The sequence below is a fragment of the Lampris incognitus genome, chromosome 16 (genome assembly GCF_029633865.1).
Source record: "Lampris incognitus isolate fLamInc1 chromosome 16, fLamInc1.hap2, whole genome shotgun sequence".
In the NCBI taxonomy this organism is placed as follows: domain Eukaryota; kingdom Metazoa; phylum Chordata; class Actinopteri; order Lampriformes; family Lampridae; genus Lampris; species Lampris incognitus.
The window spans coordinates 22,513,439-22,749,158 of record NC_079226.1 but is presented as its reverse complement, the minus strand read 5'-3'; the positions used below and the strand labels follow the sequence as shown (position 1 = coordinate 22,749,158).

The 235,720-nt window shown below is 43.7% G+C and overlaps 8 protein-coding genes and 1 non-coding gene across 12 annotated transcripts in view; 5 read left to right on the top strand and 4 right to left on the bottom strand.

Annotated features, from left to right (window-relative positions):
- The first annotated feature begins 19,239 nt into the window (after positions 1 to 19,239).
- On the top strand, positions 19,240 to 99,546 carry asap2a (ArfGAP with SH3 domain, ankyrin repeat and PH domain 2a). Its single transcript, XM_056295337.1, has 28 exons — positions 19,240 to 19,640; positions 41,827 to 41,899; positions 58,736 to 58,881; positions 64,058 to 64,132; positions 71,973 to 72,022; positions 74,482 to 74,611; positions 75,219 to 75,304; positions 75,884 to 75,959; positions 76,411 to 76,497; positions 78,476 to 78,579; positions 79,408 to 79,477; positions 80,167 to 80,254; positions 80,903 to 80,951; positions 81,404 to 81,570; positions 83,037 to 83,170; positions 85,332 to 85,426; positions 85,973 to 86,162; positions 86,599 to 86,684; positions 88,063 to 88,178; positions 88,773 to 88,840; positions 89,473 to 89,580; positions 89,812 to 90,040; positions 91,398 to 91,550; positions 92,276 to 92,393; positions 93,024 to 93,082; positions 93,281 to 93,360; positions 94,551 to 94,670; positions 97,054 to 99,546. The coding sequence occupies exons 1-28, from the start codon at positions 19,515 to 19,517 to the stop codon at positions 97,126 to 97,128; spliced, it is 2,958 nt and encodes a 985-aa protein (XP_056151312.1). The 5' UTR covers positions 19,240 to 19,514; the 3' UTR covers positions 97,129 to 99,546.
- On the top strand, positions 53,235 to 53,316 carry trnas-gcu (transfer RNA serine (anticodon GCU)). Its single transcript has one exon. It is a non-coding gene; the product is annotated as a tRNA-Ser (tRNA).
- A 3,727-nt stretch (positions 99,547 to 103,273) lies between the features above and the next one.
- On the bottom strand, positions 103,274 to 106,993 carry itgb1bp1 (integrin beta 1 binding protein 1). Its single transcript, XM_056296273.1, has 7 exons — positions 106,894 to 106,993; positions 105,743 to 105,853; positions 105,496 to 105,574; positions 105,276 to 105,406; positions 104,967 to 105,059; positions 103,644 to 103,793; positions 103,274 to 103,491 (listed from the first exon to the last, which is right to left on the bottom strand). Exons 2-7 carry the CDS (start codon positions 105,812 to 105,814, stop codon positions 103,420 to 103,422), a joined length of 597 nt encoding a protein of 198 aa, XP_056152248.1. The 5' UTR covers positions 105,815 to 105,853; positions 106,894 to 106,993; the 3' UTR covers positions 103,274 to 103,419.
- Positions 106,994 to 107,386: 393 nt separating this feature from the next.
- Positions 107,387 to 114,596, top strand: LOC130126260 (cleavage and polyadenylation specificity factor subunit 3). The gene is made up of 18 exons (XM_056295695.1): positions 107,387 to 107,524; positions 107,680 to 107,743; positions 108,288 to 108,385; positions 108,870 to 108,998; positions 109,225 to 109,402; positions 109,628 to 109,717; positions 109,823 to 109,973; positions 110,234 to 110,409; positions 110,523 to 110,681; positions 110,916 to 111,062; positions 111,377 to 111,529; positions 111,713 to 111,821; positions 112,083 to 112,181; positions 112,388 to 112,482; positions 112,878 to 112,965; positions 113,278 to 113,344; positions 113,960 to 114,056; positions 114,199 to 114,596. The coding sequence occupies exons 1-18, from the start codon at positions 107,454 to 107,456 to the stop codon at positions 114,298 to 114,300; spliced, it is 2,073 nt and encodes a 690-aa protein (XP_056151670.1). The 5' UTR covers positions 107,387 to 107,453; the 3' UTR covers positions 114,301 to 114,596.
- A 1,735-nt stretch (positions 114,597 to 116,331) lies between these two features.
- LOC130126259 (uncharacterized) lies at positions 116,332 to 118,440 on the bottom strand. The gene has a single exon (XM_056295694.1). It carries the CDS (start codon positions 118,423 to 118,425, stop codon positions 117,340 to 117,342), a length of 1,086 nt encoding a protein of 361 aa, XP_056151669.1. The 5' UTR covers positions 118,426 to 118,440; the 3' UTR covers positions 116,332 to 117,339.
- Positions 118,441 to 119,422: 982 nt separating this feature from the next.
- On the top strand, positions 119,423 to 129,753 carry iah1 (isoamyl acetate hydrolyzing esterase 1 (putative)). The gene is made up of 6 exons (XM_056295795.1): positions 119,423 to 119,557; positions 119,792 to 119,844; positions 119,966 to 120,117; positions 124,349 to 124,510; positions 125,575 to 125,696; positions 129,329 to 129,753. The coding sequence occupies exons 1-6, from the start codon at positions 119,495 to 119,497 to the stop codon at positions 129,494 to 129,496; spliced, it is 720 nt and encodes a 239-aa protein (XP_056151770.1). The 5' UTR covers positions 119,423 to 119,494; the 3' UTR covers positions 129,497 to 129,753.
- On the bottom strand, positions 129,753 to 169,885 carry adam17a (ADAM metallopeptidase domain 17a). Of its 3 annotated transcripts, none has more exons than XM_056295792.1 (20): positions 169,697 to 169,885; positions 169,021 to 169,153; positions 162,736 to 162,869; positions 162,545 to 162,633; positions 159,213 to 159,393; positions 142,500 to 142,630; positions 141,032 to 141,118; positions 139,929 to 140,054; positions 139,271 to 139,415; positions 138,663 to 138,754; positions 137,689 to 137,841; positions 136,698 to 136,897; positions 136,315 to 136,418; positions 135,870 to 136,004; positions 134,761 to 134,891; positions 134,031 to 134,109; positions 133,625 to 133,713; positions 133,414 to 133,473; positions 131,457 to 131,885; positions 129,753 to 131,327 (listed from the first exon to the last, which is right to left on the bottom strand). In XM_056295792.1, the coding sequence occupies exons 1-19, from the start codon at positions 169,791 to 169,793 to the stop codon at positions 131,463 to 131,465; spliced, it is 2,589 nt and encodes an 862-aa protein (XP_056151767.1). In that variant the 5' UTR covers positions 169,794 to 169,885; the 3' UTR covers positions 129,753 to 131,327; positions 131,457 to 131,462. The 3 variants fall into 3 exon arrangements, with proteins under 3 accessions (XP_056151767.1, XP_056151766.1, XP_056151768.1); XM_056295791.1 differs by having other exon boundaries at positions 129,753 to 130,410; XM_056295793.1 differs by having other exon boundaries at positions 129,753 to 130,410; positions 131,462 to 131,885.
- Positions 169,886 to 170,383: 498 nt separating this feature from the next.
- LOC130125960 (14-3-3 protein beta/alpha-like) lies at positions 170,384 to 180,018 on the bottom strand. 2 transcript variants are annotated; one of them, XM_056295332.1, is made up of 6 exons: positions 179,925 to 180,018; positions 178,878 to 179,318; positions 173,808 to 173,931; positions 172,034 to 172,197; positions 171,652 to 171,747; positions 170,384 to 171,406 (listed from the first exon to the last, which is right to left on the bottom strand). In XM_056295332.1, exons 2-6 carry the CDS (start codon positions 179,169 to 179,171, stop codon positions 171,332 to 171,334), a joined length of 753 nt encoding a protein of 250 aa, XP_056151307.1. In that variant the 5' UTR covers positions 179,172 to 179,318; positions 179,925 to 180,018; the 3' UTR covers positions 170,384 to 171,331. The 2 variants fall into 2 exon arrangements, with proteins under 2 accessions (XP_056151307.1, XP_056151308.1); XM_056295333.1 differs by having other exon boundaries at positions 179,916 to 180,005.
- Positions 180,019 to 210,204: 30,186 nt separating this feature from the next.
- grhl1 (grainyhead-like transcription factor 1) overlaps positions 210,205 to 235,720 on the top strand; it is a 26,628-nt gene continuing 1,112 nt past the window's right edge. Inside the window, exons 1-16 of the mRNA XM_056295899.1 lie at positions 210,205 to 210,224; positions 213,672 to 213,861; positions 214,144 to 214,217; positions 215,053 to 215,204; positions 216,114 to 216,346; positions 217,197 to 217,279; positions 217,655 to 217,811; positions 218,025 to 218,136; positions 219,685 to 219,779; positions 222,238 to 222,448; positions 223,352 to 223,479; positions 225,560 to 225,588; positions 225,945 to 226,030; positions 233,769 to 233,854; positions 234,716 to 234,780; positions 234,920 to 235,720. The exon at positions 234,920 to 235,720 is cut by the window's right edge and continues 1,112 nt beyond it. Coding sequence (XP_056151874.1) covers positions 210,205 to 210,224; positions 213,672 to 213,861; positions 214,144 to 214,217; positions 215,053 to 215,204; positions 216,114 to 216,346; positions 217,197 to 217,279; positions 217,655 to 217,811; positions 218,025 to 218,136; positions 219,685 to 219,779; positions 222,238 to 222,448; positions 223,352 to 223,479; positions 225,560 to 225,588; positions 225,945 to 226,030; positions 233,769 to 233,854; positions 234,716 to 234,780; positions 234,920 to 235,034 — 1,836 coding nt within the window. The 3' untranslated portion in view covers positions 235,035 to 235,720. The remainder of the gene's footprint in view (positions 210,225 to 213,671; positions 213,862 to 214,143; positions 214,218 to 215,052; positions 215,205 to 216,113; positions 216,347 to 217,196; positions 217,280 to 217,654; positions 217,812 to 218,024; positions 218,137 to 219,684; positions 219,780 to 222,237; positions 222,449 to 223,351; positions 223,480 to 225,559; positions 225,589 to 225,944; positions 226,031 to 233,768; positions 233,855 to 234,715; positions 234,781 to 234,919) is intronic.

The following is a 235,720-nucleotide window of genomic DNA, read 5'->3' as shown; positions in this document are numbered from 1 at the left end:
AAAGATCAGTGGGGATACCGAGTCTTATTTTACGTCCATACAGAGGGAGACAAGTGGATTGGATGAAATCTCCTGCAGCCCGCTGGTTGTGACTACTTTCTTTTGACCCACAAAGTCAACTTGGAGTCTGTGGCAGACATAGAAAACAAAACTAAACAAAACAAAAAATACGACTGGCTATTGAAATGTTATACGCAATTTGGTTTTGTTTTTGTTTTTTAAACACGAGTGTAATTTAGTTATTTGCCTCAGTATTGGTAAAATTATATCCATTCCACGGCCAGCATGCTTACGTTCAGTAATGCTGAACAAACCAAGGCAGCATGCAAAGTGAACACACAATAGAGGCTGTGGGGGGTGGGGGTAAATGTGGGTGGGAGCGTAGTAGAATTTAAGGAGGCTCCTCAACTTTCACACGTTTGTTAACTGTCCTGAAATCATGGAGTTTACCCTCACACCACATTCAGATTGATAGCTGTCAGATATACACGTGTTTGTAGTCATCAAACATTTTCAATATCCAGACATCTCGGACAATTACATGTGGACTTTTTCTTCCATAGAACTCATCTAAAATCCAAGTTCATCATTTGACTTAGAAAATAGCATATTGTATACTGTTGAGGTATGTAGTATAGTGTAATATAGTGTGGTTACAGTGTAATACAGTGTGGTTACAGAATAATATAGTGTAAAATCGTGTGGTTACAGTGTAATATAGTGTAATATCATGTGGTTACAGTGTAATATAGTGTGGTTACAGAGTAATATAGTGTAATATAGTGTGGTTACAGTGTAATATAGTGTGGTTACAGAGTAATATAGTGTAATATAGCGTGGTTACAGTGTAATATAGTTTTCATTGGGAGTGACGAAGAAGGACAGGATTGGGAACGATTATATTAGAGGGACCGCTCAAGTTGGAAGGTTTGGAGAAAAGGCAAGAGAGGCAAGACTGAGACGGCTTGGACATGTGTGGAGGAGAGACGCTGGGTACATTGGGAGAAGGATGCTGAATATGGAGCTGCCAGGGAAGAGGAAAAGAGGAAGACCAAAGAGGAGGTTTATGGATGTGATGAGGGAAGACATGCAGGTGGCTGGTGTGACAGAGGAAGATGCAAGAAATGGAAATGGATGATCCTCTGTGGTGACCCCTAACGGGAGCAGCCGAAAGTAGTAGTAGTAGTAGTACAGTGTAATATAGTGTGAGTATATAGCATTGTATAAGGGTATGACGGGCTGTGGAGTTGTGGTATGATATATGGTATAGTGGGCGGCACGGTGGCCCAGTGGTTAGTGCTGTTGCCTCACAGCAAGAAGGTCCTGGGTTCGAACCTCAGGTTGCCCAGGTCCTTTCTGTGTGGAGTTTGCATGTTCTCCCCGTGTTTGCGTGGGTTTCCTCTGGGTGCTCCGGTTTCCTCCCACCATCAAAAAGACATGCATATTAGGTTTAATACTCCTGTCTGTGACCCTGAGCAAGGCAATGGAAAGAAGAACTGGAGTTGGATGGGCGCTGCAGCTGCCCACTTCTCCTATATGGGTTAAATGCAGAGAACAAATTTCATTGTAAGAATACAATTACAAAATAAAGTAGCTTTCTTCTTTCTAGTGTATGGGCAATATAAGCAATATGGTATAATATATGGGCATAGGTTGTTTATTACTCAACCATAACAAAACTCTGTATACTAGTGACATACCTGTTGTGCATACGTGCATGCCTCCAAAGTCCTCATGTGCCATTTATTTCTTGTTTTGTTTTGTTTTTTTCTTTTTGTTTTGTTCTCGTGTGTGTGTTTGTGTGTGTGTGTATGGGTGTGTGTGTCTGATGTCTGCAGGTTCTAGAAGCGGCTGTGTACGGAGTCAAATTTCTTGTGTGCATAGACACACTGGCACTTGCACAGCAGTAATGCACAGCGCCGTGTATAGAGTCTGGCCAACTGGCTACACGGGCGCCATATTGCCTACCAACTGGCAGGCAGCCCCATGTGCGCGCTATTCAAAATCGCGCTCCCGTCATGATCTCTCAAGCTGCATTTTCAAAGAAATAAAGGAAAACAGAGATGGGGTACCTGGTTCACCAATCAGTTATTTGGAACCGGGACACTGGGTACACCCCACACGAAAGGAGTAGCGGCATCATCAGTCTCTGCAAGAAATACAGAATTTCAACAGTTACCAAAACCCGTAAAAGCAAAACAGAACAGTGTCCCTGCCTTGTCAGACTTGAGGTTCTCACATGGCCTGGAGGTAGAGGACACATACAGAGATGGACAGTCCACAGTGTTGTACCTCTCACGTCTATAACAACTTTGTTAAATTCTTTTGCCCTGTGATGGCCTGGCAGCCTGCCTGTCCAGGGTGTCTCCCTGCCTGCTGCCCAATGACTGCGGGGTGGGCTCCAGTATCCCCGCGACCCTGAGAGCAGGATAAGCGGTTTGGATAATGGATGGATGAATGAATGGATGGAGATGGGGTGTCGGGTGAGGTTCTCAGGCATGGTGGGCGTGGCTATGGTGCGGTAGGCGTGACAAACGCAGCGGATGATGGAAAGGGCGCGTCAAGTGGGTACATTTCGGGTGTTATGATTGAAGCTGAAGTCAGCGTGAGTGAACTGGAGGGTACTGGTGATATACTGGATACACCTATAACATGCGCAGATCCAGGGGGCCCACCCGGGCCGTGAATGTTTTTCCCCCAAACAACGTAACAATGGAGAATACATTGGCCTTGAGGCTTCTGATTGGTTCTGACCAGGACGTTGGTCAGTATACGTCATCAGCAGGAGAGCAACGATAAAACAAAAAACCGTTACATTCGCCCACGTGTATTTTTTTACGCTTTGCTTTCGCCCGACTACAGTTGATACTGTTTCGAGATCGATACCCCGAAAGCTTGGGTTTGGGCTTGTTATGCTTAGAATACCAGAAATTATGTATATTCAGATTCAGATTCAGACAAATTTATTTATCCCAGAAGGGCACTTCAGTTCCCTCAGACCACCCAGACATACACGAACTCACAGACAAGCGGCAATCATCACCATGTCAGAGACAACAGACAGATCAGCACATGGTCAAGAGATGCACACTGCCACCCTCATGTGGCCCTGCATGCAGACTCACATGAGGACCAGGCGAAGGGCAAAAATCCATATAAGTCAAAAGAATAGAACAATAAATAAACAAATGAAGCATTCCATGATGCCCTGCACGCCACATTCCCCCACTACAGTCAGTGAACGTACAGGCCCACAAGTCATGCGAAAAACAGACAAAGTATAAACCAACTATCAATCAATCAAGTTGCATTTTATATAGCGCTTTTCTAGCTGCAACAGCCACTCAAAGCTCTTTACAATTAATAAATTCACACACACACACACAAATCCTCTCATATCTTATCAATACCACAATGGGAAAGATCTTTTGATTTTACTATGGCAAATAGATGAATAGCAGCAAGTAAAATAGAATAGCATAACATAGAATAGAATAGCAGCATTAAAGTCAACACTTGCAACTATTGTGGTTTAAAACAATATAAAGCATTTATTTAAAATGACTACGCTCAACATTTAACAGCCTGATAGCAGAAGGAATGAAGGACTGAGAATAGCGGTTCGTTTTCCTAGGGGGCGCTTTATAGCGCCGGCCTCAGGGCATTACAGTGAATTCACTGGACAGGACGTGGTCAGACTGGCTTACAGTTCCTCTTGCTTTCTGGGCCACACGTTTCTCCCAGAGGGAGCTCAAGTCTCTCTGCTGGACTCCCATTATTTCGGAGCAGACCTCAACCATACTGTTTAGGCTATTTCTGTCCTTCACAGTCAACCCATTAAACCAACAAATAGAGGAAAAAGTTAAAAGACTTTCAATAAATGACTGGTAAAAAAATACATAAATGGGGTTACAGACATTAGAGGCGTTAAGTTTCCGCATTAAATGAATTCTTTGTTGTCCACGCTTGACAATTAAATCTGTGTTCACATTGAACTTGAGTTGGGAGTCAAACACGGTTCCCAAGTACTTATAAGTGTCAACAATTAGAACTTTATATATTGTATATTGTATCATTAAGTACCAAAGAGTATCATTAATTTTGAATTTTCCAACATTCAGTCGAGTATTCAGAGTATCAAAAATTATGTATTTTGCATCACTCATTATCAGTAGTCAGAGTACCAGAAATAATGTATTTTGCATCATTCAATACCAGTACGCAGCAGAAATTACAGTGCCTCTCAAAAGCATTTATGCAGTGGTATGCAAGTCTTAAAAATGCTAATTACAGCCTCAGAAAAGCTCAAATCCTTCCTAGATAGTGTCAAAAGGTTGTCTAAATTATTTAACATAATAAATTCATGTTCCTGTAAGTCGGGGGTCACAGATCAAGTGCAGTAATAGAAATCAGGAGGACGATTGAAGCACTCCATATAATAGGGTAAGCTATGAGCCTTGTTATGTCATGTGACCAGCTTAATGAGATAACTGACCGAAAGTCGCCTCACTTTTGACTGCTGTTAAATAAGAATTCAACACGGCTATTGTGTCTGTCACCTTATTAACTGGTCACATGGCAAAACGAGGCTCACAGCTTACCCTGTTTTGTGGGTGTAATGTACCATGAATGGATCACTCTGTTAATTTTTTTTCTTTTTTTTCTTTTTTTTTACTTTACTTATAGGTTTTATATTTTTCCCAAAAATACACACACAAAAATCTAAAGACACAACCCCCCCTCCCCTGGACAAAAAAAGAAAAGAAAAACAAACAAACAAAATCATCAACTAAACATGTATGAAAACAAAGGGGCTTTGTTTGTTACAACTGGAACCACTCAATAGTCGAGATACCTAGTGCTAAGTACTTATATGCACACATATACAGACACAGCGATATATATAGTATATGCACTTACTTATACATAAATAAAGAGATATACATTCCCACACATCTCATTACACATAGTATTTAAGTATAGGCGGGCAGGCTCATCGACAATAACACATGGATAAGGCACTTATTCCAGCTAAATTATCCCTAATTATTAAAACATCACCCATTCTTAGTCCTAATACTTAAAATAAAAGGGTAGTTGCTGCAATTGGGAGAAAGAGATCTATTCTGGTATTTCTAAAAAAGACAGAGCAAGAGTGAATTCTATAAAGGGAGACCAGACATCTATAAATTTCTGACGGGATTTACATCTGTTGTATCTGAATTTTTCTAATGGAAGTAAAGATAGCACTTCTTTGACTCAATTTGTGAATGATGGGGGCTTATCAGACTTCCAGTTGCGAAGAATTAGTCTCCAGGCTTGAAGTGAGCCAAATGCTATTGAGTTAGCTTGGGGTGTAGTGAGGTCTACGCCCTCACTGGGAACTCCAAAAATGGCCGTGATTGGGCTGGGTTCAATTGTTTTACAACAAACAAATGAAAAACTTCGAAGATACGACCCCAAAATGTAGTCAAAGATGGGCATTCCCAAAACATGTGCCCAACTGTGGCTGGGTTCAAGTGGCACCTAATACAAGTAGGATCGATATTGGGATAGAATTTTGACAGTTTCTCTCTCATGTAATGTAAACGATGTTAACACTTTGAATTGAATAAGGCGATGCCTCAGGTAGAGAGAGGTGGTGTGAATGCACTGTAAGGAATGTTTCCAGATCTCTTCAGTGAGCTCGATGTTTAAATCCTGTTCCCAGGCTGATTTCGTTTTGTCCAAGGAAGGTGAGGCAATATCTTGGATAATCTTATATATTCTAGAATTTCCCTTGGTATCCGGGTCCCAGTCTAATATGATGTCTAATATGCTCTTTTCCTGCAGGACAGGAAACGAGTAGTGTTCTTTGGCAAAGCTGCAGGCCTGGAGGTATCTAAAAAAGTGTGTCTTCGGTATATTATGGTCCTTTGGGAGAATTTCAAATTAAGCAAAAATGCCATCTACAAATAGGTTGCTAAAAAAGATCAAACCGTTGTTATGCCACATTTGAAATGCTACATCAGTCTGGGAAGGAGTAAAAAGATGCTTATGTGTCAAGGGCATATGGCTGCATGTGCTATTGAAGTTAAAGTGTTTTCTGAATTGACGCCAAATTCTAAGAGCGCTTTTTATCACAGGATTATTGACATGTTTAATAGTTCCCCCAGGTAGTAGAGAACTCAGAATGGATATTGGAGAGACTTTGGGATTAGAATGGGTCCCCATAAGAGCCCAATTGGGACAACTTTTATTTTCAAACACCGCAATCCAGTATGTTAACTTAACTATTTTGGCTGACCAGTAATAAAACATAAAATTAGGCAGTCCCAGACCTCCCATTTACCTAGGCATCTCCAAAATGGATCTTTTTGATCGTGGCCTGGATCTATTCCAAACAAATGAAGAGATGTGACTGTCAAGGTCACGAAACATTGGTTTAAGTAAGAAGAAAGGAATCATTTGGAACAGATACAGGAAACAAAGCAGCACTGTAATTTTAATTGTATTAACTCTGCCTGCCAAGGAAACCAGTAGTGAGGCCCATTTCACAAGATCTAGTTTTGTACAGTCTAGTAAGTTTTTAAAGTTATGGCCATATAGATCGTTATAAGATTGTGTAACAGTGATTCCTAGATAGGTAAACGAATGGTGTTCCAGCTTAAATGGAAAGTTGTTGTAGTTAAGATCAAATGCTAGGAAAAAGCAGACTTTTAGAGACGTTTAATTTATAGCCCGAGAGTCTTCCAAAGTAGGGATTCTACTGGATCAGATATGCAGAGAAGGAGGTCGTCCGCATAAAGTGAAACTTTATGGGTAGAGCCCCCTCTCACGATGCCAGCTATTTTTTTTCTGCTCTAAGGGCTATAGCCATGGGCTCAATAGCAATATTAAATAAATACGGAGATAGGCCGCAACCTTGTCTAACGCCGCGATGGAGGAGAAAATAGTCTGAGCATATGGAATTGGTTCGCACTGACGCCTTTGGGGTTGCATAAAGTAGTCTGATCCATGTAATGAATACTGGGCCAAATCCAAATCTTTCCAGAACAGCTAGAAGGTACTTCCATTCGATCCGATCGAAAGCTTTCTCAGCATCTAGGGAGAGTACAACTTCTGCTTGCTGGGTTGAATGAGAAGAATAGAGCACATTAAACAGTCTACGCATGTTATAGAAGCATTGCCTACCCAGTATAAAACCTGTTTGGGCTGGTGCAATGATGGTAGAAATCACAGTTTCAACGCGCTGGGAGAGGATCTTAGTGAGAAATTTATAGTCAGAACAGAATGCTTATTGGCCGATAGGCACCACAGTCTAATGGATCTCTGTCTTTTTTTGGTAGAACCGAAATGATTGCCTGTGACATCGTTTCAGGTAGCTTTTGTTCCAGTAGTGTTTCTTGGTATACAGAGCATAAGACGGGAGATAATTCTGAAGAAAAATATTTATAAAATTCTATGGGGAACCCATCTGGCTCTGCTGCTTTGCCGTTTTGATACCAAACCGGACTCCCTCTCTACCTCTGAGCTGCTGCCTGACGCCATTGAAGGCTGAGCGGGTCTTGGCCACCTGTGCGGTGTAGTCAGGGAAGACTGATATTGTCATGTCCCTCACCTTAATTCTCCGCTTCTCCCTGGCAAGACGCAATATATCAGCACAGTCACTGTAGTAATGCAGGCGTGCTACAATGGTCCTGGGTCGCTGTCCTGGCTTTGGCACCGGCTGTAGTGATCTGTGAGACCTGTCTATCAATGGGGCGTCACCAAGGTTGAATGCTTTCTGCAGCAGGTCTGCAACCGAACTTGTGGAACAACTACTGTGGCCCTCTGGTACCCCCACAATCCCAATATTCTTCCTCCTGGATCTAGACTCTAGATCTTCACATTTATTTTGCAATGACTCAAGTCAGGGGTCCCGGCCGATTTACCGCACGTTTCAGAGCCTCAACGTCGTGAGAGCAGGCAGTCGGGCTCCGTTCTGCGTCTCCCATGGTGTTGCGCAGTGTGGCTAATTCCGTGTTCATGGCTGTTTCCCTTTTTCTCCCAATTTAGTGGCCAAACGCTCCCTATTTTAGTTCAAACACCCACCCTCGTACTGCATGCGTTCGCCAACTGCATCTCTCCGGCCGGCAGTCTGGAAGGACACGCCTCGCCACTTTCGTGACAAGGCGAATCCAGACCGAACCACTGCTTTTTCCAACACACGCAGAGACGCATTCATTTGACGAACACAAGCCGACTCCGCCCCCCTCCCGGAGACAGCGTTGCCAATGATTGCTGCTTCGTCGAGTCCGGCCGTAGTCGCGTCTGAGTTCATGGCAGTTTTAAAGTCATCGAAGCCCTTTCTAAGCGCATGAGCATCTGCTGTAATTACTGCCATTTCACTCTCTAAGACCGCTCTTACCTCCGTTTTCATCATGGCAACAAAGTCCGCACGCAAGGAGGAAAGCAGCTCACGTCTGAAGTCTTCCGCGTGAGCCCCGGCGGGGTCTTCAGCATCGCGGCCTCCTGTGTCACTCGAGGTTCAGGATGACGCGGGTGAAATAGGCCTCGGCGTACACGCGGCGGTCTTACGCCGTTTAGCGGTCCTGTGCGCCATGATACAGCGTGGATGTTAATCTGATACCTTAATAATGCTGTGTCACCGGGTAAAATGCGAATAAAGTGCCTTTGAATTCGTTATTTGATTGTTTGTTCTGCAGAGCGAAACGATACACGTCCTACTCCATAGCTTGCTCCACAGTGCCCCCCCCTCTTAATTTCTACTAGACTTTGACCCCAATTTAGAGGAAACAGTATATTAGATTAAAAATTTAGACAACATATTGATGCTATTCAGAAAAGGGTTTGGCCTTTTAAGGCCACACCACTGCATAAATAATTTTGAGAGGCACTTTATGTATTTTATATCATTCAGTAACAGTACTTAGGGTTCCAGAAATTATGGATTTTCCATCGTTTCAATCCCAGTTTCAGAGAACCAGACATTTTTTTATCATTGCGTACCAGTAGTCAGAGGAGGTGGTTTAACCACCAGATCAGGAGCAGAGGCTATGTTTCACTTGGAAGGCAAAGCTCCCAATTTACCGGTCAGTCTTTGTTCCAACCCTCACCCATGGTCATGAGCTTTGGGTAGTGACCGAAAGGATGAGATCGCGGACACAAGCGGCTGAAATTAGTTTCCTCGATAGGGTGTCTGGGCTCAGCCTTACAGATAGGGTGAGGAGCTCGGACATCTGGAGAGAGCTCGGAGTAGAGCCGCTGCTCCTTCACGTCGAAAGGAGCCAGTTGAGGTGGTTCGAATATCTGATTAGGGTGCCTCCTGGGCACCTTCCTTTGGAGGTTTTCCAGGCACGTCCAACTGGGGGGAGACCCTGGGGTGGATTCAGTACTCGCTGGAGGGACTACATGTCCAATCTGACCTGGGAATGCCTTGGGATCCCCCAGGAGGAGCTTAAGGGTGTTACTAGGGAGAGGGACACCTGGAGTGCCCTACTTAGCTTGCTGCCACCATGACCCGACCCCGGAGAAGTGGCTGATGATGAGATGATGAGATAGACACACTTGGCCAATAAAGTTGATTCTGATTCTGGTTAATTTATGTTTTCTTTTTCTCTTTTTTTAACTAGATGAACAGAAGCAGCTGAGGGCATGTGGAGGCCGTTGTTCAAGGTGACTCTTACCAGTACAATCAATAAGACATTAAGTAGTTTGTGATTTATAGGAAATCAGCCTTATCTGGTATTGACCACGTAATCTTGGGGTTAACCAAATACAAAGACAGATCCATTGTACATTTACATCCATTGTACATTCTTTTCAATTGCTGAGTTATGGGTGGTGTTTCTAAAGTGTAGCATGTCTCCCTTGTTTTTACTAGACTATCCTTCCCTTAAAGAAATGGAAAACACAGCATTCTGTCAGTGTGTGGAGCTGCAAACATCAACTTGAGTGACTTCACTTAGTTTCAGAGATGAAGCCTCTGTCATGTTACTCACTATCAGTGATGGAGCACCTGAGCCCGTTCTCTTCAGAGGCTTGCATTTCAATTTGGCTAATAGCATATCCAGTTAGAAATACAAATGACTGTGATGGCTCCGGAGGTTTCCACTCTGCTCGCTGTCTCTGCATGAGATGGACAGAACCACTGACTAACACAAACTGAACTCAACAGGCTCCATTAGGATTCCCAGGAGGATACCTCCACGTTTACTCCCCAGCTGATGATTGCTTCACTTCGTGTGTGTGTGTGTGTGTGTGTGTGTGTGTGTGTGTGTGTGTGTGTGTGTGTGTGTGTGTGAGACAAGCGACAGTCAGCTCCTCTTCCTCATTGAGTTTACCCAGACAATGCTCTGCAGTTGAAAAAGCTAAAAGCTTATCAAGGCAAAAACTAAGCTGGCCCACCGTCATGATTGAGATGAGTTTTAATGCCCTTGAGAAAGAATTTCATCTTCCAACATGCCCCCCCTAACATCTGTGATGTCAAATCACTATTGTAAGTTGTCCCCAAATGTCTAAAGAGTCATATTTTTATGTTGTTACCCATACTTATATATCACCTCATCTCATCTCACCTCACCTCACCTCACCTCACCTCACCTCACCTCATCTCATCTCATCTCATCTCATCTCATCTCATCTCATCATCAGCTGCTTCTCTGCAGTCGGGTCGCGGTGGCAGCAAGCTAAATAGGGCACTCCAGATGTCCCTCTCCCCGGCAACGCCCTCCAGCTCCTCCTGGGGGATCCCAAGATGTTCCCAAGCCGGATTGGACATGTTGTCCCTCCAACGAGTTCTTGGTCTACCCCTGGGTCTCCTCCCAGTTGGACGTGCCCGGAACACCTCCAAAGGAAGGCACCCAGGAGGCATCCTAATCAGATACCCGAACCACCTCAACTGGCTCCTTTCGACGAGAGGGAGTAGCGGCTCTACTCCGAGCTCTCTCCAGATGTCCGAGCTCCTCACCCTATCTCTAAGGCTGAGCCCAGACACCCTACGGAGGAAACTCATTTCAGCCGCTTGTATCCATGATCTCACCCTTTCAGTCACTGCCCAAAGCTCAAAGCTCATGACCATAGGTGAGAGTTGGAATGAAGATTGATTGGTAAATTGGGAGCTTTGCCTTCTGGCTCAGCTCCTTCTTCACCACAACGGTCCGGTACAACGTCCGCATTACTGCTGCTGCTGCACCAATCCGTCTGTCATTCTCCCACTCCATCCTACCTTCACTCGTGAACAAGACCCCGAGATACTTGAACGCCTTCACTTCCTACTGATATATCAGTATTTGCAAATGTGTAAATTAACACTTGGAAAAAAAATCTCAAATTGTAGTTGCACACCATTATATGGAAATCTGTGAGCTTTTAAAATGTTTTATTTTTATAAACATGCAATATGTACTTCCATGCATGTGAGAATTTATACCATCTGATCAAACAAATATGTCCTGGCACCGCTTTTTTTCCTTCTTCTTTTTTCTTTTTTTTACAATAAATCGTGTGCTTTTGAAATGGAACATGAATGTCGAATATTTCAGGAACAGACAGAACTGAAGCACTGATTGTCATTTTTTCAACCACATTTCAAGACCTTCTGAAAACAAATTCAAATTCTTGGCTGCTTTCAGAACTGGCAACCATGCTCATTTCACAAAGCACTCCCTGATTGACTATTCAGGGAGGATGTAAAGTCCTCCCCCAGCTTAATGGGCTGATCACACAGACGTGCGTACTCGCCATCCAAAGTCAGGAGAGATAGGGAGTTGCATGTGTACATGCAAAATGGTATTTGCATGCAAAAAAATTACATGTAAAACTGAGCTGGTTGTTTATATAAATGTTTTCTACACATTTCCATATGATGATTTGCAACTGTAATTCGGTTATTTTCGCAAGTGTTATGTTGCACATTTGTAAACGCTAATGTGAAAGTTTGACAGGGCAAACCCATACTCACGATGAAACAGGCACATGCACACATGGACAAGATTTTCACTGCTTTCGCAGCACATTCTGTGGTACTTTCTAGGGGAATAAACTGTTTAAATACGACTATTTAGTGTGGATGACTTGAGTGTGTGGTTGACTTATGATGGCGATTTAACGCCATACACTGCTCTGAATTGCCTGCCTTGGATATTGCCAGTTCAAATGCCCGTCGGGCTTTCCTCTTGTCTGTAATGGATCAGAACAGAATCAACACAAACTGTTTACTCAGTGTGTCAGTAGTCACTTGGTGAGGTCACAGGGCTATCGGTGAGATAGCATTGGGTCTGTGCTGCTGCAGAGATGCTTATTCAGTCTGCAGAAATGGTTACCCTGGGTTACATTAGATTAAGGGTGATGAGCCGGTGAAACACAGCAATGAGATTTGTGTGTGTGTGTGTGTGTGTGTGTGTGTGTGAGTGTGTTTTCTTTCCCTCATCAGCCATACCTGACAACTCCCCAGACCTCCTATGTATTTTCCAGTTGGTCTCCTCTCAACAGCAGCTGAGTACAGGAAGAGGTCCTCCTTTAGGGAGCAATGGTGGATGTACCACATTACCACGGCACAGGCTTCATCTAATGGAGTCAGGGGAGGATGGGCTAGTGCATGAGGAGAAGGTACTCAGAAGGTACTAACTCAAGCTATGTGGTCAGCTGGAGTCAAATAATGAATATTTGATCAGGGACTCACGGAGGCAATATATTGTGAGAGATGACTACGATATCAAAGGATGTTTTATGTTCATCAGTGCAATATATTCTCACTGCGTTTATGGCCTTCAAACCATTGACTGATTCAACACAAACGGCTTGTGAATCTTTTCTTGGTGTTTCAGAAGCAAGCAATATGGACTCAGTACTCAGTTATTTTTTTCTAGCCAGCTTCCACCAGCATGAACCATGAACTGGTGTGTGGTCCATTGTACAATATATTACCCTCGGCAGTGCCAAAAAATGAGTTTCTACAGCCATGGTAATACACTTTGTGTGTGTGTGTGTGTGTGTGTGTGTGTGTGTGCTGCAGCCCAGAAAAGGTTTTGCATTAACTTGGGGCCAGAGAAGAGAAGCAGTGACGTACTGGTTTGAGAGAACTCGCCTCCACCAACCTTTTATAATACCAGCTCACATCCAGAGCACATATAGATGGATGGAGTGCACGGGGCCGTTTGTCTGTCAGTGGCGCTAGAGGTATCTGTTAGCCCTGCATTGTCACCAGGGAAATGGAAATTCTCCCTCTGATAGAAAATTCAAGAAAGGCGCTGGGGATGTTAAAGTGACAGTTTAACTTCTCTCTGCAGGGTACAAAATGTATTTAGCGATGCGTGCACATCGACAGTATAATGTATTTAAGCAGATCGCATTATACACGTGACAAACATGTGTCTTGTGGGACTACGGTATCCCAGAATAGTACGGCGAACTAGGGAGCTGGAGGAAGTGTAACTCAGACGAGTGGATATCGGATTCTTAGAGAGATGAGAGTAAAGTGGTTGGGTGTAGCGGGTGGTGGGGGTGGTAGGGTAACCCAAAGATGACATGCTGTCTGTCAGAATATAATGAAACACTTGGACCCTCGGTGTACTCAGGCTTGTAGGGGCAAATCCCAAGTAGAGGCATAATTACTGTAAAAGCCACTTGCTGCTAATGGCAAGGCCGTTTCAGATGTCTAGGTCTCTGTGCTCATCGCTCAGTCGAGGGGCTAAAGATGTAATCCAATTATTACCTGGTATCCTCGATCTTGTCAAGGTTGAATGAAAATCATCTGCAAGAGTGTTCCTTCTTAAAATGCGGGTCAAGGCCTCAAGACGTGTCCATATTCACTTGCATATCACTGTGACCGATGCTAGTTTGACGCCTGTGTGAACTGCTTGTTTTTCTGTCTTTCATTTTCTCCCTTCTCACTGAAGGTCTTTTAGTGTTGTCCCATGTCGTCTTTTCTGTGTCCTCTGGTTTGCAGTGTTTTAGTATTGTACTGCCAAGCACATCGCTTTTAAAAGATGCAACTTTTTTTTTCTTACTTGCTTATTTACTTTGTCATGTGTCTGCAAGTGTCTATATTTCTATAGGCTGGTGAAAAACGTTTCTTTGTCAGATTTTGCAGCCTTTGGGTGATTATAGAGACTCCAGTCACTCCTCGTGAGTGTAAGTTAAAGTATGCTTTTATTGTGCACGAGCAGTATTGTTGAATTGAATGATAACCAGAGGTGTTTCTAGGCACAGGCAACCTAACCAGTCACCTAGGGCGCCACCTGCAAGGGGCGGGGTTCTGATTGGGACCCCCCACCTACCATTTAAATATATATATATATATGTAAATTAAATCTATCTGTATAATGATTATGAAAATAAAACGAATAACAGACATTAAGACTTATTTGCTATAAGTGAGATGATGAGAGAGGCCCCTGTTGTTAAACATTTGATTGCACTTTAGTCAATATTTTGTGGTTTTTTTTTTCATATTTTGTATTTTTTAATTTTTCAATTATTTACTTTATAACTACACAATATGTTGAGTCTCCTCTTTTGCTTACCTTTTTTTGCACACCTACTGTTGCATTTTTTTTATGTATTTCATGTTTATAATAGTAAAATTAAAAAGTGTTATTTCCTCTGAAGATGGTGTTTGTGTGTGTGTGTGTGGGGGGGGGGGGTGGGGGGGTGGGGGGGGAGTCTCGCCGAGGGCGCCAGAATAGCCAGAAATGCCGTTGATGATAACCCATGAATGTTTTGGACTGAAAAACAAATGATGCAATTCATACAACGAGGGGAAGACAATGCGTACTGTATGACCTCGTTCATCATCTAACGCCTTGTAAAGGGTTTGTGAATCGATTTTTGTCATCTTCATTGGATAAAAGATTTCTTAATCTTAATAAGCTAATTAAAATTTCATTGGCATTGGGGCAAGGAGTAATTACAAGCCAATGCTGACCTTTGGTTAGATTAGCCTCTTAATACTGCCCAAGGAAAATGTATGAGTCCATCAGCTGTTGTGGAATTACTATTTCACTGTACATTGATACCAATGTACAGCGAACTAGATCGTGAATATGTTGGTTATTCATCATTTCAGCCATATTTCCAGAGGAACATGGAGAGCTTGTATTGCTGCAGCATGCAGGATTACTTCAATAATGCACCATTGGGTTCTGAAGCTCAAATGAACACGTGCGGCTAACCAGACAACACAGTCAGACTGCAGTTGGGTTTACAACCTTCACAGAGTTTGATATTAAGAGACGTGTCACCGAAACCCACAGGAGCTCAGAACGAGTTTTAAATAGTTAAGTGCAAAACAGCATCTTAATAATCGCCGATATGTGCTGTAATGTTGCCTAGCAACAAAACATAGCTCTGCAGGCAAGGGTGTCAGACGCAATGCCATTTTAGGGCTCAGCTTCAGCTTGTTCGGTAGAAGACCATATCTGCACAAGACAGTTTATTCATATGGAGGGGAGAGGCTGTTGGTCTAAAATAGGTTTTTTTTTTCTTCTGAGCTTATTATTGAGCTTCCTCTGAGAGAGTTTTATTGTGAGAAAAGAGTAGGCTTGTTACAGTTGACTACCCTCCCCCCTCTGCGCTCCTCACTCTCCCCCTGCTCATTTTGGCCTTTCCCTCCCCTTCTCCCCCCCCAACATCCCCACCCCCCTATTGGTAGTCCCATTGTCCAGCCACTGCTTAGGATCCCCGGGCAGTGCTTGCTCAGTTGATGCATGCTTAAAGCCACCTCATTTGTACAAAATAGTGTGGTCTGTGATCTGTGATCTGTGAAACGTCAAGAAAAGTCTCCAAAGTCCAGATGTTTCTACAGCAGGCCCGAGCTGTGCTTCGTGATATGATTTACCAAGGGAGCCCCTCACCCCTCCCACTTGAAACTTAAGGAGCTGGTTCGTTTGGTTCTTTCACCTGTTATACAATCATGAGGTCATGGCGGTGCAATTTGGAAAAAGTGACTCCTGTTCAGGTCTCAGTCCCCATTACTGCCATGGCATGTGTTGTTCTCCCAATAACATTGCAGTGCCAACTAAATAAAACTACACCAGGTATATGTGGCTTATTTAAACCAAAGAGCAGGCCGACTTTGATGGTCTACGTCATTTTTTTTTTATGACAAGGTTCATGATAAAAAATACAAGCATCTTTTCCAGTGGGCTCCCAGTGCACACAGTGGGGAATTGCTTTCACTATTGTTCCCTTTCTCTGCAGCTGCCTGATTGTGTTTGGGTTTCAGTTTGGCAGTAACAAACCAACTTTGTCTCTCACAACAATTCCTCTTGTCTTCAAAAAGAGAAATTGTCTCAGACACCATGACAATGACACAAGTAACACAGGCATTAGAACTTTGTATTTGTGCCCTATTGTATTAGTAGAACACTTAATTTTGCCTCATGTAAATCAGGCCATGGAAGATTTTGCGAAGCATTGAAGGTGAAAAGGTGACATTTTATATCTTTATTGCCTACAGAACCACTTGGGATGCTTGTCATTTTCAAATATGCCACACTGAATTCAACAGCTACCTCTGCGACTTGCTAATCAGGGCTGTCGCTCGCTTGCATGCAAACAAGCTCTGTATTGAGGAAGTCCACTGACTAATAAACAAGCCTTGTGTTCAGTTTGTAAAGCATTTGCCAGCTCTTTTTTTAACATCTTTTAGAAGAATAAAAAGCCAATAATCTTTATGAACCATTAAGGATTACATGATCTAATTAAAGCAGAATGTGGTCCGAGACAGTATTCAGAGGTAATGTGCATTTATATAGAGCTTTTCTAGTCTACCAACCACTCAGAGTGCTTTACATGTGTATGCCTCACAATCACACATACACATTCACACACCCTGATGGCGGAGGCTGCTATGCAAGGCGCCAACTTGCTCATCAGGAGCAGTTAGGGGTTCAGTGTCTTGCTCAAGAAGACGCCGGCACGCTCTCTGGAGGAGCCAGGGATCGAACCACTGACCTTCCGGTTACTAGACCACCCGCTCTACCTCCTGAGCCATGCTGCCCCAATGATATATTAACAGATCCTATCACTGATATGCCTGAACTTGCCTTTCCAAGCCCCATGAAATATCAACCAAGGCCCCTGTGGTCCCAGCCTTACACCTGCTGTCTGGGCCTTTACCATCACATACAGCTGTTCAGTAACAGAGAAGGAGCTGCAAAGCGTACACAGCAACTACAGCTCAGTTTATTTTGATTTGGCTTTGTCTAGACATCGAAATAATAAACTTTTGGATCACATTCACAAAGGCTGATGTTAGTCAATATCATCTATACCATGATATTTGGAGAGAAAAAAAAACATAGTCTGGAGGAAGGTTGATATTTGTTTGTCTTTTCTGACCTCACCAGGTTGTCTGCCGTGTCTCTGGATAGCAGATGTTCGCTGGGAGTGTGTGTGTGTTCAATTCGTAAGGGAGTTGAGGCCTGCTTGCCAGCCAAGGTCAGCCTGGGTCTTGGACTCTTCCCTTAGCAGCTTGCTGGGAGACACTCCCGAGCTGAAAAAAAAATCTGTTAGGCAGAGAGACATGGCAAAGAACACTCCCCTTAGTTTGTGATTTAAAAGACTAACCAATGTTTCTGCTATGCCGCTGAGACCCTATTTATATACTAGTAGTTGTCCTGCTGAGGTGCAATGATTGGAGAAACACCAGCACAATTTTCATCACAATGGTCAGGGGAAAAAAAATGCAACTGCTCCAGGTGCAGAGTTTGTCGCATCTTCAAATGTCTGTTGGCAAAAACAGGCTTGGGAGAGTGTTCACAACTCTTGGTGCCTACTGATAGAATAATCACCTTTCATTTCTGCCTTCTCCCAGCAGGATGCGGGGAGGTGCAGTGAGCCTTTTTCCATCTCCGTTCTTGGTTGTACTCTACAATGAACTGTGTTTTTTCCCCATGAGTATGGATACAGTGGCTAATCAGTCAATTCTAGCATGGTAACAGCAAACCCAGGAGCACATGGAGAGGAAGTTGATAGCTCTATGTAACATGAATCTAACTATGCCCTTGTTCAGGCATAGTCGGTGGTGACATATCAACATAGCTCTCTTATGTGCACGAACACTACCATTTGTCATTACCATCTGTACTACATGGTTAAAACTTATAGCCTTTTTTTCCTTAAATGCATGTCTTGTCTCTGCAGCTGACTAAGGGAAACTGAGGTTTGTGAAACACAAATGTTGTGCATCCCAGAGTTGAACTTACCAGCAAGTGTCTCGTTCCCAAGCTCCTCTGCTCTTTAGGTGGTTCAGGAAATAACGTGGCCACAATGGTGGGGAACCTACTAAAGGTTATCGCAAAAATCCCACTCCCACCATTTGAGGTTTTGCATGAATCTCAGAATGGGGTCAGACGAAACACAGCCACGGTGAGATGTGTAGGACTGCTGCCTGCACATCTGCGGATCAAGCGCCTTAATAAATTATTTCAACAAAAGAAAGATTTTTTTTAATGGACCATTGATCAAACAGATTATACAATTTCCTGACGAGAACTATCAAACAGTTTTACCCTAATGTTGGAGAAAAAGAAATACTACGGAGCTAGTGAAAAATGAACCAGCTTTTGTGTGTGTGTATCAAGTAACACGGGAACTAATATGGGGAACACGCAGCCCCGCTTTCCGGGAGCCAGCAGCGTTGGGGAAAATCAACTAGTTTTATGAGATCATGAAATTCGTCGCCTTTTGAGATTAAAAATGGGCTGTGTGCGTAGCTGGGCTCTAGTTCGTAAGTCCCACAAAAAAAAACAAAAAAAACAAAACAAAAAAATTAGGAAACCTCGATCACAGCCACTTTCGCGAACGCACACCTGCGATTACACAGTGAACACCGACGCAATTCAGCGCAGTTGCGGAGGAAGAGAAAACGTCACCTGGGTCATTTTGCAGGCAGGTTTCGCAAACAATAAGCAGGTAAAGCCTTGGTGGACGCGTTGATTTCGCGGGGTTGTAAGAGAGCCGACCGGCCTTCCCCACCTTAAGCAGCCCGGCGCTTGTCGACGCCTTTCTCCCCTTCCCACATTCTGATTGGCTCGGTCGTCACCAGCTGGTCCGCTCCATTGGCTCGCCCACCTCCATTGAGTCCCCTCCTCTATACCTTTGTCAATTTCTGCGCCCTTGTTGAAAACGCCTCGTTGTATCTCCCAGGCTTGTACAAGTTGGGGGGACATCGACTGTAAATTAGAGGCGAAGAAAGCTTGATTCCCCCCCCCCCCCCCGCTTGCGTCTCAGCCTGCTCGAGGTGAATGGAAAGAAAGAAAAAGGATACGTCCGTCACCTTTCAGCGCGGCCAGCCGTAGAGAGTGAGCGCTCATAAACGGCAGCGGTGAAATACCTAAGCGGCGTGCACCGTGGATCTGCGCTGGGAGCGAACCAGGGGAATGACATCAACGCTCCCAGATATGGTTTACTCACAAGACTCTGTCGAGTTGTGAACTTTGCCGGTGTATCCCTAAACTGTAGAACCGCGTGGATTAAGAAAATAGCTTCGTTTTGTTTTTTCCTTTTTCAAAAGGGAGGGGATAATTATGCCGGACCAAATTACGGTTTCAGAGTTCGTGGCTGAGACTAATGAAGATTACAAAGCGCCGACTGCTTCCAACTTCACCACCAGAATGTCCCACTGTAGGAATACCGTGGCTGCTTTGGAGGAGGTGAGTGCCTCTTGCCCAATGTGTTTGTCACATTTGGCGTCAAGCTCAGCCTAAAGCATTATTCATCAAGTCTGTAACGCCGTTTCCTGAAATGCCACGGAAATCTTCCAGAAGGCGCAAAGTTGCATCTCCATGGGGCATTTTGTGGATCGTGGGGCAGAGCACACGCATTCACCATTATTAAGAAGTCCGTACGTCTGCGAATTGGAAATTGGGGAGGATTTATGAGCGGTTTTCTTAATTTGCACGCGGCATCGATCGCAGTTTATCTTTTTACGATGAAATGGGACGGAACTAAACGTAGCCTAAAGCATCGAGTCTCTGCGTCGCCTGATTCTAAACTGGAGGGTGCAGATGGAAACGCTGAATACACTTGACCCAGTTTGCACCTGCATCATAGGTTGGATAGGAGGTGTTTGTAGTCTCTCCCTAACTCGCAGGTCATTATCAGGAAGAACGCTTCCGCTTTGTTCCCTGGGAGAACCCACTACTGCCTCCCACCTTTGCCCCCCCCCTCCGCCCCTCGTTATAGTTTCCCTACTTTGTGTGCTCTACAGCAGAGCCTCGCCCAGCTTGGTGGTAAAAATAGAATTTCCCACATGAGTAGCTTTGTGTGCGTGCGTGCGCGTGCGCGCGTGTCTGAATGTAAGGGTATGGAGGCAGACAATAGGTCACATTAATGTGCGATGACGTTTAGCAGTACTATTACTGGTGGCCTCTATCAAGTATAGATTTGAATACTGGCGCGTAATTGCTGAATTGTATTCTTGGCAACATTTCCTCACCTTCCAAGTTTTGAATAACTTTGACTTGTCATGCAAATAGAGCGATGCCTAGAATAATTTGCTTTGCTCAGCCGTGCTTTGTCTCTTCAAAGGTGCGTCTTGAATCGGGAGCGTGTGATGTGATGAGAGGAGGCTGAGGGCATCTTGTCGAACGTCGGTTTTACTCAGCTAATCCACATCTTAATCTCAATGGCAGCTTTACCGGAAGCGCTCTGATCCCCCACCAACACCTTGGTCACTTTATTTTTAACATGTGGTTGTGGTGGATTGAGCCAGACAGCCAGACACGCACCTCTCATGTGCTTCACTCAGCATCAGCATCTGACACCGAAGTGCATCCTGTAACAACCAGTCCATTAGTGCTGGTGTAAAAAAAAAGCATTTATGCTTCAATAAAGACTAATTGGATTCATTCAGCACTGCTTAGAGTGGAATGTATTTTCGGTAGTCTGCTCAGTGTGGAAAGGGATTATGTGCAGGGATTTTTTTTTTAGGTTTTTTTTTTTATTACTGATGTGTAGCTTGTCATAGAGATTTGTGCCCTGCACTGTTGTTGTTTCAGGTTGACCTCCCCTTCACTCAGGCTCACAAACACAAGGCCTTATTGTTTGGACAACAAGACCTTGCTCACTTTGGTCTGTTTGACCAATTAAACGCTGCAGTGGATGGAGAACACTTCCACTTATTGTCTGCTGGCCTGCCTGGAATCTGAAACACACACATGCACACACACACACACGGAAATAAAGAGGTGAACTTTTTAACATGAGAATTGGACTCCTTAGATGCATTCTGAAAAAGATTTTGAGTACACGCCAAGGGAAGTAACACTCTAAGCAACACATGCTCACTTTTTAATAGAAGCCCCCCCCCCAAAAAATCATTATTCATCCTCATTCACAGCATCTGCAGATTAACGTAAGGAGTAAAAAGGTCATAATGTGTTGTGCTGAATCTGTGCATCTAGAATAGCTGGTTGTTGTTGTTATCGAAGCACTAACTCAGTTTATACTCTTCATCTGATATTTGAAGAGAGGATGACTGAAGCACAGCATTTTGTAATACTTTAATATTTAGTATAATTCTGAATTGACTCTCATGTTTCTTTCTTTAAAAGCAACTCTGGTTGCTTTTAAAGATGACCATTATTTTTCTCAGAGCTTCCACTTCCTCTCAACTTGTGAGGCTTTGTGGTTAGATCATCTACTTAATGTCAATACCAGATAGACAGTCTGTGTGGGTACATGTCGATGAGCACAGAGACAAATTTGTTGGAGGGTGTGATTAGTGTGAAAATCTGCCGTCCCAGATGGCCTAAGTCTGACTTGGTGATTCGAGCAAATAAGATATAAATTCTGGCATGGCTGATAGACTTTAAAGACCCTCCAAAGTGTGTTGACCTCTGTGCCTGGTCCCTTCATTGCAAGCCTGTAAGTCCATTACAGGGTAGAAGCCTGAACCACTCAGAAGTTTTAAATGGACACAGATTGTCGAGTGATTATTTCTACCTAAACTTAATTGCATCTGACATAACCTTGATTAGGCTTTGTTTTGTTTTGTCGAATGAATGGGTTTTAATGTCCCACAGACAAGACAGGCTTTTAAAAGCCACTTAGAGTACTTAGAGGTAGGTGTGTGTGTGTGTGTGTGTGTGTGTGTGTGTGTGTGTGTGTGTGTGTGTGTGTGTGTGTGTGTGTGTGTGTGTGTGTGTGTGTGTGTGTGTGTGTCCTCTTAAACTACTGCTATGAAAACCAGTTTATCCAGTAAGAGGATGTTTGGCTTTTGTGTCATGACCCCCTACTGCCTTCTTGTAAAACATGTCTACTCTGTGCTTTTGTTCTTAACACATTCAGCTGTCTTTATTAGGCTTACAGTCCACACTAATCTTGCCATGCACATGACAAAAGGTTAGGTAGTAGGTCCAAGCCTCTCAAAGCAAGTTGATAGGGCTGTGTTTTGGTGTTCTTCCAATGCTAAACCTTTATGCTGCATTATGATCTTGGTTAAAGTATTTCTGTCCTTTTTGTCTCATGAAAGAACATCTTTAGAGGATGCCCTAGGATATCTTATGTCTGCCAAAGGCTATAACTGGCACAGATTCTCATCATCGTGGCTCTGCCTTATCCATTGCTGAGACAAGGACAGGTACAAGGAGAGGGATGGGCGCTCTAAAAATGATCTAAATCAGTAGACCTCTCCTTGATCAGTCCAGCTCAGGTATGTCTAAAGGGGTGTGACTGTGAGGTGTTTATATCTCGGTGAGAGTGGTTCATTCTCTCTCTCGCTCTTACTGTCATGCTTGCACGCCTGCTCTCTAAAGGTCTGCTGTTTGTTGACGGCCCTCTTTCCAGTGGTGTTCAGGGTCACAGTTGTTTAATAATTGGGAGAATGGACCAGATTTTGGAATCGTTGCATATAACTGCAATAGTACACCCAAGTGTCAAGCATGGTTGCATATGTTTGGAAGAAAGCCACTTAATTTTTGTCATTGTACAGGTTACAATGAAAATTGTTCTCTGCATTTAACCCATCCTATTGTATAGGAGCAGTGGGCAGCTGCAGCGCCCGGGGGCCAACTCCAGTTCTTTTTTCCATTGCTTAGGTCAGGGGCAAAGACATGACACCCTAACATGCATGCCTTTTTGATGGTGGGAGTAAACCAGAGCGCCCGGAGGAAGAAAACCCATGCAGACACGGGGAGAACATGCAAACTCCACACAGAAAGGACCTGGGACGGCCTGGGGTTCGAACCCAGGATCTTCTTGCTGTGAGGCAACTGTGCTAACCACGGCCACCATGCCACCCATTGAAGCTCCATTGACTCACACAAGTAGTCCACAGTAGATTGTTCTCTAGTTTGGCGTGTCTTGCTTACTAACTGTGAACAACCACAGCTGCACAGTATTCATCACAAAATTTTTTGTGTCATTGTTCTAGTTCAATCTGTTAGTGGCATCACACAATAACTGTCTAAAACTAATATTTTTATCATCACATCTATTGTGAATCTGACCGTTGCTTTAGAGGTAGAAGTTTTTACTTGTAATGTAGTATTGGACATTCTGTGTTTTCCATATGCTACTATTCCTCTCTAGTTTCCAGCCCTTATAGGCCATGAACGATGCTCAACACTCAGTGTTCCTTAGCAAGCCTCCCTCTTTGATCAAGAAACAATATGGGACTCTGGGCTTTGGTGAGGCCTCATATAATCATACACAGTACTTCGCCACTAGTAGACCTAGCATCCTATACAGAGAACAGAATCCTTACATTGTGTATAGCCTCCCCAGAAAACCACCCACCAGCTCTCACCCCCCAGCAACTGTCCCACTACCCAGTCTGTTCATTTTTCCCTGATGAACAGCATTTATTTATAGACGAACTTGGCTCTTCACGGGTCATTTTTGACCGGTTGACTTGGTCTCCAGGCTAGAGCTATTCTTCTTCCATCTGGCTATTATTTCATCTGATGGAGGTCCATCCCGTTGGTATGTCAGCTATGTGCCGCTAAGGCCTGTTGTTGGACTGCTCAATGCTGTGTAGAGATTACAGGGGAGTCCCGGGGGAAATGGCGCTTGCATTCCTGGCATCCAGTGGCAACTGTTGGTATAGGCTATACCTGCTGCACCAGTCCCCGTCTGGTTCTCAGGGACTGCTTGTACTCTCTCTGGCTCTGGTTCACAATGAGCGTGTGAATGCTGTCGTGGGTTGTTGGTGAATCTTGAGAAATTCAAAATGAGCTTAACTGTTCAAGAGAAGCTTTTTGTGTATTTAGCATCTCATTTCCTTTTTGTCTTGTTGACCCTCCAGTGCTGTTTTAACCATGAAAACTGACACGACCTCTTATCACCTGTGTGCTCAAGATGATTTTATCTCCAACTGCTCTGGTGCTTGTTGTGAAAAACAGTTGTTCTCAAAGCCAGTTTGTGGTAAAGAGTCATTTAGGATGTAGTGATTTATGGCTAAAGTGTTAATTTCCAAAGGCAAGTGTGCTCTCGTTACTCTTCTTCATGTGTCAGTCTGTCAGCATGTGTTGATGCTGGAGTTATTCCCAGGCCAAAGGACAGGCCTGGCCTGCCTCAGCCCAGATTCCTCCCCCCAATTCCAAGCATGGTTGGCGGGAATGGCCACAGCTTCACCAGGGTAACAGCTGCCACCGAACAGGTGGCCTTGACGAAAGTTTTAACAAGGCTTTAGAGACCAGGATTAATGATGCAGGGGCAATCCATAACCAATGACCTTAGAGACGCAAGGATGAGTCTGCATACAATCGTGCATGGACGCATGCATGCATATTTGGCCTAAATGAGCAGCCCAGACTTATAGCCATTCTGGCCAGTCTACAGAATACCTTCTAAGAAGCTTAATACTTAATCGAAATGGGATTTCTGGCAGGATCAGCACTGTCCTATCTCCTCCCTTCACCCTCACTTTACAGTCTGTTCCCACTCTTAAGTTCCCTCCACTATAACCCCTTACTATATCAAATACATCAGAGAATTAAACCACATACATCACAGCTAATGCAACTGCATCCCCACTTCTGAATCTTGTAGCAGAAAAAAAAATTCTGGTAATCTTTCATGATATTTTTCCTTCCTGTAGCTGCTGCAGATGCCTTTACTTGTGAGAAGGCTACATTAATGCCTGATGGTATCATCTCCAAATTTAGGCTTTTGGGGTTTTAAAATGTCTGATTCAGCTGCATAACCAGTGCAACCAATGTAAAAAAAAATATGCAAAGCCCTTCTCTGCCATTTCCTCTCTGAGGGGCGGTTATCCTATTGTTTCCCTATGGGATGTTTTTATTTGAATAGACTGGTGTCTCTCCAGCCTCCGGGGCCTAGTAGGGCAGTTTGTAAGTTATCATCCAGAGACAGGCTCTCTCCAGACTTTTCCTTATGCCACAGCAGCCCTCCCCATGGGTCTACCGAAGGGCAGAGGTCATGGTCCCGTCCCAATCGATCCAAAGCCATGGTCTTCCTCTCTCTGCTGGTAACTGTTTAGATGGGATATGAGTTGTGACTTACTTTCACACACCACCCATCCCCGCTGTGTGTATGTGTGTGTGGGAGAAGGTGATTGATTTGGGATTGGGCATCAGGGATGCATTGTCAGACTTGGTGAGTTGGAATTTTTTTAATGGGGCGGGGGTCACTGGTGCAAATGCAACTCTCGAGCCAAGCCTGGTGATGGGGTTGAGGTTAAAGGGGAGAGTGGCTGCTGTTTGTCCTGCACTGAGAGAGAGAGGGGGAGTGGACACTGGAGACAGAGGTGGGGGGGGGGGTGGACACTGGAGACAGAGGCATAAAGGGAAACCTAAAAGGAATTCCTATCTGTCAGAAGGCTCTGGCCCAGATTTCTAGCGACAACTCCTGTTGATGCCTATTGTTCCCAGGCTTGCCTGGCCTCTTCATTAATGAACTCCACCATTGATTTGTAGTCCTGGCCACTCTGTTCTGCAGTGGTGGGGGTGTGGGGTGGAGGTGGGGGGATCCTTGTAATGTCCTGCTGTCACTTTCACTCAATGAGAAAACCACTCTGGCCTTTTTTCTTCAGAAGCTGTTTTTAAAATGTGTACTTTCAAGGCTCTCAAACGGCGCTTAACTCAGATTGCTGATGGCTTAGATCTAGACTTAATCTGTCAATTGGGACCAAACTTGATCAAATGCTTGCTGTAAATGGATGGATGAGTTGAGGCTTTGTTTATTGCTCAAGTTGATTCAGGGTATTGATACTGTTTGATCATCCAATTTCAATATTCCCTAGCCACTCAATAATCTGAGATAACATTGTTCTATCGGTAGAAAGGACAGCCAGGCCCCTTGGAGAGCCGGGCGCTAAAAGGCCATTATTTTCATGTAGACTCTTATTTGGCAGCACGAAAGATACAGTGAGATTCTACATGACAGTGGCTCTTACTTTTACCCCATCTGAATGTTTTATGTGTGTGGAGGCTTTAAAAAGGGTTCTCCAGAGCCATAAAGCCTCACCAAAGAGTATCCCTGTCCTAGAGAGAGCGTTTTTAATGTCGAATCCTACGAAGTCATCAAGGATCCCCAAGCACTTCAAAAGGACCAGCTCAAGTGGAGGTCTTTCTTACTGCGACTGAAGTGCGCACACATGTAACCTCAGACATGCATACTCACTTGCACACAACCAATCTTTCTGCAAGTCGATCTTATCCCGTTGACAGTGGGTCATTCTCCGTCTGTGTCCCTGCCATTCCCATATTGTTTAGATCTGTACGGTAACCGTAGCACAGTTTTCCCCACGGCCTCACTACTTTTTAAGTGATTAAGTTTGTGTCGGATCCAGAGACGAACCAAAAGGTGAGGTCAGAAGTGGGGTCTTTTTTTCCTTTTCGAAGCACAGCACATTTGGCCCTCATTTCCCGGCCCCTCCCAGAAGTTTGGTCTTCATTAGTCCCCTGCTAGTTTTATAAACTTCATTTAAAACTCCCCTCAAATTGAGGCACACCAAAGCAGTTTTAAAAAAGGCGCCTTCATGTCTCTGCTGTAACAAAAAGCACTACCAAGTCTGCAATGTGTTTAATTAAAGGATAACGTTCCTCAGTGTCCTCGCTACTTTTAACCCACTTGAGAGTTTGTTTTTGCAGGAAGCTTAAGAAGCACGTGCAGTAGGGGAGAAAAAAGAAAGTCCTCAGTTGGTTAACAGCGTGAAACAATATGCAGTAAATCTTTATTGTACACAATGAAAGTGGACAGAAGTCTCGGAGGTGCCGAGTGATGGAGGGTGTGTGTAGAGTCAGCTGGCCGTCGGAGCCTCCAGACCAGACACAAATAAAACCGTTGCTGCATGTAGAAGGCACAAACTCCTTTCCATTATTGCACTTTTATCAGCATGCATCCCTAGCCCTTTTCCTTTTGGTCTCATCTTCTCCGGCAGTCCATCGAAACGATGATGACTGTGATGCAGTTTAAGCTCGGCAAGCGCGCCTGTGGGTCTCATAAGATGAGTAAGAAGGCATAGCCAAGAAATATAAACCGAAAAACTAAAGCTGTCAACCAGTGAAACGTAAAAATCACAGAACTACGCTATGTGCACGTACACACACACACACACACACACACCAAAGTTTGTATTCTTTAGTGCTTTAAGTGTTACGATTGATGTCGTCACCCCGGTGTGAGTGTGAGTTTTTGCAGGTGGTGGTGGTGAAGGCTCAGGTCCAGCAGAAACCTTTGTAGACGTCTCCATGGAGCCCTAAAGCACCGAGCATCTCGGCGCTAAAACAGCAGAGGGCTTGCAGGCAGATTTAACTAGCAGTCAGGCGGAAAAGGCCCAGGATGAACCGGTTCCCGGCAAAGATAATGAACCACAGTAAAAATCACAGTTTGACACTCGGGGATGGACTAGTGAGGTGGAGTGTGTGTGTGTGTGTGTGTGTGTGTGTGTGTGTGTGTGTGTGTGTGTGTGTGTGTGAAGGCTCCATGTTTAGAGATCCCACCAGATTTGTAATAGGAGCAAGTGCATGCTCCTTGTGACTTAAGTAATGAAGCCCTAAATGGATATATGAAAAGTAACTTTGTGGTACAATTAAGCAGTGCCAAAGACTTTTAATATCTTGCTGTTTTCTTGAGATTACAGGTAGGTCACCAACAGATATTGATGCAAGTAAGTACACAGTCATAACTGCTCATACGGAGCAGTCCATCCAGGTGTGGTGGAGATCAGCTGTGTTTCAAGGTATGTGTGTGCGTTTGTGTGTTTGTGTGTCTATGAGCTAAGATAGACAGTCTTGTGACACACAGTTTAAAAAAAAAAAGAAAGTCCCACTCGCCCCTCCCCGATGCCCTCCCATCTCCACTGTAGACTTTCACACTCCCCCTGAACTTGATGAGTCCTCTAGCAGGCTGGCGTTTTCCACGCCGCCCCGCAGGGCAAACTGACTACACACATCTCAGCTGTGTGAGAGAACAGAGAAACAGTGGACCCATGGCTTGTTAGTGGTGGGCTAGATGGCACCCACTTCTGTTCAAATATTGACTTTACTTACTCGGCATGAAAGCTGTGAATGAAGCACTTGAGACGGGGTTTCCAGTTCAGTTTTTACTGCAATTTCGTGGATTTGGCCCAGTTATACAACAAGGGACACAACATCCAAGATGGCAGAAAATAGTGGTTCTTACAGTCAGCACCTTTCACTCGCAAAATAAAAAGACCTGCCCCTGCTACAATGCAGAGGTATTTCCATACTAGATATGTGATGAGCAATTTAACCTGAGTGCAGCTTTCTCAGGGATCTGCCTCCTCAAATGTGCCCACAGCCTTATTGAAGATCCGAACCATATGAGCACACTATATATTTTTCATATGTTTTAAATGAGTTGCAGATTTAACCCTATAGATGTTTAAGGAGAAAGGGAGAGCTTTCCCGGAGTTTCTCCTGACTTTGCCACGTGTGAAGCCATTTAAGGCAGCTCAGAGTGGCTGTCGGCTGGCTTGCATAATAAACCCAGAGTGCACACTGCCTTTACGGGACACTAACAGAAAGACCCACTTGTTTGCCCTATTACCTGCTAACCTTTTCCGAAGCAAAGCAGACAGATATACAAATGTGTTTGTTTGTGTGTCACCCGTTTTTTTGGGGGGATTTTCCCCCCTCCTTTTCTCCCCAGTTGTATCTGGCCAATTACCCCACTCTTCCGAGCCATCCCGGTTGATGCTCGACCCCCTCTGCTGATCCGGGGAGGGCTGCAGACTACCACATGCCTCCTCCGTACACGTGGAGTCGCCTGCCGCTTCTTTTCACCTGACAGTGAGGAGTTTCATCAGGGGGACGTAGTGCATGGGAGGATCATGCTGTTCCCCTTCCCACCCCCGGAACAGGCGCCCTGACCAACCAGAGTAGGCGCTAGTGCAGCGACCAGGACACATACCCACATCCGGCTTCCCACCCGCAGACATGGCCAATTGTGACTGTAGGGATGCCCGACCAAGCCGGAGGTAACACGGGGATTTGAACCGGCGATCCCTGTGTTGGTAGGCAACGGAATAGACTGCTATGCTACCTGGACGCCCGTGTCACCCGTTTCACTCGGTGCAAAAGGCACAGGCAGGGCTGCCCTTTGTTTTCCTGCCTCCCTACAGTGATGCCAATTGCTGCTTCAATTTGGTAGGGGGTCTGAAGGGACGGGCAAGATCTGTGTGTGTGTGTGTGTGTGTGTGTGTGTGTGTGTGTGTGTGTGTGTGTGTGTGTGTGTGTGTGTGTGTGTGTGTGTGTGTGTGTGTGTGTGTGTGTGTGTGTGTGTGTGTGTGTGTGGTTGACAACAACGACCACCCTAGCAATCCCAGTAATGGACAATGCCATTACATACAACTCCCCATAGAGAGGCACTGGCTCCATTTACACATCATTACTCAATACATCATCAGACATTTCTGCTGCTCAGACCTGCCAACTGCTTTTACTTAGTAAGTCACATTTGTGGAAATACTGCCTCTTATCCGTGTTTTGATGAAGTCACACTCGGTCCTTGTGAGACATTTTGCTGTGGATGTGCCACTGCCAGTAGTTGCTTTTGAGCTGACAATGGATCAGATGTGAAAATGGATGAGATCTTTCTCCCTGACAGACATGGTGTCGGCGTCAGACAGTTAAGAACTTTTTTACTGCTTCTCCAAACACTGGCTGACCACATTGCTGTGGTGAAATGAATAGGATGACAGTGGTGTTAACGTTTTCCCATGCATTTATATCAAGTCCAGGGTGTGTGTGTGTGTGCGTGTGTGTATGTGTGTGTGTGTGTGCGTGTGTGTATGTGTGCCCACATGCGTGTGTGGTCAGAGATGGAGGTAGCTTCCTTGCCTCGCCTCATTTTCTAGGTCTTCAGCAATTTCCTTGGAAGAGGGAAGTTTGTCTGGTTTAGCCGGGTAACATCTGGTGTCTCAATAAAACGCGGATTAGTGCTCCACCACCATCACAAACACACACACACACACACACACACACACACACACACACACACACACACGAACCAGTTTAATTAGATAATTCTATACCGGGTTGCCGCCTCCTCATAAACTAATATTTAGCGTGTGTGTGTGGCCGACTATTTCCCCCGTTTGACTCTCAGTGGATTGGGGCTTAAGGGGTTACACGGGGTTGGTAGACCTGTTGTGAAGCGACACCAGTCAGGAACCAGAAGTGTTTTCTGTGTGTTTGTGTGTTTGTTTTTATTTGTGTGTGGGTGTGTTTCCCAGTATTAAAAGGTTGTGGGTGTGTAGTTTTGATGGTTGTAGACTACAGACAGAGGGATAACCCACACAATATATATTTTTTTGCCTTGAATGAAGCGGGTGGGTGGGTGGGTGGTTCGTGCAGGATGCTGGCTTGGCACTTAAGCAGGACCAAGCCTCGTCGACCAGACATGCTGTAATCGGCAGAATAGTTTCATGACTGGAACAATGGGGCAGGGTCTCTGTCCTGTCTGTCTGTCTGTCTGTCAGTCAGTCACTCCAACATGCAATCATCCTGGAATGCCTTTCTTTAGACAGAGGAGAAGGAGGCAGAGAGAGCTAAGTGAAAAAAGGCCGGGTGATTTGGACCCTCTCGCTTTGCTTTTTCTTCATCTCTCACTCCTCTCTGTTCTTCTATCGCCGCATCTGCTGTTCTGGTTTTCTCCTCCTCCTCCTCCTCCTCCTCCCTTTTTGCCTTTGCCTCTGGCTGCCGCATTTTTACTTTATCTACCCAAGCCAGATTTAATTCCCAGCTTTGGCCTCATTTTCAACAGGTGACAGAAAATTGAGGCTTTTAGTCACTTAGACATAAGGGCTGTTTCCAGTCTCCCGAATTTCAGCTCAACCGGACGGCAGCATCAACAGAAAAAGACGGTTATAGAAAAACCATTTAAAACAAATTGCACTGCCACTTTGGGTATCCACACATCTTTTTGTGTTGCATTCTTCTCATGCGTGACGGGGGAATGAAGCGGCTTTAAAACGTACTCTGAAATGCCGAGAGAAGAGACAATGGCGGTGTTATGAAATGACCGTATGAGCGACCTTCCTTTGCTAATTTCCCCCCTCCCTGTTTTGGTTATTAAGACTTTGGCAAACGCGGGGGCCAAGCACGCTGGAGTGATTCGTTCTGGTTTGGGCTCGTATAGCCAAATTTCGTGCTTGCCTAGCTAAGCTGTGCCTCGTGACCGCAGTCAAACGGGCCTCTGTTGAGCAGGCACTCCTCAGCCGTTTCGGGGCCGTGGGTTGTTTGTTCTGGTGTTTATTTCCAGTGGTGGTTGTGGTGGCTGCGAAGCCAGGAGGAAGTGGACTGACTGGTAGAGAGGGAAATTGCCTGTCAGTATTTACTTTTTCAAATTAACTTTCTGTGTGTTTATAGAAGACCAGAAGATTATACCCATTACCTATTTGTGTCAATGTTTATGTCTGCTCAAAATGCTTATAGGTTATCTTCAGAAAGACAGTGCCGTCGTGTTATGTTGTAGAAAGGAAACCCAATTGCCGGAGAAATTTAATTTAAGCAGTTAAGTAGCTTAGCACAATTAACATTTTAGATATACAGTTCTCTCTCTCAATTCAATTTCAGTATCTCTCTAATGTCTCTCTATTCCTCTATCTCTCTATTCCTCTGTCTCTCTTTCTGTTCCTGTCTCTGTCTCTGTATTCCTGTCTGTGTTTCTCCATTCCTGTCACTGTCTGTCTCTCTGTCTGTCCCCCTCTCTCTCTCTTCCTTCCTCTCTGTTTCTGTCTATCTCTGTCTTGCTATTCCTGTCTCTCTCTTTCGCTCTCTCTCTTGCTCTCTCTCATGGCACATAATGCATGTGAACACATGCATTACATCCACAGTATCTGATCTTTGTTCACAGAGGCTTTGCAACTTGAGCCCCCTCATTCGCAAATCAGGAAGGCGGTTGGTGATGTGATCACTGTGGCAACGACCCAAGTGACCCTGTGCTGTTGTGCTCGTCTCTCTAATTTGGCTACTACTGGGGTTTCCTAACTGTAATAATGACGGTGATGATGATGTCACTTATTAAGAAACAGATTAAGTCAATTCAGCTCAATTTGACCTCGCGCTTACCCCACTGTGGTCCACAGGGGTGGCGGGGAGGGAGTCGCTGTCGGGAGACAAAAACGCTGACTTCACAGTTATGTCATATGAAGTTTGCTGGTGAAGCAACTTCATGCGTTGTGTATAAAGCCCAGTGTGCGATGGTTCAGCTATTTTCCCGGACAGTAAAAACTGACTTCTCGCTGGAATTCCCCGCTCACTTTAATAGGGTTTTTTTTTTTGTTGGTTTAAATGTGTCTTAATTTTAGATTGTGTTGTGCCACAAACAAGAGGACACAGACTGAAAGTGGCTTATAGTTCTTGGTGAAGAGTCACCCACTCAAATACCACGAAGAAGGAAAGCAAAGTGAAGCAGATCCAAGAGACTGAGTGCGTTAGAGTGGCAGTTGGTAAAAGATTGATTTTACGTGTGTGTGTAAGAGAGAGGGAGAGTAGGGAGAGTGATTGAGGGCAGTATGGGTGTTCAGCTGGACTTGTTTTATTGCCCAACTGTCCCCCACTTGTCTTAACCTTTTCCCTGACAGAGCCCTCTCTGGAGATTGAAGTGTGTGTGTGTGTGTGTGTGTGTGTGTGTGTACGTGCGCGTGTGTGTGTTTACGTCTACGTCGGCTCTTGGGTCAAAGGAGACTGGTGTCCATGTCTCTGTGCACAGTCAGGCTTTGGCTAATCAAACTGGTTCAGGAGCTGATTAGTGTTGTAATCTGGAGGTCAGCCACTAGCGTAGCTCTTCCATGTAGCCAGCATGATGGGTAATTCCTGCAGTAGTGGTATGAGAGCGATGATGAAAATAGTCTTTAACAGGTGAGATTCATCATTATATCTGACTGTGATAATGGCTTTGTAAAAGTGCATAGCAGTGAGTGTGCATCCTATTTGGCAGTGACACTGGTTTATATTCACAGATAGAAAGTTGTACCTTTGTTTGCCACTGCACAGCTGCAGTGTAACGACTAACAGTCAAGTGCCTTGCTTAGGGGCAGCTCAACTGTGGTTGTTGACATAAGTAATGGCTCTGCATTACTTATTTTTTTTAACTATCTGAAGGTATATCTTCAGAAGTCTCTGTGCGGGGCGTCCGGGTAGCGTAGCGGTCTATTACATTGTCTGCCAACACGAGGATTTCTGGTTCAAATCCCCCGTGTTACCTCTGGCTTGGTCGGGCGTCCCTACAGACACAATTGGCTGTGTCCGCGGGTGGGAAGCTGGATGTGGGTATGTGTCCTGGTCGCTGCACTAGTGCCTCCTCTGGTTGGTCGGGGCGCCTGTTCGGGGGGGAGGGGGAACTGGGGTGAATAGCGTGATCCTCCCACACGCTACGTCCCCCTGGCAAAATTCCTCACTGTTGGGTGAAAAGAAGCAGCTGGCGACTCCACATGTATCGGAGGAGGCATGTGGTAGTCTGCAGCTGAAGAAGGCAGTGTTGCAGTGCAGTAGTTGTTGATGCAGTGTTAAAATCATAGTCTTTACATCATACCAGTGCGGCGCACCCAGCTGCCATCTGATTGTGTTTATGCGGCATATGCACCAAATGCTTCAGTTGCAAAGTGAACAGATTGCCACAAATAGCCTGTCCATTTAGCTTGTCTTGCTTCGGGAAAAACAGTCATTCTTTTGCCAGGGAGCCCAGGTGCACTTTGGGTGCCAGGTTCACTAACAGCGGCTCACAGTAATAGAATAAAACTGGTCACCGTGTGCCTGACTGTGCCCCCTCTGCTGCTCTGCTGTCGTGTTTATTTGCTCTGTTTCGCTGCACTTTTCCACACGGATAAATGTCCAACATTTCAAGGAATGATATTACAGCTAACTTATCAGTAAACGAAAAATAAAAGCATATTGTACGTAACCATGATCACTGCAGTTTAACACCCATTTCTGGCCCTGACTTTAGCTGTAGATCTGTTTTTGACCCTTCCTCAGTGTCCAAAGGCACTAATGATGTTGTAATGACTTAATATTGCTGACATTTTCAGATGCAAGAAAGTAGACCTATGCACATTTCCATCAGAGATCAATACTGTGGATGCAATAAGTAGCTTCCATTACCCTGTCAAACCCTGAGTTTGAGAAGCTGCTCCGTGCAAGATAGAGAGAAAGATTTCCCCATCCCTTTTTTAACTTTCAAAAATAGGTTGTTTTCTTTTGAGCACGATAGACTTAGTACTTAATGGTCATACATATTGGGGCCATGCCTGTTAATGCTGTAATTGACTTGCATTATACTAAGTGCTGCATTCACATACGTGAAGGCATTGTCTGTTGAATGATCATGAAGAAATACACTGGAAGCATTAGATATTGATTTTTTTTTATTCATTCATTGTTCTAAATGGTCTTGGTACATGCTAGAGGTGTGAGGTTGTGTGTCAGACCATCTTGACATAATTAGTCGTGCTCACTGTAATGAGGCCAATGTGTGCTGAGCTGTGCTGGCGAGGATTTGTGTGCCCGGTTATAGTTAGTGTTTTCATTAGCGTTGGAGCTGAAATCAGGATTAGGAAGTCCCACAGAAAAACTGCAGTGACTAGAACAAGTGACCCCATGCCATGGCGTCCACCTATGTGTAGCACACTTGATAAGAATGACACTTACAAGGGCTGGTGTTTTTGTTGTTTTACTCAATCTGTCAAATAGACATTACAGAGGACTCGTTTTCAGAGCATGGCTCACTATACGAACGGCAACACTCATCTCCAATTTATACACAATAAGAGCACCAAATATATTCTTCCATAAATTCACATTAGTCTAGCCTACCGCTAGCAAAGCTAAATAGTATATAACGTTACGGAACATGGGGGGATCAAAATAGCAACACACATAGGCCTACCTTCATATTTACACAGTGTGGAGACACTAAACATAGTAAAGGGAGACTAATCACACATACAGACAATGTCAAAGCCAAGCTACAGAACAATGGGTTCAGACCGCGGGAGCTATGGCTATGCTAACGTTAGCAACTCGCTAGCAATCTAGCTAACGTTAGCCAGTGATATGACGTTATCAAAATAAATATGAAAGTCCCTTCGTGGGTATTTCTAATAGGCATCCATATCCCACCTACACATCATATTTAATCACCATCCTAATTCCATATGTCTAACTAGTCTGCTTACCTGTCAAATAGACATTACAGAGGACACGTTTTCAGAGCATGGCTCACTATACGAACGGCAACACTCATCTGACGACTCTACCCGAATGCCCCAGAGTGCACCGCGAGAGCCAGCACTACGTCACACAGGCTAGAAGCAATTAACCTGCAGTGCCCTCCTGTGGCGAGAACCGGCTATCACAACAACACAGCAGACAATTCTCCTCTTTACTAGTAGTGAGTGGTCAATGAAGGTAAGTATATGAAATAGAAGGTAAGTATATAAAATAAAAAATAGATGGGGGGCTACTAAATCCCAAGTACCCAACATATGTAATGCACATCCTCCACTGACCCCGACACAGATTCATACATTTATTTCTTTTGTTTTCTGATCTAAAAAGACAAATGGCTGCTCCTTGTGATTTCAGTAGGTACTGTAGGATCAGTGCAGGGTGTAATCACGATGCCATTGGATATCTACACCATATCAGATGTGGCATCACTGGATGTGGGGTGAATATAAAGCCAGTTCATTGATTTCAACATCATTAAGCCCTCCTAACCACACCTTCTGGTCGCATGAAGCACTATTATCAAGTGTCACAGAAAAAAAATCCAGAAATGAGCATGGTTTCCGACCATTCCATGTCAAACCATGCAGTAATGTAAATGCCATTGGTATGGTTATGGTTTTTTCTGTGCTTCAAACCATTCAACCCTGATATGGAAACGTATCAAATGGCTCCAAACTTGGTTCACTTGTTGAGCAGGAAGAAGACCAAATGGCTTTTTTTTCTCTCTCCCCAATTGTACCCAGCCAATTACCCCACTCTTCCGAGCCGTCTCGGTCGCTGCTCCAACCCCCTCTGCCAATTCGGGGGGGGGGGGCTGCAGACTACCACATGCCTCCACTGATACATGTGGAGTCGCCAGCTGCTTCTTTTCACCTGACAATGAGGAGTTTCGTCAGGGGGACATAGCGCGTTGGAGGGTCACAGTATTCCCCCCAGTTCCCCCTCCCCCCCGAACAGGCGCCCTGACCAACCAAAGGAGGCACTAGTGCAGTGACCAGGACACATACCCACATTCAGCTTCCCGCCCCCAGACACGACCAATTGTGTCAGTTGGGACGCCCGACCAAGCCGTAGATAACATGGGAATTCGATCTGGTGATCCCCGTGTTGTAAGGCAACGGAATAGACCGCCACGCCACCCAGATGCCCCAACCAAATGTTTTTAAGGAGGTTCCTGTAATGGTCATGATTTCTGACCTATGTTTCGGCAAAAGAACATCATGCTGCATGTTATTTTGATCAGTGCTCTTATAACTACAGTATAAGAGGCCAAATATGCATGAACAAAACCTAATGGATGAAATTCAAAGAGGATCCTTTATCCTTTAGTATGTGACCCCCTCCCCCTCCCCAAGTAATGGGATAATTTAGTTGCTGTAATAAATAGGTGTGCAGGGAATAATGAACTCATAAAGTCTTGCTGATTGACTCACTGGTCTCCAGAGACAGTAGAAGAGACCCTGGAATAGGGACTATCATGTGGCATAGCTACATTTTGTGGTACAATATGGATACCGGCGCGCGTGTTCAAATCCACCACCTGCTGTTTTACAAATTAGGAGCCTCAAATGATGCTCGGCAAGCATTGCATCTTGTGCCGTTAAGTAGAATTTCAAACAGGAAATATAATAACTTGGACTTTTCATTAAGAAAATGTACTGTGTGGATTATTATCGTCATCTTGATCAGCATCAGCTTAGAGTATATTCATTTCCAGTCAAAAGCTGGCATTCAACCGGAAGTTAGCAAATATATCCACCCTGAAGACAAAAGAAATCTTCCCCCTTGGTCCTTACACACATGCACAAACACACATCGTCCGCAAACCCTGACGTCAGCAGAAATGCTTTTAAGGCTGTAAGTACTCTCTCCAGTTCTGCCGCTGCCCAATTTAAGGAGCTGGAGGCAGAGTTAATGTTCAGATCTAATAGCCCAAGGTTGTATCACCTCCTTCAGGGAAGCGCATTCAGCGGTCATCTCGGGTTTCCCGTTTAAAAAGTGTGTGTGTGTGTGTGAGAGCGGGGGGTGGGGAGCTGAAGGCTGAAGGGGATGACATTCTGAAGTGCTTGCTAGAGCGATGGCTGCGCTCTTTTGTCTCTGTGTTTTAACACAATTACCCAATGTGTAATACAGTTTCTTGGCGAAATAAAACAAGAGTTGCCTCTGTGTATTTGTGTGTGTGGTGGGGGGTGGGGAGTCTGAGCCACAGTTAGAAAGCTATTTTAGCCAGACAGAGCTAATGAGATAAAGGCATGTGTAACAGACAGATGAGTCATTTACAGGACTTTATGGGGGGGCTAAAACCACAGCGCTGCAAGGCTTACATTTATACAGAAAAACAAGTAGCTTCTAGTTTGCAACTTTCAATATGCACGCACAGTCTGGCAAAGGATTAACGGTACACTACTAGGATGTGCTACTTTTAACGATGATTTTCACTTTAGCTTATGCATAGTAGATGTCTTCATGGACATTAACATTTTAATACAGCAAAGACCTTAGTTTAAGCACCATCATGGTATGTTAAGTTCATGATTACAAACCTATATCTATTACACACACACACACACGCGCACACAAAAATGGAGCATGATTCTCATTTGAAATTTCTGAAAAGCACAAATTGTTCTCAGAAATGGTAATCTTATTTGTAAGCAAATGGCTCAAGATGTCTAAAAATGGAAGTGTAAGCCAATAGTACGTTGTTCTTTCTTCTTCTTCTTCTTTTTTCGGCTTGTTCCCTGTTCCTCAGTATGTTGTTCTTTGATTCCAGTAATAATTCTCCAAGAGAAATGTCATATACTTTTCAAATGGCGAGTTCGGCCTACTTTAGAATATCCATCCATCCATTAGCCGAACCGCTTATCCTGCTGTCAGGGTCGCGGCGATGCTGGAGCCTATCCCAGCAGTCATTGTTTTGCAGGCGGGGAGACACCTTGGACAGGCCACCAGGCCATCGCAGGGCCGAAACACACACACACACACACACACACACACACACACACACACACACACCTTGGACAGGCCACCAGGCCATCGCAGGGCCGAAACACACACACACACACACACACACACACGCACACACACACACACCTAGGGACAATTTAGTACAGCCAATTCACCTGACTTGCAATGTGTTTGGACTGTGGGAGGAAACCGGAGCACCTGGAGGAAACCCACGCAGACACAGGGAGAACATACAAACTCCACACAGAAGACGACCTGGGACGACCCCCAAGATTGGACTACCCTGGGGCTCGGACCCAGGACCTTCTTGCTGTGAGGCGACCACACTAGCCACTGTGCCACTATTTTAGAATAAACCTTCCTAAATAGGGTATTACATGCCCATCGATGAAGGATTCTGTGGCTGCTTTGGAATCTACGAGTTGCATCATTCATTTGTTTTTAACTTAGATTTGTCATTGGAATTGATCTTCTTTTTTTCAAAATTTACAGAAAGATTGCATTGGAGATGTGTGGTATCTGTTGTGTCCGTCCATATCAGGCAATTTGACAGCATGTGGGAGAAACCACATATATGTATGAGGCATGTTGTGATATGACCTACCTAGTGTCAAACCTTGCAGTGAGTAATGGTGTGCAGGCTAACAGGCAGTAGCATCTGTGCATATGATTAGCAGCGGTGCTAATCCCAGCTACAGCATCTGTTCCCTCGGTGACGAATGTAGCCGTGATCATCTTGACATTTTTTTTGCCCCCTTCTTATCTTGCCTTTACATCTAGGATTCAATATACCCGTTTTGGATACCCTTTAAAAATGGTCAATCAGGGATGCCTCTGTGCCGTGGCAGAGCATCTACATAGCAGTAAGATGTGGTTGTTTTGGCCCACAGGGTTTATACTCTTACTATTCCCACAAATGAAATGATTCACTGTCTCTCCCTTCTTTGTATGCTATCACTTCGTTGAATCACTTTGCTTCTAGGTTTTCCCGTTGTGTTAAATCAATTCAGCGGAGCTAAAAGCGCAGCTGAATGTGGTTTCACATGGTGGGCTGGCTGAAGGCGTTACCCATGATAATAATGTTGCTCAGGGGTCGTGCTGAGGTCAAACCTGACCACCATTACCAGTTCCAGGTGGCTTCGGAGGAACCAGTAAAGGGTTAATTTTTTTTTTACTAATTTTTGATTTTACTACTTTTATTAATCTCCCGTGGGGCAATTCTTTTTCTGCATTTAACCCATCCTAGCTGTGTAGCCTGGAGCAGTGGGCAGCATCAGCACCCGCGGACCAGCTCCAGTTCATCTTGCCATGCCTCGGTCAGGGGCATAGATAGGAGTATTAACCCTAACATGCATGTCTTTTTGATGGTGGGGAAAACTGGAGCACACGGAGAAAACCCACCACAGACACGGGGAGAACATGCAAACTCCACACAGAGGATAAAGGTTGGACAACCCCAGGGTTCAAACCCAGGACCTTCTTGCTGTGAGGCGACAGTGCTAACCACTGGACCACCGCGCTGCCGAGCCACCGAGGGCAACTGAAAACTAGCGTTTTAATTTGCAAACTCAATGTCTTCAGTGTCATTAGAAGTCTTTGTTGGAGATATCAGATAGTTCGTACTAAATATACCCCATGAACACTGCATACGGCCAGCTTTGGCCTATTATGGCTCGTAAGCTGGAGATAAACTCTGAGGCGAGTCTTTAATAGAGCCTCTTTTATTTGACTTTTCTCATTATCTTTTATCTCCACTGAATCGGTCCCATGTAACTGTATATACCCTAACAGCCTGACTGGGTGTCCCGTTCCACACTTCATAGGTGGTCCTGTCATCGCAGGGCAGCACAGATAGAAGAGCAAATAAGGAAATTGTCAGCGCTTTTATCTCCTTGTGTCTCTCTGTCTGCCTTTTTGTCATACTATCTGTCCAAATTATTATTATTGATATTGATATTGTCATTGCACATTATCCATCTTATCCCCTCAACACTCTCGTCCTTGAATTTGCTTAACCTCTCTGTATTTTTGTCTCCCATCTTTGTGAAATATGACTCTTGGGAAAACGGTGCATAGTGATTATTTTACGTTGTGCAGTAGGAAATTAATATTAGTTTAGATATTAATCTGGAACCAGTTTATGGATTTAGATATGTTTTCTGTCATCACACCCACTGGTTTTACAAGTTGAAGTTTCAAGCGTGCCTGTGTGTTCGTCTGATTGTGAGCGAGTGTTGAGTTTGAATGGGAGTCATTGTGCATTTTCATTTTTGTTTTCGGTGGGTTCGGGGGATCCGATCTGTGTTAGTCAGTCAGATTGGGGAAGCAGAGGAGAGAGAGTGGCGCCTGTTCTGGCCCTGTTCGGGTGTACTTTCTCAGTTAAAGTCCCAAAAACTAATTTCCCAAATCCCCTGACTGACATCCCCTCACTCATCAGATCAGCGGTACAGTGGGGCATTGTCTTAGCTGGACCCACAATGCATTCCCAAGTTAATTGTGTGTGTGTGTGTGCGGGTGTGATAAATATATGGGTATTCGTGTGTGTGTGTGTGTGTGTGTGTGTCTGTCTGTCTGTCTGTGTATGTGTTTGTGCATATAGTTATTCATAGTTTGCTCCTGATTCATTTGGGTATTTGTACGTCCGTGTTTATTGGTCTTTGCAAAAATGTACTTACTGTGAGCGGCCTCTGATACAAACCTCTCTTGTCATTATAATCAATCTGTGAGCTCCTTTGTCTCTCACATACACACATGCACACACTTGCCCTTTTGTACAGCCTGACTGACAAGGGAACTGAGATCTATTCTTAGCTTTGTCTTGAATAATGCATTGCTTGTAGAGAGAGTGGAGACTGCACAAGGACACACACATACACTCGTACTCGATGTGCACACGCTAAGCACTGCAAGCGGGCATATGCATATGATTATACCTGGCTTCATATTGCTTTAGATGCTTACCAGTGAGTAAAGATGCCTCAGTATCTTAACTCGGACAGGGTAATGGTGTAATGATGCAAACGTCATCCAGGACAATTCCTCAGCTGCCCCACGGCACGCTGTAATGTTTTCTCATTTTAAGCATACACCGCACCGTTATGGGTTTTATGGTGAAAGACTGCATGATAAATTATTTTCTCTTTCCTCTGCTTTCTGTATCCTTTGTTTATTCCCTTCCTCTTGTCTGTCTGTCTGGCCGTCTGCTCAGGCGCTGGATGTGGACCGCAGTGTTTTGTACAAAATGAAGAAGTCTGTGAAGGCCATCTACACATCTGGTCTGGGTAAGTCCTACCATCAGTCATAACATCCTTCCACTGCTCAGTGCCACTCTGTCTGACATGTTTTTTTGTTTTGTTTTATGAGTCCTTTTTTTTAATGATAATGGGCAACTGTGGCATTGCTTTTGAGAGGATAGGTTTCTGTTTTGGAGCACTTTTTTAGCACTAGGGCTGGTCCTCCCGATTTTTATATTTAGCACTGATTTGATACATATTGTGATGCTTCAAATATCTTATTATGAATATTACAAATCATTATTATTTATTCAAGGCTCCATCCTCTCTTATCTACAGAAAAACGGGTCATAAGTGTACCACAAAAGGCATTTATTTAAGGGCCCATGTGTTACCGAAGCTTAAAACTTGAATATTCTTGGTGGCACGGTGGCCCAGTGGTTAGCACTGTCGCCTCACAGCAACAAGGTCCTAGGTTCGAACCCCAGGGTTGTCCAACCTTGGGGGTCCTCCCAGGTTGCCCTCTCTGTGGAGTTTGCATGTTCTCCCTGTGTCTGCAGTGGGTTTTCTCTGAGTGCTCCGGTTTCCCCCACCCTCAAAAAGGCATGCATGTCAGGGTTAATACTCCTGTCTGTGCCCCTGACTGAGGCATGGCAAGACGAACTGGAGTTGGTCCACGGGTGCTGCACAGCGACTGCCCACTGCTCCTAGCTACACAGCTAGGCTGGGTTAAATGCAGAGAAGAATTTCCCTACGGGGATCAATAGAGTATAGCAACCCCTGTCCCCCCCCCCCCCCAAAAAAAAGGAAAATCGGTATTATTTTTTTAGGGCTCCAATCCTCTATGATCGACAGAAAAATGGGAAAACTGCGATAATTTAAATTAAATGTACCACAAAAGGCATTTATTTAAAAGCCCATGCGTTGCCAAAGCTTAAAACAGGAATATGCTTCTCTGAGTGAACATTCAAGCAATTCAAATTCGACAAACCTCTTTGTGGCCTCTGTTAATTGTGCTTCAGCATGCGATTCAGGGGAAATTCTGCAGTGTTAAAATCATAGCACGGCTTAGTATCACGATTTTGCACCGTATGCACTTTTTCCCCCCAACCTCTAATTAGTTGTATGCAGGTAGGTGTGTGTTGTATCACCATGCTAAGCTGGCAGTGACAGTAGTGTAGGGTGTTTCCACAATCTTTTGTTTGGCCTGTATGACAGCACCAGGAGAGAGAGAGAGAGAGCTCTAAACAATGTGCTGAGCATGTCTTTTCTGGGAACAGTGCAGGCTCTGTTCAGGCCAGAGGGACAGCTGTCTGATCTAGACCTCAAGGGAAACAGCTGGGGAAGGGGGTGCCCTGCCTTTTGTGTGTGTGTGTGTGTGTGTGTGTGTGTCACACAAATACGAGTCACTACCATCCACTCACTTAAGCCACTACTACATGGCATGAAAATGACATTCATGTGTGTGTCCTGTCTGTCTGTCTGTCTGTGCATAAGTCCTTTTAGAATGTGTGTGTGTGTGTGTGTGTGTGTGTGTGTGTGTGTGTGTGTGTGTGTGTGTGTGTGTGTGTGTGTGTGTGTGTGTGTGTGTGTGTCTCTGTCTGTCTGTCTGCATAAGTCTTTTGGGAATGTGCATGTGTGTGTGCGTATGAAAATTTACACACGCTTTTTCAAGTGTATACCAGTGTTAGTTTCTTCTGTTCAGCTGTTTATGTAAATGCACAGAGTTAATACCTTGATTTAAGTTAAAGTCAACTGATGGAGACATGTACGTATGGGATTTATCCGTTGCAGGAGAATAAAGCTTTAAAGGCTGTTAATGGAAATCCGCACACAGATATATGCTCCACCATAGGCTTTATTTATCAAACAAACAAACGCAATGTTTAGACCACAGTTGTTCATTGTCAGGTGTAGTTCTTTTTGTTTTTCCCATAAACGTAGAAGCTGCAGGTGTCTCGGGCAGGTGAATAGTATTGTCATTGTGGACAAACGTCCCTATCTCAGTTAAACAGGTAGGGTATCTTTTTGCAAGCTATTTGCCTACAAGTGAACCTTGTCCAGATTTCTATCTGTGTTTAGGGAAGAAACACTGCCAGTTTTATGTCCTTGGAGGTACCGCTGTCTGTGTCTCTCCGAGGTGTTTACTTTGGACCTTTTGTTGAGGGAAGCTGGCTTCAACTGAGGTCACCTTCTCTTATCTACAGACATTACGGAACTGCTGTCCAAACTCTGATCTGTTTTGAACACAAGCAGGATGGCTTCTCTAAGCCCTGTGCTGTATGTTTGCATTGGCCCTCTGCTATGACATGGACAATGCTGCTGAGTTTGTCACAGACGGGGGACACAGAGGGCAGAAACAGCAAGGCGAGAGTGTGTGAGAGATAGGTTGTGTGTGTGAGAGATAGATTGTTTGCGTGTGTTTCTTTGTATACGTATACGTGTTTGCTCCATATGATGGTTAAAAATGTGCAAAACTGACAAACGGCTTAAAAAAATACAGAATGTCTGTACTGTTTGTGAGCAGGTAAACGTAGGGCATGAGATTTTTTAACCGTGAAAATCCAAAATGGTTGTAATGATGCCTGTGTGGGGTGTGGCTGGATCAAAAACTTGTCGGCTGGGGGCATGCAGGTAGCATAGCAGTCTATTCTGTTGCCTACCAATACGGGGCTCGCTGGTTCCAATCCCCGTGTTGGTTGGGCATCCCTACAGACACCATTGGTCATGTCTGCGGGCGGGAAATCGAATGTGGGTATGTGTCCTTGTCGCTGCACTAGCGCCTTCTCTAGCGTGATCCTCCCACGCGCTATGTCCCCCCGGCGAAACGCCTCACTTTCAGGTGAAAAGAAGCGGCGGGCGACTCCACATGTATCGGAGGAGGCATGTGGTAGTCTGCGGCCCCCCCCCCCCGATTGGCAGAAGGGGCGGAGCAGTGACCAGGACAGCTTGGAGAGTGGGGTGATTGGCCAAGTACAATTGGGGAGAAAAAGGGGGAACCCCCCCCCCCAAAAAAAACCAAAACTTTCAACTGTAAACTCGATTTAAACAACAGAGCAAGGGTCCGCGGTGGTGTAGCGGTCTAAGCATCGGCTCTGTGTCGATGCAGTTGCCCACTGGGGACTGGGGTTCGCGCCCCGGTCTCGTCAGATCCGACTATGGCCGGACTCGACGAAGCAGCGATCATTGGCAACGCTGTCTTCGGGAGGGGGGCGGAGTCGGCTTGTGTTCGTCACGTGAATGCGTCTCTGTGTGTGTCGGAAAAACAGTGGTTCGGCTTGGAGTCGCCTTGTCACGAAAGTGGCGAGGCGGTCTCCTTCGAGACTGCCGGCCGGAGAGATGCAGTTGGCGAACGCATACAGTGCGAGGGTGGGTGTTTGAATTAAAATAGGGATCGATTGGCCACTAAATTGGGAGAAAAAAGGGAAAAATCAGAAATAAATTTATAAAAAAAAATAAACAACAGAGCAAAAGATATTAATCGACACAGCACATTGGTTCTCCCATGTAATTTCTCAGTTGAAATGAAAGATTGCACTATGGGGTATATATCATAACAGAAGTGTGAAAAAAATGTAAGATGTTCTTTAAAAATTGTGCGAAATGAATAATTACTTTTAGGTTCTATTTAAAATGGTGACAGGCATGGGCTTAAGTCCAAGAATACTGGGATGACGTCCAGCGCTTTACCTGTGCCCCCGTCCATAGGGTTATTGGTTGTGTAAGGAAGGGCATCCAACATAAAATTCTGCCAAATCTTTATATGGACCAGGAATGACATACTGGATCAGTCAAGGCCCGGGTTAATAACGACCGCCATTGGTGCTCTGCCCTCACAGGGTACTGATGGAAACTATGTGCCTGTTGGGGAATGTAGGAAAAGATGGAGGAGAGGAGAGGTACAAGCCTGACAGAAAAGATAGAAGATACAGCTAAAGAAGAAAGACTATGGCCACACTTAGTGTTGGGACAATGACAAGCAGAGGGAGAGAAATAGCAGACATGATGAAAAGGTGAAGAATACAAGTAGTGTGTTTAGGAGGCAAAGTGGAAAGGAAGCAAGCCAAGAGAGATTGGAAGAGATTATAAGATATACTACCACAGTCAGTAAAAGGAATGATGTGAGAATAATCCTAGACAGAGAGCTACAACAGAAATTCATAAATGTAAAGAGGGAATCAGATAGGCTGATTTGGATGAGGTTGGATTTTTATGGACATCTGACAAATATAATGAGTTCATATGCACCACAGGTGGGTTGCAATGAGGAAGAAAAAGTGAATTTCTGAAGACAACTGGACTGGCAGGCATACCGGGGGATGAAAGCATTTTTATTGGAGCAGACTTGAATGTACATGTGGGAGAAGGAAATGGTGGTCATGAGGATGTCATGGTAAAATTTGTGTTTGGAATGAGAAATGTAGGTGGGGAGTAGATAAGTTGATATGGCTATAGTTAATGCATATTTCAAAAAGAGAGAAGATCAGACAGCAACTTACAAGAGTGTGGAGACAGAACTAAGTAGACAGACTACATTTTATGCAGAAAGTGGCACGTGAGGGAAGCTGTAAATGGTGCCAAGCGAATGTGTAACAAAACAACATAAACCACTGATATGTCAAATAAAGTCAAGAAGGAAACTCAAGAGTACAAAGACCAGCAGCATGGAAGATGAAATGGTGGAAGCTGAAAGAGGAACCTTGTAGAGAAAGCTTAGGATTAAGTTAAGAGAGCTGATGGGAGATAGACTGCCACTAGATTGGGATAGAAGAGCAGAAGCACTAAGAGAAGCAGGTAGGCGAGTGCTAGGAGAAATCTCAAGGGGGTAAAAAGAAGAGACAGGAAAGTTGGTGGTGGTGGTGCTTTATGCAGCACTGCATAACGAAGAAAAAGTTGGCCAAAGCTGGATAAAAACTAGAATGAGTAAAACAAGAATAAATACAAGAAAGCTAAGAAAGAAACTAAGAGAGCAGTAGCGAGGGCAAGAGCATATAAGGACATGTACAAAAGACTAGATACAAAGGAAGGAGAGAAGGATATATATGATACATATATATATATATATATATATATATATATATATATATATATATACACACTACCGTTCAAAAGTTTGGGATCACCCAAACAATTTTGTGTTTTCCATGAAAAGTCACACTTATTCACCACCATATGTTGTGAAATGAATAGAAAATAGAGTCAAGACATTGACAAGGTTAGAAATAATGATTTGTATTTGAAGTAAGATTTTTTTTACATCAAACTTTGCTTTCGTCAAAGAATCCTCCATTTGCAGCAATTACAGCATTGCAGACCTTTGGCATTCTAGCTGTTAATTTGTTGAGGTAATCTGGAGAAATTGCACCCCACGCTTCCAGAAGCAGCTCCCACAAGTTGGATTGGTTGGATGGGCACTTCTTTGAGCAGATTGAGTTTCTGGAGCATCACATTTGTGGGGTCAATTAAACGCTCAAAATGGCCAGAAAAAGAGAACTTTCATCTGAAACTCGACAGTCTATTCTTGTTCTTAGAAATGAAGGCTATTCCATGCGAGAAATTGCTAAGAAATTGAAGATTTCCTACACCGGTGTGTACTACTCCCTTCAGAGGACAGCACAAACAGGCTCTAACCAGAGTAGAAAAAGAAGTGGGAGGCCGCGTTGCACAACTGAGCAAGAAGATAAGTACATTAGAGTCTCTAGTTTGAGAAACAGACGCCTCACAGGTCCCCAACTGGCATCTTCATTAAATAGTACCTGTTAGAGCCTGTTTGTGCTGTCCTCTGAAGGGAGTAGTACACACCGGTGTAGGAAGTCTTCCGCGTTGCACAACTGAGCAAGAAGATAAGTACATTAGAGTCTCTAGTTTGAGAAACAGACGCCTCACAGGTCCCCAACTGGCATCTTCATTAAATAGTACCTGTTAGAGCCTGTTTGTGCTGTCCTCTGAAGGGAGTAGTACACACCGGTGTAGGAAATCTTCAATTTCTTAGCAATTTCTCGCATGGAATAGCCTTCATTTCTAAGAACAAGAATAGACTGTCGAGTTTCAGATGAAAGTTCTCTTTTTCTGGCCATTTTGAGCGTTTAATTGACCCCACAAATGTGATGCTCCAGAAACTCAATCTGCTCAAAGAAGTGCCCATCCAACCAATCCAACTTGTGGGAGCTGCTTCTGGAAGCGTGGGGTGCAATTTCTCCAGATTACCTCAACAAATTAACAGCTAGAATGCCAAAGGTCTGCAATGCTGTAATTGCTGCAAATGGAGGATTCTTTGACGAAAGCAAAGTTTGATGTAAAAAAAATCTTATTTCAAATAAAAATCATTATTTCTAACCTTGTCAATGTCTTGACTCTATTTTCTATTCATTTCACAACATATGGTGGTGAATAAGTGTGACTTTTCATGGAAAACACGAAATTGTTTGGGTGATCCCAAACTTTTGAACGGTAGTGTATATATATATATATATAAGTACCTACCCCGTTGGATGTTATAGTTTGAATGTTTCCCCATCCGATTGGTTGCTGTCCAACCGAAATTAGGGGTGTGAAGCAGGGCAATGTAAACTGTATGATACTTTGTTGAACCACATTAGCAGCTGGTGATTCCGAGACGCACGAAACAGGCCTGTACTGCAATGCATTAACACTTTTTTCCTGTATCTGTGTTGATAGTCCACTCCTCATTAGTTGAGCACTTACAACACCATCGACAGTTTCTGGAAAAAAAATGCTATATATAGAATAGCCAAATAGAGAGACAGAGTAAGCAAGGATGTTGAACAAGTAAAACTGATCAAGGCCGAAGATGGAAAAGTACTGTCAAAAGATGAGGATATCTTATAGAGGTGGAGGGATTATTTCAGTCACAAAATAAATGAAGAGAATAACAGAGAAAGAAGGACAGATGAAGCACAAAGGAATGAAGAGGATGTGGGAGAGATTACAAGGGATGAGGTGATAAAAGCACTGGAATGAACGAAAAATGAAAAAGCTGTGGGACCGGATAATATGCCAGCAGAAGTCTGGAAATACTTAGGTGATACTGGCATACAGTTCCTGACTAGACTCTTCAACAACATAATACAGACTGGGAAAATGCCAGATGAATGGAGAAAGAGCATTTTGGTAACAATTTACAAGAATAAGGCTGATGCTCAAAGTTGCAACAACTACAGAGGGATAAAATTGATGGGACATACAATGAAGTTATGGGAGAGAGTGATTGAAGTGAGACTTGGGAAGGAAGTGACTATAGGGAAAGAACAATTTGGATTCATACCTGGAAAAAGTACCACAAATGTGATATTTGTACTCAGGACCTTAGCTAAAAAATAAATTGAAGGACAGAAAGAATTGCACTGCGTATTTATTGATTTGGAGAAAGCATATGACAGAGTACCGAGAGAGGAGTTGTGGTATTGCCCGAGAGTGAAGGGAGTGGCAGAAAATGGCATCAGCATTATTCAGGACGTGTACAGGGACTGTAAGACCGTAGTTCAGTGTGCAGTGGGAACAACAAGTGAGTTTGAGGTAAAGGTAGGACTGCATTAAGGAATGGCATTGAATCCTTTCTTGTTTGTGATACTGATGGACAGCCTCACAGAACATCTTAAGCAAGAACCACCATGGAGTATGATGTTTGCTGATGACATTATGCTAGCAAATGAGGACAAGGAAAGGTTGGAGAGAGATCTTGAAGACTGGAGAGAAGTGCTAGAGATCAGAGGGTTAAAGAGTAGCAAAACAAAGACTTGAGTACCTGTGTATGAATAAGCAAGTAGGAAGTCCAGGATTGACCTTAGGCAGCGATGTTCCAGAAGTTAATGAATTCAAGTACTTAGGATCGACAATACAGACAGAAGACGGTGGTAAGAAGGAAGTCAAGAAAAGGGCGCAATCTGGGTGGAATTCATGGAGAAAGGTAGCTGGAGTGCTTTGTGACAAAAGAATGCCATTGAGGGTGAGGGGCAAAGTATACAAATCAATGGTTAGGCCTGCCATGCTGTATGGTATGGAAGCAGTGACTTCAACAGAGAGGCTAGAATCCACATTACAGGTAGCAGAGATTAACTGCGTTTGTCCTTGGAGTGACTAGAAAAGACCGGAAGAGAAATGAAGAAGTGAGAGCTACGTTCAAGATCAGGAATGGATGAGAAGTTGAGAGAGACAAGATTGAGATGGTTTGGACATGTACAGAGCGGAGGCATGGACAGTATAAGAAAGAATGTATTGGACCTGAAAATACCTGTCAAAAGAAAAAGAGGAAGACCAAGAAAAAGATGCAAAGACCAGATAAAGGAGGACATGAGGAGGGTTGGACTGCGGGAGAGGGATGTATCAGACAAAAAAACTATGGAGGGCAAAAATCTGTTTGTGACAACCCCTGAGAAACAGGGAACAAGCCAAAAGAATAAGAGGGTTCTTTTTAACATCTAAGTTGTGGTGTATTTTAAAAAGTAGGCTATACCTTAGTTGAAGCGGCACCTGGTAACTTTTTTGCTTTAACATATAATAATTAAACTCATTTTGGTCATATAGTGTAATGGTTATGGGAGAGTGACAAATTCACTGTTCAGATCAATTCCCTAGAAGCCTAGTTTTCTCTATGTGTTTGTCCCCTCAAGGTGCAAAACCTCCTGGGAAATATGGGGATTGCTGTATGGCACAGACATGCAAATAGCAATTTTACTTTACCTCATCTGTTAGCATAACTCCTCTTCTTCCTCCATAGTCTTTTGAGCTACAGCCTGTAAATAAATGTTTGTATCATATTGCCACTCTATGATTGGGGGGGGGGGGGGTTTGCAACAGTTGACATAAGCAACAGTTGACATAAGACATCCCCGAAATATGAAGTTACCCGCTGACATTTTAAAAGGGAGCTAATATTTGAAATGCATACATTTTGGAATTGTTCTTTATTTCCAGTTACTGTCCTTACTAGCAAATTTCCACTTCTGAAATTGCTGCTAGTTTGTAGGCATTAAAGGTTGGCATGACAATGACAGCGATAGACAGACAAAAATTAAGATGGACAGCTAGTTGGACTGTAGCTAACCAGCCAGACATGCAACCTGCCATCACGCAGGCTGGGAGATGAGAGGCAAGACCGTTGGGCATGTAGGCAGACCGCCAATCACTCAGCTAGACAGCCAAAAGACCAGCATGCCTGTCACGTGTGTGTGTGTGTGTGTGTCTCTCTCTCTCTCTCTCTCTCTCTCTCTCTCTCTCTCTCTCTCTCTCTCTCTCTCTCTCTCTCTCTCTCTCTCTCTCTCTCTCTCTCTCTCTCTCTCTCTCTCTCTCTCTCTCTCTCTCTCTCTCTCTCTCTCTCTCTCTCTCTCTCTCTGTGGTGGGTGGAGGGGATTGGCAGCCTCCACTGGGTCCCCAGAAAACTGGCAGTAAGAGCATTATTAGTAATGGAAAATCACCAATATTTCAATAGATGCCAATGTAGGTATTCAGGTCTTCAATTCAGTGTTAGCAAGAACGTCAGTGTGTTGGAAACTATGTTATAAAGGCATATTCAACACACACCGTGTGAGTTGGGAGATAAATGGTAAATGGATTACATTTATACAGCGCTTTTCTAGCTGCAACAGCCACTCAAAGCGCTTTACAATCAATGAATGCCTCACATTCACCCACGCATGCACACATGGACGGCAGTGTTAGCGATGAGATTTGAACTTTGTGTTTTCTGTATTTGATTAAAACATGGAAAAAACACTGTATTTAGGGAGGTGGTTGTGCCGTCTAAAGACATACATCTGCTGTCCGTGTGTTTGAGACAGGACGAGGTGTGGGTATTTCTCCGTCTGTCAGTTCCAGAGCTGAAATACTGAGACATTTACAACACACAGAGCTGACGGTCAAAATTGCTTCTGGAGAAAAACCAGCAAACAAGATTCTGGTGTTAATGGCTGCTGAGCCTCACCCCCCTACCAGAATACCTTGGGGTGTGATATACAGGGAATAGAAATGATGTGAAGTCGTTGGTGTGGTTTGGGACAGGAACATGATGTCTATGTGAGGTCAGGGGAGTCGGTAGAAAAAAGAATAAAACAGGGAAAAATGATTACAGGACTAACATGACAAGGAGGGGAGAGAAAAAAAAGACCTAAGAAAAGGGTATAAGCAAATACAAGCGGGGAAAGGAGAAATAGTTGGCTGGAACTGTGGGAGGAAGTGGGAATGTGGGACGGGGTGGGAAGAAACGAGGAGAGAGAGAGGGAGAGAAAAAGACTTGCAGCAACAAAGAGAAAAACAATATGTGGTCACTGTATGACAAGGGAGGTCGACAGAGATTTAGCTGTTAGACTGCAATGTGCAAAGCTCCACAATGCCAGAGCAGTACTTCAATGTTTGATTAATAACCAGTAATACTATTTGAAACATGCATGCATACAAATGCACATGTTAACTTTAAAACATAACCCCAAGCCCCAAGCTAACATGCGTGCACACATGTACATGCACAGATGCACATGAAATATTCATGGTAATATGTCCAAAATGTCCTATCTGGCAGTAATTTTTTTCTGCTTCTGGTGTGGGAAGATGGCAGCACGGCCTCATCCATTACCGGTGTGGGAAGATGGCTGCGCAAATTCACGTTTGCAGTGGCTTCACCCAGCACCGTCCATGCAGTGTCTTTGTCCATGTCTGCGTCTGTAAGTTTTGTCTTCGTTTGATGGCTGGGAGAGCTGGTGCTGGATGGGCTGGGAGCGCTTGGTCTGCTGCATCCTGTGGGCCCAGGGACCATGACCCTGCCCGGAGATGCGCCTGAGGAGGAAACACTGAGAGTGGTCTGACAGGACATGGAAGCGGGGCAGGCTAAGCTAACTGCTAGCCCACGCAGACCGGCAGTTCTGATAACACCAAGGGCGGTCTGGCGGTGGCCTCGCCTGGTGTTGACTGTGGTATTTTTGGTATCATGTGGAGTGCGGGGAGGTGTGTTGAAGGTGTCTGGCTGGGAGAGCTGGTGCTGGATTGGCTGGGAGAGCTTGATCTGCTGTATCCAGTGGGCCCAGGGACCACAACCCTGCCTGGAGCTGCGCCCGAAGAGGAAACAATGAGGGCGGTCTGACAGGATGCGGAAGTGGGGCAGGCTAAGCTAACTGCTAGCCCATACAGACCGGCAGTTTCGACAGTCATTCTGGCTGGCGTTCGTTCCCTTGGACAGTGATTTTCTTTTTCCTTTGTATAATTTGGATATATGTGTTAGTTTGGATATGTGTATTTTTGTGGTTTTTGGATGTGTTTTTGTCTTTGTGTTGCACTGCTGTGGGCTGGGGAAAACAATATTTCATTTGACAAATGACAAATAGTGTTCCTGATTCCTTCACTTCTTCTTTCAGCTTTTTCCCTGTCGGCCATCGACGAGGTGGCCGAGTGGTTAAGGCGATGGATTGCTAATCCATTGTGCTCTGCACGCGTGGGTTTGAATCCCATCCTCGTCGGCGAATTCCTGATTCCTAATATGTTGAAATTATAATATGTTAAATACCGATGATAAATCCATATGCATGTTAAGTGCATAGTATTTTTGAACCTAAATAACAATGAATTTTGATGTACTGACTGTAATTTATTGAAATAGTGAAATTTATTTAACGTTTACTGAAAACACTCGGTTCACCAAAAACGTTAATTTTGTGTTTTACTTTTGACATGCATGTGTCGTTGCTATGGTATGATTTAGCGCTCAGTGATCACCTTTTGTATAAAAGCGTTTGCTGAATTAGTAAATGCAAATATCCTTTGGCGGTGTCATTTCTGGTGACGATCATTACCATAAAGCAAAATTAATTGAGAGATTATAGTATAGAAGGGAGAGAGTGATGGGAGGTGCAAAGAGAGAGATAGGAGATGGAAAGAGAAATGGAGCTGTTGAGAGAGAAAGAAATGGAGAAAGAGAGTGGAAATGAGAGCGTCGCTGTCTGTCTTGCCCAACTTTTGCTGGAGGGACCTGTCAGGTTGTGGGTTTTGATCAATAATCCAGCAGCATCTCCAGCACAGCAGACATATTGTGAAGCTGCAAGAACAGCAGTGCCAAGGCTCGGGAGAAGCACAACGCTGAATAGATAATGGCTACAGGAGCACGAGAAAAGACAGAAAAAGTTATTTTCCAGGACCTGTAGTTGCCAAAGAGCGAAGGAGTCATGACTATAGTTGGATTGGGTTGATGAATAATGCAGAGCTCGGGTTATCATTTGGATTCAGTGGTATCTGGCCAGCCAATGTCATGCAGTGGGTTTCACTTGTATGCATGGGAGAGAAAATGCAGCTGCACAGGCAGCGTTTTCACTCCCATGACTGCCAGGTAATTGAGTAAAGCACTACATAATTCCATTAGATTAATGTCTCTTTCCATCGTTCTTTCTTCTTTCTTTTTCTGTCTGTTTCCATCTTTTTAACTCCCTCATTCCCTACTCCCCTCACCCTGTCTCTTGATGTCCTGCTTCTGTGGGCTTAGTGTGTAACTCCAGTTTATAACCCCTTCTGTCTACAGCGCTGGACTTAAGTGGATGTTAACTCCAGTGGTGTTCAACGCAGTTTGCAGAGATACGAGACCTGGTGTGATGTGAGGGTCGGCCCAGTGTTAGCCCCTGGCTAGCTGGAAGTCTGAATGAACACGCTGGATGGGACAAGAGTGTGGGAGAGGAAGCACAGGCCAGCCTGCTATCTGGTGATTAGTGTGTGTGTGTGTCTGTGTGTGTGTGATAGAGAATGACAGAGATAGAGATGGAGGGACGGAAGAAACTGAAATAACAAGTCTTGGGGAGGTTAGATAATCCCCAGCAGGAGCACGGGAGCTTTATGTTTGTTTGAAGATGTGTGTGTGTGTGTGTGTGTGTGTGTGTGTGTGTGTGTGTGTGTGTGTGTGTGTGTGTGTGTGTGTGTGTGTGTGTGTGTGTGTGTGTGAGTGCGTGCGTGCGTGCGTGCGTGTAAGGGGGGTCTTTGAGTGTAAGAGAGAGAGGGAAATGAACTTTCGCACACGACTTTGACAAGAAATAATTTGTCTGAAAGTACTGTGTGGGTGTGTGTGTGTGTGTGTGTGTGTGTGTGTGTGTATACACACATGTAAGAGTAATAGTATGTCTATGAATTTTTCAAGGCCCAGTTTCCTTAGGTTGGGTTACCCAAGGAAGCTAAACAGTAACCTTTCTCCGTAACCCTCTCTCACCATATTTTCGTGCCCTCATCTTCTTCCAGATACCATGCCATTGCTTTCAGCCAAACTATTTTTTATTTTTTTTTACAATTTATACCAGCTCAAGAATGGATGGAAGGAAGGGCACATCGTGGTACCTCTTCAAGCCTAGTAGGTAGCATGACGCATTGGTCGACAAAATGATTGCACTCATACAGAGTCCTTTATTAGAGTAATTGAATGACGAGCTTCAGCTGATGACTTATATAGGGGGGAGGGGGAACTGGGGGGAATAGCGTGATCCTCCTATGTGCTACGTCCCCCTGGCGAAACTCCTCACTATCAGGTGAAAAGAAGTGGCTGCCGACTCCACATGTATCGGAGGAGCCATATGGTAGTCTGCTGCAGCCCTCCCTGGATTGGCAGAGGGGGTGGAGCAGCAACTGGGACGGCTCGGAAGAGTGGGGTAATTGGCCAGGTACAATTGGGGAGAAAAAGGGGGGAAAGCCAAAAAAAGGAAGAAAATAGACAGGTCACATCATACTGGATAATCTCAAAACCAGAAGGTCATAATCTTTGCTAATGAATAATGTCTTAATCAGCAACGAGAACCATTGAACAAGGCTTTCAACCCCTACAAAATCGTAACATTTGGGAATAACAGCACTGGACAATATGAGAGGCACTCATTACATTGATGATGTAAACAGTGCCATCTCGGTCACCAACCAACAGCCGTTTTGAGGCACTTGTGGTTAATTTCAGGATGTTCTGTCCTTGTGTCTCGTGTGTCATGCCTTCTGTTTTACTCTACCCTTCCACACCGCTGTAGAAGTTGTTCACTAGATTACAAAAACTTTTTTTAAGGTTTAAGGTGTGATCTTGAAGCAGGCACAGACTTCTCCAAGCATGCCTATAACATTTAATTCATGTTACGACATATATGAATGAACACACTGACCAGCCCGGTGGGGGAGGCGGTACTGTTTTATCGTGGGTGAATAGTAGCGCTCGGAGCTCTCATACGCCACTTCAAAATGAAGAGCAGGCCACCGCCCCGTTGGCTCCACGCCCTGGCATGGCCACAACAAAGCAGCCAGAGCCAGTGTGTAAACAATAAGGCTGCACGTGCACGGCGGTGGTCTTTGTGTGACAGATGCAGTGGTTGAATATACTTTTCCCCTCCAACGACGCATCATCTTGCTGCTTTGAAACTGAAACCGTCTATATTTTGGGGTGTCTGCTTATGCATTTTTCATATCCTATTTCAGTTTTTCTACCGCTAAATTTATATTCTAAAGATGTCAAATGGTGATATGAGTCATGTTCAGCAGAATAGAAATTCTACCAGAGAATGTTTTAATTTGATTTGGACGAGGCCTTTTGATAATCCCCGTAGCTAGTCTAATTTCGTCAGAGGAAGGAAGAAAGGAAGGTGAAGGATAGAAAAGAGGCGAGTCTGTCTTTGAAATCCCATTAGTTCAGAATCCAATCTTGACATGATGTTCTCTTGTTTCACTCGCGAACCCCGTCTCCCTCTCCACCTTTCTGTTGTCTTAAGACTAAAACTACAGGGACATCTGGGTAGCGTAGTGGTCTATTCCGTTGCCTACCAACAAGGGGATCATCGGTTCGAATCCCCGTGTTACCTCCGACTTGGTCAGGCATCCCTACAGATACAATTGGCCGTGTGTGCGGATGAAAAGCCGGATGTGGGTATGTGTCCTGGTTGCTGCACTAGCACCTCCTCTGGTCAGTCAGGGCACCTGTTCAGAGGGGAGGGGGAACTGGGGGGAATAGCATGATCCTCCCATGCGCTACGTCCCCCTGGTGAAACCCCTCACTGTCGGGTGAAAAGAAGCAGCTGGCGACTTCACATGTATCGGAGGAGGCATTTGGGAGTCTGCAGCCCTCCCCGGATTGGCAGAGGGGGTGGAGCAGAGCTCGGCATGGCTCGGAAGAGTGGGGTAATTGGCTGGATACAGTTGGGGAGAAAAAAGGGGAAGAAATCCACACACACAAAAAAAAGAAGACTAAAACTACTATACGTGAGTGGTGTATCCACTTTCCTGCAAAGCAAGCTGATCGACAACCAGATAGGCCAAGAAATAGGTAGATAAGTGTACTGAACTGTAGTTACTAGACACTGTTCAGGTCACTCTCTTGTCCACAAACCTCAGCGATGGCGATAAGGTCCCCCATGTGTTAGAGCAGCCTTATCAGCCAGTTCACCCAATACATCAGCTATTATTTTTGTGACTGAAATCAGTTCCCTCTCTAATGTGAGGAGACCTTCAAGGAGTGACTCGGTGGCTTTCATATTTCTCCCTCTTGATACGATGAATATCTGTGAAACCCAGACATGAGCTTATCCATTTACATCTATGAGCCACTGCCTGGCTGCCCATCTGTCGCTGTGTATGCGTGTGTCCGTGTGCGTTCGGCAGATAATGAGCTGAGTCACGGTGTAGCAGCAGGTGCTTTATGATGGTTGTACACACATGTACAGTTTCGCACCCTTTCTCAGCTTTCTACCCCCCCCCTCTTTATTTTCCCCTGTCCCTCCACCACACCACATCACCTCACAGTGAAAAGACCCGTCGTTGCCACGGTAATGGTCCCTGGAGTTCCATCATGCCTATCCCCCGTTTTTGTCAGCACCCCAAAGGCATTACCGGAAATCTGCTGCCGAGTTTAGCAGTAACTGTACCAAGTGGAGTAAGCCAGGTCTAACACAGCAGTAAATTAGGTGGACTTTTGACATGTTGTGCGGCATCTGTCATGGTCCATTTTATGGGTTTCCCTGAGCTGAGGGACCTGCAAAGGGTTGCTTTATTGTCATCTCCCTCTTTATTTATTATTGCTCTAGTGCCCCCCCATCCCACCTCCTGCCCCCCATTGTCTCTGTCTGCAGGTTTCTCTGTCATCTCTCTACAGAATGTAGGGATTAAAGATTGTTTCACAGGTGTTCTTTGTTTTTCTGTTGTGCTGCTGTTAAGCCCACTGAGGCAAATTTCTAATTTGTGATATTGGGCTATACAAATAAAATGGACTTGACTGCTCTTTCTCTGCCTGCTTGAAAGCAGCACCAGCTTGAAATTGAATTGTATGAATTGCTTTGACAAATCACAGCCAGGAAATGCTTTCCTGTTGGCGCACTGCTAATCACAGCCAATGGAAACGCTGCAGCTGGACTCAGACGAATCTGTGATCAGAGAGGAAAATGTCAGCCTCGCACAAAAGCCGAGCAAGAAACACAAACAAGCAGACACGCCTCAGTTCAAACTCACTGCAAACTGTGTATTTGAGAAAACGCTGTCAAATGTTGTCTGTCTGTCGCCGTTCTCTCTGGCTTTTTTTTTCTCCTCAGAAAAGTTGCTCTTATCCTGTCTGAAAATGTGGTGGGCCCACAATGGAAATGGAAGGATGAGACCACTTATTCATTTGAAATGGTGCTAGAGTATTAAGAACAAGGGGACATGCTTCTCCCAAGTGTTATTATCTCTGCCGCATACATTTCAATCATGTCAGGAATCAATGAAGGGAGGAGTGACGGGGTTAGAGAGCCATTAGAGTGGATCTTTGGCTTATTCAAGGGTTATCATTTATTATTCATTCTGGATCATTGATTTTTGACTTGTAAAGATCAGAGTGCTAAGAGGCCTTGATCCAGATCCTAGTTAGTACCTGTCAAAACTGACTGTGTGTGTGTGTGTGTGTTGCAGCCCACGTGGAGAATGAGGAGCAGTACACACAGGCACTGGAAAAGTTTGGGGAGAACTGTGTGTACAGAGATGATCCTGACCTGGGATCTGCTTTCCTCAAGTTCTCTGTTTTCACCAAGGAGCTAACTGCACTCTTCAAAAACCTGGTGAGTCGTTTGTGTTGTGTTGTGTTGTGTTGTGTTGTGTTGTGTGCGTGCGTGCGTGCGTGCGTGCGTGCGTGCGTGCGTGCGTGCGTGCATGTGAATACCTGCCTGCCTGTGTATGCGTGGAATCCCCAAGGATTGAAAGTAGATTTCCATCCTGTTCCTAATTGTCTTCATCCCCTTGGGTCACACCTTGTGTGTGTTCTGTCTGACACACATATGCATTCAAAAACACATACACACATAGAGACACACGGACACACACAGTACACTTGAAACTTGTAGCCCTTAGGGGTAGCTCCAGTTTTCCATCGCAACAGCCAGAGTGCCACTGAAACACCGAATATCTGCTGGATCTAATGTACCAAAGCCTGGTTTTAAATGCACTCAAAGATTTGTTAAAAAAAAAAATCTTGACACCCATCAAGTGAGAAATCAAAATCAAATCAAATCAAATCAATTTTATTTGTATAGCCCAATATCACAAATTACAAATTTGCCTCAGTGGGCTTAACAGCAACGCAACATCCTGTCCTTAGACCCTCTCATCGGATAAGGAAAAACTCCCTAAAAAACCCCTTTAACAGGGAGAAAAAATAGGAAGAAACCTCAGGGAGAGCAACAGAGGAGGGATCTCTCTCCCAAGACGGACAGCGTGCAATGGATGTTGTGTTCACGCAATTTACATAATACAACATTGAAAGAGGATAACAGAATTGTAATAGACATAAAATTTGTGAAAAACATGATGCACAGGATGCCAAGCAGTGTCCACGTGCCAACAGAGCAGTCCAGGACCCAAGCCACGCGACCAGTATCATCATGTACTAAGAAAAACTTAGGTGAGTAGTGGAAGGGCAGGCAGCATCCAAATGGCGGCCACCATCACCATGGAGACCTAGGAGGAGAACTTGACCGCACATGCATGCAAGAGAGACTCACATGACACCATTCAAACACAGAGAAAGAGAAAGGAGAAGACATCATTCAGAGAGAGAGAAAAGACATGTTAGAGAAGAGAACAGTTTGCAATAGTCATTAGCCATAATCAATTAAGTCATCAATTCGTCATAATCTATACCCGATAATCTCGTCGGCAGAAGATTGGTTGGTAAATTCATTGAGACAGCAAACCAACCCGCCATCCAGTACAGGTTGTGAAGCACTCAACTTAAAGGCAACTAGTTGTAAACTAAGGCAAAAAGATGAGTTTTAAGTTTGGATTTAAAGGACTCAACAGACTCCGATTGTCTGATGGCAACAGGCAGTTTATTCCACAAAAATGGAGCCCGATAGGAAAAGGCCCTGCCACCAGCTGACTTCTTTTTAACTTTGGGTACACACAGGAGCCCTGTATTTTGAGAACGAAGTGCTCGAGATGGCATGTAAGGTTTAAGGAGATCAGACAGGTAGGATGGAGCAAGCCCATTTAGGATTTTATAAGTCAGCAGAAGCACCTTGTATTCTGATCTAATATGGATAGGAAGCCAATGAAGGGAGGCAAGAATTGGTGTAATATGGTCAAATTTCCTAGTTTTAGTTAGGATTCTAGCAGGAGCATTCTGAACCATCTGAAGACTTTTAGTACTAGAATGTGGCAGACCTGAGAACAGAACATTACAGTAATCAAGTCTGGATGAAACAAATGCATGTATTAGAATCTCTGCGTCAGCCATGGAGAGAAAAGACCGAATTTTAGATATGTTACTTAAATGAAAAAAGGCAGTCTTGGTGATTTCTTTAATGTGCTTATCAAAGGAAAGGCTGGGATCAAACGTAACACCAAGATTTTTGGCTGTCACACTTTGTGAAACCACAGAGTTGTCGATTGTTATCGTTACTTGATCAAATTGGTGTCTATGTCTAGCAGGGCCAATGACTAGCATCTCGGTTTTATCTGAATTTAAAAGCAGAAAGTTAAGTGACATCCAGTTTTTCACAGTAGCCAAGCAGGCCTCTAAGTTAGTGATTTGAGTATGATCATCAACCCTTATAGGCACATACAGCTGAGTATCATCAGCATAGCAATGGAAATTTATTCCGTAACTGCGTATAATTTGGCCAAGAGGTGTAATGTAAAGAGAGAAAAGTAGAGGGCCAAGTACTGAGCCCTGTGGCAAACCATGTTTAATGTCAGAAAATTTTGATATAATATTATTATAGCAGACACAATGTGTTCTTCCAGATAAGTAGGACTTAAGCCAAGAGAGAGCTAAGCCAGAGACACCAAAATTACAATTTAATCTATCCAAAAGTATACAGTGATCAATGGTGTCAAAGGCTGCACTGAGGTCCAGTAGTAGAAGCACAGAAGTGGAATCAGAGTCGATCGCCAGTAGAAGATCATTTACTACTCTGGTCAGAGCAGTTTCAGTGGAGTGACAGGGCCTGAAAGCCGACTGAAAAGGTTCATATAGATCGTTTTCTTTTATATGGGTCAAAAGTTGTTGATACACAACTCTCTCTAGTACTTTAGAGAAGAATGGAAGATTAGAGACTGACCGATAGTTATTAAGAGACCCTGGATCAAGGTGCGTTTTTTTAAGTAGAGGTTTAACCACAGCTGTCTTAAAACTGCTGGGAACAATGCCAGTAGTAAGAGATAAATTAACGATGTCTAGCATTGTAGGTCCAAGAAAAGGCCAGAGGTCTTTAAAAAGTTTTGGTGGTAAGGGATCAAGTAGGCAAGCAGTTGGTTTAGAAGCTGACACGAACTTAGTCAAAGTATCAAGTGAGATAGTCTCAAAAGCTGTAATAACTGTAACTGACAGTGACTCATTGTGTAGATATGAATTTAGTATGACAGGATCTGCAGGAGTAGATGGAGTTGAAGAACTAATTTTATTTAAGATCTCCTCAACCTTATTGCAGAAAAAATCTAGAAATTCATGGGCTGTGAATGGTGAGCAGCTAATAGACGACTGCTTTTTAGTAAGTTTAGATACAGTGTCAAAGAGAAATCTGGGGTTATGTTTATTAATATTTATTTAGTGAGAGAGATACGATGTTTTTGCAGAAGATAAAGCATGCTTGTATTTCAATAAACACTCATGCCACGATAGGTAAAAAGTTTCCAATTTCGATTTTCGCCATTTACGTTCCAGTCTCCTGCAGGTCCACTTAAGAGCACGTGTCTCATCATTAAACCAGGGTGTAGGCCTCTTTAGTCGCCTAGCTTTGGTAGTGAGAGGTGCAACTGAATCGAGGAGACTAGAGAGGGCCACATTTAAGTCACTAGTGAAATTTTCAACAGAGTCATTTACCACAGTGAAAGGAGCTAAGACTTCAGGCAGCTGCTGGCCAAATGCAGCTACAGTGGAGGGACCGATATGGCGAGTGTCCCACAGTGGGCCGCGTTTTAAGTTGCCCAGAGCTTTCTGACACGGGGATTTCTGTATCCGTGTTGTCCTAAGCCCTTGAATTCATCATTAGCGGTCACTCAGGGTCCAGTATGACTGTCCTCCTTCTAGGTCCTTGTGGGTATCCTTGTGGGACGACATTTGCATGTAACAGCTTTCTACGTGGAGTGGCTAATCAATCAATCAATCAATCAATCAATCAATCAATCAATCAATCAATCAGATTTTATTTGTATAGCACTTTTCATACAAACAAATGTAACACAGAGTGCTTCACACAATAAAACAATAATCCCCCCCCTCAATGAATAAATAAATGTGCCTGCGGCCACCACATGGTCCTTGGCAGGGGGTGGCCATAGTCCAGTGGCATGGAGAACCAAGATGATAGGGGACCACCTTCTGTTGCAGCCTTCATCTGCCTTCACTGGCATTGTCCTCTGCCAGGTCCGCCATTGAGGTCTTTGTTGGATTGTGCTTCGTCTGGAACCTCCCTCTTGACCTACCACATGCCCCCCTCCTGTAGGGTCACCTGACCCTACAGGAACCAAGCTCTGGATGGCATAGCTCTTGGGATCATTAGTATATGCAAGCTTATCCACCACGGCAAGGTGGCGATCCAGGAGAAGATCCTTGAATTACTGAGATAATGGCGAAGTCCTCATCTAGCTATGAATGTGTAATGAAATCTCTGTAAAGCACATTTCCCTCACTCTTAAAGTGCTTCCATTAGCTACACATGTAAAGGTGTTTCCATATCCAAACAGCATGCTAGCAGGGGGCATATTTGCCCACTGCCCATAGCGCTCCTGTGTCTTTTTTGTTTTTGTTGTTTTTGTGTTACCCATGTGAAATTTTACACACTTGGTTCTCTGTCAGCTAAGAGGATTGTGATACTGACAGGTATAAAGAGAGAGTCACAGTTGAGATTAGGCATTTATACCCCATTTTTGGGATGGTTTGAATGTTAGATTGTTATCATAAGGTTTTTTTTTCCCCTCAATGTCATTTTACCTCCTGCAGAACATTAAGGTTGAAGGAACAGAACAACTCTATGGGTGCATGCATGTGTTTTCTGTGGACTTGTGACTGAAGTATTGTCACTCTCGTCATACAATCGCCCCCCCCCCCACTTTTCTCCCCAATTGTATCTGGCCAATTACCCCACTCTTCCGAGCCGTCCCGATCTCTGCTCCACCCCCTCTGCCAATCCGGAGAGGGCTGCAGACTACCAGATGCCTCCTCCAATACATGTGGAGTCACTAGCTGCTTCTTTTAACGTGACAGTGAGGAGTTTCACCATGGGGACGTAGCATATGGGAGGATCACACTATTCCCCCCCCCCCCCAGAACAGGCGCCCCAAGGAGGTGCTAGTGCAGTAACCAGGGCACATACCCACATCCGGCTTCCTACCCACAGACACGGCCAACTGTGTCTGCAGGGATGCCCAACCAAGCTGGAGGTAACACGAGGATTCAAACTGGCGACCCCCATGTTGGTAGGCAACGGAATAAACCGCTATGCTACCTGGATGCCTCGCCCTTTTCTCTTTTAGCTTGACATGTACACAAGCACATACACACACTCACACATATTCATTCTCTCTCTCTCTCTCTCTCTCTCTCTCTCTCTCTCTCTCTCTCTCTCTCTCTCTCTCTCTCTCACTCTCACTCTCACTCTCACTCACTCGCATGCAGGAAGTATTATCTTTCTACAGCAACAGTAACCCTTCAGTATTAGCCTTGCCACAGGTTTAAATCCTCTAATGTGACCTCTCTTCGCTGATCTCTTTTCTTTTCTTTTTCTTTTCTTTCCCCAGTTCCAGAACATGAACAACATCATCACCTTTCCTTTGGACAGCCTGCTGAAAGGAGACCTGAAGGGAGTCAAGGGGGTAAGGCAGCACAACAGTCTACTCTGATGTTAGAGAATACTGCGACTGAATGGGAAAGTGTTACACGAGTATGTGATTAAGGATCACTGTAGTGGTGATTGGATAACAGCCCTAAATTACGCCGGCACCTGATTGCTCTCCGATTAGCTCAGTAGGGACGCTTGTGTAACATTTCCAACCATATTATCTGTTCCGGTGAAAGGGAACAGTAAAGAGAGACAGCCAAACAGTCAGTCATGTGTGTCCGCCACCCGAGTCCAGCCAGACAGACACTCTTTAATAGTCTCTTCAGCTCTGTAATCCAATCACCAGTCATTACCATCCACCGTGACCCCTGACTTTTCAGTGTGCAGCCATGTGATTGGCTGGAGCTTTTTCTAGGACAAAATGTGATTTAGCCACCTCCCTGATGAGGCCGGTTGCCTTAGAAATGCCAACTCCTCCCTATGACCCCCCCCCCCCACTCTCTCGCACTCTCTCGACCACACCACAGTCTTTCTCATCTCCTCTACCATGGCGCTCCTCTCTTCTTTCCCCTCCTGTCAGTCGCTCTGCACGTCTCATAAAACCTCGGGGTTTCACCCCTGATCTTGTCATCCCTTCAGGCTTTCCTCTGTCACCCCATCATCCTCTCAAACCTGTCTCTCAGTGTCTGAGGCTCTCTGTCTTTCTCCCTCTTGTTTTGTCCCTCCTTTCCTCCCTGCCCCCCTTCGTCTCTCCTCCACACGCACATCCTCCACCCCTAGCTATGCAGCGGAGTTGGGTTGGTGACACGCATCCACTCTTATTACCCCATGGATGATTCTCATTAACTCTCTTGACATGGGGCTAATGGGGTTGCTAGTTATAGCATTTGACACTCCACAATGCGCATGCATGCACGCGCGCGCACACACACACACGTACAGACCTTGTGTGTAAATGTCAGCAGTGTTGTAGGAGTTGAGAGAAAAGGAACTGTGTTGATTTAGGGAAAGAGGCAGGTGCAGAGCAAGATGGTAAGATACCGAAATGGGATGAACCAGTAAAGGTGACGATGACATACACCTGTCTGTCGCCAGTCAAGGACTTCGCTGTTAGTACTCCCATTATCCAACTCGTGTCCTCTCCCAGGGAGAAGTACCCATGAGAAGGAAGGTGAAAGGACTCCAGTCCTGTGTAAGTGACTGTTTAGACTATCAGAAGAGAGGAAAGCAGGGCAGGAAGGAGAGAAAGGTGAAGGCAGCAAAAGTCTTGGAAGTTCCTGACTGAGTCTGCACTCCTTTGCTTACAAGAGATGGGGACGAGGGCAAGGAAGGAGGGATGTAGGATGGAATATGAATGCCACAAGGGGGAGATTGGGCTGACTGAGGAAAAGAAAAGAGTCATATAGGAGCTGTATAGAGAGAGGAAAAATATTTCTAGGTACACAAATAGGTGGGAAAACGGGAACTTCAGATAAGAAATGAACATGAAAGGTGTCCGGATAGCATAGCGGTCTATTCTGTTGCCTACCAACATGGGGATCATCGGTTCGAATCCCCATGTTACCTCCAGCTTGGTCGGGCATCCCTACAGACACAATTGGCTGTGTCTGAGGGTGGGAAGCCTGATGTGGGTATGTGTCCTGGTCGCTGCGCTAGCGCCTCCTCTGGTTGGCCGGGGCACCTGTTCAGGGGGGAGGGGGAACTGGGGGGATAGCGTGATCCTCCCATGTGCTACGTCCCCCTGGTGAAACTCCTCACTGTCAGGTGAAAAGAAGCTGCTGGCGACTCCACATGTATTTGAGGAGGCATGTGGTAGTCTGCAGCCCTCCCCGGATCGGCAAAGGGGGTGGGGTGGAGCAGCGTGGGGTAATTGGCCGGATACAACTGGGAAGAAAAAGGGGGGGGCCCCCAAAAAAAGAAAAAGAAATGAACAGGAAGTGAGAATGTCGAGGGGGAAACAGTCAAAAAAAAGAGGTCATGAACTGGGGGGGGTCCAATACCTTACTTTAATTGTCACTGCTACACCATTAAGGGTTGTTTCATATGATTTAACTCAGGACTTAATTGCTTTTTTGGTGGCCGCCGTCCTCTCAGAGCTTGTTAATATTCTGAAAGGGCTGTGGAGGGCGGCCACTAATGGCTCTGTGATTATAGGGCTTCCACTGCACAACCTGTCGGTGGTGTCATTTGGCTAAAACCCCACCATTTTCCACCTCATCTGCCCCAAGTCATTTGACATCCAATGGGAAATGGGGTTTTGGCGCTTAAAAAGTTGACCTTATCGCAAGGAGTTTGCCATCACCTCCTGTCTTTATTTTATTTATCTATTTATTTTTTTACTGCTTTCTTATTCTTCCTTTAGTGTGCTGTTAAGTGAAGGACACAGGAAAGCAGATACTGAGTGGTATATTACAGTGAAACATTAGGAGTTGGCTGGACCGATAACAGCATGGACTCCCCATATCTGAAATGGTTTTTAGTCGTGATATGAATTCACTAAAACTAGTAAAATGTCTGAGATGGGGTCTAGTCTAGAGGCACATGGGAGACCTGATGAGATTATTATGATAGCCCATTACTTACACACACACACACACACACACACACACACACACACGCGCGCGCGCAGACACAGATTTATGAGACAATGAGTGGAGCCTGGAAAGTGCTGAGTCCATCAGACTCTTCTGCCAACAGGGGATTTACGGAGTGGATGCTAGTATGATGTCATGCTTGCAGCAGACCCCCACCTGCTCATCCTCTGCTTATTGTCCTGCTAGCTCCCGTGTTTTGAGCCCACCATGAGTCATATGTGCTTCCCAGTGGGCAGCTTCAGCCACAGTGGCCGGGGTGGTGCTTTAGAGTTAACGCTGTGTGTCTGTGTCTTTGTGTACGTGAGGGGGCTCTCTAATCTGTTGCCTTTGGACCGAACGACGTGAATACAGTTCAGCCCCCATCCCCATTGGCGTTCAGCGGCCTGTGAAAACCCAAACCACTCATCCATGTGCACTTTGATGGTTACTCAAGACTTTAGTGAGATTTGATTAATGTTTAGTGAAAACTGCTTGTGTTGTTGATCAACGGTCACAAGACAGTGTTTTACCCGTTATCTATTTTCGTTGCACTTTTACGAGAGTTCGACTGTTATACAGTAAATCTTGCAGGAGAAGAGCCTTGAGATTTATCGTTGCTGTTGCTTACAGCAGTGGCAGTAATCGTAGTGAGACGAAGGTGTTTTTATTAACTGAGAAAGTGGAAATAAGAGGGGCAGGAACCCATACTTAATACTAGTCTCTTCTCTAAATAGTGACATCAGCTTACATTTTACGAGACGTCCACTATTTTCTCTGGTTATTCATCCATGGGTTAAAGTTCATCTACATCGCAAGATAAGGTGTGCACATTTGGACCTGTTTCCATCCAATCCATTATGTAAACTGCTTATCCTACTCTGGGTCGTGGGGATGCTGGAGCCTACCCCAGCAGTCATTGGGCGGCAGGTGGGGAAACACCCTGGACAGGCCGCCAGTCCATCACAGGGGCCACACACACACACACACACACACACACACACACACACACACACACACACACACACCTAGGGACAGTTAAGTACGGCCGATTCACCTGACCTACATGTCTTTGGACTGTGTGAGGAAACCGGAGCACCCGGCCGAAACCCACGCAGACACAGGGAGAACATGCAAACTCCACACAGGAGACAACCCGGGACGACCCCCAGGGTTGGACTACCCCGAGCTTAACCCAGGACCTTTGTGCTGTGAGGCGACTGCGCTAACCACTGCACCACTGTACCACAGTGGACCTGTTAGTTTACTTAAAATAAAATTTTGCTATTAAATCAGGCTATTCTCAAAGCTAGACTAAGCTTAAAGCTGAAATCCATAATTTTTCCGATCCGTCCTTCTCTCTGGCAGAGAGAACTGCAAACAAGGTGTAGCAGCCATTGTCGCTTGTGTGCCGTCATTGCAGCAGTAAACCGTTTCCAAGATGGCATCCTCAGACCTAAGCTGATACAGGCAAACTAATACAACACAAACTACGTCAAACTATGTGGGAACATCGTTGTACTGTAATTGTGGTATTGCTAGATTACTCGTCCAATAGAAGCATTGCCACTTCATTATCACGTTTCAATCCTTTTTCATGTATGATTAATAATAATAATAATATATTTTATTTGTGGGCGCCTTTCAGAGCACTCAGGGACACCTTACAGAACACAGTAAAAAACAAGCAGCACTGTATCAGACAGCATAAAAAACAAAACAAAGCAGGGTTGACAATAAAAAGTTAATACAACAGATAAGTATAAAATCATCATCTGCTCAAAACTCAATGAAGCGTGTATCAGACTGAATATGCCAGTTTGAAAAGGTACGTTTTGAGATGGGCTTTGAAGATTGAAAGAGAGCCAATGTTGTGAATTTCTTGTGGGAGAGAGGTCCATAGCAAGGGGGCAGAATGACTGAAGGCTCTAGACCCCATGGTAGTCAGGCGGGCCAATGGTGTAGTGAGTTGGAGAGCAGAAGAGGATCTGAGAGTGTGGGAGGGCGTGTGGATATGAAGGAGTTCAGAAAGCTATGAAGGAGCTAAGCTATTAAGGGCCTTAAAGGTGAGGAGCAGGATCTTAAAGTCGATATGGTATTTAACAGGGAGCCAATGGATTTGCTGAAGAACAGGAGTGGTATGATCTATGGAAGGACTTCTGGTAATGATACGGGCAGCTGAATTCTGGACCAATTGAAGTTTATGAAGACACTTGACTAGGAACGTGTCTGTCCCACCCAGTCAAAATTTTCAGCAGCAGTATATGGAGACTGCAGTGTCTCCATCTGTGGTATATGTGGCACTTTGTATTATGTGACCTGACTAGATGATCTAGATGGATGAATTAACTACTTATTAATGGAGAAAAATCGGGGATTTCAGCTTTAAAGAAAAATTCAATTTTTTCACAACCCTGATCTTAGTGGTTTTTGACATTGTGTATATTGGCTGTGATATCATTTTACTCACCATCTTCATTTTGGAGACTTAGGACATGGGACCACTGTTAGACACTGTTTTACAATGGCATCTTATGGGGCAGCTGAACACGACATGAGTTCCCATCATCGATGACTTCTCAATTGCATTACGTTAAATGCACTTATTGTAAGTCGCTTTGGATAAAAGCGTCGGCTAAATGACTGTAATGTAATGTAATGCATTGGCCGGTCAATGAGTACTACTACATACATAAGCTGGTCATTCCTGCAAATTGAACCAGGTGTAGCTCACCAATGCAACAGACCATTGATAAAATTGGATGGATACAATTTTGGGCAATAACTTTTAATTTGCACTTTCATTTCCACTTCCAAATACCTGGTAGATAATTGGGTGAAATTCGATTTGTTGAAATATGTCTGACCCCCGTTTTCCATTGCCCTATAAGACACCATTGTAAAGCTGCATCCAGTGATGGTCCCATATCCAAATTTCCCGAAATGAAGCTGGTGAGTAAAATGACATCATAACTGATATGTACAACAGCAAAAACTATGATTCTTAAACCCAGGTTGTAAAAAACTGAGTTTTCCTTTAACCTTGTCCCCTATGTTGACGTCGTTACTCATTCACTACAGCAGCTAACTGGAACTGCATTACATGGGCTTGGTTGAAAGTAGGTAATGACAGTTATGAGGACATTGTTGAGGGTCCGGCATTGCTCTCCCAATTGTGTCCCCACTCCCATAACGTCAAAGGCAGCAAAACAGGGGAAAGGGAGAGTTTGATGCCCTCCGCTGCCAGGCAGCTCAGCTCTCCCTCACCCAACTCTGCCTGTCCCTGGTATTTTTAGCCAGTGTTACCATTTCTCTCCTCTGTCTGGCTGTGACATTTCCTTCCTCTCACCCTCTCTTTTCTCTCTTGCTCCCTCTTGACCCATGTTCTTTCCCTTTTCTTTTAGCAGCTTCCTCTCTCTGACCATTTTCTTCACAGTCTCTTTCTAGTTTCTTTTCACCCTTTACCCCCTCTTTCCATAGTCTTTTTATTCCTTCTCTCTCCCTCTCTCGCTCTCTCTCTCTCACCATGTGGTTTTTTTCTGCCTTCAGGCTAGGTGAATGAATGGCTGAGTGCTGCTTGACTTTGCCCAGTGAACCAGACCATGATCCTCTGGGCAGTCAGGTTAAGCTGGCCGCTCTGCTCTGTTGAAGTAAGGGTCGGCAGGGGTGCTCCCAATCCACTCAAGAGCTCTTCTAATGGGTGTAGCTGTAGGCTGCCTATTATACAAAATAGAGGTTGGAATATAAATGGCCCTTCTTCATGAACAGATATGCAAGTTAAGGCAATCAGGAAGCCAGAACGCTACTATAGTGCATAACATTAAAATGATTAAATTGGGTGAGAAACTCCCATATCAGTTAACCATCGTAATTGTATGCAATCGTATTTGACATTTTGCTCGCATGGCTGTCATTCAGGGTGTGGAAACGGATGCAGGCTTATTAAAAGTACAACCTCATTTCAAAGCATGGTTCCAGCTGGTGCTTGTCACAGTTTACTTTTGGTGTTTAATTACTGATAGAACATCCAAACCGTTAGCAGTTGAATGGTACGTACTTCCTTCATGTTATTGTTTTGTGCGGTTTTGTTTTGTATTGTGTGTGCTTTCTGGCTGCCTGGCGCTGGTGGAAGATGGCAATTACTTCTGTTGCACTGGGTTTTTCAGGAATGACACGGCCAATTGCACCACGTAATGTTTGCTATTGTTTGTCCTAATTGCTGTTTAATCAGCGCCACGGCGGCAATCAAGCTTTTTGCTCAAGCAGCTGTTGAACATGAAGCGAAGATGATGGAAAATCGGCATTGTGGCTCGCTGGTTTGACTAGCTGCATCACGCAATGATTGTCAAAAACACATTAACCCTTTCCAAACGTTCAAAGGTAACCTCACTTATTTCCCCACTGAGACAGCTGTGGAGGCTGTGGGCCACCCCAAATCTGTGAAGTGGACGTTCCAGCTTACTGAACAGCATTTCAGTAAAACACACGTACACACATAATTGTTTTCCATTAGTAAGGAAGGAATGCATTGTGCTGAACTGGTGAGAATAGGTAATTACTGACCTGGGCACCGGTGCGCATCTTTGCAGTGATACAATGATTTTAGCAGAGGTGGAAAACCCGGCTTCGGAAAGTAGAAGTACTAACCATGTATTTGTTCCACCCATGGACTAAGCCAGCTGATTTCACTAATTAGTTCTCCCACCTGGCTGAAGTGTTGTGTTAATTAGAATCAGCCGGTTTAGTGCATGGGTGGAGCAAATACATGGTTAGTACTTCTACTTTCTGAAGTGGAGTTTTCCACCTCTGGATTTTAGTAATGGTGTACATGTATGCTTATGTGCTTGCTTGCCCAGCAATTTAGCCGGTATATCTTGCGTTATGTCAACGTCGTTACCTTTTTACACAAAAAGAGCAAACAAGCTCAATTTCAGAGGAACTTTTTTTTTAACACATTCACAGTTGCATGTGGTAACACCTGGGATCTGCCCAGTACCACCACTTGTACAACTTCTGTTGTTGACCACTGAGCAGCTCTGCTGGATCTGTTGGAAGCCAACTGCCCTGCTCAAGGGCATCTTGATAGTAGTTGTGTGTGTGTGTGTGTGTGTGTGGGGGGGGGGGGGTTTACCGGTCATTGGTCATCGATTTTCCACACCCAGATCCAACTTCAGTTAAGCTTTTATTGCATTTTCATGCAGCTAAGTAAACTTTCCTGTAAATGACATACATGAGTACTTCTGACCAATACTTCAGCTCACTTTTTTTCCGTTTGTTTTTCTTTCCTCTTGCTCTGTTTCACAGGACCTGAAAAAGCCCTTTGATAAAGCCTGGAAGGACTACGAAACAAAAGTGTAAGAATCTTGAATATAACTAACGTTTTTGTTTTTTAAATAATGAGAGCATTGATAAGATAGTTGTAAGCAGAAAAAGCCAGATATTGTGCTTCCTACACTGGCTGACATTGTGCAGGCCATTGATGCAGTTCCTCAAAGCCTGCGATTGTTTACACATATGATCGCTGTTCGTGACAGTTTTCATTCAGCAGACAGGAATGACTCAGAGCCATATGTAGATGTCAGTGTGTTTAAAGAAATCTGCCTTGTAATTGTCTGCTTGACTAACCACTCTCCCCCTCTAACCTCCCCACTGTGATGCCATGGTCAGCACATCCTTGATATCATAATGTGAATAACCAACCCCCCACCTTCACTTGGTCACCTTAGCTCTGAAACACCATCTGCAATGACACGCCATTGTGATTGTGCATGCAAAGGATACATGAGATTTTATAGCACTGTCATATATTTTGCAAGCTGCAAGGGACATTCTTTATTGAAAGGGTAATCCTTTTTCGCCTGCACACCGATCCGCTGAGACAGTACTGACTTTGTACTGAAAACAAGAGTTCAGCTGGATGCTATGTGACTGCTCCTGACCCCACCCCACCCCAGCCCTCATCAGCTTGACTCCATTGATGACTTCGCTATACAATCAATGGCGCCTAGTTTTCTGCTGCGATTGAGAAGCATCCTTTTACCACGCCGTATTCTTCCGCTCCTCCTCCTTGAGGATGCTCCGTTCATTCCCGACATCATATCTCAGATCTCTCTGCTGTCTGCCGTCACTATTGCAGACTCCTTTCATGTTCGCAGACAGAGATTATGCTATTTTGTCCAAACTCAGCATTTACACTGACTGTCCTAAACTGGCCTGCGGGCTCTCTGTATCCATCTCTGTGGTTAGTTATGTTTTCTTCATCTCTGTCTTTCTCTGGCTCAGGGTCAATTCCCTTTCAATGCCATCTATTCAGGAAGTGTGTCAAATATAATCATTCATACATGTAAATGGTGACATTTTTGCTCTAAATTGTTTCCCCTCCCCCCCCTTTTTCTCTCCAATTGTACTTGGCCAATTACCCCACTCTTCTGAGCTGTCCCGGTCGCCGCTCCACCCCCTCTGCTGATTCAGGGAGGGCTGCAGACTACCACATGCCTCCTCTGATACATGTGCTCCTCTGATACAGCCGCTTCTTTTCACCTGAAAGTGAGGCGTTTCACCACGGGGATGTAGCATGTGGGAGGGATTATGCTATTCCCCACAGTTCCCCCTCCCCCCGACCGATCAAAGGAGGCGCTAGTGCATTGACCAGGACACATACCCACATCTGGCTTCCCACCCACAGACACGGCCAATTGTGTCTGTAGGGATGCCTGACCAAGCCAGAGGTAACACGGGGATTCGAACCGGCTACCCGGACGCCCAGCTCTAAATTGTTAACAAGAACATCACATATGAGAAAGGCATCAAAGGTTTTTCCCATTTTTGTTCTTATTGATGAGTTCCTTCCTGAACTGATTGTATTGAAAAAATTATGACGATGTGTCATTCAGTTTGGCTGGTGCCTGACAGTTGACCCCTAACATGTCTCTCCGAGTTCAACCCCTGATAATGCTGCTAATGCTTCAGCATTCTCAGGGCTGAAGATTCATGTGCTGACCAACTCAAACCAAGTTCACCTTGTTCTGTCTTTAGAGACGGGTTTAAAAACCAGAAATGGTATGAACTCAAACTGATGAGTTTTTACAAACCACATTGCCTGAGGGAGACCAGATATTTATCATGCATTCACAGGAATGGACGCTTTTTTCCTTTCTTTTTTTTTTTTAATTCCCCAAAGTGGTGTGACTTCATGAATCTCGATGCAAAGTGAGGAGAGTGATAATGAATGAGTTTCGCTGGAATACCTACAAATGTCATATTAGATAAAGAGGCTGGCTCATGTGTTCAGACCACTTTGCCCCAAGCTTCACACTGCTACCTCCATTTTGACTTGATTCAGTATTGTTTCTATTTTGGTCTTGACACATTTTATTCGTCATAAGCTCTACCATGTCTCTCTACAGGCCAGAATATAGCTGAAAATCAGGGAGCAGGCTTAATCTTAGTAGTCAGATGATGGAGTTGCAGCCAAGACCAAGCTCATGAATGCAGCTGTGCAGCTAGGGGTCAGAATTACACTTTTCCTGTCTCTTTGAGAGGGAACATGCCGCTGCATCCTTGCTGAAGGAAATATGCTTTTACAGAAACAGCATATGGAAATGAATGCCCTATTGCATGGAATGGTGCCCATCTTCCCCTTTCCTCTTTGTGTTAGTGTGTTTTCCTGATTGCCTTTGGGTATATTTGGAGTTGTGTGTGTGTGTGTGTGTGTGTGTGTGTGTGTGTGTGTGTGTGTGTGTGTGAGAGAGATTGTGGTGCTGTCACGGGTGGCACAGTGCAGTCTGACCTTTGCGATGTTGCCTCTGGCCAGCACCAAGATAGAGAAGGAGAAGAAGGAGCATGCGAGGCAGCATGGGATGATCAGGACAGAGATCAGCGGGGCAGAGATCGCTGAGGAGATGGAGAAGGAGAGGAGGTTCTTCCAGCTACAGATGTGTGAGGTTTGTAGGACACTGCACTTTGGATTGATGCTCAGCTCTCACCCTTTGTTTGGTAAAGCTTTGGTTGCATCCCAAAATGAGATACCTAACATCGGATGTAACTTGAAAAATGAATCACCCACTTTTCCAAAATGACTGACTGTATAAACTCCATGATACTTTAAACAGGACAACAGGGGACTAAAGTAATTGATGAACTTTCCTGATCTTTTACAGACGATATTCTGCAAACTTTGTTGCTTGACAAAATGTCTTAAGTGGAATTACGGTGTTTTCAGAACATGAATATTAATTAGTAATGTAGGCTAATCAACCACATATGCGTTTTAATTACTTCCTTGTAAATGCCCTTAATGACTCCAGTGAATTTAAAACATTGGATCAAATTAAAGGGCTAAAAAAAGAAACACATTTGTTAGATCTGTTCCTTTTTTAATGAAGACATTTCTGTAATATGACTTTAAAGTGTCTTGATATGTGATGAAAGGAATGTTATCTTTTAATGGGGAACACCAAGTTTTCAGAGCAGTTTCCTGAGGGCTTTTCCCTCTGGTTTAGCCTTGCATAACCCTCTCTAATAGTATCTGTATTCTATGCATGTTGACAGTATCTCCTCAAAGTGAATGAGATCAAGATCAAGAAGGGGGTGGACCTGCTGCAGAACCTCATCAAGTACTTCCATGCACAGTGCAAGTAAGGCGCATGCAAGTTTGCCTTTTTGTCATTTTTTTGTTTTCTCTGGCTGTCGTTTTTGAACTTGATTATAATGTGCTGCTTTCGACTGGCTAGTACATATAGTTTTTTTTATCTGGGCCCTTCACACAAAAGCAAAGTGGTCACCACACACACACACACACACACACACACACACACACACACACACACACACACACACACATATTTAAATTGAAGGATTTTAGCAATAGAAACAGGGAGACTCAATGGGACACCGGTAGAGGACAGCGTTTATTATATGATTCAGGACAAAATTAAGAAACCTGTCCTGTTGTGTTGTCCTTCTGTATAATGAGCTACGAGTTGTGCATTACAGCACAGACTTTCTACTAATGTGTTTGGGTTGCATGTATGGATGTGCATGGTAAGCCCATATGTGCTGGTCACCTAGAACACACCACCTGGTCATCCAACCAATGACTGAGTCATCCAATAAATTTACAGTCAGGTAGAATTGTGAACACACAATAATTTGGGGCTTGAGAGATGTATGTTAAGACTCTGAGGTATGTGCCCTGATATCCTCCATGTTAAAAGTTTCTTTCAGGATGGTCTTAAGGCAGTGGACAATCTAAAGCCTTCCATAGAGAAACTGGCCACAGATCTGCACACGGTGAGAGCACCAACAACCTAGTTTTTCTTTTCTTCTATTGACATTGATATTATTAAATACTCTGTCATTGCTAAATTGAATAATGTAACCCAGCAAATTTTCTCAAACCAGGATCCAAGGACTTCATTTGTTCAATTCATTTTTACTTTACTAGTCAGACAAACTTTGGGAAAATGCATAAGAATAGCTGTTCTGGTCAGATGCTGCATTCTTCTTACCACTCACAGTATAGACGGATAACTAAAATCATCTCGGTTGGTCATCCCTGGGACAAAGCTGGGACTTTGTATAAAAGTCATCTTGATCTAGTGTATTTATTGACTATCTTTGACATGTCAAGGAACCTCTAGATGCTTTTTTTTTTTGGCCACAGAAATCATTTAAGGTTCATCAGTTGGTCTCTTAAGTATTTCAGAATGAGAGGTATGTTTCAACCCTGCCTGTCCAACAGATAAAACAGGTGCAGGATGAGGAAAGGAAGCAGCTCACTCAACTACGAGATGTCCTCAAGTCAGCGCTACAAGTGGAACAGAAAGAGGTAACACACACACACACACACACACACACACACACATACACCCACACACACAGAGCAGCCCTCACTTCCTCTATGACCCTTCAATGTCACAGTGCATTCTATCTCACCTGCTTTATTCATTTAAATCAAAACTCTGATTGTATTAGATGTAACTTGTTTGAGTCTTAAATCCTTTCACCAAACTTTTTTCATTTCCCAAAATGGGCAAGTTAACTTTAAAAACCCATTTACATGGAGCATCTGGGTAGCGTGGCGGTCTATTCCATTGCCTACCAAGACGGGGATCTCTGGTTCGAATCCCCATGTTACCTCCAACTTGGTCGGGCGTCCCTACAGACACAATTGGCCGTGTCTGCAGGTGGGAAGCCGGATGTGGGTATGTGTCCTGGTCGCTGCACTAGCGCCTCCTCTGATCGATTGAGGTGCCTGTTCTGGGAGGAGGGGGAACTGGGAGGAACAGCGTGATCCTCCCACACGCTACGTCCCCCTGGTGAAACTCCTCACTGCCAGGTGAAAAGAAGCAGCTGGGGACTCCACATGTATCGGAGGAGACATGTGGAAGTCTGCCCCCCCAGATCAGCAGAGGAGGTGGAGCAGCAACCGGGATGGCACGAAAAAGTGGGGCAATTGGCCGGATACAATTGGGGAGAAAAAAGGGGAAAAATCGGTGAGGTCCTATTAATACAATCATCATAATCATGTTTATTGGCCATATAGGTTTGCACATACATGGAATTTGACTCCAGTTTCGTGGCTCTCTCACTGTATTTAACATAGAATAATAACAACACTACAACACAACAATCTTCATATTATACACAAGGATTGACTTATATAGGTGAAATAAGAGGCAATAGCCCTTACTGTTCCACAGCTGACTTAGGGTTTGGATCAAAACCACCTTAAGCGAGACAATCCAAGAGGCTTATTTTCTGATGAAAAGATTTTGCTGCAAAATTAATCCTATATTAGGTTCAGTTCGAGTTTAAATGACTGAGAATTCAAATTATTTTGAGAAAAAACACACTTGTTCTGTATATAAATAGCCTTTTTTGCATGTACTTCCTCAGCACATTGGATCAAACTGAGTATAAACCAACCCCAGCCCTCTGATTATTTTGAAGTCTTATATTTGCTGCAAGATACAGCAGCCCACTGTCTCACTATAAAAATGCTTTCTTCTTTCCTCTGCTGCCTCTGTCTTTTGTGAACCAAGTCTAGAAGAGTAAGTGGATTTCTTCAAAAACCCTTTCTCTGGTTTTTTTTGTGTGTAATTCTTATTTATTTTCACATCCTATTTTTAATGTATTACTGTACTTGTATTACTTACTTTAATGTGCTTTTGTACTCAATATATTGCTGTAATGTAGTGCCATACCGTTGTTAATTGCTTTGATTCTCCATTTATAATTACTTTGTGGCATCAAACATAAAAAAAAAACCGATCTATGGGTGTTTTTTCTGGTGTGACATTGCAGTTTTTCAGCACCTTGGGCTGTGCTGAGTGTGTAATTTAGTCCAAGTGGCTCCACTTGTAAAAGCAGGGAGGTGGTAGAGTCCTGCTTTCCCTCACTTTTTATTTCCTATCGACTGCCTGTGTCTAGTGATAAGTGGTTGGCACAGCTGGACCTCGGTCTCCAAGGACAACCAGATGTTGTCTTGTGTCTTTCCCGTAGTGTTTCCTCATAGGAACTGACATCACAAATGCCAGATGCTGACCTTTATTCGGTCATCGCTGTTACATTACAGTCAACCCTGGGAAATATGTTTTTCTCACTGTCCATCCCTATCTGAAAACTAATCGATCTGGTCAGGTCAGAGGAGGTCAAGATGGAAAGTTTTGGATAGGAAGTGCCTTTGTAACTCACCGATGATGAGACTGATGTGTGAATTTCACTCACAGATTCAAATTTTTTTTTCAGACTACGTAACAAGTCTTATTTATTTCCTGTCTGTGTGCTTCTTTTTCCCCCTCAAGGATTCCCAGGTGCGGCAGAGCGCCACCTACAGCCTACACCAACCCCAAGGCAACAAAGAGCATGGCACAGAGCGCAGCGGGCACCTGTACAAGAAAAGTGATGGGTTAGTTGTCATAATCCGCATCAGTCCACTAAAATGAGGTGCATTGAATTTGCGTGCAAAGAGGCATAAAATAGATGAGTGGAAACAAGGAAAATTCTTGGCTTGCATTGGTGGCTCACATCTTACCATCTGATAAACAAATAAGCATGACAGCATTGGCGTACCCTAGGACTTGTGCCAACAAGTTTGTTTCCTATACTGTACGTGTGAATCCCCATAAAGGTGTCATAATAAAACAGTTTGATTGATAGGGCGGCACGGTGGGGCAGTGGTTAGCGCGGTTGCCTCAGCAAGAAGGTCCTGGGTTTGAACCCCAGGGTAGTCCAACTTTCAGGGTCAGCCTAGGTCATCTTCTGTGTGGAGTTTGCATGTTCTCCCCGTGTCTGCATGGGTTTCCTCCGGGTGCTCCGGTTTTCCCCCACAGTCCAGAGACATGTAGGTTAGGTCAATTGGCCATACTAAATTGTCCCGAGGTGTGAATGTGTCGGCCCTGTGATGGCCTGGTGGCCTGTCCAGGGTGTCTCCCTGCCTGCTGCCCAATGACTGCTGGCAGCATCCCCGCGACCCGAATTCGGACAAGCGGCTTAGATAATGGATAGATGGATGGAATTTGATTGATTCAAGACACTGTGCTCTGCTCATGTCAAAACGAACACCTGTCTTCTCTATTTATTTAGAAAGAATGACACTGTTACCTAGCGGTCACCGTGTCACAGTGTGTATTTGTGTCTGTATGTCAGTGTGTGTTTGTGTGTGGACACCTGCATGTGCTGGGTATGTAATATATGTATGTACACATAGCAAAACAATGTCTTCTGTGTGTCACAGGCTGAGGAAAGTGTGGCAGAAGAGGAAGTGCACAGTCAAGAATGGATACCTCACCATTTCCCATGGAACAGTAAGCACAGAGCATCTCGCACCCAGGGCCTCCCCTCGATACAGTCAGGACCTTTTTGCGTCTCAGATAAATTGAACCACAGGGAAGACAGAAGTGAATCTTAAGTTTTTATTCTCTCACACACACATTCACGTGTAAAGATGTATTATTTTCAAACATCATATGACTTTTGCTGGCTTGCTCCTATTACAGATGCAACGTGTCTTTCCCTACTCCCTAACCACCCATTATTTTGCTCACTAACCTTGAATGCATTAACACCATAAAGCTGAGGGCAGAGGCCAAATTAGAGCGTTTGCATTCTGTTTGCATCACTGCTTCAGTGGAGTCAGCCATGCTTCAGCTTACATTAGCCCTGTTTTTCCCCCCCATGATTGTCTTTATGGAGATTTAGCACACCTTACAATTTTACCCATAGCTGCTTGTGTGACTATTTATTCTGCTCCCATAGAAATTAGATATGGCTTAAATGCAGCATGCTCTGTCTCTTGCCTTTAACATATTCCTGACATTCACGCCTGTCCCCCCCCCACTCCCTCCACACTCTCTCTCTCTCTCGCTCTCTCTCTCTCGCTCTCTCTCTCTCTCTCTCTCTCTCTCTCTCTCTCTCTCTCTCTCTCTCTCTCTCTCTCTCTCTCTCTCTCTCTCTCTCTCTCTCTCTCTCTCTCTCTCTCTCTGCCCCCTGTCAGGCTAACCGGCCACCAGCTAAACTCAACCTGCTCACCTGCCAGGTGAAGCACAATCCTGAAGAAAAGAAGAGCTTCGACCTCATATCCCGTGAGTTCCCCTCCTTCTCATCTCATCACCTCCTTTGGCTCCTTCTCTTCCCCCTTCTCCTGCTTACCAATTAGCCAAAGAACGGTTGGATGTCGAAATAAGAAATGCACCTCAAATAAGTAAGAAAACATTGACAATTAAGCGGCAGGTAAACAGTTAATTGGTTACTTTTATTCTTCTCACAGTTACTTTGTTATGGATATGAATTTGATACCATTAAAATTTAATCGAAATGACAGCTCACTTGTTACTTTGCAAAATGTTTGGACTTTGTCAGACAAACTCTTTTGTGAACCAGTATGTCATTCTCAGATGTTGCCAAGTCTGTCTGGGTTGTGATACAGTGTGCCACCAGTGCCAGTTTCCAAAAAATAAAAATCAATACAGGTTTCTTGTTATAAGTCAGTGATTTGCATCTTAACACAGAAAAAAGGACTGAAATTATGTCTTGATTTTTTTTCTCGTTCACCTCTACTGTCCCACTGACCTGTCAGGGGAGTACTTGGATCTTTCTTTCAAGGAACTGCTCACAGCTTTTTCCTCGTCCTTTGGTGAATTAATCACCATCTGTGTCCAACCCACTGATCTCACTCTCCTCTCTCTGTCCCCTTCTCCCTCTTCTGTTGTCATCCCTTCATATTCTCTCAGATGACAGAACATATCACTTTCAGGCTGAGGACGACCCAGACTGTCAGATGTAAGTGCCAGTTCCTTCCTTCCTTCCTTCCTTCCTTCCTTCCTGTGCCTGTGTGTGCACTCATGTGCCCGGAGTGTCCTGTTTACCTCCTTTAGCAAATTTCCACTCTTGACCCCCACACACACACACTTCCTACCGCGCAGCCTCATATGAGGTTGACCTCGGTTTGACCCCACCACCTCTCCCGCCCTTTCACCCTCACTCATCCTTTTCCTCCCCCACCTCCCTCCCTCCCACCTTCACAACCTTGCTTCCTGGCCTGTGTTCTTGCTTGCTTTCTTTCATTCTTTTTTTCTGTCCTTCTAACATTGCCCTGGTCTTCCTTGCCTTGCCCACGTCTCCCTTTCTCATCTCACGTTTGCACTGCTCCTCCGTCCTCTCCTTGTATTTCCCTCCGCCTGTCTCACCGTCGCATTCTCTCTCCTCTCCCTCGCTGACCCCCCCCCCCATAGTTGGATCTCAGTGTTGCAGAACAGTAAGGAGGAGGCATTGAATCAGGCCTTTAAAGGGGACCAGCATGTGGGGGAGAACAACATTGTGCAGGAGCTGACCAAGGCCATCTTGGCAGAGGTCAAGAGGATGACTGGCAATGACGTCTGTTGTGACTGTGGAGCGCCCAGTGAGTAGCAAACATATGTATAGGGACTCAAGAAATCCAAAATTAGAAAGAGGTGGTAGTAGTTAATAGTAGCCAAAGTTAGCATTTCCTCTAGAGGCTTTCCTCAGAGCAATGTATAAGAGCTTGTGTGTCTTGTGATATAACATAAAAGATATTGAATTCATAGGCACACACACGTACATGCACATCATGGCATAAAAAAATGATCCTGCTTGTGCTTTTTTTATACTACTACTAAGTTTTGATTGATTTTACGTCAATTTCAGTTTTGGCCTTAAAATAGCATGGCAGCTTGGCTAACTATGTCACTGGCTGATTAAGATGTGGACTAGTTCTTCTTTTGTTTTAAGTGATTTTTGAATTATGCGTTAAAGCATTTGTTTTATCCCAAATCAATGTAATGTTTTGGTGCTTAAGAAATCATCAGGGTTGAATAAATGTGTCAATTATTAGTTACATGGGTGTCCGGGTGGCTTGGCGGTCTATTCCGTTGCCTACCAACATGGGGATCACCAGTTTGAATCCCCGCGTTACCTCTGGTTTGGTCCGGCGTCCCTATAGACACAATTGGCCATGTCTGCTGGTGGTAAGCCGGATGTGGGTATGTATCCTGGTCGCTGCACTAGCGCCTCCCCTGCGTCATTCAGGGTGCCTGTCCAGGGGGGAGGGGAACTGGGGGGAATAGCGTGATTCTCCCATGCGCTACGTACCCCTGGTGAAACTCCTCACTGTCAGGTGAAAAGAAGCGGCTGGTGACTCCACATGTATCAGAGGAGACATGTGGAAGTCTGCAGCCCTCCCTGGCTTGGCAGAGGGGGTGGAGCAGTGGCCTGGATAGCTTGGAAGAGTGGGATAATTGGCCAGATAGAACTGGGGAGAAAAAGGGGAAAAATCCAAAAAATAAAATGAAAAGTAGTAGTTAAACTAGCAAGGGGGGCTACCTCTTAAATTGCCTTCTGCAATGTATGCATACATTTAAGACATAACACACACATAAACACACAGATGTGCAGATAGACTCACAGACAGGCAGCCACACACACACACACACACACATGCACAGTATCTAGGCCAGACTGTATTACAGTTCAGCCTGGGCATCTTCCCACAACATTGTACCATATGTGATAGTAAAATGTAGGCCAGACTGTATTACAGTTCAGCCTGGGCATCTTCCCACAACATTGTACCATATGTGATAGTAAAATGCGCTGAGGCCAGCTATTAAAGTTCCAGAGCTACAAATGTTTCTGCAAGGACTCATCAAAGTTGGCTTATGTGAAATACTGCCAGTAGGGCTTTTTACCCAAGGACAGTGTCACCTACACACCTGTCTGCTCTCTTCTCCCCCCTCATACATCTTTTACCTTTGTCCTCATTCCCACCTCTAATCCACCTACTCCTTTCCTCTCTCTCACTACACCTCTCTGTCTGGCTCCATCTCTGCGTCTGTCCCTTCCTCACAGATCCTACATGGCTGTCCACCAATCTGGGCATCCTGACCTGCATAGAGTGCTCTGGGATCCACAGAGAATTGGGGGTCCATTACTCCAGGATCCAGTCTCTCACCCTGGATGTACTCAGCACCTCTGAGCTCTTGGTAAAATAAACCATGCCTGGCATCCATCATCTTACCCAATTACTTCACGCTCGCACTATTTTAGGGGAGCTTTCACTTGTTCCATTTTTATTGACATGGCATAAAAAAAAAGCCTTCAGATATTTTAAGTATCGATATAATGGAGAAGAGGGGAGAACTGATGGTGATGATGAGGAGATTAGAGAGGAATTGTCCTTCTGAGAATTCATTGCATGCCATACATCATTTCAATCAGGAGAGACATGGTGAATGAAGTAAAAATAATTATTTATTATAACGGAGGATTTTGTGGAAATGAATACATGTCAAGAAAGTCTTTGGTGCTTGGACTCAATCGAAGGGCATCAGCCCTGAGCAGTGGCATGATAAATCCTCCCATGGAGTCCAGACACTGCTGTGGTGGTGGCTGAAGAGTTCTGCTAAGATGACGGATAGATAGATACATAGATATTCCAGTTCTTCTTGCCATGCCTCGGTCAGGGGCACAGACAGGAGTATTAACCCCAACGTGTGTCTTTGATGGTGGGAGAAAACTGGAGCACCCGGAGCAAACCCACGCAGACACGGGAGAACATGGAAACTCCACACAGAAAGGACCTGGGACGGCCTGGGGTTCGAACCCAGGACCTTCCTGCTGTGAGGCAGCAGTGCTAACCACTGGGCCACCGTGCCGCCCCGTAAGACTGATGAGGCTGATGAAGAGAGGAAACGTGCGGTCTGTGAGGGCTAGGCGGTGATTGGAGGGGCGTGTATAGCAGTAGCACAAATGCCTAGAGGTGGAGAGAAACATGTTTAAAAAAGACAGCAGCAGCAAGATGATAGGCTAACCATGCAGGTATGTCACTATGCTATTGGATAGATGAGAACAGGTGATGTGATCAGCTGATAACTCAATTAACAGCCGCAGACAATGACAGCAAGGTAAAATATGCGTTATCATGCGTGAGAGATGAGAATGGTAGTATAAAATAGGAAATATAACTACTCGGAAAAAATAAAGTTTGCACTGAGGGGCTCCTCTGATAGGTTTTATTCTCACTGGAAGCCATTGATGAATATGTTGATTGCCTCCCTCCCGGCGAGATGGCACCATAGAAATCGGGCTTGAGCCTGTCTGGGGTGAACGAATACTTTGCGGCTTGCCCACCACATACACAGCCAGCAGTTACCCAACCTCATAAAGCCCAAAAAGACCTTTAAAATGACTCGGATGCTAGTACAGTAGTCAGTCTTTTATTTATTTACTTGCTTCTTTAGTTTACATTTGTTTTTTTGTTTTACTTATCTATTTTTTTTTTTGTTTCCTCTTTCGTGTTTGTATTTAACCTACTGTAATGTGGTTTAATTCTGTTCTGAGAAGGGCCTTGTGGGGCAGAGTAGGAGTAGAAAGAGGGGAGCAGGATGTGGGTAAATGGGATTTGGGGATGTTAAAATGTAAAAAAAATATAGTCTTTCAACTGTAATTGTTCAGTTTGATTTGTTTTCCTTGAAAAGAAAAGATAAAAAAAGAAATATAACTACAGGCCTATGCATGCAAATGATAGTCTTCCTGATTGAACTTTCGTTACAGCTCCATTTGTCAGATAAACAGGCAACTGTAATACCATCCATAGCAACTACAATGATGACCACAATAACACAACCACAAGTTCTACATATCATTGGCGAGAATGAGAGAAAAGGAAAGGATGATGGAAGGGAAAGAGAGGAGAATTTGTAATGCCCTTGGCCTGTTTTTCTTTTCCTTGTCTCTCCTTCGGCACACTGTCCCACCGAGACGGTACGCGACCTCGGGAACTCTGCACTTGGAATAGCTGACATTTTATCAGGCTTTTCTAATCGCTGTTTGGTGTGTAGATTTACTGCCAGCGGGCTGGTCTGGATTAAATGCTCCCAGTCATGATTGCACTCCTCCTTGTTAATCGCCAGTTGCACTAGCCACAATGAAATGGGTGTGATGGAATCCATAAACAGTGTGAATGTTATAATATGGGAATGTTAGCTGCTGTGGCGACGATGATGAAATTGATTAAAAAAAAACAAAACACATATGAGTGCATAGTCCAGAAATACATGTACTGCAAAAGCATGCATGCTCATTTACATCTCTGTGTTTGTGTGTGTGTGTGTATGTGTGCGTGCGTGTGTGCGCGCGCCACAGCTGGCCAAGAATGTAGGGAATGCGGGATTTAATGAAATCATGGAGGCTTGTCTAACTACTGAAGATGTGGTCAAACCCAACCCTGCCAGTGACATGTAAGTCCTTCCTCCTCTTTCTTGCCGTCACATTCCTTCTCTGTCTCACATCCTCTGTCTGTTTTTCTCTCATCCCAATGAATCAGTCTCTCTCTCTCTCTCTCTCTCTCTCTCTCTCTCTCTCTCTCTCTCTCTCTCTCTCTCTCTCTCTCTCTCTCTCTCTCTCTCTCTTGCTCTCGCTCTCGGCTTACCTTCTACCCACCTTACCTTTTCACTGACTCCCCTCACAGTTGATGATGTCAGCAGATCTTACACTGATGCCTCACTTCAATCTGTTATGATATGTTAACACATACACACAATGAATTGGAGACAGTAAAGGCAGCAGGAGGAACAGTCTTATCTGCAACCGCCGCTTAAGAGGTGCAGCTCTGTTACATCCACTAAACTGCCAGTGAACCTCTCCCATACTTCAAGGAATAAATGATTCAAAACCTTACCAGATTCATGCCAAAAGGATCCATGTCAATTTTGTGTGCACATGTTTATTCATTAAATGTGTAAATGATATATTGTATTTCCTCCCTTCCCTGTTGGTCTGAGCAGGCAGGCAAGGAAAGACTTCATCACAGCCAAATACACCGAGAAGCGTTTTGCCAGGAGGAAGTGTCCGGACGCAGGTTCCAAGCTCCACACGCTGTGCGACGCTGTGAAGGCCAGGGACATCTTCTCCCTCATCCAAGTCTATGCCGAGGGAGTTGACCTCATGGAGCCCATACCGCTAGCCAATGGACATGTCAGTACACAACGCTGTGACTTGTGGGAGTTAGCTGTGTATGTGTCTGTGTTTTTATACTCGTGTGTGGGAAGCTCCCCATAAATGTTTGTAGTAAGAGAGAGCTCACATGTGCATACTGTGGTGAGTCACTCACAGCCTCCTGCCCTGCATTCAACCAGCGGTAGTGTTTTTCTAAAAGATCTAATAAGAATCAACCTATTGTAATTCAGTGCTCACCTGCTGCATTTGCATGAAAGGTCTGATTGAAAATTGTACTTTATTGTGACTGATGTTTCCAGAGGAGTCACATCAGTCACAAGGGGTACAAATTTCCATTTGGGCAATGCCTTTGCATCTGTATCACCCCTCTTCCTTCTTTTGCCTCTCTTTGTGGAGTGTGTGTTTGAAGAACCAAAGTGCCAGATATTTAAGTATTTTTTTTCCCTAATTGTAGGAACATGGAGAGACGGCTCTTCATCTGGCAGTCAGACTTGTGGACCGAACTTCTCTACACATTGTAGACTTCTTAACACAGAACAGGTAAAGAAAGCAGGGAAACTCCAAGGAGGAAATCTATTCTTGCGTAAATATTTTTTTGATAGAATACAAGGAAAGAAAAGACTAACGAAACACATTAGCTCAGCATCAAAAGCTCACAACTCTGGGAGGATTGCCATGACTTGTACATTGGAGAAACCAAACAGACGCTGGCGGAGAGGATGTTGCAACACAGGCGAGCCAACACGTCAGGCCAGGACTCACTCCGCAGTCTACACCATCTACAGGCCAGTGGCCACTCTTTCAAGTATGAGGATGCTGGTTTGAACGGGGAGTCAACGAGACCATCTATGTGAAGAGGGAACGACCATCACTGAACTGGGGGTGGGGCCTTAGAGTACATCTGTTACCATGTTTTGTTTTTGTTTTTTATCCCCCCCCCCTTTTTCTCCCCAATTGTATCCAGCCAATTACTCCACTTTTCCGAGCCATCCCGGTCGCTGCTCCACCCCTTCTGCCGATCCGGGGAAGGCTGCAGACTACCACATGCCTCCTCTAATACATGTGGAGTTGCCAGCCACTTCTTTTCACCTGACAGTGAGGAGTTTCGCCAGGGGGATGTAACGCGTAGGAAGATCATGCTATTCCCCCCAGTTCCCCCTCCCCCCCCAAACAGGCGCCCTGACTGACCAGAGGAGGTGCTAGTGCAGCGACCAGGACACACACCCACATCCGGCTTCCCACCCGCAGACACGGTCAATTGTGTCTGTAGGGACGCCCGACCAAGCCAGAGGTAACACAGGGATTCGAACCAGCGATCCCCGTGTTGGTTGGCAACGGAATAGATCACCATGCCACCCGGACACCCTATCTGTTACCATCTTATAATGCTGTGATTGCAAACATTCCCAAATCCTCTGAATAGTACACATTGCCATCGAAACTCTAGTTAATGGTCATGATAATTTGCATTTGAAACTGATTGTTTTCAGTTGTTATGCCGCTATATTGTTTATAAGGGTGGGGATACCTACAGTCAGCTGAGACTGAAGAGGTCACTTAGATGACTGATGAAATGTTTCTCTCTCAATAAGTGTTGTGTCCAAATGAACTGATACAACTTTCAACTCTAGTAACCTCAAACAAAATCAAGTTTTTTTCCAACAATTGACATTACCGTTTTTGCATGATACACCACTTTTAAGTTTTCCCAGCTCAGAAGTCACCTCAGAAGTCCAGCATAAAACCTCAAGCTGTGTTCACATTAGCTCACCATTTTTTTTTATCAAAGTATGCTGCAAATTTAACATCTGTGGGAAAGAAATTAGATCGCCAGTGGTGCATGAAAAAAATTAAGGACTTTACTTAAAACATCTGTAATGAATGTTTTCCCTATTTCTGTCTGTGTCTCTCCTGACAGTGTGAATCTGGACAAGCAGACAGCCAAAGGCAGCACGGCGCTGCACTACTGCTGCCTGACCGACAACAGCGAGTGTTTGAAACTGCTGCTCCGGGGCAAGGCTTCCATAGATATAGGTACACCAACAAACGAACTAACACTGTAAAACAAACAGGATACTGAGGTGTGTGCAAAAGTGTGTTTGTTGTACTCTCCCTCTCCTTCTCCTGCCCTCTCACTTTTTTTTTCTTTTTTTTTTTTTTGGAAAACAGCACTGTAGCATGTAGGACATTGTTCGTGGTAGCAAATTACAACCCAAATCATCTTTCTTTCTCTGCAAATTTCTGTCCATTTTTCTTACACATCCTCTTCCTTTCTTTCTCTCGTCGTGACTTCTTCTCACACACAAACACACACATGTACAAACTCCTTTTAGACTAAGCCTTTTGGGCCAAGTTCCCAGGGTGATTGTTTCTTGCCAACAGACTCCAACAGCTCTTTCTCACAACACTCTAATCTTTGTATGCTGATGATCTGACATCATCAGAGCCATGACAGATCGAGTAGGACAAAAAAAAAAAAAAAACCCAAAACAAAACTTGTTCAGTGTGGGGGAAACTTATACATTTCACGTCACAGTCAGCTAAAGAAAATAAGGGCTGTGCGTTTGGCCCTCTGCAGTATATAGCCTAACCAGTAAATGTGCATGTTTCTGTTGTTTTCCCTCAAAGCGAATGAGTCTGGCGAGACGCCGCTGGACATTGCTAGGAGACTGAAACATGTACAGTGTGAGGAGCTGGTGAGTTCACTCTGGCTGTTCATGGTCAGATTTTATTTGTGTCATAAAATTCACATAGGTGGGGGCGTCCAGGTGGCGTGGTGGTCTATTCTGTTGGCTACCAACACGGGGATCGGCAGTTCGAATCCCCGTGTTACCTCCGGCTTGGTTGGGCGTCCCTGCAAACACAGTTGGCCATATCTGCAGGTGGGAAGCCAGATGTGGGTATTCGTCCTGGTCGCTGCACGAGCCGCCTCCTCTGGTCGGTCGTGGTGCCTGTTCAAGGGGAAGAGGGAACTGGAGGGAATAGTGTGATCGTCCCACGCGCTACGTCCCCCTGGTGAAATGCCTCACTGTCAGGTGAAAAGAAGTGGCTGGCAACTCCACATGTACTGCAGGAGGCATGTGGTAGTCTGCAGCCCTCTCCAGCTTGGCAGAGGGGGTGGGGCAGCAACCGGGATGGCTCAGAAGAATGGGTAGTTGGCCAAAAAATTTGATTGGAGAGAAAAGGGGGGGGGTGCACGTAGGTTCTGTCATTTATAGATATGTGTGTATGTGTGTGTGTGTGTGTGTGTGTGTGTGTGTGTGTGTGTGTGTGTGTGTGTGTGTGTGTGTGTGTGTGTGCGTGCATGTGTTTGTGTTTGTGTGTACAGCTGAACCAGGCGCTGGCAGGGAAGTTCAATGCCCACGTCCACGTCGAGTATGAATGGTGTCTGCAGCATGAGGACCTGGATGAGAGCGATGAAGATCTGGATGAAAAGGTGAGTAAGGTTGGAGTAGGGTTGTAGGAGGTAGATTACACACATGGAAAATGGATCTGTGAAGTCCTCATACTAACTCACATATTGCAATCCTTCCTAGTCACCGAATCACCTGTGGCTCCCGCTCCAGTGATGAACCGCAGACATACAATATGCCAAACATATCAGGCCTGTTCTTTAACCCCCACTCATCCTGTACTGACCTATTTTACCCTCTGTTAATATCTTCAGCCCAGCCCTCACAGGAGAGATGAGCGGCCTGTCAGCTGTTACACCCCAGGAAGTAACTCCCACCACCAGCCTAGTCCTGCCTCTCTGGCGAAGGACAAACAGCGTGTCTATATGCCCAGCTTGGTCAACAACGAGACCTACGGCACCATCCTCAATACTACCCCGCCAACAGGCCAGCCCGGCATGCCTACCACTACTTCCGCACCGCCCCTGCCCCCAAGGAATTTAGGTACACTCGGTCTTTTCCCATGGCACAATGCAAAACAAACAGCACCAAGGGGCTAGAAAAGGTCTCAAAAAGCGTGAATTGTAGGATGTAGTTTCAAAATGAAGGACATTCCTTGATTTTAGACTGAATGGATTTTGATGGTTTGATCGTTTTATGGGGTTCTCAACCATATTGTCATGGAGGATCAAGGAAATGCAAGCATTCCATCGGCCAACTTCCATTTAATGAAGTTGGCTAATATGTTGTGTACCTTTGGTTGTAAAAGAAAACATACACTTGACCCTGCACGAGGTTGAGAAGCACTGCTATAGGTAATTGCATGAAAAGGAGAGGATTTCACAATTCAGCTCAACCTGATAACCTGTGAAACATTTTTGACCCATATTTAACCTCCTTGCTTGTCCCAGGGAAGGATATTTATAAAATATGCCCTTTAGGAGGAGTCGCTAGGGAAAACAATCTCATTTGGCTGTATCTGTGATTGCAAAACCTCAGTCGGCCACGTTGCTTTAGTAACCATGGAGTTTGTTTTTCTTAATTGACCCAGAACTCACTCTTAATGACATTATTTGAGATGACTTCTTTGGTGCTTTGACCCACTTCAATATGCTGGAGGTCTCACGATAGGAAGCAGCTGGGACAGTCACATTGGAGACATTGGGATGGGCTACTAAGTGTTGTTAGTGAGCGATTGCATTGAGGTTAAGGAATGTGGTTGACCCCATACAGCTTTTTGATTTTGTGTAAAAGTGTTGTGTGAAATACAGGCCATGAGTGGGACTGGCTCTATATCTATTTGAATCCAAAACAGCTGCTGGTCTGGACTGTGTCTCTGCCTCTATGGCAGACAGCAGAGTAGTTAGGATGCGCTTTTTGATGGAGTTGTTGAACTCAGTCTCGTTTAAGTGCAATAATCTTCTATTAAAAGGAGAAAGAGAAAAAAAATGCTTTATTGATGTATTTCTTCTTGTCTGGTGCATGCTGCACTGTTGCTCTAGAGGTCAACCAGCTTGTAATGCATCCCAGCACAGTTGTTCTATAATAATATTAGTGGCCGTCTGGCACTCCGTCAAGGGAGCAGAAGACAAAACAACTAGTCTTGCTGCCTACCTTCCTACAGCCCTCAGCCCTTCATTTTACAAATTCCCTCTCCCCATTAGCTGTCGCGCTTGATTAAACTCAAATGGAAATGACTTGACCTCTAAAGTGTATGTACATCTCGGGAGAAGCTAATGCTTTATCTCTCTCTCGCTCTCTGTTCTCTCATCCCAATGACTCTCTCTCTCCCTCTGCCCCCCCCCTTGTTCTTTCTCTTCCTTCTCTTCGTCATCTCTATCTCTCTCCTTGTCTTCCTCAGTCCAGTTATCCGGTCTGGGCGGGATGGGTCAGTCTTCGTCGTCTCCTAGCTGGAAACCTGGTTCTTTAGACTTGGTGGGTCGACAGAGGTCGTCCTCTGATCCCCCCAACATGCACCCCCCGGTACCCCCTATGAGACTCACCTCAACTGGAGGTATGGACCCATTTGACCCACTCTGGCTTTGTAGCCAAGACCATTGATAAATGTCCACCTGTTAAGCACAGTATCATTTTGTGCTCTGATACACACCACCTAATTTTACTTATTGATTTATTGAATCTCTTCAGACATTCTTCGTTGTCACATACATATTCCTTTAAAACTGTCAGTAATGGGGCATCCGGGTAGCGTGGCAGTCTATTCCGTTGCCTACCAACACGGGGATCGCTGGTTCGAATCCCTGTGTTACCTCTGGCTTGGTCGGGCGTCCCTACAGACACAATTGACCGTGTCTGCGGGTGGGAAGCCGGATGTGGGTGTGTGTCCTGGTCGCTGCACTAGCGCCTGTTTGGGTGGGAGGGGGAACCGGTTGAAATAACGTGATCCTCCCACGCGCTACGTCCTTCTGGTGAAACTCCTCACTGTCAGGTGAAAAGAAGCGGCTGGCGACTCCACATGTATCAGAGTCGCCCACGTCGGCAGAGTGGGTGGAGCAGCGACCAAGACAGCTCGGAAAGAGTGGGGTAATTGGCTGGATACAACTGGGGAGAAAAAGGGGGGGAAATTAAAAAAAGAAATTGATAGTAATGCATTGCTAGTAGGGAAATACTTTCAGTGGTAGTGTAAAGGTAGCCCATTTTGTGATTTTTGGGCTATACAAATAAACTTGACTGAACTTGAGGGGACTTGGGCTAAGGGACACTGTGGTGCGTTCCTAGGTCTGGCCCCTCCACCTGTGGCAAAGACAGTCAGTGTATTGGAGGCTATGAGCATCCAGCCCAAAACCGGCCAGGGACTGCCTGCGTCCAGGGCAGTACCGCCCAAGTCTCCTGCAGGGTGAGAACACACAAGCACCCATTTATGCTGTTGCTGAAAAACAAATGTTAAAGCTGAAACACGGTGTCATACGAATACAGATGGCATGGCTGCAGTGAGTTCACCAGTTCCCGAAATTATTGGTGTTACACTCTCATACCAATGTCCAATGGTGTTTCCCCAGATTTAATGACAAGGGAAGGAAACATAAACTCGATCTTTATAGTGTGTCCAATACCACATTTGGACAGGCACATAGCCATGTCATGTCAAATTGCACGTATTACCCACTCACACATGCATACATAGACACACAATTTGCATTATTCCATAATTTAGCCTGTGTGAACACGGGATTAGCAGTGTGTTACTTGTTCCCCCAAGAGAAAAGTGAGTCTACGTGGTTGCTGGTTCATTAGCCTCTAAACTAAACTCCACTTTGAACCTGACAAACAATAACTCTCCACTGTTGCTGCCAGTTTATTCTCTCTATCTCCTGCTGGTTTGGTAATGGTGTTATTACACATCTCCTATGGAGTTGGCCAAGGTGTTTACACTTCGCTTTTTATTGGGTAGGGGCACATGGCTGTTACTATATTAAGTACTTATTGTCTAGCAACTGAATTTACACTTGCATCTTTGTTTTTTCAGCAATGACAAGAGCTTCAGCAGAGGACTTTTAAATCGCACAGGGTCCATTGAAAGGCCAGGTGAGAGAAACCATGAGAGGCAGAATAACTTTTTGTAATATTTTTCTTTCTAGTTTGTAAAAATGCATGGTAGAAGTGCGGTGACGTTATTATGATGTTATATGTAAGTTATTTCACGGGCTGACAAGTCCTGTTTTTTTTTTTTGGTTCCGTGGAATGTTTTTTTCATACTGAGGTCATATCCTCTTCCTGTTCCAGCTAAGGAAGTGCCGGGATGTCCCCAGAACTCAGTAGGTCAATCTCTGCCTCCGGCCCCGATGCCGAGGAAGGCTTATCCCGTAAGTCTTTCATTGTTCCTTTTAGGATTATTAATTTGTTGTGGGGTGTTTTTTTTTCGTCATTCATATTATTTTACAAATTCATTTACTGTGTCATCTGACCCAGGTCACAGTTTGTTTTTCCGATTGTGGCCCCGTGCGGTTCTAACGGACATTGTCAGTCTAAGTCACTGTGTTTTCAAAGTCAAATCAGGCAGACCGTTTCCTTCCTGTGCATTTACCATGAGGAGAAACCGAGTGTTGAAATGTAGTCAACAGTGCAGTGAAAGGATGTTGAATGCCTTTTATTAGGATTTTGTGTGCCCTTTTTATCGTGTCGGTGTTAGTATCTTTTTACCTCATTTTCAGCATTTAAGGGGCTAGACAAGGGACATCAACTTACTATTCAACAAGAAGGATGTTTGGGGGTGTCTGGGTAGCGTAGTGGTCTATTCCATTGCCTACCAACACGGGGATCACCAGTTTGAATCCCCGCGTTACCTCCGACTTGGTCAGGCATTCCTACAGACACAAGTGACCATATCCGCAGGTGGGAAGCCGGATGTGAGTATTTGTCCTGGTCGCTGCACTAGTGCCACCTCTGGTTGGCTGGGGCACCTGTTCAGGGGGGAGGGGGAACTGGGGGAAATAGCGTGATCCTCCCACACGCTACATCCCCCTGGTGAAACTCCTCACTATCAGGGGAAAAGAAGCGGCTGGCGACTCCACATGTATCAGAGGAGGCATGTGGTAGTCTGCAGCCCTCCCTGGCTCAGCAGAGGGGGTGGAGCAGCGACCAGTATAGCTCGGAAGAGTGGGGCAATTGGACAGGTGCAATTAGGGAGAAAAGGGGGGGGGGGGGGGTCAACAAAAAAAAACAAAAAAAAACAAGGAGGATACATGAAGGAAGGAATAATGATATTGCCTTCATTCAGTCAGTCAGTTGCTACTGAGACATCTTGAGATTATTGTAAAGCTCCATCACATACAGATGCTGGCTCTTTCTCACACAAGCACCATGTTATTTGAAACCCTATGCTGTACCAGTTAAATGTAACCACAGACCAAAGCAGCAGGGTCGCCTCATAGTCTTACTTCTACAACTTGTTGCCCTGTCATCCCCACCGTAGTCCCCTTTTAAGAATTATAAACATCTTTCTCTCCTCTCTGAACGCCAACTAACCGCTGTACGCTTGCACATCATCTCTCAGAAGCAAAGGCCGAAGCGTGTAAAAGCCATCTACAACTGTGTAGCCGACAACCCGGACGAGCTGACCTTCACGGAAGGGGAGGTGATTGTGGTGGATGGAGAAGAGGACCAGGAGTGGTGGGTCAGTATCTTTCATGCTGTACCTCAAGTCATAGACACACCTAAAGAGAGAGAGAGAGATGTGTGTGTACGTGTATTTTTTTTTTTCTATGGCTGAGGTATGTTTGCATCTACTTCATGCATTAGCTGTGAAAACAGAGCACAAAGCCCTGCAGTCAACTCGGGGTCCAAATCCAGCCATGCACACACAGTGTCTTCTGTGGAGTGGATGTGAGTGTGCCTTGTAACCATGGTGACCAAAGCACAAAAAGCAATGACCTCACTTTGGCTGATAATGCCCCCCAACCCCCTCTTTCTCCTCCTCTTCCTCCTCCTCTTTTTCCGCCTGCTGTTCCTTCCTCAGCGGAGCCCCTTGTCTGAGCGCAGACCAGCTGCAACTTGTTTTCCTCTGAGCCACCTCTGCAAATATGACCGTATTTAGTCACTCCCAGTCCATGTGGGAACTGGCCCATCGGGACGCCCCCGATATCCCTTAGTCCCACAGCCTCCTTTCTGTTCGTCCTACATTTAAATAGAGCTGTTACGCATCACGTGTCTTGAATATCAAAATCGCCGAAATGCCACTGAGGCGGCACTGAGAGGTGTTTGAAATCATCAGTAGCAATTTGTCACCCGGCAACGTCTGACATGGTCTTAAGCTGGCCTCTAGGGATGACCGACCAGATGCTACTGCAGACGAGAGTGCACCTTTCATTTTCCACTTAATAATAATAATCATTACATTTATATACGGTGGTGCAGTGGTTAGTGCGGTCACCTCACAGCAAGAAGGTCCTGGGTTCGAGCCCTGGGGTAGTCCATCCTTGGCGGTCGTCCCGGGCCGTGCTCTGTGTGGAGTTTGCATGTTCTCCCCATGTCTGCGAGGGTTTCCTCCAGATGCTCCGGTTTCCTTCCGCAGTCCAAAGACATGTAGGTCAGGTGAATCAGCCATACTAAATTGTCCCTAGGTGTGTGTGTGTGTGTGTGTGTGTGTGTGTGTGTGTGTGTGTGTGTGTGTGTGTGTGTGTGTGTGCGTGCGCATGCGTGCGTGTGTGCGCCCTGTGATGGCCTGGCGGCCTGTCCAGGCTGTCTCCCTGCCTGCTGCCCAGTGACTGCTGGGATAGGCTCCAGCATCCCCGTGACCCTGAGAGCAGGATAAGCAGTTTGGATAATGGATGGATGGACATTTATTTAGGGTTTTTCTAGACACACAGCGCTTCATATTGAAGGGGGTAACTCATTTCAAACACCACCAATGTGTAGCACCCACCTGGGTGATGCATGTCAGCCATTTTGCTCCAGAACACTCACCACACATCAGTTTGAGGTGGAGAGGGAGGAATCATTGAGCCAGTTACATGGGGGGGGGGGTGATTAGGTGGCCAGATGGAGAGAGCCAGGTTGGGAATTTTGCCAGGACACCGGGGGACCCCCTACTCTTTACAATAAGCGCCATAGGATCTTTAATGACCACAGTGAGTCAGGACCTCGGTTTAACGTCTCATCCAAAGGACAGCATCTCCTACAGCACAGTGTCCCCATCACTGCACTGGGGCATTGGGATTTGATATTTTGTTGTTTTTATTAGGACCAGAGGGAACACTGCCCCCTACTGGCCCACCAATACAGCAACTCAGTTTTCCCGGGAGGTCTTGCATCCAAGTACTAGCCAAGCCCATGCCTGCTTAGCTTCTGTCATTTGGCAGAGCCAGGGTACATATTGGGATGGCTGCCGGCAACTTTTTTTTTTTTTTTACACTGGCATTTCAGAGGCAAAGCAAACTAAACGGCCATTACAAAAGGTCGTGTGGTTGGTTTTGCCACAGTGCACACAGGTGGGGTTAATAAGGCTGTGATCTCAATTTTACATAGTTTATGTTGTGTCATGAGTTTTGTAAAATAATCACTTTGGTTTTTTTATTGCGGCTTGTCAATTTCTTTTTCTTTTTACCTACAGCCTTCCACAGTTACTCAGTTATTATAGTTCTTTATTTCCAGGTATAGAAGACGGTTAAAATGACTTAGGAGGACATATTAAGGGAAGCTTTCATTACTGTCTTCTTTGTCTAACAAGGTAATATTTAAAATATTACCTCATTGAAAAGGCTGTAGTGATCTAGCCAACTATAGTCACTTCAGAGTGTTAGATGGTACTTGGTAGTGTTTCAAAGTGTTGTGTATGTGCTTTAGATGACCTATTCTTCCAGAAAGTATTGAAAACTTGGTGTTTAATTGGTTTTCATGCCACCCGAAAAAAACTCCCTCCCCAGTGAAAATACTCTGAGGCCACTACAGGTGTGTCTGTGTGTGTCTTCATGTGTGTTTTTGTTAGCGTGTTTGTTTGTTAGCTTGCGGTAGCCACCCATTGACATTGCTGACCCAGCCTCTGTCTCTTTGATTCACAGCTGGGCCACATTGAAGGTGATCCAATGAGAAGAGGAGCCTTCCCCGTTACCTTTGTACACTTCATCGTTGACTGACAGGTCAGAGGAATTAACGGAGGATGTGGGAGAAACTCGCCCAGTTTCCTGTCTGTCGGTGTGTGAGGCACTGCCAACGAACATCGTCGCTGTCATTGTAATAGATTATAAAGTTTTTTGGCGTCATCAGCAAGCTTGTTAAGGTGAGGTTCTACTACCCAAGTGTCCCAACCATCACATCACCCCAGTTACAACTCGATATGGATGATTTGCTGACATCAGTAACGGAACCTACTCCAGGAAGTCTTGGCCCCACTGACTCATGGGATTGTATGGGTTCTGACAAGGACTATCGCATTCAAATGTGATGATTGTAGTGAATAACCTCTTGCAATAAATGCACTTTCCATGTCTTCATCCTGATTACAAAATAAGTTGACATATTTGACAAAATGAAGGTTCTACTCAACAGTGTTTTGTTCCGCCATTTTCTGATCGGGTGCATCATGCAGAAAGTTCTTAAAGTGAAAGTACAAACATGACTACAGCAATGTATTTTGACTCAATAACTGTAAATGTGAATATAGTCAACATGCTTACATTCCACTTCCACGCATGAACCTGTTAAAACGCTTAGCCGCTCATAGATGAACAGTATGACCTATTTAGATGGCCTTCCATGTGGAGGTACTAGATATTTCCTAATGGTGCTAGCCCAGGTTTAAGCTAGAATCTGTCCTGGAGGGAGAGCGTCCCTGTCCCCATTTCAAAGACAGACCAACATTCGAAGGGGGATGCTGCGTATATAAATAGCCTTCCACTCATCACAACTGGGAGAGCCCACTAAAATCTAGCTTGTGTGTGTGTGTGTGTGTGTGTATGTGTGAGAGAGAGAGAGAGAGAGGGAGAGAGAGAGAGAGAGAGAGAGACTGACTGACTGACTGACTGACTGCTAATGAACCCAATGTCACATCTGCCATGAATCCTCTGACCTGTCATCCCTCTCTGCTGCATCATTCCGCTGTCATTTTTGTACCACACACTCTAGTCCTGTCCATACTATTTTTGTGCTCGAGATAACATTGAATGGTAGCAGGGAGTAGCTTCTCTTTTACTATATTAGGTCAGTTAATGACAGGCTGAAGGTGTAGCAGTCAGGGTTGTCTGCCTCTTACCTCCGCCTGCCGACACGTTCCAATCATCCGCCTTACTCGTTTAGCAGGAGATAGTGTGTGTATGTGTCTGTCCTGTCTATGAAGCATGAGTTTAGCATTGAATAAAACTGAAATAAGATTTAAGAAAGGATTACTTTTTTTTTTTTTGTGAAACGTACAGAAACCAGCTCAGTGAGTTTCGGGGTTTCAACGTGTTGCCTTTGAGTCTACATACAGGCAGATTAGTTTATTGGGCTATTTCACAACATAAAAGGGCACAGTTTCACTTTAATCCTCTTTCCTTCTGTATAATCAAGGCATCTCAACTGTCTCCATATCATGGACCCCCAAGCAGCCATGCATTAGGGAATACAAAAATTTGTCCTCGGGACCCCCATATGGAAATTATTGTCATATTTTTGTTGTGATCGACTTAATATTTAAGCTGTTAAACTGTCTACACTGCTGACTCTTGTAAATTCTTCTGCATTATCTAATTTGGATCATGTTTATGAAACTCCTCATTTTGCTGGGGCTCCCTGGTATCCCATCGGTGACCCCAGAGGGCCCCCCAGACCAAGCTTTTGAGAACCACTCCTCTATAAGACCATGCATAGGGAGGGGCACACCCTTCCTGCAGCCTCAGTCTGTACTGCGTGTGCAGACCTCTGATGTCCCCTATTTTAAAAAGATGAGTCTGTCTATAGTGCTATTAAAAGAATATTCTTACAGAGCTTTCTATGTAATTAACTCAATTGCAGTTGCAGAGCAACTCTATCTTCCTGTTGATATATATACACACACATACATACATACATATATACTTGTGTATGTCTGTGTATGTATGTTGATACTTAGACATTTAACATGGAACAAGAGCCTTCCATGGAGTTGTGAATGATTAGGAGATGCATGTGAATCATACCCGACTCCCTCTTCATTATTATTAACCCACTGGAAATAGAAAGGTTTAAAAAATCTATACATGTAAATAGATTTGAATTTGTTTTATGTTTGTTAATATTTAAATGTAAAAAAAAAGGAGAGTCACTCTTGGCAGTAAATGTCTTAATGCACTGTGGTGATGAGCAGTTACCAGATATGACCTCAGCTGGGCACACGCATTTGTGTGTTTCTGTGTGTGTGTGTGAGTGTGCATGCATGTGTGCGTGTATGTGTGTGTGTGTGTGTGTGCGTGCTGAAAACAAAAAGGCCTATACATACAACTGGGAGAGATTACTGAGCTCTTCTTGGCTGTGGATCACTGCATTGACTTAACTCTGTTGTGCAAATAAATGGGAAATTGAAACTGGAATAAAAAAAAACAAAAACAAAGAAATGATAGGTTGTCCTGTCCCTGTTTTTGTCTTATCGAATAATCATTGTATAAAAAATGTGCAGTTTCATTCTATGAGATCACTCAATCTTAAAAACTGATGCATGTGGCTGTGAAACCGAAGAGCAATACAGGCCACTATTCAAACTGCATAGTGGCCCGTGAGGAGAACTGTGGCAGTTTTGTGAATGAACCTATCTGCATTTATTCAGATGTTGACTGTGGCATGCTTTTGCACGAGCTGATATAGATACACTTCCTGTGATGTCCTTACCAGGATTACTGAGCATGCATCAAGACATTAGATAGTTTTTTGGATCCAAACACCTCAATGGGTCAGGCATTGTCCCAACGTTTTGATGTACCAACAGCTCCCTCTGATGGGTAAAGTTCTAACATTCATTCTACCATTCATTCAGTTGTACAAAAATGGTGAATTAACATAATTTCTAAAATCTGCTTATAACATTTTTGAAGTCCTTAAGCAGATATGACTTGCAGCGACAGTGGCATACATTAAGAACCGCAAAAATGAGCAACGCCTTTTGGGCATATCTCCAACTCATTATGCCTTGATGAGGCTGAAATATTACACACGGCACCTTTCATTTCTTTTCTCTTTTTTTCTCCCCAGGTGTATCCAGCTAATTACCCCACTCTTCCGAGCTGTCCCGGTCACTGCTCCACCCCCTCTGCTGATCCGGGGAGGGCTGCAGACTACCACATGCTTCCTCCAATACATGTGGAGTTACCAGCCACTTCTTTTCACCTGACGGTGAGGAGCTTCGCCAGGAGGACGTAGCACGTGGGAGGATCACGTTTCAGCCCAGTTCCCCCTCCCCCCCGGACAGGTGCCCCGACCTACCAGAGGAGGCGCTAGTGCGACCAGGACACATACCCACATCCGGCTTCCCACCCGCAGACATGGCCAATTGTGTCTGTAGGGACACCCGACCAAACTGGAGGCAACACGGGGATTCGAACCGGGATCCGTGTGTTGGTCATCTCATCTCATCATCAGCCACTTCTCTGCGGTCGGATCCCAGACGTCCCTCTCCCCAGCAACACCCTCCAGCTCATCCTGGGGGATCCCAAGGTGTTCCCAGGCCAGATTGGACATGTAGTCCCCCCACCAAGCTCTGGGTCTACCCCAGAGTCTCCTCCCAGTTGGACGTGCCTGGAGAACCTCCAAAGGATGGTGCCCAGGGGGCATCCTAATCAGACGCCTGAACCACCTCAACTGGCTTCTTTCGACACGAAGGATCAGCAGCTCTATTCCGAGCTCCCTCTGGATGGCCGAGCTCTTCACCCTATCTTTAAGGCTGAGCCCAGCACCCTACAGAGGAAACTCATTTCACCCACTTGTATCCACAACCTCACCCTTTCAGTCACTACCCAAAGCTCATGACCATAGGTGAGAATTGGAACGAAGATTGACTGGTAAATTGGGAGCTTTGCCTTCCGGCTCAGGTCCCTCTTTACCACAACAGTCCAGTACAGGGTCCGCATTACTGCTGATGCTGTACCAATCCGCTTGTCAATCTCCTGCTCCATCCTACCCTCACTCGTGAACAAGACCCCGAGATACCTGAACTCCTTCACTTGAGGCAACAACTCATCCCTAACCCAGAGGGAGCAATCCACCATTTTCCGGTAGAGAACCATGACCTCAGACTTGGAGGTGCTGACTCTCATCCCAGTCATTTCACACTCAGCTGCAAACCACCCCAGTGTGCGCTGATGAAACCAACAAAACCACATAATCTACGAAGAGCAGAGACGCAATTCTGAGGTTCCCAAAATAGGACACACTCCTCACCTTGGCTGCACCTTGAGATTCTGTCCATGAGTATCACAAACAGAATCGGAGACAAGGGACAACCTTGGTGGAGTCCGACACCCACCAAAAACGTGTTTGACTTTGTGCCGAGAATGCGGACACAGCACTCACTTTGGTTATACAGGGACCGGATGGCTTGTAGCAACTGTCCAAGTACCCCATACTCCCGCAGTACCCCGCACAGAATGCCCCGGGGTACATGGTTGGTACATTTAAAAAAGGGGACTGGAGGATGTGCTCCAATTATTGGGGCATCACACTGCTCAGCCTCCCTAGGAAAGTCTACTCTAGGGTGCTTTAAAGGAAGCTCCGACCAATTGTCGAACCTTGGATCCAGGAGGAACAATGTGGATTCCGTCCAGGCCATGGAACAATGGACCAACTATTTACCCTTGCAGGGGTAAATAGTTGGTTTAACCAGCCAGTCTACATGTGTTTTCTGGACTAGGGGAAGGCTTACGACCCTGTGTTGGTAGGCAACGGGTTAACCGCTACGCTACCCAGTTGTCCCGTGGCACCTTTAATTTCTATCTACCATTGCTCATTGTGAATGCCGAGTATTGAACTGAGTGTTAGTTAATGCTTAATGGCCTATTTGATGTTGAATTGGTGGTCAACTGACCACATGCAGTGTACCTGAGGATGTTTTAGGACCACGCCATAAAAAAATTACACTCAATAATCAATAAAAAATGTATTCACTTTATTGTACCGTATGAATTTCTTCCATTGCCTTCTTGTACCTTGTTCAATTGATTCCATTTCAACTGAGGAGGAAGAAAGAGATATGAAAGGAGAAGCACAGCATAACACACAGTATGTACAAATGTTAAAGATATGTCAGTACCAGAAATGTAAACGACTCAAGTTCATCCCCACTGAGTTTTCATGAATTATAGACTTGGTGCTTATCATACATGTGACTGGGTAGTCACTATGGCAAACATTGAGCCAATACCACAGAAATTCTAACTGTAAAGGGAGCGGGAAAAAAAACAGTCAGCAGACCTTTGTAATTAAGCAAAGATTAGAATAAAATCCAACTCAAAATATCAAAATTTGTAAATCAGCGAACACCTTCCTCTCCCACAGGAAACACGGATAGGATGGGAGGCACTGTTAGGATCTTTAAGTACCTTATGGTCAGATAGTCACCATTACGTGTACACATAAGTCTCATTTTAACCAAGTAAAATCAACATGATCTCTGGAACAGTAAACAGGATCTGAGGAGGACTGAAATGAAAGCAGAAGATCCCAAACAGTGGCTTACTGTCATCAACCCCTGCCCTGTTTGTCCTACCCTGAAATACTCGTACCGTGTCATTTTTCCACCGATAGATGCGACACCTCACACACACACACACACACACACACACACACACACACACACACACACTATCATATGCAAACACGGCTGTTTACAACAATATGTACCAGATGTGCTTATTTACATTAAATAAGATTAAGTTACAAAGCTCTGACACAACAGGCTATATTCAGATGTTGGAAAAAAGCTGCAACCTCTGTACCCTTTTTATTGACCTTGCTCAATAGTTATAATTAGCTTTTGTTAGCAAGGTCAAGGAAATAAGTAGAGTGAAGGAAACGTACCAGGCAAATGAAATGAATAAGGTAAATCCAAGGAGATCATGAAAGTGGGAAACATACTTGGAAAGTGATGCAATTGAAACCCCAAACTAAGGCACTGGCTGAATGTTGGTCTAGGCTGAACCTTGCTTATTTGCAATTGAAATATAAAGCACTGAATTGGTGACCTGAGATTATTATTTCTAAGGTTGTTTCCAAAGATAGCAAAATTTGGTGACTTCTATGAACTTTTTTCCTCACAAAAATTCCGATGGAGGTGGACAGAGGAAAGATGTAGTAGAAGGAAAAGGAAAAGGTTGCAATTTCTAGAAAATCAACACAGCTGCGGTTGGGCTCCCAATAAACTGATGGTGGTTTTTGAGACTGCGCAAATGCTCGTTTGGACAGATTTTTAACTCCCATTTCTGGCCTCAGGACTTGTCCGATGTCAAGGCACAGTCGAAAGAAGCGGACAGCACCTTGCAGATAGATTGGGCCTGCTCCTGTTTAGATGGAAGGAAAAAACGGGAGGAGCTGAAAATCAAAGGTCAGTTGAAAAGCAAAGGGAAATGTGTTTCAGACACTACCAAATATGTGCATGGTTCTCTCTGTCTATTTCTCACTCAGACATTAACACACACACACACTCACTCACCGCACTGCTGCACTGATAAACCCAGATGCTGCACTCCTCTTGCTTTGCATCAGCGGTTTTGAGAGCCAGGAGGTTTTTCCCTGCTCCGAGGCCATCATCATAACACAGCATACGTACGATCAAGTAGAGAGGGTGGCGATGTAACACATCCTAAAGAGAAGCACAATTTTACTATTCATTACTGGCTTTAATAGGGTTAGCATTGTGGACATACTAGATACAGCCTAGGCTTAGATACACAGTAATTTTATTGATTATTTACACACAGTCTCCCAGCGCAACCACAGCTCTCTACGGTAAGCCCCTGAAGAGCTCCACTGGACCAGCTGGACATAACGGGCCTTGCTCAAGGACACCTAGATGATGGTTCTGGAGGGATGAGGGAGCGCTACACATTTACTTTGCCCAGCCATATTTCTCAGCCATCTTAGGGATTTGAACTGATTCGGCCTTCCACTCGTAACCATACCGCTCTAATGTCTTGACTAACACTGACAGAAAATCTGGATTGAAATGCTTTGCATCTTTATTTCAGTGTCAGGTTCAAGTTTTGTACACCACCCGGTATGTTTACCCATCTGAGGAATTGTTGTGATGCTCACATAAAAAGACACGAGGGACATAACTCAACATTCTGGATGAGCAGAACTGAGGGTGTCAGAGAATATCTAGAAAAGGCTATCTTGAAATTTAAGACTATCTACATAAATGGAAATCTTAAGTCAGCGACTTCAGCAGTAATAAGTGTCTTTGTGCAGACTGCAGAATATTTTTAAAAAATTGCATAACATCTGCACACAAAGAAAAGTTGTGGAAGCGGGTCTCTGTTACAGCGCATTCACCCAGTGAGTATTGCATTTGTGAGGGAACGCACTGACACAAACGTATGCAGAACTGAGCACTGATCTAGGTAGGTGGTTTTGAATAAATATCACATGCAAAACAATACAATCTGCACTGAGTATTGCACTTTTGACAATATCACACTAGTGAGAGAGCGCATGCTCTCATCCTACATTTTAAACAGAGATTTCCTATTTAAAAAAGATTGAGTTGCGGACTAGATTCAAGCCATGTCTCACATCCATCTTACACTGTGTAATTTCAAATAAAACAGGTCATGTCGGAAAAAGCGAGTCAGTGGAACGTCTGAGTCGGCGGCTTCAAACTGTGTCAATAATATGAATCTGAAGCTGCATTCACAACCATGCAGTTACACCGGGTCGATGATGACACAGCAAAACTACACAGCCCAATCAATGAACACTCACTCGAAATACAATCTGTCACTTTTTTGCTTTAGCCGTGAAAACAATTACTCACACACTGGTCCAATGAGGCGACTTTGACGCCATATTTGGATACGCCTAAAATCATCTCCTCATCCCCTGGCACAAATGGCAGCTTTCCATCCTGCTGTAAAAGGCGAGCAGAACATTCTGGTATGCTTACAATAAAGTAAATTCACATGTGCTGTTAAGATATTGACTGTAGGAACAGCTCGTTAACAGTTGTAGGTATATACAAGAAGACTAGGAATATATTATGACTTTTTCACCTTCTCCATTCTAACTTGAACATCTGTTCTTATTATCACTGAATGGAAATCTATAACAGAGATTTCTCCATTACCTGAGCAGCATCAATATAGTTGATGAGGTCCAGAGGCTCCTGGAGAGTCTTGCTCATATCAAACTGCAGTTTTTCAATTGCTCCCACATACTTCACCCTGAACTCGGCACATGCTTCCGATGTGCTGTTACCTAAAGGGATTAGCACATCAAGCAATCAAACATGGGACAAGAGTGGAGGCTTGAAAGAAATGGATGGCAATCATGTTAGCTGGTCTGACCTGAGCTCTTGGTAGAGTCTGTGTCGAGGCTGGCGACAGTGCTTGACCTGGAGAGACCTCCTAAACTAGAGTCCACAGACTAGAGAGACAGAAACACAGTGAGACCACAGCTAGATACAAGATTAGATTTATGGGTCTGTTTTAATTTTGCATAAAAAACAACTCGCACTTCTCCTGTGATGTGTGTGTGTGTGTGTGTGTGTGTGTGTGTGTGTGTGTGTGTGTGTGTGTGTGTGTGTTCTTGTACCTTACTCTTCGTGCTGATCTCACTGCTTTGAGAGCTGCTGCTGCTGTGGCGCTTTTTAACTTTCCGGAACATCCTTCACCATGACGGCAGCCTCCAGATCCTCCAGCTCCACTACAGAAAAAGACCACATAGACATGTAGACCACATTTTCAAATGGAGGATAGGACCGCCTTTTTTGCCATTGGTTGAAAGCCATTGGTTTGGTGAGATGTTGAATTGTAGGTCATAGCTTAATCTGGATGTGTATCATCCGTAGATGCAGGCGTGGACTTTCAGCAATATGATATGACCCATTAACTATCTTTTGCCAACTGGTACCATGTGACGCAGCCTTCCAACCATCGAGTCTGTGTGTGTGCGCGCGTGTGTATGTGTGTGTGTGTGCGCGCGCGCGCGCGTGTGTCCTTTCAGGAAGGACATCCTGAGTGGCAGAGTACTACTGTACTGAGATAGACATACAAGTGCTGGGTGCCCATTCGTCCTTCCAGGTCACAATCTTGCAATTGCAGGGCTTAATCCTGAAATGCTAAACATGTCCACCGTGGAGATATTTTGTCGTGTAAACTTCACCAGTCAATATTTAAAAACGCAGACGATTCAGAGCTTTAAAAAGTCAGTGTCTGATCTGCGAAAGCCTCCAACTGACACATATCTTCAATAGGCTGAATCACCCGCAATGTTTTTCAATTTAATTCCATGTAGTTAACATTTTATTCTAGGTAGTTGGGTGGGACCTTTATTTTACACTCTCGCTTGAAAATGAAACTTCGCCGACGAAACTTTTCACACCCGCACCCCTTCTTCCTGTTGACCTCTTCATTCAATGGGGTCTCGGAATACAACAGCGAAAGCCGCTGAAAAAACACGTAGAAACGAGAACTCAACAGGTATCGGCGCACTGCATTACGCTTGTTCCGCAGCAGCCGATCCCTAATGCAAATATTCAAGGACTGAATTAAGTCTTTCAATCTACACACGTTATTAAATCCTCCATGTCAGACGCCTGTCGTTAGGATAAACAAATTGGCTCGCCTGCCCGCTTTGACGTCTCCTCTTTCTACTCTGATCCAACACCGAGTCAATGGAGGGTGACTCTCACAAGGGAGTGGCACAAGCTGCATCGACTCGTAAAGCATTGGCGCAAAACTCACCTCTGTTTTGAACGGCTTTACAATGGAGTTGGGTTTTTTTCCCCTTAAAGGACCGGGATGCGGATTTTGTTTGTCTAAGAGTTGACACTTTGACTTCCCTTAAAGTTATACAGCCTCCACCCAGCGCCGCTTAAAGGAGACGCAGCGGCCAAGTCGCCTAAAACGTGCGGAACATTGCCCCTCAAGATGCGCGTCGACAGTAAATCATAGGTCGGTGGGCGCGTCATTTCACACAACAAATGTTTGAAGTACGGAGTAATTTGGTTAGATTTTATTACTGAAATCACCATACTCAGTCGTTTCAACATGTGAATGAATGCAGACTAATTCACGACGATAGTCATGTATCGTTAACCATTGTGTCGGAACTAACGTGAAGTGTCTTTGATTCTCATCGGTGGTATTTTGGCCAATCACCGGAAGTGTCTCACACCGAGGGACTGCCTCCTTTCATTCATCAACACACAATGCGTTTTGCCAGGGTCCAATTTCCAGTGCCTGCGACATGATGCAGTTTTGCTGTTATTCTCATATTGTCACATAAAGTCGCACATGTAGCTATGGCCGCTAAACGCAAAGTAGATATGGCTGTCCCCGCCGAGGAAAGTGACCAGCTCCTAATTCGACCATTGTGAGTTGCCATTTATTATTCTCCTGAATAAGCCTCATGACTGAACCGAAAGTACTGGACTGTTAGTTTGACTGGCTAAGTGTCCAGTATGTATCTATTTAACGCTATGCCATAATTTGAATAAATACATTTAAATGCTCACTCTCCACGTGCAGGGGCGCCGGTCAGGAGGTTGGTCGGTCTTGCATTATTTTGGAATTCAAAGGGCGAAAAATCATGGTAAGTGCTCATGGCACTTGTTTTAAGCACAATGTGTTGCTGTAAAGCCCCTTGAGGCAAATTTGTAATTTGTGATATTGGGCTATACAAATAAAAATTGACTTATTTTTGAGTTATCACGAGATCTACATATCACTAGCTAGATGTACAAGGAGGAGGAGATGCGTAATAAGACTGTGGGCTCCTGCAGTCCAAACAATCAAACTTGGAAGAACTACTTTTAATCACCACACCATATCGCCTGGTAATATTAAATGTGCAGTGTTCAAATATTTCAAGTGAAACACACAAAACCATTTCGATGCGTCCCACAAGGAGGACGTATTGCAGTGTCACTTACCTTGTGGCGCACTTTTTTTCTTGTCCAGTGCCCTGCTCAATGGTACCTTATGTAGCGGTTTACCACTTTAACCCGTGATGCCTTAGGACAGATCTCTCATGATATTTCACCTAATTCATTGTAAAGAACAGCAGTAGTCATAATTGATGCACTGATAAGATTAATTGCCTTTGTTAATCCCATTCATTTTCATGTCATGTGCAGCTGGACTGTGGTATCCACCCTGGCCTGGAGGGAATGGATGCACTCCCGTACATTGATTTAATTGACCCAGCCGAGATAGACCTACTGCTTATCAGCCAGTGAGTTTCTCCACACATCAGAGAGGTGTAACATTTTGTGTACCAAGACACACATCAGTCTTTATTTCTTGATGCTTTCATCCCAAACATACAGTCCAGCTCAAAGATTTTTTTTCTGTGATGTTAAAAATATGTATTGAAGTTTTAAGATTGGAGAAAAGTAGGGTAGTGGCTATTGAGATTAACATGGGGAATAGTGTGTATACCATGCTGCCTGAATGCACTGAATGAATTCTTAATAAATGCGTGCATAGCCCACTATGTCGTACATTATCCTAATGCACTGAACACAGGGTCTTCCACTGTGTGAGCGGTGTACCTCTAATTTCTTATATTATGACTTTGGCTATTAATTTGTCCCATGCACGGACATCACAAAAAAAAAAATTTCTTTCATTGTACTCATCAGATAAAGTGATTACGATTCTGATCCAGATTCTGGTAACACTATATTATTTAATGCTGGGCGCCCTCTTTTCTACAGCTTCCATCTGGATCACTGTGGAGCCCTGCCCTGGTTCCTCCAGAAAACCAGCTTTAAAGGGAGGACCTTCATGACCCATGCCACTAAGGCCATCTATCGCTGGCTGCTGTCTGACTATGTCAAAGTCAGGTATGAAAGTTTTTACTATACATTGTCACATAGGGATATTTTGCTGCCATCCCTTGTCATAAATGGACTACAGAAAGTGCTTTCCCTCTTTATACAAATATTTGACTGTGTCACACACAGCTGAAAATCCTAAGCATCCCACCGTGCATGTAATCTGCTAATTGTGTGTTATCATGGGGAATTGTGACATGGCTAGCAATTTTCTTTGACACTGTTTTTACTGCAGCAACATCTCAGCAGATGACATGCTATACACTGAGACAGACCTGGAGGAAAGCATGGATAAGATTGAGACCATCAACTTCCATGAGGTCAAGGAGGTGGCTGGCATCAAGTTCTGGTGCTATCATGCTGGTCATGTCCTGGGAGCCGCCATGTTCATGATAGAGATAGCTGGGGTCAAAGTAATGTCTCTTATGAGGCCTGTTTACTTTTTGTTGTATTTAGCAAAATGTTCTGTTTTCAAGAACAGTGTTTCTTTTTACAAACATGCTACATTAACCTATATATCAATCTGGATTAAGTAGAGAGTCCTTGGTTTCTCTAAACAAATGATCTATTGCCTATTTTTTGTCCTGCCCTTATTGTATATTGATGAGGTTTACTCAATCCTGTTTCTTCCTCCCAAGCTGTTGTACACAGGAGACTTTTCCCGTCAAGAGGACAGGCATTTGATGGCAGCTGAGATCCCCAGTGTCAAACCTGACATTCTAATCATAGTATGTCCAAAGTGCTTTGCATGGAATTGCATATTAATAATGGCAATCATAGGGTCTGATAAGTCCGATGATTACAACGTGATAAACATTTTTATTCTTTGTCAGGAGTCCACGTATGGTACCCACATCCATGAGAAGAGGGAAGAGCGTGAAGCAAGGTTCTGTAACACCGTCCATGATATTGTCAACCGAGAAGGCCGCTGTCTGATCCCTGTGTTTGCCTTGGGCCGAGCCCAGGAACTGCTGCTCATCCTGGGTAAGAAATCCTGTGCTGGCACCCTGCCTGATTATAAGGTTCATGTCATTTCAATCAAGTTGCATGTCCATTTCCAGGACATTCCTTCAAATCCAGCATTATATTGTTCATCTGAGATTTAAAATCCTATATTAGGTTACTGATATGCTGTGTTTACATATTATACACTACATTAAAACCTTGTTTTGTCTGTCATATTCTCACACCAGGATGCATTATACAAAAGGCTCTAAAAGGTTGTGTTTGTTGTTTGTCTGTAGATGAGTACTGGCAGAACCACCCAGAGCTCCATGACATCCCTATCTACTACGCTTCATCCCTGGCCAAGAAGTGCATGGCTGTGTACCAGACCTACGTCAACGCAATGAATGACAAGATTCGCAAGGCCATTAATATCAACAACCCCTTCGTCTTCAAGCACATCAGCAACCTGAAGGTCAAAAGAGATGCAACAGACTCATTTTCTAATGTTTCATACATCGAAAACTTATTCAGCCAAAAGTTTAACCTTTCAAGCACTGACAACACATTGGTGTCTATTTGCTCCAGAGCATGGATCACTTTGATGACATCGGCCCCAGTGTAGTGATGGCATCTCCGGGTATGATGCAGAGCGGGCTTTCCAGGGAGCTGTTTGAGAGCTGGTGTACTGATAAGAGGAACGGAGTCATCATTGCTGGATACTGTGTGGAGGGGACACTGGCCAAGGTCAGAGCACATTGAACAAGGATAGATTAATGCAATTCTTGGCTTTTAACCTATGTCAACATGTAGCTAAGTAAACTTATCAAAATATTTCTAATGTTCATGCTTTGAAATTGCAAGGAGTGCAGTTCTGTATATTGTTGTCATTGGATTTGGGCATACATCTATTGTAGGCTTAAATAGAAAGTCTATAATTGTATGACAGCCCCTAAGCTTACCTCAGCACTTGCTCTGCAGCACATAATGTCTGAGCCAGAGGAGATCACCACCATGTCAGGACAAAAGTTGCAGCTGAAGATGTCTGTGGACTACATTTCCTTCTCTGCCCACACTGACTACCAGCAGACCAGCGAGTTCATCAGGGCTCTGAAACCACCCCATGTGGTAGGTAGACTGCCTCTGTGTATTGCAGCAGTGTACAATATGCCTCCCCCTTCCTGGCTTTTCTGTCAATCATGTTCATGTGTTGTTTTTTCATGAGACTTTTTGTTTGCTATTTCTGCATCTCCTCCTATCATACACTCGGCAAGCTCATAAAATAGACAACCTGTTCATTTAGTTGGAGCTATTCTTTATATTCAAGATACTCTATTTTCTGTTTGAGTCAAATATCAGTTAGGAATTTTAAAAAAAGTTTATGTCCCTAAATTAAAAATATCCTGAAATGCCTTCATCTGCTGTCTGCATGCCATCCTCAGATCCTCGTCCACGGGGAGCAGAATGAGATGGCCCGTCTAAAGGCTGCACTGATCAGGGAATATGAGGACAATGATCAGGTTCACATCGAGGTCCACAACCCCCGCAACACAGAGGCAGTCACCCTTAACTTCAGAGGGGAGAAACTAGCCAAAGTAAGAAGTCTATGGTTCCACCTCTCTGGATTAAAAAAAAAAAGATAGCTTTGTGCTCTTATTTCACTTTGTTTTGCTTCCCCCACGAACAACACTATACACTTGTAACAAGACAACTCCATGATGAGCCACTGACTAAGTCCCAGAAGAAGTAGAGAGACTGAATCCTGTGTCTCTCTGTAGGTGATGGGCTCTCTGGCTGACAAGAAGTGTGCCCAGGGCCAGAGGGTGTCAGGCATACTGGTGAAGAAGAACTTCAATTACCACATCCTCACCCCTTCAGACTTGTCCAGTGAGTAACACTTCCAAAACTCTTCTACCTTATACCTACCTACTGGAGCTTCAGAGTGGCATTAGAGTGGAGTGATAGTTTGTGTGAGGGGGGTTATGCAAAAATGACTTTATCGATACAGTTTTACATGCAAGTGTTTTTCCTGATGTGTGCATTGTATTTAAAATGTAACGTTGGAAAGACCAGTCTCTGACCATCTATCAGTTCTTGGCAAATGGCTGTTACATTACATCATCCTGACCTAATCTTTCTTCTTTTTAGCATACACAGAGCTTGCTATGAGCACAGTAAAACAGACCCAGGCTATCCCTTTCACTGGACCTTACTCTCTGCTAGTCTGCCATCTCAGGAACCTCACTGGTAAGGCTACCAAATGTGCATGAGTGCTCTGCCACAAATACATTCATACATTGTATACACATTACTTGTGAGCTTTTGGAAGTTTCTTCATGTTTGTTGCATGTTTGTTGTATTGGTTATGACTCATTTAACTTGAAATACAGCTTATCAGTTTAACCAAATTTCAGTTGAATATGCTGAGTGTGTCTGTCTGTTGTTTGTGTCAGGTGATGTGGAGGAGATGGACGGTACAGACAAGAACACTCTGAAGATCTTTAAAAATATCACTCTGACCCACGAGGTTGGCATGGTGGTCCTAGAGGTGAGCACTCTAAACAGTTCAGCCTACTTGAGTTCCAGCTTGGTGTGGTGCAGTTTAGCCCAGCTCTGTTCTTCTCGCACCAGTCACGTCCAATAATCCTGGTCCTGTCCAGTTATGTCTCTTGAAGATGTACACTTGTCTCTTTTCAGATCTACATTTTCTCACATTATGAATTCACTTTCCATTTTCAGAAATATATCCCAACTGATCAGATTTGTCATTTGTTGCTACTTTGGTTATAAATAGTTCAAGAAATGTAGCCCAATTCCATTAAGTGCAGTCCTATTATGTTCCAGGGCAATCTAGAAAATGAAACCTGTGACTTATGGTGTGAATATACAGTGACTACCTCTGACCCAAATCCTCATCTCATCAGCTTCCTCTCTCCCTCTCAGTGGATAGCTAACCCTCTGAATGACATGTATGCTGATGCTGTCACTACAGTGGTGCTAGAGGTCCAGTCAAATCCTAAGGCTCAGAAAGGTTGGTTCCTCATCTTTCTTTGACAAAAATTCAAAAAGGAACGCTGATCATTAAATCATCTATCCATATTTTGAGTAATTTAGTTTATTACCTACTGCTAGTTGCGATGAATTACTTGAGTGTTCTGTGAGACGCTCATATTGTATGTCTGGAATGGATTCCTTTTAATAGGACATGCTGATTGATTAAAGTGCCTTTTTCCTGAATTTGTGGCTGGGTTCTTTATCTGCCTATACTATGGCTCTCATTCTATAAATTCAGTGTCATTACTACTGAGAATCATAATGCCCTCCTCTGTTGTTCCACTGACAGTAATGGAGAACCAGAGTCTCAATGTTGATATGGATGTCTATCAAGCAAGACTTGAGGTCATGCTGCAGTGAGTATTACACAGCCCTCGTTTTTGTCTCTAGTTACTTAAAGTGGCAATTTTGAAGATTCTCACTTAATTGTCCATTAGGTCTTTAGCTGAACAAGGTGACACAATGATGATTCAGACCATCGATCGCCGATGAAAGCCTTGACATTTGCAGCAATACAGAGAAATACAAACATGTGTCTTTGGAGACATTCGCACTGAAAATCTCATGTGTTGCAAAGGTAGTGATTTTTTACATCACCCAGAAGTGGTTGATCCACCAGAGAGGATACACAGAACAAACGCTCTGTTTCAGTGTTGTGACGGACAAACTAGTTAGCAGAAATGACTCCTGGGAAGTATATGTCAAAAAAAAAAAGAAAAAAGAAAAAAAAGAAAAAAAGAATGCAACCGATTCTTTGAGATTGCCACTTTTAACCATAATACTGAATATAATAATGAGAGGCCAGAGAAACATTTCCCTACTAAATTACTTAATGTTTTGAGGACAGTCCTTACCAAAACTTGCAGAAATACAGCACATTAAAACAAACGTGCGTTCAGGACGCACCTTCCACTAGTGAAGAGTGGGCATGCTACTAACAGTTTTGCCATTTTCTCTGTTAATTTTCTCAGAGACATGTTTGGAGAGGACTGTGTGGAATATGGGGATGGTAAAAACCTCTCTGTGACAGTGGATGGAAAAACCATCCAGATTTGCTTAGAAACAAGGGTAAGGACCTTTCAACATACGTATCTTGTCTGAACACTGATAACTGCACAGGTTGTAGGACTGATTTTTTTTTTCTTTTTACAGCAGCGAGTAGTGTTCTTATTCTTTGGATCTGTCTAATTAACTTTATCTCACTCCCCAGACGGTGTGCTATGACGACAACAGCACAGAGGATGAATCCCTGAAAGAGATGGTGGAGTTGGCGGTGCAGCGACTCTATGATGCACTCAACCCCATCGTCTGAGGGGTTTCAGGCTCTTGCCCAGTGAAATAGAATGGGTAGAATGGACACCCTTATACACAGGTTAGGCTCGTCTTTTTCCCTGTAATGGTACAGATTCTGCTTGGTCTGCAGTCATGTACATACATATTCATAACTTGCAGGTCACCATTGACAAAATGAGCTAAAATGAGCAAATTTCTTTGACATCATCGATATGAGAGCAAAGTTTATCTAATCAAGTTCAGAAGTCAAACTGGGTTTATGAATAGCATGTCTGAACTCGAAACTGGATTAAACCATTTTCAATGGTCACAGTACAGAATCCACTGATGGGACTAGTATAGCACCTCATTTGCCATGTAGTGTTGAAAGAAAATGATCTACTTCGACTCAGTTCATTTGAACTTTATTCATCTCACATAGGGAAATAAAAAAAAATCATAGTTTAAAAGAGCTTATCTTATGTTTACTTTATAGATTCAAATTTTAATGATGTGATAATGCAAATGCCTAGCCCGGTTCACATTTGGTCCTTTGGCAGCTACCTGAGCGGTGTCTGACAGCCAGTGTAACCAAGTCCAATTAGGTGGCCTGCATTTTAACTATGCTCTGACACTTAAGGGGACATTTCTTGCAGAACTTGTGTAAAGACCCTTAGTTCCTTTAGTTGCATTTTTCCCCTTAATCACATCAATGTCTGGGATACGGGAGGATGCATTTCCTTTCATTTTCAACTAATGCACTAAATGGGGGAAACCAATTATGTTGCTTGTGGATGCAACAGCAGTACACATGATCTGCATCCATGAAGGAGAAAGACTGATAAGAATCTTTCAGTTAAATTTCAGGTATTAAGTAGGCGCTTTTCTAATGATAAGTCAAATTAGCAGTAAGTGCAATAATGTTAGATTCCTTGATCCTTGATACTACAAACAATAATATCGATGTTATTTCTGTGATCAGAGAATGGTCATGTGAGAGAGAAGTGGTGGAAATGAGAAATGAGAGGAGGGACAAAAGGGACATTTTTAGTGTTCTTTATGTAGGTATTTTGCTTCAGTAGGTGTTTTTAAAGTTGTTTTACTGTATTTTTGTAGCTCCACTGTAGGTTTTGCATAAGAACCAAACGCATGACTCAAATGCACTGATCAGAGTGACAGTTTTGTTTTTACCATTATGAATTTGTGAATTCATTAATGCATTAGCTTTTTGTGATCAATGTTTAGCATGTGAAAAATAGGAACAGTTGCTTCTTTAAAATTTACCTCTGTACTTTTAAGAACACTCCCACGTGAGTAACCCACAAAAACTTAATTGGCAAAAATAACACTTTGGCTGACTGTGTGTGCATTTAAATCAGCAATTAAGTGTATTATCGATCCAGCAATTTCAGAGGGTTTATTTGTATTCTTGCCATCAATGTTACATTTGTTACATCACTTGTCTGGAATTTTTGTAAATGTTTTGTATTCAACATCTTTGCCATCACTTATAAGGTGTATTTATTGACTAAATGGTAGAATAAAATCATTCAAAATGAGACTTATTCTGCTTCCTAACTAAAATACCTGGTGAAAGTGATAGTTTTATTGCCAGACTTTTTAGGAAGAGTGAGTACAGTTGTATGTTGTTGTGAACTTCATTTTTCTCCAAGATAACCAGAGCCCGGATGTGCTGATTGATCACATGGTGGTTCGACACCTGTACCTTTACCTGTTCAGCATCCTCATGATATAGTACAAGACAATAGAAATTTTTGCGATGAACATCTATTCTCAAGCTCGTGTTCAAAAGACACCAACAGGGTTTGAATCCCCATATCAGTGATGTGATATTAATTCATTAAGATTTTTTTTTCACTTAACCACTTTGACAGGGAAGTCAAGTCAATTTTATTTGTATAGCCCAATATCTTGTTGAAGAGCAGTCTCCCTACTCATTATTCCCCCCTGCTCATCAAACATGGCATGACAAGCATTTGGAGAGGGTGGTGCTTTATAAACTAGTGATTAATTTATGCACATCATTATCATGTTGATAACTATTCATGGATTATCACTCAGGGGCAGATTGATGCTTGCTGACAATTTGAAGACTGAGGTGCATACATATCAAAGACCCACACATTTCTCTGTGCCCCAAAAAGCACTTCTCGTACATAATTTATTTTGAATATCAGGAGAAAATGCCATATCTGGACTTTTCACAATAAATATCTTCAGCTGAACTGTACAGAATCTCTTTGCTTCTTTTCAGCCAAATAACTCATTCAAATCATCCTGAGGAGGCCTTACTTGGTGGCCTCCCAAGACACAGTTGGGTCAATTTTGTGAAGTTGCACTAAAGTACAACCTTAATAGGCTACCAGCCTAAGCAATGCGTCACACGCATCTTTCAAATACCCTATTTAGAAAAAATGTAAGAACACGTTGTCCAAACCTTAATGTTTTACCAATACTAATAAAGCTTTCTGCTTGTCAGACGACTTTATAAAAGCCATTGTAGTGATAAAGACACAAAGGTTGGAAATCAACCATTGATACTTCCTTGGCCAATACGTTCACCTGGTGTTTGTTGAATCAACCACCACTACAGTGCAAATGTGTCATTTGTACAGTTTCCTACCAACCAAACTGTGTGTACAAGATACAGAATAAAATGTTTTTTCCCCCATGCATTATATGCACATTATCTACTAGGTGGAAAAGCCAGCTTGTTCCTTGCTGATAAACGGAAGAATTCCTTCTTAATACACCTGTTACGGTAATTGTCCTTGAGGGTAGAAGCTGTCAGGAGGACACTCACATCTGAAAAGGTGTCAACATCAGGCAAAGGGACTGCCGATGGAAACTAGCCTATTAGCTAACTCAGGAATATTTACATTTGTTTCGAATGTTGATTAATGTACAGTGTCCCTTCCCAAATAAACGTTTAAGTTAAAAAAAAAAGATGTTGAAAATGATAAAAGTCCATCCCATTTTTCCCGAACAACCAATATGAATCATACGAGCAAAAATAAACGAACCCTTCCTTTTCATCCTCTCCACATCAATTCACTCACTACCCCTTCAAACGGATCACTATAGTTACGGCTATCACTATCAGCGCCCCGACAACCATCGCTTCTATTTTGCCCAGCTTCACCTCACTGATGTGGGCTTCTTTCATCTCCTGCATCTTCATTTTCCGCGACCGAAGGTCTTTCTCTCTCTGAAGCTGGTCGCCATAGTGTGACTTGAAGAAGTTGTCAAAGTCGTAGGTGCTCTGGCTGTCCGTGCCCACGACGGAGTGACGGGTTCTGGTTTGTTGTTTGGCGGAGCTGCCGCTGTCCTTTGCAGTGGACCTGGTGGTGGCCGAGGTCAAATCGGACTGGGTCAAGATGCCCCGATCGTATTTCCTCCTCAGTGCCTTGTTGCCCAACACGTGATAGGCCTCGTTGATGTCCGAGAAACGTGCAGTGGCCTCCTCACTTCCTGCGTTCTTGTCCGGGTGGTAAATAAACGACTGCTTGTAGTAGGCGGTCTTGATCTGAGTCTGCGTGGCTTCAGGGGACACTTCAAGGATGTTATAATAGCCAGCTTTGGTTTTATATAGCGCGTCGGCCCTGCCCCCGTTGCCATTATAGTGTCTGGTAAATATAATCGTATCGCACCCAAATAAAAGGTGACTGTCGAGATTCTGTCGTCGTTGCGCAAAACCAGCTCCGGAAAAGGGAGAAGTCCTCCGGAGTTTAGACCGGTGCGAATACGCACGGCGTGCGGCCGAACCACGCCTGTATCGTGCACATCGTCCCACGGTGCGTGTGTCGAAAAGACGCCTGTCCACAGTGTGGTCCTCTGTGAGTTTGAGGAGAAATCCCTCTCTGCTCAGTCCGAGGTCATGCAGCGATTTAGCGACGCCTTCACTTCCCCCCAACCTGCCGGGGCACGGTGACTGTGCCGTTGCATAACATCCACCTTTGACAACTGTGTCACTGTTAACAGGTTGACCGCTCTGAAAACCACAAGACGGAGATCTCGTCGATAACGACAAAACATGGGTCAACCTTTCGCACTGCCCTCTCTGTATTTCTAGCAGAGAGCGATGGCATGTTCTGTTGGAAACGCCGTAAACTCCCTTTCCAAGTCGGAGGATAACCTCTGTCATGTCTACATGGGGGTGAGGGGGAGGAATCGCCACTTCCGGTTAGCGGAAGCTGTGTTTTTAAGTCCAGCGCCGCCCGGAGGGGAGGATGTGCAAAACTGGAAGGTTAACCGTTGAAATGCGTGCGTTGAGAGTCCACTACTACTACTTTCGGCTGCTCCCGTTAGGGGTCGCCACAGCGGATCATCCGTTTCCATTTCTTCCTTGTCTTCTGCATCTTCCTATGTCACACCAGCCACCTGCATTGAGATTATTGAGATAAAAACTGAAATTGATTTTAGTGTTTGAAAAATAACTATTCGGGCTATCTCGCTCAATAGTTTTGTGTGTGTGTGTGTGTGTTTTACAAATGTATTTGCAGTGTTTAAATAAAAACTTATTCTAGGCGTGAACAATTAATTAGCGACATGTGGTTCATCATTTGAATGACAATTTAGTCAAGCAGTAAAAAGTTATGCAAATAACATTTTCTTGTTCAGAATAAGAAGTCTACAGTTCATGAATGTGTAAAAGAAACAGGCGGGGAAGGAGAGGGAAGGAATAGCTTCATATTCATTTCCACATTCCAGAAAACGCCGAATTAGCTATCTCTGATAAAATATAGGATAGCGTCCTAGAAATTGTGAGTGGCATACTGCTGTCGTGGTTATTCCACATGCATTAAATGACCACCAGGCAATGATTCAAGTCACTCGTGTTTACTAAAACTTCCCTTTTTGTTTCAACAGTGAAACTCAGCTAAACATTTGTGTGAAACAGATCATTTCAAGGTAATTGCCGTATCATTTCTATTCGGCAAAAGTATCATCTGATCATGTTTTGGCTGTATGTACACCGTAAAACTACAAAAACCACTACAAAAAAACACGTGGCATGAGGGTCCCTTGACGTACGAGTACTGCACAACGTTGCAATGTAACGTATAAACCTGTTGGAGGCAATAATGCACTAGCAGTATTTTAAAATGCTATTAAACTTGAATAGAAGAAGAGAAAGTTACCGGATGTTTGTTCATGCTGTAATGTGAAACCTCAAATTTATATGCTCAAATCAGCGTCCTTCCAGGTTCACCATGTCCACACTCAAAGCTGTAATTTGGCCTCAAGTGGTTTTATTTGGGGATTCCATCACCCAGGTTAGTTACTTACGCAATGCATATTTTGCACGCAGCAAATCAGTTATGTCATAAAGTTTATGTTGTGTTTTTTGTATTGTGTCAGACAGTTTAAGCCAATACTGTAGACTTTGAATGGATCAGTCAGACGTGATGATTTCCCAGTGTTGAGTACGACTCCCAGCTTTATGCTGTCTGATACATTACTCCCTCTGTTGTATTGTTTATTTATTTATTTGTTTGTTTATTTTTCAGTTTTCATTCCAAGCCAATGGATGGGGCTCAGAGATTGCCAACAAACTTGCCAGGTATGTTTTTTCCCCCCAAGTGTTGTGTCCAACTGCAATTTATTTTATTATTTCTTGTGTTGGTATTTGTGTACAATAATGTTTTACAATCTTGAAAACCAGCTCATAATTCTCTTATCAGGAAGAGTGACGTTATAAACAGAGGACTGTCAGGTTACAACTCCAGGTGGGCCAAGATTCTTCTGCCTCGCCTCATCCCCATCCAAGACCAAGCAAACCGCAGCATAGCAGCTGTAACCGTCTTCTTTGGGGCCAATGACTGTGCTCTTGAAGGTGTGTTTTATCTGGTTGGATCTAAACTTTTTTTAGACTTCCATAAGACTGCAATTTGTGGACTGAATCCTTATGACATGTGGTATTGAAACATATATTCATAAACACATTGCTGATCCTTGCCTTAGATGCCTGCTGTTTGGCTGTGTGGGTCAAGTAGCCAGTTCCATACCTACCATAGATTACTATGTCATTTACACCAAAGGGTTTGCATCCTTCAGTTATTTTTGTTCTGCATGTTATTATTCTCATACGAAAACTAACCTAAAGCTATAAACCAAAACTGTGCACTTTAGGATGATGTAAACGCAGTGAATCACAAGTCAAGTCAAGTCAAGTCAAGTTTATTTGTATAGTGTAGCAGAATGAGGAAAAACACAGGAGACGAAGGCGAGTTTGAACTTTATTCCTCAGCTCCAAAACCAAACTGAAACAGGAACAACCTTGCACCAGAGAGCCCGGAAACGTAAACCACGCCCCAGCTCACAGCCCTGCTGGGTGAGAGGCATAGCCCCTAGTGTCCGCCACAATAGCACATTTAAAACAACCACAGTTGAACCAAAGTGCTGCACAAGTTTAAAATACAATATAAAATAAATGACACATATAAATATAAAAATATATGTAAAGAAGACATAAAATAAAGAATATAAAATGTAAACGATAAAACATAAGAGTAAAAGTATATTTGCACAATAAAATCACTGTGTCAAGCTCAACTTGAATTGAATGCTAGCGAGAAGAGGTAGGTCTTTAACAAAGATTTAAAAGTCTCTAGGGTCTGAGCAGATCTTATGTGTACTGGTAAGTTGTTAAAGAGATCAGGGGCAGCTACGGCAAAGGCTCTGTCGTCGCTATTCTTAAGCCTGGATCTTGGAACATGTAAGAACATCTGGTTTGTTGACCTGAGTGCTCTGACTGGTGTATGATGATGTATTAGCTCAGATAAATAAGGTGGTGCCAGCCCATTCAAAGACTTAAAAACAAGTAATAAAATCTTAAACTGGATCCTAAAACAGACAGGAAGCCAATGAAGGGAGGCCATTTCAGGCGTTATGTGATCACGTCGTTTCTTTCCTGTCAGCAGGCGAGCAGCTGCATTTTGTACAAGCTGCAGGCGACAAAGTGATAACTGAGCTACACCAACATACAATGAGTTGAAATAATCCAAACGAGAGGTAATAAATGCATGAATTATCCTTTCAAGATCATTTGGAGGGAGATAGGCCTTTACTTTTCCCAGACGTCGTAATTGGGAAAAACACTTGCTTTGACTACTGAGCTTATTTGTTTATCAATGTTGAAAGAGCTGTCAAAAATCACACCAAGATTCCTAACAGAAGAGTGACTGTAGGAAGCTAAAGGGCCAAGAGCGCTATCATAACCATCCAGAAGGCCCGTTGTCCATATACAATTATTTCAGTCTTATTTTGATTTAGTTTCAGGAAATTTAACTCCATTGATGTTTTCACATCCTTTAAACAACTAAGCAAAGCCTGTATAGAATCTTTGCTGTTTGTTTTTATAGGCAGATAGATTTGCAAATCATCAGCAAAACAATGAAAAGACACTGTTTTTTTAAAATGGACCCCAAGGGCAGCATACACAATGAGAAGAGAATGGGGCCCAAAATGGAGTGGCCCTCAAAGATCTAGGTAAGACAAAATAAATGTCTTACCTAGATCTTTGAAGGCTTGTTTCACCCAACAATATTTTCAGACATGCAGACTCAACCAATAACAAGGCTGAGTCATGTCATATAAAAAGATGTATTTGAACTTTTTTTTAATTATTATTATGTCCCTTTTTTCCCATAGTCCAAAGACATGCAGGTCAGATGAATCGACTGTACTTAATTGTCCCTAGGTGTGTGTGTGTGTGTGTGTGGGCGGGCAGGCCCTGTGATGGCCTGGTGGCCTGTCCAGGGTGTCTCTCCGCCTGCCGCCAAATGATTGCTGGCATAGGCTCCAGCATCCCCGCGACCCTAAGATTAAAATAAGCGGTTTGGATAATGTATGGATGGATGGATGTTCCCTTTTCTGCCAATTTCAGTTCAATTCAATTTATTTTCATTAAAAACAATGTGAAGGCATGTGTAAAACGAAATGAGGGCTGCGGCTTTGCCAAACGGTGCAAGACAGACATAGACAAACATAGCAAACATAGGATAAGATATATACAGATGAAGACTAAAAGATAAAGTAAAAAAAGAGCACGAGTATAAACATATTTACAGACATTCAGTGGGTAGCCAGGTTCAGGTGGGTAACAGCTTGGGGAAAGAAGCTGTTTTTGAGCCTGGTAGTGTGGGCTCTGAGGCTCCTGTAGCGCCTCCCAGAGCGCAGGGGGAGAACAGTCCATGGTTGGAGTGGTTGGGATCTCAGCTGATGCTGAGACCCCATTGAAGGCAGCATTTGTGATAAATGTTTTTTATGGCTGGGAGCTGGGTAGGACAAGATTGTTGGTGGTGCACCATGATATGAGGTGCAGAATCTCGTCCCTGTAGGCCGTCTCGTCATTGTTGGTGATACGGCCTATGGCTATGGTGTCATCCGCAAACTTAACTATTACATTTGAAGGGTGAGTTGGCAGGCAGTCATGGGTAAAGAGGGAGAAAAGGAGGGGGCTCAGAACACAGTCTTGAGGGGCACCTGTGCTGAGGGTCAGGGTGGAGGGGGTGTCGTCACCTAACCTAACAGACTGAGGTCTGTTAGTCAGGTAGGAACTCCAGGGTCCAGTTACAGAGGGAGGGGTTGAGGCCAAGGGAGAGGGGTTTGGCGGTTAGTTTGACAGGGATGATAGTGTTGAAAGCAGGGCTGTAATCTATGAACAGCATCCGGATATAGTATGTGTTGTTAAGTTCAAGGTGGGTCAAAGCAAAGTGCAGGGCAGTGGCAATGGTGTCCTCCGTAGACCTTTTGGAATGGTAGGCGAACTGATGTGGGTCAAAGGTGTGTGTGTGTGTGTGTGGGGGGGGGGGGCTAGTGTTTTTGATGTGAGCCAGAACCAGTCTCTCAAAGCACTTCATGGCAATGGGGGTGAGTGCTATGGGTCGGTAGTCATTCAGACATGTGGGGTGTTGATTTCTTGGGAACAGGAATGACAGAGGTGGTCTTGAAGCATGCCGGGACTATGGATTGGGACAGTGAGAGGTTAAATATTATGAATTTGGCATGTCCAGTCCCCTTGCTACTATGGTCCCACCACTGCAACAACCCCAGCAATGGTTTGGTAAGGGCAGTAGACTTTGTTGTGTGTCCTCTGATACACATGGATTTGCTAACCGCTTCCTTTCACCTGCCATCTGCAAGTTATCTCCAGAGGGATGTAATAGTTGGAGGCTCATACTGTTTTCATCAAATCCACCTCAGCTTTATAGATGCCCCACCACCTGTAGTAGTAGTCACTAATTGCAACCGTATATTACACCCACTAACATTATGTTCCCTCTGGCTTGAACCGTGGCCCTTAATATTGGGACGTTGTGCCACTTCAACAGTTGTTATTTGAGCAGTCACGATAAAACACAGTTATTATCTAAGGGTTCCCACGCATCCCAGAAAACCTAAACATGTATACGCCTTGAAAATGCCTTGAAAATGATAAAATAGATCAAATGTCAAGGACATTTGTAAGTTACATGATGAAATTGTATTTTTTACTTGCTGAGATTGCGTATTTTCAGCACAGTTTGCAGCTGAGATTTTTTTTTGTTGTTGCCATATTTCTATCTGCTGTGATTGCAAATCAGTGCTTGTAGTTTTGATGTATGTTCAGTCATAGTGACCAGGTAAAAGTTACACAGTCCATTTAAAAACATGAGTTCAAAATGCCCCCTCGATAGATGTTTTTGCTGTGATGTTTAACATCACGATGTTTCACTCGCATGAACACACCCCAAGTTCAACATCTTTATTTCCGTTGTTAAGAAATATGATGTTATGAATGGACATATTTAAATAAAACTCAGTGATCAAATAGGAACAGTTTGTTAGTGTGTGTATGTGTGTGTGTGTCAGTCAGTTCATCCGTCTGTCCATCTGTAGGGCTTGTAATGAGGCTTCTGCTGCCAGTTGATACTGAACAATATGACCATCTGTGGGCAAGGGCTGTCTGGTATATCCAAGAAAAATGTCCTAGAAAAGTTCTGGAAAGTGAAGTCCAAAAATACAGTGGGATCATTTATGTTCTCTAAACTATCATTCTTGTCTCCTACCTCTCTCTCCTTCAGATAAGAATCCCCAGCAGCATGTCCCTCTGCAGGAATACTCAGACAACCTGAAGGAGATTGTCCGACACCTGGCCTCAGCAGGCATACCCACAGACAAAGTCATCTTCATCAGCCCGCCTCCTCTTCACGAGCCAGCCTGGGAGAAGGAGTGTTTGCTGAAAGGTGACATATACACACACACACATCCACACACACATGTCGTCTGCCCCCCTGAAATCACTGTGTTCCTGCATGCACTGCTGTGGTGGTTGAATGGCCGTGTGTATATGTGAAGATGGCCTTTTCTCACCTAAATCATTTGATGCGGATTTTAAGTTTTTTGTTAACTGTTTGAAAGTTGTCAAGACTCCATCACAAACGACTCACAACATTTTGACAAAAATTAGCCATCTCTGTGTATAAACAGAGTATAACATGGACAGTTTTCCAGTGCGAAAAGAATTTACCTTAGGTCAGAATCAAATGAAAGAGATGATAACATGATGTAAGGCACTGTGGGTCCACAGCAGGGTGTATAGATTGCTTTAGAGCTCCAATAACTTGAGCAAAAGAAAGGCAACACAAGGTGGGGCATCTGAAAATTAAAAACCACTCTGTCCATTTTAGCCAATTACTCATGAAAATCTGCCCTGAACGCTTTGTGCCCAACTTGTTCTCTGTAGTTTTGCTGGTGAACTTAAAGCCACCAAATCATTCTACTGTCTTGATGCATGCTCAATAATCCAGGTAGGAAAATCACAGAAAGTTGTATCAGTTCACCTGGACACGACATTTATTGAGAGAGAAACATTTCATCACTCATCTAAGTGACCTCTTCAGTCTAAACTGACTGCAGGTATCCCCAACCTTATAAACAATACAGTGGCATAACGACTGACACCAACGATCGGTTTCATATGCACATTGCCGTGACCATTAACTAGAGTTTCAGTGGCCATGTGTACTATTCACAGAGGATTTGGGAATGTTTGTTGCAAACACAGCATTGTAAGATGGCAACAGATGTACTCTTAGCCCCCCGCCTTGGTTCAGGGATGGTCATTCCCTGATCGACCGTCATCCTTCTGTGAGATTTTGGTTCAAACTTTAACCGAGAGGTGTGCGTGGTATTCAACAATATGTAACAAACACAGCCCAATTTAACAGCGTTGTGTACTGTGGGTCTGGACTTTTTAAAAGAGTTGTATGTGAAAACATGTTAAGAGTACTTCTTTGTTGTCCTATAGGATGTCCTCTGAATCGTCTCAACTCGGTTGCAGGGCAGTATGCCCAGGCTTGTGTTCAGGCAGCTGGTCATTGTGGGGCAGACGTCTTGGACCTCTGGACACTCATGCAGAAAGATGGACAGGTGGGAGGTCATACTTTATTTAAACTATACTCGTCAGTGTTACCGCTGCATGTCATCAACTTAAAACGGATCACCTCACAGTATGTATAGTGGCTTCTTGGTAATCAAAAACCTCACATTTATGAACAAGCTGTTCTTCTGTGTGGGCGATAAGAAATATGGGAACCTTAATATACTGTGTAATACTTTTATTTATATCCAATAAAATACCAGAAAGACAGTTCCAGAATGTGTTGAAACCGCGGTTCTCAAACTATGGTATGCGTGCTCTCTTTAGTGATACGTAGAGGAATCTCCGAAATATTTTCAAAAAATGAAACAAAATTAATTTAAAAACATATGATACTATCAAAATACTACTAAGAATGAAAATACCTTAACCATGAGATCGTTGAAATGGTATTTAAAATAAGTTTTGCCTTTCCTGTTAAATTTTTGTTTCGACATCAGCCTATTTACAAGTTTCAAGTTAATTAACTGTTACAAGTATTAGGCTAACTATTACAAGCTAAACTTTGATGGCAAAATAGTAAGCGGAGGTAGCTAAAATTATGAATGGTTCAAAAACACTGCAGTCGTGGCTCCAAACAGGAACTATTGGGGGGAGAAGTACGGATCAGGAAGAGAATATTTTGAGCAGCCCTGTGGAAACTGAAGTGGACGACAGGGAACCGGGCACAAGTGCTAGTGGCTACTTCAGCAGCACCGTTAAAGTCTCCACAGCACCTGCTAGCAGCAAACGGTGCAAAACGGTCAGGAAATATGACACAAGTTACATCAAATTTGGATTCAACTGGAGCGGGACGGAGGAAGAGCCGAGGCTGCAGTGTGTGGTATGTGGTGATCTTTTTAGCAATGAATCCAAGAAACCATTGTGTCTCGAACAGCATCTTACAACCGAACACGCAGGGCTGAAAGACAAACCAGTTGATATTTTTTTTTATTTTCAAATTTTTTTCTGAGGAAATGTGAGGAACTGATGCAGTCTGAGTCCATCATTCATTCCTGTGTTACACCCATAGCCAAAGCACAGGAAGCTTCATGTCATACCAGCCTCCGCATAGCGAAAGCCGGTAAGTCACACACAATTGGCGAACAACGTTGTCTGTCATTAGCCAAAGAGATGACACACATCATGTGTGGGGAGAAGGCTGCCAAATAGTATACTTGGTGCCACTTTCAAACGACACTGTCAAAGAGAAGTCAAGTCAAGTCAGTTTTATTTGTATAGCCCAATATCACAAATTACAACTTTGCCTCAAGGGGCTTTACAGCAACACAACATCCTGTCCTTAGACCCTCACAGTGGATAAGGAACAACTCCCTAAAAAAAAGAGTAAGAGCCATGGCTGATGACGTTAAAAACACACTGACTAAGCACATTAAAAATAGTCGCTGTTATTCTATCCAGCTAGACGAGACTAATGATGTTGCAGATTTGGCCAATTTGCTTGTTTACAACAGATAAGAATATGATGGTGCAGCTCAGGAGGACTTTCTGCTCTCTCAGTCACTGCAGATCAGAAATACAGCTGAGCACATATTCCAGCTCTTGAACACGTTTGTCAAGAGAAAAGAATGGGCTTGACTGGAAAGTTTTGGAGCCCACATGGAAGATGCCAGGGCTATGACAGGTCACCACAGCGGAATAGCAGCTCAAATTCGCGAGTTGGCACCCAAGATACGATGGACTTACTCCAGCATCCATCATGAGGCCCTGGAACATGGCCGAAGAAATGAAGTCTGTGCTGTGAAATAGTTTCACTCAGCTGTGAAAAGTGTGTACTTCATTAAGGCCCGACCAATGCATGATGCCTATTCCATGTGCTCTGCGATGTGACAGTGAGCATGTCCAACTCTTGCTTCATACAGATATATAAGGTGGCTATCAAAAGGGAAGGTGCTTTCGAGGCTTTTCGAATTGCACAGAAAGGTTCAAATGTTCTTACAGGACAAAAGCTTCTCCTTATCAGATGTTTTCGAAGATACTGTGTGGCGTAGTCAACTGGCATACTTGTTGGAGATTTTCTCTCATTTAAATGAACTGAATTCAGGACTACAGGGAATTTCCATCGATGTTTTTGATGTGCAGGACAAAATCAATTCAATGTTGAAAAAGATGAAGTTGTTAGAAATCAAAGTGAAGGCAGGTGAAGTTTCACCTTTCCCCGCTTTGGAGTTTTCTGCCCGGCAACAACCTGACCCTTAATGATAGAGTCAAGGACATCGTTGCGCACCCCGTCTCGCTCAGACAACAGTTCTGTGAATATTTCCCAATGACGGCCAAAGTGAACAAACTGGATGAAAAACCCGTTCAACATCAAAACAGAAATGCCCAACTACTTCACTGTTGCATTGTGTGAGTTTTGTGGAAGAGTTTGAGTGCCAGCTCTAGTGCTACCCCTTTGTACAGCACGGCTGTGGCTGACAACAGTCAACACTAAATAAACTTATTAGGAATAAATTTGCCGGGGGCTCACCTGGTAGAGCGCGTACCACGTAAGGCTGAGTCATTTACCGCAGCGACCAGGGTTCGAATCCGGCCCATGCCCTTTGCTGCATGTCATCCCCTCTCTCTCCCTGCCTTTCCTGTCTCTCTCTACTATCTTATCCAAAAAAAAAACAAAAAAAAAAAGAATAAATTTGCCTCCTGTTTGTACTCTACATAGCTGAATAGGGTAGCCCTATGTCAGCTAACGTCGGTCATAATAGCTGGTACTTGGTACCAGCCATTATGACTGACGTGGTGGTACGTGATGTAAAAGGTTTGAGAACCACTGTCTTGAAACATTTTGGGTTTTTTTTTTCCAGAATTTCATAAATATTAAAATTAATTGATGAATTTAACGATGAAATCAGAGTAAATGACATGTTACTGTATGTGATGACCTCAACAATGACATACCTGCGGAGGTTTTTGTTCCAGCTGTCAAGCAGGAAATCTTTTGATTCCAATGAATAGTCATTAAAGGATGGTTCCATTTAATTTTTTTTATTTTGTATTTATAACCTTGGCGCTATTTTCATACTTTTTGCCTTTGTGCATATAACTCATAATTTTACTTACCGGCCTCACTGTGTAGCTCTTGCACACGGGACTGGACCACTGGTGGACACAGCTTTGGAGTCTTATGGGGCCATGGAATACAACTGTCATGTTTTAACAAGTCCAGTATAACTCGGTTATCTGAATCACGTATTTGGACACGAATATGAAAATATAAGTAAAAATGACTGCCCAAAATGTCCAGTATTATCAACAACAGTTGATTGCATTGCTGGGGTTCAACTTGCAGGAATGACCATCTTACTTAACCACTTGGCCTGCGCAACTGAGAAGTCAGATAATGGGAAATCATGTACTCAGTCTAATAGGGGCACTAGGATTTTTCTTTTTGTTGAAAGGACAGGTTTAAGGATCGTAACATACCGTTATAGGTCAAGCGGTGGTCCCATATCAAAGGTAGTTAAATATAACTGATTTGCGCGGTGGCAAAAACTACCAAAAATAAAACCCAGGTTGTAAAAAAACCAAAAACAAAACAGAATTATCCTTGAAGTAGGCATGTAAATATTTCCAAGCACACCAAATCATCAGTCCTTAAATTCCTCTTTGGTTCTCCGTGCCACAGGACTACACTGCCTACCTGTCCGACGGACTGCATCTCTCAGACAAGGGCAACCAGTTTGTGGCCCAGCACCTGTGGAGGCTGCTGGAGAGCCGTGTGGCCGGCCTGCCCTTCATCCTGCCCTACTGGGGAGATGTGGATGCACAGAACCCAGAGAGCAGCCTGCTGTGACCAGGGAGGAAGCCTCATTCGCAAAGTTTTTCCTTTTTGAGATACCACTTGTTCACTGTGCCCAAATATACTGAGGAAGTGGATGTGTCCTTTAGCTGGCATTCCTTTATTTCTAAAGCCAGAGTCTTTTTGGCAAGTGGAGCATTCAAACTGTGGAGGAAAATGAAATGATAATCCAGTGACCCTGCAGTTCACTGTGATAAAGGGATGGTTGAAATGATTGGGTGTGAGGAAAAAAAACACATTGTAGTTGTTCTTTTAAAATGTACAATAAATATTTTTATTTTGGATATGTGCAGTTAATGCGAGCAAGAACTTAAACTGACCTTATGGGTGGACACCTTTATTAGCACAGAAATATTTAAATTCACATAATCCATCCCATATACCTTAATGCAGAACAGAACATCTATCCTATAGAGCAAGCGGTATTATGGGCTTCATTTGAGCTACAATAAGGAAGCCATTTGTAATATTTAACATATGACAAGCAACAGTGAAAAGACAACAAAACCACTAAGAGTTACATGGTTAAATTGGCACAAGTCAGAAAAACAGTTGATGCAATAACATTTGCTCCGCACTAGGACTCTACTGCACGATTAAAAGGGACTGGATCCTAGTTCATTATTGAGACTTGTTACACACAGAAAAGTATTTTAGGCACAACAGCAGAAAAGGCACATTACTGTTTCTTAGGAGTTGTCATGTGGATTAAGTATCACTAGGCAACAATATGATGGAAAAACAGTTAAAATGATACAGATCTATTACGGTCCCTTACTTTTCAAAACAGTTACCAAATGGTCAAACAGCAGAAATGTAATACTGAAGATATTATCGTTCCTTGTACAGTATCCATAGTTGCATTTAAGTACGAAGGCAGTCAAAATGATGAGATGCAAGCCTTTAGCCTAAACAACAAAGGCGTTGGTGAGAAAGTATTTTCACATGAAACAAACAAAAATAAAACAGCAACAACACACACACACACATAGGTCATCCTCCAGTGAAATGAACGATACTTTTAAGTGCAGTAGTTAATGAGACAGATTAAGGATAAAATCTTTACAGATTTAAGGTTCGGTTATCTACCAGTCTGCACATCAACAATTTACAAGTGTGTCAATGTGAACTGTCTATTCCCCATGCAACACAATGTGGTTACAACTCTAATATGATTTCTGATCTTCCAGCTGTGGAGACAGTCTGCACAGCTGTTAGGGCAAAAATAATGGTACACATTTTTGAGTTTTGAAAACAAAACTTTCTTCAATTTGGTCAACAATGATTGCTCTTCATTTTTTTTATTTTTGGTCAAAAGGACACGCAGGCTAAAGCAAATAGAGCCACAGGATCAATTTACAGTATTGGGTTTTGAAAATATTTGGTTTCGGAAAAACATCTGAATACAAGGATTGCCTTTTTCCACTGCGTAACAACAGAACAAAGATGATTTGGCTCTAAAATGCATTCGAGAAAAATGTCACTGCAAATCTGGTACCAAAGACTAAGTTAATTAAAACCAACTTCTAAATACCAAACTGTCTTGGTTTGACTGGATCTGGGTGACAGCTAGTGCTTACACAAATATAATTTAAAAAGGCACAGGATGTATTTGCCCAAAACACACAAACACACAAAGTCACTCAGTAGCGATTCCAAACTGCAGTCACAGGCATCACGAGACTACTCCAGCACCATTTGTACTTTACTTTTGGTTTATTCAATTTCTCGTAGCTAATAATATCTACATCTAATGTTGCCTCAAATGTGGTCCTCAGTCCTGTGACACACCACAACTGGGTCGACTATGACCTGTATGCCATTACTGTCAATAAGAAAAATGAACATTTGTTAAGTTATCTCCATGTTCCCTCAAACACATCAGACGTGTGTATGTGTGTGTAGTGTGCCTCCATGTGCGTTGGTGCTGACGTCGTCAACAAATGATACTGACCTCACCTCAGCATTCGGTCTCCTTTGTGTCAATGCAGGCCTGTCTCTTGAGGCGCCGGCGCTCCCTGGAGGACGGGTTCTGCTCTGTCAGATCCTCGTAGGAGGATTTCATAGCCGACAAGTAAGCTCCTGCGGTTGTGAAGTCGTCCTCCAGCGTGCCCTCCTCTCCCAGGTGAGAGTCGCTGCTGGTGTCCTCCTGGATGGTGGCCATTCGTGGTCCCCCTCCGCAGGCCGGGGTGGGGCCGCAACTCGGACCTGGGGCAGTATTGCTGCTGCTGCTGCCGTCCATGGGCGAAGGCCCCATCTGAGCCTGCTGCTGGGGCTGTGGCGGCAGGGAGGAGGGTGCGGTCCGGGCGGCGGAGAAGAAGGGAGGAGGAGGCTTGACGATGCGCACAGACGCCGACTCGAAGCCGCTTAGCATATCCTGACTCTGTAGAGCAAGGAGAGCACGTGAGGGAAACGCATCTCAAAAGATGTCTGCCTTTGACAGAGGATGGTATCCAGTCCTTTTTTTTATTTATTTCATTCTATTCAAATGGTACTGCTATTTGTTTCTACCATCCAATGAGCATGAGTTTTGGATGGTAGTATACGTAGTTTCTTATTGTGTTTGTGTGTGTGTGTGTTTGTATGTGTGTGTGTGTTTTTAAAAGTAACAATAACTAGTTTACAAATACAAATAGGTGGATTGAAATTGAATTGTTAAAAAAAAGGAAGATACCCTCAGTCACCATCAATTCCTTGACAGCAACATTGCAGACGGCCATAAAAAAATAAATAAATAAATAAACACAATATAAAAATTGTTGTCAATCTTTTGCAGTGACTCTTGACAGCAACAGATACCAACTTAAAGTGTCTGCACACTCTCCAACAGGCCTCACAAAAGACAACAAGGTGCAACCTCCTTAGTCCTCCTCTCAGAATGCTCTCAAAATGCACTCTTGCCATCAGAGAGGACTCTGGATTGAAGACAGCTTTACAGAGTAGCATGTGCTTACACCTATTCAGTCACATTATGTATGCACAAGCCTCAGGTTCAGTCTCTCTCACTTTTGTTTGCGAAGTGAAAGCTGAAGGAGACTGGGCTGTCAATGTGAAACTAGATAGGTGATTACATCAAAAAGTAAGGGACTGCAAGAGTAACCAAACACGCGGGGCCACCGACCATGCACTCTCATGGACCCAATGGCAATGCATCGCAACACCAAGCCAAGGTACACGCACTCACCTAGGGCGGGAGCTCTACTACAAACTTCCACCATCTGCTGCAGTTCCAATGAGAATGAGAGGGGCCAAGGCAAACAGTGATCGACAGGTCATTTGCAGCCCAGCAGAGCGAGGCCCTTCATGACAGTTAGCCTCATCAAAAGTTCATGTCACACCTTTTCCCAGTTTCAAATCAAACATATGTCCATGAACCCCCTGTATATTCACTTTATTTGCCACAAGGACTGTAATATGGTGATGGTGCATGAAAATATGTACAATTGTAAATTGTACATACAATTGTAATATGTAAATTGTTAAAATATGATACATCTAAAAGATGTTCTAAATCTGTTTCCTGCATGACAAGAAGTAAAATCCTTAAATTTATATAACGACAAAGTGCGCAGTGTGCAAAATCACTTTAAAAAGACATGTATTTTTTTTTACTTGCTTGTGGAGTCGAGGAGAAACCTTTGAGAAAATATTGCTAAACTCAATTATGAGCTTAATTCAGGCCTAATAATATATGAGTACTACTCACACAAATTTTAAACCTTTTCAGGGTTCCAGAAGTGGATTTAGGGGGGAAAAAACTGAATGACAAACTTTCATGCTCTCTCCGTCATTGTGTGTTGTCAGTAAGTTAAGAAGCTGTGCGGTTGCAGTATTAGTCTGGTTATGGTGGTTGCAAGTCTTGTGCACATGACCATTATTGGGTAAAGCCTCTTGACAGAAGGGACACTTACACTTGGAGGGTAATACAAACAGTTGGTGTTCTCCTCATACTGCTGGTCAAGCCGTTTGTCCTGTGCAGAAGAAGAAAAAAAAACACACGCACAGTAAGATAGATGGTCCGGCACTTTGAACACTGGCCTTGACAAAGTGAATGTCACTGACTCGTCAGCAGTGGATGACAAGTTAAAAACATAGGAGAGCTAATGGAGGAGGGTTTCTTACCACACAGTGAACCAGGATACTGAGGGGAATCCAGAAGATGAGGGAAAACACCACTACAGAGCCCACTATGTTATCAGCTAAAAACTTGCCTTTTGGAGAGTGGCAGAAAGAGAGACAGACATAGAGAGAGAGAATGAGAACGAGAGACAAAAAAGAAAGTGACACCAGACAGAGAATACTCAGCTACTGTAATCTACAGCAAAAATAATTTAAAACTAGAAAATGCAAAAATCATTACTTGGAAAAAATAATGAATTTAATTATTTAAAAGATCTAAAACTTTGGGGATTAAGTCTCATTTTCTCAATCATTGGATTCAATTTCCCCACTAACCTTGAAAACATATCACAATTTGTTTAAAATTTGTGTGATCAATATTGCAAGAGTAGTCACTCATTTGACTTACCAAATGTGTTAATGTCCAGCTTGTCAATGAAATCCCACAACCTCTCAATCACATCCTGCACCTGCTTCATACACTTTCCCTATCAGAAGAACACATGGATCCGATTCATCAAGTGGAAACGGAAAATATTATTCACTGGAGATAATCATTTTTGATTAACTTAATGACACCCATGGAGATACTGGTACTACACAGGTGTTTGGTAACTAAATCCCAGAGATCCATGTAAAATAAGAAAGAGTTGCCAGTAATTCTGAGCCAGTACCTTCCCCACCGCTGAACAAAGCAAAACGTAACTGCACTTTTCACTACTGACGTTGATGTTTCATCTGTTGATAAAGGTTTTATACAAGCTTTGTCTGCGATATCTGTTAGTTAGCCTTGGCAACTCTGCACTACCTCCCATATTCTTCCACATTTTGCTGCTGCGGACTAGACAGGAATCACCATGTTCTGTATTTATTTTTCCTTGAAAAGTCCTACCAGACAGTAACCATTAAACTGAGCAACTACCTAAGTATTCATGATTTTTGGATTAGCTATTGTCTTGAATACACCAGTAACAGAAATTATCAACAGGACATTTTTTGCATGGAAATCTCCTGGAATTATAGCTTTACATAACTGTGTTGAATTGCACTTGGTATTTGGTTTGAACCCAGTAAAAAATGTGAAAACAGGAATCCACTGTAAGGAGTAGCATCAGAACAGAACAAGTGGGGTCACTCACGCTCTCGTCACAGAAGCCCACAGTGCAGGGTTTTCCCTTGCGCAGGAAAAGAAATCTGCCATCTGCTTGAATAAAGGGAGCACAGGTGCCATCTTTGCCCCTGCAGCACACTTTACAGGAGTCCTCTGTCTCTGCATTGAAAAAAAATTCAACTATCTTTTAACCCTCTGAAAATGGGAGGTCTGTGGGCAGCACCTGCCGGCCACCCGCAGACCTGCTGGCTGCCCGTGGGATGGAATATTTCTGTTGCGGATGAAACTATCAAAACGCCTTTGCACTCTGTTCATAAAAATGAGCATATTTCAAGCACTAAAAAATTTACATAGTTTCAAATAACTTATAGAAGGTTAAGAAATATTTTCTACATTCAGAATTGTTTTGGATCAACATGTTTTGTGTGCTTCTTTAATTAAATTTGATGAAAAAACGTCCAATTTTTGCATTTTTTTGTTTATGACAATTTCAATCCTTTTATCAATTATTATGGTTTATTGAGTTACATAACCTTTGCTTAGGTTGTACAGATTTTTGGGATATGAAGCATTTGAAGATACTCCAAGAAATAACATCACAGTAAGCAAAAATAACAATGTAGGCACTGGTGGACAATTTCTATTGCAGAGTTCAATTAACATCAGCAAAGTTGTCTTGATTTTGCACTGTACTAGCTGTAGTAGGTAACACACTAATGTCCCTTTACTTGTGAGCTCATAAATAAAAACAGAGACAAACTGAATTTGTGCATTCCCCCACCCAATACTGAGTAATGCTGACTAAGATGGTACATAGGACCTCATGAAAATCTATCTTACCTTATGAAGTAATATCACAAAAACTATCGTAAATGCAATGCAATTTACTGACATCAATCAATGGTACTTTATTTTGTTGAATATATTTTCATTTATATGATTGTGGAATGACTGCAGAAATGAGACAACACTGGGTATCTTCAGTTTGGAACTGCAGCATTTCTTGATGCTGTACAACAAAATTTCCAGATGAAGAGATTTAATCTGACCTCAGTCAGCAGGTCTTTAGACTGGACTGTAAAACTACTCAGACAATTAAGATGCACCAATAGCAGAGACCTTTCTATAGCACCTTACCATTACAAGCACAGGACTGAAGGTTCTGCGTGGCCTCACAGAAAGGGTTGCACTCTCCACCGTGACAGAGGCCGTTGTCAACACATATGGTGTTGTCAGGGGCATTTGCAGGAGGTGGACACTCACTGCTGTTGCCTGTGACATGAACGAAAGATCAAGAGGTTAAGTGAATGTCGACAGACCCACCTTGTTACAAGATGTAATACATCTCAAGGTACCTATGGAGGCACTGTTGTTCCATATCTATTTGGCCATTTATGTAACTGTCAACTGTGTGCTCTGTGTGTATGTTTCCCTAGCCATTTACAAGAAAAACATATTTTAGGCATTGTGTCGTTGAAGTCTTAATTTAGAAAGACCAAGGCACAGGTTCAGAGCTAAAGCAGATACTGCAGTTCTTGTGTATTGCAGCAGGGTTCATATGTCTACAAAAGGGGGAACTCACCTGTGCAGCTAGACATGCCTTTGCAGGTAGCACTGATGGGTTCCTGGCACTTCTTTCCTGGTCGCTCAAACTTGCAACTCTTACAGCAAGGGCTGTTTCTGTCACTGTGGAACAAAGAGATGGATATAAATGTCTCAGTGTGTGTGTATTTACCTGGCATCACAATGACAAGAGACATTTTCTGAGACTTTATGTAAAATTCTTGCTCTGTGGCATCAACAACTGCCAGTGTTAACAGTCTTGTTTGTGAAACTTTTAAACTTTTGTGGAATGGTTACACAACTCCAAGACATGAGACATGGCAATACTATTCATTATAAAAGCACCAACCTTTGAGTGAACTTACACAAAGGTGTGTGTGTGTGTGTGTGTGTGGCTTATACCTGCATTGGGCGCCAGGTTTGAACTTGCAGTCACTTGTGCAGCAGGGATCATCATTAAGATGGAGTAGCCCAGGGTCACACTCCTCACCTTCCTCCACCCGCGAGTTCCCACACACCTTGCTGTTCCTTTCCTTGAAGCACACAGGAGCTTTGAAACGCAACGTCTTCCCTATGGAGCGTTTGCTGCAATTGGAGAAACGCTTTGGTAGTAGAGAAGAGGAGACAATTGAAAGGGAGAAGCAGTATGAGATACCTCAGAAGTATTAATGGTACAACTGTGAAAGCAGAGAAGAACGAAAGGCTCCCAAGAAAGCAAAAAAAAAAAAAAAAAAAAAAACTGAAAAAAATAGCAGGAGGGAAGCTATAGCATTAATCTATCGGCCACATTGATAAAACAACGCACACAAGGCATGGAAGATTAGCATTTCATCTTGGAAAACTGCCGGGCAATAAGTTCTTGACCAACAAGAGTAGACTCCTGTCTTTTCAATGGGGAGTCATCTATATGTCAAGTTCTGAGACACATCATTTGCAGTTCATAATTAAGAACACTAGGAAGCTGTACAAAACATGAAGTACTTAAGTTTGTTTCAAAGGATGCTGTTTTCACAGAAAAAGGGCCTTTTTCACATTTACCAATGCATGCACCATTCACTGCTTCAGGAATTATTGAAATGTGTGTGAGATCTGTCCTAATAACTGGCCTGCAGCTGTGTGAATCTGAACTTGTGACTGGTGAATAAGCAGAAAAAGGTGCTTTGATTGGCCAGTTTTGGTGACAGCATGATTTTGCATGGTTTTGTTGTCAGCACCACCATCTGAGCATTTCATATTGTGCTATTCTTAATGATAAAGTGCACTGTCTACACTATAGTCTAAACCGTCTCTGAACACATTCAAACACACCCACATGCCGTAGAACATTTTCCCTGATTATTATATATTCAAACCACATATTACACATCTACTGTTCATCCATTGGGGAGGGTACCTTGTTGTTGACATGGTCGCCGCTCACAGCAATGGGGTACATAACAAATTTTCCCCCGTGATCGTCACTCGGGGCACAGAGGGGCAAGTTGTCTGGGTCATGCTCTGCTCCAAAGTTATGGCCCAGCTCATGGGTGGTCACCAAGTCTGCCTCCTGGTGGACCACAGACATGGACCAGACTCATTACTGATAAACTTGCACTTTTTAATTACATTTTTTTAAAAGGAAGAGTGGGTAACTGCGTCACTGTAGTATTCATTAGTTATGACGGTAGGAAAATATTAGTGGGGGAGACACAGGAAAGAGGGTTCTTGATCCCATGCCAGTAGGGATACGTACATGAATGATTCATCGCTCGACTACCTCTGAGCACATTATCTATTAAATTAATCAAATAAAATAAAAAAGTAAACATTACATCTTGCAGGAATGACATTATTAATGACAAATGAATGTGATGCTGAAAATTATTTTTCTTCATCCATCAACTATTACATAGTTCACTGTCATGTCAGTGTTGCTGGTTTAAGGCACAGCTGCCAGTTATGTACTGAATGTGTGAGTTAAAGAGCTCACTCTGCGTTAACTGACAACAAGCATCTATCATGTTGACAGAGTTAGAGCAATATAATGCTGGTTTGCCTGTGAGCCTAAATATACAGAGATGGGTTGCACAACCAATAAGATCAGCAATAAACAGTTACCTTATAGACATTGCTGAAACAGATTAAAACAACACACTGATTAGTTGAGTGATAAAACACAGTGTCAACAGAATCAAAATAATTATATAAAACGAGTTCCAAAAAGAAAGGTGTGTCTGCTCTATATAGCAGTCGGTTTCTGGTGGAATGACTGTTGCATAATGTTGCATCACCCTGGCTCCAAGGGAGTGTACAGCCTTTTCTTTTCTTTCTTTTTTTCTCTCTTCATTTTTCTGCCTGCCCAGTAAACCAAGAGCTGGTTTAAAATACCTTCGTTAGAATGGTTTTCCCATAATTCTTGGTGCTGGTCAAACCAGTGTTAAGGTAACTGGGTTTCTTGATGGAATGAGATGGGTAGTATGCTACAAAGAAGCAAAAGGCAAGAAAAAGAATCCACGTCAGTTTTGCCGTGCATATTGATACAGATTTTTGCTAATTAAATGACTTTTCTGTGACATTTAAGGCAATTTTTCAAGACTTTAATTTATCAATGCCAGTTGAAATCTTAAACAGAATTACTGTTAGGTAAGCATTACACTAAACACTTGACCAGTTGGAAAATGGATTTGTGAAAAGTTCCCACTACATTATACACAAGTTATAGTTATGTAACAATTTATGTAAATGCTCTAGGCCTGAAAACTACACAACTTTTTCATATTTGCAATTATCTTGGGAACCTGAATAGTTCTTAAAAAGATACCTGCATGACAGACATGCAGTAAATCAGATCTTTACAAATAATGCCATGATTATCATTCAATAATGCACACATGTATAATTACAAGTAAGCTTTAATAATCAAACATACGGCACCATGATGGTGCTGCAGAATATATATGATGTATAGCCTTTCCTCTTAAAAATAAAACCCTTACGTCTGGGGCAGAGGCCTCCAAGGGCCATGGGTTTGGAAGGGGCCACGTAGGCAAGTCCCAGGGTCCCCTCATCAAAATCCTGGTAGGTGAACAGGTGGGCCAGGCACACGGTGGACGCATTATCGGCTATGTCTGAGCTGAATTGCTGAGGGATAAAAAGTATATTTCTTTCTTCAAAACATTTCTACATCTATATTAGTCTTTACTAATATTATGAACTGAACTGGTAACATAGACATTAAACATTTGGACACAATTTATGATATTGTGATATTATGCAATTGTTTAAGCTTAGTGCCAAATACCCCTTTGTTCATGCAAGTCTTCTCTATTGCAGTAGCAAAGCTATTTTACAGATAATATGTACATATTATATTATACACTATTGCTAGTACGCATGACTATAGCTATTCAACCCGCAAAACTCAAATGTATAGACCATGCTTCATTACAGAATTTCAATAAATTTCACTGCTTTGAACATTATCTTATTTTTTTCAAATAAAATTAATTCCCAAAGGCATTGAAATGAACAAAGTTCTATTGTACTTCACAAATCTCCCTGACACTCACATGCCTTATCCTCTGACTGCTGATCAAATTGAAGTGAACCCTATCCCTATTCTCTGTTCTCTGTTCATCTCTCTCTCTCTCTCACCTCCAGGAGTCTCTTCACATCCCAGACCTCCTTTCCTTTAACTGGGCTGTTCTCCATGTTGTAGTGGACCCACCCAGTGTCTGCTGAGTCTGGGGGCGGTTTGGTAGGCTCTTTGTTGATGATGATCTGAGTATAGAAATTAAAGACACTGACTACAAAGGCAGTGGTGTTAGGAGGCACTACAGTAGGTGAAAATTTTACTTTTTCATCAGTATTTTAAAAGTAGACACTGAAAAATACTGCCAAGCTGGCAATATTGAATCATTTCAATTGGAATGTATGGTATAGTTAACACTTTGAAAGATCTTGATACAAAGGTGCCATAAGTGCACCTTATATCAAAATCAAAATTAATAATGTTAATTTTGTTCGCAAAACTATCATGTTAGACCAGGACTGCATAATCTTGAATAGTGTGCATTGGGAATGTTGGCTTTTACATACATAAAGTAAAGCAGAAATGTACAGTTTAACAGAGACAGAACACTTTCGTCCAGTCATAGACATATACAATTACCACACACTACAATATATAATAATCAATACATAGTGTCAAGTTTTAGGAAGGTGACAATCACTTGTCATTCACCTGCAACTGAGCACAATTCTTAGGGTTCTTCTTTCAAGCTATGATTTTTTTTTTTTTTTGTGATAACATCGAAGTGGCACAAAAGTTCTTTAACTTATTTGGGGCTGTGAAGATTGGAAAACGATTCAGAGGCGCTAAATGAATGCATAACTATTCAGTGAGAGAGGCTCGGATTCATAGTATACACTCACACTGTCTCCATTCATTCCCAAAGCCTGTGGAACAAATTGAATTACCCCACAAGGCTCACACAAAAGCTTTCAGTGCCTCCTTAAAATATGCTGTTTCTCAAATTCAATAAGGGACAGTGTTATGCTTGGGCTCTCCTCTTAGGCAGACAGCACCTCCAGTGACGCTATCTTGCTGTTTGGTCCTGTGATGTCTGATGCAAGAACTCCACAAAGTGGTCCAAACATTTCTGGAAACTACAATGCTAGTAAACTCAAACACACGCACACACACACACACGCACGCACGCACACACACACACACACACACGCACACACACACACACCTGTTGAATCTGGACTCCATAACCTTCAAATTCATCATCCCAAGTTGTGTTGCGGTAGATGTCATCCACTCGATCTATCAACTCAATCTGGAAGGCAAACATTTTTGAGGAATTCACATAAAAGGTAGCATTAACAGCCATTTCACATTTAAAAAGGAATAGTATGCATTTAAAACTTGGGTGCTTTGACACCCAATTTATACATTTTGTATGAACCTTATACACCATCAGCCAAAACATTAAAACCAACTGCCCAATACTGTGTAGGTTCCCCTCGTGTATGGACTCCACAACAACTCTGAAGGTGTACTCTGGTATCTGGCACCAAGATATTAGTAGCAGATCCTTTAAGTCCTTTGCGAGGTGGGGCCTCCATGGAATAATTTGTCATTTGTGTAAACTTGGAGCTTTCAGTGCACAAGGGGTTGAACACTTATGCAAGCATTATATCTTAGTTTTTATTTTTATTTTTTTTTAAAAGTCAGCGAAACTTAACTTATTTTGGCTTTGGGAACATGCTGTTAGAGCTTATGGGTTCACAAAAATAATATTGTTCAGGAACAGATGTGTGAGTATCTTTTATAATCCAGAAATTAGTGATGATTGTCAAGGGGGTTGAATATTTTTGCAAGGCACTGTATCCCACCCCTTGACAGGTGCCACTGTAACAAGATAATCAACGTTATTCACTTACCTGTTCGTGGTTTTAATGTTTTGGATGATCAGTGTATAGAGCAACGTTTGTTTGTCTAGGCAACATTAAAATCCTAATGACAATAAAAATGACAAAGCAGCAAGGTGCCTTTGTGTTCTTTCATTTTTTTACTGATTGTCTTTCACTCATTATTGAAGAAATAATTGATTTTTAAAAGGGTAATGCACTTTACTTTGGAAAACTTTATTTGACCCACTGATATGACATGTAGTAAAATCAAGCTGTGAGGGAAAAACAGTATTGTTGTCTGCATATTTCATATCAGGGTCAACGCAAATAAACAATTTTTTTATCTAAATCAAATTAAATCATGAATACTAAGAATATGAGGTTGACACAGCATACTGGCTGCCATAGGCTTGAATAGAAAACATATATGTCTAAATAATTACACAATTCTGTCCTCAAGCTGCCATAAACTACAGGGTTAAAAATGAAGAAAAACAGTACATCAATCCAAATTAATTTTTAAATATCATCCAGTCCACTTGTGAAGTACTACATCTTTGTAATACTTCACGACTTGATGAATGTTGTAGGACAAATACTCGTAAGTATACCTCTTTTAAATCAAATATTCAAGACGCCCTAGGAGTAAAGACAGGTAGGATGTGATTAATATTAATATTGAGTCCTATCAGCTTAATGTTTCGGCAGCTTGCACATTTTGCATGGTGGCTTCAGGCTGCAATATGGAAAATTCCCCATTTGGAGAAAATATGTTTATATAAAAAAAAAAATCAACGTCTGTACCAGGTAGTTGAGAGTGACACTCTCTTCTCCACGGCCCATGTTCTTGAAGAAGCGGTAATCTGCTACCAGGAGCAGGGGACAGGTGTTCTTTTTGTGGTTGTGGGCGTGTCTCTTCTCTCTGTGGTGGAGCTCTGCAGGGGGGTGGGCAGAGAGGACAGAGAGAAGGTCCATCAGACAGAAAGACAAATACAATACAGGGAATGAGGGTACTAGGGGGAGTCATAACAAACGAGCAGAAACAAGGAATAACAAAGAAAATGTCACACAAATAAAAATGTACAGGAGAGCAAATAAGAAATTAAGAATCAAATACGCAGGCAGTGCTAGAATCTGACATAAAGATGACTACTTGACAAAAGAGAGTCAGACATTAAGACTGGAAGATACTGCAGGTACAGAAGGAAGTTATATAAACAATGAGGCCATGCTCCAGTATTCTACTGGTAATTGCCCTCATTTTCACATTTAGACATCTTTTTTGTTTGGCTGTGAACTGATTAACCTGTGCCTCTTTTCTTTTTTTTTTGCTCAAGCCAGGGTGAGACACACTAGAACATTCACAAAGCTCTTAAATCATGACACACAGCATTCGACATATTCCAACAGAGGACATTATCTTTTCTTTTGGCAGAAGAATGTTGTCCATATGCCACAGGCTAAATGAGTCGGGTTGTACAGACAAAAATAGGTAACTAGTGTGACTGTGTGAATACTAAGAGGGCCTTGTGTAGTTGTGACTCCCAGCAGTGACCAACCTCAGATTCACCACATCCCCCACCCTTGTGCAAACATGCACACGCACGTGCACACGCACACACACACATACACACATGCATGCACGCACGCATGCACACACAAGGCTGCCTGCCCCACAGAACATTTAGTATGCATCTATAAAAGAAGAATATGCCTTTTCATGCGCTCATATTTGTCTTTCTTACACTCATTCTGACATTTTAAATGGCATTTTGATAAAATTTATTATATGATTATCAAATACACTCAAGATTCTCTGGTTGGTCTGGCAAAAAGGATTGAGCGAAAAAGGAAAGGAAGGAGAGGAAGACGCTTTTGAGTACAGAAACCACACCCTTTATCCTGTATTACTCAATAGCCCAGAAGCCTGCCTCTAAAAACATGTTCAACATAGGCAGGGTTCCTGACAAAGTGTCAGCTTCACAAAATCTAACAAACCAAATCACAATTAACTGGCGTCACAAGTAACTTTCTATCATCGACCCAAGTTTTGATACCCTGGCTATGAGTAATCCCTGTGCGCGCGCACATAAATGCGTGGCATTTGTGGTTAACAGCCATTTGCGTTAAACATGAGGTGGTCTAAAGCAACTTATTTCTAATAAGATGAGCAAGAAATGATGAAGAAATATGAAGAACAGGCTTTATAACAGGGAAAAGTTGTTATAAAGCCTATTCTTGTCTCTGCTGCCAAGATCAAAGAGGAGCACTCGAAGAAAATTGCCAACTAATAATAACAATAATAATAAATTTTGTTTGCATAGTGCTTTTCAAGGTACACAAAGACGCTTTATATAAGATAAACATAAAAGCAACACACAAAAAACATGTAACACACAACATTAATCACATATTGAAAGTAATTCTGAGGAGGTGAGGTTTGATTAATGATGTGAACGTGGACAGATCGGTACAGTCTCTGATGTGTTTGAGGAGAGAGTTCCAGAGGGAGGGGGCAGCTATGGAGAAGGCTCTGTCGTCCCAGATCTGGTGCTTAGTACTGTGTGGAGGAGACAGAAGGTTGGCATCGGAGGAGCGAAGGCTGCGGGAAGGAGCATGGTAGTGCAGTAGGTCGGTGAGGTAGGAAGGAGCCTGGTTATGGAGGGCTTTGTGAGTGAGGAGAGGGACTTTGAATTGGACCCACTGGGGACGGAGCCAGTGAAAATTCTGGAGGACAGGGTTGATGTGGTCATGGGAGCAGGAGAAGATGAGCAGGTGCGCAACAGCGTTCTGGGTGTACTGGAGTTTGTTTAGGACTTTGGATGATGAGCTGTAGAGAATGCTGTCGCAGTAGTCAATTCTGGATGTGATGAAGGCATGGATCAAAGCTTCGGCAGCAGAGAAAGAGTGATGAGCGGAGACGAGCAATAATTTTTTAGGTGGAAAAAGGCAGTTCCGGTGATTTGATTGGCATGATGTTCAAAAGAGAAGTTGCTGTCGAAAATGAGTCCAAGGTTACGGATGTGTGGGGAGGGAGATAAAGTGGAGTTATCAATGGTGAGGCAGAAGTTGTGAGTGGTTTTGGTAAAGGATCTGGGAAAAGTGATGATCATGTCAGATTAGCACAATTTAGTTTGAGGAAGATGGCTTGCATCCACGATTTAATTTCAGTGAGACAATTGGTCAGACTGGAGCAAGTTGTAGTGGTGATGGATTTAGTGGAGATGTAGAGCTGGACGTCATCGGTGCAGCAGTGGAAGTGGAGACCATGATGAAGTATGATGTTGCCAAGGGGGAGCATGTAAAGGATGAACAGGAGAGGACCAAGCACTGAGGCCTGGGGACAAAGGAGCAGTGAAGGAGGTGCAGTTGTTGATGATGATGAACTGCTGTTTGTTTGTGAGATATGACTTTAGCCAGGAAAGGGCAGTTCTTGGTGATGTTGAGGGAGGATTCAATGCAGAAGATAAGAATGGTGTGGTTGATGGTGTCAAAAGCTGCAGTGAAGTCTAAAAGAACAAGAATGCTGAGGTGGCCAGAGTCTGAGGAGAGGGTGAAGTCATTGGTGACTTTAAGGAGGGGCTGTTTCTGTGCTGTGAGCGGAAACCAGATTGAAATGGTTTGAACAGGCTGTTGGAGATGAAGTGAGCTCCGTCAGCTGAGAGCTGAGTCCTCACGGTTCTCACCAGGAGTACAGGGAATCAGGAAGGAACAGGAATCAGGAACAGTGTGTCATTTCATTTCATGCACTTGCATACATGAAATGAAACGAAATGCCATTTCCCCCTGCCCACAGCAGTACAACACAAAGACAAAAACACATGCAAAAACTAAGAACACACACGTCCAAATTAACACATACGTATATCCAAACTAAACAAAAACTCACTGTCCAAGGGAACGAATGCAAGCCAGGGTGACTGTTGGAACAGCAGCCCAGTATTATGAGATTTCGTGTCATAGTCATGAAATTTAATCTATGAAATCGTGCTGGGGGACACGATGTCACTGAAATTTTCTTGTCCGGCACCACTAAGTTTTATCCAATGCATTCCTATGGGCCAAGTTTTTCTTGCGCGAGTCATGTTATCAAGATGCTGGCTCTGGCTGGTCTGGCCTCCTGGGAGAATGCTGGTCACTTACATATACACTACCGTTCAAAAGTTTGGGATCACCCAAACAATTTTGTGTTTTCCATGAAAAGTCACACTTATTCACCACCATATGTTGTGAAATGAATAGAAAATAGAGTCAAGACATTGACAAGGTTAGAAATAATGATTTGTATTTGAAATAAGATTTTTTTTACATCAAACTTTGCTTTCGTCAAAGAATCCTCCATTTGCAGCAATTACAGCATTGCAGACCTTTGGCATTCTAGCTGTTAATTTGTTGAGGTAATCTGGAGAAATTGCACCCCACGCTTCCAGAAGCAGCTCCCACAAGTTGGATTGGTTGGATGGGCACTTCTTTGAGCAGATTGAGTTTCTGGAGCATCACATTTGTGGGGTCAATTAAACGCTCAAAATGGCCAGAAAAAGAGAACTTTCATCTGAAACTCGACAGTCTATTCTTGTTCTTAGAAATGAAGGCTATTCCATGCGAGAAATTGCTAAGAAATTGAAGATTTCCTACACCGGTGTGTACTACTCCCTTCAGAGGACAGCACAAACAGGCTCTAACCAGAGTAGAAAAAGAAGTGGGAGGCCGCGTTGCACAACTGAGCAAGAAGATAAGTACATTAGAGTCTCTAGTTTGAGAAACAGACGCCTCACAGGTCCCCAACTGGCATCTTCATTAAATAGTACCTGTTAGAGCCTGTTTGTGCTGTCCTCTGAAGGGAGTAGTACACACCGGTGTAGGAAATCTTCAATTTCTTAGCAATTTCTCGCATGGAATAGCCTTCATTTCTAAGAACAAGAATAGACTGTCGAGTTTCAGATGAAAGTTCTCTTTTTCTGGCCATTTTGAGCGTTTAATTGACCCCACAAATGTGATGCTCCAGAAACTCAATCTGCTCAAAGAAGTGCCCATCCAACCAATCCAACTTGTGGGAGCTGCTTCTGGAAGCGTGGGGTGCAATTTCTCCAGATTACCTCAACAAATTAACAGCTAGAATGCCAAAGGTCTGCAATGCTGTAATTGCTGCAAATGGAGGATTCTTTGACGAAAGCAAAGTTTGATGTAAAAAAAATCTTATTTCAAATACAAATCATTATTTCTAACCTTGTCAATGTCTTGACTCTATTTTCTATTCATTTCACAACATATGGTGGTGAATAAGTGTGACTTTTCATGGAAAACACAAAATTGTTTGGGTGATCCCAAACTTTTGAACGGTAGTGTATTTGAAAACACAAAAGCTACCCTAACCCTAACCAATGCAGTTTTTGTGTTTTCAAATATATGTAAGTGACCGGCATTCTCCTGGGAGGCCAGACCAACCAGAGCCAGCATCTTGATAATATGACTCGCGCATGAAAAACTTGGCCCATAGGAATGCACTGGATACAACTCCGTGGTGCCGGACAAGAAATTTTCAGTGACATCGTGTCCCCCAGCACGATTTCGTGACTATGACACGAAATCTCGTGATACCCAGTTGGGAACGGCCAGTCTGCATGGGTTAGCAGTTAGCTTAGCCTGCCCCGCTTCCGTGTACTGTCAGACCGCCCTCAGCATTTCCACCTTGGGCGCAGCTCCAAGCAGGGACCGTGGTCCCCGGGCCCATCGGACGTAGCAGACCAAGCTCTCCCAGCTGATCCAGCACCAGCTCTCCCAGCCAGACATGCTCGACGTCTCCCCACTCCTCACGACAACATCACAAACACCACAGTCAACGCCAGGTGAGGCCGCTGCCAGACTGCCCTCGGTGTTATCGGAACTGCCGGTCTGCATGGGCTAGCAGTTAGCTTAGCCTGCCCCGCTCTCCCAGCCGATCCAGCACCAGTTCTCCCAGCCATCAAACGAAAAACAAAACTTAAGACGAAGACGTGGACAAAGACACTGTATGGACGGTATTGGGTGACGCCGCCGCAAATGTGAATTCACGCTGCCATCTTCTCACACTAGAAGCAGAACTCATGAAAATCAGTGCAGTAATCAATGATCAGGTAGAAATCAATAAAATCTGGGCATGCCCCTCCCTCAACAGTTATTGGGGACAGATATTTAATGTATTCTCACATATCTGTAAACAGACCATAAACCCTGATTTTCACACAGCCATCTTTGGCATACCACCCCCTAACTGTAAGGTCACAAGTTTGCAGGCAAATGCTCTAGCATTTGCCTCATTACTAGCACGCAGACTTATCCTATTGAACTGGAAGTCGAATAAAGTGCCATCATTTTTGCAGTGGTTGAGGGAGGTGCTGTCCTTTCTACCTTTAGAAAAGCTCCGATATAAAATATGTAAAACCCGCAAAAACTTTACTTTGACCTGGAGTCCTTTCATAGACTTTATTGAAGGTTTTCCCTTTTATTGAATGCACTTTTTATTTACCTAGGTGTAACGACAATACTTATAGATATATGTGTACAACTTTATATTGTCTTCAAAAATATGGTTATTATGTGGAATTGGAATAAGAAATCCCTGCATAGTCTTTTTTTCCTTTCTTTTTTTTAAAAATTTTTTGAGCCTTGGGGGGGAGGGGGGATTCCTACATGTTTATTTTTGTTGTTGTTGTTGTTGTTCATGTGCTTTGTATACCTGTTCCAAAAAACTTGAAAATTGGAAAATAAAGTTTTCAAAAAAAAAAAGAAGAAAGAAATCAGTAAAATAGGCAAACCATAAAATCAAAAAAAAAAAAAATCCAAAGTTCTCACGGAGTCATTAAAAGTTGTTAAGTTAGAAAGTAGGCAGATCCACAAACAAACAAACTGCAGATGGCAACTGGAACCGGAACAGTGTTAATGCCTAGGTTAAGTTTATCACTGCACTATTAACTAAGGCACAGAGATCAATAGCTAAATATATACTATCTTCAACTGGAATAACATGTTACAATGTGTTGGCTCTCACAAGTCGTTTGTACCTATATTTTCTTAAGCTATACTCTAGCTGCAATCCTTGTAGTGTGAAGAGATCTTAAATGCAGCTCAAGACTAAATATAAAAATATCATCCAAAGTGTTAAGTAGTTGCATGGCCTTACTTTTTTTTAATGCTTTTATTTTATACATACTTTAAAACAAATTAGGAAGAGATATGTTAATATGCAGCAAACAGAAAAATAGATTGAGCTATAAAAGACAGGAAGAATTTCTTCCTACAGAGGAGTTGGCACTCTAATAATGAGGGGTGGTCTGTCATGGTGGGGGTCCTGGAAGGCGTGTTCTCTGACCCTACTGCTGGCCGTTCCATTATCACCTCTTTGCTACAATGTAAGTTTGTACTTTACTACTGTGATGCAACAACATATGGCTAACTAAGTGTATTTCTCTTTTGCAGTTGAGAGAAATTCTGTGAGATTATTAAACCCCCACATAGAGGTATCAAAATAAGCAGTGTACAAGAATCACAAGCTTTTGTGGATTATGTAATAAATACATTATAACATTTAATTTAAAGGGGGAGTCAATGATGAGGAAAAATTGTGTACTCAAGAGTGTTGCAGAGCTAAATGCATTTGTTTGCATTTGTTATGGCAGAGATTTGAGTGTGAACACATATTCCCAGAGGAAAAAATTATCTCCTTCACTTCTATGTCTATTCGAGGAAGATTAAAGTCCCCCCCGAACACAGAGTGGTGTGAAGGCCCTATTGTATTTGTAGGGATTATTCTTCTTAAAGGGTGATTCCAGTATTTTTAAACCGGGGCCCTATTTTCCCATCCGTTGGGGTCTAAATAACTAATAGGGGAAGAAAAAAATGGAATCGGTCCAGTATTGAGCAAGAATGCTTCAACTGGCAGCCTCGAAACGGTCTGCAATGTAATCCTTGGGTCCAAGTGTACGCGTCCAAGTACGTCCACTAAAAGTGTTTATTTTTGCCACTGACAGGCTCTGATTGTTATTTGAAGTGTCTGACAACATTATGGAAAGGATCCCTACAGAGATAGACTTTTTTCCTTTACGTCTTGCTCCTTCCGGTCTCTGTTGTAACATCCCTTTTACTGCTGCTGCTATTTGCATGTGGGGGCTTGGTTTTGAATGTTTACAAAAGAAGAAGTCATGCCAAATCTTATCAGAGCTGACCATTCATTTGAGGTAGCATAGCCGGAGAGATAGAGGAACTGCTAGCAATAATTTACGCCCAAAGTCATTGTGTAATATTCAGCAGCTGATTTCGACAAATGTGGATGAGGCACTTAAATTTGATGGCTGCCCGTTTTTATATTTTAGAGTATATGGATGAAGAGCTCCTAAAAATTGAAGAGGATGAGGACAGAGAGAGAGAGGGGCAACAGTCAGGAGGGTGAACCAGCTTCTTTGGCTGGCACTAAGTCATCAACCGAAACTGGCGATTAACATAGATGAACAAAATTCAGTAGGCAGATGTAACATCTTCTGACTTACAAAAAAGCCTCTTGGAGCCATACCCTAAGTCCAACAGGAAGTCAGGCATTTTGAATTTACTGTGCAATATTTGTGCAGTTTTTGCCATTTCCAGGCATTGTACCATAACAAAATCCTCCTAGAGCGGTGTTTCTCAAACTTTTTATATCACGTACCACCTCAGAAAATATTTGGCTCGCCAAGTACAACTGGCCACCAAATCATCCCCCCTTTAATTGGTTCAATGATTCCTCCTTCTCCACCTCAAGCTGGTGTGTGGTGAGCATTCTGGCACAAAATGGCTGCCGTGTGTCACCCAGTTGGGTGCTACACATTGGTGATGGTTGAAGTGAGTTACGCCCTTCAATGTGAATCACTTTGGGTGTCTAGAAAAGAACTATATATAAATGTAATTATTATTATTATTTATTGCTGACTGTTGTCAGCCACAGCCATGCTGTACAAATGGGTAGCACTAGAGCTGTCACTCAAACTCTTCCACACAGAGGCAGCCCCGTGGCTCACCTGGTAGCACGCATACCACATAAGGCTGAGTCCTTACTGCAGCGGCCTGGGTTTGAATCCGGACCAGGCCCTTTGCTGCATGTCATCCCATCTGTCTCTCCTGCCTTAATGAGAAGGGTGCACCTGCCTCTGTGAACATGGTCGTGCAATGTCTGGGTCAACCAAGGTCAGCTTCGGTCTCAGGTTTGGCTCGGCATCCGTCCCGCTTCTGTATTTCATTTTTATGATGGCAAGTGAAGAGAAGCCTTCAGATGTGGTCGCAAAAGGAAGGAGAAAGCGCACAGCCTTGTCCAAAAGTGTAGGGTATTCACTGTGTTGCTGTATCCAAAAGACGAACAACGACTTACTTCTGAAAGCAGACTTCAATGTTTCATTGCAAAACAATTATATTAAACTCTCCTGTTCACCAACAATGAAGTAGTTGGGCATTTCTGAGGTTTTGATGTTGAACGGGTTTCTCATCCAGTTTGTTTGCTTTGGCCGTCACTGGGAAATATTCGTGGAACTGTTGTCTGAGCAACGATGTTGTCCCTGATTCTATCATTAATGGTCAGGTTGTTGCCAGACAGAAAACTCCAAAGCGGGGAAAGCTGAAACATCACCTGCCTTCACTTTGATTTCTAACAACTTCATCTTTTTCAACATTGCATTGATTTTGTCCTGCGCACCAAAAACATTGGAGATTCCCTGTAGTCCTGAATTCAGTTCATTTAAACGAGAGAAAATCTCCAGCAAGTATGCCAGTTGACTACGCTACACAGTATCTTCGAAAACATCTGATAAAGAGAAGCTTTTGTCCTGTAAGAACATTTGAACCTCTCTGTGCAATTCGAAAAGCCTCGAAAGCACCTTCCCTTTTGATAGCCACCTTACATATCTGTATGAAGCAAGAGTTGGACATGCTCACTGCCCATCTCATTGCAGAGCACATGGAATAGGCGTCATGCATCAGTCGGGCCTAAATGAAGTTCACACTTTTCACAGCTGAGTTCAGCACAGACTTCATTTCTTTGGGCATCTTCTTCACTCCCAGGGCCTCACAATGGATGCTGTAGAGTCCATCGTATCTTGGGTGCCAACTCATGAATTCGAGCTGCTATTCCACTGTGGCGACCTGTCACAGCCCTGGCGCCGTCTGTGCAGACTCCATCACACTTCTTTCCCCAATCAAGCCCATTCTTTTCTCGACAAATGCATTCAGGAGCTGGAATATGTGCTCAGCTGTAGTTCTGATCTGCAGTGATTGAGAGAGCAGAAAGTCCTCCAGAGCTGCACCATTGTGTAAACAAGCAAATTGGCCAAATCTGCAACATCATTAGTCTAGATCAGGGGTCGGGAACCTTTTTGACTGGGAGAGCCATAAAAGCCAAATATTTCTAAATATATTTCATTGAGAGCCATATAGTATTTTTAACGTATAATAAATTAAATATGTCTTACTTTTAATGCGACTTCTGGTGCTGCATGGTTTTGCTGATGGCCTTGTAGTCTGGTTCATACGTGGTGAGGTTGAGCTTCATGCAGGCGTTGAGGCTTCCATCAGTTAAACGTGAGCGTAGGTTGGTCTTAATGTTCCTCATATGCGAGAAAGACTGTTCACATGCATATGTAGAGCCAAACATGGTCAATACGGCAATACTCACACGCTGCATTGTGTGGTATGTCACAGGAAGCTTGTTCCAAGTTTTAAGAATCAGCTGGTCTTCAGGTTGAAGATTTTTAATTTCTGTCCACTTGTGTTCCCTCGCCAGCTCTGCTCGCTGTCGCGCAAGACTTTCCAACTCTCCATTAAGTGACTTGAACTTACTCATCCACATGTCTGATGCCTTCAGGTCAGCAACTTCCAGCTCAAAGTCTCCGATAGAGACCCCGGGGATGCATGTCAGGTCGATTTTGTCCACTGCACACTCATGTGGATGAGTGATGAACTTGAAAAGACCAGTGCGCGCACGAAATTCTCCAAAACGTGCTTTGAATGACTGCAGGAGATTGAACGTAAAGCCAGCTAGCTGCTGGAGATCCAGATGTTGAGTGGAGTCACTTGCTAAGCATGCATCTCTAAATTGTTGCAGTCTTTCAAAGTGCAGAAGACGACCTGTTTCAATGTCCCTGAGAAAGACTTCCAGCTTGCTTTCAAATGCAAACACTGCTTGTTGAAGGGATGAGATTGTATTTCCAATACCTTGCATTTTCACATTGAGCTGGTTCAGATGGCCAGTTATGTCCACGAGATAGTGAAACTGCAGGAGCCAGTCAGTGTTGTCTAGCTCAGGATGCTTGACGCCTTTCATTTCAAGAAAAGTCCGGATTTCACTCAGGCAAGCTGCAAAACGGCTGAGCACCTTCCCCCTTGACAACCAACGCACGTTGCTGTGTAAAAGCAGACCGGGATAATGATTCCCAACTTCTTCTAACAGAGCTTTAAACTGGCGATCATTTAAAGCTCGGGCAACAATAAAGTTGACCACTCGAATGACCAGAGACATCACCTCGCCAAGCTCCTGGCCACACATCTGAGCGCAAAGCGCCTCCTGGTGCAGGATGCAATGAAAACTTAGGATGGCTCTCTTTTCATGTTCACGGAGAAGCGCTACAAATCCTTTGTTCTTCCCCAACATACAGGGTGCACCATCAGTACAGACAGAAATAAGTTTATCCATCGGTAGTTTTTTTTCTTTAGCAAACTCCATGAAAGACATGAATAAATCCTCTCCTCTTGTTGTCCCTTTCATTGGCAAAACAGCCAAGCTTTCCTCACGCAGTGTGTCACCTGCAGCATACCTGGCAATGATACTGCACTGAGATAGATGGCTAACGTCTGTTGACTCATCTAACGCGAGAGAAAAGTATGTCCCGGCGTTTATGTCCTTAATTTGTGTTTCCTCGACTTGATTTGCCATCATGATGCTACGATCGTGCACAGTTCTTGCTGACAGGGGCATGTCTTTTATTCGTTTGATTATCTTGTCTTTATTTGGGAAGTCATCAAACAGTTCATTGGCCACATCAAGCATGAATGTTTTGGCATACTCGCCATCTGTGAATGACTTTCCATTCCTTACTATTGCCAAAGCCCCCGCAAAGCTAGCGGAATTCCCGTCACCTTGCTTGGTCCACACACGTAGTTGCTGCTGACTCGTCTGCACTCTCCGCTGTAGCTCCTCGCATGCCCTTTTCCTGCTGTCCCCCGCTGGATATTTCGATGCAAATGAAGCATGGTGCGTATCGAAGTGCCGCTTTATATTTGACCGTTTCATCAATGCAATTTTATCATTGCATATTTGACATACCGCAGATCCTGCTCTCTCCACAAATGCAAATTCCTCTGTGCACGCAGCCTGGAATGCACGGTAATCATCGTCTTTTTTTCTTTTCGCCATCTTTTCCGTTACAAGGGTTGAAGCGGATAAACTAGTTGGCTATCTGATAAAATTGATTTCTTCACCTTTACAATGACCCGGACATGCTCGCGAGCCATTGGTTCCCGACCCGACCCACGGGTGACCCTTGACCCGTGAAATTTATCTTCAAAACTAATTTCTGTTTACTTTAAAATGACACAGTATTATTTAGAAATATCACAAGTATTTTAAAATCAGTTCCAAACTGATTTTTTTGAAAAAAAAATAATTTTCAACTCAAAATTGTCTGGGAGCCATATGCCGTCACCGGAAGAGCCATATATGGTTCGCGAGCCATAGGTTCCCGACCGCTGGTCTAGATAGAATAATGGCGACTATTTTTAATGCACTCCGTCAGTGTGTTTTTAACGTCATCAGCCATTGCTCCTATTTTCTGTGACAGTGTCGTTTCAAAGTGGCACCAAGTATACTGTTTGGCAGCCTTCTCCCCACACATGATGTGTGTCATCTCTTTGGGTAATGATAGACACCGTTGTTCATCAATTGTGTGTGGCTTACTGGCTTTTGCTATGTGGAGGCTGGCACGATATGATACTTCCTGTGCTTTGGGTATGGGTGTAACACAGGATTGAATCATGGACTTGGACTGCTTCAGTTCCTCACATTTTCTTAGAAAAAATTCAACTATTTTTACTTTCAGGGTTCTAAGTTGCTGTTTGAGATACAATGGTTTCATGGATTCAATGCTAAAAAGATCACCACATACCACACACTGCAGCCTCGGCTCTTCCTCTGTCCCGCTCCAGCTGAATCCAAATTTGATGTAACTTAAGTCATATTTCCTGACCGTTTTGCACTGTTTGCTGCTAGCAGGTGCTGTGGAGACTTTAACGGTGCTGCTGAAGTAGCCACTAGCACTTGTGCCCGGTTCCCTGTCGTCGATTTCAATTTCCACAGTGCCACTCAAAATATTCTCTTCCTGATCCATACCTCTCTTCCCAATTGTTCCTGTTTGGAGCCACGACTGCAGTGTTTTTGAACCATTCATAATTTTAGCTACCTCCGCTTACTATTTTGCCATCCAAGTTTAGCTTGTAATAGTTAGCCTAATACTTGTAACAGTTAATTAAATTGTAACTTGTAAATAGGCTGATGTCGAAACAAAAATTTAACAGGAAAGGCAAAATTTATTTTAAATACCATTTCAACAATGTAATGGTTAAAGTATTTTCATTCTTAATAGTATTTCGATAGTATTAGTATATGTTTTTAAAGTAATTTCATTCATTCATCTTTAGCCGCTTCTCTGGGGTCGGGTCGCGGTGGCAGAAAGCTAAGTAGGGCACTCCAGATGTCCCTCTCCCAAGCAATGCCCTCCAGTTCCTCCTGGAGGATCCCAAGACGTTCCCAGGCCAGACTGGACATGTAGTCCCTCCTGCGAGTTTTGGGTCTATCCCGGGGTCTCCTCCCAGTTGGCTGTGCCCGGTAAACCTCCAAAGGAAGGTGCCCAGGAAGCATCCGAATCAGATGCCTGAACCACCTCAACTGGCTCCTTTCCTAATTTTATTTCATTTTTTAGAAATATTTTAGAAATTACTCCGCATGCCACTATTGTACGTCCACAATCATCCTCATGATTGTGGATGTAACTTGATATGTACAACTTGAAACTTTTCACCCGTTTGCTGGTAGGTGCTGGTGAAAGTTTGTCGACATTTCTGTGCATGTCGTTGACATTTATCCATGGTAAATCTTGCAGGCATCACAAAAAAATATGCCATTGTTAATAGCACACATCAATAATCAGGAAACTGGTATGCCTGCTGTCGTAGAAACTGGAAGTCACTGGTCTACAGTTATGCACATTCGATTTGCATCTTTTCCCATGAAAAAGGAAATTATTGTAACTCGAATATACACTGCCAAATATGCCCCAAATTTCTAATGCTTATTATGAGTCCAGGCCTGACTACTGAATCACAGTTATAGCGCCACCTACTAGCAAAAGGAAGTTACAGGCGCTGTACTTTTACAATCTCAACCTAGTAGGTTAACCAGATCCATCTCAAATTTGGTGAAGATCTTCACAATATTAAATTGCGAAGCTCTTGAGTTTTCGTGGAACGCCATTGCTGTGGTGATGCGGAACATTAGCGTGTTTCACCATGATACAGAAAGCTGTTGTAACTTGACTTTACATTGTCCATTCTGGCCCAAATTTCACATGCTGGATAAGAGTCCAGCCATGAAGACACCTACACGCCCATACTGAGGCATATTCATAGCGCCACCTACTGACAACAGGAAGTCAGCCTTATGTAACAAACATCACCTGATTTACATAATATTTACATGGTGTGGTCTGCACATGATATACAGCAACTGATGTATAATTATTAGCTGGTCTGTAGCGCCACATAATGGACACAGTAAGTGATATTTAACTCCTTCGTGCAACGTTCGATAGTCATGAAACTACATATGCGTGTCAGGCAAGCTCCACTAAATGTATTGCTGCATTAATGACACATTTGTGTAGCACCACCTACTGGCAACAGGAAGTGAAAAGTGATAGTCACAGCGCCACTTACTGGCAACAGGAAGTCAGCCTTACATGACAAACACAATTGCATTAATGACACACTTGTGTAGCACCACCTACTGGCAACAGGAAGTGAAAAGTGATAGTCATAGCGCCACCTCCTGGCAACAGGAAGTCAGCCTTACATGATAAACACAATTTGCTTTACACAAAATTTACATAGTGTGGTCTACACATGACATACAGCAACATGATGCACAATAAGTGGGTGTTCTCTAGTGCCACATAGTGGACACAGGAAGTGATATGTAACTCCTTCGTGCAATGTCTGATATTCATGAAAATGTATATGCATGTCAGGCAACCTCCACTAAATGTATTGCTACATTAATGACACAATTGTGTAGCACTGCCTACTGGCAAGAGGAAGTCAAGCCTTAATTTACAAACTTCCTTTGATTTACATGAAATTTAAAGTGTGTGTGCTACATTTAATATGCAGCAACGTATTGTACATTTAGTGTGTGTTTTCTAACACCATATAGTGGACATAGGAAGTGACAGTTGTCTCCTACATGCAATGTTTGACGTTCATGAAATTGTATATCTTTCATGGCTGCCACTCCCTTCAACACACATGAGGCGCAAGGACCCATTCATCGCTGCTTGCAGCTTTAATTTAAGCTGTGTTTGATATGCTAAACTATCATTTATACCAGTGCATTATTTTGCAAGGTGCAAACAGTCTCTGTCAGTGCACTGTAAAAACAGACCCTGGAGTCTAGACTGCAAACTGAAGGAGCTCCATATGAAGAAAATTAAACTGGAAATAGGTAAGTTGGAATACAAAAAGAAGGTAGACCTAGCTATATGCTATGAGAAAAGTAATAATTATTTTGGTGTCACAAATTCCTTTTTATTGTAATTTTTTTTCAAATAAAAAATTGTGTGTAATGGCATCTCTTACAACTGGGACAGCTGACTGATCCATGAGCTGTTTATGATCTGCAATCCTGAACTTAATCTACCCCAGAGCAGGTTAGGTCTGCAGCATATGTTACCATGGTGATGTATCCTGGTAAAAAGTGATCCACTTTCATCAGACAGAAAGTCCAGGGTTAGAGCAAACTGAGCATGAAGTTAGCGAGCTACACAAGAAAACCTGATTTGTGAGACAGGCCCCAGGCTGGGGAGGTGGGTGCTGCTTCTGCTTTCTTAACAACAGTAGGACACAATGATGACCAAGTCTCCTCTCACTAGGCACCAGAGCCTTCATGAACTTCCCTGCCTCCTACATTAAAAGTCACCTTCCATGAGTCCGCGGTGGTGTAGCGGTCTAAGCATCGGCTTTGTGTCGATGCAGTTGCCCACTGGGGACTGGGGTTCGCGCCCCGGTCTCGTCAGATCCGACTATGGCCGGACTCGATGAAGCAGCAATCATTGGCAATGCTGTCTTCGGGAGGGGGGCGGAGTCGGCTTGTGTTCGTCACGTGAATGCGTCTCTGTGTGTGTCGGAAAAAACAGTGGTTCGGCCTGGAGTCGCCTTGTCACAAAAGTGGGGAGGCGGTCTCCTTCGAGACTGCCGGCCAGAGAGATGCAGTTGGCGAGCGCATGCAGTACGAGGGTGGGTGTTTGAATTAAAATAGGGATCGATTGGCCACTAAATTGGGAGAAAAAAGGGAAAAATCAGAAATAAATTTTAAAAAAAAGTCACCTTCCATTATCCATCCATTATCCAAGCCACTTATCCCAATCGGGATCGCAGGATGCTGGAGCCTATCCCAGCAGTCATTGGGCAGCAGGCAGGGAGACACCCTGGAAAGACCACCAGGCCATCACAGGGCTGACACATTCACATCTAGGGACATATAGTATGGCTGATTCACCTGACCTACATGTCTTTGGACTGTGGGAGGAAACCGGAGCACCAGGAGGAAACCCACACAGACACGGGGAGAACATGCAAACTCCACACAGAGGACGACCTGGGATGACCCCCAAGGTTGGACTACCCCGGAGTTCGAACCCAGGACCTTCTTGCTCTGAGGCGACCACGCTAACCACTGTGCCACCATGCCGCCCACAGGCACCTTAACTCCACTTATTTCCCAAACAAATGCTTTCAAATAGGGACCTATCAGAGGTGCTTTAGATATGTTCCCTGGCTTATCTCTCTCGTATTCTTTACATTTTCAATGCAACAGAAAGCAATCAAAAGCCTCTTGGTTTTTGGATAAAACCCTCTTGTCGGTGTATGTATGTATGCACAGGACATAGGGTAGGCTTTGCAGATGAAAAGCTTTTGTTTAAGTGACTGTTACAGAACCATCCGCCTACCACTTTTGTCTCACAAACTGTCAACCGCCTCCTCCTCCCTTTTCTAAACCTTTGCCATTCATTATCCACCTACTCTTTACTCTTTCCTTAAAGCTTGTTGCTAGGCTTAGCTGTATGATATGCATGACCACCTACAAACTGCATCCCACACATTTTGACAACACGAACAAACACACAGACCAATGCACACAAATAAACGCCACTGCTCTTTTCCACCCCTAGTGTGGGAGAGAGAGACTCATTGACTCACCCTCCACCTCATCGACTCCCTCCCAACCCATCCTGGCAGCCTCCGGGAGCAGGTCCTGGGACTGTGCGTGGATGTACCCACACACTTTTGGAGAGGCAACACGGCTGAGATTCCTGATGTCCTCAGAGCGATAAACCAGCACCCGCCCATCAGGGGGCGACTCTGTAAACCTCCACAAGGGCTGGGTGGACAGAAAGAGAGAGGCGATGGATGAAGGTGGAACAGAAGAAAAGTAAGAAAGGATTAAAGGGGGAGAGGTGCCGAAACAGTCAGAGGAAGAAAGAGGGGGCGTGGAGGAGTGTTGTAAGAGCAGAGGTGGAGATAGCGTGGCAGTGCAGAAGGTGGAATGAAAGAAAATGAAAAATATAAGAAGAGGAGAAGGTGTTAAAATTTATGCAAGGGAGGAGCAGGGCAAAATGTATGGGAAACATGTAGAATGGTAGAGAGAAGGCATAATTCTCACCTTTAACACTAGAATGACCAAGCCAGTCATTTTGACCATTTTGGATTTTCAAAGCTTAATAACTTTGTGGGGGAAAAAAACAGATACAGACCTGCCGCTCCCTGAATGCCCCTAAAATTGCATATATTTGCATTAAAATTAGTTTAAGATCAATTGCACAAAAAAAAGTTAGGACGGCTCGTAATTTGCGCGTGATTGTGCGCATTATGTCACTATTTATGATGCGTGTTGGTCACATCATTTCCTTCATGAAGTTCATTGCTCTGTCCTAGAAACACACCAGCGTTCTCCAGTGCAGAATAATAGTTTAAACTTGATTTATCATCATTGCCAAAATGTCTGGTTACAGGCGCCGTTTCAGATGCACCACGATTACCACCGAGGCGTTGCTTTGCAGTATTTACAGGCGTTGGACAGTGGCAATTTTAAATTGTTTGAAAAACAGTATTTTCATCTCATCTCATCTCATCATCACCCGCTTCTCCGAAGGCCGGGTTTCAGTGGCAGTAAGCTAAGTAGGGCACTCCAGATGTCCCTCTCCCCAGCAACGCCCTCCAGCTCCTTCTGGGGGATCCTAAGGCATTACCAGGCCAGATTGGACATGTAGTCCCTCCAGTGAGTTCTGGGTCTACCCTGGGGTCTCCTCCCAGTTGGACGTTGAAACCTCCAAAGGAAGGCACCCAGATGCCCGAACCACCTCAACTGGCTCCTTTCAACGTGAAGGAGCAGCGGTTCTACTCCAAGCTCCTCACCCTATCTCTAAGGCTGAGCCCAGACACTCTACGGAGGAAATTCATTTCAGCCGCTTGTATCTGCAATCTCACCCTTTCAGTCATTACCCAAAGCTCATGACCATAGGTGAGGGTTCGAGCGAAGATTGACTGGTAAATTGAGAGCTTTGCCTTCCAGCTCAGCTCCCTCTTCACCACAACGGTCCAATACAATGTCCGCAATACTGCTGATGCTGCACCAATCCACCTGTCAATCCCTCACCCCATCCTACCCTCACTCGTGAACAAGACCCTGAGATACTTGAACTCCTTCACTTGAGGCAACAACTCTACCTGAAAATGGTGGATTGCTCCCTCCGGGTTGAGAACCATGGCCTCAGACTTGGAGGTGCTGACTCTCATTCTGGTCATTTCACACTCAGTTGCAAACCGCCCCAGTGCACGCTGGAGGTCGCATTCTGATGAAGCCAACAAAACCACATCATCTATGAAGAGCAGAGATGTAATTCTGAGGCTCCCAAAACGGACACACTCCTCACCTTGGCTGTGCCTTGAGATCCTGTCCATGAATATCACGAACAGAATCAGAGACAAGGGACAACTGTGGCGGAGTCCGACACCGACCGAAAATGTGTTTGACTTTGTGCCGAGAATGCAGACCCGGCTCTCATTTTGGTTATTCAAGGACCAGATGGCTTGTAACAACTGCCCTGGTACCCCATACTCCCACAGTACCCCCCACAGAGTGCCCCGGGGTACACGGTCACAAGCCTTCTCCAAGTCCACAAAACACATGTAGACTGGCTCGTCAAACTCCCATGCCTCCCTCAGCACTTCCACAAGGGTAAAGAGTTGGTCCGTTGTTCCGCAGCCAAGACAGAATCCACATTGTTCTGCCTGGATCCGAGGTTCGACAATCAGTCGGAGCCTCCTTTCCAGCAATTTAGAGTAGACTTTCCCTGAGAGGCTGAGCAATGTGAAGCCCAGCTAATTGGAACACACCCTCCAGTCCATCAAAAATAAAATAAAAAAGTTAAATAAAATAAAATCCATCCATTATTCGAATGGCTTATCCTGCTCTTGGGGTCGTGAGGATGCTGGAGCCTATTCCAGTAGTCATTGGGCGGCAGGCGGGGAGACACCCTGGACAGGCCGCCAGGCAACCACACAGGGCCAACATACACACACACACACACACACACACACACACACACACACACACACACACACACACACTCATACCTAGGGACAATTTAGTATGGCCCATTCACCTGACCTACATGTCTTTGGACTGTGGGAGGAAACCAGAGCCCCCAGAGAAAACCAATGTGTAGACACGAGGAGAACATGCGAACTCCACACAGAGGACGAACCGGGCGACCTCCAACGTTGGACTATATAATTATATAATATTTTATAAATAAATATCTATAATAAATAAGATTAAAATAAAAATAGTATTAAAGTTGTTAAAATGTTAATTCAGGTGTCAGTCGTTTCTTAACAGACATACTATCATATGCAATACATTAATATCTCAATTGGGTATTTAGCTTGACAGAATATAGTTTAAAAACCGTGGGGGGGGTAATTTTGATGGCCCATGGTCGTTCTAGCAGTTTTTAAGTTCTGGTCGTTGTTTGGGACTGTTTCAATAGTTATTTTCAGTTCTTTTTTTGCATTTCACATTTTATAAGCCTTGTTACGTTTGTTAGATTAGCAATATGTGTTTTTCAAGTAATATTTTAACTTTTTCCATTTTGCTATTCAAGTTTGACCATGTCTCTCGGAAGTTTAAATTGTTTAAAAATAGTATTTCAGTTAAAATGTTAATTTTGGTGTTAGTCATTTCCTAACAGACATACTAACATATGCAATGCATTAATATCTCAACTGGGTACTTATCTTGACAGAATATAGAGTTTAAAAACCGACAGTCATTCTGACGGCCCATTGTGGTTTTACGCAGCAGTGAAATCCTGGTCGTTCTAGTGTTAAGCATCAGTCAAAAAGCTGGTTAACATTAGTAACATCCATGAATATACTCTCTACTATTGTAGAAAGTATATTAATAAGTTATTTAATAAGTATATCTAATGTATTCATTCAGTAGTTCAGTTTGTATGGCTGTTTGTTACCTCTACATTGTATTCAGCGTCATCAGTTAGGATGTGGGCAGAGAACTCATCCCTGTCTATGTGTGCCTGCACACGCGAATGCTCCTCCCCTACAAACAGACAAATAATGATGTGAGCATTCAAAGCTTAGCATAAAGACCAGTTAACTGAACACAATTTTTACACAGGTCCATTCGATTTCCTCTACTCACCAACGACATGTCCAGTGAAATAGTTCTGGAGCTGAACGTCAAAGTTTTGCCCCCTCCCTTGTTTGTCAACAAACACAGCCTTGAAATCCTTTGTGAATAGGTCTGTATTAGTGGTCAAGTAGAGTTTAAATTGTCTGCAATAAAGAGTAGAACAAGAAGTCCAAAAGGTCAACACATCTTACAGTTTCCTGCTTTGATTTTTACTGTGGTCAAGCCATCCTGCAATTCGAAAAACACAGTCAAGCCAGCCCCCCCATGTTGTTTTGCAGTACGTGTATATACTAGGCATTACGGTAAGAGCGTTAAGGACTGATTTCAAAATAAAAGCAGCTTCCCGTAAATGTGACTTCACGATCATTCAGGCAGGTCAATCATGAATGAATAAACAAACAAATCAAAATTAAAATACATAAATAACTATCCATCCATCCATTATCCAAACCGCTTATCCTGCCCCCCGCCTGCAAACTGTATTTCTGAGAAAAATTGAGGCTTTGAAAATCACGGCTTTGTCATTTCAATTGTGTGAATAATTAATCAAATTTAATAATAAAGAATACATTTCAAAAGACCAATCTGACTTTTAAGTACCAAAATTACACACACACACACACACACACACACACACACACACACACACACACACACACACACACACACACACACACACACACATATATATATATACACTGCTCAAAAAAATAAAGGGAACACATAAGCAATGCGATGTAGCTCCAAGTCAATCACACTTTTGAGATATCAACCTGTCCAGTTAGGAAGCAACACTGATTTGTGACTCAATTTCACCTGTTGGTAAATTGTCTAATTTGCACCAGGTGGAAATTAGACAATTTGCAAGACAACCCCTATAAAAGGAATGGATTTGCAGGTGGTGGCCACAGACCATTTGCCTGTCCTCATCTTTTCTGGCCGATCTTTGGTTAGTTTTTCATTTTGCTAGTGCCCTCACCACTAGAGGTGGCATGAGGCGGTATCTGCAACCTACAGAAGTTGCTCAGGTAGTGCAGCTCATCCAGGATGGCACATCAATCCGTGCTGTGGCAAGAAGATTTGATGTGTCTCCCAGCACAGTGTCCAGAGCATGGAGGAGGTACCAGGAGACAGGCCAGTACACCAGGAGACGTGGAGGGGGCCGCAGGAGGACAACAACCCCGCAGCAGGACCTCTATCTGGTCCTTTGTGCAAGGAGGAACAGGAGGAGCACTGCCGGAGCCCTACAAAACGACCTTCAACAGGCCACTAATGTGCAGGTTTCTGCTCAAACAGTGAGAAACAGAATGCATGAGGATGGTATGAGGGCCCGACGTCCACAATTGGGGCCTGTGCTCACAGCCCAACACCGTGCAGCCCGATTGACCTTTGCCAGAGAACATCTTGGTTGGCAGATTCGCCATTGGCGCCCTGTGCTCTTCACAGAGGAGAGCAGGTTCACACTGAACACATGTGACAGACGTGAGAGAGTCTGGAGACGCTGTGGAGAACGTTCTGCTGCCTGCAACATCCTCCAGCATGACCGGTTTGGCGGTGGGTCAGTGATGGTCTGGGGAGGCATATCCTTGGAGGGCCGCACAGACCTCTACGTGCTAGCCAGAGGTACCATGACTGCCATTAGGTACCGGGATGAGATCCTCAGACCCATTGTCAGACCATATGCTGGTGCAGTGGGCCCTGGGTTCCTGCTCATGCATGACAATGCTCGTCCTCATGTGGCCAGAGTGTGTCAGCAGTTCCTGTATGTCGAGGGCATTGATGCTATGGACTGGCCTGCACGTTCCCCAGATCTGAATCCAATCGAGCACCTCTGGGACATCATGTCTCGTACCATCCGCCAACGCGATGTCGCACCACAGACTGTCCAGGAGTTGACCGATGCCCTGATCCAGGTCTGGGAGGAGATCCCTCAGGAGACCATCCGTCGTCTCATCAGGAGCATGCCCAGACGTTGTAGGGAGTGCATACAGGCACATGGAGGCCACACACACTACTGAGCCTCATTTTGAATCGTCTTGAAGAATTTCCACAGAAGTTGGATCAGCCTATGTTCTCATTTTCCACTTTGATTTTGAGTATGATTCTGAATCCAGACCTTAATGGGCTAATGATTTTGATTTCCATTGATCATTCTTAGGTTATTTTGCTCTAGACACATTCCTCTGTCTAATAAATAAAGATTTTCAGCTGAAATATTTCATTCATCGAGGTCTATATTGTGTTTTTAGGTGTTCCCTTTATTTTTTTGTACAGCAGATAAATATATACATAATTCTGATTTTGAATTTCAAAATTAAAGCCCCCTAAAATGTCATATATGAGCTACGAACTATTTATTTTATTCATACATTCATTATTGACAAACTGACTGGATGTGAAATCAAGTCGCCAGAAAGTCGCTTTTATTTTGAAGTCAGTTCTTACCCGCTCTTACTGTAATGCCTAGTATAGTATATACGTAATGAACACCAACGTGGGCGTTGGCTTGACCATGTTTTTCGAAGTGCAGACTGGCTTGACCACAACTGATTTTTCCATGCCAAACCCCATTCACAATTCTATTAAGTACTTCATTCGCGATTTTATACTCTTTTCAGGGGTGCTCAAGCGCACGTAAATTTAATCTCAGCACCCTTTAAAAAAGGTTATTATTATTATTATTATAATTAGGAGTGTGACGATACTTCGCAAGACAGTAAATTCCCGACAAAAATGTGATGATTCAAATCGGTGAGATGAAAAATAAATCACCATACTCTTTCTTAAACAGCAGAGGGTGTTATCTACGTCATCACTCACGTCAACTAAGGCGCAAATACATTTAAAAAAAAAAGGCGCAAATACATGGCAGCCGCAGGTGGGATACTGCGAATGTCCAGAGATCTCAGCTTCTGCCTGAAAATGTAGATAAGTTGACATTCCTTAAAAAAAAAAAAACCCTAACAAACATGTAAATTCCTAGCTAGGAACACAGACTAAGGATTAGTTTCTTTGAAGATATTTTCTTCTTCTTCTTTTTTTAATTAATTTATTTAACTAATTTTTTTCTTGTAATTTTATTTATTTGATTTGGGGTTTGTTTTAAAATTCAATTTAGTTTTTTTTTGTTTGTTTTTTTGTTGTTATCTAAGACAATAGATATTTCCAGTTTTACTTTTACAAAAAAAACAAAATGTGCATTGTTTTGCAAAGGGTTTTTTTAGGGAGTTGTTCCTTATCCAATGCGAGGGTCTAAGGACAGGATGTTGTATTGCTGTAAAGCCCACTGAGGCAAATTTCTAATATGTAATATTAGGCAATACAAATAAAATTGACTTGACATGACGACTTTATACCCCACCTCATAAATAAAAAAGGATTCTTTAATTTGATAAAGAAAAGATAAGAGAAAATATATTTTGTAGATTTTTTGTCTGACAAATAAAGGAATCTTTTTCAGTCATAATTTGAGTTCGGGCATCTGGGTAGCGCAGCGGTCTATTCCGTTGCCTACCAACACAGGGATCGCCAGTTCAAATCCCCGCATTACCTCCAGCTTGGTCGGGCGTCCCTACAGACAATTGGTCATGTCTGTGGGTGGGAAGCCGGATGTGGGTATGTGTCCTGGTCGCTGCACTAGCGCCTTCTCTGGTCAGTAGGGGCACCTGTTCGGGGAGAGAGGGGGAACTGGGGCGAATAGCATGATCCTCCCATGTGCTACGTCCCCCTGGCAAAACTCCTCACTGTCAGGTGAAAAGAAGCGGCTGGCGACTTCACATGTATCGAAGGAGACACGTGGTAGTCTGCAGCCCTCCCCGGATCAGCAGAGGGGGTGGAGCAGAGACCGAGACGCTTGGAAGAGTGGGGTAATTGGCCAAGTACAACTGGGGAGAAAAACGGGGGGAAAAGGGGGGGAGAATTGCGTTCAATCTACTACTACTACTTTCGGCTGCTCTTGTTAGGGGTCGCCACAACGGATCATCCATTTCCATTTCTTCATGTCTTCTGCATCTTCCTCTGTCACACCAGCGACCTACATGTCTTGAACTGCGTTCAATCTCATTTTGTTAAAAATATCGGGAGAAAATCGTATTGTGAATCCAGTATCATGAATCGTATCAAATTTTGAGTTGTGTACTGTTACATCCCTAATAATTATTATTATTATGGAATCATCTCATAATTGGAAACTCAAAAAGACGTGTTGCATATTGAGCTGATACAAGACGCAGTTGGTTCTGTATTTTTTAGAATCAATTCAGTGCAAATCTATGGGAGAGAAATTTTACAGGTTAGACTATTAAGAAAGATCGATTTGTGTTAGATAGAAGGAAACGCTTTATCCCTCAGCCTGTCTGTCATGTTATGTTCAACTACCAAATAGAGAATGCACTTCTCGCACTGTCACTCAGTGTTGCTATGATACACAAGACAGTGGCATGAGATTTTAAAAATGGCAACCTGTGAGTGTAGTCTGCCGGCACCGCTGGCAAAAAAAAGAAAAAGAAAAAAGGTTACAAAAATACAGATGGGAATGGGAAAATGTTTACCAATTGCTGGAATGCATGAGTGAGAATTAAATGTGTACAAGGCAAACTGCACCATCTGCCACCGGGTTTTCTCTATTAGTCACGGAGGAATTTGTGACATCAAACAACATACATCAGGAGAAAATCATAGGAGCAGTGACAGTCTGCAGAAGACATAGGGAGTCCTCAAAACCAGTGGGCATTTCTGTGCTATATCATTAGATTATGTTAAATTATTAGATAAGTCAACTACTGAAGGGTAATGCAGGTGTAACAGCAAGACCTGTCGTTTTTGAGAAAATTAGCATTATCCATCCATCCATCCATTATCTTAACCGCTTATCCTCCTCTCAGGGTCGCTGGAGCCTATTCCAGCAATCATTGGGCGGCAGACACCCTGGAAAGGCAGCCAGGCCATCACAGCCCCCCCCCCCCCACACACACACATACACATTCATACCTAGGGACAATTTTTAGTACATCCAATTCACCTGACCTACATATCTTTGAACCGTGGGAGGAAACCAGAGCCCCCAGAGGAAACCCACGCAGACACGGGGAGAACACGCAAACTCCATACAGGACCACCCGGGACGACCCCCAAAGTTGGACTACCCCAGGACTCGAACCCAGGACCTTCTTGCTGCGAGGCGACCGCGCTAACCACTGCGCCGCAAAATGAGCATTATGCAATAATCAAATATTTGTTATAGGTCCACAGTAGTCGCAGCGCCTCAGTCTAAGATTATACCCCCCCTCAGTTTCCTTATTTCCATTTCGGGAAGTTGTTAACCCTACCTCTAACCCTTAACCCTACCTTTTGCGAACTTGCCTGAGGGATTAAATGCTTGTAAATTGAAAATCAGCACCGTTCTATACTTCCTACCCACCCCTAGTTTCAAACTGATCTCGCAAGAAGTAGCTAGGTAGAGAATTTAGGATTTCCTGGCGCAGAAAAACACAAATTGAAACGTTAGCAAATAAAATTGCTGAATGTTCTGACAGAGAATGTTGGGTCAAATCAGTATTACTGTGCAGCTGATTTGATGTGTCTGGCAATGTATCAACATCATTTTGGTGAGCTGTCTATCACTATCTGTGTTGTATGACACTTCTTTCATTGCTTGATGATATGGACTTTCCCCATGTGGAGACTGAAACAAGGTTTTATACATTTCTCCTCATATCTGCTTTGTTATAACTTGATCTTTTATTTACTTTAGAATTTTCTGGTCATTATGAATGAGTCTTTGCCTGAGGTTTCATTAAGTGACTGTGGGTCCTCTAAAACAGGTGTATTGTATTGAAATCTGTTATTGTTCATTCTGAAACATTATTATTGCACACTACAATAGACCACCCACCTAACTGTGTTGTTTCTAAAGGCAACATTGTGTACCTAATTGAATTGGGATTTGCCAAAGTGAAAGGGGTTGAATATGTTTGCAAACAACATATTTAATTTTTTATTTTCTTAAAAAATACTTTGTGGTGTAAAACTCATGTTACTTAATGGTTATTCATTAAAAGTATCGTTGTAAATTTAAATATCATATATAGAAAACATTAACATATTGTTATCCAAAAAAATGGGTGATTTAGCAGGAAAGTGGAACACTTTTGCAAGGCACTGTATCCAGGTCACAGTATCATTAGGGGCTGAGCCCCCCTAAACATCTGATCTGGGAATCGCCCCTGAGGTACTTAACATTTAAGTACGGTTATTGGTAATGATGGAGTTGACTCCTTTAGGGTCTTGCTGTACCTCTGCAAGGCACTGAAGCTGATCAGGCGTTCGAGGTTGGACTGGGTGTGGGTATCCCTCTTCCTCACGGAGTGCTGTTGAAGACCTGACCAAGGCAGGACCTCAAAGTCTGATAGGATAGCGCTTAGAGACTCTACAGTACAGAGAAAAGGGGGAACTTTAATGTTGGCCAAATAATGACGTGAGCATTCAACGCTTAGCAAAGAGACCAGTTAACTCAAAACATTTTTTACACAGGTCCATTCTATTTCCTCTACTCACCAACGACATGCCCAGTGAAATAGTTCTGGAGCTGAACATCAAAGTCCCCCCCCCTAACTTTTATAACAAATTTAAATACAAGATTGTGATAGCAAGACTCGTTAACAGGCTAGCACTTATCGGCTGTTGGTAAAAGCTGCTATATCAATGAACTCACCCTAAAGATAATTCGCTTGCTAGCTAATATCAAGCATATTCCTTTTTCACCAATATGCGCACATTGTGAGCCAGGCGTGTTGTCCATAATTTCACAACATTGGTATAAATAAACATGTGGCACTCAGAAACCTTCAACTTTAATCGGTCTAGCTATTTTACTGTCTAACATGAAACAGTGTTGCTCTATCACGAAGGTAAACAGCCAATAAGACGGCTAAAATTAAGGTTAGCATACGTTAGCTTGCTAGCAACTTACCGAATTCTGGATTTTCTTCCGGAGTGACTCTTGATTTAATGGCACAGTCGGCCCAAAAAGGGACAATAAAGGCAATAAATAATATGTACATCATCATACAACTTAAAATAGTTTAACCGGCTTACTGTTACTCTTGTACTGACATCATCGTTAGCGGCTGATGCCAGCACAAGCAGCCTTGACAGTTAGTATCCGTACCCGGAAGTACATGGGTTGCAAAACATCCGCCTTTTTTGAGCGTCAACGATAGGCGGGCGTAATGGTACGTATACGCCAATGAATGCTAGAGTTGCTACATGCTGACATGAATGATTTCCTCTCTGCAAATGTCGTGAAACGGAGTATAGTGAAATAAGTATATCTAAATGTATTCGTACGGCTCTTTAAGGCATTCTCTGAACCTCAGTGTGTGTCTTTTATGCCATTTTCAGTAAGGAAAAACGGAAATTTCTCCAGCCAAAATATTGTATGAAAGCTTTACAATTCACCCACAAATTAACTTTAAAAGTGCCATGACAAATTAGTTGTTTTGGTCTTTTACTTACAGGGGGAAATTCTGGTAAAATTAAAATGCCAGAGATTTTTAGCAGAGAAAATATTGATTTCACAACATTTAGGAAGAACGGAAAAAAATGGATGTGAAGCAATGTAGATACACAGCAAGGAAACAGTTACAGACAGTTGGACTTGATTTAAAAAAATGTTTTATTCATGTTACATAGCTGAAACGTAGGGATTGAAACAGTTCCACAAGGCTTTTGGGGACTACAATCAATGATTAGCAAAACACAATAGTGGTCCAAATCTCTAATAACAATCACTGGACTAACCAAACACCTCCTTATGTGTACAAGCCTGCATTGAAAGTACTAAAATGGCCATTTGGTGTGTATTACAGCATTTGTTCCCATTCCAGTGTAATATGTAAAACATGCACAATGGAATTTTGTTCTTCCCATTAAAAGGTGGTATTGGTCCAATGAAGACAACCTTTTCCCCCCCAAAACAGACATGCTTCAGTGAAAAAGTGGCATATTAACCCAGGCAGAAAGTGAGGATTTAACCAATGAGCACCACACCTTGCTGTATTTTAACAGCAGCCAGCCCATTACACTGGCACTCCCTGCATTATCAAACTAATGTATATGGATCAAGTTGGGCTTGCAGCAGCTGTAACCGTACCACACAGCTGTGTAGACAGACACTAAAAAAGGGATTGAGAATACTAGTTCTTAAATCTAACATTTTCAACTTTATTAAAGAGTTGACAGAACTTAGGTTTCCAGTTGTTAAATGAGAGACCCTATGATGCATTTCTTTGCCTTCTACTTTGAACTAAGATTTTGATACAAAGTAAAGCTATTAATGCTTTTCTAAAGCAGAAACTGCACATATGGAAGGCCAGGACGAACACAAACCAAAGGAATGGAGGGATTCTCTTATCTCCAGTATCTTTTTTCCCAAATCAGCATTGTGAAAAGACTAAATTCTTTTTTTTTCTCCCCACCCCCCCCCCATACACAACTCTTTTCAGTACTGGGTTTCAATGCTAGAATGTTTTAAGTAGAGCAACAAGGAATGAAGGATGTGTAAAAATGTTTTCTCTTATTTTTGGAGTACACCAACTTTTTTTTTTTAATTCTCATTCTCGCCACCTTCTCCTCCTTCTCCACCCTCGCCCTCCTCAGCAGCATTGTCCGATGTCCATAACTAGAGAAAAAAAAAAGCAATGCAATTTTGAGATATTTGACCAATGTAATCTAATAAAAAACAGCATATCCAACAAGATTTCCTTCTTGTAAGCCAAATGTCAATGAAAGTAACAACAACATGCAAGAATCCAAACATAGTACTGTTGTTTTGACAATCAGTAATTTATTTTTCAAAAGGTCAGCCCCCTGTGATGTTCATTCATTTTATTGCCAATAAGTGTGTCACAGCAGGTGTAAACTCACTGTCAGATTGTCTCTGAGGAGCTGCATGATGAGAGTGCTGTCTTTGTAGGACTCCTCGTTCAGCTTGTCCAGCTCGGCAATAGCTTCGTCAAATGCCTGTTTGCAGGAAGAAGCAGGAAAACACAATAGTTACTTGACAACACAAAATGACTGCATGTACTTTGAATTCCATGGCAAAACCTCTATCCACCAACAATGTTCTCCTGCTTGTACAATAATGAATTTTAAATACAACTGGTGTAGTAAATCTTCAAATTCACTTCCACCTTGAGATTTTAAGGACTTCTGGCTAACTGTAGAATAAGGTGGTCATATAGTATACTGAACAAGAGCCAACAAGATTTGGGCATGCAATATATGATGAATAAGAATGTTTTCTGACCTGCTTGGCCAGTTTGCAGGCTTTTTCAGGAGAGTTGAGGATCTCATAATAGAAGACGGAAAAATTGAGGGCCAGGCCCAGGCGGATGGGATGTGTGGGGTCCATCTCCTCCTCACTGATGTTAAATGCCTGCTGGTATGCCTCCTGAGAGTTATCGATTGTTGCTGTGGACACAAGGATGGAATGAATCTAAGACCACATCAAAAGCCATTTCAACTGTACAGGGTATGTAAAACTCAACATTAAAGCTGGAATGAGTACAATTTGTTGGCTGCAGTTTGTAAACACAACATTCAAAGTTGGCCCCTCCTCCCCGGCTCAACGACACCAGAAGTGCACGCCCCCTGACCGTAGTTGTCAGAACACATCCCAGCGTACAGGCCAACTCCATGTCAATCTTCATTCCAATCCTCTTTTTCAGTGCTTGCCAGCGGGTGAGGGCCAACCCCAGATTCAATCAATCTCATTTTTGAACAAGCTTTGTCCACGTGGCGTATCATCTCGCTATATTTGCATTTTTTTCAGCACTGTGTCCGCCATTGTCGTAGCTTCCTCTTGGATGCGTGCTTACGATCTCGATTTGGCACTTGGTCGCTACATTTTTTTTTTAAGTGTCCTACTGCCCAAAGGTTAATACCCAGAAACGTCCTGTCCTGCACACAGCAAAATAAGGAAAATAAGACAATACAATGAGAGGACAGGGTCTCTGCAGGTAGACATCGCCACATATGTCTACTGGGCCATAAGTGATGATTGAGAAGCATTCTTTTTGTATGAGTCTATACACTGCTTTTTAGAAAATCCTACTCGTTCTACCTTTAAATATTATCAATACATCATGATAACCAGTTCATATAATCCCTTGTTAACGTTTTATCATCTTCAATTTTTTTCTTCGAAAACGTGACAATCTTAAAAAAAAAGTACTTTGAAGAAAAGCAAATTCATTAAAACAAATGTTTTCAAGTTTCTAATCAATTCAAAGCTGTTGAAAACTAAAAGCACGCCTTACAGAATTGATTTGATAAGTATTTCTTAAAAAGGTAGTTAAATTTAGACAACAGTTAGCAGACCACATGGGGAAAATGTCTGCATTATTATTATCAATTTCCTGTATCTGAGTGGAAAAATTAAGTGGACAAATGGAATCCACAAACCTAATAACATTTTGGACAGGAGGAAAAAGTGCTTTGTGTGTAATACAACAAATGGCCTGTGGGAGAACTGTAGGCCCACGGTGTTAGTCCACACCCACCTCCGATGAAACGGGCCCTGTGATCACGGCTGTGATACTGCAATATACTTTACATCATTTCCAGCATGACAACATCTAACATAACCTATTTGGGAGTGGGAAGGGGCCCCAAATAAGACAAAGGAAGACATGTATGGCTTGTTCAAACTTTGAGATGGGAAAAAAGAAAGCATATGGCAGAAACATTTCCAATGAAGATGAGTGGCTTTTATCCAGTTAAAAACATGTCAGTATCATAAATACTTCCCAAAATTGTATCCTAGGCAGTAAAGGTGGTCGTGGACAGATTATTTATAGGATACATGTGTGCTTTAGGAACAACTCATCTTTGTATCAAGAGAAATTTTTGGTGGAAGGACAGATATTGACTTGAGAAAATGTATTCCTGAATAAAATTAAAACATGAATCAAGACAAGGCTTCTTCCACAGACCAACAGATGAAGCTATATCCTTGCAATTGAGGACTTCTGAAACAGTAAGTGTAGATAAGTGTCAGGAATATGGGCCTTTCAACTCACTTTTTTTGTCTGCTCCAGAGGCAACTTCAGCGAGGTATCTATAATAGTCTCCCTTCATCTTTAGGTAAAAGACTTTGCTTTCTGCGTTTGTGGAGTTCTTGATTAAATATTTGTCCAGCAGTTCCTGTTGACAGAAAGATTACAGGGTAAGTTATATTTTGTTTCAATCCAAAAGTCAAATGATTTCACTCAAAGTGCCAACAAGGAGATGGGTTATAAACTATCAAGTCAAACCATAAAACCACTGTGACACTAAAATGACACAAGCCAGATCTAAAGCATAAGCCCCCCCACACACACACATATATACATACACACACACACACACACACACACACACACACACACACACACACACACACACACCCTATCCCTGTCAGCCTCCATCCTCTAGAGCAGGGGTTCACCAACTTTTTCCTGTCTTGACCCACCAGTGGAGATGCTTCTTAGTCCAGGAACCACCAATTATTTAGTGCAATAAAATAATCAATAAATCATCACTACCTGTCAGAAAGCTAGACAATTATCAATCCTCTCTACACGGATTATCAACGCAGTCTTTACTGTCTTCAGTCATGGCCATCATGTCATGATCACATGAAACAGACAAGGCATGTCAACATTGAACATTGTTTACTGTAGACATCCTGCAACCCATCTGGTACTTCTCTGTGACCCACTTGTGAAACCCCTGCACAAGAGCACTAATCCCTTTGCTCTTTATAGCTGCACACCTCAATGATTAATGAGTACAATTCCACTCCATCAAGAGCCAAATGGATGGCAGTTCTTTAAGGAGGAGCCATTTCACACTGCGTCAGTTCCAGCTCGAGTCTTCCTAAATTGTCCACAATCAGGCCAGGCCTCCTGTGTGTTCCTGGCCATCTTCTGTCCCAGATTCAAAACGGATTCTACAAGCACTGTTCCTCTGTTATCACCATGAAGCACAGCCTAATGTCTCGGTGCAAACTAGGGATGGGCCAGACTAGTTGATTAATAGTTGACAAGTCAACAGTCCAAAAAAAAAAAAAAAAAGAAAGAAAAAGAAATACACAAAACCATCCAGACCCACGGTGCACCTGTAGGGGCAGCAAGGCAGCATTCAATGAGAAGGGGGGGGGGGCAGCTCTCACAGGTCGTCCATGAGTGAGTGAGCGACCACAATTTGCCATGCATAGCCTATGGCGGCAGTTGCGCACACGTCCTACTTAATGTCCCTACTATATGTCCCTCTCAGGCTGTCAGTGAGTGGGTGAGTGAGTGAGCAACCACAATTTGCCACGCATAGGCCATGGCAGCAGTTGCGCACAAACCATGGGAAAAATAAAAAAGAATTAAGATCCACAACCCCCCTCAATAATATTCCAGATGGATCCAACTAGTTTTTCTTAATCCATGAAAGTAATCAGATCAGGTAAATGCATATAAGTTTAGTCCTATATCAGTTTGGCAACATCACTTTTTTTGAGAGGGAAATGCTTGTTAGTAAGCAGCGCGGTATTTGCTGTGATGCATTGTGATACAAATAAATTAATGATATACCAATTTTCCTACATGCATCTTTTTATTGCGAGTATGTGTAGGCCTAGATAATAACAAGTCTTCACTGAATAAGAGGGTCTGGGAAAACTAGAGCCCAATTAATAGGGCTCCCTTGAGACTAACTATGTGACTATTTGATAAACTCCCAACTAGGAAAAAAATTGACTTTTGCACATCCTCAGTGCTAACTGGCACCTGAGGTGTGATTTCACCACCTCAAAAGGTGTTTCATCTTATGCCCTTGTAACATTTTCTGCAAAAAATATTCCATTACCGATGGAAGGGAAAAAGAAAAAAAAATTGGTGCTGCTTGTGTTGCTTCATGCAACCAGTTATCTGCACTCAAAAGAGCCAAGTTCACTGCATATGAATTTATATTTAAATACACCTGGAAGTTTGTCATTGGCAGCAAGTTCCAGATCTGCCTCTGTAGTATATGAACAACAGAATTTGGATCCAGGATAATGTCTACTGTAATGTGGACAGAAATTAAGAGAAAGGTTCTGCAGTTGGCCTACATGGCAGAACAATGGACTGAGGTGTTTGTACCAACAAATTCCATCTTTAATTCTTTAAGAATGGATTGAAACTTAAGCATTTCATTGTCATTCAGTAGCAGATGGCACATGTTTAATATTAACTATGGCTATACAACAAAAGTAGTGAGTTGAATATAACAGTTGATTAAGATGAAAAAAAGCCAAAAACAGGATTTTACTGATAGTCAAAAGAAAACTTGGAAAAATGCATCGTTGAGGCCCAGGCTTGGTCGTTTCTCCTTATAAAGGGACCTGGGCTGATTATTGGGGCTAATCTGTGTCCGTAAGAACCAGGTTTATGATCAAATTAAAGAGATTTACAGCAGATTAACTATTTTGCCCAGGATGAGGATGCTTGCCAATACTTCAAACCCAATGGGGATTCTGACCTACAGGCAAGTAATCAGGTTTAAGTTTGTTTAAAGAAAAACCCCTCCCTTTTACTTTCATGGATCTCTGGTAACTAAGTACATGAAAAATTACTAGAAAATATTTCAGAGATCCATACTGTTCACTTCTATTGCCTTAAAGAGAATGAGCCTGGGCCCTGCCTAAGCCCAACCCATCATGGCAGCCACTCCCCAGCCATTTACTGACACAAAGATTAGCTCAGCCGAAACATGCGCGTGTCTCAAGTGCCAAGCATTCCTCTCTCATTGCATGCACTGCACAATAGACAGGCAGAGGAGCTGCCCGACTAAGTGAATTCACACAGTACTCCAATTTCAGCCACTCACAGAACCTAGCTAAAATGTTGCTAGATACAGGCCATAAGATACAAGACATAACTGCCAACATCTCCAAATTGCTTCACATTATCCACCCTCTTTGTTGTCAAATCAATAACACTACAAATAATAGTAGAGTTCTCAGACTGAGAGGCACTTCTATTCTTTGCTTTTCTGTTTCTACAATCATTACAATCTGAGAATCTGAAACAAATATTCTTTGATTACAAAAAAGGGCATCTCCATGACAACCTAGATGAGACTTTGACTTTGAAATGTTTTGCCAAGGTTATACATCTCCATGGGCTTTAACAAGCCTGGGCTGATGTGAAATAGACCATGTGTGTATGACACATGTCTACATTTTTTTTCTCCACCGGCAACAGGCCCTCAGTTAGGTAGGGGTGTTTACATCTCATTATCCAGCCTCAGGGTAAAAAAGCGACATCCAATAAAAGCACCAAGCATTGTTGGAACAAAGCCTTCAGCAGCACATTAATAGATCGTCTCACAATCCTTTGTTTTAGTTATTACACAGTAAAAAATTAGTGTCATTTTCCACAACTATGTGCTCCCTAAAAGCCAAAATCTGCCGAAACCAGCTGGTCTAGTAGCCCTGCATAGTCATCTAGGTAAAAACCAAACCTTCAGTCATTGGTGCCTTCTTGCTGGGAGCTAATAGCTTTCCAATCTTTTATTTTAGTTGTAGTGTGAATCTGAATTCACTGATTTCATAGTATGCTCTTTGCAGGAAATTAACAAGGGTGCAACAGCTTACTGGTCTCTTGCAATCATTGTGCTGCTGGTTCCTGGGAAGCAAAACGACCCAGAGGTGAGCAGACAAGTTAAGGCATGAGGTGTGGAAAACGCCCTCCTCCACTGACACACCCTCAGTACACACTGCAGAGATGGGCTGAGTCAAGGCACACACACCAAGTTCTAACACAGCTTTAGGAAACTTGTACAGGAAGCTGGTTGCAAATGAACATAGCTTTGTACTGCCTTTATACGGCCAGAAACTCAGAAAAATTCTATTAACTATGTTTGCACCCAGAAAGAACCATACAAGTTAAAATATAAATGCACCTAATAGTAACAGCCATTGAACTGCAGTGAAGCTACACCGAAAAAAGTATGCGGTAACTGAATATCTCCCCCTGCATGTTATATACTTTGGGAAACAAATGGTTTCAATACATGGTTCTGTAAGGGGCTATCATTTGTGAAGGGGAAAGAGAGCTGGGTTGTGGCTAATTTGAGTATTTTGTGTATGCAACACTACTATATGAACTCTTACGCTTGGATAACTGCATTAGAGTCCCATGTGCCAGATGGGTAGTGTAGTTATTAAGCAGGGGAAGTCAAAACTCACTGACAAAGCTATACAGAGTAATTCCGCTTTCCTGTCTATTCCCGTTTGCTTCCCCCACCCATTCTGACACACCTTGCTGGCAGCTATAGTCATCATGACCTTTTGTCAGTTCACGCTTTCACAAGGTTTCAAGCCATTGTTCCAGCTACAGATTTCCAAAAGGAAGGAATGGTGGGAGGACTACATAATACTTCCTTCTCCTCTTTAGCTGAGGGGGTCACATTTATAGAATAGCGGAGCTCTTTGAAATATGGGAGATGACATTTCATTCACATTACTGGACTAAAACAATTGCGTTTTGTCCGAATGGAGTCTAGAGACAGGGTATACATGTATAGCATGATTATGAAGAGAAATGACAATACTGACTCATTCATAACACCGGCTGACTCACAAAGCAGAACAAATATGGCCTCTTCTATCAATCGTGTGTCTCCTGAAAGTGGTCTGAGGCTTGTTGACTGACTACAGAAGGCATTGCCCCCCCAAAGAAAAAAAGACCCTTTTGTTGTTTTATAAAAGTGCTATATAAATAAAGTTATTGTCCTTATTATATTATCAAGGAAGGCAGACAAGCAGAGTCAAATCACACAGCAGCGTCGGGGCTGAAATATGCCGAGCAATTATATGCACTATTAGTTCTACAGTGAATCCCGGCCGATGATGCAATGACTACATAATCCTAATTGTAAAATAAACTTGTTTTTTTTTATAACACCCCAAACCGCAGTATAAAAACGACTAAACAGTCAAAATTCAGTGCAACATTATCACTTCGCTTCGAGCTCAACTAACGTCTCCACATCACAACGATAAATCCACGCCCACATATTGAGCCATCAGCCACCGCGACGCTGTTAAACGGCGGTGAATCGTGGAAATAATTTACCAATACGTCGTTGCAGATATCTCGCAGCTCGGATTCCACCTTCTCCCGATATTCGTTGACCATCTGCAGCTTCTTGTCGCCGGCCTCGGTCTTCTGTCCGATGCTGGAAATGACCCTCCACGCCGACCGCCGGGCTCCGACCACGTTTTTGTAAGCCACGGAAAGCAGGTTCCTCTCCTCGTTTGACAGCTCCTCTCCATTCTCTGTGACCGCCTTCATAGACGCTGCCATATCATCATAGCGCTCGGCTTGCTCGGCCAACTTGGCCTTCTGAATGAGCTCCACTTTATCCATAGTGTTTTTTTAATTTTATATCTGTATTGTAGTATTCACTGATAAACAGCAAATCAGAAGTCCAGAAAAGTGACAGTCGAGGAATCGAAGTTCTAGATGGGACGGGTCTCGGTCGGCGGTAACCGTTTACAACGGCAACGTTACAACCTGTCGAATAAAGAAGAATTAAATTAGCACAGCACTGACTAACATATTTGGATATATATATCTACTTGGGGGAAATCAAAGCTACAATTTCCGGAGAAGCAAAAGATCAAAGAACTTCCATCCTATTAGTATGAATGGAAGTTGATAACGTTTGGAAGGCTTAGTTGCTGTTTGTGAATGAAAAGCCAGATTGAATCGGCGGCTCGGTAGTAACCAAATGAGATAAACGAGCCAAGCGAACAATTATCCGGCTGTATGCAGACTACGGAAAAGTGGGTCTTGTTGGCGCCCAAATTATTTACCAGCGTTGAGTTGGTTAGTGTAACAGATAGAGAGGAAATATCCCCAGGCAAACACATTTTGCCAGACAACCCGCCACAAAGCTGGCTAACACTGTTAGCTAGGTTGGGTTAACAACCGTTGACGAAAGCTAAAACTAGCTAGCGCAGCTGCTCGGGCCACTCCTTCAATAAAAATGTAGTTCACGCAGACGTTGCTCATACAAAATGGAAAGCGTGGCAGAATTTGGCTCGGATATACTTGTTCGTTAACGTTTAATCTTTACAAAAAATAGAACTAAAAGACAAGATACTCAACGATTCTCACCAGCGGAGGTCCAAAATTCGCCTCGCAAAATTGATCCGATTTGAGAGGTTGGTCAGAAAGGCAAAGAACGGCAGCAGCCGAACATATCCAGCTGAACTGCTAAATAGGGCGTTGTTTGATTTTTTTCCCATCCAATCACGAACCGTTTTCTCGCTTGATGGACAGACATTTTAGAGGTATTAACCACTGGTTGTTTTGCGCGGGGGGGAGAGGCGGGCCTTACGGGATAGTTTGACAGACCAGTATGCTGCAGCTGGGGCCACGGGGTTTCCTCCAATTAGAGCAAGGGAGATGACGTCACCTAGTCGCCATGGTGATGCTCCTCCAATCACTCCCCCTTTCGTCTTGTGTAGGCAGCAGCAGTCAGGCGGGCGTGGCGTTTCAATCCCTGGTCAGTTAGACGGCCAGCTCAAACAGTAATTACAGAGTTTTAGTCTTCGAAGAGATGTTCAAAAACATAGATTTTTTTTAAGGCTCTACTTCCTTTGCCACTCAAGATACAGGGAGAAAATGTTTGATTCTGCCTTGAGATGTAACCGCTACTGAGATCTCCAGTCTGCGTCTCCTTTCTCTGGTGCAGTAAAAGTATTGTAACAGGTGTAGTTAATCTCAATTGACCACTCCAAACGACCCCCCCCCAACTCTCCTAAACTAGCTTCATCCCAACTCAAATACGTTCTTCATGGGGGATGTACGATTTGTTTTGGTTAGATTTCAAGCACCTTTCAAATCCTGACAATCTAGTCTAACCATGGCATTTAATTACCCTGGACTACGTAGGCATGGTTGTTTCTTGATTGGATAACTGAATTTATATTTTCTGTGCCCAACAGTCTCATCCACTACACAACAACCGCTATTTTTGCTCTGCCCTGTGGTTCTGCTGTCCAGTAATGGCAGGGTGCATTATCTGAAGTTTAAAGGTGTAAGCGTCAAGCTTTCAGAAGGGGCCATGAATACTCTCAGCATCATTACAGTAATTTGACTGAGTAAAACAATAGCGCAGTCATGTTCTGTTCAGCTGAAACTACTGTAATCTTTATGACTTTGAAGGACAATAAAATGAACAAACATTTGATGGACTGGCATGGGTGTCGCCCTGCCCCAGCGACTCTGAATTGGATTAAGTGGGTATAGATAATGGATGGACAACATATGAAGCATGTTGCAGGGGCCAAACACAGACAATAAAGGATCCACAAATGTTATAAAGGTTTATTTTTGCTTCGTTTTGTTTTTTGTGTTTTTTCTTCTTCTTGTTTTTCGTGCTCTGCACAGTCTTGTGAGTTTTCTCAGTGCTCAGCCAGGCTGTCCTGTATTTTCGGAGACAACAATAGCTTCTATACATTAAGGGAGGGATCTGTTATCATTCTGGAATGTTTTCCTTGAAGACCTATAATTCCCCCTTAAACCCTTCGACTATAAGGATGAATACACACCAAAAGAGAGGCTAACACAATAACACACAAGGGAACGCCTGTATTTTGGTGTTTGTTATCCACAGCCCACTTATCTATCTGTTGCAGAAATTTCACCTATGTTGCAGAAAAAAAATTCTCATTTTGCAAGAAGTACACACACACACACACACACACACACACACACACACACACACACACACACATATATATATATATACACACACCACATTCCACATTCTGTTAGTATGGACGCACACACAGAAGACACGCGCACACATAGTATACATATGTGCTATTACTTCTGTTATACCTTAAATTACTTAAATTAGTAGAAATAGGGAAAAAAATCCTGTATCTGAATATCTCGCTCTATCTCCTTTTGTCTTTCCTTGTTTTTCATGCCAATACCTCACCTATTCATCACTATGACCTTTGCACATATTTAACCACCCTGCTTTACCTCTCAGTCACAGAGATAGGCAGACCAGCAAGCTGTTTGAAAAAGGACAGGCTTACATAATACTTGAAGCCCTTATGTGTTCTTGGTGTCCATTGCAATCTGTGTACTTGGCAACAGCTATCACAGTCTCTCTGACACTTCATTAAATTCAGACACTGCACTGCCAGTTACTGATCTGTTTTATGTGGCCGATGTACTAAAAATAGTAAAATAGAATAAAAACAAGTATTGCATCTAGAATTTCCTGCAAAACTGTGTTCCTTAAGATAAAGGCTTAATTTCAGCTAGGGCATTGCTCTATTGGCATTGCATTCAACAATCAATACAATATTGTCCAGTGCCAAAACAAAGATATATTGGTATGCACTTTGGTCTTGTCGCAATGTTCCACCGATAAGCAAATTTATCAAGATAAGCTTTCTTTTTCTTTTTAAGATTGGATTGCATTTTGAAATATATTGTTAGATTTCAAGCTGTTCGCTTGCTCTTGACACCATATTTTATTGACTATTTTCATCCTGGTTGTCAACTGCAGGCCTACTCTCACAAATTTTCCCTGATGATGACACCAGCTGTCTTATAGAATCTGAGGTCTAGTTGTGTGTTGAGTGTCAAAAGGGATTGAAAGAAAATTCAAGTGCAATCTGGTTCACAGTGACACTACACCAGCGAAGGCCCGTCGTATGGGTCAGACTTCTGCCCCTCAGTTCGGCCGCTGATTATATTCATGATAGCGTTAAAAATAATAATAATAATAATAAAAAAATGGTTGACCTTTAACATACGTAAGCCTGAAAACCGTGCTCCCCTGATAGCTAACATTTCATATCTGATGCCTGTCCATGAAATAGATTGTGAAGACACACACTTCCTGGGCAGCATGCTTCTTCCAAGGACTGCCACAAAACTCTAATTTGAGACATTTCCTCTACAAAGAACTTACTCAAGTCTAAATCAGTAACCATAGAAAAATAAAGAAGGGAAACTGCTCGTATTTCAGACTGAGGCAGTCCTTGAAAATTGTGTAGGACTATGGATCATACACAGATTCAGTAAATTTTCTTTGTGCACGTGTCACAACCCTTGGGACTAGTATAGGAAGGCCAATTGCAAGAGGAGCAAGACACCAGAGCATGCATAAATTATTTAACACAACACTAACAAACTAAGCATGCATGACTCTCTGTTCAGTTTTCCCTTTTCAAGCAACAATTCACCACACAGCCCTTCAAATCCTCATAGGTAGCAAGTATTTCACTCATGCTCTCCAAGTTCTGTCCTCCAGCATCTCCTGGGAGAGATATAAATAGGAAATGGTTAATTAGGCCTTTCTTAAACAGCTGGACCATTCCTGGCTTCCCCCGCCTTCCTCTTGATCACCGCTCCACATGCTGTGACAGCTTTTAGAAATATTTTGCTAATTTATTGATCCCTCTTTAATTATATCAATTAAAATGTTTTGTATATGTCAGTTTTGGCAAGTTCTAAGTCACGTATCAATGAGCAATTCACATTTAAGAGCGTCTGATTGGTTCAGCTGGTCTGGTTTCTGTGCTGCTGGTGTGAGATACAATCCAGCTCTTGTTTGATTAGAGAATATGTCACAAAAATCAAATTAATCAAATTTATGTGTAGATAGATGTTCAGATGTGACCCTGCATAAAGTCTATGAGGGAATAAATGAAGGGATTGATGGATGCCAGTGCATATTTAGAACCATGCTGTGCATGAATGTTGTGTTGAAGTCCACTTTGTGACAACTTCAGCTGCTTTGTGATATCTATGGTAAATATTGGAAAATGTGGTCTGAGTTTATAAAATATAGTCAGTTTTTATTTTTTACTTAGGTCAACGAATCATCTCCCTAGTATAGCTATATGTTTGAATCACTGCCACTACACTAAAATTTCATTAGCCACGAACTAAGACATCTAATTCTTTTATTAGACATGACATGCTCAGATGAAAAGTCTCCTGTCCACAGTAGGGCAGATGTTTATTAATAGAAATGGTTAATAGGTTGGGGAATCCCCTGGCTACAGCTCTAGTTTTGAGTTTCTTGTCGGGATATTAGCTGCAGCACAGCACAGCAGGTCCCATAGCTTTGGTTCACATTCCCCTTTTAATGGATGCAAAGAACAGCTAGCTACGTAAACCATCAAGATTCAAGGGATACGCCTCAGGAAGATTCAACTGAAATGTCAGTGTAACTTTCCAAAAGGTAGAGAAAGATTTTGAAATGCACTTGAGAGATTCTCAATTCTTTATCAGTTATGTGGAGCTCCTTTAGCTGATGAGAGAGATGAGAGAGGTGAGAGTGCTGTAGAGGCATATGCCTCCATAGACTAATGAATTACAGACAGAGGAACACTAATTTTGAAGATGGGTCTTTTTTTCTATTACAAACTATCCACAGGAGAATATTGTTAATATCGTATGCAATTAGATTCACACACACACACACACACACGCACGCACGCACACACACACACATTCATGCACCTGCAGACATGTGCACACACTTGCCAATACTCTCCCACTTTGCTTTATTTGTGCCTCTGTAATATCACGGACGTACTGTTACAAATGGGTGTAGGAAGGTCCAACAGCATATTTGCAGATTGTTGAGCTGCTGATGGCAAGAGGTTAAATATTAGATAAACGACGAGCTACCTTATGAGTCTCACTACGTGATTGCTCTGGGCAAATGCTGCCATTTTCAATCATGCTTCACAATCAGTTGCCTCAAGTGATGACTCCCTCACAGCATGCTGTGATTTAGTTAACTGTATTAGTAAAGACGGCTGATAACAGTGGTCTCACAACAGGAAAGGCTGTGAGTCTCAAGATTATGCTGAATGAGTCACGAGTTCAAATATGATTGCGTGTTTTGTTTGTGTAAGTGTTGCACTCATGATTGTGTGTGTGTAATGGAATTAGCTAAGGCTCTGAATGCCTTGCTGGCTCTAATAGGAGTAGAGGGTAGTCTCCCCAAGTCACTTGACATCGGTGGGAGGTCTTCTCGAGGCAATTAGGCCTCTCTGATCCAGCTCATAGTCTTTCACTGGGCTCTAATTACAGGTTACATCATACTCATTAATGTTGAAGTGTGGTCTGATATCTTATTAAATCCAACAAAGACAGCCACTGAATATTCAAACAGGGTTTAAAATCTGCCTCAGTATCTGTGATGTCAGTAGCTGGCATAGCATTCCACAAGTCTGCCATGTCAGGCGTCATCATCTCTATCCATCTGTCCGCACTGTGGAAATTACAGTATCAGCACCTTTGCATCCATATCTGTGTTCAATGTTCAAATCTGTGTGTGTGTGTGTGTGTGTGTGTGTGTGTGTGTGTGTGTGTGTGTGTGTGTGTGAGACAGGCAAATTGCTAAGCTTGGTATGCAGGTTGCATGTACTCTTACTTTCTCTTACAGTCTTTGACTGCGTGAATAAATAATGCACCAGCTGAGCTCACTAAGTGCACAATGCTGTAGAGACACTCTTCATATGAAACACCAGCTTTCTTTTTGTGAATGTGTGTGTGTGTGTGTGTGTGTGTGTGTGTGTGTGTGTGTGTGTGTGTGTGTGTGTGTGTGTGTGTGTGTGTGTGTGTGTGTGTGTGTGTGTGTGTGTGTGTGTTCTGCAGTCCTCACTGTGTGACCTTCTTGAAGTAGCTGCATTATCTTACAAGCCTTAACCTCTCCTGGCCCTGCCACTCCTCTCCTCTCCTCTTTGCCTGTCTGTTTAGCTGCTAGTTGTTTAGCTAAGCACATTAAAACAGTTCAGTCTGTCAGTCAGTACAGTGTCTTTGAAACCTTGTATAAATGATGATGCAGCTTCAGTGTAACATTGATGAATAATCATTCGTAGAGCAGCCTGCATACCTATGCTTTTTTTATGTAACCATGGGGACATACAGCAAGGTTTTCACTGCATGAAATAAATAAAGCACAACAACCAAAAGAATGAATTATAAAAATACAACCTGGGTTCAGCCTCTGCCTAATATCAAAAGTTAAAAACCAAGGTTTGCAATGTATTGCGCTCTTTTTCCGGGTAAGCGCATCGAATCACTTAAAATCTTGATGATTGTTGTCGAAGACAAGGACAGGGAACAAAAGTTACTGTTCCAAAATTTGCATTGGCTATTGTTAAATACTGCCAATGCTGCAGAATGAAGGCAATGCATCACTTTCACTCCACTGACCACAGCGGTTTATATTTAGATTCATAGAGGTGCTATGGGATGGCAGCGATGACATACTGATGCGTGGCAGATGTTCATGCCATCAATCGCCACAACCTCTGTTGGAAATAGCAGAAAATATTTTTATTCGGTACAAACTAGCCCGACTGGCTGACGTGCCCTGTCATATTTCTCCCTGAATTATCGCCAGTGTATCGAAATGACACATTTCATTCATTTATGTCAAGATTATTGATATATTGATTATTGCTAGCTAGTTATAGCCCTGACAAAGGCTATGTCTAGCTAGCAGGTGGACATTAAGGTAGATTAAGAAAAATTAATGCTGTAATGCTATAATGTGATGCAGTCGTTTCATGTAAAGCACATTGCATCCCCAGACTAGAAAAGCGAAAAGCAGTATAGAAACGCAGTCATTTAATTTCCTTTCATCACATCTAAAAACTTGCAAGTTACTCTATAAAGCAGTTCATATTACACTCTCTCTCTCCCTGTCTCTCTATCTCTGCCTCGCTAACTCTCTCGCTCTCTGTCTCTGCCTCTCTAACTCCCCCCCCCCCCACTGACTCAGCTTCTCCCTACCCTCCTCTTACAAGGGATGCTTAACATTCATGCATGTTCAGACAAAGGTATCCACTTACTCATCACAGGCAGAAAATCATGCTGTCCTTTCAGATATGTACTCCCCATCACCATTGCTTTCCATGCCCATGTCTTATTTGTTTAACAAACACCAAAGATGCACCAGTATGTCAATACACACTTCTTCCCCCATCACATAAATGGACATGATTGCAAGTGTACCTTCACATTCAAGTACAAATGGACATGCACACAAACGCGAGGAATAACACACACGTGTGTGTGCGCGCACACACACACACACACACACACACAAACAAACAAACAAACAAACAAACACACACCCACACACACACAAACACACACACACACACACACACACACACACAGAAATTCACAAACACACTTTGTGTGAATTTCCACTACTGATTGCAGCAGTGTTATTGTGTTGTGAAGTGCTTGGAATGCAATCACTGAACCCTGTGATGTGGCTAATTCCAAAATGACACTAGTCACATCAGGGTCAGCCCCTTGTGTTCCCTCACTCCTATGTTCCCTCAGCCCTATGTTCCCTCAGCTGTATGTTCCCTCAGCCATATGTTCCTTCAGCCCTATGTTCCCTCAGCCCTGTGTTCCCTCAGCCATATGTTACCTCACCCCATGTTTCCTCATCCCTATGTTCCCTCAACCCTGTGTTTCCTCAGCCATATGTTACCTCACTCCTATGTTCCCTTAGCTTAGCCCTATCTTCCCTCAGTCATATGTTCCCTTACCCCTATGTTCCCTTAGCCCTATGTTCCCTCAGCTCTGTTCCCTCAGTCGAATGTTCCCTTACCCCTATGTTCCCTCAGTCGAATGTTCCCTTACCCCTATGTTCCCTCAGCCCTATGTTCCCTCAGCCATATGTTACCTCACCCCATGTCCCCTTAGCCCTGTTTCCTGATCCCTATGTTTCCTCAGCCCTATGTTCCCTCAGCTCTGTTCCCTCAGTCGAATGTTCCCTTACCCCTATGTTCCCTCAGTCGAATGTTCCCTTACCCCTATGTTCCCTCAACCCTATGTTCCCTCAGTCGTATGTTCCCTCAGCCATATGTTACCTCATCCCTATGTTTCCTCAGCCCTATATTCCCTCAGCCCTCAACCCTGTGTTCCCTCAGCCATATGTTACTTCCCCTCTATGTTCCCTTAACCCTATCTTCCCTCACTCCTATGTTCCCTTAGCCCTATGTTCCCTCAGCTCTGTTTCCTCAGTCGAATGTTCCCTCAGCCCTATGTTCTTTCAGTCGTATGTTCCTTCACCCCTATGTTCCCTCAGCCCTATGTTCCCTCAGCCCTATGATCCCTCGGCCCCATGTTCCCTCAGCCTTATGTTCCCTCAGCCTTATGTTCTCTCAGCCCTATCTTCCCTCAGCCCTATTAACCTTCATGAGGCTAGGGTTAGGATCAGGGTTAGTGGGGGGGAACATAGGGCTGAGGGAATATAGACACGCTCCCGTCAAATCAGGTGTGGTATTATTTTTGGTTCCATAAGAGGTCAATATTGGGGCACCCCGGTGGCTCACCTGGTAGAGCGCATACGGCCCGTGCCCTCTGCTGCATGTCATCCTGTCTCTCTACTATCACTATCAAATAAAGGCGGAAAATGACAAAAAAATTATCTTTAAAAAAAAAAGAGGTCACTATTGAGTAGAGTGAAGTAACCCTTATCTGCTGCTATGGGGTCAGTTTGTTCGATGTCTCCATTAATTCCGTGGTAGGCTGGAAAATCAGGTCCCAAGTTAGCGCTGTGGGCCAGCATCACCACTGGAGAGGTCAATAGAGGAGCAGAGCAGCAGAAAAGAAATCAATGAGGATAACATGTTTGGCAGCATATTTGCTCTTCAGCAGTGATGGTGTGACAGAATGTGACCTCCTGATTGTGATGCATATAGTCAAAAGATCAAATTCTCTGGCTGGAAGTACTGTAGATAGCATATAGACTGCATTAGTGGAAGCCCTGGAGGTTGATGTAAAAGTGCTGCAGTGATTTGAAAGTTCACAAACATTTTCAAATATTAATTTTGCACATTTATAGCAATATAAGACTTTTTATGGTAGTTAAGGCTAATAGAACATGAACTGGTTTCAAATGCTTTGGACATTTAAACTCTCAGGTGGTGGTGGAGGTAGGTGAGCGAATCGTTTACTGGCTGTGCAATTGGTTTTTCTTCTCCATCACAAAGTATCTTTCAAGTCTCTTGATACTCTTACCCTGTAATTTTCTGTAAAACTATCCTTTCTGAGTGGCAGTAGTGATCACTAACTTAAGTTGACTGCCCATATCAGTCGACCACATCAAGTGTTGGCACATATAATAGTAATAACGATAATAATAATGATAATAATATGACCACTGAAGGTAAAACAACAAGACAGAAAGCATATTTCCATCATCTGCATTACAAGAGGTGCCCGAATGACCGAAGATGTTGCATGACGACAGCATAAAACCATGGAGTATCCCACATGAAGAGGATGAAAGTTGTTGAGATCCAACCTTGTTACTGCCATGTTTAGCGGCATACTGTGGAGGAGGGAAGCAAGGTGTTACATAACTGGTGGCCTTCCAGTACTCCCACCCAGGGTGCTACTGTACGGCAGACTCAGTCATTTGCATCAGCAATGTGGGCGGACTGAAGTGGTGTGCACATTCTCATTGTGCCCTCTGTCTCTGCCTTGATCTTCTGTTTTCCTTACCCCTTTTTGTGTGCATATTTTCACTGAAATTATGCTGTTTGTATCAAATGGGTCAAACTTATGCAACATATCCTGACCTCCTTTGCCGACTAATATATATAGACAAGTGCGCATGAACAGCACGCGCGCGCACACACGCACAAAATGCCATCCAAATTGCGTATCTCTGTAGAAAAGTCCCTTTATCAGTATTCTTACGCTGTGTATCCAAGGTACAGCACACACCCAAATGCCCTGCATGCATGCTGTCAGGAGAGCAGACAGAGTGCCAGATAAGCTCCTGTGTCAACCTGCATCCACAGGAAGAGGAACACCCAACATTGAGCAGGAATGCAGTCAAGCTTGAAGGCAGCATAAGGCCTTCAAGGACACTGAACACGTTTCTTTGAGGATTTCTGTGTTATAAGGCACATTTGTTTGTGGGGGGATTAGCGCTGGTGCACCAGATGAGAATATTTGTCATGGCTGGAATTAAAAAAATAAAATAAATAAGTCATTCTTTGAATCTATTGCATCTGCTCTCATAAAAAAACAAACTTGATTTGCCTTTGGGCTCATAAAAGAGGATTTAAAAAAAATCAAATTTCTATCAGTCACCTTTGAATCAGAAGTCAGCGCGGAGTCTTTTCTTTAGTCATGTTGTGGCACAGTTTGGGAATTATGTTGGCCTATTGGATTAAATAGCAGAGCTCTGCCCTCCAGTGACTCATAAAAACCGTCCAGACTCTTTCAGTTTGTAACAAATATGTCCATACATACAACAATGCCTGGGACATTCTCCCAGTAAACACGATAATGCTCGACTTATGACGGGCAGAGGAGCAGGCTAGTCACCTCACCTTCGGCTAAACCACAGGGTGGGGCATTCAGTGAAAGAGGAGGTATTATAAAACCAGCTGGAGTAACTTTCCATCTCAGTTTACCTCACCGCAAGGGCGGGAAGAGTGACGCTTGTACGAAAGCCAAACTCCAGGCTTTAGCATTACGTAGCTTCAACGGGAAAGAATCAGATGTTGAGAGTGAGAGGCAGGTGATATGTAATGCATATCAGCCTCTGTGATAACATAAACTCGACAAGAAAATGAGCTCTCTCTCTCTCTATCTCCCTCTCCCCTCTCTGTAAACCGTAATCTAAATGAGAATCAGGACTCCTACTCTGTCATGTTGAGCCAAAGAATTGGGTCAATCTGACTGACAAAGAATATTTGAGATCACGTGCATCAGGTTCCTCTTTGCCTGTTTTCAGACTGATCAACAATACTTTGGTTCCTGTGACTCTAGCTGATCCCTCCTCACCCGCATAGCATTACCGAACAGAGACACAGCACGCTATTCTGTTAAAAACTCTACCGAGCTCTCAAAACAATGCCAGAAGTAAAACATGGCAGGCGACCTCATGCATGCAAACACGGACCGGTATGTAAACACACCTTGCAAGGCTTTAGCCAAAGTTCCTTCTCCTATGAGTGATATGATCTTATCAAATGCTCGGCTCTGCCCAGTAGTACACCATAAATAGCAGTGAAGGGCTGGAAGCATGCCTTTGTTCAGCTTTGACGAAGTGGGGCCTTTTCCAGCACAACCTGGCAGTTGGCTCCAGCTTGATGTCAGCTCATAGCACGCCTCATTTAGTTAACCATATCAATATATTGACCGTTTTCAAGTTCTCTGTTGCACTAGCTAAAACAAATTGGTGTATTACATCATCTACAGCGCCTATCTTGTCCAATTGATATCCCGGTTTGTTCGGATGCATTAACAGATGCATGCATCTCTGGGTTTTAGGTCAAAAATATTTCATTGCTTATGTAGTGTCTAATCATTGAGGATGTTTTCATAAGGAAATCAACTTTCAAAGAGAGTGCCACTAAGAAGAAGGATAAATTATGGTAGGAATGTAGCAAGCAATATGTTTGTAGTTTACATTTAAGCAGTGATACAATATGGCCAGAATGATGATATTAAGTTGTGGGCAGCACCGTAGGCTACCAACCCACATTCACACAGTACTGTGTCTCTGTCACCATAGTATACAGTAATTAGGATGGGCCAGATGAAATGGCTTAGGGGGTTGGTGTTAATTATTAAATGGCTGACTCAGTTGCCATGCTTTGCAGGGAAACAGCAGCGGAAAGGTCACCAGGTATAGGGCAAAGCAGATCAGAGAAACTGAGCTAGTTTCTAATGATTAATACATTCTGCTACTGTTGACAGCCAAAATATTGACGCTTTAGTTGCCTGGTGGTCTGTCTCTTGCTGTGAGAAAATGAGCTGCAGTGTCACAATAACAGATGCAGAGAGCCTTACGCAAAAACTCACACTCGAACACAGTCCATCAAACATGCTCATCAAGAGCCCTCTCGCCCCCATCATCCTGCAGTCGATTATGACACTCCGTGTAAATCCGAGCGGCTGATGGTGAGGTTTCACTCCATCATCCTATCACTCCCTTGCTTATACTGCTATCTGACAGTGCAGCCTGTCTTTTCTGGGTTGGCTCTGCATGCCTTTGGGGCACAGATTGGCACAAAGATAAACTTAGCATCAGCTAGCTGGCCGGGGCCAGGCTGCTGTCCTGATAAGCCTGGCTGAGAAAGAGGGAGGGAGAAAGAAAGAGTGAGCGTATAGTGTGAGATTATACCAGAGAGTCACAGCCATGCCTACCAATACACCCAGCTACAAATACTCATGACCGTTCAGTCTGCCCACCCAGTCACCGTCATATCATACAGCCCAATGTGGAGACATAAGGACCTGGGCCTCTTTGTGCGTTATCTAAATAGGTGAAGGTGGGAGATGGGAGGTGGTGGTGGTGGTGGTTGGGGGGGTATTTGAATGATACACAGGTGTCTGGGCTCTCCAGCTCAAGTTGTTTGTCATGCAGACAATGGTGCCACTGGTATTTCCTCTACAGCAGAATGCTTGTACAGGAGCCGGTGTGCAGGGGAGCCCCCCAGTTCATATTCTCAGCCTCTCTCTATATATAACTTTTTCCGCTTCCTTATATTATTCATCACCTTCTCTTTCCAGCTCCCCTCCCTCCTCTCTCATCCATGCGTTCTCTCCTTCTTGGTTCTAATTTCATGTTTTTCAGCAACAATGCACGCTGTTTGCATACACACCATAGTCCATCATCACACTCATGCAGCTTGAAAGACGGATTTAAAAAAAAAGTAATAAATAAACTTTGCAAAAGAAAAAACAGTTGTTTCATTTGATTTGAAGTGGTACATCACTTTTGACTTACAAAACAGGTCGGCCTTGTTGCTAAGTTTGCAACAATCACAATAAAGCCGCTCAACTTCTCTGTAGGTAAACACAATGGAGAATTAGCTGAAAAAAGAGAAACACATTTAATTCATCATTTTTTTCCCTCCATCATATCAGCAAATTACTATATCAAGCCAAAACTGATTTAGATATCCTGTGACCAAAACACAGGCGCATAAAGGACATCCCAACAGGAAGTACTACTGTATTGGCTTCCTGGAAACAGTGCTACTAAAAGAAATGATTTATGACCTAAATAGGAGAAAACCGATGAGAGGTTTGATGTCAGGAATAATGCGACTTGGTTACTTTACGTTTCTCTCCAGTTCAGCTCACCACCTAATCCAATTCTGCCGTTGTGCCTACCACAGATATTGCCCAAGTATGTAAAAATAAACAGAAATATAAAATAGGCCATATCAGATAACGTTTTATTTACTTCACTTTAATCTAATTGGATTACGGCTCTGATCAGATCATGTCCAAAAGAGTCAAACACACACAGATGGAGAATGGTGTGGGGTGTTTTTTTTGCTCTGGATACCGATGATGAATGATTCCTCCACCCCCCCCCCCACCAATTGCTAAAAACTGTTGACGCATTTGTTTGTCTCAGTGAGGTAATTTCGTTGAAGGGCAGAGCAGTACAGAGGGTGTGGTGGAGAAAGGGAGGGGAGGGAAGTGCAGAAAGAGGTTTTCAGCCCGCGTCCTGGCCTCAGGCTGTGCTCTGTCCTGATGACCAGCCCTCCTCTCTCCTCCTGCTCCTATTTTCTTTGCTGGGTTTTTTTTCTCCTCTTGTCTCCTCCACCCAACCCTTCCCCTCTCCCTGTCCCCATTTCTCACTGCTCTTTTTTTTCTCCCAAGGTGACCTTAGAAGGTGGTCGGACAGCAGCTATCTGAGTAGCTTTCCGAGCAGGGAACAACCGGTAGCAAACCCTTTCTGCGTTTCCTCTCCACTTTCCACTCTATTTCATACCTTTGCTGATGATTGCTCTGCACCAGGCATCATCTCAGATTGGGGGACTTGACGGTCAATCTTGCAAGACTCTGCAATCTTTCACATGGGAGTGAGCATAGCACCTTATTGTTAGAAGCACGTCTTCTTTCATTACAAATCTCTGCGTTTCCCTGCGAAATCCCATCACACCCTCTGCCTTACATGGCCTGCATCCTGTCCTGTGAATCATCCCTGTAAACCTCCTGTCAGTATTTCCTTCTCTTCCCCCCCCCCCTCTCTTTCCAGCTCTACTCAGACTGTTGCTATGGAGACCAAGGGCAGTAAAAAATGAAGAAAAAAAAACACAGACCGACATGCTGACTGGCATCCCTGTATGATCCTTGGGCTATGAGGTCATGTGTTCCATGTGAGACGGCTAGAGAGAGAGAGAGAGAGAGAGAGAGAGAGAGAGAGAGAGAGAGAGAGAGAGAGAGAGAGAGAGAGAGAGAGAGAGAGAGAGAGAGAGAGAGAGAGAGAGAGAGAGAGAGAGCGAGAGAGAGAGAGAGAAAGAGAGAGAGAAGGGGAACAGACAGACAGGCACATGGGCTGACAGACACAGAGATAACAGAGGCGAGCTGAGGCAGTGGGAGACAGAGACAGACGGGACGGCACGGGGGGCGGGATGGGAGGAGGGTTAAAATCCAGACAGAGGGAAGATGCCAGGAGAATGTGTCACTGCTGAACGGTCAGTAATCTGGCCAACACCTGGTACTACACACACACACACACACACACACACACACACACACACACACACACACACACACACACACACACACACACACACACACACACACACACAACGAAGAATGGCACAATTAAGGGAGAGCTTTCATTTTTGTTTTTGGCACTTGGGTTTTTTTTGTTTACCGTCACAAATCTCACATTGACCATGTCAATATTCCTCTCCAACACAGCTCGCCCTGGGCGGAACAACCGGAGGACAACCCCACCTCACTCTGTAATACCGCAGACAATGAAAGGGAGAGACAAAGAAAAAGAAAGAGAACTGATGAAAGAGAGAGAGGGGGAGAGAGAGAGTGAGAAGAAAATTAGATTTCATAATATGCTGCCAGCGCATTATTTTCATGCAAGTAGTGCACACACAACCATATAAGTGTGAATAAAGATAAGAGGTCGTGTTGCTCCCCCACACAACCAGTATGTGCACCATCAGTTCAGTAAAGACGGCCATATTAACACCCTATACACCACACTTGTCATGGTGATGAATATGACCTTTTTTCTTCCTTTTCTCTCAGGCAGTAGGATGGTCCTGTTTTCGTGGCATGAATACTATGAATACATCCCAAGCAGCCGACATGCAACGGTTTCCATGGCTACCAGTGGCACGCCAAGTGGGCAGAGAAAACCAAGGGAGGGGAACTGCTGGAGAACACATCTGTGAGTGTGAGTGTGGGCGAGTGTGAGCCTTTATGTGTGTGTGTGTGTGTGTGTGTGTGTGTGTGTGTGTGTGTGTGTGTGTGTGTGTGTGTGTGTGTGTGTGTCTGTAACGTAACACCAGACTGGGGATGATATCGTTGCTGCACTTCCTGTCCTGATATCCTGTTTCCTGTTTCCTCTCTGAGCTGAGGGAGGGGAGTTCCTCCTCTGTCCTTCTACCCACCTTTGTCCTTCCCTTGTCTGCAGCTCCATTGGTCTGTCTCTTTGTCTGTCTGTCCATCTCCTCTAACCAGTGAGGTCTGCTCTCATGTCTGGTCTGCGGGACACACAGTGCACAACGCGCCAAGCTTTAAAACACTGCAGATTTCTGACAACAGTTATTCAGCGACATGTATTTTGAATCCCACGTGATCACCTGTACCTGCGTTTCAGCAAGACCAAAGCAATACACCACGCACCTTTTGCAGTGATAAGTCATGCCAGCATACTGGTTGTCATGGTAGCTCATTATTACACCAAAAGCACTCTTCAGCTTCTCTTGATCCCAGATGTGATCTGCGATCATAAATCCTGCTTTTAGCTTAGCTCCGGCTTAGTCTCGACGGAGACAAACAGATCAATACCCCCCCCCCCCGTTCACCAAAGCTAAAAGAATGTGGAGGGGTGGAGAGAGGTAAGTATGGGAAGGAGAGGGAAAGGGGAGCGAGGCTGTGTGACAGATCCGCCCTGTCCGGATCACCAGCACGGCATTAGCAGTAAATGAGAGGGCAAAAACACAACTGGTGAATGGAAACGTTGAGATATTCATGAGAACGAAAGTGTTTGGGAGACAGAAAATACGCCTGTTTAACAGAGAGATAGACAGAGCGGCAGAGAGGAAGAACATGATGGAGCATTGCCCTGCTCCTCTGGAAAGCGGTTTGGTGGGTTGTTTCTGAGCTAAAACGAAAGAAGTGAGGTCCCCTATGAGGCCCCTAGCCTCACCTTTTATCGGTGAACAAGCGTCAGTTACAGCCCGCTACTCATTTCCATAGACAAGAGCTTCTATAGACTGCCCTACAGGGCCACATTTGCATGAAAATAGAGGGGTCAGGCGAGGCCCAGTGTGCAGAGGGACTGTGTGTGTGTGTGTGTGTGTGTGCGTGTGTGCGTGCGCGCGCGCGCGCGCGCGGCACGAGACGAGTGGTGTCTAAGTGTGCGTGTGTGGGTTTGTGCATGTTTGTTCTTGTGTGTGTACATTTGCTTTGAAGTTCAGGCGCTTACCTAAATTGTGGAGACGTACAACAAATGCATACAATCTAGTTCTCCCCGAAATTGTATATTTCGAATTTCATTTTTCTTTCTTTTTTATTCTAAGATGCAAATGGCCCCCAGTCCGTGTAGTCCTGCTAATGCTGTAGGCTCCAACCCGCGCGACCCGGAGAAGAGGCAGGTAAAGAAAATGGATGGCGGGATGTAAGGGGCGATGGCTGTCTGGTGACCAAACAAATGTTGTCTTTCACTGCCCTCTTCTGGCCGGTATGTGACACAACGACACTGACAAAACCAGAGGAAAGGAGAGGAGAATGATAGACGAAATAAAAGACAAAATTAAATTGATAAAAAAATCTCTTTGAGCAGAATTGTTTATGGTGGTTAAGACGCACATCAACAGCTGGTTTTGGATGCAATCGTCAAATTATGCATAAACAGCCTGCCAATTTTCTTTGAAACTCCATTTACAAGAACAGAAAAATGAAGAAAAAATAACACGTCACCAGTTATTTTGATGACACAAATAAAATTAAATCCCCCCCACAGATACAGATAGAAATAAGGATATTTAGAAAAACAAGATGTAAAACAATACATAAATCCCCCAAAATGTGACCAGAGATTGTGTGTGTGTGTGTGTGTGTGAGTGGGTGGGTGCGCGCGCGCACACGAATGCATGTTAACGTGCAAGTGTACGAGTGCTTGTGTGTATCTGCAGGCATATGTATAAGTCTATATGAGAATACCGGGAAAAACTGTGACCCAGAAAAATCTGACGGTTAGCCTGATCCACACCTTATCAGTTGCAGTGATTTCTGTGCTCCACCCTGGGATGGGCCGTGCTAGCGGTACCGGGACAGAGGTGTTGGTGGTTAGACTGGTCTACGGATCAGCTGACAATAGAGTTTGAATGAAGATGTTGCTTTTGCACTTTAACGGCACTCCTTCTGATCGTGCACTCTGCAAACAAGTCAAGCCTTTATGTGTCATGTTAAAAAAGACGAAAGAGGAGAGAAGAGCAGTTTTACTGATATGCACAGAGGAGGTTAGACCCGCCTGTGTGGTGACTCCCAGCACGGCAGTTATTCAAGCTTTCAAGCTGCAAAACATAAATTTGACCTGAAAATGTTGGTTTGAAAAAAGAAATAACGCATTTCGAGGATTTTATCTAGAGACAGAAGAAGTCATCGCCAGGGGAGAGAGGACATTCTCCTTCTTATTCATTAGGATGACTCTAGACAGGAGGCTTGCCTAGTCAGCTCTGATGGGGAGGACAATGCTCTGGCCTCAGCGCCAGCTTTCCTGTGTATTGCCGACGTCAATTAGAGCAACACCTTGATACACCATGATTACACATCGTAATTATACATGCTACGTTAAGGGGAGCCTGGGCACCATCCACTTTCATCTGTGTTGCTCAACCCAGCGGGCCCAGGGGCTTGGCCCCTGTTCAAGTGAAACTCCCGTTTTCGCTCGCTCTCGATCAGGCTCCAGGTGGACGCGATTGGCTCACGTTGACGCTTGGCCCCGCCCCCTTTTTCAGGTTCGCATTAGCAAAGAGCAGCGGTGGCATTAGGGCTAATCTCCCTGTAAAAGGAGCAATGACAGCACAGGGTTTGCGGCTGGCTTGACATGGGGTCAGTGATAATGATAAAGTAGGGAAATGGTATGCGGGGGTGTGGTGGGTGACGAGAGAAGGGAAGATGAAGAGGAGGGTCACCTATAAGTCAGTCAGAGAGGGGTGTGTGTCCGAAGTAGTGAAATGTAGAAGATATTGAAGACCTGACCTCTCTTTGACAATTGTAATGGAAAACCATGAACTGTGAGTCCCCTGGTGTTTAGTACTAAGCATATTAACAAACGTAGCAGCTGAGTTTTCCCTTTTGAATAAAACGCCTCTTTATAAAATTATCTGCCCTCATTTACAGAGGTGGATGACATCCTATTTGCGTGCTAGCAGTCATGTGTTTTTCCACACATCTTGGTCATGCTACGACGACTTTTTATCGTGTGCACTCATACGGGTAAGTCACGAAAGCCATTCCTTCCCTCAAAGAAGTGTCATAAGGATTCTCCTGAGAACAATGTGGTTACACGAAACATGGCCGCTGAAGGCTGCGTGCTGGGCTGCACCTACCAATACCTTGGTTTGCGGTGTTTCTCAGGTGCAGATGAGGCAGGTGGCACCTTGACGGCCCCCGTAAAGCCAAAAGCGCGGCCATGTGAGAGGGTAAGCCGTCAAGGCCTCATTCGAACTCTTCTATGAAAAGTGGCAATTCTTTTCTTTAAACGGGCCACAGTATACACCCACACAGAGTGTGGGGGGACACAGAGGGAGGACAAATGGCTTTTGGGGCGGTCTCATAGTTCCGTCTCAGTATGGAGACGAGAGCGATCGTTGGGCACCAACATTTGGCTTAAATACAACAGAAACTACAACAAGTTTATACCTGTCCTATGAGCTCTCATAGAGACTGGATCACAGCAAGAAACGCTCTCTGAGACACATACTCATTCACGTGTGTGTGTGTGTGTGTGTGTGTGTGTGTGTGTGTGAGAGAGAGAGAGAGAGAGAGAGAGAGAGAGAGAGAGAGAGAGAGAGAGAGAGAGAGAGAGAGAGAGGAGAGAGAGAGAGAGAGAGAGAGAGAGAGAGAGAGAGAGAAAGAAAGAAAGAAAGAAAGTGGGAGAGGCCATGGGCACATGTATTCACTTGCTTTTCTCTTTTCCTCTTCATTATATTATTCATTCTTTCATCCCGTAGGCCGACAGGCAGACAAAGTGGCAGCCTTGTTTTCAGTCCGATAAAAAAAGTGATGGAGATTAACAGCGAATTTTCCACTTCTCTGCGTCATTAAACAAATCATTTAGTTCCCATTGCAAGTTGCTCGAAGTTGCCCTCAGATGTTTATCCGGGGCCAGATTTGCAATCAGCCCTCAGATGATTAGTGTAGAGATTTGTGAATAGGAAAATGATCTCTCGGCAAACTAGAAAGCAGACCTGGTGACAGCTCGTCCTGTGTTGCAACACCTCTGCTGACAGGCAACACAAGAATCACAGCTTCACACACATCTGTTAGTGCAAAGTCCTCCGTATACCTGCACGTTACCATCACTGGAAGGTGTTTTTGCAACAGGGCCTGCAAGAGGAGACAGGTCATCTTTCAAAGTTATAAAAGTGAAAGTGATGAAATTAGTTAATGGAGATGAGAGCAAACAGATCTGACGCCATGGAGTCAAAATGGAAAAAAAATCTGAACATCTGACCATGCCGTTTTTTTTACCAGGCACATTTTTCAGTAGTTTCCATCTAAATGAGCGTTGTTACTGCACACCTTATCCTACTTCAAATACTGTTTCATTGTATTTTGTTCAGCTGTGTTTTAAAAAGTTACAGCTTCCTCTTCAAGACATATTTCAGGTTTGACAACAAATCTGTTCAGGAAGGAGTCTGTTGCGGTAAGGAGTGTGTCAGTGTATGTGTGTGTGTGTGTGTGTGTGTGTGTGTGTGTGTGTGTGTGTGTGTGTATGTGTATGCACACTGGATGTGTGCTTATGCATGCCTGTTTGCGTAGAGGTATATGTGCATGCACATCAACAAGGGACTCGAAGTGTGCACTCCTGTGTTCCTGTGTGTGTGTGTGTGTGTGTGTGTGTGTGTGTGTGTGTGTGCTTCTGTTTTTGCACAAGTCTACATGTACACGGGTCCCTGAATGTGTATGGAATATACAGTATAACGTCTCTCAATACACATTAACCCTACATTTTCACTTGACCTGCCATTGCGATCGGTACTGTTTCAGTTGCCATTCGTACTGCAACACAAATCTAAAATCGTTCAGCTGCTTCTCAATTATTCGAAGCATTCAGTGGCTGCAGAAAGAAAAAGACAAGAACTTCTCGTTGACTTCTCCTCCCGGACGGAACGGGGCTATGGTGGGGTTGTAGCGGTGCGTGGCGTGCAGTAAAAACTTGCAACTTCTTTTACTTTTGCAAAGTCCCACATAAAACAAAACCTGATTGAGCAGAAGAGGGGGTTCGGCCAGGTGGCAACAGGAAGAACATGTTTCACAAAGTCTCACGGCTCTTTCAACAATAGTTTCCTTCAGTCAAGTCATCTTGCTTGCCCCATCCATCCCTGAACTCCCCCCACCACTACGTTCAGGTTCTCCGTATGAATAATGTTGCATTGTTTTCCGAGTTCCTGAAGGTGCCCGTGTGTCACACACCCATGAGTGGTCACCTTCATGTATGCCAATTTGTCATCCTCTTCCTGTTGATGCACTTCAAGATGTCAACAAAGGGAATTTTTTTGTGGTTTAAGAAGTCCTGTCAACTTGACAACTCGACTGTGGTTATCTTTTAAACTGTCATGTGATTTATTTATTTTTTTACTTCACAGTCTTTGCTGTGTGGTTATAAAGAGAGCAAGGAGGCGCCATGAAGAATATTATGTAAAGTTAAGCTGAAACAGGGCTTGGTGAAAGACCTGACAAACCTTCGCCTTCCTCCGGGGCCCGATGAGGAGGCTGGTTGTTTTTGTAACCGGTGAGACGTCGTCTTGGCTTACAGTGGGATGGATGAGCTTGCAGTCAATTGCAAAGTCGTTTGACTTTTTGTTTTTTTGTTTTTTTGGATATGTTGGATATATGTGTTCTTGTAGTTTGGATATGTATTTTTGTCTTTGTGTGGCACTGCTGTGGGCTGGAGGAAATGACATTTCGTTTCATTTTATGTGTGCAGGTGCACGAAGACAAATAAATGTTCCTGGTTCCTGACAGGGGGATTCACTCAGATGTCCTCATTGAGCATCCAGATATTTCCCATCTAAACTTAACACAAAAAGTAAGGAAATGTGTGTTTGGTAGATTATGTCTTTGTTGTAACAATGCTTCTTGGCAATAAATCTTATATCAGGCAGCTGATTGTCAGCACCTGAGGTACCAGAAGCTCAAAACAAGAGTCAATAGCAACAGCAAAATAAGCTGTTTGGCATTGGCGGAGAAGATTTGGGCAAGTTTTTCATGGGCGCAACCCACATACTCAGCTCTGCTGCTCATCCCACAAATTCTTGTTCCTTACAAATGTGGCACCATTTAAAAGGGAAATAAACAGGCTTTCCAGCGGTATAAGATTTATTGCCAAGAGGCATTGTTACAACAAAGAAATAATCTACCAAACACACATTTCCTTACTTTTTGTGCTAAGTATAAATAAGTACAGAATCGAGCAACAGAGGAGTCTGCTGTCTGGGAACATGATTGGTAATGGGTGGGTTTTTGTACTCTTAAGACCGACAACAACAACAACACTTCTGAGGATGAAGATTGCTTCCTGTTTTCTGTCATTGCATGAGGGCTACATACAAAAAGATAAAGAGACAATGGGCCTCTGGGCATGGACGCCTGAAAGCCCCCACCCAGAGCACAGGCAAAAAAACAGCCAGCTCAGTAAACAGGAATCCAGCTATACCTCAATAGGATTTACTGCCCAGGTACGCTCAGTTTAAATCAGCAGCACATTAACAAAGTACATCGCTCCCTCTCAACCCCAAATATGGGATCAGTTAAAGCCCCCTTTGGTAACAGCGACAGCAAGCTGCTGTTGACGCAGATGACAAACTCTTTCATCTCTGCGTCGAGAAATGAAAAGTTAACAACGGAGACGTCACGCAAAGGCTCTGGCTCTGCGTGAGTTTGTTTCTGGATCCCGCGGGACCTAGAGCAAATCTCGCGGGAGCGGGCGGTTAATTAACTTTGCTGCAGGTGGGAGCGGGCGGTCAAAAAATAAACCGCGGGTCAAGTCAAGCCAAGTCAGGTCAGTTATCTCACTCAACAGCCTGCCCTTAGACCCTCGCGTCAGATTAGGAACAACTCCCCTAAAAAACCCCAAAAAGAACCCAAACGGGTTCCGGGTTTTAACTAGCGCTAACCAGAAGGATGGAGTCAACAAATTGGAAAGAAACCAAAGCAGGCCAGTATAATACTACGGAGCCCGGGAGGTGCCATGGACGTTATATTGTTATTATTATTATTATTATCATTCATTTTTCTCCCTCGTACGCACGCTTTACTAAATCGCACGTGCTCTTTAGTAAAGTGCGCCCCCCCGCCCCCCACTGCGAGCAAAGTACGTTATTTCGCTACGTTATATGCATCTTTTTATTAGTTTGTTTATTTATTTACTTTTTATTACACAGTAAGGTAACGTGTTTTCTCTGCGGGGCGGGAGAAGGCACACGTCAACGGAACTTTGTTGTGCGGGCGTGAATGGTCAGAATGTTTGCGGAAGCGGGAGGACACACGCCCCCCCCCCACCCACACACACACACACACACACACACACACACGCACTGCGGGAGCCGGCGGTAATGGTCAGAATGTTTGCGGGAGCGGGTGGACACACACACACACACACACTCACACACACACACACACGCACGCACGCACGCACGCACGCACACACACACACACACACACACACACACACATTGCGGGAGCGGGCGGTAATGGTCAGAATGTTCGCGGGAGCGGGATTAAGAAAACAATCCCGCGCACGGGCTCTACCACGAACCCCCTCGAGCGCCTGGGTCTGTGCTCGACAGGCCCGTTCAATGATCCGTCCGTGGTGCTTGGCTCATGACACCTGGGCACAGTTTCCGTCTTCTGGCTTTATGAATTTCCCATGTGGGTAGGTGCTTTAAATAGCGCGTTCAAGGCTCTAAGAACAAACTGGAATGTTGTGTGATCTGTTTGCCTGCATTCCTAAAAGCGGGAAACTGTCAACAAGTGGCCCTGCTGCCCTCTCAAAACCATGCCCTTATAATTCACCGTAAATACAGATTAGCCAGTAAGGTGTCACATTTTACTACTACTACTACAAGATATTTCAAAATAAATATAGTGCCCGATGCCAAACTCTTCATTTCTATGTAAAAACGGGCGGGCAGACACACACACACCCAGGACACAGTCTGTCTGAACCCCTATCCTCCGACAAGCGCGCAATGTGCTCCAAAACCACCAGACACAGGAACAGGTTCTTCCCACAGGCCATCCCTCTCATGAACACTCAACAGCATGCTGCAATAACGGACACTGATGATGTAAACATTTGTGAAAAGCCCCCTCCGGTCAAGATGTCTCCCCTACATATCTACGGTGTGCACCACCTCTTTATACCAGATATGCCATACAAAATACAAATGTTTGTGCAATAGAAATGTACAATTGTAAATACACATTCAACTGCTGTATACTGGTTACAAATTATTACTGTTATTGTTGTAACAGGTATATAATATAGTATGTAGTTGTGAGGTGGACGGTAGGTGACGATATAGTGTATACTATAGTGTATACTTCTTGTATAATATAATATAGTGTAATATAGTGTGAGTATATGGCATTGATGGGTTACGGAGATTCTGATTCTGAAAAGTACTTCAGTGGAGCTGAAAGTGGGTGGAAATGACGAGAAAGATAACAGCCGCTCTTTAGCACCTCATACAGTATTGATACCCGTATATATATGAACCACTTATCCTGCTCTCAGGGTGTTTTATATTCAGGATGTTGGAGTCTATTCCAGCAGTCATTAGGCGGCAGGAGACACCCTGGACAGTCCGCCAGGCCATTACATACATAAATACATACATAAATATATATATATATATATATATATATATATATATATATATATACTGACAGTTACGACAGTCATCCTGGCGTTCGCTCTCTTAGACAGTGAAGTTTTGTTTTGTTGGATATGTTGGTTATGGGGTGGCACGGTGGCGCAGTGGTTAGCGCTGTTGCCTCACAGCAAGAAGGTCCTGGGTTTGAGCCCCGGGGTAGTCCAACCTTGGGGGTCATCCTCTGTGTGGAATTTGCATGTTTTCCCTGTATCTACGTGGCTTTCCTCTGGGGCCTCCGGTTTCCTCCCAAAGACATGTAGGGACTATATTGTCCCTAGGTGTGAGTGAGTGAGTGAGTGATGGCCTGGCGGCCTGTCCAGCGTGTCTCCCCGCCTGCCGCTCGATGACTGCTGGGATAGGCTCCAGCGAACCTGAGAGCAGAATAAATGGTTCGGATAATGGATGTGTGTTTTTTTTTTGTAGTTGGAATATATGTGTTCTTGTAGTTTGGATATGTGTTTTTGTCTTTGTGTTGCACTGCTGTGGGCTGGGGGAAATGATATTTCATTTCATTTCATGTGCGCAGGTGCATGGTATGAAATGACAAATAAATGTTCCTGGTTCCTGATATAAATACACAGACCTTCATGTAAATACACATAAATACTCCCATATAAATACGCTCATGCATACACACACACACACACACACACACACACACACACACACACACACACACACACACACACACACACACACACACACACACACACACACACACACACACAGGTGACATGTCAGCCCGCACATCTGTTTGTGTCATTTTTGCTCAGTGGAAAGTCATGGGCTACGATCAATCAATCAGATTTTTTTTTGTCTAGCAATTTTCATACAAACAAATGTAACACAAAGTGCTTCACACAATAAAACAATGAAATGTACCCTCTCACAAAAAAATGAAAAATTAAAAGTACAGGCAAATTTTAAAAAAGTACAGACAAGTTTAAAACTGAGTTAGTAAAATAAATAAAAGTGCCATAAACCCTGATTAATTAAAAGTAACAACAATCAGAGCAGAATATACAAAAATAGCAAAATATATAAAACACACCCACACACACACACACACACACACACACACACACACACACACACACACACACACACACACACAATGAACTTAGCTGTAGGCTGTGTTAAAAAGTAAGGTTTTTAACCGGCTTTTAAATGTGTCCAGTGTGTGTGTGTGTGTGTGTGTGTGGGGGGGCTCCCTCAGGTCCTCAGACAGGGCGTTCCATCTACTTGGGGTGTAAATACAAAATGCAGCTTCCCCTGCTCTAGACCTAGCATGAGGGATCGTTAAAAGACCACTGCCGTTGGACCTGAGAGTTCTTCTTCTTGCAAGGTTTGTTGGTGTAATTTGGGTACGCTGTCTGTGAACAGTCTACTGCATTTGCTCATGGAAATATCTGGGCCTGCGGCGCTGTTCCACACTAAAACATGTTGTCGTCTATCTGCTGGCACTGATGGTGTAGAGGATTACCTTTATTTCTCAGGCCTTCGTCTCACCGTCGTATTAGTCACGAGGTAAACAATACAGGCGTCTTTCTGGTGTACACCACACACACACACACACACACACACACACACACACACACACACACACACACACACACACACACACACACACACACACACACAAAGTCATGTCATGCGTCGAAGATCTGACCTCTGAGAGAGAAGATGCTGACGGTTCACAATTTTAGTTCAACACAGAGACAAGTAGTGATACCAGGAATGGGGTCTTATCATGGGCTCCCTGTGCTTCCCTCAGTCAGGATAAAAAAAAAATCAGTAATTGCTCTGAAACATTACAGAGGGTATGCACATTCATGCAAAACAAATAAATAGATGTTAAAAATTCATCGCTCGTTATGTGAAAACATAGGGAATCCAGCCTTTAAGTCAAAGCTGTTTTTCGACAGCACGACTTAGCTTGGGTGCTTTCGTGTAAGATGTACTTTGGCATTAAAAAGAGTTTGAAAGGGAGGTTGAGGGTTGGGAAGTGTGTCCTTTGTGCAGGTAAACTTAAGTTCGAGCCCCCATTTTGACCCTCCATTCAGACCGGCAGCCAAATAAGAGGAGACTTTCAATACGGACGTCAATTAAGTATTACGTTCTTATTCATTCTGTCATTAACTTTGTAAGAGAAAGTGTCATTGAAAAAAACAAAACTACAGAATGGTTACTTGAAAAGTAAAAAAAAAACCCTTGGACAAAGGATATTTAGTCACAAATATTGACATTGTCACTATCTTTTGCATAGACGATGGCTCACAGTGCTTACGGTTGTGAGCACTATTTGTTACCAAAAGCTTTGCTATCAGAAATAAAAGGGCCCTTGGTCTGTTTGAGAGACCCGTTAACCATTTCAGATTCACAGCTGAGGGCTATAACATCAAGTGTTGTGTAGCAAAACACACACAAACACTCCATTAAGGATCGCAGCATCACATAACAACAGGATAAAAACCAAACAAAACAACGCTTTCCCATTGTGTGTGTGTGCGTGCGCGTGTGTGCGTGTGCGTGCGCGCCCGCCCGGATGCGCGTATCTTTGTTACTAATAGAAGACGAGAAATAGCATGTGGGTCTGCCTTGCCCTCACTGTCTTCTACTGTTTGTACTGTAAGCATAGGGAGCAATGTGATAACATCTAAACAGGTCTCAGCAAAACTCCAAACATCATGGGCCTCAGTCATCAAGTTGTTTCAACACAACACGGAAATGCTCGAACTTTAAAAAATAAAACCAAAATAATAAAGTCTAGCACCCTACAAAATACCAGATTATGAAGTCCAAGTCGATACAACTTCAAATGATGAGTGTAAAATACAAGAAAGGTAGTCAGCAAATTCACAAAGTCAATCAAAGCAGTTCTCGGTCAGACGGATAGTAAGTACTAGCAAGACAGAGCAGGAGAACAGCCGCGCGTACGAACGCAAAACATTCAGATTCAGATTCAGACAACTTTATTTAGCCCTGAAGGGCGATTCAGTTTTTCAAAACATGTTCCACTGTCAAACTCCGGGAGTTTTTCGTGTGGACTTATGACGACTGTCAAAGTTGGAGAGAGACAACAATCCGAGTGATAATTATCTCCAAACAAATTGGCATCGTTTCATTGTTCAAATAAGCTCATCCCTCACGCTGTCCGCTGTTTATCTAGCAACAACCAGGCCCTTTCCCGCGCCGACGGCCCCTCGCGACTCGAACAGACTCGAACACAACCATGTACACGTGCACGCGGCTGAGACAAGCGCTAGCATGTCAGGAAGGTGGGGACAGATTTTGGAGATTTGCATCTAATTTCCATCCCCGGTTGCGCCGAGTACCTGGAGTGAGGTGAGACGGCACTGCACCAACTGCCGTCTTCCAGCACGAGGCGAGGAGCGGGTGGGGGGACGAATTCATGGAAGCGGGGGGCGGGGGGGGGGGGGGCAGAAAAGAAGGCAATGAAAATGGGATAGGGGAACTGTATCCCACAAAACAAAGTCCGATAACGATCACACAGTTGGAAACGGCAGTTGCACCGCTGAAGAAGAAACGTGGAGCTCGGATGCATATTTTATGTTTCGAGATGGATGTGTCCATCTATGCATTTCTCGTGCTGTGTGTATGGTGCATGTGGTGCGGTCTCCCTTCCAAAGTAACATGACATCAACCACTGCCTCGGGCTGCTGAGCACCAATACCTAACAAGGGTTCCGTGTGGGTGTCGGTTGCCTTCTGCTGAAGAGCAAAACTTAATCGCACCTAAACGCTTGCTTAATCATTTCAACTGTTGCAAGATTCCTGGTCTGGATCAAAACCAGCGGAGGGATTCCGGGGGTTTTATTTCCGAGTCTCGTTTCTATGCCTTTCTGGCTTGAATTTTCTCCCTTTTCTTTTTGATGAAGTTTTTCACTTTATCTATTTTTTATTTTTTATTTTTTTCTATTGTCACTTTACCCGGGTAAAGTGAGAGTTTGGCTCAAAATTTGGGTACATTTTTATTTCACCCCCTTGTCGTCACATCCTGAGAACGACTTGGTGGGGATTTTCTCAAGTTTGACGCCAAGCTTTGTATCCAACTGTTTTCCCATATGCACTGTTGAGTCAGCATGTAGCGTATGTAGACCATCATCAGACGAAGCCTATATTCCCAGCCTTTCTACCCCACCCCTCTCTCTCTCTCTCTGTCTGTTGCTCACACACACACACACACACGCACACACACACACACACACGCACGCACGCACACACACATACACACGTATCCTTGTATCCTTCCCTCACGACATTATCTCGTGTCCTCAGTGCAAACACAAACAAGCTCCCAAAGAAGCAGGTGTCCTTCCATTGGGATAAATAAACAATAAACCAGGATGCAGGAGCAGGAGCTCGTATGTGTGTGTGTGTGTGTGTGTGTGTGTGTGTGTGTGTGTGTGTGTGTGGGTGTGTGTGGGTGGGTGTGCGCGCGCGTGTGTGTACATGTTTAACTATCCTAATGTGGACCAAATGTCCTCATTAGGATAGAAAACCACCTACCTTGTGTGGACATTTTAGATGTCCTCACAAGTAAAAGGGTCTATTTTAGGGTTAGGACTTGGTTTTAGGGTTACAGTTAGAATTAGGGTTAGGTTAAGTTTAGGGTAAGGGTTAGGGTTAGGCATGTGGTTTGCGTGGTTAAGGTTAGGGTTAAGGGCTAGGAAATTAATGTAGTCAATGATGGGTCCTCAGAAGGATAGTGAAACGAGTGTGTGTGCGTGCGTGCGTGCGTGTGTGTGTGTGTGTGTGTGTGTGCGCACACACGTAAGTACAGCTGTATGCGTATGCACACATCAGTTTGAATGAGGAGTTGTGAACCACTGTTTGTTGTCTCGGAGCTTCTGTCACGGTGCATCGAGAAAAACTTTGAATATTGCTGATAGGATCTTTTAAGCCTCCTTCTGATAAAGGGAAAAGGCTGTTTGTGTTCACTTGTGGGGCTTTTTTCTTCATCCATTGACTTGCTTAAAGGCATTTGTTGAGGGTTAAAGCACCAGCGTTAATATGAATAAACTACGAGAAAGCTCACTGAAGTTCTCTATACAGAGATTAACGTAGACAGACAGACAGACAGATGTAAATAATGATAGAGTCTAATGTTAACAACTTTACATCGTCTCGAATCTATACAAAAAGAGTCTATGATGCCGTTAATACCGCAGTAATAATGTAAGCTAGTTAAAAACACGGTGTTGTGGCGATGACTTCTATTCATTTCTGGTTAACGGTCTATCACTAAGTGGCTGCCCTACCAAGCTAGCCATACAGAAACTATCGGTGCAGCTATAAGCCACATTGGGTTTGATTTTGTAAATTTCCAGAAAATAAAGATACAGTCGTTGGTGAATTCATAATCAAAAAAGTGTATTTGGGTTTTGTTTTTTTTTGGCCTATCAATCGCGCTAGCTGTCCCACCGTTAGCCCTGACCGTGGTGGTATGCTAATCCAGCCACGTAACAGAGCAGCACTCCGCCGGCATCAGAACTGATTTGCCTGCCGTTCATACGCACGACTTCTCCAGGCATGATAGCGATCGAGAGACTTTCCAGAAGAGTGCAAACAAACCCAGACAACGTTGAATGTGTTTGGATTTGAATGATTACGGTTTGCCAGTGAAACGGCATGTAAATCAGGCCAGATGGCAAAGACCCAGACTTCATACAAATTGCGGATGAACAAAAATGTATGGTTTGCATAAGTAGAACGAGCCACGGGTCTTGTGCCTAAAACCATTCAGCATTCCACGTTTTATTATAGGCTGCAGTAGGTGTCGCCCCCTTTGAAACCAAAGCATCTGCAGACCTGTGTTTGGCAATATAACACCTTCAAGATGCAGTTGCTTAATCCTGTCCGTACGGTAGTACAAGACATTTCATCTTAATTGTTCTCAATTAATGACCCAACATAAATGATAAAATCTTCTCTTTGTGCGTGTCCTCTGCTCCCAACACAGCCGACAGGTGAGCCAATCATGAACACAAACAGGTGTTATTGACTGTTAAGCCCCGCCTCTCGTACACCTGTAATCCAATCCGTGGCCTTGTCACAGGTAAAACCGGCCTCAATTTGCCAGTATAGCCCAAAAAGCGAGAAAAGCCGACAAAACCCGTTCTTGGAGGGACACTTTTTTGCCTCTGCCCTCATCCTGCATAACGATTGAGTTTTACAGGTAAAGAAGACGGATCGGATTTTCAGTACGAACTAGAAAGTCCAGTTCGACCAAGCGAGATGTCACAGGAGCATGACAAGTAAGTGCACTCACTCTCCTCCCGTCTGTGGAACCAAAGGGCTTGACAAGCCACCAACACTTGTATATAAGATGATAAATTTTATTAATTATTATTATTTATTAGTGTTATTCGTTTTTCACAATTTCTCGATGGGAATTTCAACCGAGGTATTCAAAGAGGTTTTCGTCTCCTTGTCGGGAAGACTGTGTTTCTGCATGTGTCATCGGTTTAACGTGATGGGAGCCGGCGGCGGCGCGAGGAGCCGTGGGAGAACTCCGAGGCTGCCGCAGCTGTCATGTTGGAGCCTGCACGCACCTCCGCACAGGTGTATCTCCCTCCACCTGTTGCGCGAGCGGCGGGTCCTGTTGTTAGTAGTAGAAGAAGAAGAAGAAGAAGAAGAAGGCGAAGAAAACCCCTCGTTCCCTGTCCCGTGATACTGATGGGCGGTTTATTGTTTGATTTCGTCTAAGCCTACAGTTATGTGGATAGTGTTCGTTTTTGTTTGTTCGCCTAAATGCCCAATTACTTCCCCGGGCGTTGGAATGACATGTAAGAAAACCCCCCAAGCGCAACTGTCACAGCTTCATAAAAGACTTTTTTTCCTTTTTTCTTTTTTTTTTTGCAAGAGTTCTTTCTCTGTCCAGACTATATAAAATATACTGGTGTGGAAAATGCTTAGCCCTATATTCTCTACGTTTCTGAGGACATTGACAAGGAGACTTGTGACAGGAGTGAAATCGTACACCCGGTATAGGCGTTGGCCCACATAGTGCTGAGAGGCTACGTAGACAAGCCCAGCTATAGGCCATCAACAGAGCATTTGGAAAGTGTTTTCATCATTCATTTACGGCGCTCAAACACCTCTCTTCGTCAGAGACGTAAATATAAACACGCCAATATTTACTTGTGCAGTTTAATTGGCAGTTGATTGATACTCATGCCGTTGTTTCACCGTGCTGCTTTACCCTCATCAGCGTTGGTGAAGGCAATATTTTTTTAAAAATAAATTAAGGAATTTGTTCAATATCATCGTCAAATTTCACAGTCATGCCCATTCCTAAACAATTCAGCTTTTTTGTTTTTTTTTTGTTGTTGTTTCAATAGTGAGACTGCTTGTCCAGTGACGGATCTATCAGATTGCAAATCCCTGACACCTCGAGATAGACATTTTATGAATGGCACAATTAGATATAGGATTACTAATTATCACTTAGCATCGACCATTCAGAGGAAAAGCCTGGTTTTGTTGTAGATACTCAGCATGGAAACGGACCCGCTTCTTCTACAATTTAGCTTAATAACCTGTTGAGAATAGCTACAAAATACGTTGAATAGAAGAAGAAATTGAGTACAAATGTATTATGATAAAGGTATAAAACATTTGGAAAAGTAGACAAGTATTTATGATCCACATCTGGGGGAGTGGGTTAAATTAAAAGCAGCAATAATTGTTCCGTATGTTTCTAAAATTAGAAATAAACAAATTATTATCATATATCAGGTAAAGTCCTTCTGACTTCTGCAAGTGAGAGATGTTCACAGATCAACATTTGATATGATGACCTGTGTCTGAGCCTGGCCCTATCTGGAAGCCTACTGTATTTCTGGCACTGACTGGATGAATTATGTGAAAGCCAGAGGAGGTTATGTCCAATGTTGATCCACAAACATCAGGGGAACCATGAAATGCTTCAACATGCACGCAACACACAACCTATCATTTCTTAAATGGGCACAAGTTCAGTTTCCATTTATTTCTCTCACTCTCCGTCTGTCTAACTCGCTCTCTCTCTCTGTTTCTCTGTCTCCCTCGCTCTCCCTCTCTCTTGCTCTCTCTATCTCTCTCGCTCTATCTCTCTGTCTCACTCTATCTGTCTTGCTCGATCGCTCTGTCTGACTCTCTGTCTCTCTCTTTCCCTCTGTCTGTCTGTCTGTCTGTCTGTCTGTCTGTCTCTCTCTCTCTCTCTCTGTCAGGATTTAAATATTACCTTACTTTTTTTGGTCCATTATCCTATGGTTTTACTTCAAAGTCTCCCACATTTCCCATTTAAATTAGTAGGCATTTAGTTGATGTTCCTATTGAGAGCATATTACAACGAGGTGCACAGTATGCTTAAGTAAGAAAGCATAAATTAACGACATAATAGGCAACCAGCAGTAGCCTAAGCAACACGCTAACATAAAGTGGCATCCAGCGGTGTTCTTATTAATCTTCTTCACAGTCTTGTTTACAAAGCATGACTTCTACAGTTTATACTTTTTAAGGTTGGTCTGGAAAAGAGGTCAGCATGATGGCGAGGAGGAGGAGGAGGAGGAGGAGGAAGTAGATGTGATGAAGTGTGAAAGCTTGTGATTGCATTTTTAGAAACAGGTTTTGTTACAAAAACAGTAAAACAGTGGTTAAATCTCTGGAATGTAGTAGGGACAGATCTGTGTAGATTGTGGTTGGCCTGCTAACCAATGAGTGATCTTCAGCCCAGTACTGTCACACCGGATCAGCCAGTCGAGCATCTTCTGTCAAGACGCTTTAGTCATTCAAGGGCTGAGATTTGTTGCACAATCAAAGAAACACCTGAAAAGCAGGTGACACGGATAAACAACACGTCCATTGACGAGCCCTATTGCAATCTGTTAATTAATTCTGTACAAAACTACAGTTGGGGGTCCGGCCTTTGACGATTCTCATGACGTTGGTGCAGCGTATCGCCTGTTTGCCAGACTTGTGACAAGAAGTTTATGAGCAAGACTCTTCAGTCTGGGCTCGTAAATTAGGGGAAGTGAGGCATTACTATGAACTGTTAAAATGAGACTTTGTTAATGCAATCCATCCATCCATCAATCTATTAAGCTTTATTAGCACACATAGACCGCCTTTATGCACTGTTTTAGAAGCTATGCCTCCAACGTCCTTTTTCTTTTACTTGGTGTCCTCGGGATGAAATCACATTGCATGAAACCTACCATACTCATGGCCTCAGGGGCGCCACCAAGGGGAAGAAGTGTGGGAGTACTTAAATGGGACTGAGCAAAAGGAGGCCCTTAGATAAAGAATCATAAGGAGTATCAATCCTGGGCCAAATACTGGACTTTGCAAATATGATGCACCCGTTTTGGAGGCTCCGCATCACTTCTTGTCAGGCGTCCCAGCAATCCCAGCAACACCCCTGCATGGCAATAAAAGACGTTCTTATCAGTTTGGAGGTGTCATACCTGCTATTTACAGACATACCCAGAACAATTACCCATACCCTAATCCAATAACGCCCGGTCCGGCCCCCGTTAATACATCACAGAGACCACAGACCGAAACAACCATCTCATCGCTCTCTCTCTCTCTCTCTCTCTCTCTCTCTCTCTCTCTCTCTCTCTCTCTCTCTCTCTCTCTCTCTCTCTCTCTCTCTCTCTCTCTCTCTCTCATTCTCTCTCTCTAACATTAACACACTCTCTCTCTCCCCACTCTCCCAGTAAGCGTGCGGTCCTGGTTCTGCAGAATGAGCCGGGCTATGGCGGCCAGCGTCGCTCCTTCACCACAGAGGACGAGGCCTGGAAGTCTTTCCTGGAAAACCCCCTGACCGCTGCCACCAAAGCCATGATGAGCATCAACGGGGACGAGGACAGCGCCGCAGCTCTAGGCTTGCTCTACGACTACTATAAGGTAGGAAACACACCTGAGGTGAGACCTTAAGTTAACCCACTAATGACTTTCTCCCATTTTAAGGGTGCATAGGTTAAAGGATTATGTGCCGAAATCCTTCTAAGCTTTACCTTAATGATCCTCATTCATAAAGGCACCCATCCATTACGTGACACCTGTGAGGCAGAGCACATGTCAGGCAGTGGTAACTGATCTAGCTGTTCATATAGATGGCAGGAGTACCCAGGTTATTGGATGTGATGTGGTCAGATGCTGAGCGGCTGTGTTTACCTTCCCATACAGGTGCCCAGGGAAAAGAGAACAATATCCCAGGCCAAGTCAGATGCAATGGTCTCTGATGTGGATCCCAACAAAAGGTAGACAGCTAACCTCATGTAATAACCCCCTTTTTAACAAGCCCAGCAGAAGGGAAATACGCCATGAACAAAATTAAGTGATTCGGGCTCTTTCACACTCTCTGATTTTGTAATTGTATGTGTGTGTGTGTGTGTGTGTGTGTGTGTGTGTGTGTGTGTGTGTGTGTGTGTGTGTGTGTGTGTGTGTGTGTGTGTGTGTGTTCGCAAATATAAGGATACTACATGAAGGGCAGTCCAGTATTAGCCCATCATTACTGACATGGATTTAGCATGTGTGTAGTATGAATAGTCCCATCCATATCTGAATCATTTTCATCTGGACTTCATCATACTAAGATGAACACACAAAACCTCAGATGGAGACTGCCCTATCAAATATTGCAGGACTTCTTTTGGTTAAAATGCAGTTTGAATCCAAGATGGAGAGCTCTGGAATTCCTTCCCAGGAAATTTGAAACAAATTTCTTATTTTAAAGTCTTCACCAAAGCAATCAAGTCAAGGTCACTCTTCTATTCATGTCCTCGAATTCAAAATTAAAAAAATTTGGATTTTTTTTTTCAAAAAATTTGATTTTCAAAAATTATCATCGTGAGAGTCAGTTTTATTCATCGTCAGTTCATGTACCGATTCTTAAGTGGAAAAATGTTAATTTTATCGATTTTTATGCAAACTTTTAATGTCCATCAAAGGACTAGTGTTGGATATACACATGTACAGCAAATTGGACTTTGTATGTGTAGTTGTCAGTGTTACCTGTATTTGTCCCTAACAAATAAACAAGTAATATCCTTTTTCACATGCTGCTATCGTGTAACCTCCATCCTTGTATTTCAGACACCTGATTCAGCCAGGGCAACCCATAGGGCCTCTCCAAGAGACCCCCATGCCCAACATGGAGAGCAGGATCCAGTTGCTCAAAACGCCCTTCAACATACTTCTCCCCAACCAACTCACCCAGGAAAAGAGGAGCCCCTTCCCTTCACCAGGTCTGTTACCATCATTATGTGTACAGCAGTGCAGCCATGCACTGTATGCAAATAGAAAGGGTGATATGACCTTTTACAACCCCGAGCCTATGATCTTCTTAAGCCAAAGAACCGTCAATGTAAACAAAAGTAAGTCGTATTTAGGGGGCGTCCAAGTAGCTTAGCGGTCTATTCCGTTGCCTACCAACATGGGGCTCACCAGTTTGAATCCCCGTTTTACCTCCGGCTTGGTTGGGCGTTCCTACAGACACAATGGCCGTGTCTGCGGGCGGGAAGCCGGATGTGGGTATGTGTCCTGGTCACTGCACTAGCGCCTTCTCTGGTTGGTCGGGGCGCCTGTTCAGGGGGGAGGGGGAACTGGGGGAAATAGCGTGCTCCTCCCATGCGCTACGTCCCCCTGGTGAAACTCCTCACTGTCAGGTGAAAAGAAGTGGCTGGCAACTCCACATGTATCGGAGGAGGCATGTGGTAGTCTGCAGCCCTTCCTGGATCAGCAGAGGCTGTGGAGCAGTGACCGGGGAGGCCTGGAAAAGTGGGATAATTGGCCGGATACAACTGGGGAGAAAAAGTGTGTGTGTGTGGGGGGGGAGTTGTATTTCAAAGGGGGTGTTAATTTTTCTTTTTCTTTTTTCCACTCTTGAAATAGCCTAACCTCATATATCCTACATTGGTGTATTACTATACACTAATATGTTTGCTGTGAATTTAAAATTTGGGTAAACTCTCTTACACAAATTAAAAAAAAATGTAGGTGAACTATGTTAAAGCTGGTTTACCCTCCATTACATTGCTAATTGCATGGTTATATCAAGCGAAATTTAAAACAGTCTATTTGATTATCATTTGCTAATCATGCTTGACTGCTTCATGATCTGATTGATCGAGCGATTGATTGATTGATTGATTCAGACACAACCGTCACAGTTTCCATTGCCGCTGTGCCCAACTACACGACCGTAAAGACGGAGATGCCCACCCACGGTTTCTCAGTGACGGTCCCCAACAGCTGTACAGAGGCCGACAGCCATGTTGGGGTCTTCGAGCGGCTTACCCACAACTCGGTCCAGTTCAGCCCCAACACCCAGTCCCGCACGCCCCCTGACTCCACCTTCTCAGAGAGCTTCAAGGACAGTTCCCAGGAGGTGTGTGTTACTACATGTGTGTGTAGAGAGGGATCCAATACACCCCCCCCCATTTCTAAACCCCACTAACACTCTCCTATAACCCCCCTCTCACCTCTCCTCTTTCTCTCAGATCTCCCCCATCAGACAATAGGCCATTCACCTGATCCCATGGAGCCAGCGGTGGGTTCAACCTTCCCTGGTTTTATTTGAACATGCCAAAATAGCGGCCAGCATGTTATTATGTCATTGTCTCACCAACACAATAAAGTGCTGTACTTTTCTCCCACAATAGCCAAAGCCCTTTCTCTCGCTCCTCATTCTCTTTTCAACCGAGAGGGGGATTACTATAGAGAGGAGTAACCCAACAAAACCCCAGTATACCAGGCAAAGGGATGGAGGGATTAAAAAAAATAGGGAAGGGAAATAAATGGTTTGTTACCCCATTCACAGACAGAGAGAGAGAGACATGCAGGGAGAGAGCGACTGAGGGAGAAACATGGTTTTAGAGGGAAGTGCTCTTTCGTTTCTCTCTGATATAAAGGCACTTTGAGCTGCGCGCCATGTGTGCAAGTTGCAATACAAATATAGTTCGGTCATTAAGTGACTAAATGAATAGAAACGGTAAGAAATGATAAAACACAAGAGATACATCTGCAGGGGCAACATAATAGTAGCTGTTTACTCCTCAAAGTAATGAACCCAGATGACTGGAAAACAATTTAAAATCACAATGAGAGAGAGAGAGAGAGAGAGAGAGAGAGAGAGAGAGAGAGAGACCCTGCTTCCACCCCATCTCACCACCATGAATCTCTCTCACTCATCTCCTTCTCTCTCTCTCTCTTCTCTCCTCCTTTTTGTGTGGCCACAGGTGTTTTCCTTCCCAGGGGATCTCCAGTTACGCATGGCCTCCATCACGCCCGAGGACTACGGTGCGTTTGACACCGTGCCGGGGTAAGCGCCACCGGCCCACCGGCCAACTCCCACCGCCACACCGCCATTCATCTGCGACACAACACGCCGTAGAATGGCCCCATTCATCCAAGTCACTGGAGAGACACCGGACTCCCCTCTGTTGGGAAGACACAATGCTTCACGCTTTGTTATCGGGCCCACTTCTGACACCATACTGATTTTAGGTCACGATTTAGTAGCAGCGGCCGTAGGAGCCACTGGTGAAGCATGCAACCACAATTTGTTTTTTGTTTTTTTTGTTTTTGACTCTCCTCTTTTGTCACGCTACATAACTCTGCTTTAAAACACATCTTTGTAAATATTTTCAGATGTGCAACATAACATTTTGATTGCTAACTGTGTGTTCTCAATTAGGAACAATTTCGAGTACACTCTAGAAGCATCCAAGTCTCTGCGTCAGAAGACAGGCGATGGGACAATGACGTACCTAAACAAGGGACAGTTTTATCCCATCAGCCTCAGAGAGATTGACAACAGCAAGGACATGCAACACCCCATCACCAAAGTCAGGGTAAGAGGAGGAAAAAGTAAATCTCACACCGTCGTTTACTTCTGAGGGAGGTAATGGCGTCCTCGGTCACATTAGTTTCAGTTGTATTGTTGAGGTTATCAACACTGATCAGAATATGTGATGTAGTTTAATGTTGTATATAACTGTGTGTGTGTGTGTTCCTGCTTGTGTGTATGTGTCTGTTTGCATGCTTTCCCGCCGCTCCCGTCTCAGAGTGTGGTGATGGTGGTGTTCGGCGAGGAGAAGTGCAGAGACGACCAGCTGAAACACTGGAAGTACTGGCACTCCAGACAGCACACCGCCAAGCAAAGGTGTCTAGACATCGGTAAGAACCGCAACACCTGTCTGCACACATGAAAAATTAGCTGCACCAACCACCTTCCCCCAGGAACTGCAGTGAGACCGTTTTGACCAGTTTCTTGTGCAAATATTGTCGTCATTTATTTTCTAACAGAGACATTATTGAGTTGTGTGGCCTGTGTGAGCTTTTCAAGCTTGCACTTATCCATCAGACACATAGTAAATAAATTCTAGTGGGGAGAGATGCAGGACATACCTACAGTTTTACTGTTCTGCAGAGCATGCACCCTTCCAACCCACCAAGTCACTTCTGCAAACTGCAACACCGTCCGTCCACATTTGGGGGGACATCCAAGGATTTTTGTGCGATAAGACTTCCCCTGACGGGATGACAGCTGTGTTTGTTTGTTTGTTTGACGCCATGTTTGTTTGTGCTTTGTAAAGAAGTTGTCCTCTGGTGGGACAATAGTGCTGCTTAATTCAGTGTGGTCTACGCTAATCCATCTTGCTGTGTCTGCAGAGCTGATTGGTGGGTTGAAAGGGCAGCTTAGTTTTGACAGACAGGCAAAACGTATTGTCTTACTCAGTCTGGCTCTGAATGGGACAGACGTAAAGGGGAAAGGTGACTGACGGTGATGACTCACCTCGGCTGGCTAGGGATTAAGTCTCCAGACTTTCCAGCTCCGGTGCGGGATACTTTTCAGTAAGGGACTTCTTAAGGACTTTTTTTAATGTCCTCGAGATGAAAAATCTTATTCGTTCTCATTTCACTCTTGCATCTGATCGTAGCCGTAGTTTACAAAGCATCTAAATTGATCGACGTGTTACCGAGTCATGGTATCGGTTTGAATTAAAACTTTTGTCAGGGGCACCCGGGTGGTGTGGTGGTCTATTCCGTTGCCTACCAACACGGGGATCGCCGGTTCGAATCCCTGTGTTACCTCCGGCTTGGTCGGGCGTCCCTACAGATACAACTTGCCGTGTCTGTGAGTCGGAAGCCGGATGTGGGTGTGTGTCCTGGTCGCTGCACTAGCGCCTCCTCTGGTCAGTCGGGGGCGCCTGTTTGAGGGGGAGGGGAATTGGGGGGAATAGCGTGATCCTCCCACACGCTACGTCCTCCTGGTGAAACTCCTCACTGTCAGGTGAAAAGAAGCGGCTGGCAATTCCACATATATCAGAGGAGGCATATGGTAGTCTGCAGCCCTTCCTGGATCGGCAGAGGGGGTGGAGCAGTGACCGGGACGGCTCAGAGAATAGGGTAATTGGCCAAGTGCAATTGGGTAGAAAAAAAGGGGGGGGGGATTTGAAAATAAGAAAAAAAAACTGTAAAAAATGTCTCCAACCTCAGTTTGGATTTCACTTCATATCATCTAGTTTTACTGTGTCTGCTACGACACCGTAACACATCACGCTATTCAGCCATCAAATGAAAACGTGGTTCTTAACAAAAGCTTATGGTGTCCATTTATACAAAGCGTCCTTTTGGCGAAAGTTTCTCCAGGACTGAGACAGTGTGTATCTTCTGTGCTACATTGTCCCAGTTTGGTTAAAATCGTTTGTGATTTTTTGACAGCTGATTACAAGGAGAGCTTCAATACCATCAGTAACATTGAGGAGATATCCTACAACGCCATCTCCTTCACCTGGGACACCAACGAGGAGGCCAAGGTGAGAGAGTAGAACATGTACTGCACACACACACACACACACACACACACACACACACACACACACACACACACACACACACACACACACACACACACACACACATCATGTTTCATTGTAATACAAATGATGGAAAATATCTCATACAACCACATTTCTTCAGTTGCTGGACACTATGTGGCTCACAAATCACCAATGATGACAAACTCTTTCCACATGAACACAAAAAGTCCCCCTATAAAATGCTGCTCCTCTTTTTGGAAGTCACGTGTGAATTTGATAATCAGGACAAAGACGTATGCATCCCTTTGCCGACGATTAATGGCTGATTCGTTGTGTCGATTTCCTCTGAAGCGTCGGGTACTGAAAACTGTGACTTCAATGGGAAAGTGAGAACATATCAGTACGTGTCCGTGTTACCAAGTCTGTCACTAAGTTTGTGTTAAATCAGGTTGCGTAGAGACAGGGTGTGTGTGTGCGTGCGTGTGTGTAGTTGCATTTGTGTGCACATTTGTATGGTTGCAAGTGCTTGCAAGCTCGCTACACAACAGTTTCGACTGGTCGGACCTGTCGCACCTATTGTGATGCTGAAGTGACGCGTGTTTAGGCATTTCTACACACCAGACAGGAGCAACAATGGGCGCAGGAATGAGGAAACTCAGTAGGGGGGCCTGTGACCAGTTCTGACAGCTAACGATGTAATCCTGTCAGACAATGTAAGACGTGGCAGAGGGGAGGAGGTCACCGCCACCCCATATACCTCCTCTCCCTGTCCCCCACTCTCTTCTGACCAGTTTTTTTTTTTGGAGTCATCTTAGGGGATAGAGTTGGGTTGGCCCGCCTCTGTGTTCTCATTTCCTGTCAGCTGCTGCAGTGTTGGCTGTTCAACGTTCATCATCAGTTGTCAGAAGACAGGCAGGCTAACAAACAGAGGAACAGACAAGATGGCGCCACAGCTCATCTCTAGTATCCTGCAGTGCTGTGTCCTATTTCTGACATATGGAGTGTCTCTCTCTCTCTCTCTCACACACACACACACACACACACACACACACACACACACACACACACACACACACACACACACACACACACACATCAGAAGGTGGGTCTCCTTGTTGTGACCTGAGGCCATAGGATGTTCATCCTTGTGTGGATTCAAACCATCCCCGTGTGTGCATTCATTAGTTTTTTGTATTCACCACTTGGCCGGGTTGTTTGAACTGCCAATCACCTAGCTGTAAGATGATTCACACGTGACTGTGCAAATGCACAAGTGTGTGTTTTTCTGTAGTTCAGACAAGGCATAGTGCAAGGAAAGCACTGTTTATATATATGTGTGTGTGTGTGTGTGTGTGTGTGTGTGTGCGCGCGAGCACACAGTAATGTCTGTGTACAGGTGTGTGCGTCTGTCTCTCCCGTTGTACCCCCTGGTGATCTGAAACACAGATAACACCGTCTATTTGCTGAGACCAGCCCTTCCCAAATGTTTGCCCGCTCTGGGGCTGTTTACAGTATTTACCACAAAGTGTCTGATCACAGAAGTAGCACAACTATAATGAAAAGCATGAGGATGGAAGATCCTGTATAACTAATGTATCCGTATATCAAGAAAGACGCATTGCACGTATCGCCTGTATAAGTCAATCCTTGTGTGTGTGTGTGTGTGTGTGTGTGTGTGTGTGTGTGTGTGTGTATATGAAGATTGTTGTGTTGTAGTGTTGTTATTCTTTGTTAAGTACACTGAGAGAGCCACAAAACCGGAGTCAAATTCCATGTATGTGCAAACCTACATGGCCAATAAACATGATTCTGAAAATGGATTGATTTTGGTTGTTTTATGATAGAGAGATGAGACTTGCCAGGTATCCTGTAAACCAAGGGTTTATTCCATTATCATCATGTGTTGTACATGCATTGTGGAGCCTTGTTTTCGAGCGTAAACTGTATCTCACGAACTTTAACCTCTCTAGTTCATTGAAATTGAAAATCAACATGCAGTTAAAACAATATGCCAATAGGTGGCAGCACAGAACACTCAATGTGGACTGGAGGTGGCGCAAATAGTGTGTAATGGCAAACCAGACCGTGAAAATGCTGACAAACTAGGCCTACACACATTTACAAAGAATAAGCAGCTATAAAAAACCAAAAAACAGTTGCTGTTAATATCAGATGACAGACAATACGCTAACTTGCCCTTTTTGGAGAAGTTGAGCGTACACTGCCTCTCAGACTCGGTCTCCCTCAACCTAAAATGTTCTTTTCCCACCAGTTCTTATCTTCTCCCCATCCTGTGTATTTGTTTTTACTGTGTACTTGTTTCTATGTGTGTCTACATGTCTATACCGTATGTACATTGTACGGATACCATTTTACTATTACTGACCGCTGTTGTAAGCCAAGTTGTCCCTTGGGGACATTAAAGCTTTACTTTTCTATACCTCCTCTTCCTCAGATCTTCATCTCGGTCAACTGTCTGAGCACAGACTTTTCCTCTCAGAAGGGGGTGAAGGGCCTGCCGCTGAATCTCCAGATCGACACCTACAGCTACAACAACCGTAGTAACAAACCCATCCACCGCGCCTACTGTCAGATCAAGGTGTTCTGCGACAAAGGAGCCGAGAGGAAGATCCGAGATGAGGAGAGGAAGCAGTCCCGCCGGAAGGGCAAGGTGTCTGAGCTCAACCCTAACCTGGGACCTTGTAAGTGGTCAAGGATTTCTATCTTTTTTTTCTTTTTTTTTAAAAAATTGGACAGGAATCGAAGCACTAATATTTCCTATCACATATTACTTCAGTTGTCATGCATTTGGTACTCTCTTTCGACTGACAATATAGTATATAAGAGGTAGAATTTGGCTTTTCCATTCTTCTCTTTAAAAGAACGCCCACTAGGTCAGCTTCTTGCTCTAAATCTTTTTTGCGGATACTCATGATGTCATCAGACACGCCCATTACATGCAGCCAATCAGATCAAATCCCACGCTACAAGGCTGGTTCATGAATTTTAATGAGGGCTATACCACTCCCTCGCGGTTCTTGAGTCAAATAGTCAATTTTATTTGTATAGCCCAATGCCACAAATTACAAATTTGCCTCAGGAAGCTTTACAGCAGCACAGCATCCTGGTTACGGATGAAGAGCATACAAAAATACAATATCAGTCACATACAAATAAAACAAAACTGTCTCTAAATGTGTGATTACGTTTTGTTCAAGGCTTTCATGCATGAAAATTGAAATCTGATCACTGGTTTCAGTCCAACTTAAAACGACTTTATGACGTGTACCAGTACAGACGTATGTACGTACACGCCAGTGTGGATTGGCATGACCGTGCATTCCTATGAGCAACATTCCTTTCCTGCTCGTAACCTCAAACACCAAGTTCCTCGTGCTGGCCCAAACCTTGACCTTGACTCAAATTCCTATTCTGACCCTAACCCTCTTACACTATTTACATAACTGCTTTCTGTCGTGAGGAGTGGGCAAAAAAAAAAAAAATCCTCAAAAGTAAGAATAGTACCCGGGGGAAGGAAGTCCTTCTCACTGTTTCTTTGTCTTTCTCAGTTGTGGACATCAAATTGCCCCTGCTCCAGAAGCGCAACGATGTGACCATCTTCAAGATGATGACTGACTTTGAAACACAGCCTGTCCTTTTCATCCCTGACCTCCACTTCTCCAACTTCCAGCGCCATGTGAGTGCCAACCAGAGGGCTCGTAACCCAAAACTTGCTTAAATTTGATTACCAATAAATCACTGCTGGAGCCACAGCCTCGACAGCTTCCAAATGCCCGCTCTCAGGTTGATGCACAAGGAGCAATTACTGATCATGAAAATATTATAAAAACATATTTCTTGTCATAGAACTTTTGTTCATCTGTAGTATTAGATGCTTATAATAATAATAATTTTATTTATATAGCACTTTTCTAAAGCAATGTTACAAAGTGCTTCACAAAAAAACAACAGACAAGGCAAAAATAAGAGTAAGACCAAATAAGTAAGAGTAAAAATAAAAACAGTATAAATAAAAGCGAATATCAAACAGCTAATACTACTAGACATGTCTGTCTGTCTGTCTGTCTGTCTGTCTGTCTATTTAGAGACAGCGGTGTTGTTTTCTGGCTCCTTGAAATTGAGCTTTAGTCTCTCCAACCCCAGCCACTCATCAAATGGCAAAAGTCAGATCAAGGCAACCAGATGAAATCTCTCCTTTGGCTGCCAGTTGGCGGGGACAGAGTTATCCGATTTTAGATAGGTCTGTAGTGTTCTGATAGCAGACCTAGATACTGATGGCCTTATTGCCAACTGATTAACCCCTGGGATAGATAATTTACTGATAAATCAAAACAAACCGCAGAGGGTAAGATGATACCTGAGAGAGATTGTGGAAATGGAGCAAGAACAGCAGGGATGTACCAATAGCCTGTAGTATATGCCAATAATTGACTGAGAAGAACAGAGACAGGAGTGAGAGACAGACTGCAATGCAGACAGCAGATGTTTGCCAATAATCTGCATAGGATGTAAACCTATGTTGGGGCTGTCAGGTTTTTAAGTGCTAGTCATAAGAAACCCTCCACTTCATGGCTAAAATCCACCTCTGGACTCTGAGCCGTCCTCGGCACTCTTCACATACCACGACACTCCAGTATCACATCAAATGAGACTCGGCTTGCAGGGAGGTTAGCAATGTGCATACCTGCAAGAGTTGTGGTTGTTCCTTTTGGACTGAGATTTTACCCATTTAGAAAAAAGTAGAACGACTGAGGACCTTGTGAATCTTGACTGCCCCCTGTTGGTTGCAATCCCACTGGCCGCTAAGGGTTCATTGGTTAAATACACCTCCTGTCTGGTGTTTATTTTTCGCCACAAACTGGAGGAGGATTTATTTCTGGTGTCGCTGATGACATTGAACCCAACTGACAACCCTGGTGAACTCTCTGTGGCCCTGGTCTCTGATAGCCTCTCTCAGAATAGATTTTTATTGATGGGAAGGCCTGCAATCAATATTAGAGCCCTGTTGGGTAAAAGACTTGTTCTCCCAGATTATCAGTTTTCCAGGAAGCGATTCAGCAGCATTGTTGACCAATGTCTGACACCATCTCGATTTTGAAGTCGTGCAGGTCTCTGACTATTTTTCAAAAGCTTAATGAGACCAACACAGCTTGCAGAGAGGTTCACTTAAGGGCCACAGTAGTTTTATTACCATTACGTTTTCAATCAGAAGGGACTTTAAAAACGGAAAGTGCATAATTTGTATGACTTACCCCTGTGGAAAATGGCCCTCTCACTGGAATAGTACAGTCTACCTTCCGCCTATAGCAACACAGTTGAACTGCCTTCAATGCAGCCGAGTTGCCTTAGCAACTTGTAAATTTGCCTTGTGTTGACCATACTCTGGCCTCAGCGATAAAAGCAAAAGAAATACATCAACCTTGGAGACCTATTGGATTGACCTTTGACATTGCCCTTTGACCTGATCAATTGATGGGACCTTCAGAAGTTTAAATGATGGTTGGCAGTAAAACTACCCAATCTGTTGCAAAGAGCTAAAATTTATAGCACATACAAATTTAGTATGAAAGAAGCATGCTTTCTCAGGTTTTGTGAAAATATGAAAACATGCTGTTTAAGTGTACTTTCATGTAGGTTTATGCTATAAATAATACTTTATTTTCTGCAGCTGCTTAATCACCAATGAAATGTGTTGGGATGTGTTTCACTTATGTATATTCCATCTGACTGAAGTTGCTCTGTCTCTTACCCTGCAGCCTTTCTCTACAGAAGATGGAGAAGATAAGTGAGTTCTCAGTCTCAGTAGCCCTGATTTCTTTTTATTTGTCACTGCAGTTATTGGTGGGTGGACAAGGGACGGCAAAGTAAATGTGCCAGATTTCAATGCTAAGTGGATTTTAGAAAACATGTGTTGCTCCTAGGAAATGTCTCTGGGCTACGTGTGTGTGTGTGTGTGTGTGTGTGTGTGTGTGTGTGTGTGTGTGTGTGTGTGTGTGTGTGTGTGTGTGTGCGTGCGTGCGTGCGTGCGTGCGTGTGTGTGTGAGAGAGAGACAGAGAGAGAGAGAGACAGTAGTTGGTTTTTATGAGTGATCAGGCAATTTCAAACGTGTGTGTGTTTGTGTGTGTGTGTCTGTGTTGCAGTTCAGGCATGAAGAGATTACCCTTCACTGAGGATGACTTTGGTTCACCCCCAAACAAGTTGGCTAGAGTGGACGAACCAAAGAAAGGTACGGCATGTTTTTGCGTGTATGGATGTTGGAGTAGTGCATTGCTTGGAGGGTGCATGTGTTTATTAAGAGTGGCACAACAAGCTGTGTGTGTGTGTGTGTGTGTGTGTGTGTGTGTGTGTGTGTGTGTGTGTGTGTGTGTTTGTTTAAAGTGGTTATTGATGTTGTGACTATGAAGGCACCCAACCCCATCCTTTCAGTGCCATGTGATCATTCCAGGTTTTTGAAAACATGCACACGTGCTGGAAGTTTCCTCTGACCCTACAAAATACCACTGCTCAGTCTCACTCATCCTCTCTCTCTCTCTCTCTCTCTCTCTCTCTCTCTCTCTCTCTCTCTCTCTCTCTCTCACACATACACACATACATGAAAACAAAGCCTTGCACTTTACCCTACATCCTGGTCAAAGACAGGTTTTAAAAATGCTTTTAGCAGTGATTAGCATAACACTAAATGCTAAGTATATAGTGCACACTGGAAAGATTGGTTTACAAAACATATTAAATACATTGTCATTTAAATAGAGTTTCAAAAAGTTTGGCTCTTCCTTGTGCTCCACTCACCTGGGAGCAATCAGATTTAATTTACAATTCCACCAATAATAGATCTGTGCACAGCCAAAACACTACAGAAACCAAGGTCAGACTGGGAACATGATTTGGCCCTAACAATTTTCATCTGGAACGGCCCCCTTCTCCCCAACATATGCAAGTATCCATCCATCCATCCATTATCCAAGTCGCTTATTCCACTTGGGGTCATGGAATGCTGGAGCCTATCCCAGCAGTCATTGGGTGGCAGCCCAATTGCTAATAATTACAATTAATAATTTATGATTTATAATAATAATTATTGCGAGCCCAATTGGCTTCATAGCAAGAAGGTCCTGGGTTTGAACCCCAGGGTTGTCCAACCTTGGGGGTCGTCCCAGGTCGTCCTCTGTGTGTAGTTTGCATGTTCTCCCTGTGTCTGTGTGGGTTTCCCCCGGGTGCTCCGGTTTCCTCCCACAGTCCAAAGACATGTAGATCAGGTGAATCGGCCATGCTAAATTGTCCCAGTGTGTGGACGTGTTGGCCCTGTACAAACCTGTATCAGACCTGTACAGACAGAGTGGCGGTTTGTCCAGGGTGTTTCCCCGCCTGCCGCCCAATGACTGCATAAACCATTATCAGGTTATTTAGCAACCCAACTCTCGGCGCACTTATGCTACAATCGTTAACTTAAATAAAACAAATATGACATAATCATTAGTCATGAATGTAGTCTATGACAAAAATTCAACGCTGTTATCATGAAACCAAACTCAATTTTCATGCTGCACAAAAGGTTTCCTTGTGGTAGGCCTAGCCTAATGATGATCTGGGAATAAAAAAAGGTTGAATCAGTTCATCTGGATACAATGTCAATAAACGTTGTATCCAGATGAATTGATTCAACCTTCTTTGATTTTCTTACCTGGATTGTTGAGCATGCACAAAGACATGATCTGGAGATGTGTCTGAAATTGGAGAGAATAGAATAGCGTGTCCTACCTAAGGCAATGAGAAGACATCTCATCAGTGGCATCGGTATTTTTGAATAAATGTGTGAACTTAAAACATTTTGCAGCATCAGCGTCGAGTTTTTTTCTTTTTTTTTCTTTTACTCTCTGACCTTTTCCGCTCCACCTTTTCGCTTTTTGGGACCTTTATCCATTTCAGGCTAGCTTTATTTTTTCATCGAAATTCAAATGTATAACTTTTAAGTTCCAACCGTTCTCTCTTGATTTGAGTATTTCCCACTTGACCTATGACATTACATGGATGGACACATCTACTTGAAGGGGTGGAAGGAGGACGAGGGTAGCACTTCTTGCCTCTGCCTTACAATATAGGTAGCCTATTGACAACTGGGATCGTCTAACCCCCAATCAGATGAGCCAAAATCAAGTGGGCTGTGGCTGGCAGGGCGAATTATTTTTCCACATTGCTGGCCTTGCAGCCCACTAGTTGGCTGGCCCATCTAGCATTTGCCGGAGTTGTCAGATTGCCAGTCCGAGGCTGACGGCAACATACCTTCATCAAACCTTATTATTCCTGGGTTTAGTTTTTTATATGTAATTTTCCTTTTACATTCTTCTGAACATTTACACATAAAGAATTCACTGCTTTGTGTCAGTTTCACGAACAAAACAGATAAGTGGGAACTATGGGGAAACTGGGTTGTTGCAGAAGCATGTAGACAAAGCAAAGGCAGGCAGTCAGATTCTGAAGGTGTCGAGTAAAACCCAAGAGGCACTACGTCAATCAACAGAAACAAAGACACAATTTGGAGAACAGCGATACCCCATCAAAAACAGAAAACACCATCTTCGAGTGTAAAGGTGCACTTCAACAGTTTGTAGTTGATATACACAGGTGTAAAGAGTCAGCGCAGGGCCCCAATGCAAGAGGGTCAAAGTGGGCCCCGGCTTGCCCATCACAGTCAGATATAACATAACATCATGTCAGTGGCGAATAAAAGAAGTGAAAGCATGTAGTTTTAAAACGACCAACAACAGCAAAATGCACTCCACAGTTTACGCCTGTATGAAATGGTTCCTAGGAGACCACTGTGCTATAGAAGAGGAGTCATAAGAGTAAGGCCAAGATAGTGATAGAGCAACCTACTTAACAAAATCTGGTGTTGGAGCACCTTTACACGGATGAAAACATAATCGGTGACAGCACACCGGTACATTGGCAACATTATTCATGTCTGCACATCAGCCTTATAACAAAACCCAAGTGTTTAGGTTGATTAGTAGTCAAATAAATAATAAATAAATTCTACTTATATCACTCTGCGGGGTTTTCACTGTATGAAATCTTGACACTTTGCCAGTTAGCTAACACTTCTGTGTCCATTTTGCATGTCCATAATTACACACGGGCACACAGCACATTTTTGAACATACTATGTACTGCAGACTCAGTGCTCGAGATCTTCGATATGATAGTGGCGAGATAAAGAGGGGTCCGTGTGTGTGGGCTGTGAAAGAAAAGTAACATGAAACATTAAAATTTATCATTCATTAATTATGTATTCATTTCCTTATGTTGGTGTTGCTGTGTGGGTCAAATACACCTTAGAGGAGGTTGTTTTAGGTGGTGTCAGAAGATAGACGTGTGCTGTCATGAGACATCCTATATAGAGCTCTTGGAGAGGCACGAAGTCTCGTGTTTCCGTTTGCCTGTGTTTTTGAAGAAAGCAATACTTGCGTTGAACTTGTGCTGAGCTGTTGACTCTTGCTCGACTTAGTTCTCCCTACTGTATGTAGGAGGGTTTCTATAGGTTGATTGTCTTTAAATGCTAAGGGGCGGAACATGTAAGACTTCTTTGTTTTGCTGAACTATAAAGACGCTGAGGTCCTCTCTTCCTCGGAGAGAGACAGCTCCCTTTGACTTTTGTGTCGGGGTGTTTCTCTCCAGTATGTTGTATACAATATATTTTAATGTTCAAGTCGTCTGTGTTTTAATTATTTCTGAGTCTTGAGTTTTTTTTCTTTACCCCCTTTTTCTCCCCATTGTACCCGGCCAATTACTCCACTCTTCCGAGCCGTCCCAATCTCTGCTCCACCACCTCTGCCGATCTGGGGAGGGCTGCAGACCACCACATGCCTCCGATACATGTCGAGTTGCCAGCCACTCCTTTTCACCAGACAGTGAGGAGTTTCGCCAGGGGGGACGTAACGCGTGGGAACATCACGCTATTCCCCCTAGTTCCCCGTACCCCCCGAACAGGCGCCCTGACCGACCAGAGGAGGCACTAGTGCAGTGACCAAGACACATATCCACATCCGGCTTCCCACCTGCAGACATGGTACCCCATACTCCTGCAGTACCCCCCACAGAGTGCACCAGGATACACGGTCGTAAGCCTTCTCCAAGTCCACAAAACACATTTAGACTGGTTGGTCAAACTCCCATGCCCCCCTCAGCACTTTTGCAAGGGTAAAGAGTTGGTCCATTGTTCCATGGACAGGATGGAATCCACATTGTTCCTCCTGGATCCGAGGTTTGACAGTCGGTCGGAGCCTCCTTTCCAGCACCCTAGAGTAGACTTTCCCAGGGAGGCTGAGCAATGAGATGCCCCGATAATTGGAGCACACCCTCCGGACACCATTCTTAAATATGGGAACCACCAGCCCTGTCTGCCTCTCCACAGGTACTGTCCCAGACCTCCATGCAGCACTGAAGAGGTGTGTCAACCGAGACAGCCCAACAATGTCCAGAGCCTTCAGCATCTCAGGGCGAATCTCATCCACATCCAGCGCCTTGCCACTAAGGAGCTTCTTAACTACCTCAGAGACCTCTGCCAGGGAAAAGGGTGGGGCTTCCCTTGAGTCTTCAGACTCTACCTCCTCCACTGAGGATGTGTTAGCCAGATTCAGGAGCTCCTCAAAGTGTTCTTTCCACCACTCGACAACATCCCCAGTCCAGGTCAACAGTTCCTCTCCCCAGTTGAACACAGCTTGAGTCAAGCCCTGCTTCCCCTTCCTGAGTCACCAGATGGTTTGCCAGAACTTCCTCGAGGCCAACTGAAAGTCCTCCTCCATTGCTTCACCGAACTCCTCCCACACCCGAGTTTTTGCCTCTGCGACCGCCGAAGTGGCAGCCCTTCTGGCCTCCCGGTACCTGTCTGCTGCTTCAGGAGACCCCTAGGCCAATCAAGTCTAAAAGGCCTCCTTCTTCAGCCTGATGGCTTCCCTCCCCACTGGTGTCCACCAGCGGGTTCTTAGGTTGCTGCCTTGACAGGCACCCATGACCTTATGACCACACCTCCTGCCTGCCGCATCTGCAATAGAGGCTTTGAACATGGCCCACTCAGACTGTATGTCCCAAGCTTCCCTCGGGATACACGAGAACTTCTTCTGGAGGTGGGAGTTGAAGACTTCATGGACAGGGGCCTCCACCAGACGTTCCCAGTTCACCTTCACTACATGTTTGGGTTTTCCAGGTCTGTCTGGCAGCCTTCCCCGCCATCTGATCCAACTCACCACCAGGTGGTGATCAGTTGATGGCTCTGCTCCTCTCTTCATCCAAGTGTCCAAAACATACGGCCGCAGATCTAATGATACGACCACATGATGATACGACCCCAATGCTCATCCCTGTGTGTGGTGGCTCCACAGGGTGGTGGCTCCATGTTGTTTTTTTGGGCTGGGCCTGGCCGGGCCCCATGGGCCAAGGCCCGGCCATCAGACGCTCGCTGGCGAGTTCTCTTCCCAGGTCTGGCTCCTGAAGCCAGACCTGCAAAATTAGATTGATTATGAAACTGAACACACTTGTGTTATTGAAAGGCTCTTATTCGGACAGCTTCAAATAATAGTTTCTGGAGCAAGTTGGAAAACGATGTCAGCATTTCTATTCAGAGAATAGAGAGTAGTGGCCACAGGGAATCACAGTTGAGCCTGACTTTTCTTGTGTGTGTGTGCGCGCCACCTTCACGTTGCTCATCCATGCCACGGTTGTATGATGACACACTCAGTTTTGCTTTGTCTGGGCATTGCGCCACAGATAACAAAGATCTGGAGAGAGCTGGACCACTCAAGTTAAAGGGGGGAGTGACTGACTCTGACAGGTCCAGCCGAACACTGGGGCCTTGAGCTTGGGTCACAGAGGCATGTGGAGTAGTTGTCATTATGAGGGAGTGCAGCATAAGAAGCACTGTTTTTGTTTTGTTTTGTTTTGTTTTTTTACATGTGCTATGTATAGATGGGTGACAAATTAAAGGAAAAATCAATATAAAGTGTCTTAGTAAGGTGTTGGGCCACCAGAAGCCCCCAGAACAGCTTCAATGCTCCTTGTCATAGATGCTACAATTCTCTGAACTCTACTGGAGGGATGGACTCCATTCTTCCAAAAGATATTCCCTCTTTTGGTGTTTTGATGATGGTGGTGGGGAGCGCTGTCTAACACATCAGTCCAAATTCTCCCATAGGTGTTCAGTTGGGTTGGGGTCTGGTGACTGTGAAGGCCATAGCATATGATTTACATCATTTCCATACCCATCATTCAGTGACCCCTGATGCCCTGTGGATGGGGGCATTGTCATCCTGGAAGAGACCACTCCCATCAGGATAGAAATGTCTCATCATAGGATCAAGTTGATCATTCAGAATAACTTTGTATTGATTAACAGTGACCCTTCACTCTAAGTCCTGGGTAAGATGCTAAACTGCATCTGCAGGCTGTAGAGAGGTAGCACCTTACCTCAACAAGGGCCCTTTGGCTAAGGTTGACGTCCCTACTGATAGATCTGGTCCTCCTGCATGCCTGTATGGTACTTCCCATGGTGCCCAGTCCAGCCAACACATTGGGATAGGAGAAGGGAACTCGGATTTCAAATCCTCCTGCTGCCTTGTGGATTGATGCCTCTTTAGGCAAAGGCTAGGAGAAGTTAACTCTGAATTCAAATCCCTGGGCAGTCTACCCAGCTGTTAGTATCCAGAAAGGGTAAACCATGGTGGCTCCACTCAGTCAACTCGGCAGCGGTTCTGGCAACCGGCAGCTCTGTTTGTCAACTCAGCAGCAGTTCTGGCAAAAAGCAACAGAATTCTTTTGCGGCCGTCTCAGCTACACTGTGCCACTGAACAACAGGAAATCTTGCCAAGGGACACTATAGAGCACCAAATAGTGTCGTCATTTAGGGTGCAGCCTCACATTTGAGGCTGCTAGGGTTTGGCCTCACATGTGCCCCTGACCAAGGCAATGGGAGGAAATAACTGGAGTTGGTTCCCGGGTGCTGCATGGCAGCTGCCCACTGCACCTAGCTACACAGCTAGGATGGGTTAAATGCAGAGAGTAAATTTCATTTGTATGTATGTACAAAATGACTAATAAAGAATATTCTATTCTAAGGGGACAAATGGACCCAAACCACGCCAGGAAAATGACCCCACAACATAACAGAGCCCCCAGACCCCCTTACTGTAGGGGTTGTGGAGTACAAAATGTACTCCATATGCTCTCCGTATGTACTCTGTAGTTTTCCACTTCTCTGTGTGTATGAAACTTCTCACTCACTGCAGACACACATACCCATTGTTTTCATGCGTACCTTCCATGGGGCCACATAGCAACTGTTATCATGCTTGCCTCCCCGTTGCCACATCCCAGGAACGGCTTGGTACAGCAAAAGACAAGTGCAACAGACTTACAGACACTCACGAGGCACGGAACGTGATTAACGTAGATGTTTCCTGCATTCCTTTGTAAGATTACACCTTAGTTGATGCAGGAAACATAGTGTATGACGTGACGGACTGTTCTATAAAAAAACACTATCTCCAGTTCAGGGGCAGAGCATATCCTCACAGACGAACCTCTGTGTGGCCTTATGTCTCTCCAGCTGCAGATGCATTAAAGATTCTTTGTTTGCTTTAATATTTGTCCGATGATTATTCTCCCCAGAGGTTGCTGGGGCAAGAGCCCATTAAAAGGATAAAGGAAAATCCACAACAGGGTCAAGCGTTCAGGTTTTTTCTTTAACATGTCACCCATCTGTATGCACATTGTATCATGCAATGTATAGCAGTTAAGCTATTTTGCCTAAGCAGAATTAATCTTCCTCCCTGCATTCAGGTGTTCAGGTATGTGTCTCTATTCATTTATGTATAGGAATATACATGCACACGTGTGATGGTATGTATGTTTTTGCCTCTATGGGCCAAGGGGCTTTCTCTGATGCCCATCTCCTTCCTCTTTCTCCCATGCAGTCCTGTTGTACGTGCGCAAGGAGGCGGAGGAGGTGTTTGATGCTGTCATGCTGAAGAACCCCACACTGAAAGGCCTGGTGGAGGCAGTAAGTTCTCCTAAATTTATACAACTCACCGCTGCTGATGCCACTAACACAAATAATGGAGTGAGAGCAGTACAGGCACGATTTTCCAATCTGGGATTCATTGTCATAGAGGCGGGCATATGGGTGGTTTCTGTCATGATTTAGGGTGTCTGTCTGTTTACCAGTTTGTCTGTGAGCTAGTCGGGGGGGGGGGGTTATGAGGCAGAGAAGGCATCATGCTACTGGCTGAATGAGCTGTGGCATGGCAAGGCCCACCCCTGTAGCATCCTGGGAATAAGAGAGAGAAAGATGAAGAGAAGGAGTAGAAGAATGAGGGTTAAAAAAAAAAGAGAGAGAAAGAGAGAGTGAGAGAGAGGTGTAGGAGTGGCTGGAAGAAGATGGGAAACAAGTAAAAAATAAAAGAGGAAAAGTGCAGAGAGCAGCGCCTGGGGGAGGAGGACCTTAATGGGAGGAGACATAAATGAAATAAAGGCAGAATGAGAGATGGTAAAGGATGTGTGGGGGGGGATAAGAAGTAGAGATGGGGTTGGTGGTGGAGAGAAGGCTGGGAGGGGAAAAAGAGGCAGGTATTAGATGTCTGGAGGGGTCACAGAGTTTGTGAGGAAAGAAGCAGGGTGGGTTATGAGGTGTAGCTACAGTAGCTATGCAGAACCACCAGGGTTGCTGGTGGGTTAAAGGTGAACCAGGGACCTATGACAGATTAGACTAACATGTACAGCAGGTCACGTTCTACATTTCGTTTTTATGTATGAACTGTGCTTTTTGGCAAGGATGTCTTTATTTAACGTGTCATCTTCCTCCAATGGAGGAAAAACAAACCCATCACTGACACGTGTATCTACACTCCTTTCTCCAAATCAGATATCAGTGAAGTATGAGTTGCCACTGGAAAAGGTTGGAAAAGTCTATAAAAAATGCAAGAAAGGGTGAGTTACATACAAATGCATGCAACGAACATATCTTCAGCTGCCAGAGCTGCTTTTTCACCATGATAAATGACGGACTTGTTGGAAAAGAATTGAACGATGTCAGGTGCTCATCCTACCCATGTCTGTCCCATGTCAGGATTCTAGTGAACATGGATGACAACATCATCAAACACTACTCCAACGAGGACACCTTCCAGATCTCCATGGAGGAGCTCGGGGGCATGTACAAACTCACCCTAACTGAAATTTGATTGCCCTGTTAGCTAGAAGAAATGCCATCACCCAGTCCAGAAAGACGGAGAACAAATGAAATGGAGCAGTCAGTGAAGACTTGTGGTTTACATTGCTACCCCTGCCAGTAGCCCTAACATCAACAGCTGACTCGACCTGCAGCCATAACCATACTGTATCAGTCATTTTTGTATCAAACAGATATGAACATAGGATGTAAATTTTGCTGACCTGAAAGCCAAATTTGAAAAGCTATAGCTCTTATTAGCAAACAGCATTGATTTGGCATGTGGGTTATAGGTTTTGACTCATTCTAGACATCTTGTAAATACAAATCAGGACTTCAAGAGTTTTTTTTTTTTTACTGTGATAATAGCAGTGACCATTTGAGCCACAACTCAGTTATTTACACTTTCATTTTGTTAAAAACTATGCAGAGTATTTGTGGCACAACGATACCTCATGCGATGCAAAACAACGATCCTTCTCATGTAAAAGGAGTATTTGTATATATGTGAGAAATGGAGATAGAGGCCATGGCCATGCATATGAGACAGTGACTTGTTTTTTTTGAAGCCATAGCACTGATTACAATCTTTAAAGCAGGGGGTTTGTCATGTAAAAAGGGAGACGGCGAGTTTTTGTTGCTCTGATCATGGAGGATGCGGCTGTGCCTCAATGGTTAGGTGTATACTAAACATTCTGG

What these genes read in the sequence shown, in the direction of transcription:
- LOC130125960 (XM_056295332.1), bottom strand. Translation starts at nt 179,171, where the DNA reads ATGGATAAAGTGGAGCTCATTCAGAAGGCCAAGTTGGCCGAGCAAGCC. An exon ending in CTCTGGAGCAGACAAAAAAA is followed by an intron (nt 172,198 to 173,807) that starts GTGAGTTGAAAG and finishes TTGTGTCCACAG; the next exon opens with CAACAATCGATAACTCTCAG. An exon ending in TCCTCAGAGACAATCTGACA is followed by an intron (nt 171,407 to 171,651) that starts GTGAGTTTACAC and finishes TTTTTTCTCTAG; the next exon opens with TTATGGACATCGGACAATGC.
- adam17a (XM_056295792.1), bottom strand. Translation starts at nt 169,793, where the DNA reads ATGATGATGTACATATTATTTATTGCCTTTATTGTCCCTTTTTGGGCC. An exon ending in AGCTTCAGTGCCTTGCAGAG is followed by an intron (nt 162,870 to 169,020) that starts GTACAGCAAGAC and finishes TCTTTATTGCAG; the next exon opens with ACAATTTAAACTCTACTTGA. An exon ending in GCGACCATGTCAACAACAAG is followed by an intron (nt 136,898 to 137,688) that starts GTACCCTCCCCA and finishes CTACTACCAAAG; the next exon opens with CGTTTCTCCAATTGCAGCAA.
- LOC130126259 (XM_056295694.1), bottom strand. Translation starts at nt 118,425, where the DNA reads ATGACAGAGGTTATCCTCCGACTTGGAAAGGGAGTTTACGGCGTTTCC.
- iah1 (XM_056295795.1), top strand. Translation starts at nt 119,495, where the DNA reads ATGTCCACACTCAAAGCTGTAATTTGGCCTCAAGTGGTTTTATTTGGG. An exon ending in ATTGCCAACAAACTTGCCAG is followed by an intron (nt 119,845 to 119,965) that starts GTATGTTTTTTC and finishes TTCTCTTATCAG; the next exon opens with GAAGAGTGACGTTATAAACA. An exon ending in TCATGCAGAAAGATGGACAG is followed by an intron (nt 125,697 to 129,328) that starts GTGGGAGGTCAT and finishes TCCGTGCCACAG; the next exon opens with GACTACACTGCCTACCTGTC.
- itgb1bp1 (XM_056296273.1), bottom strand. Translation starts at nt 105,814, where the DNA reads ATGTTCCGGAAAGTTAAAAAGCGCCACAGCAGCAGCAGCTCTCAAAGC. An exon ending in AGATCAGCACGAAGAGTAAG is followed by an intron (nt 105,575 to 105,742) that starts GTACAAGAACAC and finishes CTGTCTCTCTAG; the next exon opens with TCTGTGGACTCTAGTTTAGG. An exon ending in TTTATCAGTGCAGCAGTGCG is followed by an intron (nt 103,492 to 103,643) that starts GTGAGTGAGTGT and finishes CCATCTAAACAG; the next exon opens with GAGCAGGCCCAATCTATCTG.
- LOC130126260 (XM_056295695.1), top strand. Translation starts at nt 107,454, where the DNA reads ATGGCCGCTAAACGCAAAGTAGATATGGCTGTCCCCGCCGAGGAAAGT. An exon ending in CACCCCTTCAGACTTGTCCA is followed by an intron (nt 111,822 to 112,082) that starts GTGAGTAACACT and finishes TCTTCTTTTTAG; the next exon opens with CATACACAGAGCTTGCTATG. An exon ending in AGATTTGCTTAGAAACAAGG is followed by an intron (nt 114,057 to 114,198) that starts GTAAGGACCTTT and finishes CTCACTCCCCAG; the next exon opens with ACGGTGTGCTATGACGACAA.
- asap2a (XM_056295337.1), top strand. Translation starts at nt 19,515, where the DNA reads ATGCCGGACCAAATTACGGTTTCAGAGTTCGTGGCTGAGACTAATGAA. An exon ending in TTGTGACTGTGGAGCGCCCA is followed by an intron (nt 81,571 to 83,036) that starts GTGAGTAGCAAA and finishes CCTTCCTCACAG; the next exon opens with ATCCTACATGGCTGTCCACC. An exon ending in ATGAAGATCTGGATGAAAAG is followed by an intron (nt 89,581 to 89,811) that starts GTGAGTAAGGTT and finishes TAATATCTTCAG; the next exon opens with CCCAGCCCTCACAGGAGAGA.